The following is a 241,368-nucleotide window of genomic DNA, read 5'->3' as shown; positions in this document are numbered from 1 at the left end:
CTATAATATATGGATGGTTTACCCTTAGGTCCCTTGTCCGTTTATATTCCTGGTGGGTTTGTGCCCAAGGATTCTTCTTTAAAAGGCAACACTCCAATTAAACCCGGTAGCTTCAACAGTGCAAAACTCTTCTTTCTTTTAAGAGCACCTAACCTTAACTGTACAGTGTCAGTGCAGTGTTTTCTGTGTCTGCCACGTATCAGTCTCTGCTTTGAACATCACCAATCCGTGGAAAGTATGAATCGCTGTTTCTGAACTCACTGTCCTTTTACTCTTTTGTGATGCTCCACAATAAAGAGAATAGGATTGAATAAATGTATATCTTAGAGATAAAGGTGGAATGACAAGAATATAACTGTCTTAATCCAGCCAGTCATGACTGTCTAGAAGAAAACTATATTTTCTGTAATCTTCCTGAATGTTGCATAATTATGTAGTGACTGACAAACAGATGTGTGAACAAGCATGGCTTATTTTGTCAACCTGTCAATTAAATATCACTCCTGAGACATACCTTCTTGAAGAATTTGTGTGTTTGTTTATTTAAACTCTCTGTCTTTTTTAAACTCTCATCTATAAACACATTTATAGATGCGACTAGATGACATTTACTATGCAGACTCTTTAATCAGAAAGGAGATGAGGGAAAAGAAAGGAAATTTGAAGAGCAGAGCTGCAATCTGAGCCTGAAAGCCTCATTTCTACAAAAAGACATTTTCTGGAAGAAGACATCTGACTGCCAGCATTCACTGTTGCACTCTATGACCATCCAAACAATGAGAATATTGTGGTGGAAGCTGTATTGCACAGGTGTCTTAAGCATGACAGCTACTACCCTATAGTCAATAATCTGACTTCAGCAAAATCCCTGATTTTTTGTCAAAGCATTCCCAGTTGTACAGCTCCTCATCTCCAGTTAGGAAGCCTTTATGCCTCAGCACCAGCTCCCTCACTTTGTCATTTACAGAACTACTCATCTCTCTGTGCTCATCAGCCTGGTATCTTAAGTAACGTTCTGTCTCTTTCTGAGTGAACTATTTCCCCTTATATCTTCTGCCATTTTCAGCTGTGTTTGGCACATTCAGGACTGGGAGCCTAATGTACTCCTGTCAGCTTTGTGAAAGTACTTGGCTGATTAAAGAGAGTGGGAATGGGGGACATGATAAGCATGTCACCCTGGAGAAAGCTGCATCAGCAAACATGGAAGAACCCACACAAAAATGACATTTCTGCTTGCCCCAGCTCTTGTTGCAGGACCTTCTAACTGAAATAACAAGAAAAGCTACAACCAGAGCTAGTGCCATCCCAGACGCTGGCAGGTCAGCCAGCGCCCAGACATCGAGGACCCATATGTTGAGAGAGTAGTAAGGCACACGGTGGCTGGTTCTTTTTGTTGGGATTTGTAATCTGCAATGTTGCCATCTGCTGGCAGAGCACGTGGACGGAGGACTGTCTGCCCAAATGTCCTCCTAGTTGTGTTTTCGTCGTGTGGAACACACTTAAAGAAGCTCGGGAACGGTCAGCTCAAGGGAGTGAGTAGTGAGACTACAGAGGCAGCAGTCCCAGATGCAATGCTAAGAAGACTGGAGTCGGGGAGCCACACATGTGCAGTGTTCGCACACCTCACACTCCAATCACCTGAACATTCTGACCTTTACCAGCATAAGCCAGGCAAAGCAGCCTGGAATCAGACACATTTGTCAAATAAACACCTGAAGCACTTGCCTGGGAGAGGAGGTTGTCATCTATCCCAGCTAACAGCCTCCTGGCAGCAGTGCTCAGAGGGAATACCTATCACTACTTGAATTCAGGAGTCTGCAAATACTGGAAAGAAGGACTTCCTGGCTCTTTTGCTATGGATATTTCACAGTACCAGCCAGGGGAACAAATGCAACTTACACAAGAAGAGAGGAGCAGCTGGTAGAAAGGTCAGTGTGCATAAATTTTATACCAGTGTCTTATGTTAAGACATCTATCTATATATGCTAAACTAAATGGGTTTGTTTTAGGTTCCTTCAATACAATGACCAGATCTGATTGCTCCTTGCTCAAACTCACATATGGAGCTAAAATATTATGAGGACTTTCCAAGAATGTGACACCTCTGTTTGAATAGATTTGAGACCAGGCTTTTTAAATGGACTACAATCTAGCCTTGCTGACAATAAATCAACAACAAAGCCCAGTGTATAACCACTCTCACCTCAGGAATCGTTGACTAAATACATCTTTATTAATAATAACTGCACAAGTAAACAGAATTTTCTGCATTGACACAATGAGATAGGATTATATTAATTTACAGAGGTCTGGCGTGCATGCAAAACCCAAGCACAAGAATACCTCTATGTATTTTTAACACTTTCTCACCTGTATCCCTGGGGAGACAGTTTCAAGGCTACCTTAAGCTTTTACATACATTTAGATAAAACTGGATCTCCAACCCCTCGCTAGCCTTGAAAACATTTCAAAGTTCTGAATGGGATTTTCTACAGCACTCCAAGTTGGAAAACACTGCCCTAGCAAAAGTGGTGAGAGCTTCACCTGCGTGTTCAAGAGTTTCACTTGTGTGTTTTCTGTCACATCTCACTTAACAATTAAGAGCTGTTTCTAATTATGCAGGAGGATCCCATATAAATGAATCAAAGGAATAAAATTCTGAATTGCCTGGGAAACACGAACAAGCCAACATCCAAGGATGTATCCTCCTGGTAGCCAGCCCACCCCATAGCACTCAGGAGGAACTCCACTCCTGCAGCAACCACAAGTTTCATTTGCCAAAAACAATGTTTGCAGCTTCCCCCCCCCACCAAACTGTTCAGGAACATCACTGTTGCCTTAAGGAGCAGCATAACCATGTTCCTCCAAGCCATATGCTTCAGGTGATCTTCCACTTGTCTTGTGAACTAGCAGGTGAGAGAATCATAGTTTCTAAGTGTGGAACATAGGGAAAACCCTCACTTGTTCAGCTTTCTGGTTGAGCAGCAAGCAAAATTGCAAATAATACAGAACAGTGGGTAGCTTCCTGATGGCTGGTAGCTTCCTGATGGCTGAGATGAGAGATGAGGTGTGCATGCCACGAAGGCTGGGCAGAATGCAGGTTCTGCCACCGCCGAGCTGATCCTGCTGCAAGGTGAGGCCAGAGAACCAAGGTTTTGAACATCCCCTCTAAAAAGTGTTTGTACTTTTTCTGATGCACATGCTATGCAATCATCAGTTCTGACATGTGCATAAAGTAACCTGTAGAGATTTTGTGGGTTTTACTTGGAAACATAGATAACTGAGTACAGATTTGTGTTCCTACTGTAACTTCTGTTATAAAGTAGCATTTTAACTGGCAGATCTGCCTTTCAAGTATGATCACTGTGCGAGAACTACTATTTCCAATTTTAACTAATAATCTTAGCTTTTATTGTAATATAACCAAGCTACCAACAAAATAATTATAACCCAGATGTGCAACCTCAGTTTACTTTAGGACTTGGCTGTGCACCCAGCCCTTCTCTGATTTCAGCAAAATCTGTAACTGGCAGAGTTATATGTAGATTGAAAGCACTGGTCAATGCTCACAATCAAACATCACCTTCCCTCATTCTCGCTCTTGCTTCCCCTCCTGTACAACACAGACTAAGCTTGAAGGCACCACCATCCCTTGGCATTGTACTTATTGTATGCTACTGTGGGAGTATTTTCTACAAAGCATTGTTCAACCATATCCGTAATGCGGGTGTAAAGATGAGAACTGAACCCGTCACTGACACCACCAGAAATAACCACAGGAAAATCCGGTCCAGGACTTGAGCTACAAACTTCCAGTCTTGTACAACCTGGGAAGGACAGAGGGAAGACAAACATAAACATGACAAGCCAAGTACTTTGTTGATACTGCTACATGTATTTCAGCTCCCCAAATCTCTTTTTAAAATTAGGAGTTTGTAGTGTGCTGTGTCTTAAAACTGACACAGATCACTTTTTCAGCACTCATAGCTGCAAATCACCCAGAACTCCAAAACAATTCCATAGTTCTATACACGTGGTAATCAGACTTTTTCAGCCTGTGTGAAAGCTTTTAGCTAGGTGTGTATGTGAAAGTTTACAGACTTAAAGCTTGAAGATGGCTTTATAGTGAACTGGATTTCATTTCACTGAACTGCATCTCCCTTGAAGTGCCAGGACGAAGCTCTGGCACAGTGCTTGGACGCAGGCATTGCTTGGAGCACAAGTGGTTCGACTGGCTTGTGTTTGCTTAAGTGATTTGTTGACTCGGATTGAGTACATGCAGGAGGGGAATTTTGAATTGTGAGTGCTGGCACAACCCTACACACACAACAGTGCTATTTATTAAATGAATTCAAGGGACCTTTTCATTAAAAATGGCTGTTCAGAGGCTTCCAGATTCTCATGTATCCCAAACTCACACAGGACAAGGTTATTAAAATAATCCCAAACCAGGATTTCCTCTAGGAGAGTCTGCTGTGGCCTCTTGCATCTGTGAAGAGCTGGGACTCTCACATCACAATACACTTCTCCTTGAAGCAATGTGTTGTCCCAAAACCCATATTATTTATCAAGGTCCAAGGAAGAACACGTCCCAGGTGAGAGCAGGAAAGAGAGGCAAAGGGAAAAGCATGCAGAAAAGGAAAGAACTTGCAAGCTATTGCTATCAAGGATACTGTGATCTCTCCTTGCCCTTCACCTACCTGTCTGATGAAATGCTCCTTTTTAACGTGCCTGGAGATGTACCGAATGGAGTCAGAGGCCTTTTCCAGGAAGGCAACGACAATTTTTTCTCTGTCTTTTGCTTGCCTGTATTTCTGCTTCCCCAGAAACTTTGATTTCAAGGTGCTTCCCTTTTCTTCAGCTTCTGAGAAGGAGTAGCGATCTACGTGGCCCTTCATGCAGAGCAGCCGAGGCAACTTCTGGAGAAAGAGTCTTTTCACCCAGGGAGCCATGGGATGGTAAGTTGCTGACGACCGGTGGTGGACGTTGATGACAAACACAGTCACGATGATGGAGAGGGTCACAAAAATCATGATGAAGAGCAGATACTCACCGATCAGGGGGATGACTTTGGAAGAAGAAGGGATTATTTCCTCAATCACTAAAAGGAAAACGGTGAGGGAAACTAGAACTGACGTAGACAGTGAAAGTTTTTCCCCTTCATCTGAAGGTAGGTAAAACACCAGGACAGTTAGAAAAGACAATCCCAGGCAGGGTATTATTAAGAAAAGAGTATAAAACAGGGGAAGGCGTCTCAACACAAAGGAGTAAGTGACAAATGGATAAGAGTACAGCCCGTCCTTCCTGTTGCCTTTCATACCTTTGGCATTTAAGATCTCCCACTCCCCATTATCAAAGAAGTCTGTCCTATCTACGTTTTCATCCACTAAAATCAAGTCCACCATATTGCCATCATATGTCCACGACCCAAACTTCATGGAGCAGTTCTGCCTGTCGAAGGGGAAGAAGGTCACGTCCATTGTGCAGGAGCTCTTGTAACTGGCCGGTGGTGTCCAGGTCACCACTCCATTGTACTTCACCACGGCTTTGGTCATCAGGGATCCTTCAAAACGTCCATCAGCACTGGGAGTTGGATAGGAAGAAACAGTACCAAGTTCAGGACTATGTTTGCCCCAGTCCTACCACCTCTCAGCTCTGCTTTTTATCCCTTACCCGGAGCACAAGGGAAGCCAACATTCACACTGCCTAAAGAAGCGGCCCTGTGTCAGCACACCCAAGCTTCGTGGTAGCTGACATGCCTTGCCCAAGCTCTGGCCTAAGCTCTGAGCAAGGAACCATGTTACTCACTTTTCAAACAAAACAATGTCAGGAAGCCACAGAGACTCAGAGGGGACACGGATAGCAGTGATCCCACCGTATTCCTCTGGATTCCAGGAGAGCTTGTGGTCCATCCATTCCTGTAACAAAACAACAGAGTCCTCTGCCCACTCATATGTAGCAGCCTCATTCCTTCCCCCAGCTCCTACCTTCCCCCAGTGCTGCAGGGCCCCTGCTGTGCCCCTGCCCCTGCACAGCACAATGGGTAGAGCTTGGTGTAAGGCTGCTCAGATGCAGAGGGGATGCCAGACAGGCATGGCTGGGGGATGTTAATTCCCACAAGCACTGCCCCTCCATACACAGCTGGGACCCAAAAACCCATCCTGATGCAGGCAACCTCAAGGTAGGCACTCCTGGAGAGCACTTGACTCTCACTTCTACCATCCTGCACAGCCCACCTGAGGGTAGTCAAAAGGAAGGAGCCACTTCCCTTTAGTACAGCACCTCTGCTTCCCTCTGTGGACCAGCCCATGGTGGTTTTGGCTGGCACGGACCCCACAGAAGAGCCAGATGGCATGGTTACTACTACTTAAGTGTAAAAGAGGTGGCCTTTCTTCACTTTTCAGTGGAGACATGGCTTTTATCCGTGAACAGAACATAGGATCTAATATCTGTGTTCATTATCCTTGCAAAAAAATCATTTTCTTTCATCAGAAAGACCTGTACACTATTGCAGCTTTTTCAGATGGAGAGATAATAAAAAAGTGGCTCCAGCAATCTGGAGATTACCACGGAAATGCAGTGTAAAATCAGCTCTCTGATCTCTGTTCATTATAGATGAGGATTTTCACCTGCCCACAGAAACAGCAGCAATAAGACACAAGACCTGTGGACTGCGGCCAAAACCAAGAAGCAGAAGATGAACCAGTTTCCATTAGGCTCCAGCACTAAGGAATCTCCAGGGATGTGGGGGCCTCAGCCTTCCCTGGACAATTTCCTCCACAACTTAAGGAAGAACCAAAAAATCTGTATTCTCTGATTCCTCTTCCACTGTGTTGTTCCCCTATTACTTCTTTGATTCCACATGTGTTTCACAGCTATACCTACAGACACTTGTTATTGCAACCCTTTGCAGTGTGGCAGCAACCCAGAGCCTCAGCAGAGACCTAAACAGAGACAGGCAGAGTGAACATCCTCATCCTCCAGGCATAGGGAAGGGATAGGGCCCAAGGTCAAGGGTAGGTGGTTGGTAGACCCCTCCTAAAACGTGGCACAAGGCACAAGCAAAGGGGGCAGTTGCTCAGGGTGACACCATGGCAGAGTTAATGGCCCCACTACCTGCACCAGAAGAGATATGCACCTGTTCTCTGAACTGCCCAAATGGCTGGTATCAGGTATCAGGTATGACTTTCCACCCCCTTGCTCCTGAAGAAGGGGTGGGAGCTGTTCAGGTGTGGAGAGAGGGGTCATTGCTGCTCTCAGCATCAGGAACAGAAAACACCACTTTTCATGTGAACTTTCTGAGGCTGGGTATCTAACAGATGTTTACGGCAGCCTGGGCTGTTAAGTGGTCACAATCTCACAGCTGTCCTGGACGCTTCCTGTAATAGGTGCAACGAGGCTCAGGCTGGAAACAGACATCATTCAAGGGGCTGGTCAGGGCTGATAGCAGCAGCCAACACAGTCAGCTTGTAGCCTGCATTAATACAAGAGCAGCAAATACCCTGTGACCCACCTGGAGATATAATCATCCCTCTGGAGTTGAATTGGAGCAGGCCCTTGGCCTGGGTTATTTGCTGCATCTGTAACACTCCTCTCTTCTCCCCGCCCTGCATTGATTTCTCTCCCAGCTAAAGTGCTCTTTCATGTCTGCAAGGCAAATGGTTGTATGCCTTCTTACTAGAGCAGAAAATAGGATGTGTGCAGATTTTGAAGTTGAGCAGTTTAGAAAAAATAGGAATCTCCCTGTGGGCTACGCTGGCACGTAGGCAGCAGGTCCCTTCCTCTCTTCTCCCTTTCTTCCAAGCTGCTCCAGACCTTCTAATTGCTCTTTCTTTTCTCCAGTTCTGTCAAATTCCTATCTCTGTGCTGTCACTCAAGAGCTTAACCCATAGAAAGTGGACCAAGAAACACAGGATCCAGATTCTTGACCCTTAGTTTACTCCATAGTTTGCCTGAGTCCAGATACTTTCTTAGCAACCACTAAAAGCTTCTCTGTACCTTGTGTGTTTCTGCCTGCATGCTCATCAAGTCCCACCATCTTGAGCATAAGGATATTTTAGTTTAACAAAAAAATTAAAATCCTTGGATTTTAGTTTTTGCCCACCTAAGAAAAGTCAGACTCTTGCAGAGAAATGGTGAAGGTAATCAATAGTAGTCAGTGTGGATTCACTAAAAATAAATCATGCTTGACTAACCATATTGCCTTCTATGATGAAACAACTACCTGGATGGATAAGGGGAAAACAGTGGGTATTGTCTACCTTGACTTCAGCAAGGCTTTTGACCGTTTCTCACAACATCCTCATAGGCAAACTCTAGAAGCATGAACTGGATGAGAGGACAGTGAGGTGGATTGAGAACTGGCTGAATGCAGATCCCAGAGTGTCGTAATCAGTGGCAGAGGGTCTAATTGAAGGCCTGTCACTAGTGGTGTCCCCCAAGGTTCAGTACTGGGCTCAGAATTATTTAACTTATCTATCAATTACTTAGATGAAGGGGCAGATGCCTCCTCAGCAAATTCACTGATGACACAAAGCTGGGAGGAGTGGCCAGCGCCCCAGAGGGCTGTGCAGCCCTTCAGAAGGACCTCGACAGGCTGGAGAGTTGGACAGAAAAGAACCTTCTGAAATTCAACAAAGACAAATGCAGGGTCCTGCACCTGGGGAGGAATAACCCCAGGCACGAGTAAAGGTTGGGGGCTGACCTGCTGGAAAGCAGCTCTGTGGAGAAGGACCTGGGGGTCCTGGTGGTCAACAAGCTGTCCATGAGCCAACAGTGTGCCTGTGTGGCCAAGAAGGGATCCTGGGGTGCTTTAGGAAGAGCATTGCCAGCAGGTCGAGGGAGGTGATCCTGCACCTGAACTCTGCCCTGGTGAGGCACATCCAGAGCTGTGTTCAGTTCTGGGCTGCTCAGGACAAGAGAGAGATGGAGCTCTTGAATTGAGTCCAGAAGAGAGCAAAAAAGACGATCAAGGGACTGGAGCATATCTCCTATGAGGAAAGCTGAGGTTGTTGGGCCTGTTCAGCCTCCAGAAGAGACAACTGAGGGGGAACCTCGTCAATTATATGAGTATCTGAAGGGAGGGTGTCAAGAGGATGGATACAGGCTCTTCTCAGTAACGAGCAATAGGACAAGAGGTAACGGGCACAAACTGATGCAGACGAAATTCCACATGATTGAACATGAGGAAGAACTTCTTTACTGTGCAGGTGACCGAGCACTGGAACACGTTGCCCAGAGAGGTTGTGGAGTCTCCCTCACTAGGGATATTCAAGAACCATCTGGATGTGATCCTGTGCAATGTACTCTAAAATGACAGCAGGGAGATTGGAGCAGATGACCTACAGTGATCCCTTTCAAAAATACCCATTCTGTGATTCTATGACTGCGATTCCCCCTCAACCTCAAACACCTAGGGTGAAGGACAGACTTCCCTTACCTACCCAGCAGCTGCAGAAGGAGAATATCTAATGTCCCTCTGTCATTAGAGAGTTCTGGTTTGTTTTAGTCTTTTTCACTTTTCCCAACCCAAATGAAAAAACAAATTAATTCTGTTTGGTTTTATGAACTTTTTTCCTAGATGTTGTGCTTATGCACTCTAATAATCTCCCAAGCAGTGGATTGCATGTGGACAAGTTCAAACTAAGCCTATACAAATGCACAATTCCCAGAGCAGGATACCTGTGTCAGGCTACAGGTGTTTAGTGCACAGCCTGACATTCTGGGGCCGCTTGAATGTGTGAAAATCAGAATCTGTGCCTCATTTTCTGCTCCCTTTGCATTTCATTTGGGTCCTGATGCTCTCAGCCCATCAGACTGAGAAGGGGTATTAGAAACAGCACCAACTCCTGAGAGCCCAGCTCAGCAACTCTGGAAAATCACAGGGCTGAGTTACCCTGGGGAGCTGCCCTGGCTAAAATCTGAGCACAGCCTCCAAAGGCCTCCAGAGAAGTCAGTGTGTCTACAGTGCACACTTCTGGGTACATCCTTCTTTTAGCACAGGCAAAAGGATCAGACAAAGTGCCCTGGTTCTCTTCCACGCCCGAGAGACATTGAATGGATGGTGGCACGTCCCTGATGTCTGCAGTATGTTTGGGGTAACCTCCAGCAGAACCTGACTTGCCACAGTGAGAGAGGTGACCCAAGCTCCAGGCTGTGACGCTGGGAGGTCACTGCTGCAATACAAACAGGGTGCTCAGCATGGGAGGGTTAACCCAAAATGTGCCCACGCAGGTTTAAGCAGCAACGGAGAGAGAGTTGGCAGGTGCCTATCTGTATTAGCTTCTCAGACCTAATACCCTTGGGCAGTCTGGACTTGCATTTGGCCTCCTGGTGGGAGTCAAGGTCCCCCTCCTCTGCAGCCACTGTAATGCAGGTGAAGACATCACCCAGCCAGAGGGATGAGGCTGCCCTGGGGCACATGAGACTGCTGCCCTGAACTGAACAAGCAGCCAGCTCTTCCCTAAGAAGAAGGAGAAAACCAAACCCAGGAATATTCTATCAAAAGCTGCAAAAGGCTGTAAAATCTTTCGGGGGACACTTGTAGGAACAGAGAGAATGAGGAGGGTGAAATGGGTTGATTTCACAGCTGCAGGCTGCAGGGCTTGGATCTGCAGGGGAAGGTGGGTGCTGCAGCCTGTGAGGAGAGTGGATGGGAGGGGGGACAGGACAGATGAGGGCACAGGGGTGACCTCTGTAAAAGGGCTCTGCTCTCTGCCCAAGTGGATACTCAAAGTAAAGAAGTCAAGACCTGTCCCTGTGCACAAAAGGGGCTCTGCAATTGCAGTTGAAGGCGAGGAAAATGTAATACCACAGATATTTTAGGGCAGGCTCTCAGCATCTGGATTTGGATCAGAGGCACATTCCTCCAGCAAAAGGAGAAATTCCTGTCTATTGTGTAGTGAGGGGAAGCCTGAGCTTTTCCCTCTTCAAGGGAGAGCATCTTTGCACACAATGTCCATATAGTTTTTAGGGGTCTTGCTCCACCCAGAAGCTCACACTCACTGCAGCACTATAGGACCCAGACTGAGACAAAATCTGAGCCACATTTCTCCCCCACCAGCCCAGGGACCCCCAGGGACCTTTTTCCATGGCATGATTTCAAGTGCAGCTCGTTTTTTATGTCCTCGGCCTGGGATCAGCTGACATGTTTGTAGATACTCACATGGCTGAGAGACTTAAAATAATTGTCACAAGGTCAATAAGCTGGTGCAATGTAACCTAAACCAACAGCAGTGTTCTTCAGGACTGAAGACAAAAAGAGACCTAGCAGTTCAACTTGAACCGTTCCTGCATTTGTATAAATCACTGTCACTTCCAGAACCAGTTATGTTAGAGAGATATGATTAATTTGCTACAGCTTTTATTGGAGAAGGGTGTATGGGTGTGTGTGTAACATGCTGGCCTTTTCTTTCCCTTTACATATACCAAAGAATGAAGAAGAAAGCTGTCTGAGGCACCACTCTTACCTCAGGCAAGGGAGACAGTACTTGTGTGACCTCTAAGTCTGAGACAGGATAGTCCCTCAGGGCGCACACCACATCCCAGGGATAGCCACTGCAGTATCAGGTGTGTTGCTTCCCTGAAATACAGCTGGCTTGAGCACAGAGCTGGAGTGCAGCTCAGGAAAAGAGGGTACCCTATGTCCTAAAGGCCCACCTGCCTGCTTTTCTGTCTCTTTATGCGTTTTCTGAAGTGACAAGACTGAAGTAAAAATTTCAGGCAAGGTAACATGATGTAGCCTTTGTCTGGCCACTCAGCACCGTGAAATGGGATGGATGACACAGTGGGCAACAGACTGGGATGGCCACTCAGGTCAGTAGCCCCACATGGGGAAAGGGGAGATCTGATGTGGTTTAACTTACCTGTTTTAGCCACACGTTGGTTGTCATCAGCTGATTCTTCTCATCCTAGGGTGACACAAGATAGAGAGGACTGCAATATGAAAACAGACAGTAGAAGCAGACCTAGCCCGCTGAGTCCCACCCTGTGCTGAGATGAGGAGATCCCTGTGGTCCTGTTTCCCCGTGAGCCTGGGCTCTTCAGTCACTGTTGGGGGAAATGAACTGACTTCCTGGGTGCCGTCCCTGCTCTCACTGGGAGCTCCTGCAGCTGGAAAACGGAGGTCTGGCATTTCACAGGAGCTCAAAGGCATCGTATGCCAAAGACTAGGGAGGCAGAAGGGCTCAGCCAGCCAGTGGTGTCAGGTCGCACACACATGGCTGTGGGCTCACAGGGTGGCTCAACTCCCCACACTGCTCAGCCTAGAGGGAGTCTGGGAAGATACAAGCTGAAACATTGTCCTGAGTATGTAAATAAAGCACAAAATTAGAGTTTGTCTTCCACAGCACACTGCCAGGGGCTGAGGGATGTAAGGAGCACACTGTTATGCGGGTACCTCTGGGCCTTGTGGAAATTCTACTGTGCATTGCAGTGGAAAGGGAAGGGAAAATTTCCACATGGGCAACAACATGGGATTGACTGTTTTGCCTCTAGAGTTTTATCTGAGTAACCAGCTGGGTTAAGACATGAACTCTCTTTGGCCTGGAGACAAGCTTGCTTAGAATGAATAATATCCAGCCAGCTCTACTCTTTCTCGCCCACCCTGCCTTGTCATTAAACTGCAAACACAGATGCCAGGGACTGTCTGGCATGGGCTGTTTGATAAAACTCTGATGGACATTAGACCTTATTTCCTGAGAACAGGAGGGGGAAAAGGACCTTCAGGTTTCCTTCAAAACAAATGAGTCCTACAGCCCATGCTGTGTGTGGGGCAGAAGGCCGTAGCACCGTATCACACTCGGCCTTTTGCTGCCCAACCATTCCTGTGAGCAGGCAAAAGCCAACGGCATCACCAGCCCTCCCAGGTGGATACATGGCTCTCTATAAAAGAAGGAGTGTTTTACCAAGCCTGATGCAACACTTACCACATCCACAAGCTGCGATATCTTTAATCCAAAGAAGACTTTGATGGTGTCGTTGGAGTTTTGCACAGGACGGATCCATTTCTGATAGCCTTCAAATAGGTGCCTGAGGAGCGCATCCTCGTTTTCAGCGACTGAACTGAAGGCATCCACGTCTGGAAGAGAACAACACAGAGTGGGGACATGCCAGAAAGCAGACATGGAGAAAGCCACGACATGAAGGAGTGAGGCAGAGCGATGATGTGAGACAAATTTGCCTCTGGGCAGCTCTTGTCTTGCACAGTAAAATCTGTAGGAATTCAGATGCACAGAGTCTCAGCAGAACCAGAACAAGAGGATGGAAAGACAAGATACACACACAAAAAACCCCTTCAGTCCAGAGCACTGACTCTGTACTAGGTTTATATTTTCTGTGGCCTTTTTGTCTTGGGACAACACACTTGCCCAGTCTTTATTGCTTATTACTCTTTAGAAGACCCACAGGCTCAGAACATCAGGTTCCCTCTTTCACTCTTGAGTAGCAAATATCCAGCCTGATAAAAAAACACCTTGAGAAAGAGTTCTGATATTTCAGATATCTATACTGTACCAAAGAAGGCTGGGACCACAGGGGAGACCTGGTCACCGTGGGGCAAACCCCAGTTGGCTAGCTGTGGCAGCAATTCACTGTGGGCAATTCAGGGTCCAGGGATTTCACTTGTACTTGGCCAGTTTCTGTGGCCTCTCTGAGATGGAGGCTGTTCTGCACAAGGATTGGGGTAGTGGGATTTCCTCGCTGTGAGACAAGCCTGAGGGAGCCTCATGCAGGACTTGAAAGTGAATCCTCCTTCTGGGATTAACCAGGGGATAGCAGCAAATCATCCAGAAAGCTGAATTCTCCCAGTGGACAGGTGGGGCAGGTAGGCAATATCAAAAAGCAAAGGGAGCTCATCTGGCAGCAGCAGGAGCTGGATGATGCAGCCAGGGCCAGGTCTGCCCTGGCAAGCAAGGCAAGCACAGAGGCATGATGGGCTGTGCCTGCAAGACCTGGGACTCCCACGATCACTGACACCATGCTCCCCCTTCTTGTTACTGTGAAAGGGGAAGGGCAGTTCAGACCCTCCAGCCTTCCTAAAATTTCATCCCCGCTCCCTGTGATGCCAAGGTCCTGACATGACCTCCACCCCTTCCCTTGTGAGTACACACAGCACACAAGGATGAGAGGGATTTTACCTCTCTTCAAAGCCACCATGAAGGAAAAAGGAGCTCCTGCTGATTGACCCCATACTGCTGGGGTGACAGCCAGTATTGCTGTGCCAGCAGTCAAAGGGGATTCCACAGGGTGTTGCCCGGGGCCCAGCTCATGCCGTGCCAGCCCCAGGGTGAGCCCCTGTGCCTGGATTGCCAGCCATTAGGTGCAGGAGGGGTCTGCAGGCAGAGGGTCACGGCCAAGGGACAGTGCAAGGGCAGGACTGTGGGAGAGCCCTGGCAGGAGAGCACAGTTAATGGGCTCATACAGACTGTGCGGCAAACATGAGAGTCAAGGTAGCCCCCAGAAGGGTCTCTATGCCACAGGGAGAGAGGAGAGGGCATCTGAGCCCAGCAGCTCCTCCAGAGAGAAAACTGGAGGCAGAGGGGTAGTGCTCTGTCACATACATGGAATAAAGTATATAACCACAGACCACTGTCTCTATCCATTTCCCCTTTCCCAGCAGCTGCTGCACATCTCCTGGGCAAGACAGGTTGTGCAGCCTCCTCTACCTCAGCGGGGTCTGTCTGAGGCTGTGGGTAGGGCAGGACCTGGCAGCAAGCAGCACAGCTGAAGGACTACCTAAAGCGAAAACCTGCTCTCATGCCAGAGCTTTCCATGGGACAAAATCATTCCCCCATGCAGTCTGGATTCTCTTAAGATAGCACAAGGTCCAAGCAACACTGCCATCCCCAGCTTCCAGACACAGCAAATGACTGTTCCTCTTTGAGGAGTTATAAACACAGAAATCTAATGATTGCCACTCACACAGGGTGACAATTAACTTTCCTGTCACATGTTCTAGCACAAGCTGTGTTTGTCCCCTGTGCTTGGAGTGCAGCTGTGGTGGGGTTACTAATCCCATGGGGGGGGACAGAGGCTGGCTGGTCAGAAGGAGCTTTCAAGCTCATTTCCACCTGCCCTGTCCCACAGCCAGGAATGGCTCATGCAGGTGACAATACAGGTTATAGCAGCTCTTATGGCAACTCTTTGCCTTACCCCTTTGTCACAAGCCCTTGAGGTCTCCTGTTTCCAGCTGGGAACCACAAATGTCCCTTCTGCTTGTTCCAGGGCCTCTTTTCATGCCAGAGATTTTTCTAGCTCCATCACAGCAAGTTAAGGACAGAGTGTGGGGTCTGTCCTAGGAAACTAGATTGGCTGCCCAAACATGCCAGACAGGCATTGCATCCACAACCAAAGGAGGAGAAAGAACACATTTCTTCCTCCTCACTACCCACAACCTCAGTGGTCCAATCCCCTGACACATGAGAGTCTCTGCAGAGACTCCATCTCCTAAACTTTTCACCTTCCCTTTAGGAGCTTCATAGGAATATATGGTTGTTAAAAACAGGAAATTTAATGGAAAAGCCATTGAATAGAAAAATCCATAACACCTAAATATGCAGGATCAAAATCAGTTTTGTCTTAATGCTAGAATACATTGCTCTGGGTTTATTTGGGTATGACTTCCCGCACACATACATGCAGCCACACACCCTGTGTGTCGGTGGATGTGTACAACATCCCTCATAAGAAAATGGTGCCATTTCACAGCCCACACCTCACACGAAGTTCAGGAACCCTAATGCTCCAAGAGGGTATAGAAGAGAGGTGACAAAGCTATTTTGGGGGATGGATGTGTTGATTCTCATCTGCTGGGGAAGCCACACAAAAGAGTGAAAAAGAGAAGTCTCACAAAGAATTAAGTCAGAAAGAAGAAGGTTGCTGCCTTTGTAAGGCAGCCTCAGTTCCTGCACAAATACAGTTTAAAAGCAGAAGCTATTAATGGGAAGTAAGACATGTCAAGTGTGAAAATAGCCTAACAGTTTCTTTGATCAAGACCCATCTGACGAAGAAGCCAGCTAATGCCACGGAGAAAACACTGAACAAAGTAGCACTGCCTTTGAAAAAAACAGAGAATCAGCCACAGGACAGATACATCCCTGACTGGTGCACAGAGGAGGCAAAAGCTGGGGAGCTCCCCAGCAGGTTACCATGTATGCAAGTACCCGAGCGCTGTTTGCCATCCCCACTCTTCCCCACGTTTTTGTTTCTCTCTGTGGTCTGTGCAAGTAGCAGTTCCACACCGGTGCAGGAACAGGAGTGTTGAGGCAGGAAGCCTTCTAAACAAATGTGCAAAACAACCCAAGAGATACAGACAGGACAATTAGCCTTTCATCAGTTTGCCTGAGGCATTTCAGTTTCCCCTCTTGGTGATGGAGATTCTCCTGTGATTTCCTTTAGCAGTGAGAGTCAAGCTTAGGATTTTTTCTGTTACTTTCTAGCCCACAACCGCCCTGCCACCAGTTATTAAAACCTTGTGAAACTGCCTGTGGTTGCAGCACAAAGACAGCAGCTGACATAAGCCTCTTTTGCTAGTCAAACCTGGTTTAGAGGAGGACCAAGGGAAGCCAGTGTTCACCTTATCCCAGAAAACAGCAAAGCTAAGAGCCCAGTAGAAAAAAAAGATCTTGACCACCTGCAGCTCATCTTATAAGAAGAAGAAATCACACCTACCTGAGTGGCTCAGACACAGAGCAAAGAGCACCAGGGACAGCATGGGCACCGCCGCGGCTTCTCCTTCAAATCTGATCTTCTGTTTTCAGAAGCAAGTCGGTCTCATCTTACTGGGGGACTAAAACAATCTAGTTGAAAACCAAGGCGGACAGCTGAGTCTGCAAGGCAAGGCAGCCTTTCTAGCCTTTCTAGCCTTTCTAGCCTTATCTTGCCCTCGTTGTGACACTCGGTAGATCACACTTCATTGATTTTCAGTCAGCTGTCACATCCCGTAAGTCTAAAACAGGGCTCTGGGTCCTAAACTCTGACTGATCTGTTTGTGGCAGTATTTGGGTGGCTAGAGCCACTGCAGCCTAGGAGTATAAGAGAGGCAAGTCTTTTAAGGAGGAGAAATGTCTTTCACTATACTGCTAATTACAGCTGGGGAAAAAAAAAACAAACAGGCTGCAGATCAAACCCGAAGATAAATCACATGCCTCAAAGATTTCCTGTTTGCTCCAGCTGTATCAGTTGGTCTAATAATAGAGGCAGACTCCCTACAGACCTAACTTAGCTTATTCATTTTTCATACTACACTTGCCGTTTTACAGCCATAAAATGGATTTTGGGGGAAAAAAATGCCAGTAAGATATAGGTGGGTAGACAACGCTGATTTCTAAATTTATAACTCATCACCCTTACACAAAACATCACAGACAACAGCACAGAAGTGCTTGCACAGTACTAATCATTGGCACAGCTTAATAGAGTATGTTGCCCCAGGGTCTTGTGTTTAGCAATGAGAGTGATGGGGCCTTTGGTTATTTAGCCAGTTCCTTTGTAAGTGTCAGCCCTCCACAGTGACACCGTGGACAGGGCTTCTTTCAGAAACAGCCAGAAATCGCTGATAATCAAAAGGGATGCACGTTCCTCTTTTCCTGTTCCCCTGCCATTCCTCTGCCAAAGGACATCAGGATCTTCTCTGTTTTCTTTTCAAATGAAAGCCCCTTTGCTATCTCTTTCAAAAGAGCAGTTACCCCATAACTTCTCGAGTTCAAGGAAGAGGGGTCCAGAATTCTTTTAGTTTACCCCCGGCCCAAAGCTCTTCCTGCTTTGATTTATTCTTACTGGCTATTTAATTGCTTGCTGACTTTTATATGGGAAGTCTGGGTTTTATTCAGCAACACTGGGTTCAGTTCTTGCAGTGGCCCAGATTTTGGTACAGTCATAAGCTATGTGATTCAGATTTGCCTTATCTAAGCTCCTCGTAGGGGATTGATAACTGCCAGCTGTAACCTTATCAAATTATATTCAGCTTCCTGTAATGAAAAAGTTGTCATTTAAGTGCGGTTCAAAGTCACATTGCTGCTACAAGTAATGTTATTGTAGAGTCCATCAACTTATTCTTGCTTCTGTGGCCTTGCAGCCTGCCTCATCCACAGCTCTTGGGCAGGCCACCGGCAGCAACTCAGTGAGCTTCCTTTTTCCACTGCTGTGCTGCACACGGGAAATCTGCAAGGGCCCTCGTCAGTTCCTCGGTTCTGCCAGTGTTCACCCGGCTGGGCTAGAGGAGCAGCTGGCTTCCTCTGCACCTTTCCTCGTCCCAGATGCAGAAAGCAAGTAAAAAACAAGAGAGCTACCAAAAACTGCCTTGAAGGAAGTGTATTGTCATCACCAGCTGCTGGCACTGCCAGACTGCTCAGCTGACCCGTTAGATGCAGACCAGGCACAAGCACACAACTCGTTGAGACACACAGAAAGGGTCCTTTTTTTTTTATGCTGGCATCAGAGGAACAGCAGTCATCTGGTTGGAATGGTGTGGACAGACAGCACCACAATCTGCCATAAAGTTGAGTGGGGACTAAACACAATTATTCTCCCCAATGTAAATTTTTGTGTAACACAGCTACCCTTTTAAAATGATCTCTGCAGACTAGCCCACGCTTTCCACCATGTTTGTGGTCCTCTACAGGACTCAGCACTCTCAGGGCATCATCCAACATTTTTGTTTCATGACTGCAAGCCCCAGCCTTTGCCCACTGATGCCTCTGATCGTAGTTACTGACCGAGAGCATGTCCAGGCATTGCTCTGTTAGACAACACAAGAGAAACTTGTTTTTCATAAGGCTTTAATGTGCTGCCTTGTGGCAATGGAGTTAATTTATTGGCTGGCTATAGGAGTAGGCTTTTTGCTAGTACATGATAGTTGCTTGGAGGGAAATATGAAGTATGGTTGCATTTCCATTGTCCCCACCCACTGCTAGATTGTGACAAGAGGTAAGGACCTACCTTGCCTGGTCTTTGTCTTCCAGAGTTATCCAACAGCCAGAGGAGGGTGTTGGAGAAATAAATTCTGTTTGCCTGCTGGTGGTGTTTTCTGTTTACAAGTCTTTATTAATCCATACACCTCCAACATTTTGGAAAGGGAGGTACACATGACAGGCCATGAAGCCTGAGGAGCATCCCCCCTGAGGCAGCAAATTAATTCTTGGGTAGAACTCTACTTGTGGCAGTATTCAAGTGGCTGTTCCCTATCAAGAACATGCCTTTGATTTTCCACAGGTTTCATGGGATTTGTAACAGAGATGAGTCTGCAATTCCAGGCTGCAAACAGCTGAGAACTGCCTGACTAAAGGCAATGCTGGGGCTGGGTCTCAACCACTAGGTAGCAAAAATGCCAATAAAAAGAAAAAGATAAATCCCCCTAGAGGCACAAATTCATCAGTTTGAGCCCACGTGGTTAATGTTAGGAGCAACTGAAAACTCGAGGTTATGATGGAGAGTGCTAAGCCATGTTACCTGGAGGCATCACGCAGCCAAGTATGGAAAACACATATTCCAGGGAGAGGTGGCAGTGCTGGTTGGCAATCAGAGGGTGGGCAACCTGGACTAAAGTGAGAAGGAAGGTCAAGAGGAAGGACACGGATGGGAGATGTTCTGAACCAGAACTGTGAAGCCTCGTTTCCAGAACCAAGAGCCAAAGTGGAATTTGATGCACCACTGGGTTTGTCATCTGTAGGGAGGAGAAAAGAGATGCAGCAGAGGTGAGTCTGTTGCAGCAACTATGGGACAGGAGACTCCTTCAGGTGGATGTGCCTTCTCCCTCCCAAACCCATCTCAACTTCCCTGCTCCCTGGGGGTGGTATGCCAGAAGCCAAGGAAGGCACACCCAGAGTGCAGGATTTGTGATGGAGCCAGGCTTCCCAGAGCTCCCAAGGGAGGACTGACTACCTTTGTACCATCTGGCACCACACAGGAAGCCAGCAGAAAAATATCAGCCCTGAAGGGGTGAGGAAGGGTTTCTGGAGCAAAGGTGGGGTGGGAAACAGCAGAACTCCTGGAGCCTCATCTTTGCCCTGGGCACTTCTCAGGTCCTTTCTGATCTCAGTTTTGGCCACTAGCAGACACCTCTCCCCATCAGCAGCTTCTTAAAACATGCATCTTTGCTGGGCAAGACATGTTTTTAGCCAGCTCACCAGTAACTTTTGCAAGACCAGACACTTCCACGTGCCAGAGGGCACAATTTGGAGCCAGCCATCCACCTGCCCATACACCCTGAAACCTCTCTGCTCTCCTCTGGCTTCCTGTCCCCCCTAAACATTCTCCTGCTTTCTCTTGGTTTGCTTACAGGCCCCAGCAAGCAAACCCAATTCAGTGTCTCCCTCACCGCTGTTTACCCTCTAATCCCTTCCTCCTCCTCCTCCTCCGTGCACCCTTTTCCGGCAGGCAGCTGCCCCGCATCCCACTGTCCTTGATCTCCACCGCGGTGCCGCAGCACTTTCCTCCTCCACCTCCTCCTCCTTCGTTTTTTCTTCTCTCACACCGAGCGGAGGTGCTCTGACCTTTTCCCTCGCCTGTTCCCTGTCCCGTCCCCGCTGTCCCAGCTCCCCGCCGTGGCAGGACGCGGGCAGCGCAGGCAGCACCGCGCGGGGTGCCCAGGGCCGTGCTGAGCTAAGGACTCCCCGGAGGATTTCGGAGGGCGTGGATATAACTGGTGCGTCGGACTTGTCGGTGCTGCGATGCATACTGCACGCTGCGTGAGCTCTGTTCGGGAGACCAGCCTAACACGCGTGGCTTGGCAACCTCGTGCTTGGGATCACGCACTTGTCTGTGTGTCAGCTAGGGAACAAGCAGCCACTTAGCACAGCAGGCTCGGAAAGGGCTGATGGGCTGCCAGAGCTGAATTCACTTTCAAGTTTCGCCCAGGCAGCTGTTTCAGCTGTGACCAGGCTCTGCAAGTACAGGGACAAGGTTCGGCAGAACAAGGGCCGTTTCAGTCCTTGGCTTCCTTGGCAGTTTCCTACCAAGAGAAGCCTCTGCCTGCCCTCCTTCCTCCACCACGTTTGTGTGAATGCATGCATGAGATAGTACTGAGTCCCTGTGCCTTTTGACAGCACACAGTACCTCAACTGCCTGCTGCCCATTTCCTTGTAAAAACCTCCCACTGCTTCACTGGGACTGGAGACATGTAGGGACTTGGGCTCTTTGGAGAGGCACAGGGTCGTCACCGCTGTAGGCGCATTATTATTTCTAACAGACCGTCCTCTGCATTGGAATCTTTGTTTTCTTTTTCCAGTTCTAACTTTACGGTGAGGTCTCATTCAGGAGGTGGCACCATGGCTCAGGGCACTCTAATCACTTCCTGTATTTTGAATATGAAAATCCTCGAAACCAGTTGTTCTGAGTTGATAACAGTAAACAAAGATCTGGCTCGGCTCTGCTGTTTTCTCAGCCTGTCTTTCCATTTCATCAGGCTGATTGATCTCTGCTTTCATAAATGCTCCTCACAGCCCAAATTTTATCCGCAGCATCCTGGACTTGCTGTTCAGATGTCAAGGCTTGGAAGACTTCAGGGGTAGGCAAACTACTAGTGAGGGCCAAGACTTTGCAAAGTGTGAGAGAAAACTCTGTTTTAAAGATAACTTCTTCAGGAGTGTCAGAGAAACTTTGTTCATGCCTAGCTCTGCATCAACCTGTTTGCCTCTCATTTTCAGTGGTAACAACTGCTGCCTGGGAGCCTTCACCCCAGCACATGCAGTGCTCCATGCCAAGAGGTTCCACTTTCTCCTTCCAATTTAATTTAAGGTTTTTTATCTTGAAGGCAATCATAAAATTCAAAGCGCAATTCCTGCCACATCCTATGGCCTCGATAAGCCACCTGAATCCTCACACAGCTTTGCTCATTTCATCCACTTCTTATGTGACAGCCCCATCACACAGCTGGAATGGTGGTACCTGACAATCTTTCTTTTTGGAGCTGCTGCATCTGGCATGGGAGGGTAGGGGACTTCCTTGAAGATACCATAGCAAAACCAAATGCTTTGCCGGAAATTCGATGAGATCTAGAAGCTCTGTCCCTCTTTGCAGTTGAAGGCATTTGCTCTTTATAATCTTCTCCTGAGTCAGCAGAGATAGCTGCTCTGTGGGTCCATGCAATTCAAAAAGAGGGGTTTTTTTAGCTTCAGAAATATGTCTGGACACAGATAATAATTCTGTATTGTCCAAAAGGTTAAAACAATCACCATGTTTCATCAACACGTACTAAGAATGTTTGGAAGCCCATACTCTTTTGTCTCTTTCTTCACTACATTACATACATTACTGAACACTGTTGTGGTGCTTGTGGCTTTTTCCATTATGTTTTAATAAAAAGAAGTGCAATTGCTGTTGTACGTTTTCCTGTGCTGCTCTCTGCCTCTTGCTGCCTGGTTGGATTAGAGACTTAGAGATTATTCCACAAGTTCTCCACCATTTTCAATTTACATTTCTGTGGAAAAGTGTTAAATATCATATACTCAAATCTGCAAGTACACAATCAAACTGTACTTCATGAATACAACCTTCTGACTTGAATTTCTGTACAATGTGAGTTGTTCTACCTTTTTCTTTTTCTTTTGAAAGCTACTATTTTTACAGAAAATGCAGCAGGACAACTGTCTCAGCCATATTAAGCCTTACAAAACTCAGGCTGCTGAAAAACATAGCTCCCCAACCCTCCCACTGAGCTACAGGACAAGCTGCCTGTGTCTTCATCTTTAGCTTTCAGAAATAAATTGGAAGAAGATAGGAGCATTTAAAAAAAAAAAAAAAAGAAAAAAGAAAAAAAAAAAAAAACCTGAAAAACAAAGCAAAGCAAAACAAACCAAAAAACCCAAGTATTAAACCCTTGCTTGTGTTCCAAGGTGGACGCTCCCTGGCTGACTCACATCTGTTCTGACCATTTCCCCTTCACCCTGTGAGCTTTTCAGAAACTTTCTCCTGCCAACCATTCATCAGCAGCATACCCTGTCACCCCTTGCATATCTTCCCACTAAAAACCAGAGCCAGAGATGTTAAAAGGTTCCCCGTTTGGCTGACAGACAATCTGAGTATAGGATGGCCAGCTATTCAGGCCCTGTCTTGCTAAGACTGACTTTCTAGGTGCTCAACAAATGAGAAGATGCTGAAGTCCCACAAAGGGAAACCGAGCGTGTTCCACTTAGAAATGTTCCATCTCCAAGTGGTGGCTGGGTTTCCGTGAGGTAGGAGCCCCGGGCAATGCCAAGCATCTTCAGCCACCCAGGACCCAGGCTGCTTAGTATTCCTGTGAGCAAGACCCCTGATGCTGAAGGAGGTTGTGGTAAGCTGGGAGTCAGTCCCTTCTCCCAGGCAGCAAGCAATAGAACAAGGGGAAATGGCCTCAAGTTGTGCTAGGGGAGGTTCAGGTTGCATATTAGGAAAGATTCCTTCACTGAAAGGGTGGTTGAGCATTAGAACAGGCTCCTCAGGGAAGTGGTGGAGTCAAAATCCTTGGAAGTGTTCAAAAAAATGAGTAGGTGTGGCACTTCATGGTGTGTTTTGGTGAGCATGGCAGTATTCAGTCAAAGGTTGGACTAGATGATCTTGGAGGTATTTTCCAGCCTTAAGGGATCTGTGATTCTGTGTTTGAGATCCTCCTTTTGCATGATAACAAATGATCACAACTCTCACCCAGGGAGAAGGGGGCCTGGGCCCTGTGCTGGACCCAGCCTGGACTCATATTTGGAGGCTGTAGCACAACGAGAGCAAAGGACTCCTGCTCAGCTACATTACAGCCAAGAATTTTACAAAGTGGGAATTTTAGCACTTGGGAGACTCAGCTGGGTGGAGCAGCTCCTATGAAGTGCATGAATTTTACTTTGGATCATCCACGGCTAAAAAGCAAAAACTGCTCTGGCAGCAGCAAGTCATCAGACCAGACTTCATCTCTGTCACAGAATAATAAAACCACTTTCTCCATGGGAAAACAGTAGTGGGAGAGTTTGCAAGAGGTCATTAATTAATTAATATTTAATTGATTAATTTAACTCCTGCTAACTCGTGTCTATCCTTCTCTAAGGCTGTCAGAGCAGAGCTCAAGTTAACTTTCTGCTGTTCTGAAACTAATTCCTGAAGATTTGACCTGGGATGTGAGTCTTCTATTCAGAGATGTCTGTTTGCCACGCTGAGTCGATATTGTTGGGGTTAATGTCAAATAACTTATAAAGAACAATATTTACTCCTTCTAGAGGTCTCTTAGAGATTAGATAGAAATACAGGTAGGAACCAAAGACAGTTTAAACAGAACCATTGTTTTGAACATCAGTGGAATATTTTGGGCTTCCATTTTCACTGGCTCATAAACAGAGATGGTATACTTAAATATAGACCTGGAATTACATACAATAACTTCTACAATTTCCTATCCATGGTAACTTCTATGAAGCCATTATAGTCTCCTTGAATGTCTACCCACATGTTTAAAATTCTGTGTTGTCTACCTCCAGGTATTTGCCTGTCATGTTATGTTTTCAAAGCTGTGCTCATGAACGTGTACAAATAAAACCCAGTTAGACTTCTGAGTGGCACAAGTGAAATTGTGACTATTAGGTAGTTTTTTTGGTGGTTTTCTTTTTTTTTTCAGTTTTCACGCACAAGAGTATCGAGTACAGAAGAAATCTGGCCTTTGACATGCATGCATAATAGCTTGTAGCTACAAGAGAGCAGTTTTGAGAAATATCAACTAGTCTGGAACTATGGAAACAATTGATGTGAAACAGGAGTGTAAACAAAGCACAGTGTATGAGATGCTTTCACAGTTTCTGAATGAAGCCAGAGTATGTTCTTCATATAATTTGCAAAAGTTAAGTTTTAGTCAATATATAATCATAACAAAAGGGATGTGAGAGTAGTGTTAATGTCCTGTAATTATTTGGTAGCATACATAACCAATGGACGTATCTTACAACTGCATAAGCTCATCAAATAGCTTAAAGATACAATACAGCAAACTGAGAGGTTTGGAGACCTAAAATTTTATCTCTACTGCATGACAACTTTCTGTCATTTGGCTTGCTTTTTACAAGCTGAAGAAGCTGAATACAAATCCCAAATGTTTACAGCTTCACCTCACTAGAAAGTGTTAAGTGATGTTACTCAAAAAAAATATGCAAAAACAAGTTTTGCCTCTTCTACCATGTCGGAATGTCCTATTTCCTGTAACTATTTTAATGGCCTGTCTGTGCCTAGTCAGAAGAATTAACCTAAAGGTATTTAGGTGTCTTCACCTAAAAAGCAAGCCAAGGCTAAGCTGGAACAACTCCCTGAACTGCGAGCACAGTGCAACAGTTTGTGTCTATTAGGAGGAGCACATGGGATCACAGCCAAAACACTCTGCAGACTACTCCCATGGCGCATGAGGAATGGGCTGGGAAGAGATCCAGCTTTCCAAAGGAAGGCTGATAAGTGCAGGGTCAGTTCCTGGCAGGTCAATGGATGGTGGGGAGGAGTTCCAGGAGGCAACTTGCCATGGCTCTTGTATAGCTTGCAGAACAAACGCCAATTCCACTAAGCTTCACAAAGGCCCAAAAAGGCCTTTTAGCTGCCTCAGGCCTGAACAAAACAAACTGGGCTGCCATCATCCTTCTCCACACTATCACCCTTATATCTCCTCAGTGGGGCAACTCTTCACATTCACTTTCAATGCAAGTCAGCCAGCAGTCCTGATTTCACATGGTTTGTAATGTTCCAAGGCTCTCAGCAAGCCCAGCGAGCTTGATGCATTAACACCATGTGCAAGCAACCTAATAATCAGCAAAATCAAAAGCAGCGATAAAAATACTAAAGAGCTTAATTTGGAGTTTAATTCCCCTGCAGGTGACTGTTGGTACAGGAATGCTATCAGACAGCTTACTCACTCAGGTAAATAACCACTCATCATCGCAACGGGATTTCACCTCACCACGATCTGACAGCAGCACAGCAGACTGTCACACTGCTGAGAGCCCATCTCCTGCTGTTGCATCATGAGCAAACACTTGGCAGCTGAAGCCATGTGACTTCATGACTTTGTTCCTGAAGAACAATGCTGCTTAGTTTTGTCGCGGCCCCAACAACTCTCTTCTGCACAAGGCTGATGAGAAAAATCCAAGGCCAGCTCCCTGATTATACCAGCTCATTCCCAGAAATTCGAAGAAGAAATCTCAGCTCCGTGGGACTCAGGAAATCTTTACCCAAAATGTTCAGCATTTCAAAGCAAAGCATGACTTTTGCAGGTGGCTTCTGTGGGAGGAAAGTTACATCAGTGGTGAAGACATCGTTCAGAAAGCTCTCCACTGTCCCCTGGGAATTGCTAAGCTCACTTTTATATCTCTTATATATAGAAATCAAGAGGCAAGTAGAATAAAAGTAAAAACTCAGCTTGAAAGCCCAAAGAGTGAAATCTATTGAAATATTAAGCAAGCCTCCTCTTTCCTCGGGCCAAACTCATCCATTAACCTGAAGCAGCCTTCAGCTGAGACATGCCTTTCATTCCCATGCTGTTTCCAACAGTGTTTTGCATTTTCATCTCTGTGGCACATTTGATACTATGAAATGGCAAAAAGTAGTTACCAGTCCATAACAAAAGGTTACTGCCCCACTTTCCCAATACTCCCCTGCTCAGTCGCTGACAACCTCTGTATCTGAATGGGTCAGTGTCTCATTACCATGTACTAAAGGTCAAAAAAGGAGAAACACAGATGTTTAAATTCTGAGAGTATTAGTAGAAAAAAATCATATGAATCTTTGTTAAGAGAAAACAGTGGTGCTCTAGAGGAGCAAGGTAAGGCCCACAAGAAAAAGTCAGAGGAGATTATATAACATTCAATATTACACAAGATTTCTAATGGGGAGAAAAGTTTTACTTCTACAGTCATATCTCGTCACAGAGATGATGGGTTTACTAGACAGCAAGGCCTTGTGGTGATCATACTGTGAAAAACAAGCAAGGCCAATCTATGTGTAAGTTTCCAGTTTCTTCTGCACCTGAAGGAGCAAATGGCGTTGAAGAAAGCTGGGGTTTTATTTGGTGCAGGAATCCAGTCCGTGAGGCAGCACTGGGAACAATACAAGAAAGCACCATTTATTTCAATTACGTCTTATCACTGAAGTCATATAAATTACCTGACAGATATTACATGAAAAAAAAAAAAAAAAGTTCTAGCAACCTCAGTAGACAAGCCAAAAGGTAAATGTCAATATTGACAGAAGAATGGTTTTCAGAGTATTACAATTAGGTTAAGTAATGTCATCATAAACTTGCTTGCACATTTGAGTGTAAAAGTTGTTATATATATATATATGTGCATATATACGTAGGGTTTTAGTTATATGAAAATTTACCACAAGGAAATCTAGTTTTGTCAGCTGATGACAGTATCAAAGAAAGATAACGCCACGGATACTATAACCATGGTTTGTGTGTGTCTATGTTTCAAATAGATAACCTCAAGTAATTAGAGTTCTTCAAGCTGAAATAGCCAAATGTACATTCACTTGGGGAAATAGATGTTTCCTATTATCCACAGCCATGAGATTTCCATGATGTAGTACCTGTAGGAGAGAACCTGCCCAGTTCCTCACCATACTGAACACGTAAATAAACTCTGAGCAATTTCAGTCCCTTGTCATTAAAAAAACCCAACCAAACAAACAAAAAAAACTGAACAAAAAAACCCAACCAACCAAAAAAAACCAAAAACCAAAACCAAAAACAAGAACAAAAAACACTAATAAAAATATTTTCCTGTCTGAACCCAGACAGAAAGAAATCAAGATAAGAAATAAAAGTATATACAGACTACAGAGTTTGAGGTTATTGAAAAATAAATACTTTCTCAGTCCTTTGATGTAACACTGCAAATATTCATTCTTCTGGCAGCAATTCCTGGCGTCTCACAGATAAGCTGCCACCACAAAATAATCACCACTTGATAAAACACAGTATCAGTAAAGCCATCCTCTGTGGCCTGAGTTCACATGACATGCTCTAGTGGGAGCAGAAAACTCCACCTTGGTACCTCACAACCAGTTTGGGAATAACTCTCCCTTTAGATTTTCTCTGCATGCAGGTGCTATTCCTCTGGACCTGACAGCATCAACATAAGTGAACTGGTGAATGAAGAGTCTGATCCTATCAACACAAGAAAAGAAGAAACAAACAAACAAACAAAAGGCAAGAAATCTGAACTGAGCTGTGAAAGTGGGCATCCAGACGCTTCCTTCTCTGCAGAGCCAGCTATCCCAAACCTGAAAGTGCAGGTGGAAATCTTGGGATTTCCCAAGCTGAAAACAAGATCTCTTCCTCCTAGTAGAAAAAAAGTTCTACTCCTGAAAATCCCTTCCCTTCTGAGCCACAGGCCCAGGCTGTAAAGCACCTGAAGACAAAAAAGTTCATTTATTTCTGCAAAAGACATGTGTGAGGACACTCCTGAAAAGAGCCAGTGTGAGCGTGGGTGACTGATCCATGTAATGAAGGAAAGCCCAGAGGAGATAGGCAAGAATGATGTGCTGAGGGAAGAATGTAAGGAAAAACAACAAATTGTCATAAAGGAAGATGAAATTATCTCAGTACAAGGGGGACTGGACAGTAACCTTTGCTTTAGGAATACAGTTGCATCATTCAGTCACTGGATTGCATAAACAACCTTCCCTGAATAGTTAGTCAAGAGTAATGTTTTCCTGAGCTAGCCAGACCAGCGTGGGAGGGTAGTCTGTATGTGACTCAGCCCAACAAAAAGCCTAAAAACCAAACAACTCACAAAATCAGTCGGAAACAAACAACTGGCTTGATCTTGGTTCAACCTGCAGGTTCCTTCCCAGAAAGTGGGGGGGACACAGTGCCATGATGGCAAACATTTAGAAACCAGCAATGGTAATTTGCACAGTACATTTGTACTGTGATTTTGCTGTGTATTGCAATTGCTATATTTGTGCTTGTGCTGCAGTTTCAGTATACTGCTGTATCATTCTGCTAAAACAAAGCCCTGGATACATCTACGAGAACTTGGTTGGAGAATACTGGACTGTGGCTGAGGGACGCAACAGGAGTCCAAGGCAAAAGAAGAAACGATCACTGGAGACAAGAACTCCTCCTTCTTCTGGATTACCTGTCATTGAATTGAAGATTTCCCAGTAGGAAGTCACAACGTCTTTCACAGCCTCAAATACCAGAGCACTGATTCTTATATAGATGACTAGGATAGCCACACACCCTGAATAGTTAATGGTCACATCCAGTGAAACCTGAAAAGAAATGAGGACCCTGCCTGATCTGCTCAAGTCCTTCATGAGTTCAAAACCAAACCAAAACAGAACAACGAACGAACCCCACCCTAATGATTGGCCAGATGGTGTTGTCCATACTCCTCCCTGACCAAGAGACCAGTAGAACCAATTGAGAGGCAGAGGACAATCACTCTGTTCTAGAGGTTGCAGGAATGTGTGAGCCCAGGCCTTGCAACCTATTGTCCTTGTACAATAGGATGAGACAGCTACAGGAGAATCAATAGATCATTTCACACAACAAAAGGCTTGATAGTCAATGCTACATGAACTAATAGTGGAAATACTTAATTATTGCAATAATGTAATTACGACAATGTAATATAACTATTCTCAAGAGGGGTACTTGAGGATTTCCTTCTCAGTAACCTATTTAAATGTTTTCTTTAACTTAGGAGTATTTAAGATGACATTCCTTGGCAACTGTTTCAAGTTATTCATAGCGGATTATACAGCAACTTTGCAACACTTTTTTTTTTCCCCCCCATTTTTACCTGTTTCTGCCTATGTAACACTGTAATTGGGTCTTCTTTCCATTTTGCACAATAAAATGCTGCAGTTCCATCAGAGATGTCTGTACAAAGATAAAATTTCCATTGAAAGCATTGAACAAACACAAAGGGAGATCTCTAAGAGCAGTTGCTGTCACACTTTTGAGTCATGTATCCTGTTTTTCTCTTTCTCATTTATAAACAAATCATTATCGTGGCAAAGTATGGTAAATAACCTGCTGTGCTTAAAACAGCAGGAGTTACATACCTGAACTTGCAGTCATCAACATGCTTCAGCAGACTGTGTTTTGGTTGTTAAAATAGCTCAAAAAACCCCCTTCCATCCTGCCAAAGCCACCTGATGAAGGTGTAAGCTGATGGGAAACGGAGAAAGCCAATAGATTAAAATCTAAAACAGGTCTCAGGAAAGAAAGAAAGCAAAAGGGTAACTAGGAATAACTGCATGAGTCCAGAAAAGCATGTAACAGGAGAAGTCTTCTGAAAAGTATTTAGAAACTGTTGTGGTTTTAGTTTTACCAAAGCAACTGCTTTGTTTTCCTTCTTCCTGAGTTCAAACTGGGATTTGCTTTGCACTTTCTTCAGCTTCAAGAGAACTCCTTCAAAATTCCCACAGGGTGCCCATACCCCAAACTCTAAGCAGAGCTGAAGGAAAATGAAATCCTAGGAAGACAGAAGATTTCTTGGACATTTTATTTTCATTAATTTGCTGCTAGTTATTAAGACCATGCTAGTGATAACATAGACAAGATGGTAACTGGAAACACAGAAGAAAAAAGGCCAGTGAAAAGTTACTCCCTCAGTAGGACAAGAAGTAATACAAGTATTTAGCTATTTATTTTTTCCCCATAAAACATACCTGTGGATTTGAACTGTCCCAGTTAGACAGGGAAATCTCATACTTTGCAGAAGTGCAAGGAGGAAAAAAAAGCAAACATTTCATAAGTCAGATACCATGTCATAGCAAAACGAAAATTGGGGCAACAGGGGGAAGCCAAAACTTCTCTTTTTAGAACTGGTTCCAATTCCTACCTGTTGAAGCATCAGCCCATTTCAAAACAAATCTCTCTTTCCATAATTTAAGGGTGGGGCATTTTTGCCTATTCTGCTACTTTCTAACTTCATTGAATTGTTTGCTTTATAAAATAGGCTTCAGTGAAATGCGTTTAAACAAATTGCCAGCTACTTCATATGAGCACAACTGAACAACTATATGCCATTCTACAATTCCCATCTCTGCTTTTTAACTTCCAATCATGTTTTTTCAGAGAAGTTTCCAAAATTTCTGCTATTGTGCAGGTACTAGTTGTGGCCAATGCAAACAGTAAGTGATGCAGACCTCTTTTACAGATGATTGTGTGGATGTAACAGATCCCACTTGAAAAAAGAAGAGGAAATTTTAACACATGCTGGGGAAACACATTGTGCTTATTAGCCAGAATACTTTTCCTAGCCTGGCCAGTAGCAGACAGCCTTCATCTTCTCTTTCTATATTGCTACCAAACAAGAGACATTGTGGTATAGAGAGGAATAGGGTGCAGTGCATGAAAGGTCAACCATTGAAAGACAATTAGTTGTTTTTGTGCCAGCCTTTCCTCCCTTACTTCAGAGTTCTGTGATACTGAGAGCTCTCATGGGTCTAGTAAAGTCCACACCTAGCCCTAACATGACTGCATCAGCAGTTAACAAGACTTTTTATTAAAGGGAAAAAAAATAAAAAGCTCCTGCAGGAGAAATCCAAGCCCATTGTGAGAATGGACTGCATCTGTTCTTCGAAAAATCCTCTGGTAATAAGAAAGGAAGCCAGCAACTGTGCAGCAGTCCCCTCTTCAATCTGGTACTTCTGAAAAGCTCCAGGGGAGAAATAATCATCCCTCTCAATGGGGTAAACATCTACTTCAGTCAGCTATTAAACCAATTTCACCAACACAAAAAGCTTAAACACACAAGAACTCCACACACCAGCCACCTATCAGCACACCTAAATTTACCTTGCAGACTTAATTTTGTTGTGCTGCTTTCCTGGAGGGCTATGAAGCTAAAATATCTGAAGGAAGGGCTGAGCAAGTACAGCAGCCAGAGCATAACAGGGCGGGGGAAAACAGGGATCCCTGGCCAGAGTGGAAGGAAACAGTGCTGAACATTAAGAATATGAAGTTACTCTAATATTTTTCAGAAGCAGCTGACATAAGGCAACAACTTATTGCGCCCAGAGGAGAGGATTTATTTCTCATCATTACCCGCTCTTGGCCATAGTCTTTCCCTCCTATCAGATGTGGTACTGCTGACCCTCCTCTGCCACGAGCCAAACCTGCTGCTTTAGTGAGCTGAAGTGCCCCACAGAAGAGTGCAACCAGCACCAGAACTGGTGGGCATAAGAAGGGTGATAGTGGGAGTACCCAACTCCATGTCAGGGGCAGAGGCCATGGGGGTGTGGCACTGCAACAACCCACCACGCCTCAGGAAGTCACACTTGAAATTCCTGTAGAGTAAGAAGAGAGGGTTATTTTGCAGAGAAAACAGATGCAATCTGCTATCTGGTCACACATGCCAACAGCATGGCAACAGTTGTTGAAATGTCTTTTCCTCGTCACTTTTGAATTTCAGCAATTTCAAGTTTATTTTAAGCATAAAGTGTAACAGCAACAAGATTTTGGAACTCTGTGAGAAAAACCCAGCTAAACCAGGAACTACTAGGAAAAAAAAAGAAAAAAAAAAAGGCAAAATGTCATGACAGTTTTGGCAAAATCCTGGGAAAGAGAAAAAAAAGAGAGTAATTAAAAATCTCACACGTCATTTGGTTTTTTTTAAATTTTTAATCAGGTATAATAAATGTACACAAATGGAAGCATCAGTATTTTTGTTCACTTTAACTGCATGAAATGGCAGGGAAAATAGACACATGGCATGAGTGAGGTCAGAAGTTTCAAGACTGGTTTGAAACATTTCAAAATGTCGTGCTAACAGGATATTAAGGGAGGCTCTTAAAGCCGTCATGAACAAGGCTTGTTCAGCATCAGAACTAGAATCCACACAGCACATAAGTTTGATGTAGACTGAGAAAAGCAATCTTCCTCACATCTAGTTCATCCAGGAATTTCAGCTGTAAGGATTACAATAGGGTTAGCAAGATGCCTTTTTCTCTGATTTTGAATGAATTAATTGACTACATACATTATTAGAAAGTAAGTGCAAACTGCTGCACCACTTTGTCATGCTAAACTCTTTCTAGGAGTCTTAATAAGGCTGAAGGAGAGGCAGCAGCATTTGAGATGTTATAAACCAGTCTAGCACCAAGCAACTCCAAAGTCTAATTCCCTAATTGCCCTTTGGTGGATGCCTATTGGGGAGTGAAAAAAAAAAAACAAAAGAAAGAAAACCACAGTATATTGCAGAGCCAGTCACAAATATCTGACTCCCTGGATAAGGAAAAAACTTTCACCTCCTGAAGCTACACAGGGTTCACATGTGACTTTAAGTGCAACAATTTAAAACCAGGGTAATACTCTACCCATTACAGTGCTTATGGGAACATGACAATACAACATACTGGGGACTGTATATTACCAGGCGACTTTTGCAAAGCAGTCACCATGAACAGTACTTTGCCCTCTTGATCCTGTCAACAGTTCAGCAACATACACGTTCAGTTCAGCCCTCCACTTCACAAAAGCTGCTTCCACAGCTCTCCGCCCTCAAAACTCACACGTGTTGAACAGCTATTCCAAAAGACGAGGTTCATTTACATACCTCACCCAAAGGGATCCAGGAATTAGACTTTTCACAGTGCTTCAAATGCATAGCAAACTGAGGTTGGAAGTTTTCCCAGACTGAAATGTGTATCTTAGCTATCTTTCTGCAGCACTTGTTAAAAAACTTGCAGATGTTGTTAGCTGACCTAATTCCGCTCTAAAAATCAGTGAAAATTACTTACTGGGGGATTACCAAAGCCTAGGTTAAATGCCTTGACAAAGCACCAGGTGTACAACCACCTCAACTTCACTCTCAGCCAGATTCAATCTCCATTCCCTTTAAGCATAAGACAAACATTGTAAAAAAAAAAATAAATTTCTAGGTGTATTCAACCTTGCATCCTTTCCTTCTGCAAAGCAATTCAGATTTTGTAAATTCACTGCATATTCTAATTCTGAGATGTGTGCATCTTCAATGTATTAAAAGTGTATCAAACTGAAACGACAGCTAAGAAAAAATATTACCTCATTTGTATGATTGCTTACTTACTGTTTTAGAATTCTGGAGACTCTTACATACAGAATTAGAAAGAATTTAGGTTTTAAACTAAATTTCTTGGCCTGCCAAAGTGAAAAGTGATGTTCGTGACTTCTAGGCAGGCACTTCTACAACTTCAAAACAGTCATTAGGCAGAATCACATAGCCTTTTCCTGCCAGTATGTCTTTTTCCTTCTGAAACTGAACGACCTCTCTCAGTTTTTCAATCTGTCTTTCCTGACGTCGGCATCGCTGCTGCGCCGTCTTGAGCTTCTTCCGCAGTTTTTCAACTTGTTCCTCCAGCTGCTGAATTCTTTTTCGCTGGTGGACTGTGTCCTCTACGGTATAGTTATGGTCACAAAAAACGGCGAGGTTGCTAGGGGTCTGGAGAGGAGGCATCAGTAATCCAATACTCGGGTCTACAAACCTGGCATCTATCTGGGGCAAATGGAAGGGAGTCGATGGAGGTGGTGGCAGCACCGGAGCTGCTGGCGGTGGCGGTGGCGGCGGAGGCGGCGGCGGTGGCGGCAGTGGGGGAGGTGGCAGTGGATCTTCCGGCTGTTCTGCAAATTCTTCAGACTAGAAAGAACGAGAGGGGGAAAAAAAAAATACGTTTTCAGGCTTAAGGCTGTTTGCAACGCAACTCCCTCGCTATACGGCCTCGGAATGACATAAACAACTAGGATTTAAATTAATAAAATAAATTCCAAAGCCTACCCTTTCAAAGCTGAGAGAAAGTTCTGGGCCTGCCTTGTCTGGCTTCTCAACTGGAGATATTTTTAAGCAGCTTCATTTTAAGGGCTCTTTGAAACTCAAGCCCTTGATGTCTCAAATAAATCAAAAACTGAATAATGTAGCAATTACTCTTACTTGAAGACTTAGGTCAAATAGTATCCACAGTTAGCTAAGAAGCAAGAACACAGGCTGCAGTTCCATGAAACAGAGTTCAGAGAACCTAGTAACTCAATGCTACTACCCATTCCCCTTTGTCCCTCCTCCTTTCTGCTGCATCTTACCACTACATAATTGAACCTATCAGCTAACTTCATCAAAAACACAGTAGAAGCTGAGGTGGAACAAGGGTCAGCTACTAAGGGAGCAGAAAGGTGGACACAGCAAGGTCTGTCTTCTCGACAACTGGAAGGGACTCTGTCACTGGTTTTGGGCTCTGGGTTTGGTTTCAAGAGACAGGATGAACCAAAATAAACAGCTCGTTCAACAGCAAAGCAGGCCTCTCATCCTCAGTAGCTGCTGAGATGACAGAAAGCTATTCATTCTGCCACCATCACTGCAGAAAATATTCTGTCCATTTCTAAAAGTCAAAGCAATGCAATACCAGGTATAACCTACACCTGCCCTAACACGTGGAAAAGCTGAGAATCACAGATTTATAGAATGGTTTGGTTTGGAAGGGACCCTAAAGATCACCCAGTTTCAAGTCCCCTCTGCCATGGGCAGGGACACCTTCCACTAGACCAGGTTGCTCAAAGCCACATCCTACCTGGCCTTTGAACACTTCCACAGACGGGGCACCCACAGCTTCTCTGGGCAACCTGTTCCTCACCAGCTTCACAACAGAAAATTTTTACCTAATATCTAATCTAAACCTGCCCTCTTTCAGTTTAAGGCCATTCTCCCTTGGCCTGTCACTACGTGCCCTTGTAGAAAGACCTTTTTCAGCCTTTTTGTAGGCCCCCTTTAGGTACTAGAAGGTTGCTATGAGGTCTCCATGCAACCTTCTATTCTTCAGGATGAACAGTCCCAACTTTCTCAGTCTGTCTTTGTAGGAGAGGTGTTCCATCCCTCTGACCATCTTTGTGGCCTCCTCTAGACTCACTCTAACAGGTCCACACCCTTCTTATGTTGCAGGGCCCCAGAGCTGAATGCAGTGTGCCAGGTGGGGTCTCACCAGAGCATAGCAGAGGGGCAGAATCACCTCTCTCACCCTGCTGGCCACACTGCTTTGGATGCAGCCCGGGATACGGCTGCTCTGTGAGCACACACTGCCCAGTCACGTGGAGAAACAGGACTGCACGGCTTGCAGATGGGATAGAGAAGGGAGAAGCACAGTCCTCCCTTTTGGCAGCAGCAAAATATCAATTGGCTCAACTCCACTGCAGCTTTTTTCGCAGACAAAACTGCAGCTTTTATCACGTTTCTCTTGATAGGTTCACTTGTACAGTTCAGGACAACACAGATCCCTCACCACTTGAGTTTAGGACAGAGCAGAGAACCAGATTTTTCCTTCCCCAGAGGAATGCGGCATAATTCAGAAATGCTTCTGTGCTCATGATGATTGAAAAAGCACTGTTGAAACAAAAGAGCTTGCATGTTTCCTGTTAAAAAGAAAGCTTAAGACATTCTCAGTGAAAGAGGCACTGTAATAATTTTCTACCTACCCATCTGTTGCCAATATTACTATTACACAGAAAAGCTTAAGGACAGGGAAAATGTTGATTTTAAGAAGACTTGACAATCCTCACCATCTAAATATCAAATTCATTAGATTTGAAGGTCATGTCACTAACTTCCTTGACTTAAGGCAACAATATTTGATATTTGGGGGTCTACCTATACCTCATAAGAACTACAACACCTGGCAGACAGCAACTGAAAAGGCAGATTGGCGACTGGTAATGAAGGGAAGTTTCACACACACTCAAATATAACTGATCACACAAAAGCACAAAACCAGCCAACCAACTACCAGTCTTATTTCTCAGCTATAAGAAACTGCTGCTGTTAGCCTATCTAATTCACTCATGAATATTCCAAAGAGCTTGACCCTACCAGCTGTCCCTATCATGTTTTTCTACTAAAAAAAATACAAAGTGAAGATGTAACTGGCAAAGAGAAATTCATTCGTGATGGAAACAAAACCAAAAATCATATAATTGCTGGACTGCTGAATTCACACAGAGACTTTTATTTGCAGCTACCCAGCACAGGCTACCTCTATAAATATGTTACTATTGTCAAAATGTATCACAGAGAACAGCTGGCATCCCCGAGACATCAGGGAATTCTAATTACTTCTTACAGCCAATAAATGGTTTTACTAAGACATAAGTAAAGAAAGAGAAAGTATACCAAACTACATAGTGCCAAAGATAAAAACCTGTACTTCAAAATCAGTGTGGATTCAATTCCAAAACAACCACTATTGTTCTTTGTTCCTACATTCTTACTTGAAGATATGTGGCAGTTAATTTAAAGTCCCATGAGACAAATAGGAATAGAACTAAATCCTTCATAATTAAAAGGCACATCACTGTAGATCCAGGCATGACAATGAAATTGGGAACATGGTTCACTACTAATCCTGCTACACCAACTGCACTTTTGCAGATTATCCTGTACACCCACTCAGCTTTCAGACTGTGAAAAAATTTGCAACTATTTTACACACAACAAAGAGAATGTGTTTATTACAGATAAGCAGGGAAGCGTAATCAAACAAAAAACACAGCCATATTTACCTGTAAATTGCCTGTCTCCTTAAATGCATTCTGTTTATATTCTCTTATCTTTTATTAGCCACTTTTCATTTTTCAAATACATGGCCATTTAATTTCTGCATCAATCCAACATTGTATATAAGAGAAAAGTCTGAGTTCTCCTCTGTGCACTTTATCCCATCACATGCTGTTGCTCCCTAGACCTATTGTATTTACCATTCTCTCCTTTGCCACTTCCTCAATGGTGGAGTGACAAGAGACCAAATATTTTATATCCTTTATAGGAGTTAAGAATCAATCTTTCCCATTCTTGTCTTGCAGCTTTTTGCAGCTATCAAGAAGGAAGAACTCATAAGTGACTTGCATCTCGTGGTAAACTGCTTTTGTGGCACAGTGAAGGGAATAACACTCCTCACAGGAGACTCTACCATTAGAAGTCAGGGACCAGTCCGGCTTTTGATCACAAGCTTAAGGCAAGACAGAGGTGATTTCAGGACAGACAGATAGTAGATGCAGGTAAGGTTCTGCCCTTCTGTTTGTACCTCACTTTAACTCTACAAATCCAGAGGACAGAGCCCTTTTGAGGGGACAGTTAACTTTGTTAATTAACATCGCCTCTTCAATGCTAGCAGCAGCCATCAGCCATGGTGTGAGCACTACTGAAGGCTCTCTCTAACTCCAGATACAGCAGAAATACTGCTGAACAACCTAACTACAGGGTAATATCTTCTTACTTTGCTGCCGTTCCACTCAATTCAGCATCCGCGTGCTGAACGGGCACACGAGCTGCTCAGAGCTACCGCCTGCCTGTACAGCCTCTCTTGCTCCACAGCCTGGGACAGCCCACACCTCTGCTCTCGCTAGCGCCAACGAGAACAGCTGTGGGTTAAGTTTCGGCCACTACAGCCCTCCTGGTGTCCTTAGGCACACAGGCTCAGCATCCTTCCCAGCCTGCATCCTCTCCCCGCCTGCTGCCCTGCCGCGCTGAGACACACCCGCGCTCCGGCACCTGCGGCCGCTCGGGGTTTACCTTTTCACCGGGTTCAGTGTAACAAAATATTGTGGGCACCGCATTCTCCTTTAGGAGCTTGTTATTGCATTCCCTCTTAAAGCAATCGGGGGTGAAGTGTTCTGAGCAAATGCTGCTGTACTTGGTCGGCTTGAAGTTTTTCCTCTTAACAGCGGCTTCCCACTTCTTGCAAAGATCGGGTCTCGTAAGAGGAAACCTGCAAGTAAGAGGCACTTTCAGCCTTTCTGGAAAGCTTTGTCAGGCGGGGGGGTCATGGCCAGAGCAAAACCCAGCGGGGGTTCCCAGCCCTCTCTGAGAAAGGCGGCTCAGAGTGTCCTGTCCCTCGGCTTTCCCCAGGGAGACCCCCAGGAGGGGCAGGCGAGGCTCTCCCCACCTCGGCGGCCGCGGGCGGACGGACCCGCCTGTACACATGTATGTATGTATGTATGTATGTATGTACGTCTGTCTGTCTGTCTGTCTGCCCGTCCGTCCACCCACGCGCGAGCGCTCCCGCCCCCTCCCCGCGCGCGCCCCCGCGCCGGCCCCGCCCCGCCCCCGGCGCGCCCCGCCCCGCCCGCGCGCGCTCACTTGTGGAAGGAGATGGGCTTCTCTTTGTCGTATCGGTTCCGGCAGCGGTAGGCGGAACACGACTGCACCATCCCGCCCAGCCCCGCAGCCGCGGCGGCGCGGCCTCAGCGGGCAGGGGCGAGCCAGCGGGGCGCCGCGGCCTCAGCGGCGGGCGCCCATTGCTCCTGCCGCCCCCCGCGGCCCCCCCCGCGCCGTGACCCTCCGGAGAGGGACGGGAACGGGACGCGCGGCCTCTCCCAACTCCAAGATGGCGGCTCCGGCTTCAACGCAAACTCTCGCGGTAGCTGCGCGCGACGCGCTCCGCCCATTATGCGAGTCGGCCCTTGGAGGGGGGCGGGGCTTACCCCGGCGGGCCGTCCAATCGGGGTGCGTCCTACCCCGGCTCCGCCCCCTGTCGCGCGACCGTGCTCCGCCCCCTTCGCATCCACATCTGGGCAAGGCCCCCTCCCCCCCCCCCCCGCACCCACATCTGGGCAGGACTGCCCGTCCACCCCGCATCCGCATGTGGGCAGGGCCGCCCCCCCGCCCCTACATCTGGGCAGGACTGCCCGACCACCCCGCATCCACATGTGGGCAGGGCCGACCCCCCCGCCCCTACATCTGGGCAGGGCCACCCGCCTTTTCCCCACATCCACATCTGGGCAGGGCCGCCCGCCCTCCCGCCCCGCCGGGCACAAGCCCGGGCCGAGGCCCGCAGAGGCCGTGCCTGCACGGACGGAGACCCGTCGGCGGCTCCTCCACCCGCTCCGTGCCCGGGGCCGCGGCCGGCGGTGCTCGCCCCGTTCGGCGGGGCAGGGCTGCGGGCGGCCGTGCACAGCGCGGCCGGCACAGGGGCAGGAAGAAGTTGGCGCTGTGAGCCCCGCGGGAGGTTCTGACTGCCTTCGGGAAAAACAAACAAACAAACAAACAAAAAAAACAAACAAAAACCTAAACCAAAACCAAATCAGGCTAACAAAAAGAAAAGGAAAAAAACCCAAAAACAAAACCAAAAACAAACAAAACAAACAAACAAACAACAACAAAAAAAAAAGGAGAAAAAAAAAGTGGAGGCAGGGAGAGAGCAAAAGAAAACAACACAAAGACCACATAACACATAGTTGCATTAAGGATGTGTAAAACAGTTCCATGTCACTCACCCAGACTTGTTTTGCAGGTATATCAGCAAATACTAGATAGAGATCTCAATAAATCGATCTGTTGTTACAAATAATTTTATTTTGAGCAGCTTCAACATGTTATCATTCTGTAGGCTCACCTTCCAACTCTGCATTAGATCAGGGAACAAGACCATCCTACATAAGTGATAAAGAGTTTTCGTACAGAACTGGAAAATGAACCTCCCTTTATTGTCACCCAAGTATGTGTCACATCTTATCTGGAAATTCTCTGACAATGACCCTAGACCCAAGTCAATGTCCACAGCTTTTTCTCGGACCCCACCCAGGTCATCATTTTCTCCTCAGCCTACTTTTCCCCTCTGCCCTTGCTTTGTAAGGAAAAGAAGAGAAGGTGTACTGGCTTGAGCTTGGAGGCTGTGGCTTGTCTGCCTAGACAGCCCTCTTTGCCTGGCTAAGGGAAGGCACCAGTCAGTGCCATTTGCTCACCCAGGAATATGACAGCAAAGCTGGTAGAGCAAACAGCCTCACCAATACTTCCACAAAGCCACTCACATTAGCTGTTTTCAGTACTCAGTGCTGGCTGAGCGTTGCTAGCTCTGCTCCTCTCTTGCTAGGTCAGCCAAGAGACAAGGAAACAAAAATAAGCTCTTTCTAGCACCACCTTCCACACCAAGAAAAACATGTTTACTCCTCCCCATCCATGTGAACGCTTCTGTTTCAGGTCTTTGCCTGATGGCTTTATTCTTCCTGGAGTCCTGCTGCTGCCAGTTTTCAGGGCAGCGACTCTGCCACAGCCTCATGGACCAGCAGAGCTGGACTACCCAAGGCAAAATGAGTCTGGGGTGGCCAAAGCCAATGCCAGGTTCACCAGCCTGGGCAGAGTCCTACAGCAGGGCAGGGCAGACAGCACTGATTGGACCCACGGACGCACCCAGACGAGGCGACGTGATGAACCATGTACGAGGTCCAGTATCACTGCGAGGTAGTTCAGGAACGATCAGCAGGAGATGGTGCCAGGAATAGAACTGGAAACACAGGTCCAAGGTTCACCCAGGAGATGGGGCTGGAGAGAGGAACTCCTGTAACATAACTGGGCAGGGACTGAAGGTGCTGGACTGAGACGAAATGGAGCTCCTGCCCCATGGGTAGGGTGTGTAACTGGGGCCCCAAAAGTACTTGTGTAAAGGTCATCAAGGCCTAGTTAGCGAACCTAAACTCCAGTTCTCCTAAGCATATCAAGTGGGATTCTGAGGCAAAGTCCTTCCAGACTTGACAGCAGTGTCTCTGCCTCCTGCCCCACTTCTGGAGCCAGCCTAGGAACAGCAGAGGTGCAGTGTGGCCATGCAGGCCATGGGGCTAACAGCAGAGCTCAGGAGCTTCACCAGCTCCTGGGGGAAGAGGCACTTAGACAATGTGTAGGGAGGAAATGTGTGGGAAGAAAGCATGACTAGATTGCAGAAGAGTGATGCCTAACTGAGGGGATGCTTGGGGTCCCACCACAGATCCAGTGAATGTGTAGATGAGCCACCAAGGCACTCGGTCAGCAAACTGATTTTGAAGACTTAAATGAGAGATTTCAGTAGCTCTGTCAGAATCACACTGGTATACTGAAGCAAAAGGGATTTATAAAAGACTGGGTGCAAGGAAATTTCCTCATCCTATAAGAATTTCAGGGACTTGCAGAGGGGCAGAGGCAATTGTCTCAAGTAAAGATAATAAATACCACCTCCAAACTAAAACCCTTTTTTTTTACATTTCAGTAAGGTTAAAAATGTTGGAAATATGTATAGGCTGTTTCAAACCCTTTCTCTTAACCAATTTTTTCAGAGGAAAACTGCATCAAATCCACCCTCTTCTTCCAAGCGACTTTTGGTTTGACAAGTCAGCATGTTTCCTGATGGCCAAGTGTTTGCCTGGCAGACTCCGACGCTCGCGCTGTCGCGAGTCGTTAACCCTCGACACCTGCACTATCCTGTGCCCATCCATCACAGTCGCAACTCAAGAGCACCTGCCCACAACAGCCGCCACGCGTGGCCCTTGCTCGCTTTCCTCCCGCAGGATCCGTGCCGCGGCTGGAGGGATGCCCCCGAGGACCCCCTCTGCCCGCACGAAGGCCCCGGCGGCACCTCCTCTCCCGCACCGCAGCGGCGGGGGGAGTCTCCGAGGGGGAGGAGCAGCGCGGGCTCCCCACGGACACCCCACCGGGAAGGCGTTCCGCGCACGCCCGGCGGGCGGGGGAAGGAGCAAGGGGGGTACCGGCGGTGGCAGCAGGAGGCGGCGACGGGGCGGGCAGCGGACCCGGGGCGTGGCGCGGTCCGGCGGCGCCGGGAGGCGGCTCAGTCCCCGCTGCCAGCCGAGGGCGGCCGGCCCCGCGGAGCAGCCGCCCAGCCCGGCCCGCCCCGCGCCGAAGCCGCCGGCCGGCGAGGGCGGCAGCATGAGCGGCGGGCGTAGCGGGCGATCCGCCGTGAAGATGGAGGCGCCGTTTTACCCCGAGGAGGGACTGGAGCTGCTGCCCGACTTCGTGCCGCTGCCGGGTTTCGGTACCGCCGGCGGAGCTGGAGCCGATGCGGCGGCGGCGGGGCAGAAGCTGCTGCTGGGCGCCGGGAAGAAGCGAGACCTGTCGGCCGCCGCCCCCGCGCCGCTCCCGGGGCCCTTCACCCTTCGCCCGCCCGCCGGCGCCCGCGGCAGCGCGGCCGCTCTTCGCCTGCTGCCGCCGCCGCCCGCCGCCGCCGCCGCCCCGCCGCCCACCGCGGGCTCCGCGGAGCCGGGGAGCGGCGGCGGGGCGGCGGCGGCCCGCGGCGGCCCAGAGGCCGCGCTGGGGTCGGCTGCGGAGCTGCCGCTGCTGAAGCTGCCGCCGGCCGCCGACCTGGAGCAGCTGCTGATCCAGGGGGGCGCGGGCCTGGGCGCGGGCAGCCCGGGGCCAGCGGCGCCCGGGGCGGGGAGCGGCGGGGCGGCGGCGGCGGGGCCGTTCCTCTACCGGCAGCCGGTGACGCAGGAGCAGGAGGGTTTCGCCGACGGCTTCGTCAAGGCCCTGGCCGACCTGCACAAGCAGAACCAGCTCCTGGCGCCGCCGCCACCGCTGTCCGCGCCGGGACCCTGCTGCACCGCCCGCCCGGGGCCGCCGGGAGCCCCCGCCGCTGCCGCCGCCGACCCTCCGGCCGTCTACACCAACTTGAGCGGCTTCAACCCCGCGGGGCCGCTGAGCCCCTCGGGCAGCGCCTACCCCGCCACCTCCGCCCCGCCGCCGCCGCCGCCGGGCCTGGCCTTCGGCGCGGCGGGTCTGGGGAGCGGGCGGCTGCCGCCGGCGCGGTCCCTGGAGGAGCCGCAGACGGTGCCCGAGGTGCCGCCGTCGGCGGGCGGGGAGGGCGGTAGCAGCGCGCCGACGCCGCCGTCGCTGTCGCCGCTGGACGCGGAGAGCCAGGAGCGGCTGAAAGCAGAGCGCAAGCGGCTGCGGAACCGCATCGCCGCCTCCAAGTGCCGCCGGCGGAAGCTGGAGCGCATCGCCCGGCTGGAGGAGAAGGTGAAGGCGCTCAAGGGGCAGAACGCCGAGCTGGCCGCCACCGCCAACCTCCTCCGCGCCCAGGTCACCCAGCTGCAGGGCCGCGTCCGCAGCCACCTCTCCTCGGGCTGCCACATCAACGCCGCCGGGCATCCTCCTCCCCATGCCGCCGCCCAGCCCAGGGAGGCTCCCCCCGAGGCGGCCGTCGCCGCGCCGGAGACCAGCGCCTGCTGAGGAGGGACACCCCGCCGGCCCCGGCCCCATCCCACCCGGGGGCACCGCGGGGCCAAGGTGCGCGCCCGCCGCCGCCCTTCTGCTATTATTATTTTTATTATTATTATTAATTATTATTATTTATTTGCGCCCGGAGAAGGCGTTTTTGCGGGAGCCGGGTGTTGCTAAGCGTTTCCCGAGATCTGTAGATGTCGCATTCAGCAGCGAGGGTCTCCGTGGGTGGTTCTGGGGCAGGTGGTTATTTTTCAGTGAAGTACTTGAGGTCTGTAGAGATTTCGGAAAATAAGAAAATTACTGTTTACAGAAAGATTCAACTTTATTTTCATGGGGGATATAAAACGTGTGTTTCCTAATACACCTTACTGAACTGTATAGCAATGGATAAGCTTTTCAAACTTAAAAAAAATAGCCAGAATCATACCTTTTGAAAAGATGTGCGTGTGTATATATATATTTAAAACATAATATGGCTATGTATATTTTCTTGGTATTGATAAAGAACTTTTTTTAAAATACTGTCTTTCTCTAGAGCTTTAATTTGCCATTGAGAGTTAAGACAGCTGTGTGGGTGCTCTCGCACTTACATGGCTTTGATTTTAAAATCGAACCCTGGAGGGAAGTGATTTTTGTTGTAAATCTTAAGCAGGATGAAATGCATTGCTGACTCAGTCATATGAAAATACTTTTCTAAACTGTATGCTCCATATTTCTTCTGCCAGTGAAAACTTGGGGCATTGATAGTTATTTATTGAAACTTGAACACTTTTGGACGTTGCCTAGACCTTATTTTTCTAGATAACACGTTAGCAGAGAAAATGGTTACTTTGGCAAAAAGAGCTTTACCTTTTTTTCCCTTCACTGTGTACATTCCAGTTGTGTTTGCTCTTTACTCAGTATAGTAACCATTCAGTGCTATACAGAAAAGGGCTCAGGTTTGGGGTGGGTTAGCTGTAAAGGTGATAATTCCATTGTATTCTGTTTGAATAAATCACAGAAATATTATGGAGAAGTAGATTTATTTTTCAGTAGAAATCTGTGTATCTTGCTTCTTGGTCTACTTTGTTCTAAAGAAACTTTCTGCAATACTCTAGAGACAGAAAGAGCACTAGAATGTGAAATGTTTTTCTGGTTGGCAAGAATTGGTGTGATTTATTTCTTTGTCAAGAATTTACTAGTAGGAGAGTATAGCAAAGGAACTGTTTCCTCTGATTAGACATAATCCTCAATAAGTTTTTGAAAGCTTTAGGTCCCTTGCTCGGTACCAATGCCTACCTTGCTTCTGCTGCACCTTTTTATTTTGAGCATAGCCGCTACCGCAGCGCTGCCGAGCCCTGTACAGGCGTGGTGCAGTGGGAAGGGTCTGTCGGAGTGTGACGGTCACCCCCACCAGAAGCCCCTCGGTGCAGAGGCCGCGGGCTGGCCCCGCCGCTGGGGGAGGGCAGGGCTTCTCCTGAGCAGATCCAGCTGCAGCGCGGGGCCCTCTCCCCTCGTTGAAACTGTGCTTAAAAACTCTGCTTTAACTCAGAGGCAAATCTTACGTGGGGATATGTGTCTGTGCCAGCTGGTGAAAATGGGGAATTGTGTGAGGAGCCAAGGGGGCATAGACGTCTTTATGTGTACAGCAATTGCTCAGATCCCTTAAAGCCACTCAGGAGCTGGTAAACACCTCTTAACTTCTTCGGAAGGCTGCACTTGATGATTTGAAATTCAAGAAGAGAGGGATAGACTCACATTTTTTCATGCTTTTATCGGGGATACGTGAGTGCTATCTGTTCAGAAATTTGAGCTGCAGCAATCAAGTGTATGAGCTTTTCCTCTTAGTGCATAGTCGTTCCTGGCACGTGTGAAATGACATGACAATGCATAGTAATTGTGTTATTGTAGCCGAGATGCTCTGAGGATATTTCTTTTCTTAATGCATATGCAAATTAGGTAGAAGCCATATTAATCATTGTATAACTGTTTAATCATGTCACCAGAGCCTTTTTCGGTGGTTGAAGTGATGCCTGTAACAGTACCTTCTGCTCTTAGAGTTACTAATGAGCAGATAAAACAATATTTTGATCTTAGCACAGGTTTAAAGACTTCTTAAGGGCATCCTGAACCATACAGCATGCAATCTGTAGCACTTCCTGTTATATAATAACGGGGCGAAAAATACGGTTTTTACTTTCTGGTAGTCCTCACCCTCTGTCTGCAAAGATGCTTCAAGACTGGAGAAACTGATAAAGATTTTTTCTTTCCTCCCACCCTTAACATGCTTTCCCTAGTGAGAGAGGCAATGCTGCCTGGGAGATGTGAGATGCTTTACTGTAGATGTAGCAAGGCGTGGATTTTTTTTAAGGAATCCTGGAAAAAATCGTAAAAAATTACACTGCTGTTTTGGTCCTTGTGTTTGTAAATGAGTGCAGGGCGAGGTAAAGCTCTTGTGGTAGCACACAGGACAAATGCAGCCGTGCAGTATTTGTTCTTTACTTATTTTATCATTTATGGTCATAATAAATTAGCAATATGCAAGCGGAAGTGAGGGATCCATAAGACACAATAAATCACTGCAATTGCCACTCACAGGCAGGGCTATAATGGGCTGTAGTCTAGGAGGATTGTAAAGAGCTCCCCCTTCTCAGCATGGTAGTGTTTAAGCTGGGAACCACCCCACATCACCTCGCTCCCGTTTGAACTTTCTGCAAGAGCAGTCTCACGCTCAGCCTCCCAAAGGTCTCGTGTGGAGGCTTCTTCGATAGCCTGCTCTGTGTTCTGGCTGACATCTGTTAGGTGGTAGAAGTGCTGACAGAACTGCCCTGTTACCCTGATGAGAGGCTACTAGTGTGGTCTGCAGCTCTAGCTCTGTGCCAGAGGTTACAATTCTGGTAGTAGAGTTGCCAAAAGAAAAAAAAAAAATGTGTTCTTTAGAGTGACAGGTTACCTTCATAAATGCCTTCTTTTATCTGGTATTTAGGCTAAGACAGAGGATCTAACACTGACGTGATGAAAATTTGAGAATAGTGTTGGGGTGGTTGGTTGTTTCTCCCTATTGATTCTGCTAAAGGTTACTTTATCTATAGCAGATATTCGAGTGGAAAGCCTAAGCACCTAGCAGTTTAAACCAATATAAAAAGACTCAGGAGTGCTTAATTGCTGCAGCTGTCATACTTGATTGTTCTTGTCTTCTAAAATGTATCAGTGCTCAGACTTCTGGCTCTGCAGTGTTCCTAAATCTTTCAATATGGCTTCTCTATTTTGTCTGCCTTTTTTTCTTCAGTTTGTGGCTGAATGTCTATTTCTTGTAGGTTTTGATTTTCTGCCTAAAACTTTGGTCACTGTGAGATGCTAAAAGATAGATACTGGGTAAAAAAATTTCCAGACTGTTTATATGATTTCTATCCATGTAGCTCATTTTCAGTAACTGGCAGCAAGTTGGCTCTGTGTCACTGTGAAGGGAAAAAAAAAAAAAAAAGGCCCTAACAATCCTCACAAACAAAACCCCAAACAAAACACTTTATGTTCACTGTAATCTTAGCACTTTTTAGCATTTTTCTTCGTCCTTCAAAAGTACCATGCTTTGTTATACTTGTGCACACTACTCGCTTGTCCTTGCGAAGATTCTCGCTGCATGACTTGATTTGCAGGCTACCCCGATGCCCTTCTGATCTGGTTTTGCATTCCAGATGTGGACCCCATACCAAACAAACACCCCTCTTTGTTTCTTTGCCCTAGGTGTAATCTGTGCTCTGGGGATTTCGCAGTCTCTTACTTTGTCTGTCTCGGGTGGTGGATGCTTGCTTCTGTGCACATCTCGCTAGCTGACGTCTTGGTTTAGATGCAAAGTGCCTTCTTATTTAGGTGCTACAGCAAAATAGCTTTGATTTATATATGGCTTTCGTTTATTTGAATTGTTATCAGATCTTTTGTGTCTTGGGGAGGAGGAGGAGGAGGAGGAGGAGGAGGAATGGTTTTGGTAAGGGAAATCTTGTTCACCCCTTCCTTGGGCAGAGGGCGGAGCTCCTGTCAGATATGCCCCCACTTGCTGTGGGTGCAAGGAAAGTACTCTGCCAGGACTGCCTCAAGTGATGGCATTGCTAGGAAACGTGGTTGGTTTGGTCTGCAGCATAGAACAGGTAGTGAAGTCTGTCAGTATCACAAGGTCTCCAGATAGGTCCGGATCATCAGCGAGGGGTTCTTACAGCTTTCACTGTGGCTCCAGGTCAAGCCCATTTGTCATGCTTAGAGACCATTTCCCAAAACACAAGTACTTTGCACACTTTGAAAAGTGTAGGTGTTTGGGGGTAGTAAATCCTGAGCATGGAGAGGAGTGATTCTGGTGGTGATAGTGATGATTTCTGTCATGAGCCATTGATGATCTTACAAGATCTAAATATCTCTACAGATTTGGACTCTTCACTGCATGTCAGTAGTCACTGCTGACCTTACCACAATTCTCCATTGTCTTGGTTTGTATTTATGTCTTTACTGAAGGAATAGTCATGAGGCATCCTTTGTTCATTTAAATATCTGATTGACTGTGTCTGTTTCACCTTTGGCAAAGGACTGATCTCCCCAAGTTAAGCCCTGAGTCATTCTGCTGTTTGCAGCACCTAAAGTGGAAATTCATTTGGCAACTAATTTTCAATCAGTTATATAGCTCATTGATGCTTTCCAGAGTACTGTATGGTATTGTTTGATGGTGTTGAAGTACAGATGTGTGCTACATCTGAATTACTAGTTGTGCTGAAAAAAGTGTCTTGGCTGCCATTACCAGAGTCTTGGCTATTGGAATCTAGCAGCTTCTTAGAGAAATGTTTTTATATCCGAGATTAATATGCAAGAAAAAAACCCCCACCATCTAATTCTTCATTCTTCATAAGTCACTCTTCAACACATTTTATGTGTCCTGCTTCTGGAGTGCAAGTTAAAAAAGAAAAAGCGATGCGTTACATTTTTGTTTATTCATATGTGCAGCTGTAGCTGCTGCTGGATAATTTTGCCCTTTCCTTACTTGATTCTCCTAGTGTCTATGTTTAGCAAGTAGACAAACTGGAGTATGACATATCCTTTTACATATTTGATTTGTAGAAAACCACTTCCATTTTTCCAGTATTTTGTTTGAAGTTTTATTGTAAGAATGAGTTTTGAAGAGTTCTCAGTCTGTTTTGACACTCATTGGTTGCTTCTTTTGATCAGTACTGTGTGCAGTGACTGCACATAGTCCAGCAGAGTTAGACAGTAAAATCTGTCAGTAAATCACCTTTTTCAACATTTGGCAAACCTTTATCAGCAGAAAAAGTCTTGGACAGAAAGCTTTCACAGTGCATAATAATCATGCAAATGTTAGCTGATCCTTCTCATGCCACAGTCACTTGCTGTGGGGTTGCAGGGTTTACTGTACCTGATGCAGTATGATAAATGTTCCTGGACAAAGTGCAGAATCTAAAGTTTGTAGGAAACTTGTATATCTTGCTGCACATGGTGCAACTTTACTGTGAAGGTGTTGATGAATTAAATCTGAATATATGGAGACTCAGGCCATTATGGTACATTGTGAGAGACAAGAGGTTGTAGTAATCTGTAATTACTCCTGTCCACTGTTTCAAAGATCTGTCTCTTTTTATCCTATGAAGTGGCTTGCAGCTGTTTGGGCTGTGAAACTTCTCTCCTCTGTAACTTGAAGGCGGGACAGAAGCAACTTCTCCACGAAGTGGTCATGTGTGACAAGCTAAATGTAGGTTTCTGAGAAACACTACAACAGTGAGTGCACAGTGGAGACCCTGCTGCTCTTGTCTGTGTGTTGCTCAAAGGGTCTAGAAAGGTATACACATAACTCCTAACAAGAGCAGCTTTCAGAGACTCCATCCCCTTGCCTTGCTGCAGGCATTGATCCTTGCTGCTTGCTTAAGTCTGGAAGCACATTTTCCTGAGCTATTGCATACCTGAAGGTTTGCTTTCAATACAGTCACAAACCGGATCTCTGCTTGGATGTTGAAACAGTTGGCTGCATATGGGTCAATCAGAATGCCTTGCTCTAGTTGCATTTGCAGGGCCCTGCTGAGGAAACAGTGGTGAGGAGAGGAAGGAAGCCAGTCTAGAATCTGTGTCTTCACATCAATGCAACTTTTGGTTGAGTTGTCTTGACAAAAGTGTTATACTGATGTAAAAACACTGAATCTTGGTCTTGTGTCTGCAGGGGACATGAGTTCTTGTGCTGGAGTTCTGCTTTGGGTGGTATCCTCTCAAGTCAGTGAGGACTAACTGAAGAAACAGCAAATCCAACCTTTATGAACTAATTCTTCTGAAGCACACAGACACCTGCAAACACATGTCAAGACGTTGTGCATGGATACCAGCATGCATAGAGAAAGGCATGGCCACTTAAAGGAACTGTGATTTTCCTTAGCTGCAGCAGTACACGATGGGGGTTTTCATATTCTTTTGTTGTGGTCAAGTTGTTCCAGAAGAAAACTAAGCTGCATTTCTGTCTGTGATTACAACGTGATTTTTTTTTTTTTTTAGATTTCCAGTCATATCAGAGGACTGTCAAATCTTGCAATGCTAAGTTAACACAAAGAGATAATTTTGAAGTCACATTTAGCCTTAATGTTTTCTGAAGTGCTGCAGTTTGTGTGTAGTAGTTTACTATAAAGTGAAGGGACAGTTATTATAAATAACGTTTGTAAGGGAGTCGCCCTGAAAAATTACCTATCTGCCATTTGCTTTTTTGTGCACTATCAAAAAGTCTGTATCCATAGTGTAGCTAGCTGTAAATTGAGTTTTGCTCTGAGTTTCTAGTACTAGTAACAAACATAGTCTGCAATAGTTTAAGGAGTATATATTCTGGCTAAATGGCTTTCCTGAAAGAATTATAGTTTCTGTAGGAATGCTTTGAAGTGATGGTTGGGTATGAAGCCTTGCTAACATGGAGATAATAGATATGACCAGTTCACTGTGCACTAATACACTGCTGGATTCTGATATTTAGCACACTGCTGATAAGATTTACTACTACTGTTACTTACTGGTTAAGACCTAGTTATGGGTGGAATTGTAAGCCACCTAAATAAGGTTCATACAGTCTGGAGAGCTGTGTCACTGGAGATCAGCAACAGACCCTCCATCCCATCCCAAGGGAAAAAAAAAAAAGTCTTTGGTTGCAGTCTGTTTGTTTTGGTTTTGCAAGTTCAGTTACTTTTCTAGATTAAGTCCTACTTTACTCTTCCCTCAAAATCTATTTAAATAAATTTTAAAACCTTTCTGCTTAGTACCTTGAAGCATCTCTTCCAACTGTTCCGTTACATTCAGTGGCAACTGTGCAATTGTGGTGTTACTTCTGTGATAGATGGAGAAAGCTGAGGCTGTTAACAGTCAGGCTTCTCACTGGATCCTGAACATATTAAAAATCATGACCAGTAACTTGAACTCTGAGGAGCTGTTTGGTATCATTTTCTTGTGCTCTTCGGAAAGCGTCCCGCTGCCCTCAGGGATGTGTGTCCCTCCTGCCTCATGTGGAAAATTGACCTTTAAAAATTAAGTCTTATAAATAAATAAATAAATAAATAAATAAATTCTGGTACATGCTGAGCAGTTTGAAAGATAACACACTGAGCTTGACAATCTTTCCCATACCTCTCTTTCATAAATTTCCTGATTTTATTGTAATGCAGGACATAAGAAATGAGGTGGCATAGAATAAAGTTAGTGCACTGTTCCAGAGAATGTGTTTAGGATACCCTCCTTTTTCCCTAGTAACTGCTATGGAAAGATAGCAGTAGAAGATACTGAAATAAAATTTGCCCTTCTTCATGAGTAGGTTGAACTCTTGTTCAGAGGTTGAACACTTGTTTTCCTCCAACTCTTACCATTCTGTCTTTTAATATTCTTATTGGTAGGGTGACAGAAATAGCGAGAAAATGCTAACCAATAATTGGGAAATTAAATATTCTTGTTATATATAATATGTCACATAAGCTATGGCCATTAGTAGCTAGGACACCTATTTACAAGTCTGCTAGGTGACACCTTCAGAATTGAGAATTCCTAAAATGCAGCCTAAGTGTCATTACCAGTCCAAACCATTTTCTGCCAGTTACTAGAATGGTATTGTAAATCCTTGTGATTTTTGAAAGTCTTTGTGTACACCCTAGTGAAATCACAGCACAAGCTGGTATGTCTGTGGTATTTTTGTGGTATGATATCACTTTCCCAGCAGGCCAAAAGTGTCTAATAAAGTTTACTTCTTTATTCCTTTCCCTGTTGATAATAGTTAGAGATGCTAGTTGGACGAATCAGCAATAGTAAGGGAAAAAAAAAAGGAATCCAAGGAAGAAATAGTATTTATCTCTGAAACAGTATATAATGATAATACTTATTGTATGTTTAAGTGTCAGATAATTAAGCTTGCTCTTCAGAGTGCTTTTTAAGTTACTTTGTTTAGTTATTAGTGCTTAAGTTACTTATCTTCTTTGGAAACTGTGCCCCTCCCTGTTTGGCCTGGTGACTGGTGATTTCACACTTAGCCTTATTTGTTTAAAGCCATAGCAACCACCATGCTGAAATGTCATCAAGTAAAGCCCAGGTCTGAATGCTGACTGATGATGCAAAGCTCTGCTCTCTAATAAAATGCGGCCCGTGAAGGACGAGCTCCAAAAGGCAGCTACGCCCTGTCTTCAAGCATTTGCTCTAATTTCAAGGCTTTGCCATGTGGTGTTGCTCAACGTGTAGCAAAACAAGTTCTTGCAAGCCCCTTGAGCATTCCTCTGGATGTAACAGATTAGATATTCAGGCTTCGTTAACTCTCCCGGCCCCCCCCCCCCCCACATCCTTCCTCCTCCCCACCTCCCCGAGGAAAAGAAAAACCAACAGGACCAAACCGAAACAAAGAAAAAAAAAAAAAAAGCAAACCACCAAAACAAACCTAAACCTGGAAGGAAAGGCCCAACGCAGGTAAATCTTGGAGAATTGTTTTGCTTTGTTGCAAAGTGCTGTTAATTACAGAGACACTTAGCGCAGTTCTAAGATCTGAGCCGTCAATCCAAACACTGATTTTGCTTTAGTTGCACTTTGCTACTTTGTACGGTACAAAGGGAAGTGAATAAGTGTTGCAATATGGTATTGTGCAATTCCTGCCTTTTAAATGGAGAATGATCGGCAAGTCTGCATAGGCCTCTCACCCACCAAAATTTGGCCACTGATTTTTGCCACTCCCACTCTTTTTAATCAGGAATGGGTTTACTGGCTTCTTAAGGTCACCAGGAGAGAAGGGTAGAGATGTTAAGAGAGGGCAGTATCAGGGCTATTCTGCTGTGAAAGGCCCTGAGCCTCCTGGGCCTTAAAACTCAGATCTGTTTGATTAGCTCTAGTTTATTATGTCTGGAGGTAAATTTTAGGCTCCCTATGTAGGGATTTACCAGGAAAGGTGGCTGGGTTTGTATTGCTGAATAAGTCTTTGGTGAAGTAGCTTTTCAGCTTTCTGTGTTTTTCCATCTGTGGAGTACAACATCCTTCCAGGGCAGTTTCTCTTTTCTGGAGTGGCTTATATAAAGCTGGCTTGTTGTTCCTGCAGTTTCTGCCTAGACTGAAAAATCTCTCTGAGGTTTAGGAGACTGCACATGTGCCCTTGCTGTGTGGTGTTCGAGGTGGCATGTTTGTATGACTCAAAATAGAACCCATGAAAAAGGAGGAGCTCTGGTTAGGTGCAACCTGAAATCCATCCTTCTTTGAGCAGTGTGTCTTTCTGCTCAGTTGAACAGAGCAACTAACTCCCATGAAATAAAGGAGGAGAGAGCTCTTGGGCAGTGACCCAGCTTCGAAAATGCTTGGTGTTTTCTGGTTCTTGCTGACCTTCCATGATGCAGAAAACACTTAATGGTCTGCAGTACTATAATCACAACACCTTGCAATGTCGTGAGCTGGGGCTGCTGCTGGTATCGTGCAAGTCCTGTCGTCCTCACTGGGATTTGTGCCACATGATAATTAACAGACCAAGTGATTTCCTGAAAATGCAAAAGAGGCCCCTCCCTGCTGCATCACGACAAGCATCTCCAAGGTCTCTTTTTGTCCAAAAGGAGAAGTGTGAGCAAACTGCCACTTCTACAGCTCTTCTATCCAAACTGGTTCTTCATAGTGGCATGAAGGCGTGGCGCTGAAACTTTCTTCTTCAGGGTAGCTGTTCAAAATGAAAGGTGGAGGCAGAGCAGTTCAGATTTGGCTTTGCTCTTCCAGCAGCCTACTTGCTGGAAGCTGGGGGGTGGGTGTCTGCCTGCATCTTTTCCTGGGTTTTTGCAAGTTGGGTTTGTGTGAACCTTCTTATTCTGCCTTATTAAATTAGCTGGCACAGAGGAAGCCTCTGAGAAACCCTTTAAAAATCTCTGCTTTTGGAAGAATATTGTAAGATTACAGCATGTGAATAGATTTAAAAGACCAACCAAACAAACAAAAACCGCAAAAGCAACCCAAAACAGACAACAAAACAAATAATCTTCATTCGGATACAATAGATCTTTTTATACCTGATTAATTTTGGGAAGTCTTCAGTCAGGTGTGCTAGCAAGGACATTGCACACAGATGGAGATGATAGCGAAACAAAATTTAGTAGCTACTCATTTGCTGGATTTGGTCAGGAGAGATTTTCGAGAACACTTCTGAGACCTTTTTTTCTGATGTGGTGATTTTTTTTTTTAATGTAAAAAAGCTACAGGGCTTAATAGTATACAACTGAGGATTATGTCCATAGTAATTTTTTTACGTTACTTTTGCAAACTGTGTAGTATTATATTAAAAATACTTATTTCTGAGACAAAGTGGACAATATTGGCATCTTGCACTTGTTTAAATGTAAAACTTTTTCTTAATTTAGTGGTGTGCTTAGGAGAATACTGTAACTTACTGAATATACAACGATGATAACTGTGTTTACAATAATTTTCAAATTCCTACTGTTCAGTGGTAGCCAACTTGTTTAGGAATTAAAAGTAAGGCATACTGCAATTGGCAATCTTGGAAAAATTTACTCAATGCTGCTACCACTAAATACTGTGGGATGGATAACGTGGGTTTAAATGGCAGGAGGATTGTATTCCAAGCCTCTGTCTTAAGTACTTATGACTAAAAGGCGACTTGCCTTGTGCTCATTTATGTATCCCTGTGTGTAGTACATCAGTTAGAAATCTGTTAATGATTGATTTGTAACATTAGAACCTTTATGGAGATCACAGTAGGGGTTTTGTTTGTTTTTGTTTGTGAACAGACACTTAGACATTTTGGAATGTATAACATTGATCCTTGTGCTGGAATTGTTTACATGCAAAAGGTATTTATGATTTTTTGCAAACTGCAATGTGCAATTTTGTACATGTGTTTTAAACTAAAGAGTTTATAAGGAAGATATTGTATGTACAGTACTTGGACATGAGTATTATTTCTTTGATATAAATATCTAGAGGAAAATTAAAATTGCTTTATATTCATATTTTTGGCTGTGTTTTTTATTATTTTAGCAAGAAATCTGAATTTAGCTTAAGACGTAGTTGACATTTTGTTGGAAAATCCAAGAAGAATTTTTTGATCTGGGCTTTTAAAAAATATTTTAAAATCATGTTTAATACACTGCTTCTTTTGATTGTGTCAACATTCTGAAGTGCAAGGAGGGAAGAATTTCTTCTTGTAAGAATGCTGCTCTTTGGGGTAACTTCCCTATGTGCTAGAACAGTTGCAAGTCAAAAAGTAAACCTTTAAAAATGGCAAAATTGGATAAGAGACCGATATCACCACCAACTCTGGTGATATCAGATTTCAGGCTCTTACTAAGAAAAGCTGACTGGAGTTGTCAGCCCTGTGGAGCAGGACTCCAGTTACCCATGTCTTGACTTTTCTGTTTCAACAGAAAAACCTTTTTGCCAGTTAAACTGTTCTGACCCACATCTGGAATAAATCTGTTGAAATAAGGCAATTCTTTTTCTTTCCCACGATCGCTCTTGTGCACATTGATACATCTTGGCGTATTCCCGAAGGAAAGCTACTCAGTAAACATCACCACGTGCTAAAAACCCTTCTGAAAGCTCCCCTGCTCTGGGAAGGCAGCCCTGCCTTCCAGATACATCCTTCCAAAGCAGTGACGATGGGACGGACTGAGTGCCAAGCCCCACCAAGAATGCTCCAAGGATGCCAGTTTCGAGTGAGAGCTGAGAAACTCGGCAGTGCTGGTGGCGTTGGCTACGCCAGCTCACATGCTGGCACACAGCTGGACCCTGACCATTCTCTAGAGTGCATGGGTTCCAGATCTGGCACTGAGGACGCAGTAGAGAGAACGTTTTGTTCTGGTTTAGGATAGGAATGCTGGGATTTCAGAAACACGACAAAGTTGGAGGGGTGGGAGGGGAAGAGCAGAGAAGGAAGCTGTGAGCACACTGTAGTTCAGGCTGTTGTATGTTGGCACTTAGGGTTTAAGAACACATAATCAGCTTGGTGTGTGATTGCTGTGACTTCTAAGTGTCAACTGTGCATCCTCCAGTGCTCTGGGAGTTACTTGATGCTCTTTAATCTCTGTGTTGTGCATGGCTGCAGGCCGTGTTTCACATGTCCTAGTCAGACCATTCTTTGCAGATTTCTGCTCTACTCAAGACAGATTTCTTCCTGTGAGAGTATGTAGCACTATTGCAATAGTCTTGATGCTTTTCAGATTAATTGCAGACAACCAGATGATGAGAGCCTTTAATGATTTGAGAGATGTTTGGGGGTATTGTTAATTTTTTACGTCAATTTGAACTTCAGAGCATAGTTCCATGGAAAAGTGTTTTGAAGATGTGGTGTAAGAACCAGTCTTCTTGTTCTCTTTAAGCTTTGAGTTCCTCTGGCTTTAAGTGCCTCAGAATGGTGCCTCCAGAAGTGCTCAGGGAGGAGATAGTTGAGACTGATTGTGCTTTGTTATCCACAGGGTGTGGAGTAAAGTTTGGCTGCTTTGTACTGGCTGAATAACTTGCAGGATCGTGTTCAGGGTTTTTTTTCTTCTGAGATGATCCCTTTCTCCTCCGTCACTGCCTCCGGGTTCCTTGCAAGAGTGAAACAGACATGGCCCTTACACAGCTTCCAAAACCAGTGTCCTAATGTGGAACAGCAACTAAATAACATAGTTTATTCCTGGGCACTGCACGTATTCCAGACTGAGTGAGGCAAAGGCCCAGTGGTGCTTTTGCAGCGGACTATTTCTTTTCCTTCAGCCTGGGTGACTGAGGTTCTGGCATACGCCTTTCAGGTAGATCTGGCAATAGCATGAGTTGCCTGAAGTCAAGTAGCAGGTGACACACAAAAGCTGTGAACCTCTCTCACTTGTCCTGAGACAAGTTACTTTCTGTTACTGGTTACTTTCTGTTTCACCTGCAGCTGGCTGCATTAAAGTAATTTTTGAGTTTTCCCTTTCTCTGGTGTGAGTTAGCAATGCAGAAGATATGACAGGCAAATTGCATTGGGTTTCCCCCCACCAACAGTAAATTAGGTCAGAAGGTATAAATGACGGGATTTTAGAACACTTGGGCAGATGTATTTCATCATCTGAGCCACTCTGCCGAATCCGAAATTCATGCCTTCATCATTCTTGCTACAGCCCTGAAATATCAGTCCCAGAAACACCCTGCTGCAGGGCAGGTGGAGAGTTAATGACTGTAAGTGATGGGTGCATTGGTTGGATGAACCAGGGATGTGGTTGGGTGGCGGGAGGCTGTTCCCTACTGTCAGCCTGTGGTCTGCAAGTTGGGCAGGTCTGGAGGCTTGGTTCCGGAGATTCCAAGTTGCAAAGGCTAGTCACAGATCCCTGGATACGTGTCATGTCCCAGGATTTGTGTAACACATCATAACGGGTGAGTTTTGGGGGGCATCTCAAAGATCACTCTTCAGGTATAGAGTAACCCAGACCAGGAGATGCAAGAGAAGACAAGTAGGGCAGCCAGAGCACATCATTTCTACCCATCACCTTGCAGCTTTTAGTATTCTGTGGACACACCTGGAGTCAGCCATTCTCTGAGCCGTACTGCTGAGTTAAAAGGACTCCAGCTGTGCTCTGACCTGGCAGCTCCTGTGCACCTGTAGCTGCAGAATCACATAACCCACACACAGCAGCAGCTCTGGGATATGTCTGGGATTGAATGTCCATCACTTACTGGTTGTTTTTTGTTTCTTTGTTTTCTTTAATCAAGCAAGTTTTTTCCTGGTACAACAGGTCCAGTTTCCATAGGGAGCAGGATATCAAACAGTTTGGTCGTCCATGGCCCTGGGCTGAAAGGAATATGAAACAGGTTGTTAGCTGCAACTGTTGCACCTGTTTGCCAGCCGCAATGAGGGCCTTACGCAAATCTTACCCCTGAAGGAGGTTTCCAGCTACCATGGCCTGTGCCCTAAAGTGGAATAGCAATGCACCTGCATTACCCTATTCCTCATCAAACAGTGAAGGGTTGACCCTGACTGGATACCAGGTGCCCACCAAAGCCACTCTATCACTTCCCCCCACAACTGGACAGGGGAGAGAGAATATAACAAAAGGCTCAGGGTTGTGATAACGACAGGGAGAGGTCACACACCAATTACCATCACGGGCAAAATGGACTTGACTTGGGAAAACTAGTTGTACTTATTACCAGTCAAAATCTGAGCAGGATAACATGTAAAATAAATCCTAAAAACACCTTCTCCCCACCCCTCCTTCCTTGCTGGGCTAAACTTTATTCCCAGTGCCCTTCCTCCTCCCCCCAGAAGCACAGGGAGATGAAGAATGGGGGTTATGATCAGTTCATCACATGTTATTTCTGGTAGTGCTTCTTCCTCAGGGAGAGGAGTCCTTCTCCTGCTCCAGTGTAGATCCTCCACAGGGTCAAAAGTCTTACCAGCAAACCTGCTCCAGCGTGGGCTCCTCTCCCCAAGAGTCTGCAGGTTCCTTCCAGGACCCAGCTCCAGCATGGGTTTCCCATGGGGTCACAGCCTCCTTTGGGCATCCATGTCTCTGGTGTGGGCTCCTCCATGGGCTGCAGCTGAATCTCTGCATGGACCTCCATGGGCTGCAGGGGAACACCTGCTCCACCATGGTCTGTGCCACGGGCTGCAGGGGAATGTGCTCCAGTGCCTAAAGCACCTCCTCCCCCTCCTTCTCCACTGTCAGTGGTGTCTGCAGAGTTGTTCCTCTCACAATTCTCACTCCTCTCTTCTCTGGCCACAGTTCCTTCTATGAAATAACTTTTTTTTGTCCTTAAATATGTTATCACAGAGGCATTACTACTACCACCTCTGATGGCTTGGCCTTGGCCAGAGGTGGGTCCATCCTGGAGCCAGCTGGGATTTGCTCTGTGGGACATGGGGGGAAGCTTCTGGCAGCTTCCCACAGAAGCAACTCCTGTAGCCCTCCTGCTACCACAGTGCTGCCACACAAAACAAATACAACCTCCTGATGTTCTGGAGTTCCTGATGCTTATAGATGGTTGCAAAGAGAAACTCTTTGTCCTCCTCTCCACCCTGTTCCCATCCTTTCTCTATGCCTGAGCTCTCCTTTGGTGCCTCCCACTCACTGCATTTCTCTCACATTAACACTGCAAATCCATCTGCTCCCTCAGGCTGCATCTGGCAGCCTCCCCAGCTCCCCTCCCTCTCTCTTTGCCTTCCTTGCCCAGGTGTGTGTGGGCACTTTGCTGTGCAGCAAACTAAATACATGTTCCTGGAGAGAGAAGGGCATACTGGCAGAAGTGTTATCCTCCACAGTTTCATCTGCCAATGTATAAAATTGGAAAGTCTCAGTTCAATGAACTAGTAAACTGATGGACAACCGCAACTGTAGAGGGGAGGGAGCCTCTGCCAAACAGGTGAGTGTTGTGAGCCAGTAGGTTCAGCACAGCCTTGTTCTCCTATGCTGGGCAGGGCCAGAGTAAAGCCACAGAAAGAATGTGGGCTTTGTGGATTTGCCCCTCGGCTCCAGGGAGATCTTGGATCTCACTTCTCTTTGGGTTTCATGTTTAACAGGCTTAAATACTGGAGAAAACGCAGGTGAATCTCAGACAGAAAATTACACAAAATTGAGACTAATGTAAATACTTTGGGGTAAAACACCAGCATGGGGAGACTTGTTACTGTTCTTCAAAACACGCTTTAGAAAATCTGCAACTTGAAGGTAATTAGGAAAGCACATCAGAGGTGCCAGATTACCTCTGCTGTTTTGCCACAGGCCAAGGCTCTCCAGTATTTGCGGTTGAGATTAAGTAAGAGTTGACTGGGAGGGAATGTATTCCAATATCCTTCCCTTATCACTGTAGCCTTCTGAGAAGTGATGGAGTTCAAAATCCTGGTGCTGGCCAGCTGGGTTGATCTCAATAGATTAACAACTCTCCCTCCTCACCTATAATATCTCTCTTTCATAGTGCAGCTGTTTTTGGTTGGTGTTGAACAAAATGCTTTCTTACTGACTATTCTGAAGTCTGTTGCGGACTACCTGAGAGCATGTGCTATGGATAAAGACAAACCCAAGCCAAAACCCAGCTGTGGAAATGACTGGCCATCTCATTAAACCATTGAACATCCTGAACCCTCAATATCCCCCTTGGATCGCCTCTTCTGAAGGTGCTGAAGTCCAGCTGATCACAGGTTCTGGAGATTCTAAGGGACACTTTTGCCCATGGGACACTGTTTAGAAACAGCCATGTGGGATTTCCTGCGCCTATGGCTCTGACAGCATGACTCACAACAAGCTTTTCCCAATGCCTTACCAGTTAATCCTTTCAGTTTCTTCAAATGAGACATGGGGCAAATGTGACTCATTGTCATTTCTGGAAATGACAGATTTGCAAAGTGAGGCCCAGGGGCGTGTCTGCCTTGTGCCATGCAGCTGGGATCAATGGGTAGTTGATTTCTGACCTCACTCCCTTTCCCTTCTACTTTCAAAATTGGCATTACTACTTTCCTTTTGATGGCCAAAACCAAGAGAAACTTTCTGTCACCTTTATGTGAAGTGAATGTTCTGGGCTAGAAAGAAAGAGAAATTGCTTGAAGGGAAGAATTTGCCACATGTCAAACTCCGTGCTGTTGTTGCTTTACCAAAACCATACACTTCAATTCCTCTGTGAACACACCAACTTTGCAAGAAGCTCCAGGAGGGCAAGTCCTTCCTTTTTGGACAGACTGGTGACTGTTATAGCTGGTCACTGCAGTGCTGGCAGCTGGTCTAGTGCATCGTATTTATCCCTTTGCACTCTTTCTCACTGCTCCATGCCACTGCAGCAGTTGCACTGCCTCCCTAGAGCAAGCATCCTGCAGCACAGTGTGTCCACCTGGCTGGGGACCGGCACAACAGCAGGATCCTGACCTTCCAGTGTGCTGCTCTTCCCCGGTACCTGCCAAATTAAAACCATGTGAGGCCTTCTGCAAAGCTGCTGCTCCACTCCAACAGTCCTCACGATCTACATTAGGACTGGTGTTAGTCCTGCCTAAACTTCTTCAGGTGCATAAGGGCCATCTTTGCTATCAGGGCACACAGGGAGCACTTTGGGGGTCTTTACCCCACTGCTGTGGAACAGGAAGCATCTGGCAGCACCTTTGAGCTTTTTGGGCCACAAGCTTAGGAGAGGGAGGAAAAAAAAAAAGAAAAGAGAATTTAAGAAAAGGGAAATTAATTTTATTCTTGCTCCTTAAGTTCTAAGGGGAGTATGTGGTACTCAGCCAAACTGGGCACCCCACTGAGAGTGGCTTGCATCTCCTCATGGGAACTCAGTCCAGTGGAATAAGACTACACTCATAATTAAATGTAGTCCTCCCAGGTGACATCTCTACTTGCAAGGCACCTTCAGGTGGGGGGAAAGGTGCAATTCCAAGCCTCCACTCATCTGGGCTTGCTGCAGAGCAGAGTTGCAGCAGATTGAGACACAGGGGCTTGGCATTTTCACAAATATCCACGGAAAGCAGGCCTGGTGTCTGCTCCATCTCTTCACATCCTGGTGCTTACTGGAGGGCTAGGCACAGCTGGCACACTCCCCAGCAAGGACACACTTGTAAAGACTGTGGGTAGGTTTGACAGCTGGGAACATCTCTGACCTCTGTGTTTGCCTGTGTCAAGGAAGGAGGGCGGGCAGGAGAGCGGTGCATGCAAATCCCGTGCCCTTGTGGCTTGGCCACCCCAGGGTGTGGGTGGGGTAAGCACAACGTTCAAGGCACTGCAGTGAGAACCTGGGCAAGGAGGAATGAGGTAGCGTCTGAGGCCACAGAGCAAATATTTGCCTGCAATGCACTCTGGCAGATAACTGAAAGGCAGCCAGCAAAGGGTGGAGAAGGCTGGTGGAGACAAGGCGCTGCTTGTTTGCTCAGCCACACAGAGGACACGAGTGCAAAGCCAGGGCCATTCAGGCCTCAGAAGTAGCTGTAAAAAGTGAAGAACAGGAGCGGGCCAGTCACAGCCAGTCTACATGTGCCTGAATGCCCTCTGAGCGCAGGTATGAGCATCATATCAGAGGTGGCTCACCTGCCTGTGGTCTGCTGGCTTGTACCTCTGAGAAGTAGCCTTGCAGGCAGGGAGAGGGAGGTTAAAGACCTTCCTGTGCTGTTTCTCTTCCTCCATGCCTGCAGAAGGAGCTGCCCATCACTGAGCTCCATCTGGGGAGGCTGAGACTGGGGAGGAACACGAGTGACAGCAGCTCCTGACCCCATCTTGAGTCTACGAACTTTACTGTTTGCACAGCCAAACAAGCTGCATTTACCTCCTGCTGGTCTGTGCCATCAGGTGTTTCATGATTCACTCGGCTGGGAACCTTTCTGTTATCTGGTAAGGTGCAAGAGCAGATCATACATCATTAACCTGCTTGCCCTTCTCTTCCCATCAAAAAAGTCACTGGGCTAGGCATAACTTTGTTATGTTCAAAGAATCAGATATAAAAAGGCAGAAAATAGTATTTTGTAGTGCTTTATTCTGAGCAATAGCAAAACTCAGGCTCTGTATGGATGGGACAGATGTTTGGGTTTGTGCTGAAGGGGTGACATACTTTTTTTTTTTTTTTTTTCGTACTTGGTTCTGTTGTTCACAAAATCTGTGTGTATCTTGCTTCCTCAGACAGATTTGATAGCGTGGGGAAGGTTTCATCCTGGTGGTAACAGCTGTCTTGGCCCCAGAAGTGGGTGTTTCGGTGTGACTGTGTCTCCTCCAGCACGAGGAACTACTGGAGCAAGAAGCTCTGGCTCCAGGCCAGGCAGAGAGCACAAGGGCATCCACTTGTGCCCCACTGCCTCTCTCCCAGAAGACTTCAGATGGTTTCTCTTCAGTTTTCTCACAGCCATACTTTTGCTGTGAAAAGCTATATTGAGTTAGACGCCACCTCCATGTTCAGGGGTGAAAAACTTTTTGTGTACTGGTGTAGCCTTGAAGGGAAGCCTCCCAGCCCCTTTGGAGATGCAGAGGTGCTGGATGATACACTCCAACACCTGAAAAGAAAGAGGAATGCCCAGTTGTGTCCCTGAGGGATGGTTTGCTGGCTCCGTCCCTGCGCTGGATAATGCTTCCTCCCCGCAGTAACTACTGGGGGTAGGGGGAGATTGTGGTGTGGGGAGCCTCACACAAGGTCCAGCCACCACGACCTGCCCTGCTCCCTCCATTTTTGCCTCTCTCTGCACCTCTGGACTGCACATGGGCTGAGGCAGCTCAGATTGTACCCCCAGAGGAAAAGTCTGCCCTTTGAAGGCAGACCCCACACCCAGCCAGGACAAACCCGGGAAGGAGGGGCTGGTGGTGCTGTGGGGAGGCAGCTTGCTTTTTCAACTGCTCAGTGCTTTCTACAGGGTTGCCCTTTCTTGTCCCAAATCTGTTACAAGCTGGAAACACGATACCAGGTTCTGTGAAACTGCTCATCCAAACTTGTGGGGCCATTTGACACAGCTCCCTGGATGATGGCAGCAGGCACTTCAGAAAAGAGTGAGGTGGGATAAAAGAACTTCATCTATTGCTGATGAGCATTTGGGAACTTTTGGAGGGAAAGGTTGTCCTAGGGCTTCCACATTTATCAGTTCTCACAGAATTAGTGCCACAGGCCTGTTCAGAGGCTTTTGGAAACTGCACAAACTCTTAACATCACCAGCTCCATCAGCAGAGGGTAACTATGCACCTTGTGAAGCAGCTTGTCCTTTTTCTGAGTTTAAGAACTGTTCTCTGCTAACTCCATGGGGTGTTACCCACACCTGGTGGCATGAGAAGCAGTGAATAGTGATTTCCCTGTCACATATCCCATCTAAGTCCTGGTTTTTTAGACCTCTACCATACCTCCTCTGTTTTGCAGGTTAAGAGTCCTAGTACTTCTGCTGTGTCCTGGCAGAGAACTATCCTGTACTTCCAGCTTCTTGGACTCTATCCTGTCCTGCCACTGCCTCCATCTTAAGATGGGGGAGGCATCTAGGTGGAGGGCTCACAACACAGAAAAGTGAGAATTTTATGGTGAGATGCACCAGCAAATTAGTTTATTACCTTTATTACCCTTCTCATAATTCTCAACCTTTTATTTCCTTTTCTAACCACTACCAAGCACACCAAACCACCCACAGCAGCTCTGGGATCTCTTCCTTGGTGACAACAGCTGACATGGAGTCCATCAGTCTGCACCCATGGCAGGGGTTGCTGTTGCCCCATGGCTGCTACTTCATGCTCATGAAAGCTGAGTTCCATCTGCTAATTCATTGCTAAATTACTTTGACATTGTAGGTGCCTTCTGCTCTTGTTAAGTAGAGAGACGCTGCTTGTTAGACTCCTGGCCACCAGGTAAACCTTAAAAAAGGTGACTAAGGGATCAGGACCCCTGAGTTTGCAAAGAGTCTGAAACAAGAGCATAAAGGTATAACTTACCCTGTCCTCAATGCAGCCACTATTGCTACTTCTCAGAAACACAGAGATGAAGGATTGATATTTAGAGATTTACCCCACCCTTTCTTATCTGAGTTGTTTTTCTTTCGGGTCAGCCTTTGGATTTGGTTATGCCTTTGGAAAGGCTAAGGCTGCTCCAAATGTTGGATTGCACTTTAGCACCCAGTGTTGTTGCTGGGGAGCGTTGACTTTCCCCACAGCAGATGGAGCACTCATGTGACACTCCATACACTATGTATCATCTATTTACATCTTTTTTTACATTAGCAACAGATGGCTTGGCATAATTATATTTTTTTAAATTAGGGGAAAATATGTATCTAAAACTTCACATATTTTCTGGAACCCTATGGTTTTTACTTTTGCAGCACCAATGCTGAGGTCTTTCAGTGAAGGACCTCCCTTACCCTTCCACTGCCTTCTGTGAAGAGGTGTCACTCTAAACATGCAGGTAGATACAGTAGCAGTATGGAAGCAGAAACTCTCCCGATCATGAAAGGGGGAGAGAAAAAGGCAGCTCTGAAGGAAGCAGGACAAAAGGGAGAAGAAACAAACTTATGGACAGTATTAGGAGGGAAGGGAAGAAGAAAAGGATTAGTGCTGACAAACCCTACCTTCAAAAGCTGATCGAACTCAAGACCTACAAAAGCATGACTTTGCTTCAGAGATATAAAACTTAGCAAAACATGAACTCAACAGTTGGTTTCCTCTTGTTCCTCTTTTGGCATATAAGGCTGTAAGCACGGGGGCCCTGCTATCAAATTTTTCTCAGGAAATACACAACTTGCTGTGGAGAAGAGTTAGTGTAAACCAGGACTCCTCCATACTCATGTGACTCCCAAAGCTGGGGCTGTAAGCAAGCTGCGAGGTTGGTTTGACTTAGCAGTGCTGATGCTGTCACAGGAGAAGAGGAGGCCCTTATTAAGGCCATGAGAAGAGATACAGGACAGACCAAGAGCAGCCAAGGCACTGAAATCTCTTTATCAGACTACATTTGCTTGGAAAGCAAAAGGTGTTTGAATGAGGAGGGACGACAGACATCCCCAAAATCGCCGAACGCAGGCGTCATCCTTGTGCACAGTGTCAAGCCTTGTGCACTGGCAATGTGCAAGGCTGCTGCCATCTGTTGGGAAGTGGCTGGGGCTTGGTGGGAGAGGGCTGCCAGAGAAGGGTGTGAGAAAGCTATTGGGACACTGGGTTTAATCTGCATTCCTTGCTGCAAAGGGCCGCATCAGAGGGAAAGGAGCCCTCCGTGGGGTAGTGCATCTGCCCACAACCTCACCAGTGCCACGGCGCTGTCCGTAGGCAAGTTGTCTGATCTTCCTTGTGTCAACGGGACAAATTAGAGTACAGCTTCGAGTGGAAAATATTTTTGATTGCAACAGTCCCTGTGAAACCTCCCTTGGGGCACGGCCCACCTGCAATACCACAATGTGCAGGCAGAGCTCTGGGCAGAGGCCGTGGGACCCCTCGGTGGCCAACGGGCCAGTGGGCTCTGTGTTTGTAAGCAGGTCTTTTTCTAGCTCAGGCACGTACCTCTAATGTCTGGGATGTCATTCTTCTGCTAAATTATTCTGACCCATGGACCTTTGCTTCAGCAAATCAGATGATGTGCCTACCGGTTATTGCTTGGTGTTTCTTAGCAAGCAAACATGGTATGGTGGGTGGATGCAAAGCTAGTTTACATTTTTACGCTAGTTTTACTCCTCTGTAAATCCTACTCAGTAATGACTAATCCCCAAGTTGATTCCCCTTTCCCATTCGGATTATTTTATTTTTGCTAGATTTTGGTACTTAATAAAGTTTAACCCTTTAGGGTCTATCTGTTGTGTGATTTTTCACATGCTAAAAGAAGTGGCTGGCTCCAAGGCAATACCCCAATGAAGATTAAAGGACACAGCCCCCTCCAAGAAAGCATAAATGCTTAAGGAAAATGCACAGAAAGAGCAGATTGCAAAAGAAACTACGGCAAAGACCTACAAGGAGTCAGACAAGACACCCAGACTAGGTGTAATACTCTGAGGAGCCCACCTGTCCTGTGTCTATTCCTGAACCTTCCCATAATAGCAAGGACAGTTTGGGCCATGCAGTCTCTGCTTACCTGCCATTGTCTTTAGCAAGAACAACACTACCCAGGAGTCACTCTCCTGCCTGAAGCAAGGAGAACAGAAACAATGTTATGCTCCTTTGAAAAGTCTTGTGCAACCAATTAATTCCTGCTGGGCTTTGGTCACTCTGTCTGCAGCAGCTCAAAGAAGTAACAGACTTCTGTCTGTTACTTCTCAGGGTGACACCTGAGAAGCCAGGTAGTCCTCAAAAAAGTTGGAGATCCCTGCAGCCACATCGAGGAGCACAGCCTGAGAAGACCCGTCCTCCTATAACCCCACTGACTCACAGGGGTGCTGGGCCAGCTGCCACCTCTGGCTCAGCTCTGGCCCCCAGGATCAGCTTTCCTCTCCAGAGTACAGTGAAGCTGTTCTGAGGTGCTCAGGGAGCAGTGGGGCAGGTCTTGCTTTGCTGCAGCTCCCCTCCATCAGCTCACTGACACGGAGGGCCAGTGCCCAGGCTGCAACTACACTCTGGCCTTGCTTTTTGTCCACCTCGTGCTCATGGGATTAGCATGGGCCCCTGTTAGGATCTGATCTCACTGCCTGTTACAAGGTCTCATTCCGTACTGGGGGCTGCTTTTTAGGCATTTCCTGGCAGGCTGGTGGTCCTCAACCCTCTCTCTTCTCCAAAGGGTAAAGATCTCCCTACTTCCTTCTCCCATTCCTGGCAACGAAACACCAGCAATCTCCTGGATTATGAGGAGATGTTTCAGCTCTCTCCTATGCTCCTTTGCCCCAGATCTACCACAGCATCTTCAGTGCCCCTGTGAGTCACTGAGGCACTCAGTGAGGACAGCAGACTGCTGCAGAGCAGGAGGTAAGACAGGACAAGTTCTGCTGGGGCTGAGGTAGTGTGGTTAATTCTACTGCTAATCTAACATCTCAAATTACCACCAATTGCCTGTTTCTTACGAGCCAGGTGAATCAACAGTGAAAATCTGAATCCAGGAAAGGGTTTTCCTAGCAGCCCCGAATGGGAAGTTCACAGGATTTCCAGAGGAATGGCTTTGCCGGCACCACGTTGCCAGTCCTTGTGGTTTTAATCATGTGTCTTACATGGTTGGTTTCTTTCCTAGCTTTCTTGCAGTTGCAGTATGATTACTGACTGAGTTTTCTCTTCTTCTTTTCACCTTGAGACAATCCTTGCTTGTGGGAGCTGCGTACGAAACCGTGAGAATAAGAACCCCAGGGGCTCAAAATACCCGTATGTAAATAAAGGTTAGCACCACAGAGATTACTTTCAAAGCAGTGCCTTGTTTTTCATCAAGAAAAGACTTGCACCTGACAACCTCAGTGACAGAGAAAACCAGTCTCTCCAGATGTGACTGAAACTGCATGCAACAGCTCCTCAGTACACGGGCTCTTCTCCAGCCTCCCAGGCGCAAACACGGCCGTGCCTCACTAGGAGGTCTGTGGGATGCTGTGCTGCTTCTGGTCTTCATTCTCCACAGTTACCAAACCAGGAGGCACTACTAAGGGAAATTACAGATATAAGCCAAAAGGCTGCTGGACTTCAAGCTCTTCTTAGGAAAAGGCAGCAGACCCCCCAGCTCCTTGTCTGGAGGAGAGGCAGAACCACAGAGCTGTGCTGAACTGTCTTCTTCAGGTTGCTACATGAGGAGTTTAGCACTTTGACCACAGACATTTCTACCTTCCTTCCCAATGCCTGTGAGATGCAAGAGAGTTAAGGAGTTGGCCATAAGGGATATTCAGGGGTAAGGTGTGAACTGTTGTGGAATATGAGCAAGTGATTAATCAGAATTTGCTTTGCAATCCTCACAGCTTTCCTTACACAGAACAGTAAGAAAGGAGGACTGGAATGAACAAAACTGCAAAAACCTGCAAGGAAAAGAGAAATGAAACTACAGCAGCTTCAGGTCAGGTTGGTTGGATGCTGGAGACCCTAGATGGGATGAAAACATAAACTGACACAAACTGGCAAGCTGATGAGGCATATTTTGGGCCAACCTGCAATAAATTGAACACCACAACCCTCCTTAGAGCCCAGGCACTATGGCAGTCTCATCAGAAAACACCAATCCCTGGCACCTAGATGGTGAATAAGGCAAGAAGGACAAAAGTGTGACCTTATGCTCTGAAGAGTAAGGACACATCCCATGGGATGATGGGAAGCCTCTCCCTGGAAAAGGTGATTTACTTGGCAGCACTTGACTGCCCTATATAAAGTGTGGCACGGATTATTTTCGGGTTCTGCTGCAACCCCATCTCGGTAAGCGAAGAAATAAGTTTCCAGAATGAGGGCAAAAAGAGGGAGGAGGGAGAAAATAATTCTTGACTGTGAAGCACAACATATGCTAGCGTGAAGCTGAACAGCTTTCCATGAAACATATTCTAGCCAAGCTATTACTAACACCTGATACACCCATGGTTCCCCATCGGTTACCTGCCAGCAATGAGCAATGGACTCAATATTATCAATTATGTTCCTTTCCCCTCTCCTTCCCTCCCACCAATTAAGCATCTGTTAATCATGAAAAAACATTCTTCTTCTTGGAAAATATCGGACAAACAATGAGTTTTACTAATAACATGGAATATTATTGTAAATAATCATTAAGGTGTCCCAGAATAAGGTGGAGCCATACTGCCATACCATCGATTCCAAACACTGCTATTTAGCAAAAGTTCTGGGGAAAGGAAAGTTGGTCAGGTCTGCAAGATGATGCTTACAGGTAATGTGTATCAGAAACACCAGAAGCAGTACCGACTTGGTCAGATCAGGCTTCTTTGGTCTCACACCTATTAAGGCTGAGAACAGCTGCCATGAAAGCAGACACCTTTTCATTGTTCTGCTCCTTCCCCAGGACTGGCTGTGCAGAAAACTGTCACTGCCTGCCTTCAGAAGCCTCCCAGGAGATGTTTCACCAGACAAAATCTTCTCCTCATTCACTTTGGCAAATTTCTTCTAATCTAAGTCTCATTTGCTACAGTTCAAGCTCAGCCATATTCATTCCTCTAATCATACCTAATGCAGGAAATAGCATCCTCTTTTAACATATTTAAAGACTCTTATCTTCCTCAGTCTATCCTGGAGTGAAAATACCAGTTTCTCCAACCTTTACTTCCAGATGTATTTTCTAGTGTTGTCATAATTCTTGTGCCTTCGACCTAGCATTAGCATAAACAAAGAGAGACAAGATACTCAGATGACCTCATAGAGGGCCATGCAGCACCAATAAGAGTAGATCATACAATCAGAAATTTGCTTTAAGAGGACACTTTTTGCTCCCTGCCACCCCCGCCACACCCTTTGATTTCACTCACTCAACCCAGCAGCCCTAACACTTGCCCTGAAGGCCGCAGTAGAAATGTCCATGGTAGGATCTGGGATTACTTAGGCACAAACAAAATGTACCTATGATAGACTTCTATGTGGATGCTGAAGTGACAAACATCTTACATAAGGCAATGTGATACAGAGCAGGGGCATACCAAGAGGCTGAATCCAAGCTGTAGAATGGGAAACTCAACTCTAACCTCCTGTGGCTTTTTGCTCGTTTTGCAGTATTAATTATTTATTATTTGGATTGGCTTCTCACACCATGAACGAACAAAATGACTGATTTACAGAAAGCACTCCTACTTACCACAGTGTTTGATGATGTGCTGTCCACATGGGAGTAGGATCTGCAGACCTGTCTCTGCCCTGAACATCTGCAGGTTCCTGAGTTGAGGGAATCATATACTGAATGAAATTCAGCAGCTTCTTCCCCTGATCAAAAACACACTGCCCACAAAAGGGAAGAAGGCAACCATCTCAAAGAAACACGGATATTAAGACTTACTGCTCTGTCTCCTTGCAACAAATGCCTGTGTGGCTTCCAGTGTTGGTGACTAACGGGCAGTTTCCTGTTTGGCTGGCAGCTGGGAGCAGAAAATCTACCTACAACGTTAACTGTACAACAGACTTCCTAAAAAAGCCATCTACTTTGGCAGCCTTGGCTGAGGAACTCTTGAGTGTTTAGCTGAGCTTCCCATGGCAAGCACAGGGGCATCAGGCATAAGGACAAGTGTGTACCTGATTTAACAGCATGTTACCAAATATGCAATTACCATGTTTCACCATAAACACTGGAACTGTGTGCCAAAGCAGGATACAAAGTTCACAAAAGACTTTGCCCAACTTGGCACAGGACTTCACGGCTAATACTTTTTAGACATTTCTTAGCAAAATGGAACATGTTTTCCTGATGCCCAGGGCCTTGTCGTGACGTGAATCAAGGAAGGCCCAGAACTGCAGCACAGACCAGCCACATTTGGTTCTTCCCAGCCCTCATCCTTCCTGTAAACCTACAGAGACTATTTGCTGTTTCCTTACATTCTCATCCACTTGGCTTTATACTTTTTTTTTTTTTTTTTGCTTGAGGATTGTTCTGTGAAGGTGCTAACTGCTCATTTGTACTGGTTTATCATCCCGAAAGCTTAGTGCCCACGGATCTGAAGGTACTGCTCAGGGAAGGACATCCCATGTACAATATACTTTCGGGACTAAGATCTTGGAAATTTCATAATCTTTATAATGGCAATCATAAAGATGAAAACCACTCAGTTATCTCTGAACACTCTGTCCACAGACATCAAGTCAAGAGTTGATCAAGACTGCAGAGGAGTTACTGCCTGCAGAGGCCTAGAAGACAAGGAGGCTAATGTGTATGCCTCAAACACCAGCAGGCTGTGGGGCCAACCGTGGATTGCTGGTAATTACACACAAGGATTGTTGGTGACAACACACTGTGAGAAAGAACAGGATGTGGCTGGAGAAAGGGCCATATGGAGGTAGGGCAGCACATTTCTGGGACAAACTTCCTTGTTCTGGCTCCTGGAGATAAACACAACACAGCACAGCGTGAGTGCAGGAATGAGGTTGAGAATGGGCAGGGGCTGTAGGGGTGGATCAAGACCTCCAAGATCCAAAGATCCCCGAAGCCCTCCAACCCATTTCCAGGAAGGTCTAGGAGAATGGACTGTGCATAAATATTAATTCGCACAGAAAGTGAGAAATTTATCTCCAAGTCAGATAAATTTATCTATAAAAGGTACCCACACTGAGCCCAGGTGCACAGTCACCCCCAGGACACCCCAGCTGGCTTGATGCTGGAGCCAGGACTGGTGATCTGTCTTTCCCTCTCCCTTTCTTTCTCTCTGCCCCTCTTTAATTCATCTCTCTGTTCCCTTTCACCCTACCTCACTCTTCAAAACCCACAACCTACTTTTATAGTAGGTCCAGGACTAACACACCAATTTCCATGCGAAGTGTGTAATTTACTAATAAAACCTTGTAAGCTTTTGCAGACCCTCTGATTTTTGTCATTCCTTTCAACCATAAGCACCTATGAATCTTGAGTGCTCCCTTTCCCTTAAGGGTGGGATGCCACACTGACAACTTTATCCCAGGGAAGTGGAAAAAAGGGGAAATAAAAAAACATTGGAGCCAGAAAGTCAATAAAATAATACAAGAGAATCTCTTACTTTAACAGCAATTTATTATCATTAAAAGTAACAACAAGTAGTTTTATATCCTTTAGTCTTAAAAATCTAGTGTAACATACTGCTACGGTTCTATGAAACTTACAGCAAAATTGTATCCCCAAACCACACCGTTCTGCCTGCTCCTCACAGACATCACTGGTGTGGCACACGAACAGCACAGAAACGGATCGCTCTGTACAGTGATGACCATTAGGCCTCAAGATGCTACAAGTTACTGTGTAAGAGCTATTAAATATAACTTCTGTTTTCCTCCTTGTTAATATTGCTGGAACAATCATGTATTTCACAAAGTTTTTTGGTGACACTGTCATCTTTTAAGGACTGTATTTTATCTCTGTACTTCTTCCCGATATAGTTTTCCATTTTTTTCTTCCCCCCCCTCCCGGTGACACGCCTACCCCATCCCAGGAGACAAAACCAAGCACACAGCAACACATATTTTCTTCACATCCTGAAGCCAGGGCTCAGCTCTAGCCCTTACCTTTAACATTGCTGCCAGAACAACTTGGCAGCACACAGTTCAGGAATAACACACGCTCATGTTTTAATCTGCAGCTTCTTGGGAGCTCTAGAGCTTAGGTTAAGTTCAAGATAAGTGCCCAAGATAGCTAATTTACAGCTATTTCAGATTTGTGTAAAGGAACAGCAGCCAGACGCTGCAGGACAGATGCATCTTCACATTACACAAAAAGGCCTGAGCAAGTCATAATACTGCTTGTCACCAGCTTGCAGGACCAAAAAAAGAGTATCCACAAGCAAGCACACGTATTGGTGAAAAAGAAGGATGGTCCTAATTCTGTCAAGCATTTAATGTGTTGAATTTAAGCTTACAATGTTACCCAATATTCAAAAGTAAGCAGAAGCCTCTGAGTGAAACCTTTCTGGCCATCAGAAATGTACTGAAGAAAAGGAACATGGGGAAACTTCATACAGGCATTCAGATGTGGTTTGTGTATGATTTCAGGTACGCCAGGAGGTCTGCTCTTCAGGAGCAGACCCCTTAGACTGGATGCATATTTCTGCATGAACTTCACAGTAGCATGTGGGACTGGGAAGCTCAAAGAACACAAATCAGCAAGCACGTTCATGTGCATCTATATCCACTCTGGATTTAGAAAACCACAGGAAAATGATAAACACAATCATAGGGTAAAAGTATGGAGGAGATATTAGATCAACAAATTCTGTGAATGGACTCCAGTTATTGTACAACAGCAGTTCACACTCTTCTCTAAACAGACCTACAAGTTAAACTCCAGGAGAAAAGGGGGCATTAAACTTACTCAATTAAAAACAAATTTTTGGAGTTTGCCCTCAGCTGGATTTCTCGGGAAAACAAAAAAATCCCCAAAGCAATACTTCCAGCAAAACTGTGAAATCTTGTCTTACCTAACATCCTAGACCACTATCTTGCTTTGTAAATGTACCTAACAGCTTATAAATATCCCATGCTTACTCAATAATACTTTAATGACTTTTAACTGAGGTAGCCACTAAACCATCACCATACATTAGCAGTGCCAACAAAATGGGAAAAGCTCAACCGAGAAGCTCAAGAACAGTGAGTTTGCAAAAGCCAACAGCACTTGCTTCCAAAAATGTAATTTTCTGTCTAGCTGTCCTCCTCCTACCCTTGTTGCACTTCCCTTTTCTCTTCTTGCCCATCTCTAACAAACAGCAATAAAGAAAAATTTAGCTTTCCAGTTAATTTGTAAAATGTCTCTGGATTTTCAAAAGTAAGTTTTCAAATGAAGAATCAGAGAATTTTGTTTTAAATGAATGTCATTTAAAACACTGACACTGAAGGACAATCTCCACCCCCAACCACTGACACCTCAGGTTCCAGCTCTATCATCTTCCTGCACATGCCTAAGTGTGGAAAGACACCTGCATGGGGAAAACACTGAAATTGTGAAAAGGTCCCTTTCATTGTAAGTCTCATCTCATATATGTAAACATGCTAAGAATCATCTGTCAATTCACTGTCTTTCAAGTACTCAGGAAGTTAAAATAAAATTGCAATCATCATTCTTCTAGCTAAAAAATACATTGATCTGTCACATCCTGGACCTTTCTAGTGGCGTTCCCTGCTTAAAATGAAAGTATTTTCAAATTACTATGATAGCCTGTGATCAAATTCAACATGAAAAAAAAAAAAAAGATCAGCTTTAGGGATGATTAATACCCTGGTATTTTTAAAAACATTTCCAGGATTTTTTTGTGGTCCCTTATCACAGATATTTTTCAAGGTAATGCAGAACCCCTTCTATCCACATCCAAGTCAACCAACCAAAAAAGAAAATGTAGATCAGATACCTTGTGTACATACCCAAATACAAAACCAAAATGGTATGAATTGCATGCAGCTGTACACAGTGCAGTTCAAGCAACACTGAGGTGTCACCCTTGCTTTTGTGAAGCATCTGGACAACAGCAAACTGCGGGGTGATAACTGTAATGCAGTCTTTGGGTTTCTTCTTCCACAGAGACACACAAAGCTACTTTTATTTCAAAAAACTCTACCCCACAACAGTAAGACATCGAACAATTTAGCCATGACAACTGTACTGTGAAGAATTTCTGAATTTTCTTACATTTGTTTAGATCACTCAAATGGACTTACTGTTTGAAGTCCTTTGCTAGAATTTTATTTTCACAAACCACAACACACCAAAAAGGTGTTTCCTGCTTTGATTAGATACAGCTGTTCATCAGGTGGAAGGTAGATGAAGGCAGTTTATTACAACACAATAAAACTAATCTCCTCCTTATGAAGCATATGTAACGCACAAATTAAAGATTCCAGTTAAGCATCACCATGTATCAACCCTTCATACTTATATGAGCCAACCAGCTAAGAAACTGTTACTACTAAAATTGTACACAGGCACCTTGCCATATCATACTTACATTACAGTTCTCTTTTTAAAACATTCCACAACTGCCTCTGCTTTTGGGCCATTTTTGTCCATTTCATCTGTTCAGACGCTGTGTCACCACTTCTCGGTACATGATAGAGATATATATCAGCAGAAGAAAAATGACAAAGAAATCATCCAAGAAACCCAGAATTCCGAAGAGTGCTTCAGGAAGAAAATCCAGAGGTGAAGCCAGGTAGAGCAAGGCTCCAATTAAGCAGAGGAATATTCTGATGCGAAACATCCAGAAGAGGCCCCCAACAGAAAACATCTCCCTGAAAGCATGTCGCAGTAAAGTGGGCAGATCCATAATTCTTTCCATAATCTATAAAGAAACCAAAAGTTAATATTTGGCTTTAGCAACACATCCACGCTAAATTGAAGTTTCTATTACTACATTACAGATGAGAAACTTTTAGTTTATAACAATTAAAACAAAAACCAGTAAGAAAAGACTTAACGATTTAGTTTAGTGGGGTAATACAGCAGATTTGGAATATATATGCTTTTAATAAATAGTCAAACTGTGTTATTGTATAATATAAAACATACATCACTAGGAAATACATTGGCATCTGCTATGAAGGAAAAGCAATGACTACTGGAGGAAAACAAATATACTAAAGAACCTTTAATCCATTCCTGGCTCCTTTCTATTTTTCTACTATGATTCTGACACATTAGTGAGGGACTGCTCAGTAGAAAATATTTGGGCTTTGGTCGTGAAGAGGAGAAAGGGGTGAACTTTCACATTTTTTTTAAACCTGTTCCTTTCTACTGTACACAGTTTCTACACAGGGCCATTAAACTCCATTAAAATGAGTTATTGCCAAGGCTGAAAAGGTTTTAGAGAAAGGAATTTTGCGTGTGGTGAAGGCAAAACACTGTGTATAAATCAAAGACAATTTATCTAGTCTAATCAGGGCTTTAGTGCAGACTTCTGACGAGCTGTCAGACGAGTTACTGGGGACTAGACACAGAGCCCACAGAGAGGTCTAATGGAGCCTGAAAGGTAGTCTCAAACTATTCTGGATCAAAAGCATAACTGCTTTGTGGTTTAGAACATGAAAAAAAAACCCTCCCTCTTCTGTCTCTTTGGACTGTAAATTTTTCTTGCTGATGCTTTCTCACTATATCCAAATCCAGTGGACAAATGAAGACAAGCAGGGAGTTACTAGTGTGTGTGCGTGTTCCTTTCACCTTGCGAATCAGCACACACATGGAAGACACGCTCCCAAGGCTGACATTCAAAAGTTTGCAGAACTGTTTAGCTGTTTATAGAAAAAAAAATCCTGTTTTCATCACTTAGAGAGGAGCATAAAGACTGCAGGAAATCTGTGAGGAAAATTAAAAAGTCAAGACAGTATATAGCTTGAAATCTGAAGAAGAAAGGGGCAGAGTAGAACCTTTTCTAATCAATGTAAAGAGATCAGTCAAATGAATATTCTTACTTGCAGGTCATGTATTTCAGTAAGTATTTTTAATAATTATCGATCCTTTCAAAATAATGACTCATACCTAAAAAGCAGCTTAACACATGACCAGGGAACTCAAGGCTTACTAGTGGTTCTCACTCACAACAAAAATGCAAGTTTCTGTACATTTCCACAAATTACTAATAAATAACTTTGAGGTCTTGGGTTTGACCTAACTATATAAATGTGAATTTCCTAAAAAAAAAACTTGCCTGAGACCCAGGCATCATGAAGAGAAAATCCATACTCCAGGGCAAAACAAAAAAGGAAAAATCATAAAAAAATGCTTTTAATCTCTCCTAAAACCACTGACTTCTGCCCAAATTTACCCAAAACTTACAGATCTGGGCTGTCCAGAGAATCTCCGATTGTAATCACTAACATCTTGAAACACTTGGTTTGCACCCTGCTGATCTTCACCAAAGAGTGGTAAAAACAACGTTACCTAGGCACAAGAGGGAGGTTATGTTACATGTGCAACTGTTTTTTAAATGCATTGTGAACCATAAATGAGAACAGTCATCTTCAGTTAACTACACAGAACAAACTTTGGTTTAGTTTAATATTTAATAGGAGAATAAACTGAAACTAAATAAACTAACATGGATACCACTATTAAGTTTTAACTAATTAATTGCTTACAGTTCTTTGCAGAATATTAATTTTTAAAGAGATTGTAAAAAAAAAAAAAGCCCAAGAACCTTCCCTTCAAAGGAGGATTACAGATATTTTTTCTAAGCACCTAAATGCTTTATGTTTCATAAGTGGGGCAGATGATTATGAGAACAAAGTCAATTTACCAAATTAATCTAATTTTGTTTCTTAAACTGAAAATCAAATAAAGCAATCAAGGAGGTCTTTCTTTTTCTATTGTTAGAATGGCCTTGCATGTCAACAAACAAGCAGCAAAACTTACATTTTTGCATATGGGTATTCATACCAAGATGAAGGAGAATAATACAGAATAATAAATGAACAGCTCTTCAGTAAGCACAGAGAATTCTGCTCTGTTCTTGGGTTAACTTTCATGCAAACATAGAGCAATATGGAAGGTCATATTCACAGAATCACAGTATCACAAGTCCTACTCAGCCCTGCACAGACCCATCCCCAAGAGTCACACCATGTGCCTGAGAGTATCATCCAAACCTTTCTTGAACTCTGTCAGGCTTGGTGCTGTGACCACTTCCCAGGGGAGCCTGTTCAATGCCCAACCACCCTCTGGGGGAAGAACTTCTTCCTAATATCCAATCTAAACCTCCCCTGACATAACTTCAGGCCATTCCCTCAGGTTCTGTCACTGGTCACCACAGAGCAGAGATCAGTGCCTGCCCCTCCTCTTCCCCTCCCAAGGAAGTTGTAACTGCAATGAGCTCTCCCCTCAGTCTCCTCTTCTCCAGCTGAACACACCAAGTGCCCTCAGCCGCTCCTCACAAGGCTTCCCCTCAAGGCCCTTCACCATCTTTACTGCCCTCCTTTGGACACTCTCTAACAGCTTCATATCCTTCTTGTATTGTGGTGCCCCAAACTGCACACAATATTCACATAGATCTTGAATCTGTGTGGCAGTCACATTTAGCAGATGACAGCATGAGCAGATCTACATTCAACTCCTAGCCCTGCCACAAACCTTCTGTATGACTCATGTTGTTCATGTGTACATATTTCTCCTCCTCATTTATAAATTAGGGTGAGAATGAATACATAACCATGCAAGCAGTACCACCTAATTTATCTGTTGCTCAGAAGAAGGTAAATGAATATAGATGTAAGGAAAGACACTAAAAAAATCACTTTCCCCCTTCCTCACTTTTAGCTTTTGTGTCTTTTTCCTCACTGACTACACTCTAAACCTACACCTTCTTCCTCCAGTCATACCTATTATTCTTTCCTTCATCTGTGTTCTTACAGTCATTTGTCCTGCTGAAAAACACAATCACAGCAGGATGTAACGGAGGGGTAAGGGTAAGAAGCAAGTTATACAATTCATCACAGGTTAGTAGCTTTGTAGTTTGTGCACTGATAAAATAAAGATGTACATCCGTTAAAACATACACTATCAGAGACTCAAGAGATCCTAAGAAAGAGTTAATGAGTTGCAGGAACATATTTCAAACTGACAATGTAAGTAAGTCGCGTAGGAAGTAAGTTAATGCTTGCTCTACAAAGCTCAAATTAATAATACATACAAGCTAAAAATAGGGACAAAATAAGAAATTGACATGGATAGGTTTTTTTGGTAGGGAGAGAAGGAAGGGAGAGGGTACTTCTCAGAAACCAGTAGTGTACTGCCTACTGGCAGTCTTCCAGAACAGCCAGGCCTTTTAGATGCAAGTTCTGGTAAGGAAGTTTTATTAGATCCCAAACAGAAAGCATGAAAGGATCATAGTTAAAATCCCACAATTTTCTGTTTTCATATACTCTTTTACAGAAAAATGTCTGACTTAGCACTGTTTACTTATATTTGAGTTGCAGAAACAATCTGTATTTTTTGAGCTGTTTGGGAAAGCAAAAAGTTCAGAAAAACTGAATGTCCACTATTGATGTCTTTACATATCTCTCTATTAAGTCAGCTTCTCAGACTTCTTCATCTGTCAGCCTCACTACTGAGGTTCACATGTAGGTGCCTTGAGGCAAGCTGTACTAGATAGCCAAACTGTCAGGTTCACAACTTAAAATATTACCGTCTGCCTGCAGATTGGACAACGGATGGCACCGAGCCATGAGCCATACCTCCAGTAGGCAATAATGCAGGAACCTGATGAAAGCAAGTTACAGACATTTAAACTTCTGAGCTGAAAAACCTCATTGCCTGAAACAATACGTTACACACCAAGGAAAACAACAGAAGTGTATAAGCAGTTAGGTTAAATCTACGTTTTCTTATGTAATTTTGTATACGGCATTCACTGAAGGTGCCAAGAACCAACATATTCAAATTCAGTGCTATTAGTGAGAAAAATCCTGAACAGGATTCAACTGAATCATTAATTTTAAGGTATTACTTCCTTTTTAGTCATTAAGAAACAGATAATTAAAATTTTTGCCAGTTCAAAATGTAAAAGTCACAAAAATGTCAGGAGGTGTAAAATTTATCCTAAAAACTTGGCTGTATCACCAGAGTTTCAACAGATGAAGAAATATATCAAAAGGTGAGTACTTTAACTGTTCTCCAAACTTGTACATTTTTTCATTTAAACAACTAGGCATGGTATGCACTATATGCTCCATAAAACTAGATGAATGCCATGAAAGAATCCTACTGGGAACCTGAAGGAGAGGAAGTAAAATGCTGTGTAGGATGTTTACATATAAATTTGAATAGCAGGGCCACACACAAAAAAAAAAACCAAAAACAACCAAAAAGGCAAATGCTTTAATCATTGTGAACTTGGTCTTAATTCTTCAGGACTTCCAAGAAAAAGAATATTCTCTGAGATAAAAATAATATAAAGCAGAATGTTTTACTCTTTCTAAACCAGTTTTCCTAAATAGCACATTTCCAAATGTTTTTCAGTCTCTTCAGTTGTTTACTGCAATGGAAAAAAATTATACTCTTTGACACTTTAAAATTAACCACATTTGAAGTCCTGATAGCATAGAAAAAAAGTGAAGAACACTCTCAAAGTGACTGTTTATTAACAAATGTGTTTTCTCATCTATTTATAAAAAAAAAAAAATTATTTCTAATGCAGACTGAAAGCCAGTTAAAAGCAAACAAAGCCTTGAATTAGGGTGGCTGTACTTGTGCCAAAAGTTTGTATTCCTGTTCTGGTTTTTTCTTTGCAACTTGGGAGTTTTTCTTGCTTACCACAGAAGAGATGCCCGCAGTTTGTTTCTATAGGAAACGTAGCCTGCTGCAAACAGACTGGACAGGACATGTCTGTATAAAAGCGATGTCGGTCACCAGCAGAGGCATCCTGCAGGAACAGCAGAGAAATGCAAAGTGTTAAGAGATACTATTTTTATATAAGTCTGCTGGGTTTAAAATAATAATAATAATAAATTAGCATTCATTTACTACAAGTCAAACACACAGAGCTATGTGAAATGAAGGAGAAATATATTTAAGCGCAAAAATCAAACCCACTTAAATGCACTGATTCACTAAGCAAGTTCTTCTTGTGACCAGTCCATTATTTTCCCTTCATCTGTTATATAAGTGTGTGCTTCACGGTTGAAGACCACAAAGAAGGAACCTCCTTGGTTCTTCACATTGAGTTAGGCTAGATATGCTGAAGCATGAATAACAACCTCAGATCTGTATTGTTATTTCATTATCCCAGACAGTAGATCTGTCCAGAACCAGGTAACTGAACTGTGTTGCTCACCAGCTGCAGCATTTAGTGTTTTCAAGCCCAAGCACAGACACCAGCTTGTGTAAGTCACTGTCATGAAATAGTTTTTCTCCTCATTTTGCTGTATTTGTCTTCCCCATAAATATGCACTGCCATTATTTCAAGAAGTATCACAGCGAAAGACTCTTCTCAACATTCTCCAGAGGAATGGCTTTTCACTCTGGGGCTGGTACTCAGAAATTTCCAGTAACTTGGCCTAGACTCTACCTGTCAGAACTAGATGCAGTCATAGAATCAAGGAGTGGTCTGAACTGGAAGGACCTTTAAAGATCACCCAGTTCCAACCCTTCTGCCAGGGGCAGGGACACCTTTCATTAGACTAGGTTGCTCCATGCCATGTCCAACCTAGCCTTAAACACTTCCAGGGATGGGGCATCCATAACTTCTTTGGGCAACCTGTTCCAGTGCTTCACCACCCTAAGACTAAAGAATTTCTCCCTTATGTCCCATCTAAACCTATCTTCTTTCGGTTTAAAACCATTGCCCCCTATCCTGTTACTAACGGCTTTGGTAAAAAAGTTTCTGTCACTCTTTGTTGCTTGGCTCTTGCTGCTGTGCCATTGTTCTGCTACACACTGTTTTATCAGTCTAAATACCTAAGCCCTCTCCTGCCTCGGCAACTGTACTCCAGATTTCCTTTCCTTTACCACTAAGTTCCCAGGAGCACTGCAGGAAAGCACACAGCGTCATCCAACATGCTCCACCTTGTGGCAAAAACTTGTTTGAGAAAAAGAACCAGCCAAATAACTAGTTTTAATTAAGAAAGCCTATGTTATCTCATTACTTGATGAATTTCAAAGATGCCCCTGTACAGTAAGTAAGCTTCTATAAAACCAGCTTCTTCCAGAACCTCAGAGAAGTCTACACTACCCCACATCAGAGAGCAGAATGGTGGCAACGCTCAGCACAGCACCTGCTCCGTTTGAAGCTGCTGACGAAGAGCTCGCACTAGCTCTTGATTTTCTGGATGTATGTTCTGATGTTCATTTCTGCGAAAGGAAACACAAGCAATAAAAAAACACTGTGACCCAACGCTGAGAAATAAGTCATTGGAAAAAAACATGAAACTTGAACAAAGGGCAAAAAAAATCATTCTTTCCTGCTTTAAAGGACTTTAAAGGAAGTACACAAATAATTAAGGAAACAGGACATTTATTCTGGATCCTAAAGTTACTTTGGACATTTAAAGCTGTATAGCAGCCAGATTTTTCAGACAGACTCCATAATCAGTCATTAAATCCTGTTAAAACTAGATCTGAATCTGAAAAACAATTAAACCATAAACCTACAAAAACTGAAGTTGCCTGAAAGCTTTTATATTAAACATGCAGAAATAATTTTCAATTATGTCTCCACTGTTAGTTTTTTACTTGTTGGTTTACTCATAGATTTATTATTTTTTCACTTACTGCCTAAGTTATAGAGTTGAAACCTCCTAACTATTTCAATTTTATCTGCTACATAACATTTACATAAGAAAGGGTAGACAAACTCTTCGATTTAGAATGTTGAATTTATGTAACTATCAGCAGACTGGATATAAAAAGAAATCATTCTTTTAAAATCACTCTTTTTTTTAAAAAGAAAGACTCTACAGGCAAGAAAACGACAGGTTGGAGATGCCAAGAGGAGTCATAGGGAAGGGACTCACTGGAGAAAGGAGGATGGATATATTACAAATTTGAAATTCAAAAGCACAATGGGAACTGAATTGGAATTAAAAAAAATGCTGACAACAATTTTTATGCTTTATTTATTCATATGGATTTCAATGGTGGTACATTCTGCTCATCACTGTTGAGGTCTCAGCTGGATTCTGTTCTCCATTTTGTGCTAAATGCATAAAAACATATAGAGAAGATGGAGGAAGTTCAGAAGAGAATAAGAACTATTGCTCACATTTTTTAAACACTAAAGAAAGAAGAAATGTCAGTTTATATAGAAGACTGTTCATGGAGAGAAAAGAGGACAGGATAAGGCTTTCATTCTATAGATATGAGCAATTATTTCCCACAGTTATCTAAGGCTCATGGAAAACCATTTCTAAGGCTCATGGAAAACCATTTCTAACCACTAAGTGTACAAAACAAGAGAAGATTACTTCAGGGTATTGTGATCTATCCTTGACTAGAAGCTAAAAAAAAACAAACATGTTGCAATGCTTCCAGTGATATCTAGGCAAGCTGATCCTCTGTAAAAGATGAGGGCTGGACTGGCTGAATTTTTAGGACATTTTTTGGTCACAGTTCTATTACACCATTTCCTCAGTGGCTCTAGGAGCTTCTGCAATATTTTCCTTCATTTAATGTGGGCAATCACAATACTGCATTACTGCTATGTTTAACATTTTATCTACTTCATTCTTTCTTCAAGGAGGAATAGACAAGCCCCATATTTTTCATACTAATACCTTCATGGCTATCTGTAAAGAGTGAATGTATTTAACATTAATGTGGGTGACATGTATGAAAGTTATATAAAGAGAAGGCTCTATTAAAACTCTTCTTACCCACCGTGGGTCACCATGAGTCAGATTTGGTGGATGTTGTCTGTCATACATGTTATATGTATAAAAGTATTTTCTTGTTTAGATGCTACAAACCTTCAGTTTGCCAGAACTTTTGATACATATGGAAATTCAATTCAATTCACACAAGAGTAGAAGATGTGAATTATAAGCCAGTTTAATTTGGTTTCTCCACAAACAACCAATTGCAAATTCGCTTTTAAAATGTTAATTTATATGACTTTACCCTGGTATCACATGCTGTGCTGAGTAGATGAGAGCATTTGTACAGCTGTAGAAGTATAGCATATACTGTCACTTATGCATAAGATGATGAGGTAGCAAAACACTGTGCAATATTCAGGAAGGTACAGGCACATCAAACTCATAACTCCTGTCATGTAATTAGAGTGAGAAGATAAATTAAATAAATGAAAACCAGTATGCTGCTATGTAACTAAAGGTATTATCAAACACAAGCCAGAAAGAAATGAAGTTAGATGCAAAGGCTTTTTACTTCCCCACTGCGGAGTGCTAGTACTCCAAAACTAGAGGAAAAAAGTCCCATGATGTGGAAAGATTGTATTATGTACCACAGAGGGACCCACAAAAATACTATTATTGGAAGGAGGAAGGCTGCCTACTCATACAGTGTGCAGTGTCACACAAGGAAAGTTAGGGACAGCACTTATGGGGACTGGTGCATCGCTGTGCAGTGATGGTCACTGTTAATTTTCAAGGATTAAGATCTCACTTCTGCTGAAAATATTGACTTCATCTTATAATCAAACCATATGATGGCATAGAAAAATGAGTTCAAAGGTCTAAACCTGCAGATCCATAAACATGGAGTAGGTAAGTCATCTGGGACAAACAGGAAATCCCTAGTAGAGAATTAAAGGGTAAGTCTCCCTTGTCTCTCTCTCTCAATTTGTTGACTAGTCTGAATTTTTACAATCTCACTTGTAATGTGACAACCTACTCACCGATTTTAAAGATGATGGAAAGAAATCTGGCTTCATTTTATCAAAATTCATAATTCAAAAACATACAGGCTTTACAAAAGTATCATATAGTACCTGAACTAAACATCTGCAACTTGCTACACATGTTAATTATGGATAGTAAGTTTCTCTGCCAGAAGCATGAACACCTTCAGCTCATGCCTTGATGTGATGTTTCATTGAGTTCTCAGCGCTGGAAGCAAGTACAGTAACCATATCCCTTAACAGTTCTTTCCATATTCCACTTCTGCCTCCTAAGATCTCCTGCAACAGGTACTTATCTACTTTCCCTTTTTATTCTGTTCCTGCAACTGCTCATTACCCTAAGCATTCTTTCATGTATTCTTACCCAGGACCTGCTCCTACCCAACTTCAGTATTTCAGATGTTGCGTACAGAAATATGGGTGGCAAAGAGACTGGGCTAATGGACACAGTATAAGGATCACACAGACCATTATAATGGCTAAGATAACAAGATAAGAAGAAGAAGAAAATATCCTTCTTCTCCCCCACTTTGTGCTAAATAAATTAAAAGTACTATAGCTTTTTTACTGTACAGCTTTTCTACCATACTGTGCAGATTTTGATGGTGACAACACAAAGGAGGTAGAGAAAAAGTGCTGCTGAATACAGGCAATTTCAGAAGGTACCAGAAGGCAGAGCAGAGAGGTAAGAGGATGCTGGTAAGACTGTCAGTCATCACAGAATCATAGCATATAATGAGCTGGAAGGGACTCACAAGGATCATCAAGTCCAACCTCTGGCCCTACGCAGAATCCCAAGAATCACACCATGTGCCTGAGAGTGTTTCTTGAACTCTGTCAGGTGTGGTGCTGGGACCAGTTCCCTGGGGAGCCTGTTCCAGTGCCCAATCACCCTCTGGGAGAAAAACTTTTTCCTGGTACCTAATCTAAACCTCCCCTGACTCAGCTTCAGGCAATTTCCTCGAGTCCTGTCACTGGACAAGACTCATACAATGCAGAAGTAAACAAGCTTCCAGACTGGAAGCTTTGTGTCTGAGTTTGTTTGCCCCTCCAGAAAATAAACCATTGAAGTATGTAGCAGGATCCACAGACAAACCTTTTACCTAGGTCATTACACTGCAGAGGTAGTTAGTAATTAGCCCTTATCTCCCTCTCCAAGTAACCTTTCATCATTGATGTACCGCCTCCCTGAACTCCAGTTCTGACTGAACTCCTGCTACTCTTGCCCACTGCTGACCCTCTCTTCTTTTTTCATGTTCCTAACTTACTTAATAAAGTTCAAAATATTTTAAATTTAATTTTTAAACTAAAGACAATTCAAGTCACAATTGCCAAAAATGCCAACATAATGGATAGAGAAGTCATTAGAGAGCAGAGGTAAAAGAGGCCATCTTGAAGCAATCTGAGTAACTGGAACAGTTTTGGGGAAAAAAGGCAAGGTGAAGAGAATATGTTTCTCCTAAGATTCCTTTGTGGTCTCCTGGTTCTGAACAGCAGCACTGCCTTGTAGTCCAAGCAAGCTTTCCCACTTCTAGTTTCTTTTCTAGGTTGCTCTCAAGCAACTCCTACCCCTCTAATATTTCTCCTATGGACACATCCTCCTCAGTAAACTTCGTAATGCCAATGTGTCACTAAAATTGAGTTCTCTTAGTTCTGAAAACTATTCTGTTTTCAAAAGTCTACAGACATCCATAAAAACAAAAAGAAGCCAATTTGAAGCTCAGACTCATTTTCCCAAAACACATAGGCTAAGATATTTGCTAGATTAGAAAGAAAAACTCTGAAATGAAAATAAGTTTAAGAGTTATTGAATTCTGAATTTAGTGTTTTGATTTATGAAAAGCATATTAAAGTCCAATGTTCTAACAGCATATTCATCTATAAACAAATCAGTCAATTTGTTTGAAGTTTTTGGGTTTGGCTTCTTTTTTTTTTTTTGGAAGGAGACTGTGTCTAGAACATACATTGTAGGATTATACCCCACTTCAATTTTGGAGTCACTGTTGACAAATCTGTACTTTGTAACCAAATATGACACAGCAGCCATACAGACAGTGAATTCAGCCACTTTCAGTTTCAAGGAATGATGAACATTATTCAGTTTGATCATCTGAAGATAAGGAAGAGTTAAAGTCCACTTTTGAGAAATGCATCATTTCATTCTAACTGTGAGTTAAACCATGAAAGAGAGTAAGTGATTAAACAAACATTTCCTTAATGTCAAAAAGTCAGTTTTTATGTACCAATGCAAAAATTTGTCGAGAAAGTTAGAATTTTATAAATGCAGGTATGCTGATTAATTCCTGTCAACATATTCTCACCTTAAAAGCGTATATACCAGAGCAGCAATGAAAGTGAAACTGAGCACAACTGCCACCAGTACCTGGTCACTTATTCCTTCTATAACTGAATCATTATCTAGCTTCAAACTCTGAACTTCTGCTTGGTGACTGGCCATCACAGCTCTAAAATGTAAAAAGAAATACATACATATACATAAATATTAAGACATACGTGTGCACACATACATTATAAACATAGTTACAAACAATATATATACTCATCTATTCATATACACAACAAATTCCTGAAATGACAGAATAGTCATTGCTGGGGGAAAAGCTGTAAAGGAAGAAGGAATGGATCTATTTTTACTTAACACTGAGCTTGCTGTAGAGGTCTTGTGCAGTAGCGAACAGATCTTAAATGACTGTGTTGTGATTTAAAGATTTAAAAAAAAACCCAACAAACTCTCAGTTTACCTGGGAATCTTTACAAAATAAATTGCATAGGGATAGGTCACTACTGAATTGGACATATTCTAAGGAGAGTTTATTTAAAAAATTTATAATGACTCTGCATTATCAAGCATTTTAGTTATTACACATCACATAATTCCCGCTAGGCTACGCCAACACAGAAACCTAATTTTCACTACTTAGTGAATAAAGAAAAAAGAATATTTGGGGTTTATCTGTTTTTAGTGTTTAATGTCCATTTGCATACACAGGAATCACCCAAAGCATATTATACTTTGTCTGTCTTATCTGTGCTTTACTATTCTTCAGCTGGAAAGATGTAGAGAACTCAAAAAAAAAAAAAGAGTATTATCAGGTTTTCCTAGTCAGACTCATTTGTTTTATATTAATTTCACATATGTAGTCATCAGAATGACTGGCAGATGCTAACATTTATTAACCTACATCACTAACCTACAGCTGGAGACCTGCAAAATGAAATAGGTTTCCAACACGCTGCTACATCATTCCTGTTACAATCACAGTGAAATAAACAACAGCTGTGAATATTATGAAATCAGAAGGGTGAATGACATAAAAAGTCATACTGAAGCTATATCCATACACAGTTGAAGCATTTTTCACATGGAGCTGACATCAAATCCCAGTATCAGTTTCTGAAGGCAGGTAAGACAGGTATCATTTGCTCTATTTCCCAGTCCAGTGTGTTTGCCTTAAGCTTGAAAGCTTTCATCAGTGTTTCTCTACACTTCACGGCCCATGTGTCATTTTTTAATTTAAACTTTGCTGTGTAGCAAACATCACCAGACACCCTCTGGCCCTGAATTAATTGCAAAACCGAAATGAAATAACAAGTCATCAGGATTTTAGTGGATACCTGGAATGACTACCCTGGCAGTGCTTCAACATGCCAGTCAATGGCTAATATGAAAGTGTCATCTTTTCCATAAGACAGCTAGCCTCACCCTTCAGATTTTCTCTAGTATGAGCAGTGGAGCTTTTTTTCCATGCTTCCTTAAGTTTGTGGGGGCTGCCCTCTTGTAGCAGCAACACAAGAAAAGCTGATACATTCCAACAGCATTGTTAAAAAGGGTAAGTGGTATAGCATAATAAAGCACCATAAGAGCAGAGCAAACTCATAGAGAATGAAGGGGAGATTCCTCTAATTGTCATATTTTTGGGTTTTCACTGTGAAAACGAAAATGGAATAATGAAGCATATATGAAGTGAAACAATAAACTAAGTTATCGTAAGCGTCCCAGTCTGAACTGAGACTATTATTTCTGTAACTACAGTCATAAGTTTTTGCTAATTACAGCTTTCCATAAGCAACTGTGTCATAGTCTAACTACTGAAATGTCATTTAGTATTTGGAAAGAGTAACTTCTCCCGAAGGTGGAACACCAGTGACTCATCAACAGGCGTGTTTGAAGTAGGTCAGTATTAAGACAAGTTTCGTATATACTAATGAATAAAAGACCAGATCTTTGTGGAAAGGTCTTACATGGGAGCATCAGCCTACATGAAGAGTTACAGCATTTCTCTGCATAGCTAATTACACAATTATATTCCTATAGTTAAAGCCATGAGGCTTTAACTACAAGGAGATATTGTGTAAGCTTTCTGAGCAGCAATTCCCTGGTGCTGAGGATTTGTACTAGACGCTGTGATGCCTCCCCAGCTCAGCATTCCCAAGCTGCATACTTAATTTCTTTGCACATCCAATCCTGAAGAGGATTCTCTCTCTTACAGTACACCATTCTGGGACAGTCATTTTCCGCAACTGTGCATTCTAGTTCTTATGTTTTCTCTCCTTAAGTACCATCGCCACTCCACTAATTTTTACAGTGTCACATCGTAATTTCTGGGTTGACCACTCAGAACAAAATCAGAAGTAAATGCCAGGGAACTGGTATGTGTTAATCCCTCCTTGTCCTCCATTAGTTCTGTTAGAATAGACCAACATGCCAAGAACAACTACATCCCATGAAGTATGAAAAATTTTTCTTTTCCTTTTTTTTTTTTTTTTCAGAAATACACACTGTGGCAGAGATACAGATGACTTAGCTAACACCTGAAAGGTTTCCTTTGCTTGGTGCAATTTGAAACCAACATATGTATTGTCAATATCACACTAACTTAACTCAGTTTCCCTGAACAGCCTTCAAGCCATCCACCCTGGAGCTCCCTCTCCCTCTCTGTATATTCCTTGCAACAACACTCTTAATCCATATCTGCCTACCATTAATAGTACTCACTACATCTGCTTGCCTTCATTTCTGCTCATGCACTTTTCTTGAAATACCAAACTACAGTGCAAAAGTTACCAGCAGAACCCGAAAAAGAAACACACAGATCCTCACCTTCTCCTCGCTCTTGTATCTACCTCGCTCCTTCACTTTGCAACATATAAGATTTTACAAGAGCCATTTTCACACAAACGCAGTGTCCAACAGGAATTCTTGCAAAGTCTTTCTCGCTACATAAGACACCACTCCCTCAGACACTTCCTCCTCACTTGTGTATCAACACTGCAAAGATGTATAGAGGCAGGAGCGGAATCCCTGCCTCAGTCTCGCTCCCAGCTACTTCTATCACTGAATTCTAGAGAAGACAAGCTATCAATGCTAAAGGCTCATTTTGTTCATATTTTAACTTACTTGCTGCTTCTGGACAGCCAACAAGTGCTGAGCATATTTTCCTCATTATCTCTAGTGCTTTTTCTGAATCAGATCATTGCACAGGAGAGCTGACGTGAATTGTGTAGACTAGGAACTACAAACAGAAGGGTATCAGTTCAAAAGACCAATACATACTTTCTCTGAATTCAAGCCTCAGTAGAGACAGTAACAATCTTCTCCTCCTCCCGTTATCTCTGAGTTAGCATGTTAAAAAAGCAGTGGCTACAAGGAAAACAACGTTAAAATAAACTATTAGAAAAAAAATGTCTGCCTGAAGGAGGAAGGAATTTTCTGATTTCGAAGTTTGTTTTGAATGTTTTCAAACAAAATATCTAGAACTGCAAGCTTGCAGTTCATGTTTTTTTAAGGTGCAACCACAACAGCCCATGAAGACGTCTGCAGCAGTTTGCATGTGTGGTAGGCTAGGTAACAGTACTAAAATAGCTGCTGAGGAATCTTGCCTCGTAGTGCTCGTGTTTAGCAGAGGTGCTCTTTCAGGTGGTACAACTAATAAGCAAGATATGGGTGATTTAATTCTTAAATAAAGTAATGAACATGCTTCAGTCTTCAACTGGCATTCATAAAGACTGTATGAATGCCATAAAGTCTTCAGAGAAGACTTCCAGAATCAGACTTTATCACAGATATCTAATCACTCCTAAAATAATAACTGCTAATAATCTGATACAATTTAAGAGCAAGTTGACATGGTTTATACTAAATTCCATAAAAACCTACATACTATAGGTATATATTAATTCAGTAAAAACCATATATTGGTTATACTTAAGACTTTTTCTCTTTTTAGCCATTTAACAAGGATGGCTTTCTTAAACGAAAGCCCAATTCTGCCCTGTGTTCCAATTAGGTGACAAAAACCAAGCCACATCCAACAATACTCACATCAGAACTGGAATTCGTACAGTCAACTTCAGAATGTTAAAAGTATCACTTGCAAAGTTTAAAAAAACTGACAAAAATGTTGGGCCTTTTTCCTACATTAAAAACAGCAATAAAGAGGCCTAAAACTTAATTTCCAGTTTTATTTCATCTTATCCTCAGATTATTGGCACTTGCTTGAAGTGAAACAATATAGAAAGAGAAAAAAAGACAAGGAATTACTCCTCCATTCCACTTGGGATAGCTAAGTTACAGCTTGACGTTGCAGCACAGTAGGTAGACTGGGATCAGGTTTATCTGCATTAGGATTCCTGATAGCTACAGAATGTAAACAACCTCAGACCGAACTGCCCACAAAACGCTTGGCAATAGAAAGGAATGTAATTTGCTGTTTGCAAAATCGCGCAGTTTTGTTTGCAAAAACTGTCAGAAATTAAACGTCTGAACAGAAAACCATCTTGTCTACTATCAAACTGAGTGATCACTGACGCAACGTAACATTAATTTAATTACATTTCAAATAAGAATCTACATACCTTTCAAAAGTTACATTTTTCCCCTCTGTGGTTAAGTATGAACAGTGCATGCAGGTTCAAGCAAAAAAAGGAGAACCATTGTAAGCACTGCCGCAAGTACAATGTCTTTCATTCTTGGAAACTCATACAGATCCCATGGAAACGTCAGAGCATGAGGAAATGCACTACTGTGGATGTATTAGTTCTTAATTTTACAGATTTGAAAAGTATTATTAAAATTTTCAATGTTCAACAGACAGCACAGTTACGATATCCCATGCTATGGCTCATAAAGAAATTAAAACCATACAGTGTTTACCACAATATGTTAAATACCTGTTGTCAGCTATCCAAAGTGACAGTATTCCCAGAGTTTTCTGAAGGATTTGAACTTTTCCAAGTTTATCAGGGAAGTACCATATGCTAATATACTCTCAAAACCACGGAGAGTTTTAGAACCCACTACCAAAGGAATGTGCAAGTGTAGAGAAAAAGAAATAAGAGGCTCTCTTGATGTCTGAGAAATTAACAGTGAGGTAACACACAAGCAATACTGCTGTGAGATACAAGTTATTAACTTTATTAACCTACACGTTATTAACTGTACTGTATTGGCTTTGAGAGTATGGAACAATTTGCTCAAAATCAGAAAAGTAACCTCTACAACAATATGTCCTTTTGGGGACAGGCTGGGAGTGAACGGGATGGAACAATGGGATTTGGGTTTTTTTCACTTATATCAGTTTTATTTTGAGTGTCTTCCTCTTGATGCAGTACTGGCAGCCACCATCAGTACTTGAGAAAATTATGAAGTTAAGGCAGTGAAGGTGGGCTGGTGTGCAAATAAGAACTTGCAATTCCTTTTGCCATTTTGTTGTCTTTTATTAGCAAAAACATCATCTCTGCCCCTTAAAAATGCTGCTTAATTTGTAGAGATCATGTGTTTTCCGGGAGAAGATAATTCATCTCCAACTAGTAAAATATTGTGAGTCATGCTTTCTCAAGAACAAAAAGGCTTTAAATCCTCAAAATTTTCTTCCATGGTATGAGAAACAAATAAATAAAAAATTGGCTTAATTTGTATCAACATGTTTCTAATAAGATTGGCCTGTTTTAGATAACATGAATCAACTTCAAAGAATTTAAACATACTAAAACAGAGCATATTCTGTAATCTGCCTCCTGAACACATATTAGCTTATACTGAAATATCTAAGGCATAAATTTAGCATATTTCATTTCAGGGAAAAATAGACAAAAGTTCCCACAATAAAGACAAATTCTTATCTGTAGGGTAATAATTGAGATCTCTCCCATCAGATGTTGTCCAATTACTTTCTGCTTCAGGTTAGTAACAGGTCATGGCCACTGTGTGTGGTTGAGAACGGGACTTTGTGAATGGATTTGACCCAGCAAACTGTATCTTACAGTTATTTATGCTCTCTTTCTGTAAGAGCTCAAAGATACGCCCAGACTGCATTCAGAAAGAGTTAACAACAGCAGGTATGAAATAAGCATGATTAACAGTAAAAGTATTGAAGACTCTATGAGTTTAGTGGCCCGAATCCTAGATCAGCTAAATCCTGATGATACATTTTATACAGGTTCTTCAGTGTACTGAAGTTGGACTTTGAAATAGCGATGTAAGCAGATATAGCACTATAAACCAGAAACAATGGAAATGATGGATTGTGTACTCCGAAGAAACGGTTCTAAGGAAAGAGAATTTATTAGCTTTTCATATTTGTGAGCACAGTCTTACTTGAATAAAGCATACACAACAATCTCTAATACTAAGTATCTCCATACAGTTTAAAAATCAGGAGGAGAAATCCAAAGGGCACATTTACTAAGGGAAATTAAAAAAAAAACACAAATATAGCAACACATAACAGAAGATACATTCTGTGAGAAAATTGCTAAAACTGACTTGGGATCATCCTACTAGGGTTTCATGCAGTATGTTAATGCATGATTGTTATGAGATACAAATCAGCTCAACTGGTAGAATGAAATTACAGCCACACTCAGCTGTATATAATATTCAGTTACATCTTCGCTGTGAACCATCTTTGCTTTCAGGACTGTACATTCATGTGCATGCATGCTCTTTGCAAAAGAGAAAGAAAACAGCCTAAAGAGTCTTGCCAAAAGAGGGTAAGAGCAATTTCAGAAGGCAAATAATGGTTTTGTTCAGTCTACCTTAAGAACTGACCAACTGAGGCACTTGCCTGGTAAAGCAGGTTTCTGCAAGGTCTGAGGTCAGCAGTCTCTGAGGCACATTTTTTCCTGAAGAGAAAAGAAAAAAGAAGAAAAAAAGAAAAAAAGAAATATTCTATTTTGCTGATGGAATCATGCTTTGCAAGTTAAAAATAATGCAGATACGAATTCCAGATGCAATGCAGTAAGGGAAATTCTATTGAGAAAACAAAAACTCTATAAATATTTTTCTCGTGAGCTTGAAACCACATGGATGGCTTGAAGCAAAAACGACAAATTCAATGGCCTGTATAGCATTACTACTTTGAGTATCTGTCTGGATGATGCATGACCTGTTAAAATGATTCCCAACAAAGTCTTGCACTGCTTTTTAAGGCTAAAACATACCAGAAGGTATAGAGTTGTAAACAAACCAGAGTGTGGACCTGAATCCATATGCAGATAGGAGCATGAGGAAGAGCCTGACAACACCTTCATTTTGGATATCTGACTTCCCTGATCAGGCAGGAAGAAGAAGAAAATATTGTCACTTAATTATAATAATGTTTACTGAAATACGGTAATACTTCAGCTAAGAATGTAGAGGCTTCAAATCTCTTCCAGGAAAAGTGCCCAAGAATTCCTTATCGTAGAAAGCAACACTGGCAGATACAACCTCACATGTAAAATAGGCAGCAAGACAAAAAAGAATTACTGTATTTGATTGTGTCAACAAAATACAAGCTACACCTCACGGCAACAAGCAAAGCAGTGGGAAATGGGATCTAAAGGAAGATATGGCAGAAAACCTTAATGAAAAATACCTGTGTAATCAACTGTTTGTCAAAAGTACCAAGCATATTGCTCAAAGCACACATTAAAACTTATAATGGAATGCTACAGTTGTGCAGCTTTCTAAGACTTTAAAACTCATTCCCAAATGTGAAAGCTACCTTTAAACGCAGACAGATTCGATTTATAACTTAAATGGCATGTTATACAACGAGATCAGTCAGATGGTACTTTACTGGGAAGACTTGAAAGTTTTCATGGCTTCCACAATACATTTTAGTTCAAAATAGGCTGACAAAAAGGGAGCACTCAGATTTTGTCCACGCTACTAATTTATTTAATGGAAGAACTCTGAGAAACAGAGAAAAAGTGGCAGCTTCTACATTTGCAACCCTTCCTTTCTTGGCTGTTTATCCAGTTCTCAGCTGTTATCAGTGCACTGTGCCTGGTACTCCATCTTGTTGCATGTCAAGCCAGCTGTTAACTGATAGGGAACTGCAGAACTTATCATGATGTCACACATTGTCATTGTAAACTTCAGATGGGTCAGAATTTAACTGACTACTGACAAAGAGTTTCTCAAACTCTTCAGGTGACTCCTTCACAGCATAGTGGAGAGCTCCTCTGGTCAGGGCACAGTGAGGAAGCAGGAGCTCTCTTGCCACAGACAGACTCCTTGTCTTTGAGATTAAAAATTAACTGAATTACCTGAAGAATCACACATAATCAGTTAGGTCAGAAAAGACCTCTGAGATCATCAAGCCCAACCTATGACCAAACTCCACCGTGTCAACCGGACCATGGCACTGAGTGCCATGTCCAGTCTTTCCTTAAACACCTCCAGGGACCGTGACACCACCATCTCCCTGGGCACCCATTCCAACGTCTAATCACTCTTTCTGTGAAGAAATTCTTCCTAGTCACCATTTGGAGCTAGTGCTAAGCATAGAATATTAGAATGTTAAGGGTTGGAAGGGACCTTAAAGACGACCTAGTCCCAACCCTCTCTGTCATGAGCATGGACACCTCTCACTAGACCAGGTTGCTCAAGGCCTTATCCAACCTGGCCCTGAACACCCCCAGGGTTGGGACACCCACAACCTCCTTGGGCAATCGGTTCCACTGTCTCACCACACTTACAACAAAATATTTCTTCCTGATATCTTACCTAAATTTCCCCTCTTTCAGTTTGTACCCATTACTGCTTGCCCTATCACTACAGTTCCTGATGAAGAGTCCCTTTCCAGCTTCCCTGTAGGCTCCCTTCAGATACTGGAAGCTTTTCTCTTCTTTAATTTTTACTAGAGCCAAGTTCTGTTGAAAGTAAGTCAACATCTACTCCAAAAAAGAAAGGAAAACCTCGCAGAGGCCACTCCTTCCTCGAGCCAAGCCACACTAGACACTAAAAGAAGAATGTCTGATGTCTGTGGGTGCAAAGCTGTTTTCGACTACAAGAAGAGAGGAAAACCTTGCAGAGGCTGCCCCTTTCACTAACAGGAGAACCTCCGTGGGTGCAGGGTCATTTCCTGCTCCAGAAAGAGAATAAAACCTCGTAGGGGCCGCTCCACCCACACGCCAAGCCACAGCACGCTCACAGGAGGACGCTGTGGGTGCAGCACCCTCACAAGCCCACGCTCCCAGCCCCGCCGGACCCTGTCCCAACCAGCTCCTCCGCGCCCGCAGCCGAGGGCACACACACAGCCGGGGGGAGGGAAGGGCGCCGAGCTCTCCTCCCGCAGCCCTGCTGGCGGCGCACGAGGTGCCGCGGCGGGCCCGCAGCGGAGGGGAGTGGGCCGCGCCCCCCCTCCGTCCCGCCGGTGCCCCGGCCGGGCGCAGGGGGCGGCCGGCGGGCCCCGCAGCCCCCCGCGGTACCTCAGCTCCGCTCGCCGCCGGCCCGGCCCGGCCCCGCCCCGCTCGCCGCCGGGTCGCGCCGCGACCCCGCCCCGCCCCGCGGCCGCCGTGCGCAGGCGCGCGGCCGGGCCCCGTCAGGGCGCGGTGACGTGTGGGCGCCACCGCCCGGCCCGGGACGGGGCGGGGCGGGAGCGGCGGTACCGACCCGGCCGCGGCCCCGCAGCCCCGCCATGTTCAACGTGGAGAGCCTGGAGCGCGCCGAGCTGGGCGAGAGCCTCCTCACCTGGGTGAGTGCCGCGCTCCCGCCCGCGCTGCGCTGGGCCCTGCCGCAGGGACGCGGCGCCGGGCGCCTCCCGCCCCGCCGCCGCCCCGCTGCGGCGGGAGAGGCGCCGCGCCCCGGAGCCCGCCCCGAGCCGGGCTCTGCGGGGCCCCGGGGGACCGGCCTCGCCTTGTCCGTGCCCTGTCTTGTCGCTCCGGGGGTGCCCGCGGCGAGGCCTTGCTCCGCCCGAGCGCTGCCCCCGCGGCGGGCGAACAAAGGGCCGGGGCCGGCGCGGCCGAGGGAGCGCCCCCGGAGCGCCCGGGCTGTGCGGGTCAGCTGCGGGCCCTGGCTTTGGTCCTGTCCCCGGTCCTGTCCCCGCTGTGCCGTCCGTGTGTCACTGCCCCGCTGTTCTGGCCCGCCCGCCGCTCTCGGCCCCGTTTCTGACCAGAAACTTGTATTTCCGCCTGCTTGTTTTTCTCTGTGTTTAAGCAGCGCTTGAGTCTCGAGAGACAAAATTCCACCGGCGAAGTCGAGGATGATACAGTATAAAGCTAACCGGTTGATATATCCGTCCCTGGAGGGCTTCAAGGCCATCTTGGATGGGACGCTGAGCAACCTGGTCTAAATGAAAGATGTCTCTGCCCGCGGCAGGGGAGTTGGAACAAGATTATCTTCAGTGCCCCCTTCCAACCCAAACCATCCTACGATTCTATGATTTTATGCTAAGAATTACTTTATCTCGTTTTAATGTTTGGAGGTTGATCCAAAAAAAGTCTTCAGGTTACACTGTCGCTCCAAGAGCAGCCAAAATATAATGGACGTTTAGCTGGGTTTGCAGTTACTCTGTAACCTGAGCAGGGACTGTAACACAGCCACAAAACTTTGTATTTCTGTAGCAGCTGATTTGGTGGTTAGTTGTTTCGAACCGCTGGGTTTGGTTTTGTGGCAGGTTTGGAGTTTCCCCCCCCCCCCCAATAAAAAAAGATACCAAGGAAGTACTCGTTTATGAAACTCTGCAGTACAGTTGACTTGAAGAGAAACAGAGATTTTCAGACATCTGGTGTATGAGAGATCAGAGCTGACTGAAGCTCAGATGGTGATGAGTAAGTTCCTGGGGAATGACAGGTTAGGTTTCTCTATGAAAGTCAAAAAGGATGAGCAAGGAAAATTCACTAATTGTTAGAGGTGAGCAAGTGGCCTGGACATTACAGAAGGCGAGGTTTTGGGGAAGAATGTGCCCCAGTGCTTCATACAAGTCTGGAATAAGTAACTGAGTTTCTCTTTCCTTCATATTCCTGCCAATTTTAGCATCTTTGTTATGGTTGGCCACTTGTCTTGCTTTTGGTTTTCCATGCTTTCAGAAGTTGGGAATGGAAGTCCCAACATGAGGAATTTGATGTGTGTCAATACTGGCAAAGAAAGGCTGAGTGAGAGGCTCAGTTTTTATAATCTGCAGTCCTAAAGCTGTACCTATCCAGTGGGGGCTGGTCCTCTCTGTAGTTATAGTCCACACAGGTCCCTTTACAATTCTCAACTTTGCAGCCCCTCAGATCCTGAGCTAGTGAAGAAACTAGCCTTATCTTTTTGTGGTCAGCAGAAACAGTAGATCCTCTTAAACAGCTTTAGATTTGGTCAACATGAGTCTGAGATGAATGTGTGAAGTTATGGGTTATTTTTACAGTTTTGTCATTTTTTATGTGAATGTGCCTTTGAAACAGACTCAATAAAAAAAAAATGGCGATTTCAGAGAGGTGATTTCAGTTTATTCCAGGATACATGAAAATTGCAAAAGAGGCAATGAAGTTTTTTGTTCCTCAATGAAACTGAGTGTTTATAAACAAGATGGCACTTTTTTTTTTTTTTTTTGGTCTGGCCTTCTTCAAATCCCATAATGATCCTTGGGAAACCGTTCATTTAGATGGGAGAGTAGAGCTGTCTTAATAGCAGTTTATGAGTATCTGGGATGGCCAGCCTTTTCCCATTATGCCAGAGAAGCTGGCTGCTCCTGAAAACTGGTTTAGCCTCCCAGGTTGCTTGTTTAACATTCATACAGACGTACCTAAACAAGTTTGTCTGTGTTTTGAATAGATAAGGCTTTCCACACGTCTGAGAACCTGTTCAACCTAAACTGAATGTTTGCTTAGATGGATATAGGGTGAGATGAAAGTGTTCCTCCCTCTGCCAACTCATGATTTTAATGAAGGAGAATATCTCTCAGGCCTTTTACCTTGCATGCCTGTGATTCCTATTCTGGTATGTTTAAGCTGGAGCAGGCTGCTTACCTATGAATATGTTTTAGTTTATTTTTAAATATTTTGCCCATGCCCATTTTTGTCATTATACTCTAACTCAGGGTGTGATTCTCATTTTTTTTTTTTTCACCTCTCTTACAGTATCATCAAATGGGTCCATAAATAATTTTCGTTCAGGATTTTAAACAGCTGGGTGAGCTTTGGCTTTCTACCACTTTAGCAGGTGACCATGATGTTATTTTCAGGCAGACAGGGTAGTGGTGACTTGAGCAAAACTGAACGGAGGACCGGAGGCCAAATACCGACTTCTCCAAGTTGATATTTACACTTTAGCAGTGTTTCCAACCTACTGTAATTGCAGAACTATTACTCTACCAAAAATCTCCCGGAAACCTCTTCAGAGACTCTTCTGTGTGCTATGGGATTGTTATCCAAGATGCACTTCAGCCAGGGCAGTTTAGAAAAATGTGGCTGTTAAGGTAAAGCTACAATAACATTAAAATTGTTTCAGCATATCTAATAGAGATTCACAATGTCTTTTTTTGTTTAAAACTTAAGAATGGTCCAAATATAAACAAATGGGGTTTTCTGGTTTTTTTTTTGTTGTTGTTTTTTTTTTTTTTCTTTTTGTGTAGTGTCAGGACTGCTCGCAACTCAGATACATAGCTGAGGCATTTCTTAAAACGTGGAGAGCTGTCAAATGTGCCTGTGGCAGTTACACTTTAAAATGTCTTTCTCTAAAGTTGGTGTGGTGGCCACAGGCTTTTCCTGTGTAACCTGAGAAATTTTCTTTTTTAACATAGAACTAAGATGTGATACAGAAAAGATTGCCTAGCATTGGTATGTAAACAGTAGGATTCCTCAATGAGGTCACTGCTGAGTGGCTATGAGTAGCAAATTGCTGTGAAGGTGTCATGAAACTTCTTTCATTGTGATGAATGTCTCTTATTTTGCTGTGTGCTGCCTCCACTGAGCTGTGTCTTGCCTGCTTTCTTTTTTTTTCAAACCCTCAAGGCCGAATATAGTTTCTGTTAAAACTTCTCTGATAAGTGAGAACTTTGTAAACACTGCAAGGCCCCTGCTTTGGCACCTTCTGTTTTAGAAGCACTTCGGCCACTTATGTGATATGAGTCCTTTGACCTTTCTTCCTTTTCAGCTGAAAAATCTCTTCAGTACAGTGTATCTCTGTCTTCTGTGTGGTGGCCTATCCCCAGCTGGAAGGATTTGTCTGTGTTGGTATGAAATATAGAGACCATGTGAGCAAGTGGTGAAACAGATTTTGATTCCTCAGGAAGGCTGCTCTTAAATACTTGGTAGGCACCCTTTTCAGAGAGAATCAAATTGCTGGAAATTAGTGGGAAAGCTATTTTCTGCTACTGTCCAGTTATGTTCTTTTTAGATTATGTGGTTCTTGATCCTGTGCATCTATGTTTTTAAGTGCTCTTCCGGTTCCTTGTAGATGCCAAGATCGTAGGCAACTTGCTAAGCCTGTTTAAATTCTTTCTTCTTCCAGTCCTTGATCACTGACCACGAAGTCGTAGGGTTTCATTTTCTTTTGATGGTAGAATTGCATCAGCATCTCTTACCTCTTGAAAAAAAAAATCAGATTTCAGGAGTGTTCGATTGTGCTCATGATGACAGCGAGTCAAGAAGGCAGTTTTTTTGAATGATGTTGCTGTTTAGATAGAAGCAAAAAAACACCCTGAGCTTGTCAGCAGTCATGGATTAGGGGTGGAGGAACCTGGCAGAATCACAGCCCCTGTAACTGATATGAAGGACCAGTAGACTGAGCAACCTTTTTTTATTTTTTATGACCTCTCACTGATATGGTAAAGAATTTATTGCTCCACCCTTTAAAGGGATAGCTGTCTGAGACTGATATTCTGAGTGTAACATTTGCTGTGCTTGAAGGAGCTGGAGTGTCTAGCACCATTGTTAGGTTATAGGGATTTTTTTAACCTATTGCCAAGAGGTCAAGCAAAAGCAGAGGAACTTCTCTTCAAGGTTACATTATAAAGCAAGTGATAGGAGGCTGCTAGCATATGAATACAATAATTAAAGATAATTAAGATAAAGTTTGCATGTGTTGCTCCCTATTCCCCCATCTTTTAAAAGGCAGCAAGAGGAAAGAAGACTGGAGACAGAATTTGGACCTGCAAGTATTTTTTGTTATATGCATTTTGACACAGTGTTAGATTTTCATTCTTTGGGGCCTTGTCCCAAATTCTGCCTTTTTTCAATCTTCTGCTTTCTGAAGAGCTGTTCTGTATGATGATACATTTATAGCAATTGCAAGTTCTCTGGAGAAATAAACATTTAGCTATGATTTAGTATGTGCTCAATTTCAGCTCCCTGTTCTGCCCCCTCATTTTTTGGTGAGGGGTTGCCTAGAGAAGAAACAGACTTTGCTGCTAGGAACTGTGAACCTTAAACAGTGTAAAGGAAACAACTTTTCTGTTATCTTGTTAATCTTGAGGTGGGAGGTGCAGAGAGAAATCTGTTTCTATCTTTTCTGAAATACTTAAGCAGTTATTTCAGAGAGATGAAGTCAAACTGTGAATTATACACAATTGTCTGTGTTAATTGTGAGGCCATTTTTTGAGGCCCTTGAACTGTTATGTTCTGTTATTTTTTTCTTCCTTGACCATCAGAAATTTTTACTGCGATGTGTTTGACTTCTATAAAGCAAATCAGACTTGCAAGTTGAGTCTCGGACCTCTCCCCTGCCCTTGCTGCTCTCTGCTTTCTTGCCTGACTCTTGAGTACTGTGATTATTTAGAAAGACTTGCCTAGATTTGGTTGGCTAAGTGCCTCTAGCATCAGAGCCTAAGTCTGGGGTTGTTTAATCAATTTAATTTGCAAGTCCTAGTGATTAATTAAAAAAAAACAAACAAACAACGAGGTTATTTGCCACACGACAAACTACACTAGCACAAGGTTAAGGCAGGAATGTGTGGCTGGAAGTGAGGGGAAGAGGGTAGTAATGTCCTTGTGGCTTTTGTTGCCAACAGGCTGGTAGGTCCTGCCACACAGGAAAGGGAAAGGGATTAACTCCTTCCCCAAACTGCTGGTAGTGGTTTCCCGCCCTGCAGAGTACGAATGTGTTGTTTTTCTTGTTCCCTTACTTTGCCATACGTGACTAAAGTCATTCCTGTGAGTTACTTAATACTTCCAATTCAGGGCAGGGAACAAAGAGACAACATGGAAAGGAGGAGAAGGTGGAGGGAAAAAACTCTCTACGGTTAAAGGCGGGGGAGTCGGGCCAGCACTCCAGTCCTGCCTGTGGCAGGCAAAAGCTTCTGAATGAATACAAAGCTGGAGTTGTGTTTCAGTGGACTAGCTGGGGCCGCAGAGGGATGAGAACTTTTCAAAGGGGGCACACAGGAAATGTTTTTGAGTGGTGCAGGTAGCGGAGCAAGTATTGCACAAGAAGATGCATTGTGAATCTGGTAATAATGTGCTTCAGCCCCTGAATTCTTAAGGCTCTTTCATGCTGTTTAGCTGCAAGCTTCTTTGCAACTGTATACTACACTGAAAGTGAAGTGCTTTGTATCCTCTGTGGAAGTCCTGTTGACTATTTGGAGCTAAATCTTTCAGAGTAGCTAAGTTATTTAAACTAAACAACAAATGCATATTTATGGCCCATATGATTTATGTCTTGGGGACAATAGATCTGGGAAATGAGCATCTGTGTTTTATTCATTGCAGAGTTGCAAAGCAGTAAATGAGTTACAGCCTTTTCTACATTCCAGGATTACATAAGGTAAACCTTTGAGTGAACTTTTTTGCCATGGCAGCAAGGTATCCATAGTTTTACTTCAATATAAGAATAAGTAGAAGAAAGTGTGTGATCAACTGCAACAGACTTTATGGGGAGTTTTTTATTTCTTTGTTAGGGTTTTTTTGAGTTTTCTACCATGCTTTTTGTGGCTAGGGAAAAAACAAATAACAGAACACAAACAACAGGACTTGATCACTCTGGCATGGTTTAGATGATTTTATTTTATGGACCATGTCAAAAGATGGCTGCCTTTTTACATGGTGGCTAGTGCCTTCTTTAAGGAATCATGGAATTTGGTCTGAAAAATCTTGTTCTGCTTACCTGCACAGTCTCCATGAAGTTCAGGAAAATGTTTGTTGAAATATAAATAAGTAAAAGGAGAAGACTTGAACTGCAAGATATGCTGGTTTTAGTGCTGTGCTATACATTTGTGTTACCAGTTCTAGAATCTGTTAAGTCTGAAATTTCTTATCCTGATGAAAACTTAGTGCCAGCTCTCTGGGAGACATCTGAATCCTATCTTTTAGCTGCTAAATCTTTCTTACTCTTGTGATCCTATGAGAGCCTGTGTTTCCACACTGATCAGGAAGTTTGTGCAGATGATATTTAAGTAGAACTTAGTGCTTTGGGATTCATCTTCTGTGCCTCTGGGTTCTTTATTTCACCTGTCAATAGAGACAGCATTTCTCTTCTGTATTATAGCTGCGAGAAGGTGGCATCATGGGATTTAAATAATTGTTATTCTTCTGTATTTTGCAAAGGGAAAAGTGTCACTTATGTTCACTTTTTTTTTTTTGGTATGTTTTTGTTGTTTAAGTAATATTAGAAACATGTATAAATTTGGAAAGTTCCTCTGGCTTGCCACTAGCCAAGAAGTTAATGGACTTTACTTGGGCTTATGCCATCACATAGAAGCTCTGCCCTGCAGCCTGTTGTTTATTTTAGTATGGATCATTTTGGGCACATTTGCCTGGTGCTGTGCAGGTTTCTAGTAGTCTAGCAGTCTTCATTCAGAATAAAAAGAATTTCACTCTTCTGTTCATTGAGCACTGTTCTGCTATTTGCATTGAACACCTACTTTTAGAGGACAGTTTCATTTTCCTCCTTTGGTGAAACTTCATGCATCCCAACTCTATTTGTTGGATTATCATCTAGGTTTCTGTGAGTGAGAATACTGAAGACAGAAGATATGCTGCTCCCATGTTTAATGTTACATCATTTTAAGTGTGTTATTTTGTCATCTCTGGGTAGTAGAGATGGAAATTTTTGTACTCTGATTAGCAGAGTTTACGGTGGTTCCCGTAAACCCTACCATTTGTGATTTTTTTTTTCTTTTTTCCATGAGAAGATGTTCCTAGTCTTAAAAGGCTCTTCTGGGGCTTTCTAAAATTCATTGGTGCTTGGTGGAGGGTGAATGTTTGTATCCTAAAAATGCAGGTGCATTGAGGTAATGTTTGGCAATTTTGCACTTTAGCTTATATTTTGAGAAAAGAAGAGAAATCATCAATTGGTAAATACTTCTTTCAAATAAAACATGATGAAATAGATGGAAGCTTGGAAAGAACTGTTGGTTTATGGTGCTCTGTTAGGCCTTCTTATTATGTATTATATTTTCATTCTATCTTCATTACAAGTGCTGTGTAGAATTCTTTTTCGTCAGTTGGCTCCTCTGGCTCTCAAAGGAATATATTCATTTTTACCCCAGGAGCTGGTAGGTTAGCTTGTCTTCTCATGAATGTTTCTGAAACGGTTAAACCAAATACCGTTCAGACTTGAGACTCTGTTCATTGTATCGTAATGATTTGTCATACTTGAACACTCCAGTTAGCAGCAATTTAGTGGCAATGCCAAGGTAGTGCAGTAGCAACTGGCTTATGCTGCCATGGCTCTCTCATCTCCCAAGTCCTTTAGTAAGTAACCTTTAGTCAAGGTGTATCTTCTGCTTTCTGCACTGTGTTTCTGCAAGGGAAATATTTAATCTTTTGAAAATCTACACTTAGAATGAAGTGTTCTGGTTGAGGTCTTTCATGGGTTTGACCAGTTTAGATGTTTGGGGTTAAACACAGTATACATAAAATGAGAAGGAAATTAATAAAAAATTAGCATTCAAGTCCTTCCCCCAAAAGTAACCCTTGCCTGGCCAGTAATGTAATAACCTTGCCATTTCACTGCTTGGCTAATTGAGTGCCTACTGTTACAGCTGGATTGCAAAGTATCTCTTGAGGTTTTAATAATAGAAGTCTGAAAACCTAAAAATCAGTGGAACTATCCAGAAATTCAAATCCTGGAATAAAACTGTTGCTTATTAGAAATCTATTTCCCCATTGTTTGTCTCATACAGTCTGCTGTTGTCTTGGAAAGCATGAAAAAATAACTTATACCATGACTATTCAAGCAGAAGATAGCAGTGCTACCAACTATGAGGAGAAAAATGGGTGAACAAGGATCAAAGTTATCTAGAAGCACGGGATCTGGTTATAGGATAGGAGTCAAATTCTCATTTGAAAGGTGTGTCTTAATACAAGAATTCAGCATCTGAAGGACAACTGTGTGTGAAGAACATAATTAGCTTGCCATTGTGGAAAGAATTTATGTTCTGGTTTCCTCCAGGTATTGAAGCTGAGTAAAATTTGTTTTAATGAGGTTGTTGCAGATCTTGTAAGTAATATGGGGTAACTGTACAAAGACAGAAGTATCCAACCCTCCTTTATCTTCTCTGCCAGTTTGCTCTTTCAAGTGTTTTTGCTAATGGTCTGTGTTACGCATCCAACCCAGTGAGGCTGGTTCCTTTCTTGTCTCCTTTCACACCTTCTTCTCCCTGTCTTATCTGTGTGATCTGTATCTTCTGTGATGACACAGTATTGTTCTAGGCTCTACATGGCAGCTAGCTCTAAGCTTGCATAGTCAGTTCCAAAACCATAGGAAAATAGTGGATAAATAATTCTAAACTGTCCTTGACATGGTTTAACCATGGCTGGCAATTAAGTATCACACAGGTGCTCTCTTTTTCCCCCCCCTGCTCGCGGGCCAGTTGGGAGGAGAATTGCAAAGAAAAGGTAAGCCTTGCAGGTTTAGATAAGAACAATTTAATAATTGGAAAAACCCCACCACCACTCTGATAAATAACCAGTTGGAAACTGGGTGTTACTGTTTGTTGTGTTTGTGCATAAGGTAACCAGTCACACAGTGTTTTATCTGCTAAGAACCACTAAAAATGATTTCAGGTATTATTTCAGAAGAATACTTAGGTTTATTATGCAACTGCATCAGTAATAAAAACCAAACAGTGTATATAATCACTGTGCAAAGAGCAGATCTTTCATTATCTCTTACTGTTGAGAAGAGAAAGGAGAAATTTTTTTTTTCTTTGATGTAGAAGGAGGTTGCTTTGTTTGTTTTTTACTTTTTCTTTTTCTTCCCCTGAAGTTTCGGGGAATGCCGGATTCCCCATCACAAGTTTTATCCCAGTTTTCTCCTACTGTCTTTGACAACTGAGTGTTTATCCAGTTCTCTGACCTTCATATCAAAAGCATTTTTCATGAAATACATTTTTGCATCCTATCCCTAGTAGATAACAAATCCTTACTAGTCATATATGTAATTAGGAACTGTAACTCAAATTTTTCTAAGGTATTGTCTCTTCCTGAAGCAATTATTTAGTCCCTGGTGATAACTACCTTTGCATTCAAAGAGTTACTTGCTACTCCTTCTTTTAAGATTTGTATAAAAATGCTCAAGTTTGTGTCTGTGTGGATCAGAGATCTGGATTAATATCTAATAAAATTAAATAAAAGAACCCTTAGTTGATGAAAAGGTGTGAAGGCCTATTAGAGGTAGTGATTGAGCCAAGTGGTTGGGCTTTTTTCCTCCCTTTTTTTTTTCCAAGAGTTTTTTCTTATAAAATCATAGATTAGTTTGTGTAGTAGGGGACCTTTAAAAGTCAAATAGTCCAATCCCCCTTGCCTTGAGTAGGGACCTAATGAACTAGATCAGGTTGCTCAGAGCCCAGTCCAACCTTACCAGGGAAGGGTCATCTGCCACCTCTCTGAGCAACCTGCTTTAGTGTTTCACCACCCTCATCATAAAATAATTCTTCCTTATATCTAGCCTGGGTCTACGCTCTTCCAGTTTAAAACCATTATCCCTTGTGCTGTCTCTACAGGCCCTATTAAAAAGTCTGTCCCCACCTTTCCTTTAAGTACTGAAAGGCCACAGTGAGGGATCCCTGGAGCCTTCTCCACTCCAGGCTGAACAACCCTGACTCTCTCAGCCTTTCCTCCTAGGAGGAAAATCCTCTGAGCAGTTTTGTTGCTCTCCTCAGGACCTGCTCCAACAGGTCCATGTCTTTCTTGTGCTAAGGGTGGTAAGGTTTCATGAGAGTAGAGTAGAGGGGGAGAATCACCTCCCTTGACATGCTGGTCAGAGTTCTTTTGATGAACCAACCAGGATGTGGTTGGCACGTTGATGGGTCATGTCCAGCCTCTCACCCACCAGCACCCCCAAGTCCTTCTCTGCAGGTCTGCTCTCGATCCATGCATCCCCCAGCCTGTGCTGATAACAGGGGTTGCCCTGATCCAGCTGCATCACCATGCACATGGCCTTGTTGAACCTCATGAGGTTCAGGTGGGCCCACACACATGATGTCGGGGCTCCATATAGTGATACTGGGGAAAAATATCCAAGAATCCTGTCCGGGAATGGGAATTAATTGACAGCTTTGTGCAACTAACGATGTGGGGACTGTATTGCAAAGCACTCAGGATTTAGGAGCAGAGAAGCAGTTCCAGCAGGAAGAGAGAGGTCTCCCAGAAGGAAACAAATCACAATGCAGAGGAAGAGCACTGTTTTAACAGGTGTTACTGAATAGCTGTTCAGAGGGACTCACACCCACATGCACGCAAAAATTTGCTTATTTGTCTCCATGGCTGGACTCTGCTTCTGCATTGCCACATTCTTATCATTTTGTCCCTTCTAGAAAATGAACGCTGTTTCTTAGAGCACTTTAGGATACTGTAGAACTATCTGAGAATGGTATAGGAGTTTAACTTTGACATAAATTTGTAAAGATGTTTTATGGAAGAGTTTTTGAAGAGAACTTGTTACTATCATATCTCTGAAGGATAATCTCTGAAGGATATGAAAAGGATACAGTTCTTTTTTAAAGATTTGAATAAATGCTTTGCAGCATAAATTTGACAAAATTGAAATATACAAGCAAATAAAATACACTTATTACGAAATTTAAGTGTATGTGAAGAAACAAGTCACGTTAGTTTCAGCCTTTCTTTCTGTTCTTTGTCATCTAACTATGAAAAACATTAGTATTCTCAATGGCACGTGAATCCTTGTGCTTTTGGAACATGGACATCATTTGTGACTATTCATTGGTCACAGCTGAACTTGATCAGCAAACGTACTCTGGGGACTCGTTTTTTTTGGCTCTTCGTGGATATCATTGCTGGATTTTTTCCTAATTGAATGCTAGGTTTTTTTCTTCCAGACTAAAGGAAAGAAAGGAACATTCACCTAGGTGCCTGTTCTCCAAATAAATGTTAAGTGGCATTGCTGGCGTGCTAACATGATGTTCCAAAGGTATTGTGAGAATCTGACTGTTGTGCTCTTGATTTTTTTGAGGGCCTTCTCTTCAGAGAAGGACCTGCAAAATTTTCCACTGTTACATGAGTTGTCTTTTATTGTAAGACACATACATAAAAGGTATTTATTGGGAAATGACTCTGACCAATATTACTGTTTCAAATGCCACTAAAACAGGAATGGTTGTACATTATGTTCAGAAAAAAATTGGTTGACGTATTTATTTATGTACTCTGAAGCTGTAAGAGCTCTTGTAGCATGTCTTGTCTGTGGTGCATATGAGCACTCCTTTCTACAAATAAACCCAGGCTTCTCCTAGGAGAAGGAGAGCAGCAGAGAGCATTAGGCAGATACCCTCCAAATAACGTCATCAACATTATTTTCACAGAACTCATCCACGTCATTTAAAATTAATGTTCATTCAAAATAACGTAGACCAATTAAAAAGATTGTACTGAAGTAGATTCTTCTTCTCACCAAGAGAGGAAGGAAGAAAAGAGCTTTGCTTTGTGGACTGTAGTGCCTGTCACAGTGTTGATAAAACACCCTGAAGTATTCAGAACACTAGTAGTGCGTAGACCCATTAGGGTGTAGCAGCACTTGGTTCTTCTCTTCCATCTGATAGTAGGGAATAATTAAGTTTGGAATATGTCACTCTGTGTTTGATCTTCTGGTTGTGGGGAGCTGATGAACAATTTGTGTGATCAGTGTTACTTCTAAAAACTGAGTTTCTTACGTACGTTAATTGAGACAGTGGATTTTTTTGAATGTATGCTCTGGAAGTACTTGCATGGTCCAGTGACTTTTCAAAGTAGAAAAAGTGGTGGAAAATTAGCCTTTTGGAGAATGTACTACAGTTATTTGCAGCAAAGTTTATTGTGAAAGCAAGGATGCTAAACCCTGTTCTTTTCTTTGATTGCTCTTAAATATAAAGCTTTTTAAACCTAACATGTACCCTAAATGCACTTGTGGAGTTTAATCTGTTCTGTTTGCTGCTGGTGGAATTTTTTTAAACTTTTGAAAATTCTTTGAAATTCAAGTAAAAGGAAATAACCTTTTCCTTTTTACCACAGATCCAGACGTTTAATGTTGAGGCACCATGCCAGACCGTGGAAGATTTAACGAGTGGGGTTGTGATGGCCCAGGTTCTTCAAAAAATGTAAGGAATTGTTTACTTAATGAACTAAGTTTTATTATTCGTACATTTTTCTGTATCTACATGTGTTTTAGTTCAGTCTTGGCTGGTATTCCATAAGGATGTGGTTTTCCTATGCTTAGATGGTACTTGAAACTGGAACATGACTAATATGATTTTTCTCTGTAGTTTTCAGATAACTAGCTTAAATGAAAAAAAAAAAAGTTTTGTTTTAGGGAGATGTTTATTCGAGGTGAACTTAGTGAAAATAAGTTGGATTAAAACTAAACTTGCAGATTCACACTTAAAGTTGAAACCAGTGCAAGATGAGGTAACTGGTGGCCCTGATTATTGCTTGAAACTGCAGTCAGTGATGTTAGAATTAGTTTCATGCAATAAAACTTCTGTGATAAACTGAATGGAACTGTCAGTTTAGTGATGCACAGTTGGAAGTACTTGTCTTTCTGTTTGTTTCCACTACCTCTTGCCTGTTCACTGGACACCACTGAGATTATATGAGGGTATAAAGAAGGAGCCATCAGGCTATTTATACACAGGATTGGTAAGATCCCACTGAGCCTTCTCTTCCTGAGGCTAAAAAAACAGAACAGCTCACTCAGTCTCACCTCGTATGACAGATCCTGCAGTCTGTTAATCATCTTATTTGCCCTTTGCTGAACTTCTTTGTATGTCCAGGTCCCTCTCATACTGGAGAGCCCAGGATGCAGCACTTCAGATGTAGTCTTACCAGACCTGAGTAGTGCCTCCCTTGGCCTGCTGCCAATGATCTTCCCAACACAGCCCAGGTTGTCGTTGGCCTTCTTTGCTACAAGGACATGTTGCTGGAGCATTTTCAGCTTGGTTTCTACCCAGCTTCTTGTTTGCAAAGCTGCTTTCCAACCAGTTGGCCCCCAGCATATACTGGTGTATGGTGTTTATTTGCATGTACCTTTGTGAAATGTGTAAGGTTTCCGTTTTTACATTGTATGACAAATTTCCCTCTGTTCCATCATCTGGGTCCCTATTAAAAACATTTAACAGTATCAGCCCCTTGGGTAGGCTGCTAATAGCCTGGGCTCCAGCTCAATTTCATGCTTCTGCTCATAAACCTTTGAGCCTGGCATTTCAGCCATTTTTCAGCCCACCTTGCTATGCACTTACCCAAGTCGTGCTTCATCAGTTTGTCCAGGATGATGTTATCCTGCTCAGGCAATCTGTAGCAGGAGTATATAACAGTGTCACTTATCTTGGTCTGCTTGATCATCCTGACCCATAATTTCTTAGCTGGCTCATATCCATCTGAAGACAGAGCTCATGCATTCCCACTGCTCTCTCACATGAAGGGCATCTCCCTTGTCACTGCCTTCTCAGCTTGTTCTTCCTAAAGAGCCTGTATGCATTCGTGGCAGCAGCCTTGTCATGGGAGCCATCCTACCATGTCCTCATGATCCCAGTGAGACTGTGGCCTTGTAACTACATGCAGAGCTCTGTTTCTTCCTGTTTGTTTTCCATGCTGCGTGCATTAGTGCACAAGCACTCCACATAAGCATCCAGTCTTGCTGAGTCTCAAGAATGAAGCTTTCCCTGGAGTGTTTTTCTGTAGGCCTTTCCTCATTTATGTGCATATGCTTGGGGTGATCCCTCTTCACCCAGAAGAGGGTGTTTTGTTGACTGGGAGGTATCTCTTGTTCACATTGTCCCACATTCTTTGTTTTTCAACAGAGTCCACTACTTTGTCACTAAATGTTCCTTTCTCTATTTTTCCTTCTACAAAACTGGTCCAACCAGGTTGGCCAGCCTGTTGGTGAAGATACATTTGCCCACCACAGTCAGGTGGATCCCATCTCTTCAAAGCAGTCCTTGATTCTCAAAATGATTCAGTGGCCATTGAAACTAAAACCTTGCCAACACCAGTTCACAGCTGGTTGTTGACCTGCAGGATCTGTCTGTTCCTCAGAACCCTCTCACTGACTGATGCAGCTGGGAAGAACATCAGTTGAGCCTTTACCATAGCTTCGAAAGCCACATAATCACAGTGTACTTTCCAGGTTTCCATAGCTGTACAGCTTGTGCCAATTGGAAGAGCAGGAAGAGTAATTGTGTAAGAGCTGGACAAGCTTTGGCAGTCTTTCAACAATTCCAGGAATTCAAACCCCTAGCAAGCAGCAACCGTTCTTAGATGGTGTTAGTCAGAAGATCAGGGTCCTCCATTGTGCTAACTCTTGCCACTCCCCTCTTGTGCTGCAGCATGGCTCGGGTTTGGTGGACACAGATGGTTTGTTTGACAGAGCTCCTGACACCGTAACTGCTGTGAGGACACTGAATCTGTTCTGTAGGTTCAGATCCTCAGGAGCAGGAGCCTTACTGCTAGTGAGAGAAGTTCACAGGAAGAATAAAAGGGGGACCAGAGGAAGTCTCCATGTAGTCAGATATTTCAAAGCAACACTTTTAAGCATGTGGTTCTGAGATAGTGTTTTCAGCTGATGAAGTGATGTTTCAAAAACAGATGTAAAATACAAATATTGCATTTCTGTAGCATGATTTTAAAATATTTCCTGTGACAACTGCAGTACTGCCACTGAACACAGAAATTCTTTACTTTGCCCAGTTTATATAGTAAAGATCACCTAAACAATTTATAATTCTTTCTTTATGCTTTAGGTAATGATTTGAACCTGACAAAATTAGTGTTTGACTATCTTACTTTCTGATAGTTGTGTTTTAGATTTAACATTTTGCTTACTTGTGTAATGGATACGGAGAATCTCATGCAACAATTTAGCAACAAATATTGCTAAATCTTGATTTAATTCTTGTTGAGATAAACTTTGAAGAGCAACAGCAATCTGATCTTGGATTGTACAATAGGAATCACAGAATATGGTGAGTTGGAAGGGACTCGCAGGGATCATCGAGTCCAAGGATGATGGCCTGAAAGGATACCCCAAGAGTCACACCATGTGCCTGAGAGTATCATCCAAATGCTTCTTGAACTCTGTCAGGCTTGGTGCTGTGATCACTGCCCTGGGGAGCCTGTTCAGTGCCCAACCACGCTCTGGGGGAAGAACCTTTTTCTAATATCCAATCTAAACTTCCTCTGACAGAACTTCAGGCCATTCCTTCAACTCCTGTCACTGGTCACCACAGAGAAGAGATCAGTGCCTGCCTCTCCTCTTCCCCTCCTAAGAAAGTTGTAACTGCAATGAGCTCTCCCCTCAGTCTCCTCCAGCTGAACACACCAAGTGCCCTCAGCCGCTCCTGACACGGCTTCTCCTCAAGGCCCTTCATCATCTTCATTGCCCTCCTTTGGACACTCTCTAACAGCTTCATATCCTTCCTGTATTGTGGTGCCCCAAACTGCCACAGTATTCAAGATGAGGCCGCCCCAGGTCAGAGCAGAGGAGGACAATCCCCTCCCTGGACTGGCTGGTGATGCTTTGCCTGATGCCCCCAGGACAGGGTTGGCCCTCCTGGCTGCCAGGGCACTGCTGACTCAGATTCAACTTGCCATTGACCAGGACCCCCAGGACCCTTTCTGTGGCACTGCTTTCCAGCCTCTCATTCCTCAGTCTGTATGTTAATATATGAACAGTCTTTGGGGGAAAGTATTATTGCTGCCTTTTTTTTTTTTTAACCAGAAAAGTAGAAGATAAATAATGTGTAATAAGAAGTGTAACAGAAGATTGGTCTAATTGATTTTTGAAGTAGGGCTGCAGAATAGCCAAACATTGTTTGTTTTCCTGGATGTGAGAGATTGGAATATAGGTCAGATACAGGGATCAGCATTTGTATAGCTGAATAGAAAACTAATCAGAAGCGTGTTGACAAAGCCATTTTAAGTATTCTTTCTTTAAAACAAAAACAAATTCAACCCTACCAATGAAATCCTCTTTATGCTTCTTTGAAAAGGTACCACAGGAAGAATGTGTAGGGAATTAGGGAATGTTCAACAATTTGAAGCAAGTCTAGAGCAGGCTTTTGCAGTCTACCCTTCTTTTTATGTAAGGAGCACTGGCAGGTAGAGAAATGTGTAAGAGCAAGACTTAAGATTATTTGGAAAAGTCATGCAGTGACATTAAATAGCAAAGAGCAAGCACAGCCTGAAAGCAGCAGATCACTGCAAACCTGTCATTTGCAGTGAAAACTTGAACACTTGTCTTTCACATGAAAATCTGTCAAAAAGGTAATCTTCAAAGGGCAAGTTTATTGTCTTGGCTGCAGACACAAAAGTGAAGTGCTGTTACTTTTATTCCATTGAGGAGGGTAAAGTACTATTTTTGTAATTCATGTTCCTTGGAAATTGGGTGTTTTTCAGTATAGCTGCCTCCTATTTGAGTCTCTTTATCAGTATGTGTTCTTTGAGCCTACTAGTATTAAGAAGTTAATTAGATAAAGGCTGAAATAGCAGATTAATATATCCAGTGAGAATTTAAAAAAAAAAAAAGAAAAAAGTTCATTAGGAATGAAGAAAATATTGTCAATGAAGAAATCAAATTAAGTGAGGCAGAGCAGTGATGAAAATTTAAAGATATTGGGGTGGTCCAGTGCTCTGGATGTATTTCCATAGGAGAGTGAGGATAATGTTTGTTCCAGAAAACCTAAAATTTTGAAAGTGAACTGTATTATTTCTGTTTTTTTTTAACCTCTACCTTAATAGGAAGAGTTCACTGGTACTTATGAGGAGAGGAGGTAGCAGTTTATCGTAAGGAACAGTTTCTGAGAGACCCCTAGTTTAGGGAATTTGTTGTTTTAGACATAGAGAAAATGTGCACAATAAAGAACTGTAGGATTTATTGTCAGTAAAATTAAAAAGGAGGAACATTGCTTATTCATCAGCTGATGAAAACTAGCTGTGCCTTGTGCCAAGTGTTCAGAAGGGGCCAAAAGCTTCTTCCATTGTTCTGAATTCTTTTGTACATAGTTCTCAATATTTCTCAGATTCAAAGTAGCAGCCCATTTGTAGGTAAGGGCCATTCAATCACAACAAATTTATCAGAATTCTTTGTAACAAAGCTGCTGCAAGAAAGGAAGAAAAGGTTGCAGCAGAAATTACTAACCCCTTCAGAAGCTTTTCACTTCTGATGTAGTATGTGGTAGAAAATGGCAGAAATGTGTTCTATGTAACCAAGCATGAGCATTTTGCTTACAGTCGTTAATAAAGTTATTGGTAAATCTCTGAGGGACATTTTCTTTCTTTATAGCATAAACCTTTATCTTCAAATTTCAGGTTAAAGTACCATTGAATGAAATTCTCCAGTGCTGACTATATTGTCTTGGAGGAGGAAAATCAGCCTAAGCTTAAACTTACTTTTTTTTGTGTTATTCTGTAAGATTCACTGTTTGTTTGTTTTCAGATGTGAAGGTTATTGGTCCTGACTAGCAGTGGTATGAAATACAGTAAGATAAGATGCCTGTACATAATCAGTGTGGATGATTATTTTACAGAGTGTTGTTGTATTCCAGGAGAAAGATTGGAAGCCAAAGATGTTTAAACTGTCTATGAGTAGACTGTCTGCCTAAAATCATGTAGCTTATGCTGGTAGAAGTGCCATAGCTTGCTTCTGAGTTGCATCCTTATTCTCTTTCTTTCTTTTTTTTTTTTAACCTTCTCAGATGTTCCTTATATTTTTACTGTCCACTGGTATCCCTAGAACAGCATAATTTCCTGTTTTATACTATGTTTTAAAATTTTCCTTTCATCTCACTCTGGAGACTGTTTAGTACCAGGTATCTCTCTTGTTTTGATTCTCCCTTCCTGTGTCATACTGGCCTTGGTAAATGTAAGAGATGGTATGTATTTTCATCTGTGCATCGTGTCCTCTTAATGAATTATTCATTTGATATATTATACATTGCAGCACACTGTGTATGTTTTGACACATGCAGAACACAAAAGCCATGCTAATACATTATTGCTGGGGGAGGGAATTTTTTGTAAACAGACGTTTCTTGAAGCAGTTTACTGTACCACTGTCAAAATGAGTAATAATCATGAGTTATACTACATGCTCTGTGGGTTGGTTTTCTTCAGAAGAGTATTTCTGTCTCTTGGCATCTGTGATATGGAGAGATGACTGCTTAAATAAAGGAAAATTTGCATACAAAATAAGGTGGAGATGGTATAAATGAGCACTGCTGAAAACATCACATGAAGTGATAGAGCATTATCAACAGTGCTCTGAAGAAAAGTCCCAATTATCTACAGCACTATTCAGATACTAGGCAGTAATCAACTGATACACAAATACCTTTCTAAACCTGAAAAGTTATCCAGTGCAAGAGATGGTCTAAGTTTGGATCTAGGCTCAGGAACTTATTGAATTTAAAATACTTTGTTCATGAACGAGTCATCTCCTGGTAATGGTGATGTTCCATCCACTGCCCTTGTTTAGTGCAGCGATTCTTCAAAATGAGATGGCAGGTTTAGCTGTGCAGTTCTCAACACACATTTTTTGTATTTCCTTAGGTGATGCTTTTTCAAACACCATAAGAATGACACTGTTGTTTTCTAATGACACAGACTAAGGCAGTTAAAAAATTCTGAATATGATTGAATCCTGATTCCCAAAAATTTAGCAGAGGAAAACTTGTTTGCAGCAAGGACTGTGAATGACCTAACATCTAGAAGCCCCTTTTAAAAAGTATGTGTAGAAATCCTTGTGGAATAGCTTTTATTTCAGATTTGATTTCCAATAGTTTGATATATAGAGAAAGCATTTCTGTTGGTATTAATCATGAACTTTAAATTGGACTTTAGAAGACAGAAATGAAATTATAAGGGCGGATGATTTATTTGAAGGAAAGAATGATCTCTGTATTTTCTTGGTGTTGATACCCAACCTGTTGCTTATCTGCTTATTGTATTCCTGGCAAAGTGTTTTTCCAGTATGCGACTAATTATTGTGCAACCTGTATGAAGATTCTCTAAGGGGGCAGGTTTTGGTGCTATTTTGACAACTGTTATATGGACATGATTTTGAATGGGTTGCCTGTGAGCTACTGGACCCTTGGATGCTTCCATGAGATTTGTATAAATAAAAGTAAAAAAACCAATAGGATCTGTGGAAGAGGACTGCCACACTGAGCTTAGATTTAATTCTCAGGGACCTTCCTTACATATGTCTGATGACATATATAAAGGTTTAGGTAGCCTATGACTCCCATCAAGACTGTAAAAGGTGGTTGCTGATCCATGTGTTATTTTTACAGTAGTAACTGAGAAAAACTGCCTGTTTTCTTTTCCTGAGGCTTCCTGAGTGGAGTGAGTTAGATCTAACCCTGAAATTAACAGCTGATGCTGTTATTGATGCCCTTATTGTTGCAAATTGGGTATGCAATATCAGCAATATCAGGCCAGTCAGTCCGAATATAATTTTGCTTGTGAGAGATATTGTTTATGCTTAGCCATGTTGCTTCTTAGAGTCTTTATTTAGCATGAAAATGGTAAGTCAATTTTCATGGCACTGCGACCTTGAAGTAGCTGGAGATGTAAGTGATCAAGTGCAACCTTTAAAATTATAAGATACAATCCTTAAGAAAGTCCTGTTGATCTTTTTTGCTGATGCAGCACAAGTCATACCTGCTTTCTCAACCACATGAATGAACATTTTGTGGTTGTGAGTCTGTTTTTAAACCAGGCTTACTTGTGTGTTGTGAATTCCCAGAAGACCCATTTATTTGAGAGATAGTAGGGTGGTTTTTGAACTCCACACCTAAAATGGGGCTTGAACTTGCATGTTTTTTCATTACTGTGCAGGTGATTTTGTTGTGATTGAGTGGAAGTTAGGCGAATTAAGACTTTTTAATTGAGGCTTTTTGCAAGGAGAGCTAGTTGTTTCATGTGAAAGCTGAATGTGAGCCTTCTTCGTATGTTGTAGATCTTACATGTGTTTGTATCAATTTTATTTTTAGCTTTACTTGCCTTCTCATGGCAGAGAGGCCATTGAAAGCTATTTGAGAACATTTATTTCAAAACCAGGTGAAACTCTGGATAAGACATTGCTTTTTCTATTTAATAGTTTGATTATGTCACCTGTGCTAGAACTGTACTGCTTTAGAATGGAAATAATTTGGAGACATCAATTTAACTAGTAATTAAAGCTGTTCATCCAGATATATGTTTGCTGATGCCATATTAAAGGAAAGGAAATATGTTGTAATCTTCACCAGAAGATCTGTAACAAAATGTGTAAAAATAGCAATGGGAATGTATCAGTAGAGAAACATTGCTGTCTGTGATCTTTCTCCATTGCTGTGTATTGTAAATGTAGTACTGCTTGCAGACCTTGGTGCATTGTGAAGACATTGTGGGAAAGGTGGAATACAGGAGATGCTGGGCATCAGGTACGAAGTGTGGCTGCAAAGTCTGTGCCCTAATAAAGTACTGGTGTAATTGCTGGTTTACAGTATATATGATATAAATGTTATTTCACTCTCCAGGCATGTTCAGAGGTTTCTTGAACTTTTGCCAAGAGATCTCATGGCATCTTACCCCTAAAAAAAGAGCTCAGTCCAGAACCCTTCTATCTGTAGAGGGTACAGCAGTAAATCTAATAGTACTCAGTGGAAAATGCAGAAGTATGAATCCAGAAAAATAGAATATTTCATGTGGAAGTGTCACCTGGCCTACCACACTGACTCTTACGAGCCTTTTGCTAATAAAAAAAATAGAAAGGTGAGCTTTTTTTTTCACTCTGAACTGTATTATCTTTATATGTTGGATGAAATATGAGCCATTCCTTATATTATATTGACCTACTCCTTTAACTCTTCTCACTACAGCATATGTTTCAAGCTTTTCATTTAAAAGTTGAGTAGTTGTAAGCAGTGTACAGCAGTAGGGATCCATAATATGTGGAAAAGTATTTATTTTTAACACTTTCCAGGAGTGCAACTAAATATTACTCCAGCACCAGAGGAGAAATTAGAGGTAGGATTTATGGAGGAAAAAGCGGCATAATACATTCCAAGTACAGCAGCTTTGTCAAAAGCATTGATTGCCCATGGCACACAAGTGAAGCTATGCCATCAACAGGGTGCAAGGTCTTAGAAAAATGAGTAGTAACAGGATTCTGAACAGCTATATTCAGGCAACGTGTCAGACAGAAGAGGTAGTCATTTAAATGACCTCAAACCTGGGATTGGGGCTTAATGACTAAGGTGTACTCACAGTTTCTCTAACCTGTTTTTAATGAATACTCTACACTCTTTGTGTTTCAGAGACCCTGCTTACTTCGATGAAAATTGGCTGAACAGAATCAAAACAGAAGTAGGAGATAATTGGAGGCTGAAGGTATTTGAATTACTTTGCTTGTCTGCGAATCTCTATTTCAGTCTTTAATACAGTATTGTCCCTAAACACTAGCATATTTCCAGATTAAGACCTTGCTTTATAGTACATAATTTTGAATTTTCAACTGTTTTAGTTACATTTATTCGATTTTAAATTTCTTATGTTGTTTTAGGACTGCACAGTTTAGCAAAGAAAAGATATTTTGAACTTGTAAATAGGTTTCGATGATTTAAAAGGAAAATATTAAAACAAATTTTATGCATCAATTACCTCTCTTGTTTTTCAGATGTTGAATGAAAGATTTTTCTTTTTAATGCACAGTATGAAAGTAGCTTTAAAAAAGGAGCTCTGAGAAGCAGCTGCATAAAAAGAGGAGCTTAATAAGCAATATATTTAAAGAAAAATGGCAAAGTGTTTCTTCCTTTTACTTTTTCATTTCTGCAGAACTGCTGAGCTTTAGGAGAGGAAGTTGCGTTTTTTCTGTGTTTCTACTCAGCATGGTTTTCCACCACAGTCTTTTTGCTGGGTCATTTGTATCACTTGGCATTCTAGTACTTTCTCTGCAAACCTTAAGGCAATCAGGTTTCCAGTTCTATGACTGAGGAACATTTTGCTTTAGAACCCAAAGACACAGTTGTACATGTAGTGTAGTTTCTGAGTAGTTTTGTTCAGAGAGTGATCTATGCACCTTTCTGAATTTCCATTTTTAGCCTGACTAATTGGGAAAACAGAGCAGTTATGGTTTGACTGTTAGTTCATGTTTCCTGTGTTCCAGCCACCAAAAACCATTCTGAGCATCTCAGGAATGGCTACAGCTGTGAAATGCTTTAGTACTTGCAGGCTTGTCAGCATCACTGGCTGAATTGCCTGAGACAAAGATGGAGCACACTGCTGCTGTGTATGTTTTGATTTAGTCAGTAGACCTATCGGCCTGGTCTGTGCTGTCTGGCCAGCTGTGTGCAAGTCTGGAATGCTTTAGAATGTTTTGTCTAGTAGGGCTGCCAGCAAAAATGTGGGTAAATTGATGAGGATATATTGACTGACTGATGAATAAAGGATATCATCCCTAAAAAAGCTTTAAAACTCTTTTGAGTTCTGCTGCATGTAGAGCAGTTCATTTAAATGACCTTTCCAAAGAAGTGTATGGAATTGCAAGTGAACAGCTGGATACAAGATTTTACTTTTCTGTAAAATATTTCTTTGGGTTTTTTTTCTAAGTATTAATTTTTTAAGTCTTTGCTGTTAAATGTGGAGAACAACAAATTGAGAACTGTTTGTTATAACAGCATTTCAGCTGATTGAAAGCAGAGCAGCAGCTTCTGTAGCTGTCATATGGAGCTTGAGGAATAAATATTTTTTATGTCTCCCACCAATTTGGCAGATGCAAGGCTTAGCAGGTGTGAAAAAAAAAAAAAAAGCTGAGCAATCTAGTAACTTCCTTATGTGACTGACAGTGGAAAAACATCGGGTCAAATTTCAGTTTCTTTCTGATGTCATTCCATCTTGTTTTTCATGTATCTGTGTAAACAAGAACTAAAGACTTATTATTTTTTTGTTTAAAAAAGATGTATAATCCAGCTTTTTGTACAGCACTTCCCTTTTCATGAAGAATACTAGAAGACATAAGTGTGATACTTTAACTCTTATTTTTTTAACCAGAAGAGTAATCCTATACTTTGCCAAGTGTTCTTCTTTATATGTGAGTAAACATTATTAGTAGATGTCTATCAACCAATCAGTCATTTATAGTCTGGCTTGTGGGAACACTTCAGTCTGTGCATTTCTATTCATAGAATCATTTAGGCTGGAAAAGACTTTTAAGATCATCAAGTCCAACTGTTAACTCAGCACTGCCAAGTCCACCACTAAACCATGTCCCCAAGTGGCACATCTACACATCTAAATACCTCTGGGATGGTGGCTCCACCACTTCCTTGGGCAGCCTGCTCCAGTGCTACATAACCTTTTTGGTGAAGGATTTTTTCCTAACAGCCCATCTAAACTTCCCCTGGTACAACTTGAGGCCATTTCCTCTTGTCCTGTCACTTGCTAACTGGGAGAAGACTGACCTCCCCAATCACTGCAGCCTTCTTTTAGGCGTATGTTTGTTACTAGATGTAACATGTAGACAGCATACTTGAATGACTCCATATTGCAGATTTCCTTTCATGTTTTAAGAAGTGCCATGAGAATTGATAACTGGATTACCTCACTGCCTCACAAGTCATGATAATGACTGCATTACATTCCTTTTGCTGAACACAGTCACTCTTTGCCTCTGACACCATATGGTATAATAGTCACCACATGTACAAGCTCTCAGTGAAGGAGCCAGTCTGGGAGGGGAACATATATAAAAACAATCCAAAATGTAACGTGCAGGTAGTTCTGCTTTGTGAAACTGTGGTTAGGAGGGCCTGCAGAGGTAAGTGTAGGCCTGACACAGCCCTCCTAATCACTGTTGATAGAAGTACTCAGAAAATGATAGAATCATAGACTTATTAAGCCTTGGAAAAGACATTTAAGATCAAATGTAACTGTCAACCTAGTGCCACTACCATGTTCACCATTACAATGTGTCCCCAAATGCCATATCTGCATATTTTTTGAACACTTCCAGGGATGGTGACTCCACCACTTGGCTGAGCTGTCTGTTCCAATGTTCTACAACACTTTCCATGAAAGTTTTTTCCTGGTATTTAATCCAAAATTCCCCTGGTGCAACATTAGGCTATTTCCTTTTCTCCTGTCCTGTCCTGTCACTTGTTACCTGGGAGAAGGTAATGAGTGATGTGATTATTAATTTTAAATTGTGTGTTGTCCTGTATGGAGAATAACAAGAATATATGGCTCAGCTTTCATTATTTTTTTTGTTTAGCAGTTCATTTTCTGATAACTGCAATAATGCGGTCATTAAAAATATTTTTCCTGTTGCTGTACCAGTTTAAAAGAAATGGATAAATTCACAAGGATCTTTTTATGTTCTTGGTTTCAGGGCAAGTTGCCAGACTTGAGAGATTGAGAAATGCACAGGATAGAAAAAGGGAAATGTTAGAACTCAGGGGACTTGCAAAGTAGGAACCATTCAGCAAACATTCTGGTTTTTACAGCTGACCAGTGTTTAGTAGAGAAACTTGTTACTTCTTCAGGGTTGCATACATCAGCATGCAGAACAGCTTGTGTCTTCCTTTGGGCAACAAAGAAACTTACTTGTCATCTGCAATTTTATGATGGTTAAAAAAATAAAAGGCAAACCCATTATCTCTTTCATTATGTACAACTGAATGCTTTAATATAGTCAGGGTTTAAATTGTGTATGACCTAGCATTTCATGCTGAAGATGACATCTTGAACATAAAACCTTTATTGAAAATGGAAGGCAGCATAGAAAGGAATTCTGTTGCTAAAATTTTCCAAGAATGAAATTCCTTAATCAAGGTACAAGTTATTGATTTGGTACACACATGTCAGTTTTGGCAATTACAGAATAAACTGTTGACTCTCTGAGGTATGGGATAAAATTGTCACCCCTTTTTTCCTCCCTTTCTATTCAGTGTGGGAAGGTTGGGAAAGGAAGGAGGTATATTATTTCCTTGATTTTTGACTTCTGGACTTTTTGCTTTGGCATTCAGACTACAGCATCAGTTTAAAGTACAATTTTATTGATGTATATAGTAGCAAGCTGTGTTTGTTCCAGTACTGAATAGCACGTTCAAACAGCAGGAGCCACTAGACTTTCTGCAACTAGTACAGTTTGAGTGATACCTGTTTGGTATAATATTGCAAAATGGAATAACCAATGAATGCTGCAAGTAAACAAACATGATTTTTGAGAATTAATTTTGACTCCCTGCAGTAGTACAGTTGTTTTTGCTCTGAATTCTTCTACAGTACAAGCTGGCTTGACTGGTGGAGTAGTGGAAGCTAGTTTTCAGTGTACAGCATTGTTTTGCTACTACTTTCTTGTTCTTTTGCAGGGTAAGGAGAACTTATTCATCAGCATCCTTTTAAAGGGTTTTTATCTGTTATGGGTGGAAGCCTGTCATGTGAATGTTTTTTTTTCTTCAAGCGAGAAGCAGAGATTATAGGTGTATTGTAAGCCAGCATTCATTTCTGTCACAAAGATAATTAGCAACTGATATATTTAATTCTCTTTTGATATACCCTTAATTCCTAAGTCAACAGCATCTCCAAATATAAGTTGCATGTGGGACTGCTGTCTGTGTTCAGACCCGCATTTAATTTTTCTTTCCTTGTCAAGGATGTGGCTGTATATGTTCTTCTGGGGATTTTCTTTCTGTAGAAGACACTCTGATGGGGGATAGCCCCCAAAGCTAGTGATATAGTCTTTCTCTAGGTTCCATCTGTAATCAGCAATGAGACATGCTTCTGCAAAATGCAGTATAAGTCAGAAACCTAATGTGTGTGGTGGGAACGATGCAAACGATGCATGCACAGGCTCCCTCCCCACCCACACTCCCACACCCACCTATCCCTTCTCACCCCTCACCCCCCTTTTAAGTGCAGATGGGAAGAATGCACCTTAATGAGATATCTGAATTCTTGAAACACTTGAGAGTGTGCCATAGCAACACTTCCAGAGGTTACTCAGGATCTGAAATAAACAAAAATAAGTCAATTCACACAGGGTTTTCAGCACAAACAGGATTTCAGTCATACTAAGAAATAATGCAAAATTGGGGGCTGGCTGTTATGATGTTGGAGAAAAAACAAAAGGTTAGATAACCCATGCCCCCTTTCTGTCAACCATCACAAGCTTAAGGGCATTTTCTTCTGTTCACTTCATCAGGCTTTCCCTTCGTTACACAACTAAATTCATAAAGAGAGAAATCTAGACAGACCTGAGGTTGGAAACAGAGAGTAAATTGTAACTAAATAAATAGAGATTTCATATGACAGGTGAGAATAAAAGAAAAATAGGAGAGAAAAAGACCAAACATTGGGTTGTATGGTGTTGCCAGATCGCATCATCCCTGCATCCATTCCAGTCAGTTTATCAGGTTAATGCTGTGTTCTAAGGGTCAATCTCATACTGAAAGCTGTGTGCTGAGTATGTAGTACTATACTATAGCCAGATGGCTACTACCTGAGAGGGTAGTGATAATTGAACATGGAGAACACTCACACAGCTCTGCTGTGGATATTAGTGAAATTGAAGTGTCCAAAGAAGGATTGAGAACATGCAGGTTGCCTTTATGGATGCAATAGCTCCCGCCCTTTGTAAAAGGAGATTGGGGAAATAAAACAGAAAGGGCAGATGGAAAAAGAGATTGAAAATGGAGATTTGTCTAGAAACACCTAATGGTCCATCTGTTGTGAGCTGCAACAGCTTTTGAGCATAGTTGTGACTTTTTTTTACCCTAGGAAGTTTCATGTGTTTTCCAACAGAGGTATGGATGCAGGGAATGGATGTTAAAAGGGATTGGGAGGGTAGTGTATGTGCTTTGTATGGAAAAGGAGGAAGTCACATTGCTGATGCAAGCAAACAGCCATCCCATGTAGTCATGGGCTGATGTCCAAAGGATGATATGGCACTTAATAGTCATGGTTGATATTTGAAATTCTATCTGTTGTGTTCTGTCATTACATAATTTAATGGTCTTCATTAACTAGAGTTAGGTTTTCCCCATGTGCTTAAGAAAGAGAAAAATAATTCTAAGCAACCATCACCTGATGTGATTAGATTTCCAATCTAATTGGTTGTCTTTTATACTTTCTCAGGCTGTTCATTTTCATTCAGCTGCTTACAGTCTGCCTTCCTTGTGCTATGACCTCAGAAATGTTAGTGGAGCTGCTGAGTTTAATCTCAAAGTACAAAACATTGGTGATAGTTTCTCTGTGATGATTCTCTGCTGGTGGTAGTAGAACCATCTAAGTATATTCACTGCAAATGAGTTAAAAAAAAAAAGCTGAGAGCCCTCTGAGTACTGAAAATCATTGTTAAGTTTAAGCCAGTCTATAAAGAAACTGCTTTACCCTCACAGTTGACTGATTACGTGCCAGATATAAAGATGGTACAGTTAATTCTTGAAAGCAAGTTGCTAATACTGTTGGTTGACAGTGGAATAAAATAGGATTGCAAAGTCAAGATTTCTTTTTGATTTTGTTTCTTGTTCTCTTTTTCCAAGGATTCTGCCCTATGCGCTGGTTTTTGTGACAGATTTTGATCAATATTGGTTTTGTTCCAGTATCTCAACTCTAAGCTTTATGAAGGTTATATAGATGAAGATGACTCTTTGTGTTTAAGGGTTTTTACTTAAAAAATGCTCACAAGGAAAGGGGAAATGAAGTATTTCATAGGTGGATACTTTCCTTTTTGTTTCTCATTTTTTTGGGATTATGTTCAAGTTCAAGGTTCCTCACAATGTTCTCATCGGTAAACTGGACTTAAATTCTGCAACATGGCCTTTGCGTTTCTGTGGCTCTTTCTGCAGCAGACTCAGGTAAATTACAAACTGGAAGATTTTAATGAATCAAGTTTGAAAATTATGTTCCAATCAGCGCAGTATTCTTTGTGGTGATTTGACATAAAAATAAAATTTCTTAATTTCTTTAGATTCTTAAATCTGTTGCAGACTTTGGTTATGATTGTGCATCGCATTTGAGTGGTGGTGGTGCTTGCTTTTGGGCAGATAGCTAAGAGATAGTTGTAGCTCCTACAGAAACATGCTGGGTAGTGCAGAAAAAGTGTATGTTCCAGAGTAGAAGGTGTAAACTAATTATTATGCTGTTATGGGAGGGACAGTAAATGTTGTTATATACTTACTATGAAGTAGCATCTCCAGTTCTCATTCTAGGTTGTCAGGGTATTTGATGTGTCGCTTTTCAAGTCCAAATGAGCTTTTGTTTCTTGCGTCACTTAAAATTCAGTGATTTTGAAGACAAAAATGTTCTTACATCTTAATAAGGGATCAGTTTCTGGTGCTTCTTTCCAAAGAGGAGTGGATTAATAGGAGTAAGGTAATCAGATGTTATCACTGTGGATCTCATGGCAAAAATCTTTTAGTGTGTGTATGTAGTCTGTTCCTTTCTCGAGTTTGGATTTTGCTTTCATCACCTCGTTTTGTCTGTTGACTGTGTTGAAGTGTTGAGTTTGTCCCTGGATTTCAGTATCATGTTTCCTAACACTGCTTCATCATATCGTTTGAAAGGTAAATGACTTCTGTCAGTGGACAGAATCTCCTAATTGAGTATTTCTGGAATGCAGTCAAGAGTCTAAAAGTTATTGTGGGCTTCAAAGACAGTTGGAACTTGAGAGGTTTTGCTCTCCCTTCATTATAGTTTCAGCTTGCTGCTGTGGCTACTGCAGTCAGCAACAGACCTTTGTGAGTCCTATTTCAATCACTTTCATTCTCTGCAGATCCTATTTAGATTTCATGGAGTCATAGGATCATTTAGGCCAGAAAAGATCCTTAAGATCGTAGAATCAAACCATAAACCCAACCCTGCCAAGACCACCCATAAGCCATGTCCCAACGCACCATATCTGTGCATCTCATTCACACCTCTTTGCACACCCCAGGGATGGTGACTCAGTCACTTCCCTGGGCAGCCTATTCCGATGCTTGATAACTCTTTTTGGTGAAAATATGCTTCCTAATACCCAACCTATACCTGCCCTGGCACAACTTGACAAACTCCCTAGATACAACACCCTTTCAAGTAGCTGCAGAAGGTGATAAAGTCACCCCTAAGCTTCCTTTTCTCCAAGCTAAACAACCCCAGCTCCCTCAACTGCTCCTCCATCCCAGGAAACAGTGCACTGCTACTATTATCTGAATTCTTTGCCTAAATACTTGGCCATAAATTGGTGGTAATCTGTTGAAGTTACTTTCAGTAAAGTAACTTTCAGCTTTTTTTTGGTCTAAATTTCACCTACGAGACCCACTGGGCATTTTTATAATTTTAAACACACCCTTTATTCTCAGAGGCGTGATGCAAATGGGCTTTTGGAAAGGGAACAGTATTCAGTACTAGGGAAATGTGGCATAGATTCTGTACAGCAGGAGACACTTAACTGGTGCCTTTGGTTATGCAAGTGAACAGAAGCTACCTTTGTACAGCAGTGAAGTCATCACTGAGAAATGTGAATTTTGCCTTGATACTGTAAGACAGACATTCAATTGTAAGAACTGAGAGGGGGGTGGGGAGGGAATGAGAAGAATAAAAATGAAAGAACTAAGAGGAATAATTATTGAGAAAGATAACAATTTAAATTTACATTGGTTGGGAATAAAGGAGAATGTTGAGCAATAGCTGGTTTTGGTTTGGAAGAAGAGGTTTACCTCTGCAGAGAGTGGATTACTAGGATACTTCAAGAGAAGAAAGGAGGAAAAGAATGCTTCAACTTCTGGATACAAAGATAATCCTAAGATAAACAAGTACTCAAAAAAAATTCGTGCTTTAAAATTTGATCTAAAGCCTCTCCAAGACAATGTGATCTTTTTCATAAATAGAAATGGGTTCTGTCAATTAATAAAGATTTGTGATCCTGTCTGGAAGTCTGATCATAAGAGACTATTGCATAAATTTCATGATTATGTAATTATATGCTTCTTTTGTGTGATTCCTCTGTGATTACTTACTTTAAGATCATTTCTCTGTAATTTATCTCCTGTATTTATTGTACTTCCTCCTTCTTGTCAAATAGGTAAGCAACCTGAAGAAAATTTTGAAAGGAATATTGGATTACAATCATGAGGTAAGAATGGTTTTAAATAATCTACATCTACATACCTTTATAGTTACATATTTTAGTTAACTGGTTGAATATAAATTGTATTCTACAAGTGAAGTACTGATGTTTTCTTGGCATAGATAGTGATTCGTGGCCTGTTCTCTAGTCTTAGCCTTCTCTAAAACTTCTCACCTGTTTTATTGACTACTCAGAGGTCCCAGGGAAGCCTGATGTGCAAATTCTGTCATACAAACATTAGATGGCCTTACCGAGTATGTTCTGGTCATGGACTTCAACAGTACCTGTGTTTGATTTTTTTTTTCCCCCCTCCTCCTCTGCAGTTAAAGTCTGGCTTTTCCCTTATTTTTCTCGTAAGGAGAGAGAGTAAAGCATTTCTTGCCTCTCCCCACATTAAGATTTTATATGAAATATTTTAATTCTGGAATACTGGAGTCACCCCGTGGCATTTTCTCTTATTCTGAGCAAACTCAGAAATTAACCATTACAGAGGAGTCAGAATACAGTATTTTTTCCAGTGGTGAATCTTCAGCTGAAATATGCTTTCAGTTTCAGTGATGTTTTGAGGCAAATTGATCTGTACAGGCTGCAGCACAAAATCTATGCTTGTCTCAAAATATTAGCTTCTCATAAATACTTCAGAGATTAAGTTATTTGTTAATAAACTGAAGTCTTTCAAAAAAAAAGTTAGACTTATGAGCCATTCAGCAAATGGTTAGATGTCCATGTTGAAATAAATGTTGAAAATCAGTGGTTAGGCAAGCTGGTCATAACTGGAAATACTAAAAAGAAACATTGGGTTTTTGTTATGGAAAATTAATATTACTAAGACAAAGTGATGCAAGCTTCTTTTTGACTGGTTAGTATGTATGATGATTAAGTCTCTGGTGTGAAAACTTTACTACTAGGCAAGTTCTGAGCTGTTTCAAGCTGACCAACTTCTGCAAAGGTAATGCACATTTATAAGTCTGACTGGATTTTGGTTTAGTTTCTTTTTTTTTTTTCTGCTGAGGGAGGCGATGCTGGTGGTGATAGTTGAGATGACAGGATTCTACCATGAATCCTGCTTATGTTTTCCTCAATCTGATTCCTTCTCCTAGAGCCACCTTGTACTAAAATATAGGTGTGATTGCATGTGGATTTTACCTGATGTAGCTAAAAGACTTTGAAAAATGTATATGCTAACATTTTCCCTTCTCCAGAATTCAGAAATTTGTGTTGTATTCAGGAGGACAGTCTTTCAATAGCTCTGTTACATTGCTGTCTTTATCAATTATACTATGGAAGAACAAGAAGCCAAAGTTAACTATTTATGGCTCGCATGCTTTGTTATACCCCATTAATCTTGCTGCAGAATTCTACTCCTCTGGAACTGAAATTTTTAAAATTTTTTTGTAAAGATATTTACTTAGTTTTCAAAGGTATTTTGTAATGTTTTGAAAAAGGGTTAAATGCTCTTTTTCATCTCAAAATAGTTACTGCAAAGTCTATCCTCCATTTTCGTATTTCTTTCAGGTTTGTTTTTTTTTTTCCAACAGGAATGAATCTGGGTCCTTTAAAGTATACAGATATTTTTAGCAGTGTTGAAACTAATTCTTTGAGAAAACTGTTTAAAAAATTCCACAACACAAAACACACCAAACACAACAAGAAAAACTCAACCACAACACTCCCACAAAACCCAGCTCTAGAAAACTTCTGAGTGCCTTGTTTTCTTTGTGGTCTTCATATACATTACATACTTTTTCTAAATACCTTTACCTAGTTTCTTGTTTTCTCAAGTATTGCACATAAAGGGCAAGCAGCAAACGACTGATTCCCTCTATAGTCATTGTTTCCTTATTACACCCTGTTTAAGAAGTTAGTTTCTTTTTATCTGCAATTAATGTGTCATAGATGTGTTTTAATTCCAAATTTCATATTCATATTTTCAAGCCTCTCTTCAATAAAGAGCAATTTAGCAGAATTGTTTAATTCCATCTACTGACAATCATTAATGTAGTCTTAATGATAAATCAGATAACACTATTGTGAGTCACATGGGCTTTTGTTTTGTTGGTTTTTTTCTTTCTTTCTGCATGTGGGCTGTTTAATTACATATCATTGTACTACTAACTGAGATTATCTTCCATGGAACATCTCTCTTAGCTGTGAGACTTGCAAGTTATCCTTAAATTTGCTAGAAGTGCAAGGCTTAGTGATCTGAGTTTTTTGCTTATATTTTTCACCTGTCAGTGTTAGACATATGTATTGTATAGGTGAAATATTTAATTTCTTGGCTTTATAGTAGTAAGAAATGTCAGATTTGTGTATAATACTTTATGCTACATGAGGTGTTTTTAGGTGTTGGGTTTTTTTAATGGAGTGCTTTAAAAAAAAAATCAATTATCCGTGTGGTGGCCTGCTTTTGTTACCTTCTTATCTGAAGAAAAAAATTCTTGCCAAGTGTGTAACTCGTAGTTGCTTATGAGTCGATGCTCATAAGTGTCGTGTTGGTCATGTTTGTCTTCTCCTAAATATTATTTGTGTCAAACAGTATGATTTAATATTTGGATGTTAGGCAATATACTTTGTTTTAAAGGTGGATTTAAAGTAAGAGTGAACTGCTCTTGTTGATTATGAATCATCATTGTACAAAATGTGTGTGTATGTGTATGTGCAGTGATACAGCCATGTAATTACTGGGTCTTTACACAGATTCTGGGGCAACAGATAAATGACTTCACCCTTCCTGATGTTAACCTAATTGGAGAGCATGCTGATGCTGCAGAGCTTGGGAGAATGCTTCAGCTTATCTTGGGATGCGCTGTGAATTGTGAACAGAAGCAAGGTAATAAATTTTCAAAGCATGTTTTCTTGCTTGTTATGTAAATACTTAGAGGAAAAACTCTATTTCCCGTGTTTCTGTCAGAGACAAATGTAGGGTTTTTTTCCACGGTGACATGATTTTGTCCTACGGGTAGTAACTGTCGTTTTGTTATAAGCTTCCTTAGTTTTGGAGACTCACACTGTGGATTTGATTTTGCTTCCAACATACATATTTTCAATTTGGGTTTGCTGAGCTGAAAAATCACTCTACAGAGGAAAATTCTCAGGCCTACCTTTTAACCATTTATGAGGTAGATCGCGATAGTTAAGAATGGACATATGTGATTGTTGCATTATTCTGTGTGACTCCTGATTTTAGGAATGCATTCCAGTCATTACCTTAACTACACGGGTGAAAGCTTTGCCTGAAGGTGTGTCTGGTGTGATCTAGGATGCTGTAGTTTCTGAGAGCAACTGCAAACATTCATTCTAAACACTTAAAACACAAAACATAGTCATATGAATAGAAAATACGTGTTTGGGAAAATAAGACTATTTCTACTGTGTTTATGTTACAGTTGCACCAAATATATGTCTTTTCTGATTTAACTCAATCTGGTTTTGGTGGCAGCCAGGGTTTAAGACCTTTTGTCTTCCTCTTGCTTGATTCATCTTAACTTTTACTGCTAGTTTCCCCTTTCAGTTTTCTCAGGTGACTAACTCACTGTAGTTTCTCCTTCTGAAATTACTTTTGTTCTCTTAAACAGGAGATGGTCTGGCTATCTTATTAATTAAAGTAGAGGAAATGTTATTCCATGAGTATATAAATAACTGGTTTATTAACCCTCCCGTCCTCTCTGTTTTCTGTAAAATTATCTTCCTTCCTTTGGGTGACTATTTGTCACCCTCAGGTGGGAAGTATATCTTATTCTTGTCTGTCCTTTACTCTCTCAGTTTGGACATTAAATGTACATGTTTGAAATATCAGAACAGTCTAGTTTTATGTACTTGGAGTGAGATTTGGCATGAGCTAATTAACTAGTTAGAGGTGACTTTTCCCCAATATCTTTCCCTTAGGCACATCATTAAAAGAATACAGGTCATGTGTAAAGGAGATCGTATCTATCTGGAAACTGCATTATACTGGGCAAGTCATTAACTCCTTGACTTAGTCTAAATGTCAGAATTTGCCCCTCTGACCACTGTATTGTTTCTCAAAGTATCTCATCTGTAACTCACACCTATACATACATAGGTGAGGAGTGAAAAAGTGGAGGGGGACTTAATTTGTGGGATAACACAGGAATAAGAACAGAAAGCAAGAGTGGATGTGAAAATGCTTTGAAATGAGAATGCTGTAGGAAGGCAGGGCATTATTGTTAAACTTATGGAAAAGTACAACCTATGCAAGGATTGTGTACCTGAAGAGCCTGAATAGTTTGGGAACAAATGGAGAAAAGGAGTGAAAGTAGTTATAACAGAACTGTGAGGTGCCAGAAGGAAAAGATAATTATGTACTTTTTTGGTTGTTGTAGAGTTCAAATAAGCTGGATTTATGTCTGATCAGACTTGTGATAAAATCCTGTTGAGTTTGTTGTGGTGGGACTTGACTGGTGATTATGCATTTCAGTGTCATCCATGGCACCTACTCATTTTGTAGGAAGGATGCAGCTTCTGATCTTCGGTTCTCTGACTTGAATTTTAACCATGACGTTTCAGAATGGCCTTTTTTTTTTTTCAGAATACATCCAGACCATAATGATGATGGAAGAATCAGTTCAACATGTTGTCATGACAGCCATTCAGGAGGTATGCTGGGATGCCCACAGTGTATGAAAGTTCTGCCTTTCAGTATTTTACAACAATGTGCTTTTTCCTACTTTGGAAAAACTTAGTTGGAAGTAAAGAAAATAAGGGGTGTAGATTTTGCCTTTTTACAGGGAAAAATATCTTATTTTTTCCTTACAAAAATCTTGCTTTATGTCAAGGAACTCTGGTTGAATGTCCCACTTTTCTTTAAATCTAGAAGACTGGAACTTCTAGATATTTTTGATATTGGGTTCCCTTTCCTTTACCTTTCCCACCCTGTGAATCCTAAAATACACTAGACTGATTTTATATGGGCAACCAAATACTGTAGAATTTCATCAAAATTTGTACCTTGAAATTGCAAAACTTCATGGGCTGCTAATTTTTTTTAAATTTTGTTGACAAGTGAAAAGGAAGAGAATTAGAGAACAGAGTATTCTTCTGTCAGCTGTAGTGTTATGATACATAATGATGATATGTAATGATAAATAATATGAATATATAGAAATAATATAATAGGCTACTATGTTTTTACAAGTTAGTGAGTATACTCCAGTGCATTTTGTTAGTTGTTTGTTATACTCCAGTGCATTTGTGGTTAAAACCTCGGTGTTAGCCACTGTAGCCCTGAACCCCCCATGTGACTTCTTAGGAGCCCAAAATGACCACAAGTGAAATGCCTATCAGTCTTCATAGATGGAGGTTTACTGCAGGGCAGGCCACTAAGGAAAGCGGGAAACCACTGTTAATCCCATTTCTTTTGAACCTGAACAAGAGAAATTAAATTCCACATTAGGCTCTAGAGCAATTTCACTTCTCTGGAATGTCTGAATGTAGAAAGAGGTGTCAGTAAGCCTACAAGGGACCCTGTCCTCTGTCATCACTTCAACCATGCAGTCATACATTCAGTTGTCTGTGTGTGGAGTGCTGTCTACAACCATGCAGAGTAGACTTTTGAAATGAGCATTGAAAGAATTGTTACGCTCAATCATCTTCCAGTCGGTGCTGCCAAGCACCAGTTTGCTGGAGTTTTGGGATATTTTACTTTTTTCTATTTTTTGTAACTGTAATACAGTGTTTTGGTGAAGCTTTCTAATGCTTTTTATTAAATCCAGATTTCAGCATCACTGTATTCTGCACTACCTTGAAATAGAAAACCTTATTTTATCCTCCCTCTTTCTGTTAAAAATCTCCTATTTAATTTTTCTGAAAGTCTTCTTCATTTGGTATAATAGCCAGATTTGAAGCAGCCCACAGTTTTCAGCATTTTTGATGAGTAAACTTTGAAGTTTTTTAGTGTTTGTGCCCTTTCTCTGAGCTGGTGAGTAGAAGTATGGGAGAAATCACTGGGTCTGTTTTTCTGGAACAGATTTTTGAAACTCACTGAATCAAAAAGCTTACCATTCAGATACTGGCACAGTTCTGAGTGATTTTAATCCTACTTTCCAAGCTGCTTAGAAATCCAAGGCGTTTCAGGACCAAATAAGGAGGATCTCAGGTGCTCAGTGAAGAGGTGAGAAAGCGTCTCAGACTTTGATACAGTTTGAGAACAGGACCTCCCTCCACTGCTTTTTAATGGGCTTGGAGTCTGGAGAAGTCCAGGGTCAACTGGAAGCTGGCAAAGATTATCCAAATTTTCAAGAAGAGAAAGAAGACAGACGCTGGCCATTGCAGGCCTGTCTCACGTCAGTGCCTGGTAAAATTGCGGAGAAGGTTATTCTGGCAGTTAGGTCATAGCCAGCACAGATTCACATGGGGTGAAACTTCACTGGATTTTAGGAGGATTTTCTATTTCTTGGGCTCACAGCAGCTCTCAGAATTCAAGTGACTTGGAACAAGCAATATGTAGGAGACACCAAAATAAGATGCCTAGGAAAGTAGGTATATGTACGTGTTTGAAAAGTTGCTGTATGTCACCTCATCCAAATGTTCCAAAGTATTTGACATTGCAGGTACTCTTTCTTTAATATTAGGTATGTCAGAAGGCGTCTCTAAGCTTTACTGATGTTTTATGAAATTTATTTTTCTGTTTCAGTCGAGCACACATAAATTTTTTTTGATGCTTCTTTGGTTTTCATAAATCATCTTACTCAGGGAAGTATATCATGAGGCACAGTAGAACAAGTTTTATCTAGTTTTTTTGCACGTGGAAGGTAATTTTTTCAATGGAAGAAGCAGCATATTATGTTCTAAATTTTAGTTGATTATTTTATTTTTTAATAACTTGTGACTCTTCAGCGTTTCCTTTCTTCACTTATTTAAATGTTTAAAATATGCCTTGTGCTCCATAAGGTTTTATAAATTTAACAGTGCTTGTTTTTAACAAATAAGTGTTATTTTGTTCAGTGTAGTCAAATTGATCTGGTGTCTTGCCACCACCTAGATTCTTAGATGCTAATCTTCACGTATACATATCTAAAGACAAGCTGTGCACAAGATAGAGGATTTCATGTATTAATATACATAATATTACAGTTATTTTTAATTTCATGGGGTTTAGATTTTTTAAAGGCCAAAAATCTTTCCTTACGGAAATTATTTTGGCCATTGTGTGTTTTTCTTTTCCTTTCCTTGACATCTTTTGGAAATTCTTCTGCCACTTTCCCAAGTCTTTTTCTTGAACAGCAAAGTTCAGTATTTATGAAGACAGTAGCTGAGGCAAATAATCTACTTACCTTTGCTGTTTAAAACATCTCTAAACTTGATCACTTAGCAGGTGTCTGTGCAGGTCAAGTTGAGAGTCAGAACAATACTAGAGGTAGTGTCAAAACTTGCCTGGGGTGAATAGGAAAAGGAACTTACTGTCTGGGTTAATACTGACTGTGTTACTTCCACTGTTTGGTTTTGTGGGTTTTTCCGCTGCTTTATTTTGTCTTGACTGTTTAAAACTTTGTCTTGTGTGAAGTAAAAGTGGTTTTTTAATAGTTAGGAAATAATACAAAAGTATTTTGTTGCGTCTGTCAACAGATAGACTGGAGGATAGACTGAATACCAACTGGAGGAAGAAAGTCCACCTCCTTTAAAGGATACACAGTGTCATACATAGCCTTGACTTTTTAAAACAAGCATAAAGATGTTTCAAAAAAGAAAACCTGAGTACAGAAGCTAGATTTTTGTCATTGTTTTTGTGGACACTTAAATGAGCTTGTAAAATATTATCGTTACAGAAGAAGCATTTCAGATAAAGCAAGTGTTTTGGACTGTTAAAATCATCAACTGAATGGTTCAGCTGCATTTGCAAAATCACATATAGAGGAAAAAAAAGCTTTCATAATTCAGGTTATTCATGCATGCAGATTTTGTGATAGTTTTACCCATTCCCTAATCTTTATGTATCCATGACAACACAACTTGTTCACATTTCCCAAGGAAAACAATTAAAATGTGAAGGTTTTAATAATATAGGATTAGCAGACCTTCAAGTGTTATGTGAGATATCATACCAAAGCTGTGAGCATGAAGAGGTACATATGTAAAGGATTAACATGGAATGACAACTGCTGCTCATAAAACTACACAAATAATTATAAGTATTATCATGTTGTCCAGGTTATTGTACCATTTGTAATCCAGACTGACCTTTTTATGCAAAATAAACCGGAAAAAGACAGTAAATGCTAGTGCATTTCACTGTCAGAAGCTCTTAAGCAGGGTTTTTCTTCTCATCTAGACACCTACTGCAATTGCTTGATTTTGCTGGCACTTCTTTTTTTCCCCTTTTTATAATTTCTGCATATCATCCTCCATTAAAGTTACAGGTGAAAATGAGTAATAATACTATACTTAAGCTAAATGGTGAGCTTGGAACTGAAGGCCAGTTCCAGTGCTGCAAAATCGTGAAGGCAGACCTTTATTCCTCCTGTAGTCTGCTCCAGAAGAAAACTAAAGCTGTAAGGGGAGACTGAGGAGGCCACTTCCTTCTGCTTTTTATTCTCTTAACTTATTTGAAATAAAAATGAAATGAAGTTTGCCCCTGTAAACTCAAAAGTCTTGGCATTGACCCATACCTCTCAATTCCACATGCTCTAATATCACACTTGCAGGCTGCATGTGAAGCCCTGAAAGTACAGCAGTATTTAATTAAGTTTTTCTGAATATGAGCTTTAAGTAAAGGAGATATATAGCAGACCCAGTAAGTAAATTTGATTTAGAAATTAGTATCAACCTACTAGTATCATCAGATTAGTAATAAATAATGCATGTGCCATTGAGCAGGTAACTGATTATACAAGCTCTAAATTTCAGTAATATCAGAGAATGCTGATTGACCAGAAACAAAGTGAAGAATGGAGGAAACTAGGCAAGCCTCTTACCTTGTATTTTTCAGGTGGATGGAAGGTTGTAGTGTGTGCTTTGAGTTGACAAACATATCTGTATGGAATCCTAAGACACAGCATTCAGTAAAACTTTTCTTGAAATTTTCAGAAAATCTGACTGAAGAGAGAGAATTTTGGATAGGTGGGTGGAGTTGTGCTCTGTTGGCTGTGCTATTTAGGGTAAAGTGTTTCCTATTAAGTGGGGAGAAACTGTGTAGAGGCAATCCAGAAGCAGAGTGTGGTCAAAACATTTTGTTGCATAAACCATTGTCCCAGTGTATGGGGAAAGATGGATGCACTCCTTTGCCCTGATACCTTTTCATCCCACTCCTTAACTTCAATTTATTATTAACTGTTGATCAGAAGTTGGATTCCTGTGTCAGTTGTGAGTTATCTGTCAGTATTCTTCCTGTTATTTGTCTGGTTGTGCTACTTAATGGACACAAAACAGTCCCTTAGATTTCATCTTTAGCATTCCCCCCATAGCACAGGCCATCAGATTGCAAGGTGCTTCCTGTTGCATTGAGTCAGTCATCTGCACATGTGTCTATGGCTCTCACCCTCAGTGCCTCATGCACGCTTTCCATGACATTCCTAACGTACCCCATGGAGTTAAATCCACAAGTGCTGTGTAACATTCAGGGTACACCCAGACCACGTATCTTCACTGCCTAATCCTGCTCCAGATAATGTCCTCTTTTCTGGACGTTTCTGCTTAAGGGCTCTCCAGAACATCGTGTTTGGCGAGAGATGACAAAACTCACTGAAGAAAATAGGGATTATATTAGTGGCCTTGGCCTGCTTCCTGTACGGCAGTTCATGGGAGCAGTGACACCACAGTGGCCTCTAGTGGGTTGTGCGGTCACTTGTGTATTCCTTTTTACTGTAAGTCTTGTGGAGGTCGGTTTAGCCTGTTTTCTGAATAGGAAGTTGTGCTCGGGCCAGAAAGGGGGGGCCAGTTAGGGACGTGTTGTTGCACACCCCTGCAGGCTGAGCTGGACCTGCCAGCTGGAAAGTGCTGGCTTGGAGGGCGGAACTTACTTGTGTGCTTGTGAACACGCGTGTCCAGTGTTTGCAAACAGTTTTGGGATATGAAACAGGGAAGAGGAGTTCAGTATTTGGTTAATAGGGGTTATCCCTTTAGTCATCTGGAAAAGCGTTTTAACAGTAGCTGGTGAAATGCAGTAATTGAAACATGTAAGACTTGTCACAGAGCAGGGAGGGATTGGAAATTTTTGTTTAAATGATAATAATCTTAGATTAGGGCCTTACATTATAGACAAGTTTGTAACACCACTATATATGGTAACGGAGAAGACGTGACTTCATTTTTCCAGGGACAGCTCTGAGGCTAGGGAGTTTCTAATTATTGTTACAGGGACTCTGGGCTTCATGCAATGCTTCATCTTGGAGTGGTTTTGTCGTTGTAAACATGTAGACAAAATGGAAGAAATTTGACAAACATTGTCATGGTCTGAGGAGGACTGTTGAGGACAGATAGATTAATTTAAGCATTAGTTATGCAGGTAAATCCCAATTGAGGATATGGGAAAAGGGAGAGAGATGTAAGTGTATAAATATTTGAATGATGTAAATGTCAAACAGAGATTTTTCAGTTGTACACAGTGGTATAAACAGAAAGGATTGAGAACAAACGAAGGCTCTGTGCCAAGTATTCCAAAAACTTTGTCAAGGAAAAGTAATGCGAAAGCAGTGTTTTCTGGAAGGAATAAATGAAGCCCTGTCTCTGGAGAGAGTAACCAGGCTGGACCAGAGGTCTTAGGGAAAAAATCTAGTCCTGACTTTGGTTAGGATGGGGCTTTTTTGATTGGAACATCCATGAATTGTGTCATTGGAGAGCTCTTATAACTTAAGAGCTCTTTCTCTTTTTTTTAATAAGCTCATCAGTCAATTTTATAGGACTTGATTTAGGGTTTTGTGCTGAGGGTTTGACAGTGGTTTGGGGTTTTTTGTTGTTTTGGTTTAGGTTTTTTGCTTGTTTGTTTCTGGGGTTTGTTTTTTGTTTTTTGGTTTTTTTTAAACATATTCTAAATATTACAAAACCACCTTCAGGTATTCCTGCAATAAAATAGGTTAGTACACAATGAATTGTAATATTCATTTCAGGAATGCACTCTACAGAGTTTCTCTTTAAATTTGAAAATTACAGACAACTCCAGAGCAGAATTTTGTTCATCTTTGTTTTGCACTATTAGCTGATGATATGTCCCAAACTTTAGTGAAATAAATAAATGCATATGAACTTCCAGGTAATTGAAGCATGAAAGCCACTAGCAGAGAACAATTAAAAGAAGATCTTGCATGGTGTGTTGATATCTACCATCATTCCAATGCCACTTCAGTAAAATATTTAGCGGGGTGTACTGTAGACTTCATCATAGATGAAGAATGTGCATTGTCAGAAGAAAAAGAGATGATGTAAGGGTTTTTTTTTACCACTCTAAATATTATAAATTATGAAGATTATTTTTTTTCTGGGTTTGTTTCTGAAGATATCTTATGTAAAAATGAAGTTAAAAACTTTCAAATTAAGTCAGATTAAAACTCCCAAAAGTAAAAAGCAGCTTGGTGTTTCGTTGAAACTTAGGTTTTAATATAAAAGTAAATCCTTGTTTTTTCTAATCCAGTGTAATCTAATTGCAGTTGATGAGTAAAGAGTCTCCAGTCTCTGTTGGAAATGATGCTTACGTTGACCTTGATCGACAGGTATCTAAGACCAAATGTTTCTTTTCCTTCCATCATAGCACATCAGTGGCCAGTCCTTTTTCTGTATTAAGAACTCTGTCTTTTTTTTTTTCTTTAATCATTAAAGTGTTTTGTGGGAAAGTCAAATGAGGAGCGGAAAACTAAATTTCAGTAGTAAATATCAGAGTCCTTTAGGTTTATAGATTGAGTTTACTCCTATTCTGTGTTTAAGGGAAAAAAAAAAGTTGATTTGGAAAACCAGTCTAGCTATATGACATAATAAAGCAAACTGCAGATTGGTACAAATCCTTAGTTATTGAGAAAGGATTAAAAATGTGTAGTATTCGAATAAAACTTTTCATGCGTGTGAATAAAACTTTTCCTACTCCCAAAGTCAGTTAAAAAAAAAAAACCAACCAAATCAAAACAAACACACGCATATTTGGGGTCCTGGAACCGGTCCAGTACATAAGAGAAGTTTTCAAATATAACCCTTCCCTGTCTGATATATTTAAAAAAATATGCAAAACCAATTGGTTTTACTAACTTAACTTCATACTAACCCTATCCTGCTCCCTCAGTTTTTTTTCTAATTGAGAAGTATCGTACAGTGGTTTTCCCTGTGTTCCTCCATCATACTTTTTCTGCAGAAATATGTAAATGCTAACAGATTAAATTAAGTTCTATATGTAAACAGGCCCTGAGAAATAAACTTGCACATACCAAATATGATGATGGTATTTGAGAAAGCCCATTTACACTTCATCATATATAATAGAACACCTATGTCTATATACATAACATGCACACACCTATAGCTATGTTTATGTTAACTGCATTAATTTGTAAACTGACAAGATACATATCTCTGAATATTGAGCCCTTGAAGGGAAATACCTGAATATTTACCACTGCTTACAAGGTTCAGTGCCCTTTTTCAGAAGGGTAGGCTTCTCTGTCCCCACATTAGTTGTATCCCTGTTGTGCACTAAGAGTAGCTCCCTTTACTAGAGAGATTTTACCCTAATTGTCCATTCCCTGTATTCCGCCTTCCAGTCCTTTCAAAACTAGATTGAAAATTGAAATTATACACTCTTTGATTCTGTAAAGAAAAGTGGTATTGACAATTTTTTTCAGTGTAGAGATTTGATGAGTTCTTCAGACCCGAGTTCAAGTGTTTTTGGCTCAATTCAAAAGCCAAATAATTCTGATAATTCTAATATAAGAGCAAATATTACTTTTGGGTACTTCTACTTTTTGCTAATACACAAACTAAACAGTAATCACACCTGCTTCTTTTTTTCTTTATAAGAGTGGAATTGCCTGAGCTTTTCAAAAATTTAATTTATTACCTAACTGTGAAAATTTTACAGTCATGTAGTTCAGAATATTTTTAATTGGATCACAGAGACTGATGACAGTGTTAATGTTTATTGTTTATGCTAGCTCAAGAAAACTACAGAAGAATTAAATGAAGCACTAGCAACAAAAGAAGAAATTGCCCAGAGATGTCACGAGTTAGACATGCAGGTAAGTTTGCTATAGTGTCTGTATTGATTTTCAAGTGGGGAAAAAGATGTGTTAACTTTTAGGCAGCTGAAAATAAGCAGTAGAGTGTGGAAAACAATTTTTAAACGGGAGATGAAAATGGCACAGTAGTTATTTTGCTTCACTTGTGCTAGCAGAATGAATGTCATTGTTTTCTTATCTTGATGCAAAGTTGCCAGTATGAAGATGACTCACACTGACGAAACTTTTTTTCCTTCTGGTAGGAAGGGTTTGAGCTGTGTGGTAAAACTGTTGCGGTAGAGCACTAAGGCAGGTTCTGCTGCTGTAACAGTTTCAGTTCAGTGTTAAATACCAATAGGAAGTTACTGCAGACTATCAGCTGTGCATGGGTTTTCACTAAGCTTTACTTTAAGTCAATCATGCCTCATCTGGAAGATACGAGGAGTGTGAGGAGGAAGCCCTGAAAGGCATTGCCGTTGTAACCCTGTTTTGGAGTATAATTCAGGCTTTTTGCCAAACAGTTCGGTAACCGTTGGAATTAATGAAGCTGATCTGTGTGCTCATGGTTAATATGTGAACCCATGTTTCAGCTGTTGTTTGAGTTGGAGCACTCTGAGTTCTTCACGCCACTGCCTGTTTCCACAGCGTTGGTGGAAACTGAGTCATCTTTGGAACTGTGTTCCTCTTTTGGACCTGCTTGCAGTTAGCCCTTACTGTGGAGAGCTAGTTTTATTTGTTTGCTGGGAGAGTATGCAGACTTGATTATGATGAAGTTATCTTCTGTCATAACAAAGACTTTTTCTTTCAATGCCAGTGCAAAATATGTTAAAGAATAGTTACGTATTCTGTGTGGTAAATCTGCCCCTAATGTTGCAATATGTTGGTTACATCACTTAGCAATTGAATGCCTATTAAATGATACAGTATATTCCTGTGAAATGTGATTATTATTGTAGTCTGTGTGTAGTCTGTGTGTTTGTGGGTTGTGTTGATATTTTATTATGTGCACAAAAAAATATTTCTCTCTGAAGCTGGATGGGTCAGTTATTCTAGTCCATGCTTTTATTACAACAGGTTGCAGCCCTCCAAGAGGAGAAGAGCAGCCTGCTTGCTGAGAACCAGATTTTGATGGAACGCTTAAATCAGTCTGATTCTATTGAAGATCCCAACAGCCCTGCAGGTCGTAGGCACCTGCAGCTGCAGACACAACTAGAACAGCTCCAAGAGGAAACATTCAGGTAGAAAAGCTACGCTTGATTAGATTGTTTGTAGCTGGCAACATATGTGACTTAGATACTTCTGGTTCTGCTGGCAATTATGAATGAGTATAATGGGTGACATAACCACAGTAGTACAGTTTTTACAGTGTTGTACACATTATGATTTACCTCTTTACAAGCTCTAACATAACAAAATGCATCAGCTTAATGCTGAAATGCTGTATACATGTCACTCTCTATTCTGTGAGTTTTGAATTGTTTGCATGCAGTCATTTCACCCATGTTTTTCAAAATCAGTGAGAATTAAAAGTAGCATGCTTTCCTTTACCCAAATTATTCTGATTGTGTTTTTAAGGGGTAGAAATTCGTAGACTAAGGTCTGCTACAGGCATTTCTACAGATGACATTATTGCATAACAAAGTATGTCTTTCTCTGAACTTGAAAACAGATTGTTTCATATCTGAAACATGGAGATTATCCACATGTGATCTCTGCACTTCATTTGCATTTCCTCACCATGTGGAAATACAATCCTTCTGTAAATTTCCTTCCTGGTTCTTTTGAGAATTGCTTCCAGGCTGTGTGTGCCTATTCTGCTGAAGAAAGCTGGTTCACTTCACTTTTTCATCCTCTTTGCCATACTTTCCCTCTCTTTCTTCAGTGAAACCATGGTATTTCTTTACACTGCCAGTTTTTCTTTTGCTATGCTCTTCCCATTGCCCTTTTCTAATTCTTGTGATAAGTGCCATGTAACTTTCCTTTTTTGCCTGCTTTGCCATTTTTCCACTTCCTCTTATACTAAGCCTCCTTCCTGGTTATTCTGACATACCCTCTCCCATCTGTTTCATTAAAAACGTTCAGTATTTCTCTTTCACAGCAGCTAGTGCCTGGATTTCTTCATTCTATACATCTACCATGTAAAGGAATAATGTAGTGATAGTGTCCCCTTTTATCTCTTCTGGTTCATCTCCATGCTCTGGAATGATTTCTCCCCGAGTCTGTTATCAGTTACTGTTTGAACAGATTTTTCTCCCCATATTCGATATTTCCACTGCCTGTTACTCTAATTTCAGGTACTGAAGGTCATTCCAAACCTTTTTCACATGTGAGACTCATTCCTGGTCTCCTTTATCTCCCTCCCCTGTCTTCATAGCATGTGGTTTCTACTGGCAATTTGTGCATGTTCCTTCCAGCTCTACCTGATCAAGCAGGACATATGTACAGCTGTGAATTGATGTCCAGTGTGGTACAACTGTTTTTCTCCCAGTCTTTACTCTTTGTCCTTTGACACTTCTAGTCTGTCACGATCCAAATGTTTGTTGTTTGTGGTTTAAATGACTTAAAGACTTTCTCTTGTCTCCATTCTCGTAGACTCTTTTTGGATAAAATACTTTTTTTACCCCTCGTGCCCATATCTCCCTTTCTGGATTGTTCATGTTTTAGTTTCAGATCAAAATCGCCGTAGGACTTCCGTGTTCCAGATTGTGTCCTTTTCCATTCATTCAAAATACTCTGACAAAGTTACTATTGCTTGTTCCCTTTTTTCACAGACAGGTCAATAGAGCTTTGCCTATGTGTGCTGTATGCAAGCAGTTTACTCCAGCAACTTTGGTCTGAGTTCTTTGCTTTTTAACTAAAAACCTGGTTCTTCAGGTGTGCTGGACATGCACAGGCTCTTTATGAGTAAATAAATAAAATGACTTTGTTGAGAGCTCTGTGGCATTTATAACATCTGACAATCAGGTCAATATTGTTGAAGGTGTATGGGAGTTGGACAACTGAACAAAATCTTACGATAAATGTATCGTGTTCAAACTCTGTATGTTCCAAGATGAAAAATAGTGAAAATTTCTACTTGAGCTTCCTTTGTGAAAAACTACTATTGCAGAAGAAACTTGAGGATTGTCTTTATGAGAACATACATTACCTTTTGATTTTCCTAGTAGAAAGACTGATATCAGATTGGAGCATCAAAAAAGTCAATCTGCTTCTACATTTTGAATAAGCACATTGGGCTGTTCTTCACTGCAACAGAAGGCCATTTCATGTGTTTTTAGAGGGGATGATGATGAGGAAAGGTAACTGTGGCTCAAGGTGGAAAGTTATTTTCTGTTTTTCTTCGTTTTTACAGATTAGAAGCTGCCAAAGATGACTATCGAATACGCTGTGAAGAACTTGAAAAGGAAATTGCAGAATTGAGACAACAAACAGAAGAGCTTACTACACTGGCAGAGGAGGCTCAGTCTTTGAAGGATGAGATAGATGTACTCAGGTAAATTCTGTTCCATTAATCCTTTTTTAACTATTAGCTTTTAATTTGTGTACTTAATCTACATTATCTTTTGTTTAAATAATTTAAATATTAAATATAAATGCTTTCTCAATGCCAAGGTTCTTCTGGATCCTCCAGTTTAATTCTGCTTAAGTAAAATAGTTGTTTATTGTGTACCTTGATCACTAACTATGAGTAGACTTAGCAGTTCTACGCAATCTTATGGTTATTACAGGGCACTTGGTGATCTCTTGAGTATTTGCTACTCACCTTCATCATGACTTGGGCATCTGTTCTCTTCAGGAAACTATGCCCTTTCCTAGGTTTGCATCGTTTGGACTTTGGGTGTGCTTTTGGTTCATCACATAATGCTAATATGAACACCTGTTGCAGGTCTCACTGTCACTGGATCTTAGCATACAAAGTTGTCATGATTTGATGATGCTAGGGGTGGGACAGCCACTTTTGCTGTGGAACATAATCCTTCAGTATTGGTGCCTTGCTGCAATGAGTTATTCAGAACAGTTACCCATTCTCTCTCCCAAGGCTTTGTTTTAATTTTGCCGTTTCTAATTTGCCAGCAGCTTTCTATCAAAGCTGTCTGTCTTTATCCCCTCTGTCATTAATATAAGGAATGAACCCATCAGGCTGCATAATTTCATAAACTGTCTGTGTGGGTGGCATAGGTTCAAAGAGTAATTCCTTGTTGCGAGAGAGAGGCTCTGCACTTCACTGGGGATCACAGAGATTTGGCTTGCCTCAGCATCTCATAAACTGGCCCATCAATTCGGTGGGAGATTCCCTGGGTTTCATAGGAAGTTGAGTCTGTAAATGATTTGGTTCAAAAATGAAACCAAGGACAGTGCTAGTGGTAGAGGGGTGGGTGGTTGTTGGGGTGTGGGCAGTTACTGTCCTGGCAGTGCAGTGGATATATTAAAAAAACTCTGAGAAGTTGTGAACAGAGCCTGCTGTTTCTTTTCTCTCTCTTTTTTTTTTTTTTTAGAAGGATTCAAACTCCAAACAAATCAAACACAGTGCTTTACTTCTGTGTCACCAAGTGTGAGTTGCCCAGGAGATGGATCTTTATGATTTTATTCCTGGCTCTCATTAAAACAAATTGGAGGCCAGAAAGTTTTCTTCTTTACCCTTGTAAAATGCAGAATAGAAGATAATTTGGAATTGAAAGGAAATGAGTGGGAGTGAAGTTGTGTTAACTACTGTTTTAAGATTGGAAGCAGATAAGAAAGCTGTATCAGGAAGAGTGATAGTTTCTAAAGGACCTCTATCAGCAGTAATTTGAGTTGACAAACAGTCATATGGGAGGAAAGCAAGTAATTTAGAAGTGAAAACATTACTAATAAGAGGATATGATTGCTTTATTGTTCTCCTCATGATGTCTCAGAATGTCTTCTTCATTAAGGCAAAATAGTGAGGAAGCATTTAACTTTGTTGGTTTTGTTCGTTTTCTGAGTTCAAATTCAATACAAATCTATCCCTTCAGGCATTCTTCTGATAAAGTAGCCAAGTTAGAAAGCCAGGTAGAGTCATACAAAAAGAAATTGGAAGATCTGGGTGATTTGCGGCGTCAAGTGAAGCTTTTAGAAGAGAAGAATACAATGTACATGCAAAATACTGTGAGCCTGGAGGAAGAATTAAGGAAGGCCAACGCAGCCCGCAGTCAGCTGGAAACATACAAGAGACAGGTGAGGACAAGCACCATCAATGCAACAGTACTCTCTATTGTTCACCACTTTCTCTTCCTAATATGGTTAATACCTCAAAGTAAAAAAGAAACTATAAAAAAACCAACTCCTTCTGTTTAGAAGATTTCTATGTTTTGTAGGTACTACCTTTGTCCTCCTTTCCTGCAATTCTTGTCGTTATTACAGGTTTATATTAGTTTACCAATAAGCAGTATTTCTTACATTTAAAAAATCAACAGAAGTTAGGGGTTCTTTCCTAAATTATTCCCAATTCATATTCAGTAGCAGGGCTTGAATTTGAGCCTCTTCTTTCAGAGAAAGTTATCTGCCTTTCGCTTAAAATTTTCCAGAAGTGAGGAATGCACCACAGCTGAGGTAGATTATTCCTCCGGTTAAGTAACCTCTCCTTTTTAAGATTCTGGTCTCTGATACTTCTGAATTTTTCCAGATAAGAAGAGAGAAGGACACATGTCGTCCCTGTTGTTTATATGCACTCAGCAGAGTACAAAATGTGTCACCAGCACACTCTCTGGAGTGAAAGGCATCTGCTTATCCTCCTGCTTATCAAAGTGCCATGTGATGCTGTTTCTGTAAAGGTGGACGATGTGCTTTAATCTTCTCTCTGCTTCTATGCTACAGGGACATGACATCACACTGACATTCTTGCTACAGGGCCAGGCAGAGCATGGCTCATTAAAGTATTAGTGCCTGCTCTGTGTTTCTGCCTGATTGAATGGTCACAGCACAGGGTCCCTGTTTGTCACCTTACAGTAGAATAAAACAGAAAAAAGCACTAACAACATTGCAAGCCCAGGAGCAATGTGTTTCCCTAAGACTTAGTAGCTCTTTTTTCCTGCACTTGGCCATCTCATTTATTAAGACAACTAGTTTGAGCCTCTGTGGCCTAGTTGTAAATACAGCCCAAATGTTTTCACCAGAAAAAAAGAACTTGGACAAGAAAAAAAATGAAATAACAGACAATTCCTGTAGTGGAACATGTCCTATGTATGAAGTATCCAACCCCAGTCATGAGAATGCTATCAGAGGAGTTTTTTCTTTGATTTAGAAGCATTGTGCTATGCAGATGTAAGTGCTTGATTCAAACTCCTATAGTAATTTGCAAGGAAATGGCATCTCCACTGCACACAGCAGAAACCTTTTCTAAGAAACTTCATTGCAGCATTAAGAATTGAAATGTGAAGATTCCAGGATAATTTTTTCATAATTTAATTCAGCCCCTTTGTGCATGTGCATTCTGATATATTTTTAACAGTATGTCTTGCTTTTCTTTGTTGCAAAATTCCTGCTTTACTCATTCCGCACTGAGATAATGCTTAGTAAATGTGATGACAGTTCATTTTTATTTTTTTTAATCCTATGCATTACCATGAAACTGTGTATCTTTCTATACCCTCACAAGTCCTAATTCAAGACAATTATACAGTTTATTTCCTGCTGTGTTTTTCTGCATGCCATTACCATAGCTTGAGTGATTACAAACATTAATGCATTTTTTTCAATTTGAGGTGAAAACTTACATCTTTTGCAAGTGGGGACACAATCACAGGTGTGAAGGCCTGTGTATTTTTTTTTATACCTGCATTTATTGTGATAGCCCCAGTGATGGATGTCACATCCGAGAAACGAAATATTTTCATATCTAGTATTTTATTTTTTTAATTTCAGAAAATGCAGGCCTGTGCTATTTTCACGGCCTTTAATTTAAGAACAACAGCAGCAAATTCCTTCTCTAAGACTTAAGACCATGCATATTTCAGGCCTTGTAGATATTTTGCTGTAGCTGTACACATTGAAAATTAAAGGGAGTGAGAAAAACTGGCTAGTCTTAATGTAAGTAGCGCTTCACAATTTAAGCTAATCTCTTCCTGTCTAATCTGAAAGCCATGAAAAAGCCTTCTTATAAATTCCTTCAGAAGAAGCTGTATGTCTTTATCTGAGTCTTCATTGACCTTTTGTGTTTGCAGTTCAGTTTTTATTGACCTTACTTGCTTCAGTGCTCTCTGCGTTATGAGCTTCACTAATGTTCTGGGAATGAATCTTTGCTAGTAAAGGCTGAGAGTTTTGAAAAGGCAAGATTTCACTGATTTGCCTCCTACTATGCTCAGCTTTCATGTTTCTGCTCACTTAATTTTAAAAGCTCTTTACTGATCTGTAGTTGAAAGCATACATGCGGCTTTGTTAGCAGTGTTTCTCCCCGAAATAAGGAAAACTCTTTATAAGCCTGTGGCCAAATATTTATATTAACGTATTAGAAATTATTAGGAAATCTCAGGTTAAGAAATGTTACTTGTCTGCATGAACTCGTAGGTGTAGGTAATTTGCTTTCTTCAGAGTTTTTTCTTCTTACTAGGCTTCTCAGAATGCAGGGAGATTTTTCTGCTTTTCCTAAGCTCTTTGATCCCTAGAATTATGTAGCTTTTTTTCTGTACAACTTACTTGAGCTTAAATTCTTGTTTTAGATGTACTGAAAATACTTCACTAGTTTTTGTGTCTTTTGCTTGTACTAAGACCTAATATTTGAATGCTGTTTATTTTGCTGAAACACAGAACAACTTATGAAAGAACTTTTAGTGTGTCCTGTAGGTAGTTATTTCACTTGTTTACAACATGACTCATGGTGCATGGTAACGGGCTACTTTGTCTTTTGTATTTTGTTTTAATATTTGCAGACACATTATTGATTCTTGTTCTCACAGGCAGTTGAACTACAAAACAGGTTATCTGAAGAGTCCAAGAAAGCTGATAAATTAGATTATGAATGCAAACGACTGAAAGAAAAAGTAGACAGCCTCCAAAAAGAAAAAGATGTAAGTGCCAAGGTGTTATTTTTTTGTTAGTAATGATAGCAACTTTGTAACACAGAGATATGGTAATTAGAGTTAGCAATCTTTTTAAATTAGGAAGTCTTTTTTCAGCTAAAATTTTCCAGTGTTTCTGTACAAGATACTTTTTAAACCTAAGAGTTGTACAGCATGGAATAAAGTGACTGTACAAAAACATATGCAACCCATTTTTAAGAGGAAGAGCGTTCTTATTTGGCATCTGAAGTTGTTTACTATTTACCAGGAGAAGGTTAATAAATACCCAGGGTAATTTTCATGTATTCTGAGAAACTGTTTACAGTAGGGTTTCTGTGGTATCATCTTAGAACTAAACTTCTGTTGCATTTTTTTTCCTAAGGCATTCTTCAAGGTACCATCAGTGTACTTCTCTTTGGGGATTCATGATTACTGTAGCAAGAGGCTTAGTAGTTGTGTAGAGGGAAGTGTCCTTTGTGGCGATCTCACCTTTTCTGACAGCTCCTTGTTGATCTATCTTACACTGCCAACATGGAACACACAGGGTAGATACTAACCTGTCCCCTTCCACTTGTGTCATTTGCTGCTAGTGATTCTGCAATTGATTGCTCTCTTTTGCCCATACTGATCCTTCAAACTTCTCTTGCACACTGTTGTTTCTTACCAGTTTACTTTGGCTTGTTTCTTGGGAATGTATATGCAGGTGCCTCAGACTACCTCAAACCAAGGTCAGCACTTTGAGTTAGCAGTTTCTTAGACATGTTATAATTATCAGTCCATCAATACAATACAGCTGTCAGAAGCTCTGTAGGCTTTTTCCTCAATAGTCATATTTCATGTCCAGTTCTTTCTGAAATTTCCAGGCCCTGCACCTGAATATCATTTCAACTGAAAGTTTTCAGCTATTTTATGTTCATAGGTCATTGATTTCTATTTTTTATTAAATTTTTGGACACTTGACCTTCAGATCACTTCAATCTGCCTTTCATTTCAGGCTGAAATGCTTGTAGTAATTGTATTTGTACTGCGCTTTGGCTTTCTTTCCTGCTCTTTATTTTTAAATTGGGGTGGTTTTTTTCCCCAGTGCTTTTGTTTGACAGTGGTAAAGTTGTCTCTGTGGCTTATCCATTGCTTAGTGGACCATTTCATCTTGCACAAAGGATCTGAATTGCAGGCCATTGTCATACAGTTTTCCATTTTACCCCCTGACAAATAGTATTTTATTGGGCTGTTTTTGAGTATATTCTTTTGGATGCCTGTGAGAAACAGATTACAGCTAGAAGTCTCTCATCATATGGAGGTAGTGATTCACTCACTGTCAGTTACCTACTCTTTCTGTTCCCTCTTGTCACAATACTTATCAGTAAGGTAGCCCACCACAGGTCATAAGCTATGTAGTGCTATCTTGTTAGTTATATTTTGGCTGCAGTTGCTGAAATTGATTTTATCCTTTTCTTCATGTTCTGGCAAAACATGGTAGTGTGTTTGATATCTTCAGCTATGTAGCTTGGAACTTTACCTCTGTGGTGTGTTATGTGATAAGTACTAAGATAATTTGATGAGTTGCTTGTCTAAATGAAGCCCTTGGGCTTTTTCTAGCCATTACAATATTCTGGCATTTGATAATCAACTGTTAATAGAATGAAATGCAAGGACCTCTCAGCTAACACAACTTCATACCTACACAGAGCCAAGATCTGTCCTGGACCATTTAGTAATACTGAACGTATCTAATTTTGGAGCAAACTGCAGCTTGGATCATTAAAGAGTTGCCATTTTCTTCTTTCGTTTTTGACTCTTGGCAACATTCTGCACAAAGACTTGGTGCTATCTGTAGATTCTCATTTTTTTTTGCCAGAAGGCAACTTGTGCCAAACTGAGAGAGTATTTGCCTGATGCTACTAAATAACACATCTCTCTGGATCCCAAGGTGGTCCAGTCCTGTTCTTCAGTTCTCTTTGGACCGAGTCTTAAGCAACTAATTTTCTTTTATGGCCAAGATTCTGATGAGTGGCAAGGCCAGCTGATACACAGGTGGAATGGGATATGGAAATGCGGCTCCCACTTTCACTGGTAAAAGACAAACAAAATGGAGTTAAAACAGTTTGTTATGTTGACTGTGTACTCGCCTGCTCTTTATTTCGCTCCTGTGTAAACCTTGGATAATGGTGAGGGAAAATTCTATGTTCTCTTAATTCACTTCCCTTTGCCTTGGAATCAGCCCCAATGAAAGGAAAAGGAAAATGTCTGACTGACCACAGTGGATGCAATTTACTACCCATACAGTAACTTTGCATCTCTAATTATCTCAATTTTGTAAACTTATACCCTGTTTTTTCTAGCCTCCTAAGATCAGCAACTATTCTCCAAAAAAACACCACTGGCCATGTGGAATATATAATACTTAAATTTATTCTATTGTGAAATAGACTGAGATACCTTAATTTCAAAATGATCTCTAGAATTACATTACATTCTTTTTGAAGTGTTGAAGTCTATGCCTTTTGGTGACCTGTATGCTGTTAAAGATGGGTGTGTAGTGCCAAGACTGATGTTTGTTATTTGTTCTCTTTCCAATTGTTCTCTTTCCAATTGTTCTCTTTCCGATTATTCAGAGATTAAGAACAGAAAGGGATTCCTTGAAAGAAACTATTGAAGAGCTTAGATGTGTACAAGCTCAGGAGGGTCAACTCACCACTACAGGTAAAAGACAAATAAGGAGATTAAATGCCTCTTTTCTAAAGTTTACAGGACCTCTCTGGAGAGTATTGATTGTGCTTTTGTTTAGCACACAATAAGTTTAAGCTCCTCTAAAATCAGAAGTGAAAAACTGCTTCAACTATTTATAACTTCCTCACCAAGCAAAGACTTTGCATATTACTTCAGTCAATCAGAAATTTTACTCTCTTCCCCGGTGTGATATTTTTATAATGTATATCTGATTTCTGTGTAGTTACATAATTTTCTTTAGAGACATGTTTTTTCATGATGTTTCATGTGTTATGGTTCATTTCTATCTGTAATGTTGCATAGCTTTGTAGTTCTTAGATAAGCTAATGAGCAGAAAAGAAATTGCAAAATTATTTCTTCAGAATGGATGAAGTCTGAAGTAATTATTAATCTCCAAATGAAATGGTGCTTGCCTGTCTGTCTTACTGTAGCCTTTGTGTCATTTTACATTGTCTAGCAGTAGTCTAAAACTGTAAATTTCTAAAACAGTGTTTACTTCTTTTCATGTAAAGAAAGTAAATGGTGTGCTTGCAAAAGTTTTTACTTTTCCTTACTCAGGATTGATGCCTCTGGGAAGACAAGAACCTTCTGACAGTTTAGCAGCAGAAATCATTACTCCTGAAATAAAGTAAGCTAATATGTGCTTTGTTTTACTAACCTTTACAGTGCTCTATGGCAAGTTGAATCTGAGTCAGCAGTGCCCTGGTAGCCAGGAGGGCCAACCATGTCCAGGGGGCATCAGGCAAAGCATCACCAGCCGGGTGAGGGAGGGGATTGTCCTGCTCTGATCTGACCTGGGATGGCCCCAGCCTGAATATTGTGGCAGTTTGGGGCACTGCAATATAAGAAACACATAAAGCTATTATAGAGTATCCAGAGGAGGGCCATGAGGATGGTGAAGGGACTGGAGGGGAAGCTGTATGAGGAGCAGCTGAGGTCACTTGGTCTGTTCAGCCTGGAGAAGACCTCGTGGTGGTCTTCTGAACTCTGAGGGGAGACCTCATGGTGATCTTTATCTTCCTAGTGAGGGGAAGAGGAGGGGCAGACATTGATCTCTTCTCTGGGGTTACCAGTGACAGAACCTGAGGGAATGACCTGAAGTTGTGTCAGGGGAGGTTTAGATTGGATATTAGAAAAAGATTCTTCCCCCGGAGGGTGGTTGGGCACTGAACAGGCTCCCCAGGGGAGTGGTCACAGCACCAAGCCTGGCAGAGTTCAAGAAGATGAGGCTCAGTCGCATGGTGTGGTTCTTGGGGATGGTTCTGAGCAGGGCCAGGAGTTCGACTTTGATGATTCCTGTGGGCTACCAAATTCCTGGATTTTCTCTAAGCATACATGTTTCCACGTACACTGTTTCCAGCAGGAAGGTGGCTTCCATGCCTGCTTGTTAGAGATGGACAGTAGCAGTGACTGCTGTATGTCTGAAACTTCCTGATCTGGAGGTCCAGGCTTTTACTTCTGCTGATGAATGGGGAAGACTGCACAAAGCAGCCCTCTACAGAATTAGCTATAGTGCACTCTTGACCCCCCCATGGTGACAGAACATGGCACCTTTCTTGGTCCCCTAGAGAAGACCTGCAGACCAAATGGGAGTATTTCCTGAGGCAGTTCAGTCCGTGGCCTATCAGATTACCTGTGGTAATCAGCAAATTAAAGTGACACAAGGAGTTGTCAAGGCTCATTGAAAAAGCTTTAAACTAGATTTAAAGGGGAAATGGATAAAGCCAGGCTCACCAGAGATAAACCGGGAACCCTGTTGTTCTGTTTTCACAGAATCATTGAGGCATTCACAGATTCTGAGGGCAACCTGTGCCAGTGCCTCAAAACGCTCACCACCTTCAAAAGAATTTTTTTTCTCGTATCTAATCCAAATATTTTTTACTTTGAAGCCATTGCCCCTTGTCTTTTCACTCCATGTCTTTGTAAAAATTCCCTTTCCAGCTCTCTTGTAGGCTTGCTGCAGGTACTGAAAGGCTTCTCTGAGATATCCCTGGATCTTCCTTGGGCTGAACAACCCCAACTCTCTCAGCCTTTCCTCATAGGAGAGGTATTCCATCCCTGTGATCAACTCAGTGTCCTCCTCTGCACTCACTTCAACTGGTCCTGTGCTGAGCACCCCAGAGCTGGATGCAGTGTTACATGTGGGATCTCACCAGAGCAGACTAGAAGGACAGAATAAACCTCCCTTTCTCTGCTGGTCATGCTGCTTTTGATGCAGCCCAGGACACAATTGGCTTTCTGGGCTGTGAGTGCACATTGCTGGGTCATGTCCAGCCTCTCACCCACCAGCACCCCCAGGTCTTTCTCAGCAGGGCTGCTCTCGATCTGTTCATCCCCAGCCTGTGCTGATACTGGGAGTTGCCCTGACCCAGGTGCAGCACTGTGCACTTAGCCTTGTTGAACCTTATGAGTTTTCCATGGGCCCACTTCTTGAGCTTGTCCAGGTCCCTCTGGATGGCATCCTGTCATTCAGGTGTAGATTTGGGGGTGTTGTGTAACGGCTGAAGATGAGCCAGCAGTGTGCTCAGGTGCCAAGAAGGCCAGTGGCATCCTAGCTTGTATCAGCAGTAGTGTGGCCTGCAGGACCAGGGCAGTGATTGTCCCCCTGTATTCAGCACTGATGAGGCCACACCTCGAGTACTGTGTCCAGTTCCAGGCCCCTCACTTCAAGAAGGACATTAAGGTGTTAGAGCATGTCCAGAAAAGGACAATGGAGCCAGTGAAGGGTCTAGAGTATAAATCATACAAGGAGCAGGGGGGAGGAGGTGTTTATTCTGGAGAAAAGGAGGCTCAGGGGTGACTTTGTCACTCTCTACCACCACCTGAAAGGAGGTTTTAACATGGCGGGGGTTGGTCTCTTCTCCCAAGTAATAAGAGGTGGGACAAGAGGAAATGGTCTCAAGTTGTGCCAGGGGAGATTTAGACTGGCTATTTGAAATCAAGTGTTGTCTAGCATTGGAGCAGCCTACCCAGAGAAGTGTTTGAATCACCATCTCTGAAGGTATTTGAGAAATGTGTAGATGTGGTGCCTGGGGACATGGTTCTGTGGTGGACTTGGCAGTGCTGGGTTTATGTTTAGATTTGATGATCTTAATAGTCTTTTTCAGCCCAAATGATTCTGTGAAAACAGATCAACGGGGTTGAAGTGACTTGCTCAGGTTTATGCAGTAGTTCAGTGAGCTGAGATTACAGCCTTCCTTCACACTTGGGTATTGAGTTTTGCATTCTTCGTGTTCGCCCTATATCTATTCAGCTGTACTCTTGAGATCTAATAGGGGTACTCAGGTGATTTCCTTGTGCTGTGCTTTCTACAGTTACAGTTCCTTGAATTAAGTTTATGTTTGGGGTTTTGAAGAGACATGGTTGTTGTCTTCAGCTGTCTTAAACTGTCTTGCTTGAATAGGTAAAGATGATATTTGTAAAGATGATACTACCTATGGTAAACCGTCTTCTTTGTTATAGAGTCTGGCATTCTTTTTTTCTACAAAATTGTGTTTTATGTGTTTAGGGAGAAACTCATTCGCCTTCAGCATGAGAACAAGATGTTAAAATTGAACCAAGAAGGTTCTGACAATGAAAAGATTGCCTTGTTGCAGAGCCTTCTTGATGATGCAAACTTACGGAAGAATGAACTGGAGACAGAAAACAGGTAAGAATTTTTGTCCTCTGTTTCACTTGACTTTTCTAATAATGCCATATACTTTTGACTGTACTGTGTCCAATACAGGCATCCCCAGGACAAGAAAGACATGGACTTAGTGGAGTCAGTACTGTGAAAGGCCACGGTGGTGTGATTACAGGACTGCTGTGTCTTTCATGAGTAGAATCTGAAGGACAGAGACTATGTAGCCTGGAAAAGAGAAGGCTCAGGGTGGATCTTATCAATATATCGTACCAAAGTATCTGATGGGAGAGTCTAAAGGAGATAGAGCTAGACTCTTCTCTGTGATGCTCAGTAAAAGAGCAAGAGGCAGTGGGCAGAGCTTAAAACACATTTTATTTTGTCTGAATGTAAGAACATACCTTTTTTTTTTTTGCTGTGAGGGTTGCTGAACACTGGATTATGTTGCCTAGAGAGGTTGTCTCCATCCTTGGAGATATTTAAAACTCAACAGGACGTGTTCCCAGGCAACCTGCTCTAGCTGACCCTGCTAGATTGAGGCAATCATACAGATATCCATGGGACCAGAAAGTGCATCTGAGCATGCCACAGTAGCTGGCTGTTATTGATGTGAGGCTACTCTCTATCTAACCTTCCTCTGTCTCCCCCTTCAATTGGGTAAAGCACGTGAAGCCTGGGAAAAGGTAAATGCTGCACTCACCTTCAAGAAGGGCAAGAAAAAGAGTATGAAGAACTACAGAGACTGGTCAACCACAGCTCACTTTCTGGGAAATTCATAAAGCAACTCCATCCAGAATCTGTTTCTAGCTGCATTGAGGGACAAGAAAATAATTGGGAAAGGTCAACATGAATTTATTCAGAGCAAATCATGCGTAGCTAAACCAATTGTCTTGATGACGATATGACTGCACATCTGAAGAAGGGTGAACAGAGGATGGTACTTAGCTTAGGTTCAGCAAAACCTTTGACAGTGTCCCATGGTATCCTTATGTTTAGAATGGTTAGATATAAACTGAAGAAGTGGACACTAAGGTGATCAGAAAATTGGCTGGACAGTGGTTGGACAGCTGAGTCTGATATGTTATTGTTAGTGGTATGAAACCCAAGTGGCAACCAGTTCCTCAGGCGTCAATACCAGGACCAGTGCTGTCCATCACCTTTATAAACAGCTTGACTGATGAGAGGGACTACTCTCTCAGCAGGTTTGAGGATGGTACCACTTTGGGAGGAACCATTGATATCCTGAAAGGGAGAACTGTTATTCAGAGGTGCTCAACAGTACAGAGAAATGAGCTGATGGGAGCCCTGTCCCTGGCTAGGAGCAGTAGGCTGTGGAGCAGCTCTGCTGCCAAAGCCTCGAGGTTCTACTGGGCAGCACAGTAGGATGTGTTATCTGGGGACCTTGCAGTTGACTGTGATCCTGACTGCCCTCAGCAAGGTGCAAACAATCAGTCTGGGAAAATGATTGTTCACCTCTCGTCGGTACTTAAGATATCACATCTGGACGTAACATATAATTTTGGATTCCCCAGTAGAAGAAAGAGGGGGATGTGTAGGAGTGCAGCAGAACACCTCTGAGGTGAGGGATGCTGGAGCACGTGATAGGGGGAGAACAAAATCAAGAACTGGGTTTGTCCGGGCCAAAGAAAAGGTAGATTAGAGGAGATCATACTGTCATCTGCATCTGCGTGATGGGAAGGTGTCAAGAAGACAGAGTCAGGCTCTTCTCAAGAGACTGTAAGTGGAAGGACAAGAGGCAACAGACACAATATGGAGTACAGGTCTAAGCTCTGGAAGAGAAGCTCAAAGGCCTCTATCCTTAGAAGTGTCCAAACCTGGTACTGGATGTGGTTCCCAGCAATCTGCTGTAGGTGCACCTGCTTTAAGGAGGAGGCTGGATTTAGACAACCTCTGGAGATCCCTTTCCTCCCTACGTGTCTGTAGGATGGAAAGGGATCCTTACCTAGGATTCTGTAACTGTGTAAAAGCAGTAAGCTAGCAGCTCTCACACAGTAAACTGATCATTAGAAACTCCTGTTTCATGTGTATAGAAATGATTTCTGCATGCATTTATGTTGTCCTGGAAGAGTATCAGAATGTTCTGGATGACAATAGTAAATGTTTGTAATTTTTATGTAAATTTTTTTGCGAATAAATTACAGTATTGCACCTGTTGTGTAGATAATCTGAAAACACTGGACACTAAAAATCTGACTTCCTCTTGCATTTGTTTGGGTTTTTTTCTGAAAAACATATGTTGTTTCTGTTATCTCTTTCCTAGATTGGTAAATCAGAGACTTCTAGAAGTGCAGTCCCAGGTTGAAGAACTACAAAAATCTTTACAGGATCAAGGTTCAAAAGCTGAAGATGTAAGTAGAAATGTGCATCAAACTTACATTCGAGTACTTACCATTTTTGAAACTTTGACCTTTTTGTAAAAAAAAACTATGTAAAAGAAATATACACACAGATTTCTGATAGTTTTCCATATTTACTCGTGTGGTCTTATCACTAAATTGTGCTTCTCTAAATAGGATGTGAGATATTTGTGTAGAATAGAAAACCATCCTATGTAGAGAAGGTGTCAGATATGTTTTATTTGAATAATTGTGTCTGTTCCAATAGAAAACTTAGCATTTATTTAATTAGAATAGAGAGTTTTACAGGGAATTAGGGAAATGTTGATTCTCCGTGAATAAAGTATTTGAAGTTATTTTTGGTTTAGTTTTCTTAATGAGAATTAAGGCCTTTCCAGCCAGTGGAAGCTATGCAATTGTTGATGTAAATGTATCTCATAATGGAAAAAAACAGGCAGACCAAAACTGAAAAAAAAAAAAGTAAAATAATTAGGCCCTCAACATCATGCAGCATTTTCTGTTTCTATATACAGAGTTAATTTTATTTTAAATGTAAGAATACATATTGCAACTGACTTACTGTGGAAAACAACTTTCAGTCTTCCACTCAAAAATTGTTTACCATCTTCTGTATTTGAAAAAAGAAGCTCTAGAACTTTCTTGAAAGCAGTGATTTGTTGGATTGTACATGCACAGTGTATGCTCACACTCTCAGTGTATTGTGTTGCTAATTGGCAACAAATTTTAATGTGTTGCTTTCTATTTTTGTGGTTTTGTTTTAACTAATTTATATAAAATATGGAAGTTTCTACTAGCTGCTTATGTTCATTTAAGAGTGTGTTTAATTTAGCTTATCCTTTTAATTTTCAGAATAAACTATATGAATGTAAAACATCTAGTTGATTTCCAATAAGATTATTTTCCTAAGTAACTTAGGACGTATTTTAGAATGCATTTTAAAATAGGCCCATTCTGAGATGTTCTTTGTCTTGGTTATTGGCCAAAATCAAATTTTTCAGGATGAACTAGAATATGAAAAAATTATTCTCAGGCATTGACTATTGTAAATGATCCTTTTCTAATTGTGTTCAGCTTTATTTACTATGATTTTAATTGTGTCCCTTTTTGAGGCTCTGGTTGGGACAGAAATTTAGGATGTGTCTGCATCTCGCTTACAGGACTGATTGCAGCCTGTGTAGGTGCCATCTGAAATGATTCTGTTGACAGCACAACACCACGGCACAGCCTCTGTGTGTGCCAGGCAGCCCTTGCCAAATCAGAGCTGGCAAGTTCGTGGTGCAGTTGCTGCACTCACAGCCTCTGTGTAGGTCTGACCATACCACTGGTGATTTATGGGCCCTAATCCCATGGCCTGTTTCACTTAGTCTGGTGTGTAGGATTTCATTTAGTCCTAAAGAAGCAAAAGAGTGAGTGTAGACTCAGAGAAGGGTTGAGGATGCAAGAACCTCTGACGTTATGGTCACCACATGCAGTCTCCCTGACAAAGCAAAGCAAACCTCAGAAGTTAAACCCAGCTGCTTAAGTAGATGGAAGTTGGGGCTACCCGAGTTACCCATAAGGTATTAATACAAACAGAGGGATTCTTCAGAAGCATGAGAAAAAGTGTTAGGAGAAACAGGGCGTACAGTTTGTCGATAGGTCATTTTCAGCACATTTCCTCTGTTTTTTCACTACTTTTCTGCAACAATGCACAGAAATCCATATTTTTATATACTGAGACTTTAGATGTGCTCAATCCAGAAAACCGAAGACTCCAGTTCAATTCAAAATTGTGTGATGAGTGATAAGGTCTGGTTTTTGTTGAGGTTTTGTTTGGTTTTAGAGTTGAAGTTATTTTTAGGCCTGTAAGTAGTAGAAGTACTACCCTAACACAGGCAAGTGTCATTGTGGAGAAACATACTGTGTACCAAGGTCCATATGGGGAAGCAGTTTTGATTTTGTATTGAGGTGCAGTGGAAGGCAGCTGTTCAAAAGGTGTCGCTGCCATTGGGCCTATAATGGGCACTGGCGTGTTCTCTTGGGATGAATGATTAGTCCATCCTGGCTGTTGCCTTGCTAACCAGGGAAAAGCCTCCTTACCCTAACTTTCTGGACTATAGAATCAACTCAGACATGTCTCATGTGGTCGGATTTATTGTCCTTTAGAAACCGTAGTCATGTGGGGGCTGCTCAACTGCTACCCCAAACAGTTTCGACTAAATCATTTGTATGCCTTATCATCACTGTCCTTTCTCATCCTTGTTCTCATGTTCTCTGCCCTCATCCCTTCCTATATAAACACTGCCTTTAGTTACCTCTGCCCCACTTGCTAAGTCCATCCCACGCCTGACGTTTCTCATAATGTTACACATGCAAACTTGGTCTTACGTGCTGTTACTGACACAACACCTGCTGAGAAGGTCCCCACAACTCCATTACCTGTGAAGTTTGGCCACTTTGCTCGTTTGGTGAAACACTGGTTGCCTGGAGAAGGTGTGGATGCCCCATCCATGGAAGCATTCAAGGTTGGGCAGGGCTCTGAGCAACCTGATCTCGTTGAAGATGTCCCCGCTTACTGCGGGAAATTTGGCTGAGACCTCTAAAGGTCCCTACCAACCCAAACAATTCTGTGATGACTCTTAACATCTGTGAAATCTGACCATCCCTTGTGGTGTTGTTTGTCACTTTCATCATCTTCTCACAGCCTTACCAGTTTCATCAAGCAATTTTCTGAAGTGATGTCCCACAGTTTCCCTTACCCTGCTAAGTCAGCTTAACCTCAAACCAGAGCCTAGCCTGTAACATTAACATATAAAACAAAACCAAATTTTGTCCTGAAAAGGTAGACAGACCTGTTTCTTTGGCTTTTTAAATATGAAAGAAATTTCCAGCAAAAAGACTTTTTTTCAGTATTTTTTTAATGCAAAAGAAAGATAGCAATTGGATACCTGTTTCCTAAAACCACACTGTAATAAGTATCTTGTTCTGCTGTTTTGTAAGTGGAACTTGGCTGCAGCCAGAGGAAAAAGCAAATTACTAAGCATTTGCTGATTTTTGCAGTTTTGTTATAGATATGTACTTCTATTATGAACAGATAAAACATTTTAATGAAGTTAAATGTAAAGCTGGGTCAAAATTAGATAAAGGTTTATTTTGGGGTTTTTTGGGTTTTTTTAGATTGGAATTTTTATAGGAAACTTCCTATGATATAACAATGATAGTAATTACATTGTAGAAGCAGAAGATTTGTGTATGAGTCCTTAAAGCTTACTGAGGCTGCAAAAAAAACAGGAGTAATGTTTGCCCATTTTTAGAGTAATTTATTTGAATTTACCTACCTGGCTACAAGTATATACAGGATCTTTGGGTGGGTAAAATTACACATTTTATGTTTTAGTCTTTTTCCAAATCTTGTCTTTTGGGTAAATTGCTGTGGGTAAACTCAGTTCTGCTTCTTTTAGTTATTTATCACAATTAGTGCTATTTATCACAATTGGTTTCTTACTTGTGAGAACATGATCTGTTTTGGTGGGAGAGGGGTTACTCCCACAACAGTGCAGGTAGGAGGCAAACAAGTGCAGAAATACAGCAGGGGAGTGAACCTGGACTGGTAGTTGTGTCTGTGCCAAGCTAAACCCAAGTGCAATAGAAGGACAGCAAAAGAAAAGCTGAGTTCAGTTTTTATTAGGGAAATGGGCACTGCTTCCAACTTTTTCCTATCCTGTCCTAACCAACCAGTAGTCCCCTGAATGATCAGATATAAATGGTGATGCCAGTTCAAATGGTTTGTGACCGAGAAGGATGCATACAAATATTTTTTTTGTTACAGAAAAGGTGATGTTGCTACAGTTGTTCAGAGGACTGGAAAATTAAAAAGCCACATGGTCAAAACATACAAATCCTTAACTGCTACGAATTTCTGACTGTGAAATCAATAGAGTCTTGCTGGCTTGTTTTTACAGCTCTCCACCTTGCTTATAGTGGCAATAAGAAAATCTCATTTGAAATAATGTAAAAACACCCCCCAGGAATGTGATCAAAGACAGTATTTTGAAGTATAGCCAAGCTAAAAAGCAATATTTCTATTAGCAAGGTGTCTAAACCTTTATTGAAAGAGCATTGGAGAAAAAACAATGAAGTAATTTTGTTGATGATTTTATCTAATAATTTGGTGGTGATCTGGACCATCAGTCACGTGCTAAACCTCAGGCATGATTAGTACTGGATAAATACAAACCAAAATGACATTTTCAGATTTAAATGTTCTACGTTGTTTTGTATTCAACCAGTGTGGCAATAACACAATTCAGCATCACACCACAAAAACACACACATGCATCCCTTAATTTTTATTGTAGCCCAAGAGACTACTTGTTTCCCTTCGCTTTGTTGGTTGTATGATTTTTATTTTAAAATGACTTTCCAAAATAGCAGTTGCTCTCTTTTGAAATTCTGTGTTTAAACACAATGATTTATAAATGTGCTTCCTTATTATTTTTACATTTTTGGGTTTAGTGATGTGTTTTAGAAAATGTTACAGGATGAAATTGCTCATAAGAACAGAGGAAAAAATTGCGCATGCGTGAAAAAGTACATAGCTTTAACTTTTTCTGTTCATGACTTTCTAAATAGTTTCTTCTGTTGGCTGCTGTTTTGCTTTATACTAATGTCATCTCTGTTTCTTGGCATGGGCTTCTGCTCAAGGCTATTGTGAGTATGGCTTTCTATTTACTTAACACTACTTTCAGTTCATAGACATTTATTAAGTTTATTTTTTTTTTTGAAAGATACTCACCGTGTATGAAGTGAGTTTAAAATTTAAAATTTTCCTCAAAGCTTTTATTTAAAGAGCTTGTCTAAATGTGATTTAACCAGAAAGTGGAACACTGTAAGTTGTATGGTAATTTTTATGTGTCTGTAATCAGTAAAGATAAGAAACAGAAAAAAGGTAGAATTTCTGCTATACTTCAGTCAGAAATACTCTACTCCTTCTGGTTTCTATGGGGATGGGAGTTTACTTCAACTAATTTGCTACATGTCTTCATGCAAATTGCAGTGCAATGTTGGTAGGATAGCTCTTCTCGCAAATTTTGCTGCACTTTTCAATTTCAGGTTAATTTACCAAGTCTAATTACAAAAGAACTGAACAAATTAAAACAATAGAATTTTGTCATTTATGGATCTTGCTTTTACTGATCTAGTTCCTGGGGAAATATCAGTAAAGTTCTAAAGCATTCTAATTTTGCTGAAGTCACACAGTTGTGGAGAGAAAGATTGCTACCACAGAGGGTCCTTTATAGTTGTGATCTAAAACTGAAGTAAAAAAGTTGTATTTTGATTAAATGTCAAAATTACATGTTTTAAAATAATTTTAAAGTTATGCTAAAGCTTCACAATATATTAAAATAAAATGTTTAACTTTCTGTTTTAGTCAATGCTTCTGAAAAAGAAACTTGAAGAACATCTGTAAGTATTTCTGTTTGCCTATTTTGTTTGCAATTTGAAATGGAGTGTTTTCCGTATGATAAGGAAGGCAGACAGTCATTAATCCTGGATCTGGAAAATATACAGCTCAGAGAAATTAGATAACACAGGAATGTTTGGGAACCTACTGTTCAGATTCTATTTTTATTTCATACAGAGCCATTGTGAAAGCAATAAGAGCGATGAAAAAAACCATCATTTTGTGTTGGTTAGAAAACTTTACTTAACACTGTGTAAATCTTTGCTCTGAAGGACTAAGTAATTTTGTTCTAAGGAAAGCATGTTATATATAAACAAAATTAATTTGTTTACTCTTTAGTATATATTATGGCACAAAAGGTAATACTTTAGGGAGTCCTATCATTTTGTTGCACTATTTTTGCACGTCTTTTACTTGCCTAAAATGCAAAGAGATGTTTGCTTTTTGACTGTCTTGCAGAAAAAAGTTTCTGTTGCCTTTGGGTTTAGCCATTCTTTCTCAGTGTAATCTCCGTTATCAGTATTCATTTTAGGCACTCACTGTACAACTAACTCTTATGTTCTAACTTAAAGAAACTGTTTGCTGTTGCAGTTCTCCATAGACCATAATATTTTTCGTCTTACTTAACAAATATTTTCACAGTCATACTGTCACTTGTCCTCATGCCCTACAGCAAAAAAATCAATCATGCTCTCAGAAATGTATCATTCTCTGAGGATTTTCTGTACTGCTTAATGGTCATTCAAGCACAGTAATAATATTGGGAAAACAATATGTGCTTTTGTGGTTTGTAACAGTGAGAAACTCCATGAAGCTAACAATGAGCTACAGAAGAAACGAGCTATTATTGAAGATTTGGAACCAAGATGCAATAACAGTTGTGAGTTACCTGTGCAGTCCATTTCTTTTCTTTGTAAAGTATTTCATGTGCAAGGTCTTTAATTTTAATACCTAAAGGAGGTGTCAGGTAAGCAAAATGTACATTTTTAGTGGAAGTGACATCTATGTTATTAATTTCTCTGAAAACTGTGGTGACCAAAAAGATGGTTCTAACACTTGTCATGCATGGGATAACGTTTTAGAGACCACTGTAGTAAGAAATCATAGAATCACAGAACGTTAAGGGATTGGAATGGACCTTAGAGATCATCTAGTCCTGACCCCCACTGACAGTGGTCATAGAAATATCAGGTCACTGTCATAACTGCCACTGAACTTCAGATGTTCAGGACTGTCATGTCTCATAAGACCCTAATTTAGAAGATCCTTTCTACCATCACGATTTTATTTTTACTTTCAATATATATTCCTTCAGTGTGTTTTCAAAAATATGTTGTAATATATATATATATAATATATATCATTTTGCTCAGATGGTATCCAGCACCCAGAGTCTAGTTGGGTTTTAGAACCTTACTGCTACATGTTTTCCAGAGAAGTAATGAAGGAGGTAGTTTGGTTTTTTTTCCCAGGACTATTTATAATAGAACAACTTAAAAGATTGTAACCGATGGCAGGTTTTTTTTGATTTGTGGTAAAATGATTTCATTTGTAACAAGGTGGTGGAAAAAACAGAAAAAGATACAGTTTTCTGAGATCTGAAAAGTTGTATAAAGGTGAAAAAGTAATAGTGGCTCGACATACACTTATACCAACGCAGGAAAAAGCTGTGCAATGAAATTGTCCTACTGGTCTCCATTGCTGCTTAAGAAAATGTGAGGAGAAAATTATATTTCTCTATGTCATATTTCTAATAAACAGTGTTACAGTTTAGCAGATTTAAGCAAGAGTTGTGCCTGGTAAGAATTATTCCTCTTACAAAATAGGAAAAATCATATTTGTCTGTATTACATGCCAAGATATTATAGAAGCTGTAAGTCGTTAGTAAACTAGTTTTCTAAGTGTGTTCAGTAAAGAGATTTACTGATTATTCCATTTCTCTTTATTTTTCATAATTTCAAAAAGCAAAATTTGTGTAAAAAAAAAAAAGCTGTCTTATGAGATTATAAGGGAGTACACATTTGTAGTGTGTTTCTGAGCTGTTCAGTAATTAAAATTGTGATATCTGCTAAATCAGGTTCCTTATGTCAGCTTCTCTTAACTGAAATATATTTTAGCTGTGTCTTAAATGTCTGTTGTAAAACATTAAAATATGCATAATATAATGATGATATTTTCCAATGTGTCCCTCTCCCGACATAAAGCACTTAAAATTGAAGAATTACAAGAAGCTTTACGGAAGAAGGAGGAGGAAATGAAACAAATGGAAGAACGATACAAAAAGTATTTGGAAAAGGCCAAAAGTGTAAGTCGATGTGTTTCATGTTAATCATCCTGCTCTGACAGACTGCATTCCATGTGCACTTTGTGGGAATAAAAATAAAGGAGTTATCTGTATACACACTACTAACAAGTAAAAGAGAAGGAAGGTCCAGTGAATTCTTTGTATCTTCTTATTGTTACGGTACCTAATATGGATTAATTCTGCAGAAGATTTTACCCCATTTTTGTGACTTTTATTGATGCTTTTTCCGAGTAAAGTGATCTTTTTAACTATACCACCTTTTCATAGCTGTTACATTCAACTGATGATGTTCAGCATTCCCTTTGCCTTTATCTAATACATGCTTCTGTCGAGAAGGTGACTAATATTTAAGTATGATATTGAGGGTGTGGGTACACTACCAGCTTTGAAATGACAATATTGTGTTCTTAATCATAGTCACATTCCTTCTCTTACTATACTTTGATATTTTGTTTGAGTTTCTCAAAAGCATATCAGTGTCTTTGTTCATCTGACCATGGTGTAGTATCATTTGCATTGGATACGTGTCATTACATTGGAATCTGCAAGTAGGGTCCTAATTTGGCAAAATTTAATCGTGTCTTCCTTTACTTCTGTGTACTTTCCTGAATGACTTCTTGTGAGATGTTTCAAAAGTCTTCAGGAAATCTAAACAAATAATTTTTTTTCAATTTTAACTTTTTGTAATCTTTTTGTCAAAAAAAAAATTATTTTTTTTCCCATTTCTTATTGTTATTATTGTTGGTTTCTGGTGGGAGTTTTTTGTGAAGATCAGTAGAGTCATTATACTCTTCCACTATACAAAGTGCATTCAGGTCTAACATGTATTTTCTTAGAAAAATAGCATGCTTTTAGAGAATCATAGAATCATTAAGGTTGGAAAAGACATCCAAGATCATAGAGTCCATCCTTTGACTCATCACCACCTTGTCAACTAGACCATGGCACCAAGTGCCATGAACACCTCCAGGGATGGTGACTCCACCACCTCCCTGGGCAGTCTGTTCCAATGTTTAACAACTCTTTCCATGAAGAAATTCCTCAGATGTTCTAATGCATCATGGTTAATGAGAGAAGTAGATGTGTTTTAAGTCACATTTTTGTTTCTTAACCTGACTTAAAAGGTCCTTAATCCTTAACAAGATTGCTTTTTCAGGATTTAGTGAAAGACAAACTGGTTTTCTTTTACAGGTCATCCGCACATTGGATCCTAAACAGAACCAGGGTGCTGCTCCTGAGATTCAGGCACTGAAAAATCAGTTGCAGGAGCGGGACAGAATGTTTCATTCTCTGGAGGTAGTAATCCTTGTGTTTTGTGGCAGATGATCATTGTTTTTTAGTTAGAGACTTAACACTTTTATTATACTTTGTTTTTAAATCTATGCTTTTTTTATGTTTTGTAGAAAGAATATGAGAAAACAAAAAGTCAAAGAGAAATGGAGGAAAAATTTATCGTTAGTGCCTGGTACAATATGGTAAGAATTTACCAAACTTTTTATTTGAAAAAAAAAAAAAAAAAGAAGAAAGAAGATGTTAATATTAGTTGTTTATGGCTTGTTTATAACAGTATTCATTCATTGACAGTAATTTTGGTTGGAAGGCATTTTCCAACACACAAACATAGAAACAAATACTTTTTAGTAATTTTAAGCTATCACTGTATAAAAGTATGTTCCTGTGATAACCTTGGGGTAAATTAAAAGGAACATGCTTGCAATTTTCAAGTTTTAAAATCAGAAATGGCTCAGATCAGTGTTCTGTAATCCCAGACCTTCAATTACACAAAATTACAGTGCTCAAATTTATTTTCTTCTTTGATTCTTTGCTGTTTTTAATGAAGGGGCACTATCAAAGCAGTTCAGCTTACTTGCTGCAGTAAGTGCTCTGAAAAATGACCCATTTAACTTCAGAGCAAGTTTGGCCACATACAGATGCTGAGGACAGCAGCAAGACCTTCACCTAAATTATTCAAACAGTAAATCTGAATAGAAGAGGTGACCTGTGCAGCCATACAGCTTTTGCTAGGCCTGTATGCTGGGAGAGTTGTCACCTTCATCAAATGTGTTCAAGACTTCCCTTTGGCATACTTGTTGCATTGAAACTGTTCTTCATATAGAAAGACTCCTTAACCTGTGTAACTTCCATGTTTTGTTCTGCTCCACCATAAAATTCAAATTCCTCCTCTCTGTATTCCCTTGGAAGAGTTTCCTTTTTGCTGTTCTGCATCTTTGTTACGTCCATGAATGGCAAGCCCAAAAGCAGAGTGCTTGAATTGTTTACATACTTGAAGGCATGTTCAGGTGACTAGTGTCCTTGACCAGTTTTATAACCTTAGTTCCACTGACAAGCAGGAGACAAGCCTGAGCTAAGACCTGCAGTTCAGTGACCTGTCATGAACACTGAGATGATCTCTGATAGCTTTGTCTGTGTCAAGCCTTTAATTAGCCTCTGCTTTTATACACAACTGCACAAGCCATCACAGCTTTCCTACTTGCATTTATGCCTCAGGAAAACGTACTGTCTCTCAAGATGTGCTCCTGACATATGAGCTGATACTTTCAAAGGAGACCATGATACCTAAACTATTTTCAGAGGAAAATTACTTTTGTAGCTCAACATGCTAAACAAGCCGGGGTTGGGGGGAGCCCTTTTGAAAAGAATTGTCTGGTTGCCGTGAGTTTATGTGGAGAACCATATCTTGAGATCTTAGACAATTGCTCTAAACCTGGACAGCAATTGGGGTGGGGAGGGGTAAGAACTCCACACTAAGTGTTAGGGGAGAATATGTTACCTTTATCCTTGACAATGTGGTGCTTTGTGTATGGAATTCAAGGTGGTCAGGGTTGGTGAAGAAGAAGATAATAAACAAAATGCAAATGATTAAAGTTGTTCAGTGTTATGTGTTGGTATTCACTGAGAAGTTTCTCTTTGTCCATAGGGGATGACTCTGCACAAAAAAGCAGCAGAAGATAGACTGGCTAGTACAGGCTCAGGACAGTCCTTCCTGGCTAGACAAAGGCAAGCCACGAGCACAAGGAGATCTTACCCTGGCCATGTTCAGCCAGCAACAGCAAGGTAGAGAAGCCTTGCCTTTAGAAAGAAAACTGCCCTGTGATCCAGGCCACTTCTGTTGCAAGTGACAACATTCAAGGAAAATAAACCAGCATCCTTTCTCTTTCTCCCTTGTTACTGCTATTATTTTACAGTTCAGGAAAGGGTTTTATTATGGTTTCTCATTGTTCTGTAATGCCCTTTGCTTATATTTTTGAAGTCCATTTCTTTCTCTCTCTCTCTCTCTCTCTGCATTTTTTGAATGTGCCAAAATTTTAAAACCATCTAGAGGAGTGCTGTATCATAACAGTCTTATTTGTATGAAGCCTGGTCTCTTATGAAAAGCCTTATGTGGACCATGTAACAATGTAGATTTCTTGTCACAGTTGGTACTTTTGTGCCATAAGGGTTGCTATGCTTTATATAAGACTGTTCTTGTTCAAAGGGAATTAGGCTTTTTATTTCATGTGCTAACCCGTTGCTTCAGAAAAATGCTGAAATCTCATTACAGAAATGCAAAATTAGAATATAATGTTATTGTGAAATATATTTCCTGCTGCAAAACTTACCAATGCAAAAAAGAATGATTTTTTTTTTTTTTTAAAATCTCCTACAATGCGAAGTTTGTTCTTATTCTTGGCATTTGATAGGGAAGCAGGATGATTTTTTTCAGGTTTTTCTTTATCAACTGGTGTTACCTCTTTTGCTCGTAGAGATGAATATTTTCAAATGGTTTGTTCCACTCTTCTTGGTCAAGTGTACACTTAAATACATATTCTAAAAAAGTGGAGAAATATTTGGAATGCTCTAATACACTACTGCATCATCCATTTAAAAAGGACATTTGTTTTAAATTTTATAATTATGGATGAGCAACACATAATGAATCAAGGCCCCGATTAATATTGTTAATGTATTCCAGTTGTCATCCCCTACTAAAATGCTTGCTTTTAATATATTGATTCTGGGGATAATTGTATCAGTTGCCTTACTAATGGTACCAGTGCCTTCAGGTGAGTTTGTTGCTGACTTTGTTGGAAACTGGCTGTGATTTGTTGTACTGCCTTTTGAGTATGTAGCTTCTTAATTGTTGTAGTACCTTCATATTCATCAGTGGGGTGGATGGAGGTTCCTCCTATTTAGGTTCTGTTCCTACCAAGTTGTGCTTTTTCTCCTGACTAATTCTCTGCATTCCCTATCATTTTTGTTGAAGAATTTTTGGACACAGAGAACCTGAATATTGGTTGAAACTTCCATATACATACATCTTGTTGTAATTTAGTTTTAAATAGTTTTCATTTAGAGACTGTTTGGACCCTGATGCACATGCAGTTGGTTTATAAATTTATTCTTTTACTTTATTTTAATACCCTCCCAAGTGAAGACATTTTGTTATAAATCCCTTTAGAGAAAATACATAGTAGCATTTATTAATCATCTGAATGTCTATGTTAATTCACAAGTTGGGTAGAATGAGCAAAGGATAATTAAAACAAGCACACCTAGATTAAAGGGTAATAAAGAGATGAATGACATTTTTAGGTACTGCTGTTTTATTCTCAAGTACGTGATCTGCTTTAGTCTAGGCTAAGAAATACATTCAGTATGTGTCTGAAAATAATTTTCAGTTCTGATTATACACTGCCCCCCAAAACCAGAAAGTGAATTCTATTGATTGAATGTAGCTTTACTCCTCACATTTGGAAAAAGACAGTTTTCTGAAAGTTCTCTGTACTTAGTCAGGGTATGACAGGTCTGGGCTGTGGTTGCAAGGATTAGGTAAGACATTGCAAAGTTTCTTGTGTGCAGGAAGGTAACAATGTGAAGGAAGTTGAGGACAATTTCTGTAGCTCAGTGAGGTGATACTCATTTTGCTGTCTCTTACTGAGGTACAGAATGCTGTGTGTGTTATCTGGCAGGATGACTACAGTTTTTGTGGGACATCTTTCATTGATCTTGTTGTGAAATGTATTCTAGTAGTTTGAAGAACTGTTTGCCACATGCTGTGTGTGAACAGGAGCAAGTAAGATCAGTTGATGTTCTTGTTTGAGATTACAGCATTTTATATCAGAGAAAGAACCTAAGAATACCTAAAGCTTCCTTTTTATTTTAATCTGTCTGGCTTTTTCTGTACTGCCAAAGGGTATTTGTGAAAGAAAGGAATGTGACCTTAACAGGAAGCTTCATCTCTTAATTTTGTGTCAAAATTTAATTCCCTATTGCTGTTAATCAGGCACAGGTCTAAAATAACTAGGACATGGTCTGCAAAATAGAATACAACTAGTTGCTTTTATTTTGTTAACACTTGTTTTACCATTTTGCCTCCAAAGTTTGGATGATTAGTTAGGAGATGAACAAATGCTGGTTAGAGGCCTTGTCTTTTGCTTTTACTTTCCAATCTCTCATGGCTTCTTTTGCTTCTTGGTAGTTTTTGGCTTTTCTCTTCTGCTTTGTGATTCTGCCTTTCCTTTTCCCTCAAGACACTGAAGTGTTTTCTGTAGTTCCCTTCAAGCATATAGCATCATTATGTAGCATCAAAGAGCAAAACAAAACTAATATTGAATCTAAACTTTCCTGTTGCCCACAGTGATTTTTGGGCAAGTGAACAATCATTATGTCTTTTGAGAATTTACAAACCTGCAGAAATTCTGGTATTTCCCAGAATTTTTGTTGAATATAAAAACCTAAAAATGTACTGCACTCTTACAGAAATATACTTGATTGCTGTCCAGTTCCAGTAAGTAATTTGTTCTGCATTAGGGAATTTTATTCCTTATTCTTTAACATTTTAATTCTATTACTTGCTGCATACATCCATTGTTAATCTTTGGGTGTGGATGAATGCAAGTGGTAAACATCATTAAACCTCCTCTTTCACAAGAACAGCTTCTTTATTCAAAGGGTTCAAGCTTCATTATTTTCCTTGCTTGTTATGTAGCTTTGGAAGTAGTGTGGTATTAGGAAAAAGAAGAAACTCGGAGTGTAACTCCAGGGAATAAACACATATATAGGTGAGCCACCAGTGAATGTTCTTTATTTGTCTTATCTTCAGTAATAAAAGAATATAAGCAATAAACCCAAACTATAAAACAGAATTCTCTCATTACATTGGATAGTTCCAGAAAGTTTTTAGGGATACTTTTTTCCTGAGGCAATAAAGACTCTTTACATCAAAATTGTTGTGGTAACTGCTAAAGCAATGCTATATCCTGTCCTGATACACTACAGAAAAAAAACAAACCTACAACTGAGCTTGAAGAGAAAAGGTTCTAGGGCAGTGATGAAACAGCTGAGGAGTTCATGAGAGGACTTTGCTGAGCGCTGTGCTGAGGGTCTGCCCAGAGTAATCTTTCTGACAGATTTTAATTAATGCCAATAAAAGTTAACAGATAAATGGATGAATATTTTCATTGTTCAGTGCTGAAGCTTAGTTTCTGATCTTGAAGAATGTCTGTGCAGTCCAGTTTGTATACTTCTGTGGGGAGTTGTTAGCATATCCAATCAGGCATTACAGAAAAAAAAATACTCAAGTTCCTTTTCTTGATAGCAACACATAGCCACTTGGATCATAACACGTATTTTCTAAGTGCTAGGAAAACTGAAGTAATCTAATTTAAAGGTTGTGTGTTCCACCCACAGTGTAAGGGAAAACAAATGTCTGGAGCACAGAGCTTTACACATTGCAAAATGAAATAAATATGTAGTGGCTACAGGATGCCTTTCATTCTGTCTTTGAAAATAAACAAATGCTAGTCTTGTCCTGTTCCAGTGTCACCCGAGTTAGCAGTAATGCTTCTGCAAGTTTTCTGTGGCTTTCTGTTCTGTAAGGGGCACTGGCAATTTTATAATCATTGTGTATGAAAGAATTAACAGTGAATATTCCTATTACTGCTTTATGATGATCTTAAATAGTTTTAAGTGGTATGTGCAAGCTGTCAAGAAAATTTAAAAGGATTTGGCAGTTTTAAAGTCCTTGGTATTTTGGCATATGCAGGTAGCTCTTGCTTTTCCTCGGTTCTCTAGTATATTAGACTATACACTTAAAAACATGTAATCATCCTTTCATGGATGATTTTTAGGGGTTTAATTGTCCTGATGTGTTGACATTTTTTTGTAGATTTGGTAGTTGAAAAACATTTTGGTGTCACCATTTGATTTCCTTCCTATTAGTGATTTGGAGGAAGACTGTCCTGAATGTGGCTAACTTTTCTTTTTATTATGAAGCAAAACAGGATCTGAATTTTACTTATTGTATAGGGATTTTTTTTTTTTTTGTTCTTGACCAACATTTTGACTTCTTGCAAGGATTGATGAGGGAGGTATTTTTGCACTCAAAGTCAGCTATGCAGTACTGACTTCTTATGGGTTTTTGCACACGTGTTTTAGGTAGAATGTGGACTCTGTGTTTTGCATTAATATTGTGTGAATAGCTTCAATATCTCCAAACCAATTTTAGCAAATTTTGCAGGTGTTTTCCTCAACTGTTATTGCATAAATAAATAGCTAAAAAAGTTTACTATGTCAGAATATACTTTCAAGTCATGGGGTTTTTTTTTTGGAGCAGCCTTGAGACTCTAGGTAGGATCCCAACCATGCCTCCAGTTTGTCACTTTTAAGAAATCAGAAAAATATCTTGGCATGAATGATGTGCATTGCCTTACTCCTGTGATATTTCTTCCTTCTGGAAGTCTGGAAAAGTAGCAGAAGCTTGTCAGTGACCCTGCAGGCTATTACTGAAAATAAGGTGTGATTTTTTTCAGTTTGAAAATGGAGGAGACAGATGCAAGCAACTGTTCAGTACAAAAATGGGAAGAGCAGTGTATCTTTCACCATTTTACATTTTGGTGTTAATTTTAAAAGTAATGAGAAAGAACCTTTGCTTTTTGAGCTAGGTTTTTCTCCTTTTTTTTTTTAATTAATTTTTAATTTTAACTGATTATTTAATTTTAACTGATTACTTAATCAGGGCAGAAACTGTCATTGCCAGCCAGATCAACCTCAGACTTCTTGCATCTGGTACAGTGAAACCCTGGAAATTCTGACTCTGCTGCCAGCTCCACTGTACCATTTGGAATTGTTGAGGACTTAGCTTTGTCCCCTGTTTTATCTTGACTTTATTTTTGTGGATTCATTAAAATATTGGGACATAAAGTTCATTTTTAAAACGTATCAGCTCATTGAATTAGGTAATGAATGAGTGTTGATTGAGGGGCTTTAGAAAACTTGACAAATCCCATGGTGCAGCAATATAGCCAAGCCAGTTTTCCAGACAAATTGTCCTGGTGTCAAGATTATAGTCAGTGGATCAACAGGAACTCACACTAACTGCTACAGCTGAAGTCCTCATCTATTAGTTGCTGGGGGATGGTGTTGGTGTCAACTTCACTGAGGCCCAGACTGTAACCTTCACCTTTGGGCCTTACCAAGGTAGTGAAGGACTATCTTGAAATATATCTCTGTATTAGTTGGCTCTGGTGGCAAATCAGGAATTTCCTCTGCTGCTGTTTGCTGTGTGTGTGAAGTCATTTGGAAAATTAAATATCCTTCAATCCCCTTTACACTATGTGCCAGTTCCAGACTGGAAGCAGATTCCGTTTGTCAGATAAAAATTTCTTGCTCCTGTTCTGCTGACTTGGATCTCAGAGACTGATCCATACAACATGAAAAATATTGTTAGTAGAGGGAAATCTAGGACAATTGGGAAGCCTCTCCTTTCTGGTGGTGACTTTATTCATTGTTTTGCATTAGAGAGGTCCTAATGCAAAGGGCTGAAGTTAGAATAGCATATTTCAGAAGGAGGAAGGTGCTTGTTTTAGTCGTTACAAAAGCAGTCATTTGCCAACACTTTGAGGAACTGTTAACCTACCATAGCATGGCACAAACCAGAAACACTGCAAAAGCAAGGGTTTCCCCAGGTAAACAGCAGTTTGTTATCCAAAAGGAACTTGAATCCCCAATGATTATACCTGCCTTAAAGGCCAGTTGTTCTGTTGCCCTGCTCGTGCTGTTAGACTGATCATGAAAATGAGCAGGATTTTAAGAGAAAAATACCAAATGATGTAATATTTATGGGGCTATAAAATAGTCGTAATGAGACCATCAGATTTTTTATTCGGATTTGAATGTAACATCAATTATGTAATTTGAAATTTTGTAAAGCAAGAGATTATTATTTTCAGTCACCAAAGGTTAGTAAGCCAGAGAATAAACTTATTTCCTGGAGCCATCGGTGGTTTTGAGAGAGATTTTAAAGCTTTTATTTAGAGGTATAGGTAAAGTTTGGGAGTAGTTATAAGGATTACATTATAAAGCCACAATTTTTAAAATTTGTAGTCTGCTTTCTATTCTCTCTGTCATTCCTCCATAGACACACATTATCTGCTGTATAAACTCTCTCTTTCTGAAGATGCTGGAGATGCAGTGACAGGTTATACTCAGTGAATTTACCCTCACATCTTGCATCTCTCTTGTCTTCTGAAGTGTTGCTGCCTCGACAGGTAGCTTTAAAATAGAGAGAAAGAAGTTGACAGCCAACTTTTTTTTTTTAGAACAAGATTAGAATTTTTAGTCAGGAAAGGGCACTGACAGATGACTTTTTTACATCCTTGAAAGATAATACAGTGTCCTGAGTTTACAAGACCTCTCAAAAGTACTATTTACTCGAAGAGAAATCTCCAGTGTCACTTCCTGTGTGCAACAGGACACTTGAAGTGCTACTAAATAGTGAGTCTGAACTAAATAATAGCCAGGTGAAACTAAAGGAGTAGATTATATTCATTTATGCACAATAGAATAGGTACCTGCTTACGTAGCTTGAACTTATAATTTTTTATAGAACAACTACAGTGATCTTCATATTATTAATCCTGAACTCTGTAACTTTATGCACCCAAGCAGTGCCAAGCAAGCTTAACAGACAGTGATTGCTCAAAATACACCCTCAAGGTCTGCTTTGAATGTGTTAAATTTTTTATTCCATTTGATACGTGTTTCTATGTTTCTGTTTGTTTTTCGTCCATAGTTAGTATTCTGGGTGGATGAATGAGAAGGGAAAAAAGAGGGATACACAAGCTGCAGGACTTGTAGCAGCTTTGTCATAAATATTCTTTCTTCTCTATTTAACCTGGACTTTCCCATCACAAGAAGCATTCTTAGAATCATTTATGACCAGTGCAATACAAGGGAGAGAAGGAACTGAGGAGAGAAACGGGCTCTGACTTCAGTCTGGAGAAGCCAGTTTGCTCTTTGCAATGCAAAGACCCAAATGCCCATTTAGTGCTGTGCCAATGCTGTGTAGGGACATCTGTACCCTGGGGAAGCTGAAAGCACCATGGCTGTGTCAGTAAAGCAGTCCATTCTGGTTACAATGCCCAAGAAAGAGGGTGCATCAGTAAGGATGGAGAAACATGTCAGCCTCTCCAGTTCTCCTCCGAACTTCTGCAGCATTGTGATGTGCTCTTTGGACTGCTCAGTGGCTCCTACTCAGCTTTACTTTAACAAGAGTACATATCATTTTCTTGCAATTCCAACCTGTATTTGCCTGCAGTAAACAGAACTTGCCAGTGCAGCACAGCAGTGATGCTGAGTTGTAGCCTCATGCACCAGATGAGCTCTGATGAAACATAAATGCCCAAAGTCTTTAGTGGTGCTCAGAGTTGGAAGACTCAGACAGTCATTGTGACCCTGATTGTCTTTTCATAAGTAACCACATGCAGTGTTGGACAGGCACCTTTCACTTTATATTGCTTTGGTTCTTTAACTGTTGTACTCACAGACAGCAGGAATGCCTGAGACTTTCTCATTGCTGTATAAACCTAGTTTCCATAGCTGTAGTAGCTGAGAATGGTGCCCTGAAGGACTTTACTCAGAAGTGTTTAAATTTGTCTGAATTACAGCTAAATTTAGATATTGCTCAAGGCTGTTTTGTTGCTTTTTCCAGTTATTGGCCTGTAACCTTCCTGTTAATTTGAAGAGTTGCTCTGGCAAAAATGTTTTCCCATGAATTTGCACCACTCTTGAGACAGCCTTACTAAACTGTTCTGAAAAATACCTGTTCTGTTCTCTGTTGTTTTTTTTTTTTCAACAGTAATATGTTATCTGCTTTTTAACTTTCTTCTTTATTCTTTTATTTGCAGTGATGTGGTTGCATGACCTGCAGCATTATTATAACAGGGACTGTTCAGTGCATGACTTGCTTTTCTGTCCAGACTGCATAACCAAAACTTAACCAGTTCTACACTTAAGACTCATGGCCATCCGATTTCAAAGGGGGATCTACTTGCAGAGAAGCTTACCATCCTGGGAAGTGGCTTTCCCATTTCCCGCTTCCATTTACTCTTTCTCTTCACAAAAGGTCTCCTATGAGGCTAGAAGAGAGGAAATCCAGTATTCACAACTCCACAGGAGGCATTCTGCAAACTGACAGGGCACTGTCAGCTCTCCATCTTATTTCCGCCTGTCCACTTTATTTAATTCTGATTAACAGTATTAACACACAGACTTCCTGCAACATTTTCATATACTGAACTATAAAAATCTAGTCTTAATGAGTTCCTAAAAAGGCCTTTTGGTTACTGTTAAAATTTCAAAGCACCTGCACCCTTAAAGGATCCACTTTGAATCTTTAAATAAATAAAGTAAAGCGAAGGAGGTGTTTTACCAGGAGAAATGACTAATGAGTTGCTGCTTGGCGATCCCATCTTCCTTAGAAAACCAAGCAAGTTTCATCTGATAATCTCCGAGCCAGTCAAACTACCGGGTGGTATTTTGTTCACAGGCACTGCCTGCTTCCTTAATATGTATATACACAGTAGTTTGTGGCTGTTGTACTTTTCTCTCTACATTGAGCTGTATTGTTCGTTTATATCAGAAACTTTTTTTTTTTTTCCAATCTGTGTACAATTGTTAAAACAATCTGAGGAAAGAACATGAATGGAGAACAAGTATGAAAGTCATCTACACTTTCATATTATGCAGACTGTCCTTGCCAGTTTATAATTTGGGTCGTTTGTCTTTCACCTGTACTGGTTTTTTTCCTTTCCTTTTTTTTTTTCTCCTATCACAGTCTTAGCTATTTAATTTCCAATTGCACTAGCTTGGCTTTTCTTTGTATTATGAAGTTTAGCTATAAGATTTGCCATATGTAGACAGTGTAACTCAAAATGCTTTGTACTGCCTATATTAATTTAAAAAGCTGCTTATTTAATATTCTTAAAGATCTGCACATTTGTACTACTGTATCTTTGTTTTGTATTGGACATCCAGTACTGGCAAGATTCAGAAGACGAGGGAGTGCTGTAGTGTTGTAAGTTAAGAGGTTTATTGTATAGAAGTTAGTACATAACAAACAGGGAAAGGGGCTTTCAAGCCGTAGGACTTGCTGGAAAATCTGAAAAGAGTCTGAATGCTGAGAACGTTAAGTCCAGTTCTAGGGAAACCCCATTCTTGTTCACCTGGATCTTAATCTGCAGAAACACAAGCATGATGTGTACTCTGCTGCCTCCAGGAATGGTTTTGCTTATTTAGGCGGTAGCAGAACCACCAGCCCTGTTTTCCAGGCTGAGGAAGTGTTGTGTCCACTCGTCTCTGCAGTCCCTTCTGGTCACAAACTCAGTGCCTGCCTCATCCCTGGCCTGTCGAACAGGGCTCTGGACAGAGCTGCAGCTTGTGCGCCGAGACAGCTGCCTGTGCTCAGTCCTCAGGGATCCTGATCCCACAGAGTCAGTGGGCTCGTGCTGGATGATGTGGAGGAAGGACAGACTGTGTGCCCCCCCAGAGGGGCTGTGGTTGGTGCTGCCTGGCAAAGGGAAGGGCAGGTAGGAATGGGCTCCAAGCAGACCAGGCAGGGCAGCCAAGGATAAGCATTAAGATCCCAGTGAGAACTGTGTGGTGTTTTCCCTTCTGAATGCCATACCTGACAGGTGAGCCTGTGGCTACCAGGTGCTCTGGCTGGCAGCTGTCCGTAAAGACTTCAGATGGGGATATGTCTTTCCTGGTCCACCAGGGCCAGGGACAGTGAAGTCTGACGTGACCTGCAGCCAGGATCTGGGGTTTGGTGATAACGAGTCAGCTGTTCCTACAGCAGAGGCAGCAGCATTTCATCAGACTGAGTCAGCAGGTTTGTGTCCTTCCAGGTCCTAGCCATTGATCCCTTGTTATGTGTCAGGGCAAGCATTACTAGTAAAACTTCTTTTAGTTGGGTGTTAAAGGCATGGTATGTTTTTCATTTGCAAGTGCTGCTCCGGCTGGGACCACACCCTGCCCCAAGCCAGGCTGGGTGCAGGATCCCTGAAATCAGGGCTCTGTGCTGGGCGGGAGGGGATGCTTTTTTTTGTGCACCCGCCTGCACAGGTGTCCCAATGTGAAGCCGAGCAGTACCTCATTTCTCCAAGTGGTCTGTGCAGATTAGAGACTAAATATCAGTTGTTCTTGAGCCTTGATGACATTTGTATGTAAGTGTGTTTAGCTTGACAAAAGTTGTTTGAGTTTACTAATGCAACAGAGAGATGTCAGGTGAAGCCAGTAACTTTCAGCAAGGAACTGGCTACTTTAATTAGATTAGCCTGGCATCTCTGTCATGAAGTGGTTGCAAACTCTCAACTCAGAGGTGATCTCCAGCATGTCTCTGATTACTAACTTCATTTGTGCTGCATAGAAAACTCTCTTACCTTCTTAATAGCGGCTTGTTTGACAGTCCTGAATTAAATGTTGACCAATTATCAAAGTAACTGTTTGTGAAGTTGCCAGTGATATATTTTCTGTAAAAAAATGGATTCGTAGAGTGTCAAAACATTAATTTCCCATTTGAGTTCATCAACAAATTGTGTAACTACCAGATTGTCATGGTAGCAGTATTGATATACATACCTGTATATAGACAAAAAAAATACTCAGTAATGATAATTGGAATCAAAAGGTTTAATATTTTTTCCCAGTCAAATACACTAATGCTTCAAAGGTGATAGAAGAGTGTACAGTTGTTAAACAAGTTGTAAATAAACGCTTATATAAAATGTAAATGCTTATTTGTCCTTTATTTGGTACTTTTGTCCTTTATTTGGTACTTGATTGTAAACTAGACTAGTGCACAGTTTGTGTTAGAAGTTACTGGTTTGAGTGTAAAGTGCTGTTCTGCTGTGTGAGATGACACCAGCTGGTGGTTAACAGGGACCCCAGTGGAGTGGGAATAACATGGATAAAACAAAACTCAGTGCACTCAGAAGTAGGTACTACAGAACAGCTGGGGAAAAAAATCAGACATTTTTACAAAGCACAGCTCTACCTGGGCAGCTTTGGTGAGGGGAAGGTGGGCAGCAGCCTCAGAAACAACAAACCTCCTGACTTTTGCTGGGAAGCATCCCACCTGGCTGCTGAGGTGCACAGCGTAGTTTGCCTCTCAAAGGGCCAAAGCTAAGTGACCAAAATAGACAATTTTCCTGTGCCAATGGAAGCTTCACAACAGGTGTAGCTAAAGGGGGGGGGGGGGGGGAAGACATTGCTCATGTGGACAGAAACAACTGTCCTTCCTTTCTGCACTGTGAGCAGCTCTGGCATCTGGGGGAGGAGGAGGTGGTGGTCTCAGACACGGGCAAACGTTGATCTTTGTGAAAGAAAAGGCAACAGTCACCAAGAGATACTGAGCCCACGAGTGTTGTGGTGCAAAGGCCCTGACAGAGCCCTTCAGGGGCTGCTCTGTAGAAGGAAGAGGAGAGCAGAAGCATGAGGGTGCCCTGGTGGCAGCAGCAGTAACAGGAGAGCAGAGGCTCAGGGTGGGCCCAGTTTGCTGGCTGGGAAGGGCAGGAAAGCCCCAGGGCTGGTGGCCAGCTTCTCCTGGGCCACAGGGATGGTAGAGGCAGGAAGCTGCCACAGCCTCACTTCTGCCTGCCAGGGATTCACTCTGGTCCTCTGCCCTCCTCCGTCCCTCCCCAGTCACTCCTCTTCATCTTGGGCGTGACTGTAGTGTCTCCTGCCTCTGACCCCCATTCCCTCTGCCTGTCCTGTTGTTTCCCACACTGTCAACTTCTCCTAACTTTTCCTATACATTTTTTTCCCTTCCCAGCTCCCCCACCCCCCAGTGTGCCGAGACCCACATCAGCATCCCTTGTTCTGGCCTCCCCTCCCCATCAACTCCCACAAGGCCAGCACTGCCTCCCTTATTTTTCACATGGTATGGGGGGAACTGAGGCCCGCTCACCTTCATCCTACCCCTCCACTGTTGCTGGCCCAGCAGGGAGGATGCAGCAGTGCAGGTCATCTTCCAAATGGCACCTCTCCTGCACACCCCACAGCTGCAGGGCCCTGCTTTTACCACCACATCCTAAGTGTGCTTATCCTTGTGTTGTGCTGGATATTGCAGGAGGCAAAGGCCACTGCTGTGTTAAAGGTTGTGTGGTGGAAGCACACTCCAGAAGCTGCATGGTTCCCCCCTACCGTTCTCCTTTTCCATTTTTATCCATGAGTAACTTTTGAACATCTGTGCTGGACGTGTAAGTACCTGCAAATAAATCTTTGTGCAGAGGCCAGCACGTTTGTACCCGCTGTGTTTGGAAGGCAGGAGCCAGCAGCAAGCTTGGAGGAAGGGCTGTATGAGACTGGCTGCAAGGACTGCAGGGCTGCCAAGGAGGGGAGGGCATGGTCACTCTGCCTCCAGCACAGGACACAGCACTGCAGGGGGGGTTCCACCAGTGCTGGGCATCCGTACTTCGCTCCTGTTCCTTAGGAGCTGAAACGAAACAACAGCCTCAAAACAGCAAAGTGTCCTTCTGACAAAGCAGGCAGACCAGAAGTGAAGGTCAGCTACATCAGGGAAAAGATTCAATGATGTAACTGGAAAACTCTTCACATGCTGAAGGTACCCAGAGCTTTCCTGGTTTAGGTCTTCCGAGAGCCCCAGGAGCCAGTGGCACCTCTCTGCCTCCAGGGCCTTCTGACTGGTGGCATGGAATTGCCTTTGCTCCTTTACAACAGACACGTCTCACCTGCAGGTGTGCACACATCTGGATGTTTGGTTTCTGTGCCAAGCTGCGCTGTCAACAAGCTAACAGGGAGCACAACTCCGTGCCGAGAAGGGAGGTCTTGCAAACCCACCCTGAGCTAAGGGCAGAGAAGGGAACCTCCCAACTTCCCTGAACACAACCAGCCCCCCCACCCTCTCACAGTCCCAGGAAACTGATGAAGGCAGTCACCACAACCCCAAGTAAAACGTGAGGTGGATGCAAGCTAAAATGCATTTTCACTATCACACGTGATGTCTTTCTTTGGCTTTGACCCAAACAGAAAAAAAAACCCACCAGACCTCTGATTAAAACAGATCACAAGATACAAAAACGGACCAGAGTGATATTCCAAACAGCTTTTCACACTTGTTCCCACCTTCAACACCCTTGTTCCAATCCCGTCAACTGTTATGAAGTATTGGGATGACTGTATGCCCTTCTGTCTGCCCCAGAGAAGGGTTTTTGGCAGTCCTTACCAGCCGGAGGCTGCGCTGGAATGAAGGCTGGCACAGGCTCTGCTGACAGTGCAGCTCTGGTGTCCCACCAGCAGCTGGGGGTGCCCTGGGGGTGCCTCTGCCCGCTCAGTGCACGGGCACAACTCCAGGCCCAGCACACCCCCTGTGAGCAGCTCGGGACCCGCCCGTGGTGCTGCACATCCTGCCCACGGGCAGTCAGGCTCCCCTTGGCTTGTCAGTAACACTGCCTGTTACCAGGAATTTCTGCTGCCTAACAAACTGTTTTCTAGCTGGTAGCCTGGGAAACTCATTTTTGTCTGAATCACAGCAGAGTGAAACAATACTATTGTTACTGGACTTTTGAGGAAAATTATTGACCTGGACTGAGGCCAGGATGGAAACTGATGGATGACTAAAGCCAAGCATTTTGAAACCCTATGAACAGGGATCCCAAATGAGGCCCTTTGAACTCCCCTGGGCCACAGCGGCTGTGCCAGCACCTCTCTTGGAGCAGGATGCCTCTCGGAACTCATCGACCCACAGGTCTGAGAGCTCAGAGACCGTCATTGAAAACTGACAATGGGGCCTGGGTTGGTACCCCCTGCCCAAGGCTCAACCCTTTGCCCATGGAGAAATGCAAAGGCATTCAACGGTATTTCACTGAACTCAGGGGGAATTTTTAAGAGGTACCTTTGTACACACACACACACACACACACACACACACACACAGGTGCAAACATCCACGTCTGTGTGTGTGTGAATCCATTTCAGTGCCCTAGAGCAAGTGTAGCATCAACATTGTCATCTTAGAGTCATAATTAAGCTAACTCTTTTGCTTGTAGTAAATCCTATTGAGTCATTCTGTGAGTGCTAAATTACTCAGTGATTAAGTGCTGCCAAATCCTTTAGGTGTAAACCACTGAGCAATTCCAAGGCTAAGTTTGGCAAGGGGGCTCACTCTGAACCTCCAGACTCAAGGGGAGTGCATTCTCCATCCTTACCCTTTTGCATCCCCAGTCTCTGTGTACATTGTTCCAGTTTGACTCCAATAAAACTCTCCTTTGTGTTTCTATCTGCGTAGTAACAGAGTGAACGTGGCCACAGAACTTTTTTTGTATCAAAATTGCTTTTGCTGGTACCTTTGCCAGTGATTCTTTAAGTGACCTTAATCACCCCTTCACAATACAGGTTTCACTGCACCCAAGAACTGTGCAAATGCCAAGTACTAAGGCTCCCTTTTCTGGAAGGGTGGTGTCCATGTTGTGTACTGGGAAGTAGTTTGGGGGTTGTTTTTTCTGCCCCCTCACGTGGAAGAATAACCAACCCTCTACAGGAGTCTGCTGCAAAGCTGCTGCTGGCTGTTTTCACTGCAGCCCAAAGCACCCTGAAAATAAATGTTTTGGAAATACCCCACAAATACTAGCCTGACAAAGCTTACTCTGAGAAGGAAACACACTTCCCCGCAAATAGGAATTGGCAGACTACTCAAATAAATACCTTCCAAGTAGCCATTTTGTATTATTTTTAAACCTAAAAACCACTCAAAACCTCCACTCCCAAACAACTGAAGATTTGTAAGAGTTGATGTGATGCCCAAGGATACCTTTAAACCCAAGTCAGCATACATTCAGTCTCTAAGTATGGATAGTACTGGTCTGCATCCCCTTCAAAGCAAGCAGAGTGGAGTCTGGAAGTCATGCAATCCAAGTATCCTCTGGAGACCAGCCACACAAATACAAAATAACACCACACCCGAGAAGAGCCTCTTTTAAATGCATCTTGGTCTGTGCAATCTTGAATTCACCTACCTGTGAAGAGTTTAGGACTACGTACTTCATCACTGGCCAAAGCATCTGGTTTCAAAACATGCTTATGTAAATCACTCAGGATGTCTACATGACTTGATTTTGTGTTGGAATATACAGCTGGAATTAAAAACAGCTGCAGAAATTTCTGGAACAGAACTGTCTGCATGATACATCAAAACCAAAGAAAATCAACTGAACAACAGTCTTGAAAATGCTTTATTGAACCGTCTGTCTTATTGTAATGTGCAGAAGATGTGTTTGAAAAACTACAGCTTGAAAAATTTTTGAAAATCCTCAACAATCAATCAATAAAAAAAGTCCCTACTGGGGGTAACTCTCAGGATAACCAGAGGCCGCATGTAAAGTTTCCCTTGAAACATTTTCTGTTGCAGAGACTAAAAAAAAAAAAAAAAAACACAAAAAACCCCAACAAAGCTAGTGCTGCTCTACATGGAAACAATCAAAATTTGATGATTTAAAAAAAAAAAAAGGAGGGAACTTAAAGTTCAGTCTATGGGGTTGTTTCTTTTGCTGCTGTTATTTTGGATTAGCATACACGTCACAGTTTTGCTGAGAACACCACATGGTGTCCAAGTCTGTACAATGCTGCTGAGAAGGGAGGATACAGAGAAAGAGAGAGGGGGTGAGGTGAGAGATCTGGAAAGACACCATTATGATATAAGCCTAGTTTAAATTTTCATCAGAAGCTGTGTGCACTTTTGTTTTTATAATCTAACTTTACATTCAAAAAACCCCACACAACCAAAAAAAAAAAAAGAAAGAAAGAAAGAAAAAACCAAAACCAAACATACCCCTGTCCTTGCCTTGGGGCTATTATATAAATTTCTATGCACAAGAACACCATACTCTTTTTTTTTTTTTTTTCAAACCAGTAGGGTTAACAGTATAGGCATGTAGGTGGCATGATTCAACTAAAAGGCTTTGTCAACTTTTTCATACCAGAGAAAATAACCAAAAGAAATAATAAATAAAAGTGCTAAAGTTAGCATTAGGAATTCCATTGTAATATACTGACAGTCTGGGAATCCAAATCCTCTAGCTTTCCTGATACCGTCAAGTCTCTGCAAACTATGAAGCAAATACATAAATAACTCAATATGATTGAGGCTGTGAAAGGCTTTTTAAAACTAAGACAATATGATCCAGGTTAACTTTTTTTTTTTCTTTTTTTAAGAAACACAGTGAATATATGAATTGTCTACACCTGAATAAAACATATTTAACAATTAAAAAATTTTAACAACCACAACAAAGAAAAGCTTTAAACAAAAGTGAACGTCATTTGATTTCAGGGCACACAAAAGCCCCTTGCAGTAGCTTCCAGCAGTGGCCTTACTGTTGTGTCTCCTATAGATGCATAAAATGAAGATTAACTCCACACATTGAGGTGACGGCTGACAGGGCAACATAATGGTCACATACAGCAAAATGCCACACCCTGGTCACAACAATGTATCCCACTGCAGAGTTTCCATCCTGTGCAGGAACAGCACATGAAGATGTCATTCTGTCACATATTATTCAAAAGCTACTTTGTGGCCACAAAACTGCTACTCGGCACTAACCTTCTCCTCAGGTAACCTTTGAATAATGGGAAAGCTTTGTGTTTTTTTTATAGTTTTACTCCTTGTATTTAAATTTTTAAATGACAAGGTCACTAAAACTCATGCACGCTGCAAAAAACGTCATGCAGTAGTTAAGGTAAACCATCCAAGCAGTTTTTATTCATTAATATTCATAAATACACACAGCAGCTTCATTAGAGATTTTTCATTTTTTTTTCCTCTTCAGTTTGAATGTGGAGTATTAGGAGAGCCTTTTGCATGTCAAGGTACAGGACACAGAGCTTTCTGCTCTGCACTGCAACCTACATTTACCTGCTAGAAGTAAAAATTAGTTAAGTGGAAATGATTATCATATATATCTTTTCTCTCTTTCTTTTGAATGTACACAATGTAACAAGAGTGACAGACCTGAAATTACAATCACCAAAACAAACCCAAGATAGTTGTTGTCCACTTTCATTGGCAAATACAGCACAGAGGACATTGTCTGCAAAGTGGGATGTCATCAAAGAGGAGGTGGAGGAGGCTCGTTTCCTTTATTACTCTCTTTTAAATTTAGGTTTTCTAAAGCAACATCTAGAGGCATAATATCTACACAGCCCATAGCACCAAAATCTGCAATCTCCCCCCGCTCATCCTCATCTGAGGAGGAACTTTCTTCCTGCATCAAAGTGGACAGTAGAAGCTCCTGAACAAACAGGCTGCAGTCTGCCCGTTCACTTTCCATTGACTGACGCTCTGCTTCCGACATCTTCGGGTCATTCAACCTGTGCAGCAGCAAGGGGAAGAGAAGACAGGCAGTTGCTAAAAGCCCATTTCACCAAAGACACCACCAACAGGCACAGAGATGTGCTCAAAAGCCGCTCCCTCAGGACAGTCCTGCCTGCCCTTCCACATGTGCAGCACCGGCAACCTCTGGCCCCGCAGTGCGACAGGTACGGATTTAACAACTCACCCCTTCCCTGCTCCTGCAACAGCATTCAAAGTGCAGACTGAAGCTAGAGGAGAATCAAAAACTACTTATGAGGTTTCCTGCTATTCAGGTGTCTTTTAGGGAGAGCTGTTTCTCAGTTGAGTGCCTCCTTTGTTTCTACATCAACTTTTAAGCTCACATTTGCCATAAAATACGTTACATGTAAAGCCTCTGGATTGCTGAAGCACCATACAACGTTCATTCCACACTTCTCCTAGGGTACAGGGCATGTCCTGATAGGGGCAAGGAAACTGCTCACTCCAGCTCTGAAAGTCACAATATCCATGACACTTGCAGGTGCCTTGATTAAGGTTCTCAAATGAGTTTCTGATTGAAAGATGTCACATGGTACTATTTTGGACTCAGATAAAAATCCCTGTGACTCAAATCCAGGCTTCTTGGCACAGGAGCTGTTAAAATTCCCACACTCCTTCACAATACCAAACAAACAAAAATATGCTTGCAGAGGGCATGGCAAGGGAAATGTGGAAAACACCTTTATTTCAGGTCAATAGTCAATATTTTGAAAGAACTGGAATGCCATAGGAGGTGAATCCTCTTTAAAATAACCCTGGGATTTAAGTATAATTTCTAGACCAGGTAAGTATGCTGTTAATTAACACCACCCTAGTCATGTGCCTAACTCCAAACACCTAAAGTTTCACTGAGCTCTGTATCTCCACCAGAACTAAGGTAAACAGAAATTGTAAGAGGTAAACACAGGTAAACACACTGAACAAGTTACCTTGTAAGAAGGAACTGGGAATTCTGGATAGTCTGCTGACTGTTTTCTGTGTTAGATGTGTTGGTTGTTGTTGTGGATTGTGTCATAGTGGTGTTGACATTGATCGTGTTGGTGCGTCTGGTTGCATTGCGTGCAGTCTCCAGTTGTTGCCTTGCTGCCTGTGCATGTTGTCGTTCCAACTGCAGTTGCATCTGCAGCTGCTGTAACTGAGAAGCAGAAGGGCCAGAGGAGTTGAGCTGTCCTCCTGCAGAACGCCTCACACCTGATAGCTGAGATAAAAGCTCTGCCAGAGAAGAGAAAGCTACTATGACGAAAGATCTTAAATGAGCATCACACAACAGAATGAATACACCCTGAATTTCAGTGCATCGGTTCCTTCTTTTTTCAATCACCAACATCAAAGAACAAACAATGCTCAGAGAGCCCACGATCTTTAAAAAAAAAAAAAAACAAAAAAAACCAACACTTTTTTTTTTTAAAGTCTGAGCATTTAATGGCTCCGAAGGTGAGGAAGATTAAGAGCCAATCCATAGGTATTGTCTGGCAAATTATGTCCTCTGCAGCAATTCTCTGAGACTTCAAGTCAAAATACCAAATGACCCAGAAACTTGTTCATTTTCACTTTGGTTGATTTTTTTTTCCTTTCAACAATTGTTCCCTGAAAGCACAAGCTTCATCTTCCTGATTGCCCCAGAGGGAAGCTGTGCTGCAGCCAAGAGAAAAACTGTACCATTGTTTCAAACTTTTAATAAAAAACATTTAGCTAAGAAAACATATTGAATCATTGCTTCACATCAAAAGCATTTTGTAGGAATTTTTATTTCTGCTGGAATCACAGAGAAGGCCTAGCAATTAAAAAAACCCTCTGTTCTTAAGTCTTCCAAATCAGAAGGATGGAATGCTTATTGCAAGTTTCATCCACAAGGAATTTTTTGAAATAAGTATTAGCAGCAAATTACTGCTCAGTGTATTACTGCAGAATCTCTTCTACACCCTGTGTAGAAGGTACTTCTTATGTGAGCCAATTGCTGCAGTTGATGCAAGAGCAGAAGAAGCAGAAGACAATCCTGCTCCTGCCCCTCTCTTCCGCATCACAAAATTACTACGGAGGTCATGACAATTTTTCTCCCATTGCATTAACAAAATGTAACCATTCTAAAGCAAGCCTTCTTTGAGGGAATAAAGCAAAATACAAACTCAGAGTGGTCAAGTAATTTTCACCAGCAGTGACAGCAACAGCAAGATTTTATAACTTTTAATTACTACAGAATGCCACGGGGAGGGAAAAAAATTGTAAAAAAAAAAAAAGTCACTGATGCTACAAACTTCATTTAAACAGAAAAATTACTGTGGTCATTCCTATTTATTATGCCAGCAGAAAGGAAGCCACGTTGAAACTTCCAGACGTGATTTAGATATATTTATTCTCACTATAAGTTTAAGCTTAGATAATAGCAAAACAGTATTTTGGAAGCAGGTGTGAACTCGAGACAGTCCTGGAACAAGAAAGACACCCAGCTCAGTGCACTCTAAATGCAGAATCACAGCTTCCACCAAAAGAGAAAAGATGCAGAATAAGCCCATTTTACTCCACATGTAATGCTGCTAAGTGGGAAGGTCTTGTGAGGCTGAAAACAAACTTCAGCAGTCACTCCACATTTAACTGTGCTGAACTAGCTGCCCTTAGAAGAGAAAGATGATGCCTTGCACTGGAAGCTTCATGAACATATTCCCTCCTTGAACAAACCTGAGTCTTTTTCAGACCTCCTGTGACCTTGCTTAACTTATTTTCTTCTCTTGAAGGGCTAATTTAATTTATTCACAGATAATTTAATGAGTTTGACCAGGTCAGTAGAGCACCAGAGCCACTGAGTCTTACACTGGCATGGTCAAAGACCAGCATATGAAAATGTTTAGATTTCCCCTCAGGCAAAGCTATATGTGTTTTCAGAATTGTCTTTATTTTCTATTTTTAATTTCTTGTAAAAACCCCAGTTTTTTCAAATCAAAGCTAAACACAGGCCAAACAAGGTATTCCTGGGAATCTTGGTGTTGAAAATAAGACACTCTTCCCCTCATCACCATTTTTCTTACCTTGACCAAAACAGACCTCAAATACTTGCAACAGTAAGTTTATAAACGAATTTAGATGTACATCTTAAAATGAAGTCTGTAATATTAAATATGAAATAAAAGCCTGGCACTTGAACAGCAGCCTGGAGGCAAACTGAACCAATTTTAAACGTCCATTAGTATCAAACTGAGCTAATTCCATCCTCTTTCAGACATGCTCTCCTCCATATAAACACCTTTATCACGTGGCAAATTAAAATGACACATGCTAAATTAGGTGATGGAAGCTGGACACAAGCACCTACACAAATACTCAGTGCCAACACACAGGTTTGGGAATAAGCCTTACACTGCCTGGAATTCAAAGCACAAGCTACAAGCACTCTGCTCACTGGGGGATCCATCTACACAAGCAGCTTCGCAGCAACAGAAAGCAGGAAACCTTGAGTTTTACGTGAGAGGAGGACATCAGGGTAAAATCTGTGGTTGTGGCTCTTACCAGCTATAGGATCCATGGCTTCTCTATTGCTTGGAGAATAGGAACTCTGAGAAGATGAAAGCCCACCAGGGGAACTGGTAGTAAAGTGCATGTTTGATCTACGTGCACGGGGGCCTCCCAAACCCCGGCCTGGGTGGAACATCCTACGTACATGCCGAACGCCACTGGATTCATCGTAGCCAAGGTGTTAAGAAAACAGAACTGTTTGGCATTGAGTGTTAAATGACCAGGACATCTGATGGGTGAAATGCTCAGATGCACACTGCTCTTCACTCATAAAGTAATGATTCAACTTCTGATGCACACACTGAAGCTATGGTGCAAGTCAGACTTACTGATCTGGTAATTTTTTTGTTGTTGTTGTTGTTTTTTGAGGGGATCAAAATTTTCTAATCAGCGATATGAAAACAAACAAACAAAAAAAATACGTTCAGCCAAGCTTACTACTGAGACATAGGGATTTGGTTCTCCCTCCCCAGTTCTTATGTTAAGTGTTAAAAATATTTAAAAAGTTTATTGCCACTCCTATCAGAATTATGTAATAATTACTGTATTCCTTTTCACTTCTGTAATTCATGCTTTTATCCAAGAAATTTCACCACTTGAGTCCTTAGGAAAACTGTAGGTTTCTGGAGTATTCAGCACATCCATCACACCCCTTTGTTTTACCCTTTCTTCTTTTAGCCGAAGAAATACCACTAATTCCAGTTATGACAATGATGCTTCTCATTTTCCCATTTCCCTCCACTTCTCCCTATCAGATGCTTATATTTCCTGTCAAACCTTTTACAGGTTCTCTCATATAAATTTTGATGCAATCAACAGATTATTTTTGTCATAAAGTTGTCAACATGCATTTCTCCAAGGCAGTTCAGATAAGGCTTCCTCTTAAAAATCACTAGTATAATTCACTGGTGAAAAATAAAATAACATAGACTTTAATACTTTAACTGTTACTAGACTTTTAGCTTAGGTCCTCCATCTCCCATGCTTTTTATTTTTGTAATAGGATGCTCACCACTTGTATCTACTACAGTAAGGGCAGTGTACCTTGTACTTTTGATAAATCACAGTTATGATGCAGAACCTCCCAACATCACAGAGGTCAAGAACTTAAGACTGAAAGAAATTACTACACTCCTCATGGAAAGAGAGAGCTTCTGGCTATTACAAAAAGACACAAATAGATCACACAACACCTACAGGATGGACAAGGGATCAGACCCAGCCAGTATGGATTTAGAAAGGGGTAGGTCCTGTCTGACCAACCTGATTTCCTTTTATAATCAGGTGACCCACGTGGTGGATGAGGGGAAGGCTGTGGATGTGTCTGCCTGGACTTCAGCAAAGCTTTTGGCACCATCTCCCACAGCATTCTCCTGGAAAAGCTGTAGCCCAGCTTGGACAGGAACACTCTGTGCTGGGTTAGGAACTGGCTGGAGGGCTGGGCCCAGAGAGTGGTGGGGATGGAGCTGCATCCAGCTGGGATCCGGTCACCAGTGGTGTCCCCAGGGATCAGTGCTGGGCCCAGTCCTGTTTAACATATTTATCGATGATTTAGATGAGGGGATTGAGTCCATCATCAGCAAATTTGCAGATGACACCAAATTGGAGGGGATTGTCTATCAGCTGGAAGGCCGGAGGGCTCTGCAGAGGGACCTGGACAGGCTGGAGAGTTGGGCTGATTCCAAAGGGATGAGGTTCAACAAGGCCAAGTGCTGGGTCCTGCACTTTGGCCACAACAACCCCCTGCAGTGCTACAGGCTGGGGACAGAGTGGCTGGAGAGCAGCCAGGCAGGAAGGGACCTGGGAGTCTGGATTGACAGGAAGCTGAACAGGAGCCAGAGTGTGCCCAGGTGGCCAAGAAGGCCAATGGATCCTGGCCTGGATCAGGAACAGAGTAGCCAACAGGACCAGGGAAGTGATTCTGCCCCTGTACTCAAGCACTGGTGAGGCCACCCCTGGAGTGCTGTGTCCAGTTCTGGGCCCCTCAGTTCAGGAAGGACATTGAGGGACTGGAGCAGGTCCAGAGAAGAGCAGCAAGGCTGGTGAAGGGACTGGAGCACAAGTGCTGTGAGGAGAGGCTGAGGAAGCTGAGGTTGTTCAGCCTGGAGAAGAGGAGGCTCAGGGGAGACCTCATCACTCTCTACAGCTCCCAGAAAGGAAGGTGTAGCCAGGTGGGGGTTGGTCTCTTCTCCCAGGCAACCAGCAGTTGAATCCTTCTATATTTGAAAGCATTATTTTTTATAGCTCAAACATTCCCTAATTAAAAGTCATCTGGTGGCATCTCTGATTCTAGGGGGGAGAAGATGCTGCAGAAGCCTGAATTCTAATCAAATAACTTGTGTGTTTCAGCACGAAATTAATTTCACTCTGTAGCTTGAAAAATTTAAACTTCCTGGCCTACAGAGCTGTCAAGCCAATGTTGGAAGCCCACAGTCTAACCTTTGGTATAGTGTTACATAGTTATTAGGGATGTAAATCTTGTTAGAAAAAGCCTCATCAGGCACTTAGTTGTAATAGGTGACTCCCTTCTAAAGGGAACAGAGGGAATGTAGACCAGACCAAACTCACAGGGAAGTCTGCTGTCTCCCAGGGGCTCCGGTAAGGGACATTACTGGAAAACTCTCCAGTCTAATAAGGCCCTCTGATTACTGCCCATTATTGGTTGTTCAAACTGGCACTAACAAAACAACAAAGAGAAACCTGAGGGCAATCAAAAGAGACTTCAGGGCCCTGGGACAGGTAGTGATTTCCTCGATCCCTGCGGTAACAAGGAATAACACTGATAGGAATAGGTCAACGAGTGGCTCTGAGGTTGGTGTAATCGGAAAAATGTTGGGTTTGTTGACCACTGGATGATCTACTCAACACCTGGTCTACTGACACCTGATGGGATGCACCTTCCTCAGAAAGAAAAAAAGAGTTCTAGTGCAGGAGCTGGTGGGGCTTGCTGGCAGACCTTTAAACTGGCTTGGAAGGGGGAAGGGGAAAATACCAGGCTCGCCAGTGATGAGTGATGGGATGGTGTGCCAAAACTTGAGGACAGCAGCACTAATGGGATCCCTCCATCTGCCTCATGAGGTGTTGACTACAACATACCACACCTGAAATGTTCCTACACCAATGCACACAGCATGAGGAACAAACAAGAGGAGGTCGAAGCTTTGGCCCAGTCCCAGAGATTTGGCATCACTGGCATAGGTGAAACCTGGTGGGATGAGACCTGTGACTGGAGTGCCCTGTTGGATGGTTCCAGGCTCTTCAGCAGGGACAGGCAGGGCAGGAGAGGTGGAGGGATGGCACTGTGTGTAATAGAAGGGTTAGGAGGTATGGAGCTTACAGCTGGCAGTGGCACAGTTGGGAGCCTCTGGGTAAGAATCAAGGGGCAAACAAATAATGCAAATGTCATTGTGGGAGTCTGCCACAGACCTCCCAGCCAGGATGATGCCTCAAAGAATTATTCTTTGAGGAACTAAGGGACACTTCCAAGTCAACTGCCCTTGTCCTTATGGGGACTTCAGCTTGCCAGAAATTAACTGGGAGCATCACACAGCTGGACAAACCATGCCAGAAGATTCCTAGAAAACTTGGATGACAACTTTATGGAACAGGTCCTAAGGGAGCCAACTTGTAAAGATGCCCTCCTTGATCTGTTGCTTGTCCACAGAGTGGATTTCGTGACTAATATTCTTAGACTATTCTTTTTCCCTTTTTAAAAATCTTTAAACAAAAAGCTACTATCAAAGTTACAATGCAGCCTTTTTGTCTGTTTGTTTAAATGAGACACAAAGGAATAGTTCAGAGATTACTTACTGCAGGGATGCTACACAGCCTGCATGTCATTAAGTAAAAGCCCAAAATATATTTCATCAGTTAATTCTACGGAGGAAGACAATATTTTTAAAAAGAAAAATATTCCTAGAACAAGGATAAAAAAATCCCTAACAGTTCCACCTCTTCAGCCATCAAGCACAGATAAATCTGCATAACTAGCTGCTAAGGTAACTGAAAGACAGCATACTATTTCCCAAATATTTACAAATTATCAGTAACACTACGAAATCACATTATTAGATGATTCTGTTAAAATCAGCTAAGCAAATTTAAAATCTTCTGTCAAAACCAGCTAAGCTTGAATCATCTTGATGCCATAAATACACACAAGCACACTACTGAATCTTGATACACAAAATAGCATCAAGAGTAATGATCAGGCACGATAAACCACAGTGCAAGTAGGAAAACCTCTCTGTGTTGAAGTTCTTTCTGCTGTTAGAGCAAAAAGCATTTTCAAGTATACCTACAGTCTGTGCACAGTCTGGCATTTATACTTTTTTAGACTAGCAAATGAACCTGTTTATTTTTGACATACAATATGTTTACCAACCTAAATTTCACGAAAACCAAAATATGCCCCCTTGACTACAAAAATCAAACCAAGACATCGTGGCTGCTAGGTGAAACAGTCTAGCTTCTTTGCCTCAACTTGGAAAGGATATTAAATCTCTAGGAGCTCTGTGTTCCAGTGTAAGATGAGCTGCAAAGTCATCTGTTACGTGATTTGGATCCCCTCCAGGTAATGCTGCGCATATTGGACAAATCTGAAATGACAAAGCAAGAAAAAAACTCCGACTTTATAAAGTTTACAAAATAGAACTTACATCATTGAGTCAAACATCTTATGCTTTTAAAATCACATTCTAGGTATTCACAAACCCCTGGATGTCAACATATTCAAACAAACCCAGAAAATGTACTGAATTGCAGATATTAATTTAGTCATCCTTTACTTCATGATTTTCAGAATACTATGAAAACCAGAGTTATGATTTGCAAATTCTATTTTCAGTGTCTTGAAAATTAGTATTTGTATGCCAATTCTGCCACAGACTGAAGTCTAGTTACACAGGAGTGCTATTTGCCTGCTTGACACTCATCTCAGCAGAGGCATCAATGAAACTGCCCATAAGTATTGCCTAAGTATCAAACCCATCCCACCCAGCAGTGGTTGGATGGTTTTGTTTTGTTTTTAAACCAAAGCACACATTAACTAGGCAGACATACACTACTATTACAATTGCCATAATTATGACTTCTTTTTGAATGACTCCACAAACAGCTTGAAAAGCATCTTCCATTTTTTTTTACAGTAGCTGGGATGGAACATAAACCTCTTGCTCCCAGTGCTCTTCATGCTTATACCCAAGCTGTTGACAGCAGATCTCAAAGACCAAGGGCATTAAGGACACCTACAGAATAGTGCACATATCTGTCTTACTCTCATGGAGGTGAGAACGAGGTCTTGAAGAAAGTTTACTGTAAAATCTCGGCTGCTTTCAACAGCAACTGTTGCATCTAATGCCACTTTAATTTTAGGAGCCAGTTCTGAGCAGAAAACCAGGCATTTTTAAAAGCTTTTTGCTACAGTCTCTCCCCCCTTATTTTCCATGTTTAGCATTTGTCTTCATACATTTTTCACCACTACAGAAGCAAACAAGTGGACACACTACAGGGCACAACTTATCACAGCATAATATAATAAATCCTCAACTAAGCCAACATATCATACAGCTACTCTGTAGGGATATAGGAATGGATGTGTACTGGACAGATGGTTCTGAAGTCCATAAACTTCATTACAGCTGCCTAATCTTCAAGAACATGTTTCATACCAAGAGAATGCAGCACCTTCAAAGCAATCTTTTTTCATTTAAGCTACTCTGAGGAAGCAGAAACCCACCTCATGAAAAACAACACACTCCTGAAAGTAGCAAAGCAAAAGAAAGTTCTTTGCTAGTAGGACAAAGGCGTTATAAATTGCACATATTTGCCCAAAGAGACTCAGTCCTCAGAAAAACACCAGCTAAGAAAAAGTTACAAGAGAAGGAAGGAATCAAAGTATACCAACCCTAATTCTTAACATCAACTCAACTTTCAAGAACTCTGACCAAGAGAATTTACTAAAGAATTGTTACACACAAACACCAATTTAGTTAAGCTCTGACAAGAGTCACAACAAAGACTGCTGCATCACTGATTAAGTGTGACACAACTAAGAATCATTGTTAACTAGAACATGCATGAACAAATCCTGCAGTCAGAAGTTTCTCTTGAATTTATTAGCCTTTGTATTAAGAAATCACCATGCTTCCCTGAATGATGACTCCAAAGTCCTAAGTCAATTATACTCACAGAATACCTGCCAGTACTTGCCTATTCATGTGCAAAGCAACCACTTTAAGTGACAGCATTTCTGTAACCTCAACAAGAGTTAACTGTGATCCTCAAGAATGAATCAGAGATCATTCAAACTGTCTCAGATCGTCCATTTCATTGCAAGAAAAGCTCTTCTCAATTTTATCAACAAAGTATCAACAGCCTAGTACTCGAAGTTCATGTACAAGTAGCCTAGTCACTGCCTTGCTAAAGGTGAGAAAGCTGATGCAGTGCAATGTAATAGTAGAAAATTTGCACCTCTGTTCTGAAACGAGACTCGGAGACCACATTTGATGAAGTCTCCTAAAATTTTTGTATTTACAATGCCAGCAGACTTACACTGCATCTGATTTGGAACAGTCCAACTAAGCTGAAATCCAACACCAACAAAAAGACAAGGGTGACACTATAGTGGTTGTTTACTATAAGCCGCTTAACCAGGAAGAACAATCCATCAAGCAGGTCCTCTAGAGACATATAGCAGCAGCCTCACACTTGCAGAACCTGGTCCTCACGGGGGTCTTCAGCCACCCCAGTATCTGTATTGGAAGGACAACACAGCATGACTGTAACCCAGGAGGTTTCTGGATTGCTCTCATGGTAACTTCCAAGTGACAGAGGAGCCAATGACCAGAGGTGCTATGCTGGACTTCATACTCACCAACAAGAAGGGCTAATTCAGGATGTGAAGGTCATAGGCAGCCTTGGCTGCAGCAACCTTGGTGCAGTTTGAAATTCTGAGGGCAGGTAGGAGGATGAAAAAAAAAATCTCACAACCCTGGACCTCAGCAAAGGCCTCTTAAAAATATCTGTTTGGAGGAGTCCCATGAGATAAGACTGGAGAGTAGAGGGGCCTGAAGAAAGCTTGTTAATATTCTAGGATCATTCCTTCCATGCTCAAGAGTTCCCATCCCAATGAATATGAAGTCAGGCAAAAATGCCAGAAAGCCTACAAGACACTCTGGGCCAAACTCAAAACACAAAAAGAGAATATATGGAGGTTATTCTCCTGGGATGACCTTGGAGGAATACATAAACATTATCTAAGCATCACAGGGCAATGTAAGAAAAGCTAAAGCCCAAATCAAATAGAATCTGGTAAGCAATGCCTACTAAGTCTTCTAGAAGTGCATAGGAGGGACCTCAAAAAGCTGAAGAAATGGGCCAATGGGAACCTCACAAAGGGGGAAGTCCTGCAGCTGGAGAAGAACAACCCCAGGAACCAGCACACACTGGAGGCCAGTCATCTGGAACACGGCTCTGCAGCAAAGGACCTGGGGGTCCTGGTGGACCATGAGCCAGCAGTGTGTTCTTGTGGTAAAGAAAGCTAGTGGTGTCCTGGGCTGCATCAGAAAGAGTGTTGCCAGCAGGTTGAGTGTGGTGATCTTTTGCCTTCATCTAGCACAGGTGAGGCTACACTTGGGGTAGTGTGCCCAGCTCTCAGCTCCACATACATGAGACATGCACACACTGAAGAGAATTCAGCAAAAGGCTACAAGGATGATTTCAGGAATGGAGCATCTCTCCTGTGAGGAAAGGCTGAGAAAGATGGGACTGTTCAGCCTGGAGAAGGGACTGTTCAGCCTGGAGAAGATCTCTCTCAAGGGGAGATCTTACAAATGCACACAAATACCTGAAGGGAGCCTGAAAGGATGATGAAGCCAGGCAGCAACAGAACCAGAGACACTGGGCACAAATTCAAACACAGGAGGTTTCCTCATGAACATCAGGAAACACTTTTTCATTGTGAGGGTCACTGAGCATTGGCCCATGTTGCCTAGAGAGGCTGGGCAGTCACTGTCCTCAGTGTATTAAAAACTGTCTGAACACGGTCCTGGACAATCACCTGTAGGTGGTCCTGCTCAAGTGACCTCAGTGACTTCCAGAGGTCCCTTTCAACATCAGTCAGTCTGTGATTCCTACCCACAAACACCTAACATTGCTGTACATGCCTGAGAAAAATCAGCAGAAAGTAAACGTCTTACCTGCACCACCTCTGAATATAAAAATGGCAAACTTTAATTGAGCAAAAAATGCTTGTCTTACTCTTTGAAACATTGTGTATGGGGCTGGGGCTATAAGTGACTATCCCTGTAAACTTCCCTAAAGGTCTAAAAATATCTAAAATAAAACACATCTTTGGATAGACAGAGATACTACAACCGCTACAAGCTCGCTATCCAAACACAAACAATTGTTTGAAAACCTACAACCACGAACATTTAGAATCCATAACATTTTCCTCTTTAGTAATCTTGTAGCCTTTCACTGTCTCAGTAAGGCTACAGCACCCAAGCAGTTTGATGTCCATGCACACAAAACATTTATCATAAAAGCTAGATTCAAAAGTCAGCACAAACAGAGACAATTGTATTCGAGGATTAAAACATTGTCCTTTATCGGTGTTTGGAACAAAGATATAGCAGTGTTGCAGACTGATGCACAAAAAGTGGGGTTTTTTTTAAACTAATACAACTCTTTCAGGATTCACTGGACTAGCAGGTGTCTAAAATCACAAATTTAGGCTTTAGTTATTAGTTCAGAACTAGTACTGAGTTCTAGAAGTCACAGCTGCAAACAAGGCTGTGTCAAATTTAAAAACCTGAGATCCGTGAACATTTCTGTGTCAGGAACATATCACTGACACCAAGTGGTGCAAATCCGAATTGCAATACTAAGCCACTAAACCAAATAAAGTCATCCAAACGTGGAACTTTGAATGCTTGATGCTATGTTTGAAGGTTGTAAAGTTTAACAAAAACTCAAGGAGATTACAAAAATCATAGTGTGTCGCTGAGTTAAATAATGATTTAACTCAGTCCAGCTGATTGTGCAGTAAACTGTTCAACCTCCTATGTTTTCAAGAAAGGTCAGGACAACTTTGAGTCTCAAAAAAGGTGAACAAACAGCCTTTCATATCACTCCTTCACCCAAGTTCCATAATAGGCTTGGAGAGAAATAATTCATTTTCTTCCACAGAATGTCTTGAAAGTTAAGAAAAGTATAAGATTAGAATAGGGAACTACTTATAATTAATTTCTTCATAATGCATTAGCAATGAGTAACACACTTCAAGCATCACTTTTTTTCTAGGAATCTCTGGCAAAACAGTCCATCAGAGAACAACACCCTGCATGTCATTCTGCTAAAACACCTTCTCCTTCTCCCAAGGTCAATCAAGATAGCAGGAGCTAACATCTCTGACTGAAGTATTTCTGTTGACACTTGTTTAAGATGTGCATTTTTAACACATCAAGTGTCCTAATGGTTAGGGAGGGGGGAAAACCTCCCACTTTGGCAATAATAGTTTTAAAAGAACGGTAAAATCCCACTTCATAAAAATACCAGGTTCGTTAAAATAGTTACTTGAAAAGCACACCAAACTGTTTGCATGTCTTCCTCTCTCTTACAGTTACAAAAGACTGGCATAGCTATAAGCTTCCAGGACAATTACATACTGGTTTTGAAAAGGGAGACACAACTAGACAGAATAACAATGAGAACTTTCAAAAACTGTGTCTTACAGAATAATGATCTCCTACATATGACAGCCATTCTATCAGGACAACAAAACAAAAATCATAAAAGAAGTAAGCAAGTTCACTATATTATGATACCCATAAATCATAGAATTTTGATGTCACTGTCAAGTTAGCTACATCTTCTGACAAAACATTTAAATGAATACATGCCTCAAGACAGAAACAGAACAGAAGGATAACAGTTTTTCGGAAAAGACACTATTTCAAATATATTTCCACCACGAAAGCAATTCTGAAGCTTCTCACCACTTCTGTTGATGTTTCTGCATGCTCAGAAGTAACATGTTCTTGAAGAGATGTTTCCGTATAACCCATTTTCCCACAATAAGGACAAGTAAAAGACTGTGGCTGCTCTACTGAGAAAGCTTCTCCACCATAGTACAAATCTGAAACAGAAAGCATTTAAATAGGGGTTACTTCAACGCTGTATTGTCATTTATTTTGTTTGCATCAACCTTTCTTTATAAATGTACTTCATTGTAATCACTGCCAAGTTAATCTGTCATGTCATTGAAATGGCTATATTCAAGAAATGTTCAGGTACTGATGACAAATATCAGAGACTACACTTCATTTTCATTAGTACACATAACATAGTTTTCTAATATTCATTAGGAACAAGGACTTCTATCATGATGCTGCCAATATTGCCAAACTTTCACTTTTCCACCACTACTCTTATCCCATGTACTGGCTCAACCACAGTATTTTTGAATCATGAGATTTCAAAAGCTGAACTCTTGGCAATAGCTCAAATTTAGATTACAATTTAAAAGTCCTCAGTGATACCATATGTCAATATTTATGCCACAGCTGAACCACTCCTTCGCAGTTAAGTACTTCTGGAAATGTCTGAAATATATAACATAAAAGTTTGATAGTGAAAAAGGAATCTGATTATCTGTTACACACTGGTTGAAACTTTTAGGTGTGTTGAATGTGGGTACTTTTGTACTACTGATGAAAAGCAGGTACTTTCAAGTTGCTAATGCAGAAACATAACATGAAAATTTATCAAACCATGCAATAAGAGAATACTTTCCTCTCCCATTCTCTCAGGTATTAAATGTTCTACAGGAAACACGACTAAGCTTCACATTCGCATAATAAAAACAAAATATGTGTTGTTTTTTTCCCAGCAACTAATGTAAAATCTTTTCACTGACATTTTTTTCTAGGACTCATTGATAAGTAACAGAAAAACACTTTCATAACATTATGGATCTCCTGCCATAAATTAAAAATTGGACATATTTGAACAGATGCTAGAACTCACATTCTTCACCACCTGTCCTTGCCTAATACCCTGTAAATCCATGGGAAGAACCAGTGAAGCTAGGAAGAAAAAGGTCTACCTTCCCATATTTGCAGGAGAAGTTGCTGGCCAACACTTAAATGTACCATATTCAACTGAAGATGACAAGACTGGAAAAAAAACTTCTTATAAAACTCTTCAATATGCTTGTTTCATTTATAAATTAAATATGAATCAGCTTTGGAGTGTGTTCTGAATGTTCAAAAATAGGAACAACAACAGCATATTCCTCCTTTTTGCACTATCTGTTGCTCTCATCCATTACTCACAGTAAGCATATGTTTATCCTTTGACTTGAGTAGCTTCTCTAAAATTATGATGCACAAATATTACAGGTGTTGACCAGTCCTGCTTCAGTCTCCCATCCTCCTCTTATTTACTCAGTATGCAATAGAGACTGACGCAAAAATTAAGTTGATCCAAGACTGAGGTGTTATGGAGACTGTTTCATATAACATATGAACGTAATTCACAAGACTTCAAGATTCTGGAACTCCTAACCAGCGTGAGCCCAGTACATCTTTGACTAAGTACTCCTCTGGAAGTTTCTCCAGGAATCACACTTCCCTTCTGATGTACCCAAAAACCTGAGCACAGGTAAAAAACATAACCAGTGTGCTGCAGTGTAATCAAACACAAAGAATTTATGTATGTCATGGTTTCAAATGAGGAAAGTATGAACAAGGTTTATGTGGGACAAAGTCCTAAGCAGTCATTAAAATGGTCTCTAAATGGATCAGTCATACAGATTCTGGAACAGATATTCTTTCAGAAAAACGTACCTGTAAACCAAGGGACTCAAATGATTGTTGTTTTTTAAACAGATAACTGCAAAATGCTTTACTGATGATGGATGAAAATCCTCCTTGCAATTATATAATGAAAAATTACAATTAAAGCAGGTAACAACTACACAAGTTGTTACAGTATACAGCAAAATAAAAAAAGCTTTAAAAGCATTTTTCTTTCTACAGTGTCATTGCACAGAGTAAATGCAAACTTCTGTTTTCACTTTTTCCAGTGTCCCAAAGATATAAGAGAGTTGGAACTTAAATAAAGATACTGGGAACAAAGTAAGTAAGATGGCCAAACTTCTAAGCTGAATAGTTTAAAAGAATTCCAAATTTAACTGCATTTAGTCTGTCCCAAACAACACATGCAAACAATGGATTGTTCTCTGAAACTCAATAACTGAACAAGAATTTCTGCAAAAAAATTCTGCATACCTTTGGGAATACAGAACCACCAGTCAGTCACAAACACATCCAAAGTTAACCATAGTTTGTTTAGCTGATCCTCTGATTTCACTTAAGCTTTGCTATGACCCTTGGGATGATGCTTAAATACCTACTTACTGATTGGAAAACTGAAAATCTCCATCACTACAAACACACACACACAAGAATGCCAAGTCAAATTTTCCTCTAAGGACCCTTTCTAGCTGAGCAGTTTAACTTCAGGGAATTTTCTGAGTCCTGGCATTTTATTATACTGGTATGGATAAAACATGACGATTATGACTCAAAGGAGCAAATCATCTTGTTGTTTAAAGACTTTGCACAGAAAAGAAACTTCTGCATTTGCTATCTAAAAACAAACAAAAAAATATCCCTTAAGATCATCAGTGGTCTAAAACCCTCTACCTATAAAACTCTATGAATGAATGAATATAATTGTTTTCAAGTAAGGCAGTACCAACTCCAACCTCCCTGGGGCTGAGCAAAGGGCCCAGGGCCACAACCCATCTGAAGAGAGTTGTAAATGGATGAACAGGCACATGAGCACATAAAAGTATCTTTTCCTTAGATACACTGTTAGCTCAACCCAGATGTCAAGAAGTCCAGCAGCACACACTGTTCTATCACAGAGGGGGGAGGTTTGACGAGTACTGTCAAATTCTGTGCTGGTCCTTGTTTTTAGAGAATACCAAACAAAACATTTATTCAACAAAAAAATAAAGAAGTGAGTTCTTCCCAGTCTCGCGATTGTACCTTTGTGTTCTCCTACTCATACCTCCTTTCCCTTCTTTCTCGTAATACACATCAAACACACACAGGCACAAGCTAAATAAATATGCCTTCATCTGGAAAAAAATATTAAGAAATGCACCCGTAGAAGTTAAAACAGTCACTGGCAAATCCTAATATTTTTCCTTTGTAAGTTTATACTTCCCTTCTTTTTCCCCTCCCTCAACTTTAATCTCTCTCCAACTTGTACAATCCAAATCTATCCCTTTTCTAATCTGAAATACAGATCACCAGATAAGTTTTCCTTTAAAGTAAAATCTAAATTAGAAAAAAAAAAAAGAGGCTGGTAATTAGCTGATATCATGAATCTTTGTGTCTGTTTTTCATGCTGAAGGCATTAAATGGCTATTTCCCCATCTGTTTTGTTTTTTCGAGTACATAAAAAAATCGTAAAACTTACGAACAATCATGTTCTTGACTACGAAGAGTTCCCTTGCTAATGAAGATCCTAACAATTAGAGGCCATAAGGGAAAAAATGAAAACACCATGCCTCCATGGCTGTAGAAGTGAGGCAACCTACAGCTGTGTTACTGTTTTCATTTACAAATCTATCAGTGTTAGAACGCAATGTGCCTATGACCAAAGAATTATCCCTTCTGGCCACAAAGAAACCTTTCAGACATTAAATTTTGGTTCTTTTCAAAGACAGAAGCAGGAGTCCACGACTCTTCAAACTCCTCTGGACCTCTAAAGTCCTCTGTTCAAAGCGAGGAAGACTTAGAGGTTACTTAGCAAGAAGTAAATCAGACTCAATCACAACTCTGTAGGAGAAGATTTGTTACCTGTATCACTTATCAGCTAGGGGGAGAATACAAAGGAGTAGAAGGATCAAAATACTTTCTGACAAGGCCCCAACAAATGCTTATGAAGTCGGATTTCAAACAACACGGTGTTTAGGCATTATAGCTTTTTCTGGGAGGGGAAAAAGACAACCAAGAAACAATTCAAATTTAATGTGAAAATTCAACCAAAATTATAAGCAGTTTTGCTTTTTTAATCCATCTGTAGCTACAAAAGTTACATGTATATTTAAAGTACTGTAGGATTCCTTGGATAAAAATCTATCTTTCAAAGAGATGTCTGATTCAGGATTACACTTATAACAGCTTGTCTTTTCTGTTAAGACATAATTCTTTACAAGGGTACATGGCCAAAAGGAATTTCAGTTTCATTTCTCTTTATATGAGTAATGTAATTTCAATGTGATATATATGTATAGATAAAAATATCAGTATTATACAAGTTGCAGTGTATTTATTTGAATTTTTTTTTCACCGTTTGAAGAGACCAAATGGTGGCAACACATCACACTTAACAGAACAAAGTATACATATTCCTGTATCACTGATGAAGCAGCCTTACTATTCTAAACAGTATTACCCTCAAAGCTGCTCCAAAGTCCCCTTCCAAACCAACTGTGATGCTATGACTTTGCAATATACACATTTAGCAAACAGATTTTATTCTAGTGGGTGAAAAAAAACCCCTAAACTACCTCACCCCGCATTCTGGTGAATCCAGTCAGACCCCACACCACACATTAATCAAGGTACCCATTATTTAATCAGCTCCCTCAGCCTAAGAATCAGGAACACAAGGTGGTAGGATCTTCTGTCACAAAAGCACCTGAGTTGACAAGTGAAGGTACTTCTGAACTAAGGTTGGTTTTTGACTTTGATGAAAGCCACACAGTATGATTTTGGCAGAGGATTCTACTAACAATTTGTATTACTTTCTCTGTCAGTACAACCACTTTAAAATGATGCAGTAACGTGCAAGCCACATGCTTAGACCCTAAAACATCCTAAGAGCTTAGAATTCTTTTTTAGAAAAAGAAAACTAGGAAATTTGCTCTGAACTTCTCCATTGTCCTGACAAACTGTCCTACAAAGAGCGCGACAGTACAATGACTGCCTGGTAAGCACATTCCTGTTCTCCACACAGGCCTATTGCAATGCTACTCTCTGACCCCTCTGAAATAAACTAATTGGATTTGTACTTTAAAGGCCACTTGTCATTACATGTGAGACTTCATATTTTATTTTAAGCTCTGTCCCTGTTACAGCAGCATATTACTCTCGTGCTGGTTAAAGCATTTTTTCCAGTAAGTCTTGTGGGGGCTCAGGAACAACAGCACTGGCATTGTTCTGGATCCCATCTTGGTTCAGAATTAATACTGGGTCATACACTGACTCCTGAAAGACAAATACAGCAACCAGATGGAACAAGAGTAAAGAGGTGTAGCCAGAAAACAGTGGGGCTTTTTACTTCTTTTCAGTGTTTTCATATGAGCTCCTATATTAGTCCCAGTCTCAGTGGGAAAAAATAAACCAAAATGTGTCAAGCTGACAACAAAAGTTCTGTCAGAGTACCTGAGCAAGTCCACGTCCTTGCAGTATATTCTGTAATGTTGCTACAGTACTAGGAACCCTAAAAACTGATCATAATTTTCACAAAGGTAAATATGTTAAGTTTTTCTATGCTGAAAGGATCATCCGTGTGGTTAGCTGTCTACCACAAACCTGAATCTGATCACAGCCTCAGGCAGAGTACTTACATGAACTCCACAGACATCTCCATATAGAGAGTGATGGCCAGAATGGTGGTGGGAATTAATGCTACAGGGTCTTTTTATTCAGTTGCAGGTGGACTTTGGGCAAATGACCCACTGATCCCCAAGTTCACTTTTAAAATCAGAAAAACTACACTGATTTCCTCCCAAGTGCTTGCACCAGTTTTGCAATGGAAGGATCCCCCACTCTGCTTCCTTTTCCCTGATAAAATACTCATCCTGCACTAGCTGTCCAGTTTCCTCTGCACCATCAGCAGAAACTGTAAGTTTACTGCTCTTGAAATAGTTTTCATACCTTTGAAACAAACTTGCCTACAGACAACAGTAATGAAGTTTGTCACTGGCCAGGTAAACCATAATTTGCACACCTACCTACACTTACCAGTCTTCCAGTTTGTTTCTAGTGACATTCCCCTTACTTAGGAAAACTCCCTACTCACAGTGTCATACATTAGAAAACACTGCTTTCATTTGACTTCTCATATCACCAAGAAGTGACTGAAGACTTCATTACTTCTATGCCTGTGCTGGTTTTGGCTGGGGTAGAGTTAACTTTTTCACGGTGTCCAGTATGGGGCTGTGGTTTGGGTCTGTGCTGAACACAGGGTTGAAATGATAATACAGAGATGTTTTTGTTATTGCTGAGCAGGGCTTACACAGAGCCAAGGTCTTTTCTGCTTTTCATATTGCCATGCTGGGAAGGAAATTGGGGGTGCATGGGAGGAGACAGAGCCAGGACAGGTGACCCCAACTGACCAAAGGGATATTCCAGACCATAGGACATCATGCTCAGCATATAAAGTGGAGGGAAGAAGGAGGAAGGTGGGAGACGATGTTTGGAGTGATGGTGTTTGCCTTCCCCAGTAACCATTACACGTGATGGGGCCCTGCTCTCCTGGAGATGGTTGAACACCTGCCTGTCCACAGGAAGCAGTGAATTAATTCTTTGTTTTGCTTTGCCTGTGTGTGTGGCCTCAGCTTTCCCTATTAAACTGTCTTTATCTCAATCCATGAGTTTTCTGGCTTTTACCCTTCTGATTCTCTCCCTGATCCTGCTGGTGGGGGAGTGAGCAAGCAGCTGTGTGGGGCTTGGCTGCTGGCTGGGGTTAAACCACAAAAACATCGTTTAGATTTATGTTGCCAATTTACCCTTGATTATTTTCTTTTCAGCCATTAATATCTACTTCTTTGGTGATTTTTAGTATCCACTAACACAATGATCCTAACAATGCTGAGTCATTCTAGACTATTTCTACCATTCATTATTTATTTTCTGACTAAACTTAACATTCCTTAGCCCCTAATTTTTTAGATGTTCCTCAAAATCACATGATTTTCTTGGCTAAACAAGGCCCTTTGAAAAGTTACCAGAGTTTCTTTAAGCATCTGTACAATACTGTTAAGGTATACTCCTTTATGTGTATTCTACAGGGAACTCTAAAACCAAAACATTTTATGAATGATGTCACAGATCTTCCTGAACTATAAGGAATATGTTATTTTTAAATATTTCCCGATTAATTCTCCAGTGTATAAGCTTACAAGTAGTTACTGGGTGCCATCAGCTTCTGCTGTGGCTCACAGCTGTGTGATGTTCTTGCTTTACAGAATTATTCAAACCAGAATTCTTACAGCAGAGCTGATTTTCTTTCCTAACACTGGTTCTGTGGGAGCAATGCTTGGATACCAAGCCATATGAAATTGCTAGACCTTGTTTTCTTATTCTCATTTGGAATATAAGCAGCATAAACACCAAGAGATGCAGAAGTTGCCCTTGGAATCCTATTACCCATTTCAATACTTCACTGTGAACCTTCTTCCACCTCACCATGCATATTCTTCATGCACACTTAAACAGAAAAAATAACCCCTCTCTGTCCCCACCACATACACACACAAAATGCATTAAGCCAAAAGATATGTTTATCAAATCCTTTCACAAGAGAAGCACCCAAGATGCAAAACAAAATATAATTCCTAGTCATTCTTGGGTTTTGATGACAGGCACTTTTAAAGAAAGTATGGTTTAGAATAAAGTTTTCTCATTGCAGTACACTGAAATCTTTGACATTTAATATTAGTTTAAGGCTTCATAGCAAGTATGTTTCAGTCTTTTTACTCCTATGATGAGTATTTAATATTTACAGCAATGCTGTCCTTTTAACCCATGTATAATACAGAAAAATGACTGTTGCTAACAGGCTAAGAAGTTTCAACTGTGCATCTCAAACAGTGACCTCGATCCCCAATACTGTACACAGAGAAAAAAAAAAAAAAGAAAAAAAGCCCAACAACGAACATATGCAAGCTAAAATGGGGGCATGTATTTTTAATAATGCACTAAATTATCTCCATTCAAACTCTGGATTCCCAGGGTCTGGATTTCTGAAGTCATGACCAGCCAATCTAAGGGCAAGCAGAGGCCCAAGAATTGAAAGAAAGATATCTTCATATAAGGGTTGTTTTGAGAAACTGCATGTTTTTATACATACCTATTCTCTAAACTTTAAAGCAATCAAGTATAAATTTTATTTCTATTTTAATCAAAAAGGTAAAGAAGTATAGGACTTCAGCTTCCAAGAAATCATCATATTTAAAGGGTTCAAAAATTAAGATTACAGCTGGAATCACCAAAAAAAAAATAAAAAATAAAAAATGCCAGTCCCATGGGCTTAACATCAAAAGAAAATACATGTCCAGCATCAGCAACATCTTAGAGCAGTGGATTGTCAGAGAATTATTTTGCAAGTTACAACCTGTGGCAGATACAGTGCAACGGAAACAACAATGGGATAGGAGACAAGAACAATTATTTTTTATTTTAAATACTGGCAAGGCTTTACAGTCAGAAAGAATTCTTAAATTAGTAGATCTACAAAGGAGCTCCAAAAAGACTACATACTTTTCCTTGCCACTAATCTCTCATAATCAATACGACCCTTCCTGTACCTACAGTCTCATATAAGCCACCAGTGAATAACCTTCCTAGAAAATCTCACCAGGATTTTATCTCTTGTAGACTGTGGCACTTCCACTAACACTCACTGTTATTAATTAAGTTTATTAGTCTGATAATCTGCTGTTATCAGACCAAAATGAGAAAATCAAAAATACACATGTGCCAATCAAAAAAAAAATACATAAAGCAGTTCTTCTGTGCTAAAAATCAAAAAAAACCCCATGCCTGTTCATTAGAACATGAGAACCTGGCTCTTATTTCAGCGCACTGATGGGGGAAGTGAGTAATAAGTGGAAACACGAAAATCAGCATTATGTTTGTAGACACAACAGAGCAGCAAATTGCTAGAGTTTGAAATTACCACTTACCAAAATCTACTCTTGTTAGTATGCACTGCATTGGATGGTCAGTTGTATGTCTCGTTGTCGTTGCACCACTCTCATAACAAGTTGCGCATAGATCGTAATCGTAGCAAATTAAACACTTGTATCGGCGACCTCGAAAATTTCCTTTTAAACATGCATCACAGCTGACACCTGTGAACAAATAAAATTGCTTTAAGACAGTAACAAAAGCCCTCTTTTACGAGGCGGATTTGTTGCTATTGCCTCTCAACAACTAAAAAGAGCCAACCACGTCTGATGCATGCGGCTGACACGGGACTCAATTTTCAAATGCACTTGTGTCTTTGAAAGACACGGCTCTCCCAAAGTTACAATCTAGAATTCTTCAAGTAAAATAAGGGCAAACTGAAATTATAAGAGGTTAAGTCATAAAATCTCCTTGGATGCACCCTCCTACAGGCACTGGTCACCTCTTAGCATTTGCCAGTATTTTGACTGTTCAATTAGGAACCTTGGGGCCACTTCTAAAAGCTAAGTTGCAAAATGGCTGATCAAGAGGAAAAAACCAACAACAAGCAAACCAACCACTGACAAAAATATACTAGCTTTTAAGCCTTTACTTTCACACTTCCTAATATTTTAATTCTGAAGAACGCCATGACCAACCCTGACATTATAAGGGGGGTACAAATTCAGTATAAATTTTTCCATTTAAAACAACAGAAGAGAAAGCTAAGGTGTTTTTTGAAGTTAGGCTGCATCAGTTCTCTCCATTCTATTTCTTTCTCAAGCACAACCTTTGCACTGTAAAGCAGTCACACTGCATGTGTGGTCAGAGGAAAGGCTTTCACACCTTCCAAAGGTTTTCATTTTCCTCCATATGGTTTCAGTTCTCTCTGGGTTACCTATTCAAGTGCAGAAGTGACATTGTCTTGTAATCCGTGAAGGCTAACACAAACTTCCTTTAACCGTGGCAGCAAATTAAGGGCCTTCACAAAAGAAACCAGTGTGTACTACTGAAGCAGGATTTTGATCAGCATCCTCTTTCAGCATCAGTTAAGACTTGTTCTTCATAGTTTGGTAAAAGCACAGACAACTTCAGAGAAATAAAACTGCCAGAACTAAAGAGTCATATTAGCCATCTCCCTATTTTTTTAAGCCTAACTGTCAGAGGACTGGTGTTAATTACAGAAAAATTTTTGCCCCCCCTTTTTTTTTTATACTCCACTATATAACATCTGAACAGAAGCCTTATACAAGTAATACAGAAACACATCAGTGAGTAATTTCTTTTGAACATATCCTACTTGTTCAAAACAATTGCATCACAACATTTGGATGGACAGTGAGAAAAATAATTTTATAATTTTTTTAATTTACTTTCTTTATCTACTGGGATATTTTAAGGCATTTTTAGTAGTTTCTAATATCTAGCACGGTAGTTTTGTGAATACTGAACCTATTTCTCTATTTGTCTCACTCCATATCTATTCTGCAAGCATCAGTCTAAATGGAATAGCATATTAGAAGAAAATATTTCCAGAATCTTTGTTAATAGCGTCAAAGAACCACGTTTTGAAGATGGTCAGATTACCATCTTCAAAATTGTTTTAGGTTTTTCTTGTTTGGTTGGGTTTTGGCTTTTAAGTAAAAAATAAATAAAATCTTTCTCACTTTAAATTTGCTTTTCTCTGAAGTTTTATCCATTAGCTCTGAAGGATCTTCAACAGTCTGGTGATTTGGACACTGAGAGCAACTTAACTTCTGAGAAAAACTTGCTTTGCTAACTGTAGACTAAATTTCATCGCTTCAGTTGGTTTGTTTGCTTTCTTCCCTTCTCCACACAGAGACCCACAAAATTTTACCTAAGCAGCACACGCATCTCCCCAACAATGCACACTACACACACAACACTTATCAGTTATTGGCAGCACTGCAAGCCTTTTTGTTGCCTACTAAACTTTCTAGAAAACAGCTGATCAGCAAGTTAGACATCACAGTGAAATAAGCAGACTTATTTAACCCAGAGCCTATGTCAGACACTAACAGCTTTCCAAATGAAGTACTAAGCCACAGTACTCCAGTAAGTCATATTTTTCCCCACTCTTTTCCTTTAGCCTCAGAAAAGTTGATTTAATGCAGGTGTAAACCTCTTTGCAACAAACTCCTCCAGTCACAGGTTGTCTCAAACACCTACATCATTCCTACTTGAACACAGACATTTTTAAGTTTCCATTTACATGTTTTCTTTATGTCAGTACTTCTCCATATTATTCCAAACTGCAACCTCCACATACCACGTGACATTAACTTGGCAGAAATTCAGTCATAAACACAAATCACAACATAATGTTTGTATTTAAAACGTCGGAACACTTGCAGTGAAAATATACCACATCTTCGAACAGCAGATGAACTTCACTTCTGATAATCAATTATCAGAAGACCTACAACGCAATTCAAACAGGAAAAACTAACACCAGCATAACACATCACTTTGGCTGGGGAAGTCAGATTAAGAGAATAACATTTTAGAGACAGTGCACTTTCTACACGTCTCAGGGTCAGTATTTTGCCACAACTACTACATTCTCCCCTTTAAGCAACCAGCTGGCAGCAGGGGATGTGCCAGGTTAACTCTTATATCTTTATTTGTAGCAGAGAATGAAAACTGCAAAAGGAAAAATTATTAAACTGAAATTTAGGAGTTAAGCACATGCTTAATTCCCAGACCTCCCCTGGAATCCAGCAGGATCTCTTTTCCAGCAATTATATCACTTGTTTTTCCCTTTTTTTATAACAGTCTGAGCAAAGTCAGGCCTAACAGTTTTTCCTGTTCTTCTTCACGCCTATTATTTGGCTGCCAAAACTTCAACCACCTACCCAACCTGGGATCTGGAAACTGAAATAGCCAAATAATTTCCTCCCACCTTATCTTCTCTACTATAGTAAAAGCCTTGACTTTAGTGTTTCATACTTTAATCTTTACATCAACCGAAATTCCAAAAGTTCACTCTGCGAAAACCCCAAATACTCTAAGATAACATATTCTATCTAGCACAGCATGTCTTTCAGTATGTGCCTATGCAACATTTCCTTGTATTTACCTTATATTTGCAACTATAGCAGGTATGTTACAGATTAAAAAACGTCAGATTAAAATGGATACATCCATATTAATCACTGGTTTTGAGAAGAAAAAAAAAAAACATAGTCTGGAAAGATTCACTTTAAAGCAGGGAACAAATACCCGCAGCCAAAAGAAGAGCATGAACAATGTGTGACATGGATTTTGATACACTTTTGACTTGCACAATTGTTACTATTGACTTTTAAAAGAATCCTAGAATGAAATCCTACTAAACCCCAAACGACTTGCTATTCAGTAAGAGCTTCTGCTTCACCTTTTGCAAAGCATTGACTAGGAATGATAAGAGTAAGAAATATCCCTTTTAGTTACAGATTACATTTTCACTATCATAGATAATACTGGAGGTGTCCTCAAATTTTCTTCTACTTTGTGATTGCTATGTAAGTCCCAGAATACACTGCATAACACATATCACATCTAATTAAAATTTTTCTGCTCGACGAAAAGTGCTGTTTTAATGCAACACTGTTCCACCAGAGGACAGCATTGTGCTAAAAGCCTAAGGAGCTTTGGTTTACCTTTAACTGTCAAACTTCACATTCTCAAAGTTTCTTCAGCAGTATTCTCTCCCGCAATATCAACAGTCTCAACCTCTCCAGCTTCACATTTGGAGTGAAATGAGTCAGGAGACACTTAACAGTCCCACTAATAAAATATGTTTTACCCCTTCAGTACAAAATTTTTACTACATTTATGTCAAGTCATCCCACATCGTCACCTAATTCAGGTCCATGACTTCAGCATTGAATAGTGATTGAAAAAAAAAAAAAGAAGCCAAAACAATGCTCCTCTCCAACACCTTTCATATTTTGATCCTGATAGCCAAATATAATTTGATTTTATGACACAGAATTGGTTTTGCTAGAAATTAGCTAAAATTAAAGCAACTTCTGGGTTTAATAGACACACAAAAGGGAGCACATCATCTGATTCCATAATGGAGAGTGTAACACTGAAAAAAACCATATGGTTCAAATACTACATATATCAGAACTAATTTGTATTTACAATTACAAACAAAGCTAAGATATAACTTCAATTAATGTGTCTTCAATATCCCAAGCCATTACTGCCTTGGACAGACATCCATTTGTAAAAAAGTAAAGACTTTTTCCCTAGCTTGGTCTCCTCGGAAACTAGGAGCAATTAGAATAGCAATGATAATAAAAGACCAGATATCTGACCCAGATAAAAAATTACCTGAGAAACTGCAGAAAATTCAGTTGGTTTTTTTTCTCCTACGGAGAACTTATAGTCAAACATGAGCTATGCAGAGACACTGAAATATGTTCCAAGCTCAGTAACATGAGCTGCTAAACTCTATCAATACTTTGGATATATCGCTCAATTTTTAGAAATTTCAAAGAAAATGCCATTCACCAGTCACTAAGAAATATTTTGAACACATACAAAGTCTACATTTGAAGTATTCAAACAATGAAAACACAACAATTACTTCCTGAGAGCGATATTTAATCATTCTGATATTCCACAGAATTAAACTCCTTGCTTTTAGCAATACACCAGAAGACCTTAGTTTCATGGGCAGTTTCACCATTTAACATTCCTGTCGGTAGCTCAGTGTCCAAAAGCCAACCTTCCAGTCTGTAATTCAGATACTGTTTTTAATTCATCAGTGCTCAGAGTGAGGATCACTGAATTTCTTTGATGTCCAACACAAATAAAAAATTGGTCTATCAACGGTTTCTTTTCCAGAATGAAAATGCCACTTACTTTAGAATTTCTTACTAACTTACATGAGGTACTAAGAGGGTTCACCTTTCTGAAAGACACACCTTCTGAAAGAAGTACCACTGAACTTCAAGGGACTGGACAAACTTCATGGTTGCTACGTTTCAAAACCCCCAACTTAAGACATGCAAGTCAAAACTAAAAAGTTCTGCTGCCTCTTTTGTGGTACAAAAGGTTGCAACCTGTTTACAGCATTTTATGTATACTGAAGATCATAAGTAACACACTGCTTTTAAAATGCATTTGATACATTTCAGCACAAGATCCTCTTTCAGGGTGTTGTTTTCAGGTTTTGTTTGTTCTCAAATAAATTTGCTTGACATTAACTACCTGTAGTCTACATGCCATACAGCAAGCCCAGACCTAAAGGAAGACATTCTACTCAAGCAGTTCACTTGTTTCCAGGACCGAAGATTGGAAAATACATGCTATTTGACAACATTAAAAAAGGAAATGACAAATGTTTCTTACTTTAATAGCTTCATCTCTTAATGCAGACTACTGCGTAATTTGAGAGGTTAAATTCTAGGAACATAAACTTCTGCTGTGTCTGTCAAAATTTGACCAGAAATTCACACAAACCACAGAACTTTGATTTTTGTTTACTTTTCCTCATGTGTTTACTAGGGCAGATTGTGAAAACAAACACTAAAGACACCTATGACATAGAACAAACTTCATCACCTTTGCAGCTCCAAGTGCTGAACAGAAAATTCATACACCATACCCTTGAAACAACTAAAGACACTGTCTCCTCACACAGCTTGTGTGAAGCATGGGTGAACAAGGAGTATTGTTGTATAAAAGAGTGCAAGAAGCAAGAACCAGACTAGCATGTCTGCAAAAAGAACCAGTAGGACTGAAATTGCAGGAAGAGATGTTGACCTGGAAATGGAAAAAAAAGAGAGGAGGAAAGGGAGGGAATCAGGCCTGTAAAAGGCTTTTGTTTTCTTAACTGCGCTCCTCCTTCCTGCCTAGAGTTTGGAGTAGAAACAGACACCTGAATTTGGTCATCTCTCTGTCGTCAACAAATTTCATGAAGCCCTCTTGCCCAGTGCCTGATACTCAGAATCACAGAATCATCGGGGTTGGAAGAGATCTTTAAGATCACCCAGTCCAACCATCAACCCAGCACCACCACTGTAACCCCTAAACCACTCAACCACACCACTCAGCACCAGACTGAGATATCTCTTGAACACTTCCAGGGATAGTGACTCCACCACCTCCCTGGGCAACCTGTTCCAGTGTCTGACCACTAACAGTGAAAAAAATTTTCTAATATTTAATCTGAATCTCCTCTGCCTCAGCTTAAGGCATGTCCTCTAGTCCTCTCACTATAGACACGGTAGAAGATACCAGTCCCCACCACACTACCTCTTCCTTTCAAGTAGTTGTAGAGAGCAATGAGGTCCCCCAACAAGCCTGCTCTTCTTGAGACAAAACAAACCCAGCTCCTCAGCTGTTCCCCATAAGACACATTTTCTAGACCTTTCATGAGCCTTGTTGCCCTTCTCTGGACGTGCCCCAGCATCAAAATGTCCTTTTTAAAGTGAGGGGCCCAAAACTGAACAAAATACTTGAGGCATGGCCTCGCCAATGGCACGTATAGGGGGACAATCACTGCCCTCATCCTGCTGGCCTGGTGTAGAAACAAAGAATCAAGCAATACACCTGGCCCAGCAAGTCTGAGCCTTGGTCCATGAGCATCAGCCAGCCTGCTGCAATAAGGAGTTTTTCCATTTTTGCTTTCACATCCCAGGCTGTGGAAGCTACAAACACAACAGTTTCAGTCAACTCTAGCACTTCAGGAACAAGTCATTAGTAAGCACTGGCAAAACATGCCCAACACTACGAAGGAATCTGACAGGACCTCTTCTCAAGCAGATTTGGATTTCTTATTAATTATTTGATACTGTCTCATATGTTTCTTATTATTCAATTTAATATAATTTCATTTGACCACCAAAACCATCACAACACAAAAGCCTGGTAAAGTACTGTAAATACATTAAAGCTAAACAGATTGCAATGAAGCACAGAAACTTTGTAATGTGGCAGCAAAGGAACTGGCACCAAACATGATTTTATTTAACAACTCTGCTAATCTGGAAAACGGCAAACGGCATGTAAATTCTATTAACAGAAAAATACTTAAACTGGAGAAGTTACAAACAGTGCCAGGGCAAGAAAATAAGAGTAACAACACTGAGCTACATCCTCTATCTAAGAAAACAATGTCAAAGTTTCTCATGTAATAGGACAGGACCAGGTTCCTGAGTTTGTTTCAGGACTAAAGAGACAACAGAAATATACTGCTCAGGTAAGCACCTGCTAAGAGACAATTGGGCTGGGGGAAAGTACATCACACACAAATGAGTTTTACAGGTGTAAGAAGCATGAAGAAACACTAAAAAGAACTTAAACAAAATAACTTGTGCTTCCCTGTCAAGCCCTGAAAGAATTAAAGGACAGTTTTCTGAGAAAATAAGCCTTTGTGCATTTGGATTAGTGTTATTTATGAAGAGTGGCATAAAAAGGGAAAAACGCACAAGAAAAACAAGACACATATCCTGTCAGGAATGGGAGTGAACTGAGCAGTACAGCCCACCTGAGCAGAGAAGTAAACATGCTTGAAGACTGCTTTTTCTATGACATGTTTCAGGCACATAAGAAAGAAAAAAAAACGCAACACCTGGCAGAGGCAAAATGTATTCATTTTCCTTGTAAATTCTTACCTTCACAAGAGCCTTAGCAGAAATTAAATTTCTAGGTACACCCTATCCATAGCCCTGGTGTCTGGAACACACGCTCAGCTTTACTTCCTTTTGCACTATCAGATTCATTCCTGATCCTCTTAAACATTCCACAAATAGGCAAACACTGGAAGCTTTTCTACTCCTGTGGGATGGGGAAAAGGCCAAATTTAACCCAGTGCAGAAAGTGGGCAACACTAGCTGGGAAACCAAAGATCTAGAAGTGAAAAATAAAAAAGTTTTCGTGCAGCAAGTGCTCCAGCTCTAGCAGTAATGCTCTGAGATTAGATACCCCACAATAACTGAAGACTTAAAGACTTGCACAAAGTGGTCTGGCAATATACAGGCTTTTCATGTGAGGAACACACATCCAGAAAGCAGCTGGAAGAGGCAGGGAAAGAAGAGCAAGTGGTTCTCCTCTTCACCAAAGAGAGCAGCAATGCCTAATACACGGCAGTCACACCTAGATTCCTCCCAAACAATTCATTTCACAGAGAAGAGCACAAAATCACTTTCAAATTTACTACTTTCCAAAAGCTGTTTTGAATGGTACCACAGTATCATAAAAAGAATTTATCTTTCCTTAACACCACAAGAGGTCTAGAACCTTGTAAAAATAATTGAGTTTCTCTGAACACAAGACAGAGCAGTAATAGGTCAAAAACTTACAGTACATTCATTTAAGTATTAGAAATATTCTACCCTGGGCTTTCTCGGGCATTTTTCTCAGTATGAACATAAACAGACTGCCTTGGCAGTCTTTTCCTTACACTGTTACAGAGAACTGTATCTCAGGCTGTTAAACATGCCTGCAGAAACTACAATTGCTTATGATGGGAAAGTTACACCACAGGAGTGCTGCAGGATATACAATAAGCCAAAATAAAAAACATTTCACGTCAGGCTTTGAGTTTGTTCCATTCCTCTCTCCCCTTCTTTCTGATTCCTCATGGCACAGACTTCTTTGCTAATTCAGAGAATCATACAATAACCTGGGTCGAAAGTGACCTTAAAGATTACCCAGATCCTACCATCCTGCTGTGGGCAGGGACACCTCTCACTAGACCAGGTTGCATAAAGCCCCATCCAACCTGGCCTTGAACACTCCCAGACATGGGGCATCCAAAACTTCTCTGGGCAACCTGTCCCAGTGCCTCACCACCTTCAAAAGAATTTTTTTCTAATATCTAATCTAAACCTGCCCTCTTTCACTTTGAAGCCATTCCCCCTTGTCCTGTCACTACATTCTCCTGTAAAAAGTTTTTCCATCTTTCTTGTAGGCTTTCTTCAGATATTGGAAGGCTGCAATTGGGGCATCCCAAAGCCTTCTCTTCTCCAGGCTGAACAATTCCAGTTCTCTCAGCCTTTCCTCATAGGAGAGGTGCTCCGTCCCTCTCCTCATCTTGGTGGCCCCTCCTCTGGACTCCCTCAAACAGGTTGATACCCTTATTGTGCTGAGCACCCCAGAGCTGGATGCAGTGCTCCAGGTGGGGAGTCACAAGAGTAGAGTAGAGGGGCAGAATCCCCTCCCTTGCCTTGCTGGCCCCGCTGCTTTTGATGCAGCCCAGGACACAATTTGCTTTCTGGGCTTTGAGTGCCCATTGCTGGGTAGTGTCCAGCCTCTCACCCACCAGCATCCTCGGGTCCTTCTCAGCAGGGCTGCTTATACACACTCATATGGTCCCTGGATTGGCAACTCAGCCATTTGCCAGCCATACCAAATGCCTTCCTTTCTCTTTGTTCTTCTGATCAGGAGGAGTTTAATTTAGCTTTTTTACTTGCAGTTTCTTTTTTCTTGTCCTCTTAAACCGCACGCGCATAAAGAACCAAAGATGATCTTCTGGAACACTTCCCTGACAGTCCTAATCATCCCACTTACATATCCAACTTACTTTTAAGAATAATTTACTAACCACCTGTAGTGGGTTGACCCTGGCTGGATGCCAGGTACCCACAAAAGTCTCTCGCTCTCCCTCTGCAATTGGACAGAGGAAAGAAAAAAAAACAGCTAAGGATTCATCAGTTGAGATAACAGTTGGGAGAGGTCACTGACTGGTCACCATCACAGGCAAAACAGACTCAAAGCGGGGATAGTACCTAAATTTATTACTAAGAGGGTCAGAGTAAAAGAATGAGAAGTAAAATAACCTTAAAACCACCTTCCTCCTACCCCTCTTTCCTTGTGTGTTCTCCCTCCTCCCCCTCAGTGGTGCAGGGGGCCAGGAATGGGGGTTGTTGTTGTTTCTGCCACTGCTCAGAGAGAGGAGTCCTTCCCCTGCTCCCGTGGGGTCCCTCCACAGGAGACAGTCCTTGATGGACCTCTCCGGTGTGAGTCCATCCCTCAGGCAGCAGTTCTTCCCAAACTGCTGTCCCGTGGGTCACTCCTCCATGGGGTCAGTCCTTCACCAATGAGCTGTCCCAACATGGGTCCCCCACAGGGGCCACAAGTGCCACCCAGGCAAAACCTGCTCCAGTGTGGGCTTCCCTCTCCAGGGGCTGCAGGTCCCCAGCAGGACCCCACTCCCTCTTGGGCCTCCCACAGGGTCACTGCCTCCTTCAGATATCCACCTGCTCCAGCATGGGCTCATCCATGGGCTGCAGGGGGGTCTCTGCACCCCGATGCTCCCCCATGGGCTGCAAGGGGGTCTCTGCCCCACCATGCTCTGCCCCACGGGCTGCAGGGCCTCAGCTCCGGTGCCTGGAGCACCTCCTGCCCCTCCTTCTGCACTGCCCTTGGTCACTACCTTGTTGTTCCCATGTTCTCTCTCTGCTCTTCCCTGGCTGGAATTCTTTCTGCACAACAACCTTCTGTTCTTAAATATGTTATCACAGAGGTGTTACTGTCACTCCTCATTGGCTTGGCCTTGGCCAGCCAGCAGGAAGCCCATCCTGGAGCCGGCTGGCACTGGCTCCATGGGACAGGGGAAGCTTCTGGCAGCTTCTGACAGAAGCCACCCCTGTAAGCCCCCCCTGCTACCAAAACCCAGCCACAGAAACCCACTACACCACCCTACAAGTCACATCATTTTCCTGAAGAACTTTCAATCTATCACTAAACACTAAAGCCCAACACTGATTTATAGATCCCAGTTCATGAGTTTTCAAGTACTTAAGTCTCTTTACTGTAATTAGCTCATTCTCTTAAACAAGATCGAGATCTTTCTATTTGCTGAACTACAAAATAAACCAGATGCCAATAACGCAGCATTTTATCAAAGCAGATAAAACAGACCTCACTTCATGATTTAAGAAAAAAAGGAGAGGGAAGGCCAAACACCCAGTATGTCTCATTACTGCCTACTGCAGGTTCGGATACCATGCTACAGTTACAAAATGCATGAAACACTGCTTTAAGGATAAAGGAAACATTAACTGTAACAAAGAAATCTGACAGAACTTCATTGAGAAGAGTTTTTAAATGATCACTCTATTACAAAAAAACCTCTGAGTGCTACAATACAAAGATACTACTGAAGAAAAACTAGGTAATGAACTAGGGGAAGGTGGACATAGAGATATTTCAACTGTTTTACCTCAATATCTGCCTCTTGGAAGCACACAAACTTTTTTCTTTACATTTTTCAGACTAACCTAAAAGCTCTGTTCTCCACTGCCCAGTGCACTTCGCTTGAATTCTACACAAAGGTGATTTTCACCCAGTAAGCTACTTTTTCAAGTTCTCAAATGTTTATGAGCAAAATCACTCACCCACAAACTTGCATATTCTGTAATTAGTACCTTTTTAAGACTGCCTTACTGAACACTGTGTTTGATTCTCATGTTTGACATGGGAATGGGTGTCAAACATGCAACCAGTTCTACCATAAAAATAGCAAGTTCTCCAGTCTAGAGATACCCGTCAAGTGGGGTTGGTATGAGCCTGAAACTCTGTCCATTGCCCTTGGCAGCCCTCTAGGTGGTGTCGATGGGGTACAGAGGTGAAGAGACACCTTCAGCCTGTTCAGCTGAACAGGATGTCCACATTCCTGTACACCTTTTAAGCCAACTGTTATTTTAACAGATTTTCTCAGCTCTCTGTCAACTGCTACAACACACCAGGTATTACAAGTAAAAGTAAACATTAACTACTTTCCTTCCAGGCACTTCTGGGTGTGCTAGAGCTGGTAGCTACCTTACTTCACTGACACACCTCTCAGCAGAGCAACGAAACTCAGAAGCAATTCAGAAGCTCCTACCTTCCCAAAGTTTACAGTTCCATCAGAGCATAAAATTTTTCAGGGTGAAAGAGTTATGGTGATGTACCTGAAATACTCCCCACATAAAATATATTTCACAGTTGGAGTTTTGTAAGCATTTTTTTGATTTGCAGACATCTTTCAGTACAGGTAACAGACCCAACTACTTCAAGTGAGGGCCTATGGTAGAGTCAACAGCAAGCCCATTTTTCTTGTGTACCCTTAGCAGATGCCTTACAATTGCTGCAGGAGGAAAACAAAAGGACCCTATTATTTACACACAACTTCTTTAGTCTTCTTTACCCCTAAGGTTTGCTCCATTCTGAATGTAGGTCATCAGATCATTCAAAGCATTTCCTCTGCAGTTTCTAATTTCTGAGGCATTCCTGAGTCCCCCAGTTTCTCTTGAGTTTTTGGCATAACTGGAACAAACTACATTATGGACCTTTAAAACTGCCAAATGCTTAGCACTGTGAAAGAGCGTGCAAGGCAGCGCCATCTTACCAATTAGGGACATTTAATGCAATGTCCTATTACAAAAGTTAAGAAAGTGTCTGCTTTCTTGAAAAGCAATAATTTTTTCAAGAGCATTAGAAGAAAGGAAAAAGAGGTGCGAAAGAAGCTCAACACAATGCTTAATGCAAGTACTACAAAGAGTGTTCACCAGCAGCTGACTTGAAATACTCGTTCTGCATCATGGTATTCCTCAAAGCTAGAGTCTGGAGTCCTGCATCTCCATGAATTACCACCTCAAAGTACTTCACTCTTCACTAAATAAATGTATTCTGGCATGGAATTCTCAACAATTCATTCCTTCACTTTCTGGTCACTTTCCTTTAATTCCTAATGCTTCCAGGAACAAAATAATAACTGAGCTTTGAGGTACAGTAATGACACCTCCCAGTAACTGGCTCCAATACGTAGGAGTTGGATAATATTCTAACAGATTATAAAATAACCCCCAAACCTGTTAAAATCCTCCATTTATACTTTTATTTTTTTAATATCACATCAGTTACACTTGAGAGTTTGCATCTTGCAGATCATCTGTTTCCACCTAAACTTCAGACAGCAGTTTGCAACAGCACAAGAACGTTATCAATATCAGCCTCTACCACTAAATAACTGACTAATAACAGTCAATTATTCAATTCTTTTCACTATAAAGACAAGGTTATATAGTAAGAAATCTTCACTTGTGTATCTTCATTTCCAAAGTCACTCCTCTATAGCAAAATCTCCAGCTGTTTTCTCCACTCCTCACAAAAGTTTTTCGGCATAAGGAACAGTGTATACGAAGACAGACCCTGCCTGGCATTTCACATCCTTATGGCAAAGCAAGCTCAGAAAAGATATCTGCAGATCACAGCATACATTCTTTCTGAATTCAGGAGGGCAAATAAATTTATTCACCTTTGTACTTTTCCAAAATTGAAGGTAATCAAAGGAGAAGAGAGCTTGAAAATGTGTTTGACCTACTCCTGGGTCAAGACACTCCGTACAGTTTCTACTCCACCTCCCTAAATCTACATGGTATTTAATTATTATAATCAACAGGTCATGGTTTACAGTAGAATTGACTGATTCCCATCTACACAGAGATCAAACTACATTTACTGACATTTTCATCTTAACAGAACAGTACAAACCATAGCAGGGAACAGGTACGGAATTAAGATCATCTGAGCTACCGTATTCACATCTAGATTGAAAAAAGCTTAGTCATGACGTAGAAAGCTCTGCATTCTCTACAGCTTACTTTTGCAAAGCTTAGGTGTCCTTCTTCAAGGGCATCCTGAATTCTCTTTCCCTCATCTCTTACCTCATTTTCCACAGCTAGGTTTAGAGAGTCTGCTTTGGGTACTTGAAAAATAATAGTACCAATAATTCAGGTGCTGAAGTTAGTGGCCTTATTTACTCTCAGAAAGTAAAGACAAAGTCAGAAGAAACCCTGGAAACTGCAATGGCACATCTGTGTCAGTCTAAATGTGACCTATGTTCCGGCACTATTACTGTTATTGAAATTGCTCTCACAGTCCCCTTTCTTTGGTGGATCACAAGGTTCTTCTACAGAGATTTTCCACCTGCAGAGACAATCTACGCCTCAGCCTGCATACTGATACAAATAATAGCTGTACACTAAACATTGTTTGTGCTAGGTACATCTCAGCATTACTGCCTATATCAAAAGCACATGCAAACGTTTGCAATAATTGAAATATTTGCTTTGTTGAAGTGAAAAGTGATGTGATGGTACCCTCAGCACAGACAAGCCTCTGTGCCCAAACTACAGATTTCTTCAGAGTTAATTTCATTCTATTACAGAAGGAAGTCCAACTGACAGTGGTTATTTTCAAGACTCACAGTAGTTTAAAATTCATTCCAGGTGAACACTGATTTCTAGGATCCTAAGTTAATACACACACACACACACACACACACACACTGTTAAGTTATGCAAAAACATATTTCCCGTAAAACTGAACACTGATTCTTACCAGAATCATTTCTTTGGAGACAAAGACAGAAGTTACTGACAATCACAGAAGAAGTCCTTTCATGACTACATCCTAGTGCATTTCTGACCTTGAAAATCATGTATGATCTTGTACTGCTGCTGGAGGTAGGATACTTGAGGTACTTATATCAAGTACAGAGAGTACCACATGTTTAACACAGCTCACAGCACCATTCTCCAACCAGCCACCTCCAGGATGCCTCTATTCAACTGCCAAGTAATTCTAGTGTTGTTCTAGGCACACACCCAGGTGTTTATTTTCCAGAAGCTGCCATAAAGTTCCTGCCATACTGTCAAGCATTCAGAAAGCAACTCATGTTGGTCCCAATATTGGTTGAGAAATCAGTTTAAAACTACAATCCTAACAGGAATATGTATATTTTCCTCTGTCAGATTAATTTATACTAATTTCTACACTGTTTATATGTAAATATTTCACCTCATAGTTTACTTTTTTTAGAGTAAATATAGTCTAATAGAGCAGGCCACTAGTAATCACCTTTAGCCAATAATACTGGCTGCTTTAGTATCAATAAGCTGACAGTAAATAGCATTTACACTAGGAATCAATTGTTACTGAAGAGTTCTGTAAACAAGGACTCTCCTTGACAAGTAATTAAAGAATACTTCAGTCATAACCTAGTTAAATCTTCACTACTAAAGCCACCTCATCTCATCAGCTAACTAAAAAAAAAAAAACCAAAACACAGATTAATCTCTGTAACTGGCCAAAGAAAACACTGCCTAAAAACCTTTTCAGCAACAGCTGTTTTCTGAAATAAGCGAGGGCAAGAAATGCCAGAGCTTTGCTTTTCAAAGAGGCTTGCAGAGGCAGGCATTAAATTTCTACTGCACTTGAACCCGACATGGGTCTACAGCTTCCCCCAGGTGTTTTTGAAAATCCCACCCCAGAGCACTCAAAGGAGGAAAGCAAGAGAGGGAGAGCATAATGGGGAAAGGGAAGAAAGAATAGTGACAACAAAGTATGAGGTAAAAGATAAGAGATCAAAGACAAAAAGAAAGAAAGCAAAGAAGATAATTTATCCTACCAGAGACAGCACCTCTTGTCAGTCAAGACAAGAAACATTGCCTCCCAAAAAGAATCTGGTACCAGGAAGTGGCAGAAGTGATGGGGGAAGACCAAATCTGACCTGAGATAAGAAAAAAAAATGCAGTTATAATTTTTTTTAAACTCTGTCTGTTTTTTCATCCTACTTCTGCAGCATTTTTTAAAAAAATTACTTTTCTTTTGTTTAAATTAATGTCTTTCTTCAGTTGGATTTTTGTCAGTGATGACAGTGGGATGATACAAATCAATGTGGAAGAGGATAAATAGAATCTTGGGAAAAAAAAGTGAAATTATAGAAATGCTGAAATTAAAAACAAATTTTAAATAGTATAGGAAAACTGTATGAAGTGATAGCTGCAAACAGTATATGCTAGTGAAATGTCCCAATGAGTAAAAAATTTGGAAGAATGGACTTGCATTGACAAAACTCAATGAGATGGGGTACAAGACCACCAAGTCCTACCTCTAGAAGACTTTCCTGACTGCTTTCTTACAAAATATAAAATCTCCGCCTGATATCCCATGTGCAAATGGGAAAAACATCATGGTCTCTTGTGTCCAGGTTCCACACTTAATTGCAATAAAAAAGTTTTACCCAGGTCTCTCTCAACTGAAAATGGGGCAACTTTTACAGAAAGTCTCCTAGAAGCTCCAAATAAAACAATCACAACAGAAAGAATTAATACATGCAGGAAATTCACTTCAGGGTGAGAAATGGGCAATAAGAAGAGGAATTATCACATAAAAGCAAATCACAGATTAAGCCTAATATTTTTTTAAAAATATTTTAACATTAAAAGACAAAAAAGACAAAAATTACCAAATAAATCCATCCCCCTTCCATCATTCATTCAAACCATATTCTCAGAACAAACCTGGCAGGGGAAACCATTTTCTCCTAATATGTCAGAGGTTCCAGTGACAACTTCTATTAATACTTAAAAGTTAATTCCAAACTAGAACAAATAACTTCAAGTGGTAGAAATCAAGTCATCACCTGTACTTGCCTTTCAGAATAATTTGGGGGCTTCTGTGATGCTATCTCACAATTTTCACTTGGCACAGACCTCACTTCCAAACTTGGTAAATGAAAAGGTGGGTTACACATATATTCCGAAATAGTGAAACTAAAGAGTTTGTCTCTATGCTCCACACTGAATTCAAAATGGTCTTATTTCAGTGCACCAAAATTAATTGTCAAAATATTATATTGAGATAAAAATGTGGATAACCCTGCGGACTAGATATACAAAAACCCCATAGGAGTAAGTTCAAACCAGATGCTCAAGTGATGCTTCAGGCAAAGGGACCTAAAATTTAAGATCCTTAAGATAAACACTTGAATCTGAAATAGATGAAAGACCTGGAGAAGAAAGTTTAAGACAAAATCCAAAGCTTTAATTGTTCAATCTGGATACGAGGTAGCCCTAAGAACATTCCATGAAAAAATTCTCACAATCTCATTACACAGTGTATGAAAAAGCAGTTCAGTTTTATTCCCCCTTTTGAATTAATGAAATTTATTTTTCTATTTGAAAGGGGATATTAGAGATTACATCTTATGCAGATGATGCCTTTCTTTCAGATTCTCTCTCGGTATCAGCCTTTCTGAGGCAAACTGCTTTTCAGCTTCTGTCCATGCAGTAACTCCCCCTCACACATTCCGAGTCACTAACAGCACTCTGCTTGAGTTCTCTGAACTCAATGTGTCCAAGCTGCTCACAGTACCTTAATAATGTTGTTTCTGTATGAGTGAGCAACATTTCTGCCTACAGTTAAGCTTGTATATCCCTTCTCTGTTATCTCTCAGTTTTCAACATCTGCAGCTTCCAAATCCCCTCATCTGTTCTAAATCCTGTACAGGGAAGAATACATTGCATGTGGAGGATTGATTTAGCCCAAGTTATTCCAAGAACAAAAACTATGGAAGCTCGCAACCTTACCAATATAAAAAAAATATATATCCCTAGAATCAATCCATGGTCAGAATTCACTGGAAATGCTACCTAACACAATTAGATTCCTTTCCCCAAAAATATCACCTTACTCAGTGCACCAGTGCATATGATCAGTAAACAAACAGGAATGTCTGTTTTGTCCTTGTTTGACAATCTGAGCCCTTAGTTATCACACACTTCAAAAAAATTCGCACTGACCATGGATTTTCTCACTGCCTTCTCCCTGCAAGCATTTTCTCTATTGTATTTCAACGCAGCACAAACATCAACAAATTAACTTTAACAGCACTTCTAGAGCAGTATTTTCTTTCTCTTGATATAGAGGGAAACCAAGGCATGTAAAGATTAAAGCTCTAAGTCCACTGAACCCAGTCACCCAATCCAAGAAGCCAAAGGACGGATTTTTCAGAATCCTTGATATTCTAGAATCAAGCGGGTTTTTTTCAAAGCTCACTGCTCAGTTACTACAGTTGCAGGTGTGAATGCTCAATCCCAAAACCCCCAGATCAGGCCTTCACAACCAAAGGAACAGCTAACAGCTACCTGTGAATTCTTTCTGAAGGTATTTACCTAGCAGTTCACAAGAACTCTGCAGCACAAGACAGGACAGTAGATCCAGCTCTCCACAACAAAGCTCCACTGTCAACACCTCGACCATCCTTTATTTCTGTAACACCTATATCTGCTCATTTGCTGCACAATTCCAAACACTGAGAAGTGGTCTAACACAGAGAACCCTCCTGCACACCTTAAAGGAGGCAGGGGTGGTATGCAGTACAGAATACACAACTGTGTACAACACGAAGATACTAAAAAAACACTGAATTACTGCTGTCCCTGCAACCAAATTCTGGTACATCCCAGTTCCTGAGCGACGTTCTTCAAATCTGCTGTGGTGTCCAGGGATGTGTTAACACTTCCTGCGTTAGTCGCCACTTTGGCTTTTTATTTAACAGTAACAGAAGTAAGGTAACAATGAAGACACAACAACCAAGAAGCAACACCAAAAATTCTCCCTCAAACCTTATCAGTAACGTAAACACACTAAAGTATTCGAAAAACTTTCTTTTTATTTGACATGGACGAATTTTATTTGTCCACTACTGCTCAAGCAATTTTCATGGCTCTATGAATTTCCCCTGAACCCCTTTTTGTTCAAACAAATATTTGGATGTATGAGATTTTTCACCATTTGCCTTCTCTCTTCACTCCCACCCAAAAACGGTAAAAGTATCACTGTTCTGTTCCCATTTTTCTGCTTAAGATACAGGCTACTAACATTTTAACATAGATAACTAATTCTAATCTTTTTCTCCTGTTTTCCATGATCCATAGCATTACTTTTTATGATGACCTGAGAGAAAAAATGGTCTCTTTACAAACATTTTTGGAGGACCTTGTTCACAGACTCTGCAGGTACAGCAGCATCTTGGTTCACACTGTCTGTTTTTCTAAACCATCAGAACCAGTAATCTTTTTTTTAAAATGAAAACCTAGCTTCCACAAAACCAGTACGCATCTTTCCAGTTAAAATATGAATTATGTTTCCAGTTCTTTTTATTACTAAATGATCATTCAGTTTCCTACTGAAATCAAACAACAGTTTAATAATAAAGCAAATTACTGTGTTCAAATATTTCTGATCACATTTGCAGCTGTTTATATTTAACATTTTTTGTTCTAAACACAGCTCTCAATAGTCCAATTGTCACACTAACTCATTTTCAGACACTGCACTAGATCTGTAATTAGATGCATTCCTATGCTACCACAGAGTAAAACTAACAGGAGTATAAAGCACTTTGCATATACAGTTAGAAAATGCTCTGTCAGACTCAAGTACTGGTACAAATTCAAAAAACCTCACTGTTTTATATTACACATACAACTTAATCTGGATTTATTCTCTACAAAATAGGTCTAAGTGGCAGCAGCATACAAAAGAATTTGTTATTATTCTGTATTGTGAAATAGCAAACTCCATATTTGGAGAATATGTAAGCAAAGTAAGTATCAGAAGGCAGCAAGTTGTAACTGGTCTCACAGATGCACATTTCATCATTAAATGCCATACTTCACTAACACAGTGTCTTGAGCACTTTCTATGAAAAATATGTAGTCTTGGTAATTGAATTAAAAGTTTTACATGCAAAAATATATTAATTCTGCACTTAGTAGCAATTCTGTAACAGACATTACATGATGTATTAAGTTACCCACAACTGCTTAGTGTTATTTGTCTTGTCAGAAGTTCGTAGTACCCTCCTGCAGCTCAAGTATGACACAGTTGTTGCATAATTACAAAGGGCAGAAATTACTCTTTTAGCGTTTTCAAGGAGTTTGTTATGAAGTTTTGTTCATGTTTTGTATTGTGAGCATATAGAAAATGTCATCAGCCCAGACTCCCAATTTTTCACTGCACAGCTAGAGGCCTCAAGCTACCATAACCCTTACATTAATTGTTTTTATGTGGTTGGTACATATTCAACTGCAACTATGACGGACTGAATTTCAAAGACCGTTTGGTGTCTTTCTTTTTAAAATTTACTTATTTGCCCTTCTATTACAAATAAGCACTTGATGTAAGTATCTCTATGCCACACATTTATGTATACACACAAAAGAGAGGAGCACCAAGACATCAGCTCCTTGAAGTACAAGGAGCCTGAAGGCAGTACAGAACATTTAGAAACTCCACAGTCACTCTGAGGAGCTCTCCCTTCCTAGCTGTGTTACCACCATCCACTCACAACTTTACTACATGTGGGACTAGGATTAACTGCAGGGTTTTGCTGATTCATAAAAAAAGCTGACAAATGGGCACCATCAAAAATCACTACCACTTATTGCTGACTGTTTCTCAAAGCTTAAAAGACTACACCCTTTAGTAAGAATAAGAAAAAAGGATGGAACTAGGTTTGGGAGTGGGGTGCAGAGCATGTGAGACAGAGGTGATGCTGGTGGTATGGCACTGGGAGCCCTCTGGAGCTGCCAGGTGTGGGGAACCTGAAGCCGGGCCAGTAATGCTGCAGTAACCTAGTTCTCCAAAAGAAGTTGCAAAAGTGGTCTTCTAATGACACTCCTGGAAGTGGTAATTCTATACTTTTCTGCTGTCCTGCGTGGTGTCTCCCGACACAGGAGAGAACCATTGCCAGGTGCATGCCCACAGAAAGAGATAATCTTTAATAAGCAAAACACTACCGGTAAACTCTCTAGAGCATAAAAAAAAAAAGTTACCTACCTGTTCCTTGTAGGTTGCCAAATATTACACCACCACATACTCCGCCACAGAGGGGCTAACCCAGAGAAACACAGCACATTGCTCCTATAAAGGGAACAACATGAAATCCAAGACCAGGGGATGACCTCATGTTGCATTCTACAAAACCAAAGGCACAGAATAGCTAGTCTCTTAACACAAAATCACGGAATAAAAATGGGTTTGAAAAATTAGAAGAGACCAGCAATAGCAAGTACAAATACTTAACTCTTGACAGCATTACTAATGAAGTCTCTTAAACAACGAACGAACATTTCAAAAAAAGCAACAATAATTCAAATTCTAGTTGGTGCCCATTTTCCTGAATTCGGGAGAAACACGAGTCTAGAGTTCACGTGTGAAATGAGAGCACAGTGAAAAGGCAGGCTGTGGTCAGAATTTTTCTAAAGCATAAAAAAAATCTCCCTTAAAAAAAAAAAAAAAAAAAAAAACCAAAAAAAAAACCCCAAAACCAAACAACCAAAAAAACCCCAACAACTGTATTGCAGAGATTATTACACCAAAGAAACGGTCAAGAAACTTTGATGTAAAGTAAGCTTAAGTCTCCGTCAGATGCTTCACAACCTATTTAAAGTCCCGAGACTTTAGAATTCCAATTTCTCCATTTAATCTTTTTCCATCATAAAACTGGTACAGCATCCAGATGCTGTGAAGAACCACCAATAAATCTCTGTAACTTTGCAGATGGACCATTTTAAAGGAAACACACAGAAAAAAAAAAAGAATTACTTAAACATGACTGAAGCTTTCTTTTTCCCTTTACCATATTCTTCCAAGACAGCCATCCCCAAACTAGTTACACTGCATCAAAAGCTGTCAGTTATGAATGACCTTGCACATGAATTATTTTTTTAATATATAATTTCTATGGATTTCCAGAGTTCTACCAAAATCAAGTCTCCAAATCCCTTTTCCATGAAGTTGGAAAACCACGGCCCCCATACTAATATGTGTTATTCTATCCCTGCAACTAAAGTTGACTAAAAGAAAACATCTGAAGTGCGAGGTAAGAGGAGAATCACTGAGAAATTAAGAGATAGACTAGCTTGTTAATGAAAATGATCACAAGGACAAAGTAGTAGATGTCATTTTTAATCTCACAGTGTTCTCATGGTTTCAGGAACATATGTGCCTGTCCACATACATACCTGAGTAGTCCACATCCACAATACAAAAATTACCAAAACTCACACTCACCAGGCAAGAAAGACAACTATTTCCCTTTTTTTTCTAACTAGGTGTGCCTAACAGAACAATCACTGATGAATCTGCTTCTGAAAGAGAATATTAAGCCTGATTTCATTAACAGTCACTCCTTCTAAAAACATCAACAAATATTTAAGACAGGAAATGTAATTTTCTTTGCTACAAAAAAATCTAACAACTAAACCAAAAATCTACAATATAGTCTCCATCAGAAACACTCTTACACAGAAACCTACCTTCAAACTTTTTCTGTCTTAAAAAGGCCACTCCAGGACTGAAATGTCTTTTTAGCACACATCACCACCTTTTATAATAGTCCATGCATTTACCACTGAAGAACAACACATGATATCACTATGATATCACTTCCATAATTTTTGCCTGTTCAAGCTAGAAAAGCTTGTATTCTACTACTGTGCTTCAAAGAAAGTATATGGATACATGCATCACAGCAAAGTCTTGCTGACTGTATAGTCCTACAACACCAGCAACAACAACTTTGTGATCAATGCTCACTTCAGTTAAAAACTGCATCTTTAACCATAATGAAATCCATCTCCACTCTCTTGGGAAAACATGTATTTTATGGAGGGCAGGGGGAGGGGAGAAACAGAAAGTAGCACTCCCACTAAATTTAACTTTAACAAGCAAGCAAAAAAAGAGCTAGTGGATTCAGGAAAGACAATTCTTTGATAGGGATGCACACATATTTGCACAAACAAGAAGTCTGCAAAATACTGCACCACACACCAAAAATCCATTGCACATACACCACTGTCCAGCATCAAGCAACTAGAAGTCAGCATTAAGAGTTATAAATATTGAATTCCCCTAAAATGTTTTTGTCAAAACACTTTAAGATTAGATAAAACAGAGAAATGAGAAATTAGATAAAAGAGAAATTAGATAAGAGAAAATGGAGACAGGTGCTGAATTAAGTTCCTAACATGGCAGAAGGTTGTATTTTCAAATGACAAACCCCGCTTTTACAGAGTACTTTAATAGTAGTCCAAACACTTTACACGCTGGTAAACAGGCACAGAAAAACCCAGCGACTTTCTCTCCTGTTTTCACACTCCCATATTCTTCCTGTAGAGACTCCTTTCTTAGCTTCCATCTCTTCCTCCACCCTGCTCCTTCTGACTAATGCTGAACTGCCAACCGAACTCCTCTACGGCGGTAAACACAACTGGGAGCAGGGGCAGGCAGCACACAGGACACGTTTCTTCGGCGGCCTCAAAACATGCCACTACTACACCAGCATCGGCCTCCTGCGCCGCAAAGCAAGGCGAAGGGGAAGGGGGCCGCCCCCGGGGCCGCCAGGACGCGACACCCCCCAGCAGGGCCGCGCAGGCTGCTCGCCCCGCTGTGCCCCCGGCCCCGCTCCCCGGCACCCAGCGGGGCCCCCGGCCCGGCGGACCCGCCGCGGCGGGGCCGACACGTCGGCAGGGCCGCCCCGCGCCGCCGCCCACCCACCGCGGCCGGGCCCGCCGGGGGCGCCGCGCCCCGCTCCGCCCGTCCTTCGGGCAGAGGAGCGGGGCCAGCTCCGGGTCCCGCCGGCCGTACCTGCGGCCCGGCCCCGCCCGGCCTCGGCCGCGCGGCGAACGGGCCGTACCGGCCTGCCCCGCTATGACACTGCAGAGCGCGGCCCGCCCGCCCGGGCCTCGCCTTCCTTCCGCCGCCGGGCCCCGGGGCCCGCTCCCGGCGGCGCCATGATGATGATCGGCCCCCGAGGCCGCCGGGCCGGGCCCCGCTGCCGCCGCCGCCGGGAGCGGCCTGGGCGCCCCGCGCCGCTCACCTTCATGTCGGGACATCCTAGTCCAGAGGCGGCGGCCCAGGCCCCTCCCAGGGCTCCCGCGGGCAGCTCGGGCGCCGCTGCGGCCTCGCCCCCCCGCCGCCGCCCCGCTGCGAGAGGAGAGGGGCCGGGGCTGGGCCGGGAAGGGGGCGAAAACACAAGAGGCGGCGAGGAGCCGGCCTCCCTCCTCCTCCCTCTCCTCCTCCTCCTTCCTCCTCGCTCGCCCTGCGGGGGGCGGATCCGGCGGCAACGGCTTCCCGGGCGCCGTGACACGGTGACTCCGGGCCCCGCCGGCCGCTGGCGCCGCCTCCCGCGCCGCCCCGCCCCTGCCGCACCAGCGGCGGCCGCGCTGAAGCCTTCCCGGCCCCGGCCCCTTCCTCCTCCTCCTCCTCCTCCTCCTCCTCCCGCCCCGGCCGCGCCGCTGGAGGAAGAGGAAACTCTCCGGCAGGGCGGCGGCTCTCCCGCGCGGGCGGGCGGCCGGGCCGGGCCGGGCCGGGCCGGGCGGCGCCGGGGGTGGGGGAGGCGGGCAGGAAGCGGCCGAGGTAACGGGACCCAGCGCCGGCCTGACCCGGACGACACGCGTTAATCAGCTCTTTTATGGGGAAGGAGCGGCAGAGAGCAGCCCGGCGCATGCCCTAGGCCGGCGTTCGGTCACCGATCGCGTTACTCTTTTTGCCAGCTTTGGGAAGCTGCGGACCCCAGGCGCAGGGCTGGAGTCTTTTTCCTTCTAGTTTTTCCCCTTCCGCCTTTGTCAGGCCTGTAGAGGACTGCCAGGAGCGTCCTCCAGCCAGGCTCCAGCTCCATATGGAGGAGGCCCACGGGGTGCCGTGTTGTCATCTCACTCACTGAATCACAGTCTTTTGAGTTGGAAGGGACCTACAAGGATTATCGAGTCCAACTCCTGGCCCTGCACAGGAGATCCCCATGAGTCACACCATGTGCCTGAGAGCATTGTCCATGCGTTTCTTGAACTCTGTCAGCCTTGGTGCTGTGACCACTGCCCTGGGGAGCCTGTTCAGTGCCCAACCACCCTCTGGGTGAAGAACCTTTTTATAATATCCAAACTAAACCTCCCCTGGCACAACTTCAGCCCATTCCCTTGTGTCCTGTCACTGGTCACCACAGAGCAGAGATCAGTGTCTGCGCCTCCTCTTCCCCTCCTGAGGAATTTGTACATTGCAATGAGGTCTCCCTCAGTCTCCTGCAGGCTGAAAGTGAGCCTGTGAGCCGCTCCTCATAGGGGTTCTCCTCAAGGCCGTTCACTCTAGACAAGTGTCTCGATCTGTCCACACCACGGGGAATTTTCGTCCTGTCATCATTGCTTTCAGCCCTTTCATGGAAGCAGGCCAGTCTTGACATCTCAAGTGAAAGCCCCATGGCATGGCTACATTCCTTCCCTGGTAGAGATGCATGAGTCACACACATCATGTATTTTCATTCTGTGCTGCCTTTCTTACTATGGCATCATGGCCTTTCCTCAGATTTCATCCATGGTAATTGCACCATCTCTCTCATCTCCCACCTGCCTTTGTTTTCCTCTAAGTGTTTCATCTCCTGCCATGCCCATGGCATTCCTCCATCTTTTCCCTCTGCCAGTACATGTCCATCTTCTCTGCTGTCTTACACCACAGCCCTCATATATCTGCCCCAGCCCTGCAATTCTTGTATGTTTACACTGGTGAAGTACCTTTTCAGTCTGTTTCAAAGGCCGTGAGGGCCGAGCTGCTGGGAAAGGCATCAGTGAACCAGTAAGTACTGAAAGGAGGAAGTGCCAACCTCATTCCTTGCACCACCTCCCTCCATTGCCAATTGTATTATATAGGCTCTGCTTCACACCCTAACAAGCGTGTGCACACTGCACTCTGACCGCCTGCTTCAATTCCAGCTTTCCCTTAGCCACTTGCAGTTTCATAAACAGTGCCTACTGAGAGGGCAACCTGGATCTAAAAGTCTAGAAGTCCAGTGGGTTGTGGATTTTCAGTGGCAGCAAGCAATAACTGTGCACTGGATAAGCTGCAGGGGAAACTGGGGTTCATTTTGACTGATGGGAGCCAATGACTTCACTGCTTGTGAAAGCAGGGGAAGAGTCAATGACCAGGAAAGAAGGTTGCAAGAAGTACACCACAGATGACAAGAAGATAAATTTGCAGCTGTCATAAAAGTCACTACCAAACTATGAAAGCAGTATCTTCAAGAGAGTTCTGGAGATGAAAATGTACCTGTCTTGCCAGCATTTCACAGCAACAGTGCACAGAGTGGGGCAGTGAGTATCATGTGTCTTGCTACTTTTATTTCATCACCAGCACTTTCAAATGGCAGTTGTCTCACTCAGATGCAAAATACAGTCCGTCAGGTGCTCGCGGTTGATGCTCTCTTTCAGTCCCTAGAAGAGCAGGCAAGCTCACAAGCTGGTAACTCAGCTGGTTAGTGATATTTTGTCTCTGTGTCAGACTGCGGTTCCTTGTGTATGTAACTCTGCCTCACTCTGAGCCACTACCATGTTGGCCCGTGCTAGGTTTTATCTTGTTCTGACAGAGTGGCCTCCCACAGGAGCTTCCCCCCATGCATCTGATAAAATACAGACTTCAAACCAGGCATTTCACTGGGACCTGGAAGATTCTGGGTTTAGTCATGGAAGTCCTTGGTCTAATCATCGTGTTTTTCCAGGCTTTTGTTGAAAAACCAGTTTCATAACGTTTTGTCTATTAAGTGTTAGGTGCATGGATATCCCTTGAGTGCACAAGGACCGATGAGCCCCTCAGCACACAACTTTTCTAAAATACCCCTGGTGTCTCTTCTGTAGCCTCTTCTACATCTTTGTAGGCTTGAGTCCAAAATTAAAACTAGAATCCTGTTATTATCTGCTGTTTTCTTGCCTTAAGGCCAGTATCTATACCCAATGAGACAGTAGAGATAAAAGCCTTGGTACTTTTGGAATCACATTAGAATGTGCCTGCATGTGCAACAGTATGTAAAATACACCTGCATTATATCCTGCAGTGGGAATTTTGCTGATTATGTCCACTGCAAATATAGCAAATACTGCAAATCTAAGATGCTCAGATTCCCAGTGATGAGGATGTAGAAACTCTGACTGCGTGTGCAAAGAGGTATGTAACAGCATTTGAAGGTCCTTTGCAACGTCATGGCCACCAGTAAAAACTATTATTTTTTTAGCATTATCATGATAATTAATAACTTATGCTGTCCTGGTTTTGAATGATACTGTTTCTCAGGCCTGTTATTTCACAGGCAGAATGAGAAAGAAAAATTTTAGTCGAGTTTATAAAGTTCTGGTCCACTTGGATCTTTCTGTCCCAAAGGGAAGAACCTAGCATAATTTGGTTTCTTATTCTTTCTCTCACATGCAGCACAAGAACTTAAAGGTGGTACTTTCTGTAAAGCCACAGTGAAAAGAAATTCAACATTAGTGTTTTCCTGACAGATAAATGCAAGCTGAAAAGCAAAAATTTTCTTACCCAAAATCCTTCAAGGTCAGAGCCAGGCAAGGGATTAGAGACCCAGATCTCACAGCTAATTAGGCCATTGAATAAGCCACAGCGATAAACAGAGAAATTGGTGAATTTTCCCAAAATGAAATAATAATATGATAAAATTTGTGCTTGGAAGTAATAAAATTCTGAATTAGGGAAGACATGTTTGTGTGGCCTCATGTGGCCACTGTAAAAAGGGCCGGTGTCTGGGGCAGAGCAGGAAAAGACTGAATACTGAACTGAACAGTGACATCCTAGAACAGAACTCCCGGGTGTTAAAAATGTTACATTACAAGGATACAGTACATGAATCTTCTTGAAGTCTTTCACCCTCTTGTGGGCTACTGAAAGCCCACTGAAATTGTATTTCTAACTTGTTTCAGTGATAACCTACAAAGCTTCATCCATTTGAGGAAACAGTCTCTGCTTCAATTTGCTTGAACTTGTCATCACCAAGGTGGGGCACCCCACTGCATGCAACACTATCTCTTTTCCAGTTGGGTGGTTCAGCTGCACACTTAGAAGTAAGATACGCTGTTACCACAGCGGTGTTAAAACTTATATATGTCAGTGGCTTGGATCAACCGGGTCATCAGTGGACACATAGGGAACTGTGATACATACACGCTCAAATTTTAAATTTTTTACACTGGTACATGTCAGGGCTCCCACTACACTTCCTTTTCTAACTGCTGTTTTTCTGCCTATTCTTCTTCAGTAGGGGTTCAACATGATACAGAGTTGTGTTTTGGCTGTGTTTAGCATGATATGTAAATAAAGATTTTAAGATCAAACAGAGAAAGACAATCTAATTTATAAGGAGACAACTGATAGGACTTAACTTCTTACCCTCTTCTATTTTGTTTTGGCTCCTGTGCCAAGGACACCTGTTTGCCACGATAATGGACCAGAAAACCCAGAGCCTCTGGGATTCCTGTGACTCGATGCTGGATAGGAAATGGTATTTCTACATAAATACTTCTTGTGAACTGAATTTTTTTCATGTTCCCAGGCCTGCTTACAGTGTCTTGCAATCCAGCTTGAAGTAACCAGAGCACTGAGGAACAGCACAAGTGAAATTGTAGGAATCAGGAACATCAGATGGCATTCCTTAGTGGCTCTCATTTGGAGCTTTTGCAGTGGACTACACCAGATGAGAGCAGACTAGAACTTTTAGCAGGTTTCCCCCCCAACCCTCCCCCATGGTAACTGAATTTGGCCTTGGAGCTAAACTGAGCTAAGATCAACTGAGTAGGCTATAAAATGCTCACATCAGTTTAAAGTTTTATTAGAAGTACTCCTTTTGATTGCTGGGCACCACAAGGATGCGCAATGGAAATGCTACGCTGCTATGGCCATAGTTTATTGGCAGCCAGGAGCTGCAGAAGCTGTTCCGTTGTTTTAGACATGCAGTCTAGGTATAAATGTCACGTCTGCCGTCTTTCCTGACCAATGGCATCCCCATAGTCACCTGCACATACCTTGAAATTACCACCACTCTCAAGCCATCTGTAACAGATTTTGAATGTTCCCAGAATCCTTTTGGAAGTTGGAGAGGTGGCATGAAGAGGTTAAGCTGATTGGTTCTTGTACACGAGTGGACATATGCATGCAGGCAGAATTCTCATATATTCCTGATTTTTTCCTTCTATTAGCAAATATAGGTGGACTTTGGCAAAATCAGGAACTGTCTTGTTCATCTCCTCACCTTTCCAAAGCGCTCCATTTTAGAGTTTGCATTCAGAGGTGATTCATACCCCAGATTGGTCCCTCACTGCTGACAGATTTCATCCTTCTCAGCAGTCAGTTTTTGATGTTGGTTAAAATACCAGATGTTGATATAAAACTAGAGGTGCCCCAGCTAACTCTTTCTCTTCTGCTTTTCTAGCTAAACCTTTATGAGGAATTTGAGCTAAAATAAACACTGAAAATTCATCTAATCATTCTGTCCTCTTACAAAAATATTCCAAACTGACCACAAAGCCTTGTAATGGCATGATTCCAGTAGGCACTCTGTTCTTACAGGACCTAAAGTCACAGCACACTAGGAAATAGAAACAGCTATTAAAAATTCTCCAAATTCCAGTTCTGCTCTCTGTTAGAAGAGGACAAAGGAAAAAGACTTTATCCTTTCTTGAAATTATTTTCACTGTTCCTTTGGAGATTAGTGCTGAACTGACTTATAATCCTCTACTTGATAACCACAAATGTTGCTGTTTTGACTCAAGTACATGTGAATGAATCTGAAACACAACGTCCCAAGCACTGTTCTAGCCAGGAGGAGATATCAGGGATGTGTCCTGTGTACTTACAAAGCCCCTTTTCTGTGAACAGGAGGAAGCAATTAAAACATTATCTGCTCAACACCATGAACACTCCTCTGCTGTCCAAATATATTTTATGCACGTTTCTCAGAGTCATGCTGCAATACTGGTTCAGGCTACAAGCTAAGTTTTCATTACTCTCTGGGTTTTTCTGCCCTTTTCTTCTCTGCTATCCTCTCCCTCTTTCAAAACAACACTTGCACTTATTCACAAGGAATTCCTTTATTCATAGGCAATTCAAATCATTGAGGGATCCTATCTGTGCCTGTTCTTCCAGTGGACTCTGACATACAGGAGGCAAGCTACTCTTTGCAGAACACAGTGCAGAACACAGATCTTTGGATCTGCACACCTCTGTTTCAGTCAAATTCAAGCCAACTGCCACCTTATGCCTAGACATCCGAGCTCACCTGCCAGGATCATGTGGTGGATGGGATGCTATGAAGAGGTGATACAACACCTGTCTCCACCACCGGCCTAAGACTTTGGGGTGGGTTGCAGGAGGCCTTCATGGCTAGGTCCTTTTCCATGAGGACCCTTGTGAACTAAGAGACCCCTTAGAAGTCACTGCAAAATCTCATCAGTTCCAGGACTACCCAGGCTGAATGCAGCATGGCAAAGCATGGCAAAGGGTTGCCCTGCACCACTTGTGTCTACTATGCAGGCACGGTGCTGAGGAACAGCAGGCAGGTGAGATTCCTATGGTGCCAAAGAGACTGCCTGCACTCGTTGGAGCAAGGGGGCATCTCTGTGTACACCAGGCATTTTCAGACTGTGAGGACGTGTAATTTCTGCTGTAAAAAGCTCATACTATAAAGTGACAGCTGAAAGCTGGCATCATGGGATACAAAGCCCAGGGTATGCAGGCCGTATCTCGGGCTGCTGAGTAGCAATCCTGCAGTAAAATGGGTTATATCTCATCTTTCTCTTCCTCTTCTCTCCCTATAAATTTTATCCTGCACAGCTCAGACAAGCACAGATCTGCCAATGTAGTAGCAATTAAAATGAAATGAGGAAGTCAATACAGGCTAACCTGGAGGGAAGACACTGCTCTTACTGCAAATGCACAGAACTGCTGGGTGTGCTAGGTGGCTCTATCTGGTTCTGCAGCAGGCACCTATCCTGAAATCATTTGCTGTAATAGTTTTAACTGTTGTTAGTGATGCATGAGAAATGATTTTGGCTGGTCCCTTCCCAGTCATCCATCATCTTCCTCTTCCTTCTGCAATGACACAGGAGAAAATTGCAGCTCCAAGAGGGATCTAGCTATGCCTGGGACACTGCTAATGACAAGCAGATCTCATCCAGCTTTTGGGGTTTTGTCCAGACATCCTTTCTAGCGCTAAACCAGATCTTGCCTAAACCAAATCCCCTCACACATTTTCCCTCTGAATGTCGGAAGCCAAGGACTTTTCTATTCTCACTTTACAAGTTTTAAATTTTTCAGTTAAAGAATGATAATTTAAAAATGGGTTTCTAAAAACAGATGTCTCTGTTTTTCAGTTGCCCATGCAAAATACTCAACAGTCTCTACTTTTACTGTAGCCTTCAGCTGAATTCAGGATCTTTGCAGGCTAGACCTCAAGCAACTTAGCAAATTGATTGTCAGTACCACCCAGCTGGCAGCAGAGTACTGGAACAGTGCTCAGAAGCCCTCCACACTGGCCACACTCTTGGGCTGTGGATACCTGCAAATGGTCATTTTGACTAATTTTGCAGCAGAGAAACTGTTAGTGGAAGAGGCAGCCAGCAAAGCCAGTGAGCCCCATATGTTACGAAGGCAAGTGTGTTCTCATTGTCCTCTGGCAAAACTGGTAATAAAACTCATGTTCGTGGTGTGTCTGGAAGCTAGAGCAGGGACAGATGTGTGCAAGCACCTTAAAAGGGAAGAAGGTTATCTACCTGCCACTGGACAGGGAATGTACATCAACATTACAAACACAGTTCCCTTTTCCTCCTTCCAGGAGGAAGCTCCTTGATAGCAGCACAAGCATTTATTCAGCTGGTTTTGGATCTTTTAGAGAGATGACTTAGACAACAGACAGAACACATCAGAAAAACCACTGAAGTAATTAACCAAATGAACCTCCACAAAGCAACCCAAACCCAAAAGAATGAGAAGCCCACATACAGCAAGACCTCTTCTGCCATGGCAAGATCACTGCTCATAAGCAGTACCGAGAAGGCAGCATTACACCTGTCACCTGACCATTTCAGATACAGACAGAGGCACCAGAGGCAGCATTATACCCGTGGGAAGGGGTAATAGTGGCATGTCCTGGCAGCACTTGCATACACACATAGCAAACAGCTGCACCTGAGTCACTCCGGGTGCTCAAGCTGGCTTGGCTAAAGTCACAGATGTCATCTCTTCATTTACTTAAAATCTCTGGTAACAACCCCCAAGACTCAGTTTCAACAAACCAGTGGATGAGGAAGAGAGGCCTGTCTTTGACCTTCTTTAGCAAAGTCCCCTGTCTTGCTCACCAGAGTGAGGAAAACACTTTCAGACCTGTAAGAGCATGCTCGACTTCCTCAGTTTAGCCCAAGTCCTCCCCTGACTTCCAAGAAGCAGGAGTAGGTCCTCTTGTCCTTCAGCGTATATTCCCAGAAACAGCCAGTAATGGCCAGCACTTCATTACAGAGAGACTGGAGAAATTTATCATAACAAGGCTGGCTTTAGGGGATGAAATCTTCCCAGCTTGTGAGGGCATATGAGTGTGGATCTCTGACTGGAGGCCTGTCTCCAAAAGGTGTAAATGGGCCACAGAACCCAAGTTCTGAGCGGAGGGGTTATTTTTAGAACACCAGGACTAAACAGAGTCCAAATCTGGTGCAAGGTGTCCAGTGTCAGAGAAGACATCATTTCAGTTAACGAAAAATTGCTCTCCAATTAACACCAACATGAGGACGGTCACTTAGCCCCTCCCCTCCCAGAATACTTGTGCTTGATGTCTGTGTGGCGCTGTGTATTGAATTACCAAGCAGCTGCTCACCCGTGTTTAATTAGCAGGTGTGAAATCAGCGATGTCGCACGGAGGAGGAGGTGATACAGGTGCTCGCCTGCGCTCAGGCGGCGCCGGCGGGTTGGGGATGCGCGTCACACTGTCATCTAGTGGCCGCTGTCCACCTTGCCTGCGGGCCGGCAGCACAGCAGCAGCGGCAGCACGATACAGCAATGACTTCAATTCTGCAAGGCTGAAACCTTAGGTAGGCTTGTATCTCAGGTCATTTTCAGGGACAGCGGAGCACCTCGTGGAGCACAGAGTCCTAGCCTGCACGGAAATTTCATAAGACAGCCGGTGTAGGCGCCCAGGGATCCTGAGGTGGGGTCTCTAGCTAAATTTAGTGAAGCTTCTATTAGCTCTTCTTGGCAAGCACTTACAGAAACCTAAATAAGTGAATGCACCCTCAATTTTGGCAGACTTGTCCCACCTCTCCGTAAGTCCCTCATTACCACAGCACTGCATGAATTGGCTGCCAGCACTTGGGAAGAAGTGTTCTGCACGGCCGAAAGTGACGAGAAACTCCCCTGCTTCCCTGCTGGAGGATGCTGCTACAGCAGGTCCAGCTGAATGGCACACTCCTAATCTGCTTCAGCACAGCCAGACAGCAACTGATAGAAGCACTTTGCGCTAGCTGAGGTGATTTTGCACTGAATGGATCAGGAAGGACTTGCACACTGTTTTGTCAGACGATTTGCAAAGACAGTAAGCTGAAAGTCAATAA

The 241,368-nt window shown here is 41.7% G+C and overlaps 6 protein-coding genes across 16 annotated transcripts; 2 read left to right on the top strand and 4 right to left on the bottom strand.

Annotated features, from left to right (window-relative positions):
- Nucleotides 1-2,348: 2,348 nt before the first annotated feature.
- Nucleotides 2,349-17,101, bottom strand: CHRNB3 (cholinergic receptor nicotinic beta 3 subunit). The gene is made up of 6 exons (XM_051777579.1): nt 16,669-17,101; nt 12,927-13,078; nt 11,865-11,909; nt 5,809-5,918; nt 4,701-5,583; nt 2,349-3,827 (listed from the first exon to the last, which is right to left on the bottom strand). The coding sequence occupies exons 1-6, from the start codon at nt 16,709-16,711 to the stop codon at nt 3,693-3,695; spliced, it is 1,368 nt and encodes a 455-aa protein (XP_051633539.1). The 5' UTR covers nt 16,712-17,101; the 3' UTR covers nt 2,349-3,692.
- Nucleotides 17,102-32,552: 15,451 nt separating this feature from the next.
- Nucleotides 32,553-39,304, bottom strand: THAP1 (THAP domain containing 1). The gene is made up of 3 exons (XM_051777591.1): nt 39,042-39,304; nt 38,475-38,670; nt 32,553-34,565 (listed from the first exon to the last, which is right to left on the bottom strand). The coding sequence occupies exons 1-3, from the start codon at nt 39,110-39,112 to the stop codon at nt 34,101-34,103; spliced, it is 732 nt and encodes a 243-aa protein (XP_051633551.1). The 5' UTR covers nt 39,113-39,304; the 3' UTR covers nt 32,553-34,100.
- Nucleotides 39,305-42,629: 3,325 nt separating this feature from the next.
- On the top strand, nt 42,630-55,349 carry LOC127466564 (transcription factor JunD-like). The gene is made up of 2 exons (XM_051777458.1): nt 42,630-43,949; nt 50,074-55,349. Exon 1 carries the CDS (start codon nt 42,630-42,632, stop codon nt 43,890-43,892), a length of 1,263 nt encoding a protein of 420 aa, XP_051633418.1. The 3' UTR covers nt 43,893-43,949; nt 50,074-55,349.
- Nucleotides 55,350-72,335: 16,986 nt separating this feature from the next.
- RNF170 (ring finger protein 170) lies at nt 72,336-96,394 on the bottom strand. Of its 4 annotated transcripts, XM_051777586.1 has the most exons (8): nt 96,325-96,394; nt 93,693-93,750; nt 86,928-87,071; nt 82,025-82,100; nt 80,565-80,673; nt 79,438-79,511; nt 77,094-77,198; nt 72,336-75,603 (listed from the first exon to the last, which is right to left on the bottom strand). In XM_051777586.1, the coding sequence occupies exons 3-8, from the start codon at nt 87,062-87,064 to the stop codon at nt 75,334-75,336; spliced, it is 771 nt and encodes a 256-aa protein (XP_051633546.1). In that variant the 5' UTR covers nt 87,065-87,071; nt 93,693-93,750; nt 96,325-96,394; the 3' UTR covers nt 72,336-75,333. The 4 variants fall into 4 exon arrangements, with proteins under 4 accessions (XP_051633546.1, XP_051633547.1, XP_051633550.1 ...); XM_051777587.1 differs by lacking the exons at nt 93,693-93,750; nt 96,325-96,394 and adding an exon at nt 90,182-90,260; XM_051777590.1 differs by lacking the exons at nt 86,928-87,071; nt 96,325-96,394 and having other exon boundaries at nt 93,693-93,746.
- Nucleotides 96,395-96,429: 35 nt separating this feature from the next.
- Nucleotides 96,430-179,043, top strand: HOOK3 (hook microtubule tethering protein 3). 4 transcript variants are annotated; one of them, XM_051777536.1, is made up of 24 exons: nt 96,430-96,590; nt 109,264-109,349; nt 118,545-118,617; nt 127,289-127,339; nt 130,031-130,163; nt 131,883-131,950; nt 138,931-138,993; nt 140,419-140,502; nt 141,556-141,719; nt 143,834-143,974; nt 145,476-145,677; nt 148,395-148,505; nt 151,112-151,199; nt 151,785-151,854; nt 154,735-154,875; nt 157,130-157,217; nt 161,838-161,915; nt 162,637-162,671; nt 163,467-163,549; nt 164,874-164,974; nt 166,166-166,270; nt 166,378-166,449; nt 167,913-168,049; nt 176,161-179,043. In XM_051777536.1, exons 1-24 carry the CDS (start codon nt 96,534-96,536, stop codon nt 176,174-176,176), a joined length of 2,247 nt encoding a protein of 748 aa, XP_051633496.1. In that variant the 5' UTR covers nt 96,430-96,533; the 3' UTR covers nt 176,177-179,043. The 4 variants fall into 4 exon arrangements, with proteins under 4 accessions (XP_051633496.1, XP_051633497.1, XP_051633499.1 ...); XM_051777540.1 differs by lacking the exon at nt 96,430-96,590 and adding an exon at nt 124,987-125,081 and having other exon boundaries at nt 109,284-109,349; XM_051777537.1 differs by lacking the exon at nt 161,838-161,915.
- Nucleotides 179,044-183,483: 4,440 nt separating this feature from the next.
- Nucleotides 183,484-232,029, bottom strand: KCMF1 (potassium channel modulatory factor 1). 5 transcript variants are annotated; one of them, XM_051777581.1, is made up of 8 exons: nt 231,825-232,029; nt 223,563-223,664; nt 208,165-208,332; nt 199,169-199,308; nt 193,664-193,765; nt 189,162-189,336; nt 186,590-186,872; nt 183,484-185,638 (listed from the first exon to the last, which is right to left on the bottom strand). In XM_051777581.1, the coding sequence occupies exons 3-8, from the start codon at nt 208,193-208,195 to the stop codon at nt 185,377-185,379; spliced, it is 993 nt and encodes a 330-aa protein (XP_051633541.1). In that variant the 5' UTR covers nt 208,196-208,332; nt 223,563-223,664; nt 231,825-232,029; the 3' UTR covers nt 183,484-185,376. The 5 variants fall into 5 exon arrangements, with proteins under 5 accessions (XP_051633541.1, XP_051633542.1, XP_051633540.1 ...); XM_051777582.1 differs by lacking the exon at nt 231,825-232,029 and adding an exon at nt 228,782-228,871; XM_051777580.1 differs by lacking the exon at nt 223,563-223,664.
- Between the last annotated feature and the right edge of the window lie 9,339 nt (nt 232,030-241,368).

Source organism: Manacus candei, unplaced genomic scaffold (assembly GCF_025592945.1).
Source record: "Manacus candei isolate 608988 ecotype Guabito, Panama unplaced genomic scaffold, ASM2559294v1 h1tg000010l, whole genome shotgun sequence".
NCBI lineage: Eukaryota > Metazoa > Chordata > Aves > Passeriformes > Pipridae > Manacus > Manacus candei.
Note: the sequence above shows the minus strand (reverse complement) of the source record. Positions and strands in the feature narration are given on the sequence as shown.

What these genes read in the sequence shown, in the direction of transcription:
- KCMF1 (XM_051777580.1), bottom strand. An exon ending in ACAGAGCTCCTAGAGATTTA is followed by an intron (nt 189,337 to 193,663) that starts ATATCCTTTCCA and finishes CACCTTGGCTAC; the next exon opens with GATGAATCCAGTGGCGTTCG. An exon ending in TCCCAGTTCCTTCTTACAAG is followed by an intron (nt 185,639 to 186,589) that starts GTAACTTGTTCA and finishes GCTGCTGCACAG; the next exon opens with GTTGAATGACCCGAAGATGT.
- RNF170 (XM_051777586.1), bottom strand. Translation starts at nt 87,064, where the DNA reads ATGGCCAGTCACCAAGCAGAAGTTCAGAGTTTGAAGCTAGATAATGAT. An exon ending in CTGCGGGCATCTCTTCTGTG is followed by an intron (nt 79,512 to 80,564) that starts GTAAGCAAGAAA and finishes TGCTTTCATCAG; the next exon opens with GTTCCTGCATTATTGCCTAC. An exon ending in TCTCTGGACAGCCCAGATCT is followed by an intron (nt 75,604 to 77,093) that starts GTAAGTTTTGGG and finishes GTTTCTTTATAG; the next exon opens with ATTATGGAAAGAATTATGGA.
- CHRNB3 (XM_051777579.1), bottom strand. Translation starts at nt 16,711, where the DNA reads ATGCTGTCCCTGGTGCTCTTTGCTCTGTGTCTGAGCCACTCAG. An exon ending in TCTGTGTCTGAGCCACTCAG is followed by an intron (nt 13,079 to 16,668) that starts GTAGGTGTGATT and finishes GTTCTCTTCCAG; the next exon opens with ACGTGGATGCCTTCAGTTCA. An exon ending in AGGAGCATTTCATCAGACAG is followed by an intron (nt 3,828 to 4,700) that starts GTAGGTGAAGGG and finishes TGTCCTTCCCAG; the next exon opens with GTTGTACAAGACTGGAAGTT.
- HOOK3 (XM_051777536.1), top strand. Translation starts at nt 96,534, where the DNA reads ATGTTCAACGTGGAGAGCCTGGAGCGCGCCGAGCTGGGCGAGAGCCTC. An exon ending in TATTGGATTACAATCATGAG is followed by an intron (nt 127,340 to 130,030) that starts GTAAGAATGGTT and finishes GTCTTTACACAG; the next exon opens with ATTCTGGGGCAACAGATAAA. An exon ending in ATCATTACTCCTGAAATAAA is followed by an intron (nt 151,855 to 154,734) that starts GTAAGCTAATAT and finishes TTATGTGTTTAG; the next exon opens with GGAGAAACTCATTCGCCTTC.
- THAP1 (XM_051777591.1), bottom strand. Translation starts at nt 39,112, where the DNA reads ATGGTGCAGTCGTGTTCCGCCTACCGCTGCCGGAACCGATACGACAAA. An exon ending in AAGCCCATCTCCTTCCACAA is followed by an intron (nt 38,671 to 39,041) that starts GTGAGCGCGCGC and finishes TCTTACTTGCAG; the next exon opens with GTTTCCTCTTACGAGACCCG. An exon ending in ACACTGAACCCGGTGAAAAG is followed by an intron (nt 34,566 to 38,474) that starts GTAAACCCCGAG and finishes CGTTCTTTCTAG; the next exon opens with TCTGAAGAATTTGCAGAACA.
- LOC127466564 (XM_051777458.1), top strand. Translation starts at nt 42,630, where the DNA reads ATGGAGGCGCCGTTTTACCCCGAGGAGGGACTGGAGCTGCTGCCCGAC.